General features: G+C 41.1%; 4 protein-coding genes across 8 annotated transcripts; 3 read left to right on the top strand and 1 right to left on the bottom strand.

Moving 5' to 3' along the window:
• Positions 1-7,962: 7,962 nt before the first annotated feature.
• On the bottom strand, positions 7,963-121,571 carry nalf1b (NALCN channel auxiliary factor 1b). The gene is made up of 3 exons (XM_085248367.1): positions 120,048-121,571; positions 19,087-19,258; positions 7,963-13,419 (listed from the first exon to the last, which is right to left on the bottom strand). The coding sequence occupies exons 1-3, from the start codon at positions 120,753-120,755 to the stop codon at positions 13,118-13,120; spliced, it is 1,182 nt and encodes a 393-aa protein (XP_085104493.1). The 5' UTR covers positions 120,756-121,571; the 3' UTR covers positions 7,963-13,117.
• Positions 121,572-146,942: 25,371 nt separating this feature from the next.
• Positions 146,943-152,520, top strand: abhd13 (abhydrolase domain containing 13). Its single transcript, XM_085249193.1, has 2 exons — positions 146,943-147,322; positions 148,656-152,520. Exon 2 carries the CDS (start codon positions 148,690-148,692, stop codon positions 149,743-149,745), a length of 1,056 nt encoding a protein of 351 aa, XP_085105319.1. The 5' UTR covers positions 146,943-147,322; positions 148,656-148,689; the 3' UTR covers positions 149,746-152,520.
• Positions 152,521-152,870: 350 nt separating this feature from the next.
• Positions 152,871-156,515, top strand: tnfsf13b (TNF superfamily member 13b). The gene is made up of 6 exons (XM_085249194.1): positions 152,871-153,449; positions 153,586-153,691; positions 154,234-154,290; positions 154,561-154,685; positions 154,963-155,113; positions 155,321-156,515. Exons 1-6 carry the CDS (start codon positions 153,216-153,218, stop codon positions 155,431-155,433), a joined length of 786 nt encoding a protein of 261 aa, XP_085105320.1. The 5' UTR covers positions 152,871-153,215; the 3' UTR covers positions 155,434-156,515.
• An 11,605-nt stretch (positions 156,516-168,120) lies between these two features.
• myo16 (myosin XVI) lies at positions 168,121-270,735 on the top strand. 5 transcript variants are annotated; one of them, XM_085248703.1, is made up of 36 exons: positions 177,418-178,675; positions 184,819-185,088; positions 193,791-193,861; positions 195,768-195,911; positions 202,303-202,411; positions 204,435-204,559; positions 204,651-204,776; positions 208,228-208,303; positions 210,560-210,710; positions 210,825-210,975; positions 211,459-211,569; positions 214,129-214,194; positions 215,235-215,362; positions 217,730-217,835; positions 218,944-219,061; positions 219,522-219,669; positions 219,917-220,034; positions 223,165-223,282; positions 223,971-224,042; positions 225,279-225,420; positions 226,020-226,092; positions 231,369-231,521; positions 231,941-232,141; positions 233,594-233,669; positions 236,106-236,302; positions 237,268-237,348; positions 238,290-238,495; positions 251,798-251,900; positions 252,637-252,733; positions 252,829-253,102; positions 254,617-254,999; positions 255,099-256,328; positions 258,373-258,525; positions 259,477-259,562; positions 267,334-267,437; positions 267,469-270,735. In XM_085248703.1, the coding sequence occupies exons 1-36, from the start codon at positions 178,648-178,650 to the stop codon at positions 267,533-267,535; spliced, it is 5,862 nt and encodes a 1,953-aa protein (XP_085104829.1). In that variant the 5' UTR covers positions 177,418-178,647; the 3' UTR covers positions 267,536-270,735. The 5 variants fall into 5 exon arrangements, 4 of the variants coding, with proteins under 4 accessions (XP_085104827.1, XP_085104828.1, XP_085104829.1 ...); XR_014888895.1 differs by adding an exon at positions 264,324-264,433 and having other exon boundaries at positions 177,420-178,675; positions 267,334-267,470; XM_085248701.1 differs by lacking the exon at positions 177,418-178,675 and adding an exon at positions 168,121-168,271 and having other exon boundaries at positions 267,334-270,735.
• Positions 270,736-288,358: the final 17,623 nt, after the last annotated feature.

Below are 288,358 nucleotides of genomic sequence, written 5' to 3'. Positions count from 1 at the left end.
TTTGTTTAAATTAATGGGTTGATTACATGCTCAACTGATGGTTTGCTTCTCCTCCCCCTCCTCATTATTGTTATTGATGATAATATTATTATTATTAAAATTGTATTAATTCAAATTCTTATTAACATTATAAACATTATAACCTTAGAACTAATAATAATTATTATTATTACTTTTTTTTAACCTGAAGCATATAGAAGTAATGCAGGCTGGAGACACATGGCAATATCGTGTTATAAACAGTGTTCAGGTCATTAGTCAAAAAAGTAATTACAGTACATTACTTAATTAATCACTGCAGAAAGTAATTTGTATAAAAGTTACAAACGTGCACATGAGGAAATGGAAGCTACAATGCCATACAATCCTGACTGCTCATCACTGCTTTTTGTTACCTGTGGAAGATCAGGCTCTGGCTGCTGTGTTGGGGGTTGGCATGCAATCATTCTGGGCTCTTGGCTGGGTTTATGTGAGCGTGCAGTCTGTGCAGATGTTTACAAAGAGACTGTGGTGGTATTTTTAATGCAGTTGTTCCTGCTCTTGGCATAATTGCACTTCACCATCATTTTCATAATTTTCTTATTCTAGAAAAATAGATATTTTAACAATAAAAAATAACAAATAAGAATATAAACATAAAAATAAATGCAAAGTCCAGATGATTGTAGTGCAAGTGCAGAGAATGAAAAAGACACATTTGATTTGGCATGCAAATAACTGATGAACCTTTGTAACAATGTAACAACATAATTGCAGCTCTAATGTGATTACTGAGTTTAATACAGTAATGTGTTCCATTACTGAAAAACCTAATGTGATAACAGTAATGACTTATTTTGGAATGCATTACAGCCAACAACGGTAACAAACAATAAAAAAGACATCAGACTGTAGACCTGCCATATTGCTTAAACATGTAATATGTTATTGGATAACAGCTTTTCTAAGTGTTGTGCGGCTCTTTGGAAATATGTGGAGATTTAAGTGTGCATTTCGGGGAACATTTTGCCGTCCACATTGTGCTATATTCTCCATCTTCCTGTCTATTTTCTGTACACTGTTCAAGATTAAGGTTAAGGGGAAGGTTCATACCCTACCAATGAGTCAATCAAGATCAGTCATGCCACCACTACAATTAGATTAACACCCTGTTTAGCAGCTGTGTAAAGTCTACAGGTCTGTAAAATACAAACGTGTCAGTGTTAGGGTTGTGATAGATGAAAGATAATCACAAACGTTCATGGATGAGGAAGCATAGGATCCATGACTGACTATTTCATTTCCTATTACGAAGGTCTTGGTCTGGTATTATTTAGAGTATGTGATTCCTTGTTAAAACCAGTCCCTCTGAGGGCACAGGTGCAGATTAATTTGGAGGTAGCCATATCTCCGGTGTGTTGCTGGGCAGACAGAGTGTAGTCTATGGTGTATGAAAGCTGTGGCTTGTATAATGAAAATCAGGCATGTGATTACGCCCTCCGCTGTTAGGAAATAACACACGTAACACATTTTACGAAATCATATTTTCATTCCTTTTTTTTCAGTCATCATCTGAGTTTGAGGCTCTAAAGGGAAAACATGTCACTATCTACGTTGCTTTACGCAAGAGATTTTGTCACAGAAGCTCTAAATAAGGTGTGAGTCACAATGTTGCTATTGTAGAAGGAAACTAGTTGAGAACAGCTGTTGTGTGTCTCAGAGCAGAGGCTTCTTTATTAGATGCAGTGCAAGATGTGTAGATCTTCAGCATTTTGACAATTTTTAATTTTTTAAAAGAAAGACAGAAAGAAACCAAAGAAAACTGTTAGCTTCTGCTCTTAAAGCTTTTCTCTGGATGTTTAATTAACAGTGAAAAAAGTGCTCTTTGTTATTAAATGAATCGAGCCCAAACAGTAACACAGTAAGATGCCTGACTTCAAACTTCACTCATACAACAGTTTCCAGGCACAAACATCCACCATCTTATTCAGGGCTCTCACTATAGTGATCTATATGATATACTTCTATTTTGACATCTTATATCTTGGTGTCTTACATGATTTATAAATCAAATTTATTCTTCATCTAAAGAAAAGCAAAGCAAACATGCATTTAATTTTTTCTGCACTGCAGAAATAATGAGACGGAAATCTGAATCTGAGCGCGCTCTCTTTTTAGTTTAGACACTATACGTCCATCATCACTCAGTGGCTGATGTCTGCACAGATGGCTTTAGAAGCAAATGCTATCAGTCAGGGTTCAGCTCCATTTGGGTCTAATCACTGATGCTCTATGTGGCCTGTGTACTTGTGTACATGTGTAATTGTATCCACACACACGTGCGTGAGTGAGACAGTGCATGATAGTTTTCTATTAAGACAACTAAGAACTACACTGGCAATGTGAGTCATGTGCATTGCATATACATATTTGTGTGTATATGTGTGTGTGTTGTTTTGAGGATTAGCTGGTTCTAAAAGTAGCCATCCCAAAGCCGATAGCTAAACAGATGAAAGTACTTTTTACCCCATTACCCATTAACTTGTAAATCTTCTGTCCATCCCATCTGTGTGGCCTGTGACCTTTTAAGTGAGTGGGATGTAGTGTGCCCAGTCACTCATCTGCTGCTTAGCCGTGGCACTAATCACAAAATTAACTGCAGCTAGACTTCACTGTCAAAGTATCTCATTCACTAAAGCACCTTGGTGGCCAGATGGGTACAGCTTGTTCCACATAACCCCAGTGTCCAATCTTAGAGTCTGAATTGGGAAGTGTGTCTCATAGCGTGCGTCATCTTTGGATAGAACTTTTGTATCCAGGCTTTGAAAACTTTTAGCTCTCAACAGAGGCACAGTCTTATTGGGGGAGAAGAATTTGAGGACTTTCAAACAAACTTTTGTAAGGACATCAACATCACTGAGTAAAGCAGAAAGGATTCACAGTGGTAATTGTGTGATGCACTGAAGTTCTCAACTTCCGGATGTATCTGTGTTTAGCTGAAATGCATACAGTATTACTAGTCCAGTGTTGCACTTTGTTTGTTGGCTCCTTTCTTTTGCATCTCCTTCATATCACAGTAGCTTTGACATATAAAGATATCCTTTCAGTATGACGTTGGTATGGTCCACAGTCTCTTATCTGATTTTGATGAACAAGAAGTGGCAAAAATGAGAAAGAATCATAAATGGAAAGGAAGTGTTTGTTTGACCCATCTTCAAGGTGCATCTCTAAGAACCTCTTATTGCACATTAGAGCTTTAGACAAGCTCTTTGAAGTGCTACCATGGTGACGATGATGGGGATGAGAAATGGTTTCCAGACTGTGCTGTGTGTGTGTGTGTGTGTGTGTGTGTGTGTGTGTGTGTGTGTGTGTGTGTGTGTGTGTGTGTGTGTGCAGGTGTGTATGACATGTTCAGATACCTTAAACCCACACTGTTATTAAACAGTCACCAGGGGACAACTACTGCTACAAAAAGACATTTAATTTTATCCAAGTCTGTACAATCTGACCCTTCTGCCCACTTGATCTTTGGCTTCACTAAAGACTTTTTGGGTGAGTTTATGGTCGTAATTGTTAGTTTCACACATCACTGAACACAAGTTGTCTTTATTTTGTAAATTATGATCCCATTACAGTAGCAGGGTTAACTTTTAGGTGGGGCTACCATATAAACATCCTCACAGTCTGTTTCAAACCTCTAAGAAGGTGACATATGGACTATGTCTATATTTTTTATACAGTTTTACTTAATGCTAGTTTTAGCCTCTTCATTTGACTTCATACAGCTGTGTTACCTTCTTACCTGCTTTATTTTGTGTGACTTTGCCAAAAATATAAAACTATGTGATGACATAACTGTGTTTTATTCAATTTACATCTTATTTTGCCAGAAGCCAACAAGGCTGAAAAATGAACACAAACACGCCGTTCTTCAAATTTTAGACAGGCTGTGAAATAGGTTAATTCCCTTGAACTGCCTTACCCTTATATCAGAAATAAACATGTCCACAGTCCAGACAAGAAAAACTGAAAAGACTGAGTTTTAACATATGTCACTGCTCAGTTATATAAAAACTGGAAAATTTGTCTTTTTTTTTTTTTTTAAAAAAAACGTTTTAATGAAATCAAAGCAAAAAAAAAAAGCACAAGTCCACTGATTTTGAAAGCTCTGGACTGTGCATTTGACTTTAATTCCAATTGTATAAATATGTTTCCCCCCCCCCCTCTTCTTAGTTGTCCTGAGACTACACCAAATCGCTGCTTGTAATTTCTGCACAGCCGTTCCACTGGGGATTAAAGATGTTGGGTTAGGATTGCATAATACTGTGGGATGTTGCTGTGGCTTCACACAGACATGTCTATATCTTCTTCAGTATATTACCTCTTGAAAGTCAGGGGCCATAGAAAACTGTAAAACAGAGCCCATGATGGCTATGCTTCAAAATGTCCATACTGTAACTGTCCTTTCACATTATTGAGGAGCCTTGTGAGAATCAGCGGACTGGTTTCTCAAGATTGCAATAAGTCAGGGTGCCAGCAGCTCACTGGGTTGAATAGTTAACCTCTATACCATAAGGCTAATGCAGGGCTGGGTTCCACCCCAGGCTATTTGCTGAATGTCTTTCCCGTGCTCTCCTGTCTGTGCTCATGTGACCTGTTTTAACAGCAGAAAAGATGCTGGCAATCCATTAGACTAACTCTATAATGCTAATACTCTTAGCTGTTAGTTTTGTGGTGAACAGAATAAACTTTTTGGGATTTCCTTACCTGGATGATTGAGCACACATCAAGACTTCCTGAGTAATGCCTCAGTCACACAGGCCCGGGGGAAAAAATATACACCCTGCATGCACAGTTAGCAAGCGGTTGCAGGCTAATTTTCTCAGTGTAACTACCGCTGTGCTAGTTTTAGCAGATATTTGCAGACATGTCAGTGTATTCCATGCTAACTACTGGTGACTGTAGACCATAGCAATTGCAAGGAGGTGTTTCACTGCAACACGCAATAGGTTGTTGCAACCAATATCAAGCATGGAACTTGCAGGCATTCCCCAACTGGTCACAGAATACACATTTTCACTGGTGACCAGTTGTTGTCCAGGGGTCCCTGACCAGGGGAACTAAAAGCCAAACAGGCCTTGAGGTTGGAAGCACCTCAAGAGAAACAGAGGAGATTTTTTTGACTGACACTTAACAAAATGTTACTCACAGATAAGCAGTATTTATAACACAGGGCTGGTCTGCTTAAGTGACACTTAATAGTTAGTTTAACTATTTACTCAACCCTCAAAACAGTGAATTGTTGCAGATCAGTGGAGAAACATAAAGAGCTTCACTTTTCCATATGTCAGCACGGATATGAATGAGCTGCTACAATTTCCTCTCAGGCAGATCATGTCTCTTAAATCCTCGTATTCCTAATGTTGCTTCCCTTCCCATCCCCTCTTTTTTAATACCTGAATTCAGACAGTACACAAACTGTGTTCTAAAAATAAGTAAAAAAAAACAAAAAAAACACAGCAGGATGTGCCAAGACTTGGCTTAAAACTGTTACGAGCGACGATTACATAAGCGCTTTATAAGCTTTAATATTGTGAAACACGCACACGCAAGGTCTGCATTTATCAGAGGGCTCTCACACCTACATAAAGGATACATACAGTGATGTTAAATCAAAACTAGAGCTGGTCGGCTCTGGTTAATTCTCATTTGTGCACAAAAGTGATTATGACCCATACTGTACGTAGTTATGTTTCGTGACAGTGCCCTCCTGTGGCTATGGTACCTTTGGCAGGAATAGAGGACGTGAAATCTTACTAATCACTAATTAGAGGTGAAAAATATTTGCTGCTACTTCTTTGGAGTGCTAATTCCTGAAACACGGCTACGTGGAGTTTTCAGAGGGTTGATAGACTGGATGAGCCATTCTGATTGGTTATACGTTTTTGGAGAACTTTACATTTCCTCTAACAGCAGCATTGTGCTGACCTCTGTTGGTGAATATATCACAACACACAGGTATCACAATTCTTTCAAGGTCTCACACACTAAAACTAGAAATGTTCTCTGAGGATTTAAAAATCAGATATCCATTAAACTTTACATTTATCACTAAATCCAGCAACCAACCTCTATTTTAAAACCACGTGGCCTCTTAATACCACACAGACACACAGAGGCTGTGGTTTGAATGACAGGTGGAATATTGGATGCAGACTATTGGCGGGTTAGTTGAGGATTAGTCCGCTGAGCACTTCATCCCCCCCAACAAGCTGAAATAGAAATGAGGGCTTTAATCCAAAATGGAAGGGCCTGTGGCACAGAGCGGAAGGTAAACAAGAATATGCCCTTTGTTATTGTTCTTTAGCTTTATAATCCTCCATTACAATAGCACCGAGTTCTGAGACTGTCTGTAGGCAATATATCTCAATGGCTCTCAGTCACCCTCAATAATTCAGTTCACATAATGTGACATAGTTCATGGACCACAAGAAATATTCATCCAAACACCTTTGAGTTCCCTTACAGAGTATAGCACATTATCATTCAAATTCAGGGGAGCTGTAGTATCTGATGCTCAGTAAGCAGCTGAATAAATGCATGTGCTGCGACATTAATTATTAATGGTGAGTGTGTATGCAATTGATCTTACTGGCCTCACTGGTTCTTGGTCAGCAGTTTCATAATGTGTAATAGGAAAATGGATCCACTCCTCTGCCATAACTCTCACCTTCGATGCACAGAATTTAAATGATGTGCTGTATTTCTAATCAGATAAATACACAAACCCACCTCTCTGCTGAAGTGATAATATGTACAGTTCATCTCTGATGTGGCTAAATCTCCATAAAGCATTCATTCATGATCCCTGTGGTTATCCTTCTATTTTTTTCTATTTTTTTCTATTTTTTTAATATATGACAGCATAAGCTACATTTAATGTACTTTCACTGCCATCTCAAGGTTGTAAATGGAACTGCATGTTTAAGCAATACTGTGGCACAGGAATGTGTAGCTATTGATAAAAATAACCAAACTTTATGGTTGACTAATAAAACAAAATTGTGCAAAAAACTTAACTTATTTTCATTATTTTAGATTTTATATGAGTTTTACTTTGGCCTTATGTGCTAAACAATTATGGTAGAGAATCATAACATTTTCCTGGCATAATCAATTTTTTTTCTAATGATTTTTTTTTCTGTTTTTGTACAATACTGGATTTGATTTTATTTCATTTATGATATAATTGTGTTTTTTTCTTTTATGAGACTCAAAAGAAAAAGCTTAATACATTTCTTAGACCACTTGTCATAAAATGAAAACAGAAATATTTTACAAATCTGTCAAAAGTTCTTTAAAACAAAACATTTGATTGTTGTTTATTAGTAAAATAGCACACTTTATGTCCCAGTATATGTTTTGCTATATTTTTGTAATTTTTATGCTTTTATGTGAAACTGTAAATGTGAAAATTCATGGGTAACAAAAATAGTTATATTTTAGCCTTTAAAATATCACTTTAATGAAAGATCTTATGCATTTTGGTGAATTAACCATTACAGAAACATAAAAGCAATTTTGAAAATTACTGATGCTATTCACTGAGGGCAGCTGTAGCATTAACTTACAATGGGTGATCTAATTAATCTGTTAAGCAGTGTACATATCCTTTGCTGCACACATCAGCAGAGTGCTGCCAAGGTAGCTGCTGTCAGCACTGTTACTTTCCTGCAAAGTTCTGTTATTGCAGCCTGTGTCGTCAGCTTAAAGGTTGTAGAAACTGCCTGTTCAGAAATAATTTTAGATGTTAACTCGTGTTTTTTGCTTCTCCTACTGTCCTTGCTTTTTCAAACATGTCTTTATGTCTTTATTAAAACCCTGAATATCATTTTTGTATGGTTAGTGCGTTGTGTTCACCACTACTTTTGTACGTTGATTGGAAGCAAGTCACATCATGCAAAAGCACCACAGAGGAACAGATTATATGTCTGTATTTATTTTCATCAGAACACAATTTTAATCATTGTAGCAGTAGTTTTCATACTTTTCGAAAAGATCATGACTTGTGAGACTGTTTTATAAATCATTTCATCAAAGTTGTTTGTAGAAAAATTAAAGAAGTTACTTGAACTAAAGCATCTATAATATTACAATATACTGGTAGTATAATAGTAATAATAATAATCATAATCGCAATGATATTTCTATATGCCTTTGAACCTTTTTCATCTCTATAATCATAAATCATTCACTTATGCACACACAAAGCCACAACCTTTCACAATAAGGTTGCAAAGCTGAGGACAAGTCTATTGGTTAAACCTCACCACACTCTCTTTTAACATCAATGATCTGAGACGCTTAAATAAAAAAAAGGATCAGAAGTAGAAGAAGGAGAAGAAGAAGAAGAAAGTAACAGCATGACATCAACTCAAAGTACACAAGGAGAGACATACATTGTTCAGCATACTAGGGAACATATTTACAACCAAAAAAAGGAATGGGCTTCTGCATAGATCCACAGGATAGAGAACAGAACTATTGTGAAAACAGAGAGAGGCTGAGAAAGAGTGAAAGAGGGCAATATTTGTGTACATATTATTTCGTGGTGGGTGCACAGGGTGGTAATGGCAAGAGGCATAAATACTCTATATGTGCAGGGGTAAAACACAAAATTCGATTTTGTACGTTAGTGTGTAATGGAACGTGACAGACCATAACCTATGATCGCTACAGACCATTGTCTGGGATCTAGTCTGAATCTATAAGACCCTACACAATTTCTTCTCATTATAATGCAGTAAAAAATTTGACGAACCAATACATACAAAAAAATTAAATTATCACAGAGTAACTGTTGCGTGCAAGCCTGCATTACCAACAAAAGTCAAATCAGAGATTTACATCAGTCAAATCTAATTCTTTTTTCGTTTGTTTTTGGAAGTAATCTTGCACACAGAAATGTCCATACCTGGTGCAAACATGTGTGAAGGCGTGTGATAGATGACACATATGCACAGCATTCGCACCCATGCAACCACAGTCAGGATGCTCTGCTGCGTGTAAAGCAACCATGTTCTCTGCGTGACTTCTGAAAGCAGGTTTATTGAATAGGCGTGTCCGCCGGTTGGCTTTTGGTGGCTGCTGGATCGCAGCATGACCGCTGGCCATTAACGGCAGGATGAAATCACAATCTGCTGAACATATTACACTTCAAGGTGGACTCATCTTTTACATGTGCTTGTGACAAGGCTTGCATGACACTTGCGGGGCAATCTATGTATTGCTAGCATTTCTTGCAGACCCTGTATTCCTTCTTATGTCCATTATGTGTCATTATGAAAAGCACTATGTCATGCTGTATTTTAAATTTTATTTATTTATGCTTGGGCACCATTAACCGCTGTCTGCACATCCTGTACTGCATTTCATGTTATGGAAATTTGGGGGAAATATTTCCTTAAGACGAGAACGGAAAAATGCAAATAATACAGAGTCTGTTTTGGGGCAATGACACAGTTATTACACAATCTAATGTGCAATCACTGTACTGATTTCACACTAAAATGCATGCTTCAGGACTGCAGCTAATATCATATAGGTAATGTTGCAAGACCCTGTGTGGTGAAAGACAGCTGTGGTTTGCCACACCTGTCCCACTGCCACGAGGTCATTTAAACACAAATGAGCTCTCCAAAGAGACTCAGAGACATTAACCTACATCTATGTATAAGAACAAAAGAAGAGCACACAGCAGCACACATGGAGCTCTGCCTTCCTGGTTTCCGTGTATCTGTCAGACCTTTTGTGGTAGGTCTTTAGCAGAAGTGTCAGTGGAAACGAATAAATCTATTGCCATCTAGTGGTGGCCAATGGTATAGCAGCATTGTTCTGAAACCGGAAGCAGTCATTTATGATGGGCATGGGTGTGCCGTGCCGCATGACCATGAAACAGTTATGTATGCATTTCAAGCAAGCAGCAATGGTAATGAGACTGAGGCAGGGTCTAAACAGTAAGTGCCAAAATAAGCCAATATACTTATTATATAGAAATTGTGTGAATAATGATGAATTTTAAATCCTCATATAAGGTTAATAATAAAAGTGTTGACATCAGATATCAGACTGGACATCTCATATAAGCAATAAACATATTCGAGAGTGGGGGGAAAAAATTCATTCAGCAAAAGCTGTTTATCTGCTCATCTTTACCATGTACCTGATCTCACAGCCTTGTTCATCAAAGAGACAAAAAATAAAACCAGAAACAAAAGAAGAAGTCAGCCCTTAAGGTCAAACCATTCCTCTCTCTTCACACACAGGTCAACATTTATAAATCAAAGTGTTAGCGGACCTAGATGATCACAGATAATGTGATTGGTGCAAACACAAACAATGGCATGCTCCTCTCTCTGTGTTTGTTTCTGTTTCTGCTTTCCAGTAGCAGCCGGCGGAATACCTTTGTACTGAAACCGCATGAGTTCAAAATAATAACAATAACAGTAATAATAAATGAGCCAGGTTTTTACCTTTTGTCTACTAACAATTTGGATGCAACCTTTTTGAATGTGCTTGATGTCTGTTTTGATGGCGTTTGATCTGTATATCTTAATAAGCCCTTTACTTAATGAGACAGGAGTTTGACATGTCAGGAGAAAAAGTACAAGACAGTGGGCATGCCACAGGAGCCGATTTGGGATAAGATGTGGTGCATTCAGGGAGTGGGGCTGAAGACAATCAACAAAAGAGGCTTTCATAACCTTGCAGCGCCTCCACATGCAGTTCATGTAATACACATTTGGATTCAACAGATATGTCAGAACTGCGCTGTGGTTATCAGATGGGGAATGTCAGTCTGTGTGTCGTATGGGACCAGCTCAGCACAAGGGGCCGGGGAGCAGGAATACAGTGTAAGAAACCGGAGTAGCTGCAGGTAGTGAGCTACCGTGCCTAATGAGATGTTGACATTTTATCCTTTTTATAATTGCATGGGAGTTATAGTTTACAAATTACGAAAGGTCATTAAAGGTAACATCCAGTCACTGTGTTTCCTTTGAATAAAAAGCCTGAGGTTAGGTTTTGGTTCAGGGGAAAACAGCAAATTGAGTTTTTGTTTTCAAGTAGTATTCATAGCTAGAGTGATTTATTAGTCATATTTCTGTTACATTTTTATTATGAACCCACGTCAAGGTGAAGAAGCCGATCCAAGGCTTAAGGGGAAAGGAGCGGCCTTCAGACTAAATGCTGTTTGTATGCTGCAGACACTATTTGACTGGATGGTACCTTAAAAAAGAGCAAGTCTTTTTATGTCTGGTTTAACAGTGCTAAATATACTGATCTAATGTTTTTTTTATCCCAGCATCAGTCAGCTTTGCTCAGCCATGTTGCTGACAAGAGGAGTATGTTTAGAATAAGAAATAATATCCTTGATTAAGACAAGCATAGGCTTAATTTCATTTGGTGAGATAAAATTGCCCGATCTCTGAATCTTACACTTTTGTGTACACTAACAAAGGTGATCATTTTTCCAGGTATAATAATTCATCAGGTTTACATCCACTCTAAAAAGCTGACAAAAATGAACTTTTCGCCACCCTGCTTTACTTGAATCACTGTTGTCATTTTCACACATTAACTCCAGACAGTGCAGGTTAAGAACTATTTAATGAGAACATCTGCATTCTGCATGCAGCCCCGTAACCGGATGTCCAGAGAAGTTCATTGCTGCAGTGGAAGTGTGAAAACAGCTCACGTTTACTTAATATTTTCCCTGCATTAAAAACATGATGATTTTAAATCCAGTGATCCAAAATCCTGGAAGTAACCCCTAAAAAACTTTTAACCTTTTAAAATTCTAATCATTTGTAAATTTTGTCATTGACATGGCTCAGCCCTGTCACAATAGGAACCTAAAGCTTTCATCTGGCTCACCACAAATTGGATTTCATTTTTGTAGTTTTGACAGTCGGTTCTATTCGTCAAGATGACACTTAGTAGTAATGATGCTACAACATTCGCTGAGGTAACAAAGACAATGGAGAGCAGATAAGCACATTTTCTAATCCATTTCTTTGGCACCTGAAGTCTTCATGACAGTTACCTAAATGCAAAGAACCGTGCATATGCATATGGCCTAAATTTTACATTTTATATTTGATCAAACCTATTAGATTGAATAGTCAAAAATAAGGAATTATGGTCAAAGCTAGTAAAAAGACCCATGTTGTATTAAAAAGAGCTCATCTGAGATTTAAAGCATTGGAAAAACAGAACGGGCTGTCCTGTCCTGGTTTCTAATGCCAGGTTTTGCTATTTTGGATTTAAAAGCAACATTAATGGGTCAATGTTATCTCACAAAACAAATTAAGGGGAAACTGTAAACCTGCGTTAAACACTGTATTTATTATGGACATCAGAACCACATTCAAAAAAGTCAGTGGTGTTTAATGAGATTGTGGCCATCAAAACACCATGGCAGAGCTAAGTGACATCTGAGGGGGCCTCCATAAAAATCATCTGCTGTACCAGCCTGTTAGGTAGACTTTTGTGTCCGCAACACACACTCCTTCTCTTACACACACATGCTCACACGCACACAAGTAAATCTAGAAAACGCACACACAGACAAACTTGCAAGATATTCCTCTTTTTCTTTACACGTTGTCTGTCTTATTTCGAGGCAGACACATTTCCTTCCTCTATGAGAGACTCAGAAACAAAGACAAAGGATGAACATTAAAAAGTGAATATGATTGTGTTATTCCATAGTTAGCCAGTGCAACACAAACCAATAATTGGAACACAGTGTAAAAAAGCGTAGTGAGAGAAACTCAGCCACGAGGAAGCTGACCTTCCCTCTCAACAAAGGCTGTGGCATTGTCCCCTTTCCCTACAGAAGGGACTGTTTGAACCCCGCGGTATGTCTGTTTGTTTAGTTATTCATTTGTCTTGATTGATTCCTGTGTCTTTTAATATCAAAGCGTCCCACATTTTCCATTTGCCAGAAAGCGTTGCAGGATGTCCACAGGCGTACAGCTCCAGCCGCTTGCACAGCTGTGGCTGTATTTTTCCACATCGGTTGCCATGGTGAGGGAATCCCCCACCCCAACAACCTCACCTTCTCCTGGCAGCTCTATCACTCCTCGTTGGCAGGGCTCTCCTCCAGAGGCGTGATGGTGGGGAGGCCCAGTCCTGTTGCATTGTGGGATGCTGTGAGGCTGGCAACAGTGTGTAGGAGGACAAGGACCAGCAGGCAGAGTTTGAGCCGGCTGTTACACAGTCTGCAGGCTGCTGAGGAGCTGAGGGAGGTACGGTGCTGGCATGGTGGGTGAGTTCTTTTCAGGGTCCCCCGGGAACGGTTGTCTGCTTTCAAGTACCACCGTACGTCACAGCACTCTGCATCTGGGTCCACACCTGATGGATAGTCTTCCAGCAGCCCTGGAGGTTGTTTTTGGGGTTGGAGGGATGTAAAGAAAAAAAGAGTGAGAAATGCACTTTTCTGTGTAGCATTTTTAATAAATTCATACTTGTTTTTGCTTCTTTCTTTTTTTTAAAGCAAAAGAAAGAAAAAAATGTTTGCTGCTTCCTGTCTGCAACCTACCTGCAAGAAGAGGAACAATGTAGTTACTGCCTGTCTCTGACAAAGCCCCCATTTTTGGATTACAGTTGACACACATATGCATATACAATGCAAAGACACAGCAGATAAAACTGAAAGAGCTCCAGAAGCTATAACCCTCTCCTATAATCAGTCATAATGTACAGAGCACATATTTAATTTGCTGCCTCTGGTAAGAAAAAAAGTCCATAAACTCTTCTGGATCCATAAATACTCATTAGTGCAAAAATGTAGTTATTAAACCAGCATCCAAAAATATTTACTGAATGTGTGTTAGTAACTTCTAATTTATTAAGCCACAGCAAAAATAAATAGATGAATAAATAAATAAATACAGTTACCAACTGTTTGAGGAGCATACTATTTCCTTTTTAACAGATATGTAAAGTATATTTAAAAAAATTTCTCCAAATAAATTGTTTTAGAAGGGGACGAGAAAAAATGGAGCGAGAGAAAACTTTACATGTTACTTTACTGTTTAATGTTACTGACAGTGTTGGGGAGTAACGGAATACATGTACCGCCGTTACGTATTTAAAATACAAAATATGAGTAACTGTATTCCGTTACAGTTACCGTTTAAAAAGGTGGTATTCAGAATACAGTTACTTTGTTGAAATAAATGGATTACACTGCGGTACTTTCCTGTTTAATATTGTCGCGGGTCAGGACTGTTTGGGTTTTGTTTGACAGCTACATGCTGTTGTTCCAGGCGGCAGCGTTACGGTTGCCATGGTTACAGGGCGACGCTCTCTCTCTCTCTTTTGACTGTGTGTTTCCTGAGAGCCTTTTCGTTGTTGTTGTCGTTGTGCTAAGCTAACAGGCTGAATGCTACAAGCATAGCTCTAAAGAATGTAGCATCATGGGCAGTGTAGTCCGTGTTGCAGGGAGAATGGACTGCCATACACGTTATGGGTCTGTGAGCGCGAGGAGGGAGAAAAAGGGGAGTGGAAAGGTACGAGTTGTCATTGAGGAAAAACGGGAGCTGGAAGTGTTGTGCCAAAAAGTGATTGTCTGCCAGAAACTGATTGCCGTCCGCGGGAGCGCGCGCAGCTGCTTAAAGCTGCAGCGCCCGGATTACTTGCGTTGCCAGCTACTTCCGTGCAACTGATATAACGTGGGGGGAAAAAACTCAAACACATTTATGCCTTTGCTATTAGGCAAAGGTATGCATTTATGGAGCTTTAACGTTTCTTGTAACCGAATTATGACGCTTATCAGAAGGTTGCTTTCAGTGTGTAGCGCAGTCACGAATGACTACACGCATCACGATGGAATAATTAATGCCCACAGGTTTAGTATGTCTACTCTCGTTGTTCATATTTGTTATAAGACTGTCGAATAGTAGTTAAAACAATAAAGACCTATTGTGCCAGTATCACCATGACTCTTTCTTGTTTGTTCAGAATAACGACTGAGAACATGGCATTTTAGCGCTACCAAAAAGTGATTGTGGCCTATAACTTGTCACGGAAACAATATTTCGGCTCCAAACTTGGCGGATGTCATTTAGAAGGGTCATATGTCAAATATTACATCTCAAACAGTCCCTTAGAACTGCTGAATAACCATTAAGGGAACGATAAAACTGATAATATGCAATTTTCAACCTGCCAAAAAGTGATTGTGGCCTATATCTTGTCACTGAACCAATGTTTCTGCTTCAAACTTGGTGGATGTCATTCAGAAGGGTCCTATGTGACATATTATATCTCAAACACTCTCCAAGAACTGCTGAAAAACTTTTAAAATAACATTAATACCGATAATATGTCATTTTCAACCTGCCAAAAAGTGATTGTGGCCTATATCTTGTTAATGAAATACTATTTCTGCTTCAAACTTGCTGCATGTCATTCTGAAGGGTCCTATGTGACACATTATATCTCAAACAGTCCCTTAGAACTGCTGAATAACCATTAAGGGAATGATAAAACTGATAATATGCAATTTTCAACCTGCCGAAAAGTGATTGTGGCCTATATCTTGTCACTGAAACAATATTTCTGCTTCAAACTTGTTGGGTATCATCCAAAAGGATGATATGTGGCACATCATATCCCAAACAGTCTCTAAGAAATGCTGAATAACTTTTAAAGGAACATTAATATTGATAATATGCCATTTTCAGCCTGCCAAAAAGTGATTGCCGCCTATATCTTGTCACTGAAATACTATTTCTGCTTCAAACTTGGTGGATGTCATTCAGATGGGTCATATGTCAAATATTACATCTCAAACAGTGCCTTAGAACTGCTGAATAACTTGTACAAGAACAATAACACTGATAATATGCCATTTTCAAGCTGCCAAAAAGTGATTGTGGCTTATAACTTGTCACTGAAACAATATTTCTGCTTCAAACTTGTTGGATATCATCCAGAAGGGTTACGTGTGACATATTATATCCCAAACATTCTCCAAGAGCTGCTGAATAACTTTTAAAAGAACATTAATACCGATAATATGTCATTTTCAACCTGTGCATAAAAAGTCAAATTTCAAAAGTGTTGTAATTCAAAAATAATACAAAAAAAGGATAATGGCCAAATGGAAACAGGTGGGAGGAGATCTGCTTAAACACATTAGGAACACCAAGTAATAGGAAAGACAAAACAAACGGTAATAAAAATGTCATTCCAATACAGCAATTATTGACAAGATATAGGCCACAATCACTTTTTGGCAGGTTGAAAATGACATATTATCGGTATTAATGTTATTTTAAAAGTTTTTCAGCAGTTCTTGGAGAGTGTTTGAGATATATGTCACATAGGACCCTTCTGAATGACATCCACCAAGTTTGAAGCAGAAACATTGTTTCAGTGACAAGATATAGGCCACAATCACTTTTTGGCAGGCCGAAAATGGCATATTATCAATGTTAATGTTCCTTTACAGGTTATCCAGCAGTTCTAAGGGACTGTTTGAGATGTAATATTTGACATATGACCCTTCTAAATGACATCCGCCAAGTTTGAAGCCGAAATATTGTTTCAGTGACAAGTTATAGGCCACAATCACTTTTTGGTAGCGCTAAAATGCCATGTTCTCAGTCGTTATTCTGAACAAACAAGAAAGAGTCATGGTGATACTGGCACAATAGGTCTTTATTGTTTTAACTACTATTCGACAGTCTTATAACAAATATGAACAACGAGAGTAGACATACTAAACCTGTGGGCATTAATTAGTCCATCGTGATGCGTGTAGTCATTCGTGACTGCGCTACACACTGAAAGCAACCTTCTGATAAGCGTCATAATTCGGTTACAAGAAACGTTAAAGCTCCATAAATGCATACCTTTGCCTAATAACAAAGGCATAAATGTGTTTGGGTTTTTTCCCCCCACGTTATATCAGTTGCACGGAAGTAGCTGGCAACGCAAGTAATCCGGGCGCTGCAGCTTTAAGCAGCTGCGCGCGCTCCCGCGGACGGCAATCAGTTTCTGGCAGAAGAAGAGTGCCTGACGAGCCCAGTTGTAAGTAAGCTGTTAAGACTCGACTGTACACCGTGTTCGTGTTTTCCTCCGAAAACAATAAGTTCCGTTGGAGCAGTCTTTCAACGCCTCTCTCTGTCTCTCGCAAGAAAAGTTGACCCACACAACAAAGTAAAGCTATTTTTCGGCTACGAGCCGACAGGGACCCCGCCGTATTAGTCAGAGGTCCCTTTACTACAGTTCGGAGTCGCGGACCTTCAGTAATAGTAATAAATCACACAGCAATAGTACATTCACGTTGTTGTAAAAAGCATGATAATATATTAAGTAATCCAAAGTATTCAGAATACGTTACTGTCATTGAGTAACGTAACGGAATACGTTACAGAATACATTTTGGGGCATGTATTCTGTATTCTGTAATGGAATACATTTTAAAAGTAACCTTCCCAACACTGGTTACTGATGTTGGGCTTTTTATAAGACACATTGACATTGAAAAGAAAAGAATACTGGTTTGAATTTACTGTGGAAAAAACGGCCATATTGATTGTTCTTTATAATCATATATGTCTCAGTAAAAACTGCCACAAACTGGCAACTGATTCATCACATCTTATTTGTCTCTGTTGTAAAGTAACCTCATGCTCAACATGACCACCAGAGGGCAGCATCAACATATGATGCCAGTGGGGACTCAACCCACATAGAGTTGTTCAAAGAAAAGTGCATCATGCTTTAATCCTCTGAACTTTTGGCATCTTGGGGCATCTGTCGCTCGTCACAGAGAAGAATCAGAGACTACTGGTTGATTATCTTCAGTATTTGTTCCTGTCAATACCTCAACATTATGCTGCTGTCATGGGAACCAGAGGTGATTTGACTAAAAATTAGGTTCTGCTTGGTTAATTTTTGATTTGGTTTTCTAGTTAAACTGAAGCAACTCGAGGGCTTCTGGTTACGTTTCAGTCATCAAGGCTGCAAGATCCCTGTTAGCTCTTAGATAGCTTGACCTTAAATATATATGTAGATCTTCAGTTTGTATTTACATTAGCATAATATACACAAGTTAGTGAAATAAAAGGTTCCGATTTAAAATTCTTACAAAATGCACTTTTGTTGAACAGCAGTATGTGGGGAAAAAGTGCTATTTTGACATGGTTAGCTATTATATTATGATTTAGAGCAGTGCATTAATAAAAAGTGCATTCGGTATTGACACACACCAGTGATAAACGTGTTCCCCCCACTAGAATCTTCTCAGGAACTCAGTCTTTCTAACAGAATAAACAGGCTCTCAGTTTCTGGTGAGACAGTTCCTGTGCCTACTCAGGAGGTAGCAGTTTCTGAAGGATAAGAGACTGTCGGTGATTGGTCAGCTAAGCACTCTCATTCATCTGCTGTTTTTTTTAAACCCTGCTGCTGCAAACACCGATCAGGACCATTAAACAGAATCTGGCATTTTTTCCAGTGGACGACATTTTGAAACATTGCTTTAAAATCCCAAAGACATGGAAATGCAAATCACTTTTATCCCTTCGGATGGCTCCGGTACATTCACGTCTCACAAATGAAAGCACCTTAAACTTTCACTGAGAAGCATTTAAAGCGCCTTGTATTGTGCAGGACAGACGGAGCATATGGACCTATTGTCTCAATGCTGTAACGTGCAGCTGCCTCATGGAGCTATGAGTAATTGGCAGCAATTTGTTGTTATGGTGTATCTCCCTGTCAGTCTGATGATTAGTCAGAACATCCTGTAAGTGTAAATTCATACGTGTTTTCTGCCTGTTCTTCTGCGGTTGTGTGCCTGAAGGATTACTGAGTGAAACGCTAAGCACATGTGCTTACTCATTGTAATCAAGCTGAGAGCGTGGCCTGCGGTAAATGAAGTAGGTGGGAGGTTAAAGGAAATTGATGTGTGGCTTTGAATCCCAGAATAGCAATATCTTAGCCCGAAATTTCACTGAGCACCTTAAAGCTTAAGCACACAGGATAAAATTACAAACACAACAATATATCAAATGCACAATGATTATTTTGTACCTGTGCATATAAAACTGGGGCTGCCTCCGTGAATGAGATCATCATTGTCGGGCAGGACAAAGGGGCACCGCTGTTGCACCTCCAGGCAGTACTGACCACAGGGGATTCGATTGCTGCAGTGCATCTGGGTGGTCTGGAAGTACTGAGAACACAGCCAAGGCTTATAAACCATCTAGGTGGAAGACAGAGAGGTGAGAGGATATTGATGAGTTAGTAAGGCTTTTGCTGGATGACACACACACACACACACACACACACACACACACACATGCTCACACGCTTGCATTGATGTGAATCATCATGACCTCCACATCTACTGATCCACACAGGAATGAGCAGATATCCTGGCGATCCTGATATCCACTGTTTGTGCTGAATTTAGTTGTTGCTGGGCAGTCATCACTTTGTCAGTCAATACTGAGATTTGTCCAGTTATGTTGAAATTGAGTATTGCTCTGCACTGAAACTGCACCTTTAACTGCTCTTATGCGAGTGGTCTTTAAGTAGAGCAACACAGGACAGCAGACAAATGAATACCTTTTAAAATATTTGCGCTCCATTAAAAACAAAAAAGATAACATGCATGCTTAAAATCAAATATTGTGCCAACAAATTACTGTAGGACCATCACCAGCAAGCTTTAACACAAAATAGCATGGCTATTATCACTACTTGTACAATATTTGGGTTGGGAACACCATGTGTCTGTTTATAGCACTGACTATATAAAAGCCTTTTTTTACAGTTCTCAGAAATTCAAGTGTGCTAAATGTGAACCGCACTGAAAAAGAATGTAATAATATAACATTTTTTTAAAGATAAATTTGCTTTGTTACACCTAACGCTGGATGAAAATGGTGGGTCTGCTTTGCATTTACCTGTTGCTATGGCGAACTGTAATGATGGAGCTCCTTTGATAATAACGTTTTTCATTCGCCATGCACGCACTTAACCCAGAGAGAGTAGAATCAGGGTTGATTTAACTGACTCTGATCAGTCGTTCTGCAGCTAAAAACTGGTATTATTTGTAAGCACGGTCGATAGAAATCAGTTCGCAAACACTCCTGTTTTCGAGCCACAGTGTAAAGTAGTCATCTTCTCGGGTTAGCTCAAATACATGGAATCTGGTCAAAGCCTTATACTACATAATAGGGCTGGGCCATATTATACCGTTCACGGTAATACCGGTATAATGTTAGGCAACGATAGGAAAATGAAATATTGCGATAGAATATGAGTAAAACGCGCATGCGCAGTGCCTTTGTTTTCATACGCACATGGCCGATTGTTGAGTGAAACAGATGAACCAGAACTGGTTTGTAAAAATGGTGCAACTTCAGTGATGTGGAACTAGTTTGGTGTTTGTCCGTCAGATACACGACAAAACACATTTTTTTGCAGAACATGCAAGAGGCCGTCGTTATTGTCGTATTTGTCGGACTAAGATGCTCTTAAATCTGGGAGTAATCTGGGTCCTAAACCCCCCTTCAGGTCAAACGAACACTGCAGCATCACTGAGAGTTAAAAACTGTCTAAATTCTTTCATCTTTAATAAAACGATCAGCTCGCTAGTTTCGCTAGTTACCTAAGCATGATATTGCATGTTCTGACTGAGAGATTTCTGAAAAAATTCAAATGTACAGCTCTGCTATCACTTACAGCATAAATGAAGACAGGAAACTAAACAGCAGTGACGTTTGTAGGGTTACTGAAGTTGGGCTAGCTGGTATATAATGATGTGCTACCTGATCGCTAGCGACACAGCTATGTTAGCATAACATAAACAGTGAAGCTGGAGGACGAACACTAACACTTTTCCACTTATAAAAGTTAACGTGAAGGTTCCTCATGGTTAGAGACAAATGCAATCGCATGGCAGGGTGCTGTAAACAGACCAAACTTCAGTCAGGAGAACAACTGAGATAATCCATCCACAATACGAGGTTAGTCATTAATATACTGCAACAACATGGGAATAGAGCAGCTGCCAGAGAATTCAACATTAATGAATCAATGGTACAGAAGTGGAGGAAGCAAGAAGAATGAGTTTAATAAAGTTTGATTTATCTGACTGCTTTGTTTCGCTTAATGTGCCTTATAATCCCGTGCACCTTATGGTCCGAAAAATACGTACTGCACACTGCAGTTTAATGTTGCAAAGCACCTCTTTTTAACTTCAGTGGATATTATACATGGTTATGCTCAGGATATGTCAGCCCATTTCTACTGGAAATGCCTTTTGGTTAAACTTTCAGCAAGGAATTTGCATTTGCACTGTTACATTTTTATAAAGCTTTAATGTACATAAAAACCAGCTTCTTGTTTAAGTGAAAATAAATGGAAGGTTGTCTTTTTGCGCTAGTAATGTTGTGGAGTTGTATTTTGTCTTGCATCAATTATATCGTCAGTTATATCGTTATCGCAAATTTTCAAATATATATCGTGATAAATATTTTTGGCCATATCGCCCTGCTCTACTACATAATGCTTTTGCATTGGCATTGGTAAAAATGTTCTCGCCCATTTTCTCTGCTCAACAAGTGCACAAGTGGGGAAGAACGATTTACCTAGCACATTATTTTATCTTTTTTTCATTTTATAAGTTGGTCGCCTCATTGTGTGGTACTATCACCTGCAGCAATTAGATGGTATTTCCTCCAGCACCACTCCAGGGACTATGAGGCAAGCTAGCACCTGCTGTGCACTAATCATCACACCTAAAAACAGTGCACCAAAGCACAGATCATATCACTTGTCCATGCAGACAGAATATTTGCATGTTGCTAGTATGTATGTGTGTGTGTGTGCCAGCATGTATAGGTGTAGGTATACATGTGTGTTTATGATATATCCAGATTAACAGTAAAGAGTGTGTTGTGAATAACAAGAAAATATACCTAATATGACTAATATCTGCTTTACAAAAGTGATATTAGCTAATATACTGTTAATTAGATATACAGATGAACATTAGTCAATTAAAATGTCCTTTTCAGTTCAATCAGGAACAATACTGCTGGCCGTTTTGTTCCACTACATTGTATTTTTTTTTTACAGAAAGACCTGGTTTCCCAGCTGAATAACAGTATTGTAGATCAAGCATGCCCAGCCCCAGTGGGAATGGCACTCCCTGACAGCAGCATCCTCCCTCAGCAGGACAGTGCACCATGACACACTCATCAGAATCATCAGAATCATCAGAAACTTTATTGTCATTGTCATGAGAACAACGAAATTAAGAATGGTCCCCGATCATTGCATCATCCCTAGCAATATCAAAATATAAATAAAACAATAAAATTCAATAAATAAAATAGATAGAATACTTAAAATACTAATAAGATATAACAGTAAAACATTCACATACATTCCCACACACATGCTTCAGACCGTGCATAGATTAACACAAGAGTGGCGTGATGGACATTTTTTTGTAGTATTCAGATGTGTTATTGCAGTTGGATAACAGCTGTGTTTGAGTCTATTAGTCCTTGCTCTGATTGCCCTGTACCGTCTGCCTGAGGGCAACAGTTCGAACAGGGAGTGGCCAGGATGTGAGGTGTCTTTTATGATGTTTTGGGCCTTTTTAAAACAGTGGGCGTTGTGTAGAACTTCCAGTGTGGGGAGAGGGCAGCCAGTGATCTTTTGGGCGGTGTTAATGATCCCTTGGAGTGCTTTCCTCTGAGCCCCTGTGCAGCTAGTGTACCAGATGCATATGCAGTAAGTTAGAACACTCTCAATGGTGGCTCTGTAGAAGGACACCAGCAGTCTCTGTGTGATGTTATTCCTCCTGAGAATTCTCAGGAAGTACAGTCTCTGTTGGGCCTTTTTCAGCAGCTCGGAGGTGTTCACACTCCAGGAAAGGTTCTCCTCTATATTGACTCCCAGGAAGCGGAAGCTTGCCACCCTTTCTACACAGTCCCCATTTATGAATAGTGGTTGGATCTCTGCCTTTTTCCTTCTGAAGTCTATTATGAGTTCTTTGGTTTTTGAAGTGTTGAGGAGGAGGTTATTGGCCTTACACCATGACGTCAGCTGCTCCACCTCGTCTCTGTACGTAGACTCGTCTCCCTTGGAAATGAGCCCCACCACTGTGGTGTCATCTGCAAATTTCACAAAGATGTTGCTGTGGTGGCGAGGAGTGCAGTCGTGTGTGTAGAGAGAGTAGAGCAGTGGACTGAGCACACAGCCCTGGGGTGAGCCAGTGCTGAGACTCAGGGCTGAGGATGTGTGATGGCCAACTCTGACTCTCTGTCTACGGCCCGAGAGGAAGCTATTGATCCACATGCAGGTGCTGTATGGAAGCCCCAGGTCTTGTAGCTTGGCCACCAGTTTGTGTGGAAGGATGGTGTTAAAAGCTGAGCAGTAATCCACGAAGAGCATCCGCACATAGCTACCATGCTCTTCCAGGTGAGTTAATGCAGCATGGAGTGCTGTGGCTACAGCGTCTTCCGTGGATCGGTTTGCTCTGTAGGCAAACTGGTGTGGATCCAGGCTGCGGGGCAGGGCTGCTGTGATGTGTCTGCGGACCAGCTTCTCAAAGCATTTCATTACCACTGGGGTGAGTGCCACCGGTCTGTAGTCATTCAGGCCGGTGATGTGGGGCTTCTTAGGCAAGGGGACTATGGTGGAGGACTTCAGGCAGAGTGGGACAGTCGCCTGAATGATTCGAAGAAAGATTCACAAAGAGCCAGAGCCTGATGTGCACAGGACCAAAAGGATCTGCTGCTAACATCCTGTGTCCAGACAGCAAAGGACATCCTCAGAGTGTCCAGTGTTCGTGCCCTGACAGGCCATGCTGTTGGCTTCAATAAAGGGGCTGCCTGAGGTAACTGCTAAACCTGAATAATATTTTACAAATTTGGTGTGAATATTAATATAAATTCAAGATAAATAAATAAAAAGCAACAAAAGGCAAAACATGCGCCAACATTGCCCTTGTTTAAATAAAGCTAGCAAATATTTCATACTTGGGGTGGGGGGATTAGCGTCAGTCTGAATGTCGCATTTGTTGTGAGAAGAGATTATTTTGTTTGCTGCTCAAATATTCTTTTAAGTTAAAACATACAATCTGCAATATAATGATGTTGAATCAGAAATAACATGATTAAAAAAGCCCGGATGGTTCCACCATTTGCAATGCATATTTCAGACTGAGATGTAAGTATTGGTGAATATGTTCACATTCATAGACACTATGCAGTAAACTTCTCTCTGCACTAATACTTATATTTACAGCATGAGGCTTTTCATTGATACCACACACACACACTCACTGTCCTTCTCTGTCACCTGGTAGAGCAACAAAAATATGGGCACGTGACCTTGAGTCCTATCTTGCACACATTAAGCTAATATTTCTAATATAATAACACATTTTATGCAAATTTATGTGCATTTAAATGAATGTGCATATTCTTTTGTACAGTTTAGATTTGTTTACACACTAAAGTCATGAAGGTCTATCTTCAGAGAAAAGAAGACCAAAGAGTCCAGTGACAGATGGTACAGCCCCCGGAGAGACCTGATGTCAACATCATCAAGCCAGTCGTGGATGGCATTAGAAGACACAAACAGTTGAGACAGCCTAAATTGAAAGAACAACCTTAGAAGAACCTTTAGTTCATCCTGTAGCTGCCAGTTTGGAGAAATAAAGATAAACTGGATGCCAGGTTGCCTCTCATTCAGCGATGTATCACATTACATTAACAATGTAAGAGGCAATGAATGATAAGCAGTGTCTCTTTTGGTATTCATGATACATTTTCCCTACTCAGTAGAATCTGAAAAAACAATGTTAAAGTCAAGGTCTGTCTGGTCATTTGCACTGCATCCCAAACATGAAGCGAAATCAAAAACTAAAGAATGTATAGCACCAGCGAAGGAGCGACACCATCTGAAGTGCCTTCAGAAGAAAAGTATAGTAAGTATAGTATAAAGTATAGTATAGCTTATTTGTAAGACAAAGGACAGCAGTATAGGTTAGATCTAGGTGATACCAACACATACATGGAGACCTCTAAACACATCAGTCAGCAGAACAGCTGCCAGAAACGCAGGAGATGTGACAAATGTGGTGTAAGGACTACAGCAGGCTTTGGCCCTTTGCCACACAGTTATGTCCGTTTGCACTTAGTCCCAGTTAGAGCAGCCTACTGCTGTTGCTGCATGTGAGAGCTCTACTCCCTCAACTATGAGTCTGCAGTGGAGCTGTGACTGGTAATTTATCATGTCAAATCGCAGAGTGGAAGGAAGACATAGCAAGTGAAAGCGATAAGGAGAGCAGTGTCTTAATACAGACGGTGGTAGGATGGACTCTTTCTGTCCTTTATATAACTTCTGTGTTCTCTCAGTCCCCTTGGGGAGCGAATAAAATACAGCCTTCTCTTCAATCACAGGCTGTTAGTTAGAGGTCAGCCAGCTGGCTCTCAAATTTTTTTTCCATCACTTTGCACATGCAAATCTCTTATTCAAGAAGTTTTAATGGTTTTCACTGCGTCATCTCCCTTTGAGCAAGTGCCACATACAGTCTCACAACACACACGTCATGGTATACATTTACAAAAAACATAGCTGGACTATTGCATTTCATTAATATCAGGTTGTTCTAAAGGTTCTCTGAAAAGCCTTCAGTTGATCCTCAATGCTGCAGAAAGAGGACTGACAGGGACTAAAATGAGAGGACATATTTCCCATATGAACTTCTCCTTATTGGTTTCCTGTTAAATCTAAAATCTAATTTAAAGTTCTTCTCCTCGCATACAAGGGCTCGAATAATCAAGATAATCTGATCTTAAAGACCTCATAGCATCGTATCACCCCAATACAGCACTTCGCTCTGAGACTGCAGGCTTACTTGTGGTTCCAAGGATATTTTAAACGAATAAAGTCAAAATCAAGTAGATGAAGAAATAGAAGAAGAAGCAAGGGAAAAGAAATACACTCAGTGTCCACAATTTTTAATAACAATGGTAAGTAATCACGCTTTACTTTTTCAAAACAAACTAAATCCAGCTAGTTAATTATAATGCTGATGGCCTAATGGCAACAGCACTCCACCTCCTAGAGGCAGAAAGTATCATAGAATGAAACAAAATAAGACAAAATATGACTCTAAATATTTCTTTGTAATTAAAAAAAAAAAACATTAAACGGACTGGAGTTACAAACGATAGTATGAGAACTGAGGCGTCACAGCAAACGTTAGCTGTGTTTCTTTCCTTACTATTGCAACAACACATCATCAGCAGGGTAAAACTAACCTGTCTCACTAAACCCAGCTCATGTTCCCTATTAGTGGGTGAACAATCCAGCGCTTGGTGAATTCTGCTTCTAGTCAAAGCAGGCTGAAGATTGGCTTCTAGAATTTGAAAAAGAAACTATAGTAGATTCAGTGATTTTGCCCTTCATCTCTGCAAATACGACTCAACTATTTTTAAAGAGAAAGATCCATGCCGATCCCTCCCCTCCACTGTTTTACTTGCCTGTTGGTGATCTGCAGAGTTGAGAGTCAGCTGTCTGCTGAATTGAATTATTTCATTACGATTAGTCTAATAAGGTTGTAATTGATGGAAGGCCTTATAGCCTGCCCCGTGGTATTAGTTTTAAGTGGCCCCGGATGGCCCTGCCTTGTCAGTGCCTTGTCTTTAATGTTTTATCTGGACTTGTGGTTGCAGCTGAACTGCTGACAGGGAGACTCAGGGAGTTTGTAGCAACAAACCAAATTGCTGCAACACATTCCTCTTTAAACAGCAGTGCAATGCAGCAGATACGCACACAAACATATTTGGGGTCTCATGAGCAGCTTTGTCACTCAACTACCAGCTTTTCACTGGTTCATTCCATTTAGGCTCTCTCATTTTATCCTCTCTTCTGCTTCATTTACTTTAAATGATCCTCATCTTCAATAATAGAACAGTTGGGGACAGTATAATAGCTTATAATTGGATTATTTTCATGTTCGATCAAACTGGGAGCACAGGAGTACAGTAAATAGCACAAAGCCATGATGAAGATCAAGTGAAGGCTCATTGTTATAGAAACAATCTTTTTCTCTTTCTTTTGCACTGGCTTTAATTGATTGTCATCCAGATTTTGTCTCCAGTTTTCGGTACAAAGAGTGCAGAAAGAAAACACAAATGCACCATATTCCCTTTGGATATGTTAGAAAAACTAGAGCTCAAGTTTAAATGGAATAAAACGATATACCGCATACAGACCACACAAAAAAATCCCATATCCTGTAAATTCAAGCACATTTTCTACTTTAGTATGCTTTCCACATTGTTGTATGAAATGAGCAGTCCATTCAAGAAGTGATACTGGGGCAGTCAGAGCCATAGAGGGTCAAATAGAGGATATTCTTTAGTAGGAGCTAGCGTGTAAGCTATTCCCTTAGTTCCTGCAGCAGCAGCAGAAGCAGCAGCAATGCCTCATGGGACTCCCATGATAACATGGAGCTGAAGGGTAAAACAGCAAAGGTTATGCCAAATATAATCTGTTAAACAACATGTAACACAGTGTAAAGCAAACCAATGGTCTCTGCAAAGAAAGAAAGCGCATCTATGATCAGTCTAATATGACTGCATTCCTATTATGCTACAGTATGTGCATTTCCTTGTATGTGCACTGATTTAATTCATGCATGCATACTGACTAGCCTGCGGCGTCTCTACCTGGCAAGCATAGAAACTATGTCAGTTGCAGCTATGTAGAGAAAATATAACGTAACTAATGATCTGAACGACAAGACATTAAATAAACAGACACGGTTAGCAAAGGCGTTAGAGGAGCCAACAAGAATGTGACACAAAAGCACAAACAAGGCAGGCAGCAGACTGAAGCCCCATCACAATCAGTTGATTAAAACCAAGTAGAAAGCACTCACACAACTCAAAGAGAGTAGCCTATTCAATTACATTCATGCTACATTTGAATAGCTGTGCGGACACTTAAGGGCTGGTTTCTTAACGGCCCACTATGGTACAAGCACATTTTCACATCCACACACAAAATTCACCATCTCATATCTTTTAAATATGGGCTGCTCGTTTAGAAGACTGCAGTGCTAACGTAATTACCACACAGCAAGGGTGCACAGTATTACATTAAGGGAGGTTTGGTTTTTAAAAGGAAGAATAAAGACACTCAAACAAAGAGAAAGAGAGGGCAGCTGAGGTAAAAAAAAATAAATAAAAAAAGGAAAAGGAAACTACAGACGGTACAAAGTTCACCAGGCTGTTATGCTAAGGAAATTTGATAAGCCATATTTCAATGCAAGCGTAATGCTCAGTGAAAAGGGAAAACTACAACACACATTATGAGCGCTGAATCATAAAACAGCAGCACTACAGGGTTGTATGAAAAATGAATGAATGAAAGGTACGGTCATGGCAGTGTCTGAATTAATAATGACAGAATTTATTCCATGCAGGAGGTGTCACTGACTTCAAGAGTGTGTCAGGTGCTGCTCTGCACCTTCCGAGCGTCCCAGTTGATCCCGTTCAGGTAGTTTATCGGGGTGTCGCCGCGTCTGGACAACTTGATAAATTTATCACCAAGCTTCCAGCACACACATCGTAAATAAGAACAGTGCTAGAAATTGTGATAATTTTTTGAGCAAAGAGTCTTTCGTTGGAAGTGTGTTAAGGTGATAACTGCATTAGGTTTGCTAGTCTCCCTCTCTGTCTGCTGTAGCTGTGCTTGCTGTGACCCAATGGGAAGTGGAAAGAAAAGCAATCAGAGTAATTTATGTCTCAGCCTATTTAACTAGGTTCACTATCAAGCTATTTTTTCTTTCTTCTTTTAATCTGGAACCTTCCGCTCACAGGTTTGAGTTAACGTTTTAGGGTTTTTTTGCATTGTTTGCACGTACACATTTCTGACTACTCTGCATCCAAACGTCATTAAGACTGAATTTATTGCTACTCTTTCTCTATTATTTTCTTTGTGTGCTACATTTTGTACTATTCCTTTGCTTTTATTTACCAAATGCTGATCTTGATCTCTGACCCACCTACAATCAACACAACAAACAAAACAGTTACATAGATTTAATTCATTACATACAGGTACCTAAAACAGAACCAGAATTGCCTCTTTCTCTGTTTATGCTGCCAACTCTATTGGGTTGCAAAGAAAGGACAGCAGTGAATGCAGTATAATGTAAGTAGTGAAGATTTTGAAGGAAGTTAATTGGGTGAGCAAAGTTGATGTAAAAAGCTATAGAAGACATTAGTTGTGGCATGCAAGGACTACCAGGAAAATGCTTTCACAGAGTGTTATGATTGCAGACTGAGGTTGGGCTTTCCTTTTTAATATAAAATGTCACCAATTCATCTTTTTACCCTATTAAAGTTGAAAGTATGAAAATTGTCGATAGCAATTAAATGAATTCTTGAGTTCTTGAGAGGCCTATTGAACCAAATCAGTTTGTCACTGAGTCCAAATGATCATTTGGACCAAATAAGTAGACATTTCTAGAGATTTTCTCATGACATGAGAAAGAAAATGACAATTTTGCTAATGTCTGCCTGAGCACAAAGTTGCTTTGACTTAGAAGTCAAGATTAGTAAGCTGAGAATAAGCAGCATGGTGCTGTAAGATAAGATAAGATAAGATAACCTTTATTAGTCCCACACGTGGGAAATTTGTTTTGTCACAGCAGGAAGTGGACAGTGCAAAAGTTATGACGCAAAAATTAGAATACAATAAGAATAAATACAGTACACAGCTGTACAGAATAGAATAAAATAATATACTATATACAGTAGAATAAAATAGAATAAAAATATACAATAAGATAAAAATAGAATACAAATGCTATATACAACTGAGTAAAAATACAACGATGCCAGAAAAGATTATTGCACTTAGTGTTATTGCACATGTGTGGATGTGTGTGTTTGTTCAGTTAAAGTCTTTGTTGTGGAGTCTGACAGCAGTGGGGAGGAAAGACCTGCGAAATCTCTCCGTCCCACACCGTGGGTGCCGCAGTCTCCCACTGAAGGAGCTGCTCAGTGCTGTCACAGTCTGCTGCATGGGGTGGGAGACGTTGTCCAACAGGGATGACAGCTTAGCCGCCATTCTCCTGTCACTCACCACCTCCACTGGGTCCAGAGGGCATCCTAGAACAGAGCTGGCCCTTCGGATCACCCTGTTCAGTCTCTTCCTGTCCCCAGCAGAGATGCTGCCGCCCCAGCAGACCACACCATAAAAGATAGCAGAAGCCACCACAGAGTCATAGAAGGTCTTCAGGAGTGGGCCCTCCACCCCAAACGACCTGAGTCTCCGCAGCAGGTACAGCCTGCTCTGCCCTTTCCTGTAGAGGGCGTCTGAGTTATGAGTCCAGTCCAGTCTGTTGTTCAGATGAACACCAAGGTACCTGTAGCTGTCCACAGCCTCAATGTCCATACCCTGGATGTTCAGTGGTTGCAGTGGAGAATGCTTGTGCCTGCGGAAGTCTACCACCAGCTCCTTGGTTTTACTGGCGTTGATCTGGAGGTAGTTCAGCTGGCACCAGTCCACAAAGTCTTGAGTCAGTCCTCTGTACTCCTTGTCGTCCCCATCAGTGATGAGGCCGACTATTGCAGAGTCATCAGAGAACTTCTGCAGGAAGCACTGGGTGGAATTGTGGGAGAAGTCTGCAGTGTAGATGGTGAAGAGGAACGGAGCCTGTAGTGGTTAGAGCTGGTGCCTCATAGCAAAAGGGTCCTGGATTTAAATCTGCCGGTTGGCTGGGGTCTTCCTGTGTGGAGTCTGAATGTTCTCCTTGTGCCTACATAGGTTATCTGCCAGTGCTTTGGCTTGATCCCATGCTCCAAACACATTAATGTACGTGTGAATATGAGTACATATTATATCAGCACCCTGCACTGGAAAAAGGTGAATAAATGGATGGATGGTGGTAGTGTGCTAGCAGGGTACTCATTCAACCCAGTCATCAATAGATGGAAGGCAGTTCACCCATCAGAAATCACCTGTCAGTCACAGAGCTAACACAAAGACTCAAGTTTACCTGTGCCATTTTAAAATCATCAGTTAACAAATTAATGTATCATGTATGTCTTTGGACTGTGAGAAGAAACCAGAGCACCCTTAGAGAATTGAATCAGGCACAGGGAAAACACCTATTGGACAAAAATAGGAATGTCAGTGGATCACCACTCGTGAGACATATATAGGCGGTGTTCCTGTGTACTGTACACAGTTTCACTGGAATTCATCCAGTAACTGCTCAGGTGTTTCAGACAGGACAAAAGCTTTCATAAATTGTACCTACTATGAGCAGACAGCAGCAGTCTTAGAAACAGATGGTAAGAGCAAAAATCTATGAAAATAAAATAAGTTGAGACAGTGGTGGAGGGGAGTAGGCTATGAGAAATTGTGGATGTGACGGGATAAAGATGGATGGAAATTTGAGAAGACATTTTCCACAGGGAGGACATCCATATGCAAAAAGCATTTGCCCAAAAACTCATTTTGTTGATTAATCAAGGTTATCTGGATGTAATTCATCGGCACTGTCATGCTGACACTTACACTGATAATTAACTTGACAAAGATAATTATCAGCAAGATGGGCCTACTGCGAGTGAAAGTGATGAATCAACACCCACTGCAGTTATGCAGCCTGCTGTTGGCTCTAGCAGACCATGCTTACATGCTTGTGTATGTACCTGTAACTCAGTTATGAAGTCTCTCTGTCCCTGTGGTGTCCCATTACTGTATCAGCACCCATGCAGAGTTCTTAAATAATCCCAGTAAACAATATCAGAACAGCAAGGTGTCACAGCAAAAACTTTTTTTTCTGTTGCAACACCGCAGTCTCTCCTGCTGATATCCATGCAACCTCTTACCATATCCTATTCAACTCTACCCCTCTTGCTTCCCTCTGCAGTGTGTACTGCAGCAGCCGGATGAAAAATGGCCTGGAAGGGGTGGCTGGTGCGAGGCTGCCAACAGAGACATAGCCGATATATGCACACTCACCTTCAGACAAACGCTGTATAACCAGCTTTGTCGTGCTATTTCTCTGCCTTGCTCTTATCAGACACACACAGTCAGGTAGAAGGGTTGAAAAAGTATGAATGAGAGAACAGTTTTAGAGAACGACATTGAGAAATGGCGGTGTCATATAATAAACTACAGTTGTCAGCAGCTTGCTATGAGAGCGCTGCCCACCTACAGGTGCTACTGACCCTACCAGACCATGTCAGGCTTTTGGAGAGGGTTGGCTAAAAATGAAGCCAAGGCTAAGCTTCTACTCTTACAGCTAAAGCTCTGTTAATTTAAATGAACAGAAATCAGACAGACACACACAGTGTATATGCAAGTATCCTACTTGACACATATAACAGCACACTTGTGTTTTCCGTGTTTTCCTGTGCATACCTGAACACAAAGCCACAGCTTTAGCAACTAAATGAGAGGTATTGCAAGTCGCATTTGCATAAAAATGAATCTATTTCATCCATGTTCATCTGTCACAGACTTAAGAGATAAAGTCATAAAGATAGGAGAGAGTAATCTTCAGAAGTGGTACTGAATCTTGTCTGTGCATTTGGTTGGGGGAGGGGGAATCAAGGCTTTCTTCAAAGCAACCAAGGAGAAAAAAATACAGCTTTTAATTAAATGCAACTATAAAGGTAGGGGTTGACTGAAGAAGAATAAGGTAAAGGAAAATGTTGAGACATCCGCACAAGTTATCAGAAGGCAAGGCAAGGCAAGGCAAATTTATTTGTATAGCACAATTCAACAACAAGGTGATTCAAAGTGCTTTACAGAGACATTAGAAACAAAAACAAATAAAAAGCATGATTTAAAATTGATTAAAACAAGCAAACAAACTAACTAACTAAACACACACATTTCACACCTGTTCGCGCGATCTGAACCCTTATCGTAAGGGGAGCTACCAGTCCTTCTGTGGACGAGCTACTTTCTATTTTAAATTCCCTGAATTTAAAATACTCTCTAGACCCAGTCTAGACCCAGCTGGGGAGCTACCCAGAGCTCTAAACCCACTTAACAAACAAACAAACAAACAAACAAACAAACAAACAAACAAACAAACAAACAAACAAACAAACAAACAAAACAGTATATAAAATCAAAACAGATAAAATCAGAACAGTAGATAAAATCAGTAGTTAATGCAAGTTTTGAAATTTAAGCTTAACAAACAAACAAAACAGTATATAAAATCAAAACAGATAAAATCAGAAATAGATAAGATCAGTAGTTAGTGTAAGTTTTGAAATTTACGCTTAAAAGTGTGGATTTGGTGCTTTATTCAAATGCAGCTGAGAACAGGTGAGTCTTCAACCTGGATTTAAATAAACTGAGTGTTTCAGCTGATCTGAGGCTTTCTGGGAGTTTGTTCCAGATATAAGGAGCATAAAAGCTGAATGCAGCTTCTCCGTGTCTGGTTCTGACTCTGGGAACTGATAAAAGACCGGATCCAGATGACCTGAGGGATCTGGAAGGTTCATACTGGGTCAGGAGGTCACTGATGTATTTTGGTCCTAAACCATTCAGAGCTTTATAGGCCAGCATCAGAACTTTAAAGTCTATCCTCTGACGGACAGGCAGCCAGTGTAAAGACCTCAGAGCTGGACTGATGTGGTCCACTTTTTTGGTCTTAGTGAGGACTCGAGCAGCAGAGTTCTGAATGAGCTGTAGTTGTCTGACTGATTTTTTAGGTAGACCTGTAAAGATGCTGTTACAGTAATCAAGCCTACTAAAAATGAATGCATGGACTAGTTTTTCCAGGTCCTGTTGAGACATCAGATCTTTTATCCTTGAAATATTCTTGAGGTGATAGTAAGCTGATTTTGTTATTGTCTTAATGTGTTTTTCTAAGTTTAGGTCTGCATCCATCACTACACCCAAATTTCTCGCCTGGTTTGTGGTTTTTAGATGTATGGATTGAAGTTCTCTGGTGACCTGTAATCGTTTTTCTTTGGCGCCAAAGACTATTACCTCAGTTTTGTTTTTGTTTAGCTGGAGAAAATTGTGGCACAACCAGTCATTAATTTCCTCAATGCATTTACCAAGAGCCTGTACAGGGCCTCGGTCTCCTGGTTAAACAGAGGGGGTCCCAAGATGGAACCTTGGGGAACTCCACATGTGATACTTGTCTGCTCGGATGTGAAGTTACCTATTGATACAAAGTATTTCCTGTTTTCTAAGTATGTTTTGAACCAGTTTAGTACAGTTCCTGAAAGACCTGTCCAGTTCTCCAGTCGTTTGAGTAATATGTTGTGGTCAACTGTATCAAATGCTGCACTGAGATCCAGTAAAACTAGGACTGACATTTTTCCACTGTCTGTGTTCAGACATATGTCATTGAACACTTTGGTCAGAGCGGTTTCAGTGCTGTGATTCTGTCTAAAACCTGACTGGAAGGCATCGTAGCAGTTATTCTGTTTTAAGAAGTAATTGAGCTGTTGAGAAACTGCTTTTTCAATTATCTTACTTAAAAATGGGAGATTTGAGATCGGCCTGTAGTTTTTCATTTGTGTCTTGTCAAGATTGTCCTTTTTCAGTATAGGTTTGATTACAGCAGTTTTTAGTGGTTCTGGAAACACACCTGACATTAAGGAAAAGTTGACGATCTGTAACAGGTCTGACTCCAAAGTCTTTGAGACCTTTTTGAAAAAACTTGTTGGCAGGACATCTAAACAGCAAGAGGAGGAGTTCAGTTGACCTAAGATGTCCTCCAGGTCTTTGCTGTTAATAGGGTCAAACTGTTTGATGGTGGACACAGTACATATCCTGGATCTGCTGTTGATGTACCAACTGCTTGTCTAATCTTTTTGATTTTGTCTGTGAAGAATTTGGCAAAGTCATTGCAGGCCATGGTTGAATGAAGTTCAGCTGCCACTGGCACAGGAGGGTTTGTTAGCCTGTCAACTGTAGAAAATAAGACCCGAGCATTATGGCTGTTTTTAGTGATGATGTCAGAGAAGTAGGACCTTCTTGCACTCCTCAGTTGTAAATTATAATTGTGAAGTTTCTCTTTATAGATGTCATAATGAACCTGGAGGTTTGTTTTTCTCCATCTGCGCTCAGCTTTCCTACACTCTCTTTTTTCATTTTTCACTAGTGTGGAGTTTCTCCATGGAGACTTTTTCCTTCCAGAGATAACCTTCACCTTAATGGGGGCAATAGTATCCATTACATTTAACATTTTGCATTAAAGCTATTGACGAGCTCATTGACTGAACCTTTGGACAGGTCAGGTGTTAATGGGAAGACCTGGTTAAAGATCTCACTACTGTCTTCAGTTATACACCGTTTTGTGATCACTGCTGTTGATATATTTGTGTGGGCTGAGATTTTACTTTCAAAGAAAACACAGTAATGATCAGATAAGCCCACATCAGACACAGTAATGTTTGAAATGCTCAGGCTCTTGGAGATCAGTAGGTCGAGAGTGTGTCCTCTATTATGTGTGGCCTCTGTTACATGCTGAGTCAGCCCAAAGTTGCCCAGAGTGTTACTCAGGTCTTTAGTCCCTTTGTCCTGAGGGTTGTCCACATGGATGTTAAAATCCCCAACAATAATTACACAGTCGAAATCAACACAGATCACAGACAGCAGTTCACTGAGGTCATTAAAAAAGTCTGTGCAGTATTTGGGAGGCCTGTAAACATTAAGAAACACAACTTTGGATGGGGCCTTCAGCTGTAAAGCCACATATTCAAAAGACTGAAAACTTCCAGGAGATAGCTGCTTACATTGAAATGATTCATTAAATAAGACAGCAACCCCTCCTCCTCTCCTGCTCACCCTGGCCTCACTGATAAAACTGTAGTTAGGAGGGGTCGTCTCGATGAGAACAGCTCCACTGTTACTTTGGTCCAACCAAGTTTCAGTTAAAAACATAAAATCAAAGCTGTGCTCAGTGATTAAATCATTAATTAAAAATGTTTTCCCAGCTAAAGATCTAACGTTTAATAAAGCCAACTTAAGTGTTTTAGAGGCATTACTTGTCCCCTCGTGTTTGGGAGCAGTCTGTGGCACACAAGGTATGTTTACTATATTTAAAGATCTTTTAGAGTGCAGCTCTCTGTGTTTTGACCAGGCCACATGTCTCCTTCTGTCACCTAAAAGTACAGAGATTTTAAAACCTTCTAGTAAACAGGGTCCCAGCTTCTCCTGGGAAAAGTCACCACTGCCATAATCCTCGCAGCCCGGACCCTCCACACATCACACATCAGACTGCGGAGACAAAGCATGAAGGTGGTAAGGAGGAACTAAGGGGGGCGAGGCTGGGCAATGTGACTTCGATTGCTCTGTTGAGGGTGGGGCTCGGTGGCGAACCTTTGGCTGCTTTGGTGGGGGGTTTATGGGGGACAAAGAGGGAATCGGCCGGGGGGTAGATCTGAGCCCAGCATTGACCCGCTCCATCATCTCTTCAGTGAATTTCAGGTGTGGGGAGGAGGGAGAAAGGGAGGGGGAGGAGGGTGATGGGGGTGATGGCCTGTCAGGGGTTTGGGGGACTGGGGAAGATCCTGGTCCTGGTCGTTGGTGTTGTTGAGAGAGTTGGAGGCAAATAGGGACCCCTCTTCTTGCCTCTTCTTGCCTCAGATGTCTCTCCTTTCTGAGGCTCTTCCCGGGTGGGGGCAGATGGAGCTCCTCCTCAAGGTTTCTGCTGGGCTTTGTCTGTTCTTGGAGTACTGTTTGTTCCTCTTTATGAGATAACTCCTCGTTTATCTCAGCCTTGGCTCCAAGCACAGATGGATGACGTATGGAATAAAACAAGTTGGAGGTGAACAGTTTCACCCCTGACTTGTTAAAATTAAATCCATTTGCTTTAAACAGATGCCTGCGTTCCCAAAAAATATTAAAGTTGTTGATAAAATGCACTGAGTGGTCAGCACATGCTGATATAAGCCATTTATTCAGTGTAAACAGCCTGCTGAATCTCTCATCTCCTCCTCTGACCGGCGGTACAGGCCTACTGATGAATACAGCTGCATTCAGAGAGTTTACAGTGTTTAATAATCCAATAAAGTCCCGTTTCAGAACCTCCGATTGTTGTTTGGACACATCGTTTGACCCTGTATGCAGGACAATGTTTGTCACAGTTGGATATTCATCTGCAATTTGAAGAATTCTCTCCTTCAGGATGTTGACCATATCGTTAGGAAAGCAGAGGACTTTAGTGTTCTTACCGCACATGCTTTGTACATCCTTTACAGCAGAGTCACCCACAATCAGCGTTTCAGGCCTAGCCTTTAGCTTTCCCCGTGGATTTTCAGGCCTTACTTCGCTACTTTTAGATGGATGGTTATCCGATATAGATCCAGGGTCCTTTGATAGTGGAGCAAATCTGTTCTTCAGTTTCACATTCAGTTGTTTTGAAGGTTTGTTGTTAACCTTCCTATTCACGGTTGTCCAGTCCTGTTTCCTCTCGTATACAGGGGTAGAAGAGCTTCTCTGTCTCGTAGGAAGTGAAGGCCAGTCGGTTTCAGAGATTTCAGCTCGCTGTGCCCTGCCTGTGGTACGTCCTCCCCTTCCAGGAGACATGATTTATGTCTTGGTTTTGCACCAAGACAGTCCAAGGGGGGATTATCGCTTGAGGATTTGTAATAGTGCACAAAGTCTACTTTCTTGGTCATGTTATCTGTGCTCCTTAGCTGTGTGCTAGCTTGCTCATCGCCATTGTTTTGAGTCAAAGGCAAGGTTGTTTCATTTCCACACAGTCCATTTACCTCCACGTTTACTTCTAAGCGATGAATTTTTGTCTCCAGTGCTGCAATCTTCTGCAGGAGGCTGTGGTAGTCATCTGTGGAGAGGGAAGGCATCTTGTTGCTAGTTAGCCTAGCGGTTAGCACCTTTCTAGGCTATCGAGGCTGCTCGGTGCCCAGACGCTGTAATCAGGCTTCAGCTGTGTCTAGGCCACAGACACACGGAGCGCTGAGGATAAGGTAACTATAAAAATGTTGCTGTTTCTGTTAAGAACACTTCAGTCCTAATGATCTATAACTGTCCAGAAGCTATCGCAGGTAAGCTCATATGGAAAAAAGGGAAAAAATCAGCATAAAAATCGGTAAAAATCAATAAAAGAAGCAAAGCATTTAGAGAGCAAAGAGATGAAGCGTCCACACTCACAAAGGGGGAGGAGTAATGCAAGGATATCAGAAACGCTGGCTATTACTCTGCAGAAATGTAAATGAAGAGGCCACATGACACAACAACTCTAAGCAGAGAGTTGGAGGGGATAAAACCCCCACCATATCTAAAAATGAAGATATCCTGCTCCTTCTGTTAAATATGCCCTTTATAGCAGGCAGTTCCCATCAGACCTACAGAGCTTTAGAGAAAGAAAGATGCCGCCTGCTCAGCACATCTGTGAATGCAGAAAAAAAGCTCGTGCCCATTTCTAGTGCTACTGAGCCACTGAGAGCCAGTAAAAACAACTCTTAGTGGTTCAAACCCAATTTTGGAAATGACCAAATTATATGTTTTATCTCACTTTTTAAAATCACAAATTAGCCGCTCGCATTATGGTTGCAGGCTTTTTAGACCAAGGTGTAATAATGGTCCTGAAGCCTGAAGAGGAAAGATCCACCTGCGGCGCATCATTCACACTAGAGCAGGACGGTATGACCAAAAATGTGAAAATTTGTGATAACGATATAACTGACGATATAATTGACACTAGACAAAACACTTTACAACTCCACAACTTTATTAGTGCAAAAAAAAAAACCCAAACCATATCTTCACTTAAACAAGCAGCTGTTTTTTATGTGCATTAAAGTTATAAAAATTTAACAGTGCAAATGTAAATTCCTTGCTGGCAGTTTAACCAAAAGGCATTTCCAGTGGAAATTGGCCGACATATCCTCAACATAACCATGTATAATATCCACAAAACTTAGAAAGAGGTTATACACACACAATACGGTGATATTACAGTGGGGCAAAAAAGTATTTAGTCAGCCACCGATTGTGCAAGTTCCCCCACCTAAAATGATGACAGAGGTCAGTAATTTGCACCAGAGGTACACTTCAACTGTGAGAGACAGAATGTGAAAAAAAAAATCCATGAATCCACATGGTAGGATTTGTAAAGAATTTATTCGTAAATCAGGGTGGAAAATAAGTATTTGGTCAATAACAAAAATACAACTCAATATTTTGTAACATAACCTTTGTTGGCAATAACAGAGGTCAAACGTTTACTATAGGTCTTTACCAGGTTTGCACACACAGTAGCTGGTATTTTGGCCCATTCCTCCATGCAGATCTTCTCGAGAGCAGTGATGTTTTGGGGCTGTCGCCGAGCAACACGGACTTTCAACTCCCGCCACAGATTTTCTATGGGGTTGAGGTCTGGAGACTGGCTAGGCCACTCCAGGACTTTCAAATGCTTCTTACGGAGCCACTCCTTTGTTGCCCGGGCGGTGTGTTTTGGATCATTGTCATGTTGGAAGACCCAGCCTCGTTTCATTTTCAAAGTTCTCACTTTGAAAATGAAACTGATGGAAGGAGGTTTTGGCTCAAAATCTCACGATACATGGCCCCATTCATTCTGTCCTTAACGCGGATCAGTCGTCCTGTCCCCTTGGCAGAAAAACAGCCCCATAGCATGATGTTTCCACCCCCATGCTTCACAGTAGGTATGGTGTTCTTGGGATGCAACTCAGTATTCTTCTTCCTCCAAACACGACGAGTTGAGTTTATACCAAAAAGTTCTACTTTGGTTTCATCTGACCACATGACATTCTCCCAATCCTCTGCTGTATCATCCATGTGCTCTCTGGCAAACTTCAGACGGGCCTGGACATGCACTGGCTTCAGCAGCGGAACACGTCTGGCACTGCGGGATTTGATTCCCTGCCGTTGTAGTGTGTTACTGATGGTGACCTTTGTTACTTTGGTCCCAGCTCTCTGCAGGTCATTCACCAGGTCCCCCCATGTGGTTCTGGGATCTTTGCTCACCGTTCTCATGATCATTTTGACCCCACGGGATGAGATCTTGCGTGGAGCCCCAGATTGAGGGAGATTATCAGTGGTCTTGTATGTCTTCCATTTTCTGATGATTGCTCCCACAGTTGATTTTTTTCACACCAAGCTGCTTGCCTATTGTAGATTCACTCTTCTCAGTCTGGTGCAGGTCTACAATACTTTTCCTGGTGTCCTTCGAAAGCTCTTTGGTCTTGGCCATGGCGGAGTTTGGAGTCTGACTGTTTGAGGCTGTGGACAGGTGTCTTTTATACAGATGATGAGTTCAAACAGGTGCCATTCATACAGGTAACGAGTGGGGGACAGAAAAGCTTCTTACAGAAGACGTTACAGGTCTGTGAGAGCCAGAGATTTTCCTTGTTTGAGGTGACCAAATACTTATTTTCCACCCTAATTTACGAATAAATTCTTTACAAATCCTACCATGTGGATTCATGGATTTTTTTTTCACATTCTTTCTCTCACAGTTGAAGTGTACCTCTGGTGCAAATTACTGACCTCTGTCATCATTTTAAGTGGGGGAACTTGCACAATCGGTGGCTGACTAAATACTTTTTTGCCCCACTGTATGTTGAAGCACAGTACGTATCACTCCGCGAGGCTCCTGCCTACGATAGCAGTAATGCTCCGACAATCCATCAAGCGGTGCAGCTTCATAGCTTAGCAAAGTTGTACTAAAACATTTGACAGATTTTCGAGGGCCATGTACATAAAATTGTTTCGAAGTCAGTAAACACAACCAGAATTCATACATAAGGCACACGGGATTATAAGGGACACTGTCGATTTTCAGAAAAATCAAAGGATTAATTTTAAGTGTGCAGTATTTTCCAAAGAAAACAGTAATAACGATGGTCTGCTAGCATGCTCTACCAAAAACAGTGTTTTGTTGTGTATCGGACAGACGAAAGCTAAACCAGTTCCACCACTGAAGTTGCAGCATTTTTACAAACCAATTCTGGTTCATCCGTTTCATTCAACGATCCGCTTTCGCCCTTCTCATTCTCCGTCGCCATCATGCGCATATGAAAACAAAGGCACTGCGCATGTGGGTTTTACCCATATTCTATTGCGATATTTCATTTTCTTATCGTTGCCCAACATTATACCAGTATTACCGTGAACGGTATGATATGGCCCAGCCCTAATTCACACAAGGACCAATCAAGTTCTTCCCTTGTCACCTTACTGCTTAATGACTGAAGTTAAAGGAACTGAATTTGTTTTAAATCTTTAGTGATGATGATTTCAGAGAGGACATTACGAAGAGCACAGCAGCAGTTAAGAGATGCTTTTCACCTCATTGCTAGATAACTTATAGCATAGACAATGGATACACAGTAAAAAATAACATTTTACAGTAATTACGTTGGAGTACTGCCTCACAGTGCTGCTGTTTTTCTTTTGGCTGCACAGGTAATGATGTGGTGATTAAGTATGCTGTAGTAGTAATAATATTTTACATCTGTCCATTAAGAGTCCATCACTATCCCGTGCACCTCTGGACCATTTTGGGTTGGACTGCATTTTTATTTAGATTTTCCAGTCGCAGTCCCATTATGCCCTCTTTCTCTGGCGCGTCCTTGATTGAATCAGCTCCTGTGTGTCAACATGACATTCCTTCCACTTGATTTTCATTTTCACTTTCAAATTAAAGGGAACCAAATCTGTTGAGTGGTCCACATGGGACGCGATTACATTTGTGTGACTAAAAAATAAAAAATACAAAAATCCTGCACTTGTAATGCATTCTGAGCCAGCATAAAAAGGCATAGTGGCACCCACCACAGTTCACATATTTTCCACAGAATTTTCTCCCTTACCTCAGGATGTTACTGTAGAGCAGTATTCATGGAAGTTAAGAATGCCGCCTTCAGGCATGGAAACTGTGGTGTCTTTAACTGAAAACAGCTGAGATCTGCTCAGTCATAGAGGCAGACCCAACTCTTATCACAGTCAGTTTGAAAAACAAGTTGACTTTTGGCCACTGCACAAGCTTGAGATGTGTAAAGCAACATAAAAAATGAAGTTATACAGATAAAGGCTTGACAGGTTTGCTTTTTACTTTGCAAACTCAATAATCAGCAATGACATTTTATAGTTATTTGCACAGCAAAGCACTTGTGTAATGTAGTTTGTTCACATTCTCATAAGGAGGTACTAAGTGAAAAGTGGCACAGATAGGGAGTAGTTAGCACTGGGACCTCAGCTTGGATCTCCAGGTCAGCTGCAACCTTTTTATATGGGGTTTGCAGGTTCTCCATGTTAGGAGTTGGATTCTGGTTATGTGGTGTTTTTGTCTGTATGTGTTTTTTGGTACCTCCCCTTTTGTATAGGTAGGCAGGGCAGTGAGTCACTGAACCTGGCACACCTGTTACTCATCAGATGTTTTCCTCAGAAGTGTTCTTTAGGAGCTACCTGACAGAAGACTAGTGTCGGAGTATTGACGTTTTTTTGGAGGGTCTGAAATTCTGCCCCTGCCTGCTGGAGCCCTTGGATTATTTTGGTGACTGTAAGGAGTTTTGTTTCCTCCTTAGGAATTTGCCTCGACTGTTTTGTTTTCCGTCTGGAGGTTTTGGCATTCAACAGTACCAAATCGAGTGCACTACCTGTGTGTGTTTTCGTCACCTGCACGTCCTGGCTCCGCGTCCCCATTCATATACTATATATATTTTGTCCTTATAAATACCTCCCCCTCACTGTAAATAAACTGTCTTCACCGCAACTCTGCCTCCGTGCGTTCTGCTTCCTGGGTCCATCTGCATTTGCCATAACACTCCATGTGTCATGGTCCTGGGCCATGTTGGCCCAGTGTTCTTAGTTTCCTCGTATGTTTATGTTTTATTCCATGCTTCCCCTGCCCATTATGTCTAAGTTCTCCCCGTGCTCTCTCTTCCCCCTGTGTGCCCTCTATGTATTTATGAGCCCTCGTCCCCTTTCGTGTTTATTCCGTGTCTCCCCTGCCTGTTACGTTGGTGTTCTACTCGTGCTCTCTCTCCTCCTGTCTGAACCTCTGTGCTCCCTGTTTCACCTCTCCCGCCAGTGTTCAGTTCACCCCGCCCTGTCTCGTTATGGTTATCAGTGTCACCTGTGTTCCCCGTGTGTTCCCACTCCCCTCGTTAACCCTCTGTGTATTTCTGTCTGCGTCTCCCTCTGTTCAGCGTGACGTCGTCCCTCATGTTGTGTGGATCTCCCTGTGTCTCTGCGTATGTTAGTTTACTTTTCCCAGTTTAGTTTTGTATTTCCTATGTTCCGCCACTCCAGCATTAAAGCTGTGATTTTGAGTTCATCTCCGTGTCTGTGAGTTTTGCGTTTGGGTCCTCCTCCTGCCTGCCACACAGCCGCGCCTTGACAGTACGACGTCACCAGACATGGACCCAGCAGGCTCCTCCCGGGAAAGCGATTTGGCCCGCATCTTCAGCCTGTGGGAGCGAGTTTCCCACGCCTCGGACATTAAAGCAATGGCCATTGGGATAAACGCCATCGAGGCAATTCTCAAGGGGAATCCCCATCTTCACGAGCTCTCAGGATTTTCGGGCCTACTGTCCAATCTGCAGAAAGCCAAGGAGACAGTACAAGTTCGCGAGCTCGTCATACCGCAACAGCGACCGCCACAATCAGGAAACGTTTCCACGCTGCTGCCACTGGACTCCTCTCCATCCACCCTCCACTCTGACTGTCACTCACCCGCTGCTTTTCTCGCAGCAATGTGGTCGGAGGATGAGGAGCCGGCCGTGATCTCTCCGTCGTTGCCGGTTTCCTCCATCACCGCACCTCCGGCTTCCCGAAGAAAACGGCATTCACGCCGCCGACGCGCCACCCCACAGCCGGACATTCGGCCTTCTAATTCACCTTCTGTGCTGCCAGAAGCTCAGTTAGCTCCCTCGCCGCCACCCGCAGCTCAGTTAGCTCCCTCGCCGCCACCCGCAGCTCCGTTAGCTCCCTCGCCGCCACCCGCAGCTCCGTTAGCTCCCTCGCCGCCACCCGCAGCTCAGTTAGCTCCCTCGCCGCCACCCGCAGCTCAGTTAGCTCCCTCGCCGCCACCCGCAGCTCAGTTAGCTCCCTCGCCGCCACCCGCAGCTCAGTTAGCTCCCTCGCCGCCACCCGCAGCTCAGTTAGCTCCCTCGCCGCCACCCGCAGCTCAGTTAGCTCCCTCGCCGCCACCCGCAGCTCAGTTAGCTCCCTCGCCGCCACCCGCAGCTCAGTCTCCAGTGTCCCCAGTGCAGTCTCCAGTGTCCCCAGTGCAGTCTCCAGTGTCCCCAGTGCAGTCTCCAGTGTCCCCAGTGCAGTCTCCGGTGTCCCCAGTGCAGTCTCCGGTGTCCCCAGTGCAGTCTCCGGTGTCCCCAGTGCAGTCTCCGGTGTCCCCAGTGCAGCCTCCTTTAGTACAGTCATCCACTCAATCACCAGCTCCACTTTCCCCTCAACTACCACTACCACCTCCAGCTCAGTCCCCAGTGCAGCATCCCTTAGCACAGTCATCCACTCAATCACCAGCTCCACTTTCCCCCCAACTACCACTACCACCTCTAGCTCAGTCTCCTGTGCACTCACCTCTGGTTCATTCTCCTGTGAAGTCATCTACTCCTACTCCACTCTCACCACCACCGTTACTACAGACATCAGTTCAGTCCCCTGTGCAGTCGTTTACTCCTCCACCGTCAGCAGCTCAGGTCCCCGTGTGTCCAGCAGCTCAGGTCCCCGTGTGTCCAGCAGCTCAGGTCCCCGTGTGTCCAGCAGCTCAGGTCCCCGTGTGTCCAGCAGCTCAGGTCCCCGTGTGTCCAGCAGCTCAGCTCGCACCTGAACCATTGGCCCAGTCCCCGACAGCAATACGGTCTTCTGTTCGGCTTAACATTCAGCCAGGGGTCCCAAACCTCTCTGGCTCTACATCAGCTCCTGCTGGAAGCTCGGATGAGCTCATCCAGGACTCCGCGGCTCCCACGCCGCCATCTACCTCGTCCGCTGGGGGTTCCAGTGAGCCCGGCCAGCACCTCCTTGTCTCCGCTGGAGGGTCCGAGAGGCCCGTTCAGCCTCCTGTCTCCGCTGGAGGGTCCGAGAGGCCCGTTCAGCCTCCTGTCTCCGCTGGAGGGTCCGAGAGGCCCGTTCAGCCTCCTGTCTCCGCTGGAGGGTCCGAGGGGCCCGTTCAGCCTCCTGTCTCCGCTGGAGGGTCCGAGGGGCCCGTTCAGCCTCCTGTCTCCGCTGGAGGGTCCGAGGGGCCCGTTCAGCCTCCTGTCTCCGCTGGAGGGTCCGAGGGGCCCGTTCAGCCTCCTGTCTCCGCTGGAGGGTCCGAGGGGCCCGTTCAGCCTCCTGTCTCCGCTGGAGGGTCCGAGGGGCCCGTTCAGCCTCACGCCGCATCAGCTGGAGGGCCCGAGGAGCCTGTCCAGCCGCCATCTGCAACCTCGCCTGGCCCGGCCTCCGAGTCTTCGTCTGCCGCAGCCTCCTCTTCAGAGCCTTCGTCTGCCGCAGCCTCCTCTTCAGAGCCTTCGTCTGCCGCAGCCTCCTCTTCAGAGCCTTCGTCTGCCGCAGCCTCCTCTTCAGAGCCTTCGTCTGCCGCAGCCTCCTCTTCAGAGCCTTCGTCTGCCGCAGCCTCCTCTTCAGAGCCTTCGTCTGCCGCAGCCTCCTCTTCAGAGCCTTCGTCTGCCGCAGCCTCCTCTTCAGAGCCTTCGTCTGCCGCAGCCTCCTCTTCAGAGCCTTCGTCTGCCGCAGCCTCCTCTTCAGAGCCTTCGTCTGCCGCAGCCTCCTCTTCAGAGCCTTCGTCTGCCGCAGCCTCCTCATCAGCTGCCTCGTCTGCCGCAGCCTCCTCATCAGCTGCCTCGTCTGCCGCAGCCTCCTCATCAGCTGCCTCGTCTGCCGCAGCCTCCTCATCAGCTGCCTCGTCTGCCGCAGCCTCCTCATCAGCTGCCTCGTCTGCCGCAGCCTCCTCATCAGCTGCCTCGTCTGCCGCAGCCTCCTCATCAGCTGCCTCGTCTGGCCCTGCGCCCACCAGGCCATGGCCAGCACGCCTGAGACTGGAGGGCCGCCGCTGCCTTCCGCGCGGTCGGCCTCCTGAACTGCTCCGTCGTCTCCTTCGCCGCCGCCGCTGCCTTCCGCGCGGTCGGCCTCCTGAACTGCTCCGTCGTCTCCTTCGCCGCCGCCGCTGCCTTCCGCGCGGTCGGCCTCCTGAACTGCTCCGTCGTCTCCTTCGCCGCCGCCGTTGCCTTGCGCACGGCCGGCCTCCTGAACTGTTTCCGCGTCGCCGCCGTTGCCTTGCGCACGGTCGGCCTCCTGAACTGTTTCCGCGTCTCCGCCGTTGCCTTCCGCACGGTCGGCCCCCTGAACTGCTCTGTGTTTGGGTTATTTTCTTGGGCTCCGGTGTTTGCTGTGCTCTTCTTTTGTTTTCTGTTCCGAGCCCTCCGTCCTGGGCCCCCGCCGCCCGCCCTGGGTTGTTTTCTGTTTGGTTTTGTTTTTCTGTGTTTGGGCTGTCTGGAGCCAGCCCTTGAGGGGGGGGTACTGTCATGGTCCTGGGCCATGTTGGCCCAGTGTTCTTAGTTTCCTCGTATGTTTATGTTTTATTCCATGCTTCCCCTGCCCATTATGTCTAAGTTCTCCCCGTGCTCTCTCTTCCCCCTGTGTGCCCTCTATGTATTTATGAGCCCTCGTCCCCTTTCGTGTTTATTCCGTGTCTCCCCTGCCTGTTACGTTGGTGTTCTACTCGTGCTCTCTCTCCTCCTGTCTGAACCTCTGTGCTCCCTGTTTCACCTCTCCCGCCAGTGTTCAGTTCACCCCGCCCTGTCTCGTTATGGTTATCAGTGTCACCTGTGTTCCCTGTGTGTTCCCACTCCCCTCGTTAACCCTCTGTGTATTTCTGTCTGCGTCTCCCTCTGTTCAGCGTGACGTCGTCCCTCATGTTGTGTGGATCTCCCTGTGTCTCTGCGTATGTTAGTTTACTTTTCCCAGTTTAGTTTTGTATTTCCTATGTTCCGCCACTCCAGCATTAAAGCTGTGATTTTGAGTTCATCTCCGTGTCTGTGAGTTTTGCGTTTGGGTCCTCCTCCTGCCTGCCACACAGCCGCGCCTTGACACCATGTGCCACTGTGGGTTTTCTGTGGGTCGTCCGGGTTCTGTCCAGAGACATCCATGCTATGTTAACTGGTTTATCCTGAATTGGCAATAGTTCTGGAATTAAGGCAGATAAGGTGCTTAAGTATAAATATACATGAGTAGGTGAAAGCAGTTCATAGTGCAAACATCTTTAATTAGTCAGAAGGATTAGATTGATGAAGACAATTTTGAAGTGAAGGGCTTATATGCATACACAAGCACACACATGTACAGCGTCTCTTGGTACACAGCAGATAATCAGAACCATTCACTGTTTAATTAGCAGCTGACCAGCTAACACAGTCGAGAAGCTGTTATTATTGGACGTCTTGTCTGGGCTGGTCCAGTCATAACCTGCTGTGAAACCAAGACTTGCTGTTAAAGTACATCACACAGACATAAACACACCATGTGCTGAGGCCAGCCACACTGACAGCAGGTTTGCCCCTTAAGTTTGCTAACCCTTGTGTTGTCCTCGGGATTCCCATACACTTGTTTGCCATACACCTAGGGGTCATTTTTGACCCGAGGACAACACAAATTCAAGGCTGCTGACACAAAACAAAGAGTTTAGGTAATTGTCCAGGATAAAATCCAACGCTTTTAGCATCTTTTCAGTTCTGTTAGTATAAAGCTTTGCTGCTTTGTATAGGACCTCAGTCTGCAAATGCCACTTTTGGCATTAGATATGATCAAGCTTTAATCAAGCAAAAATTAAAAAAACAATCTTAAACCCCCACTATAAGATAAAAACGATATATATATATGTTTCTTGTTGATTTGTTACATAATTTTAAGATGTACTTGAATATTTACATGCAAACACAGAGTAGAGGAAGTAAACATTTACAAATTCAGGTACATCTTTTTACACTCAGAGGTGAAAAGAATGATAGATTAAACAAGGTTTTTATTAAAAAAGCCAGCAAATTAAAGGGTGAATTAAATAAAATGCTATCATATTGAACGTTGAATGAAATTAAAATGCAATTAAACTAAATACTGATTTGATAGAACCACTTATCCAAATTATGTAATTTCACAGTGTTAAAATGAACTCATTAGCAAATCATTGCATGATTAGATTTGATAAGCCTGACATTTATTTATTTACAAAAAGTCTAAAAAGACCAAAAAAAAGTTGATTTAGTGAAATTTTACTGATTTTTAAAACTCACTGCTGCATTTCATTTTATACATCTTATTTAAATATCAGCTCAGTTCTGTGGGCATCTTACCGCTTTTCACTGTTCACATGCAGTGAGAAGAAAATCAGGCAATGGAAAATGTGATGTAAGTGTTATCATGCACACACAGGTTCACATCTAAAATATGGCAGTGATGGAAAGTCCAAGGAAAACTAGCATCTTTAGCAGCATGACAAACCGTATGGACAAACCAGTGAGGCGGACTAATTCTTTAAACGTTTGTGCTTTTGGCAGGGCTCAAAGCTAAAGTGAAATATGATGTAAGTGCTGGTGACTTTCACTAGCCTCGCAGGATTAATTTAATCATAACATCTGATACTGATCCAAATATCTGATTATATACTTGATAGTACAAACACATTCGGACCAAACCTTGGCTACGTTGACCTCTTATAGCTCAGATACATGTGGCCTGATTGTAACTATGCATCTGCATCTGCTTCATATAAAAAGGACACGTGGGTGGATGAGTTATGGCAAATGTAAATGTAGGCAAAACATTACAGGAGTTAGGCCCATAGGTTTAAAAATGGACCCATTTTTATTAAACACTCCAGATGTGGTTGGGGTGAAGACTTACTTCCATCTTTAATTCAAGGGATTTAACTAAAATTATTGCATCAACCTTTAAGAAGTTACAGCCATTTATACATAGCACCCCATTTTCAGTGGGACAAAAGTAATTGGACAATAGGCTGACAAGTAGTTCCTTGGTGAGATCGCAGGTGAAGTGAGACCTGTTGTCTCATTATTTCATGAAAATCAAACAGATATAAAATCTGGAGTTGATTCCATGAGTTTGCTTGTCATTTTGTTTTTTTTCCCCACTATCAATATGAGTTGCAGAGATGTTATTGCAAATGAAAGATGCAGGAGGCAACTCAAACAAACCTACCAAAGAGATATCAAAAAGTTTAGGGTTGACCAAATCAACAGTCTGGAATGCCCTGGCCAACTCAGCAACACCAAAATGCCTTTCAGTGTCAATCGTCATTCAACTGGATATTTTATTCTCAGTGCAAAACAGCATGCTCTTGCAAACCACAATGAATTAGCAGTGACATATCAATACATGGATTTGTCACTCTCCAAATAGTTATGGATCTAACTGCATATGGTAATTAGCATATAAAGCCCATGTCATTGTAACAAGAGGCCTTTTTTTTTTTTTTTTTATACTGCCATTTCAAAATCTAGGCAAAACCCTGATACTCAACCTCTGGACACTAACAAAGTTAATTACTTGTGTATCCACATTCATTGATAGTTACATGCATGAACACAGTATTGAAACAGCCAACTGTAATTTATAAAATGAAACCTAAACAAAGTGGAGGCAGGGAAATTGGGTCACTGTGTGTACTTGTGTTTTTAATTCAGTGCATACCCGACTCTGTTGGCTTGTAGTTTCAGAGTAACATACATGTGCACAACTAATCCCCTGTTAACAAACCCTACTGTATTTGTGCAGGTTTATGAATGAACACACAGTTACACAAGCATGCATGTGTGGAGCAGATTTTTGCACCTTTTTTTGCCGTCTTGGGATTTGCATCTAGTGGTGGAGGGTCTTAACGGAGCAAAGGTTCAACAGTGGATGTTTGTACTTTAGTTATTCATGAACTTGATCTGCAACACCCTTATTCCTTTTGCAAACCATTCTCATCTGTAGTGTGCCATCTGCTAAAACATCACTGACTTTTTTTTCTCTTTCACACATTATCCTCATCCGCAGCCTCCACACATGTATTGGCTCGCACATACAGTAGGCAGCTCTCTGTCTATAACATTCGTACCCATCTTCCTCTCCATCACTGCTCTCCATCGTTTTATGTTCTTTCAGATGGCATTGTTTTATCACACATATGGACAGGAAATTGGGCCAGGATTTGGACAGCATTTGAAAAGCGGGCCAAAATTAGAAAAGGAAAGGCAGAATCCGATGGGGTCGCATCGTCTGGGCCAAGCCTTAGACGTAGCTGCTTTGCTTCTCCCAATTAGACTAAAAAGTACGGGGAGAAAGTCAGTCTGATATATTCAACCAGGCCACATTCCACCCCTGTGCTTCTATCTGTCAGCGAAAGAAAGGAAGTGGGAGAGCAAGAGAGAAATGGGGAGATGCAAACATTAGAAGAGGAGGAAGGAGAGAGTGAAGATAAATTGGTCAGCCCTCCCCCCACCTCCCTCCTTCTCTCTGACTCTCTCTCAGGACTACTGTGTGCGAGACTGCAGATAGATTCTGATGTTCTCATTTATGTCTTAATGATTGGGTTAGTATGCAGCTTGTGCTCTGCAATGCTGTGCTTAGACAGAAAGCAGGATCACAGAGGCACACAAGTATGCATGGGTACTCATGCACACATACACGCCAGATGATAGGATTAACGCTGAAATTTAATGTATGCATTGGCAAATGTGCACATGTATGTTTCGGTGAAAGAGCGGCGATGACGGTGCATACCTAAGAACACCTCAGCATACATTATCATAATAAATTTTAAGCGATGCATCAGTTAAAATCTCCCAAGATGATTCTGAACTGTAGCATAACTGAGGGAATGTAGAGGGGTGTTACACCGTGTGTGTAGCAGGGATTCAGGGAATGAATTAAAAACAGACAGAGACTGTATTCTTGTAATGACATGTCATATCATCAAGGGTGGTTAATGCTTGAAATTCCAAAATGAGTATCCTTTTAGCAAACAGCCGTATCATTTGAATATTTCATTGAGGCCAATTACTAGCTTGTTTACTTATTAATCTGATTGCTGCTGCCAGAATGAGCTCCAGCCCTGTATCAAGGAGAGAATGAGAGTTTGTGCAAAGCAGAGGAGAGCAGAACAGAGCAGCCCCCACATTGCTTTTAGGTCTACTGCAGGGGAAAGCACTGAGTTTACACTGAATTCTAATGATAGCTTAGAGAATATCATCATGAAAGAGTTAAGCATTCAAGGTCCTGGAAGCGCCCAAATGCGTGTTTCTGTGAGCAGCTGAAATAAGACACAAATAATAACACACTTTATTTATTCCAGGTTTGCCACAAAATTACAAAAAAATTAAACAGATATTTTTGCTTAAACCCACGAATGTTGATTGTCCAGTTGTAGTTTAATCTTCATAAACTGTTTAGCAGCTTTTTTGAGCTCCAACTATGTCAGAGAGGTGAGTGTGGATTTTTTTTTCATCAGTCTAACTTTTCCTTTTTTTTAAAGATCGGTTTTATGCTGTTTTTATCCTGATTTGATACGGATGCTCACTACTGCATTAACCCTTTAAGACCTACCATAGAACCAAGTCTGCCAGAGCTTATATTATATTTTTACATGCTGTAGTGCCATTTTTGGGAGCATTTCAAGTTGCTATACATCAATACAACTGTTATAGCCCATATTTTAATAATATGTATGCATTAAGTCCATAGTAACTACATTAATTGCAAAAAAGTGCAATAAACTACAAAAAAATTGAAAATCGTTTTTGTTTTTTTACATATATTTCTACTTGGAGAAAGAGGCTTATCCCTCAAAACTTTAAATACAAAAAAGTTGCAAAAATAGTTTACAATAACAGGAAATTTATTTTGAGTGTCTTCATAGTTTTATTTTTGAGATACAGCAATTTTTATATAGTGCAGGAAAAACGAAAAACAATCCTATGATGCAACTTTGCAAAGAAAACAGCATGTGCATCAAAATAAACTATTTCCAGCAGTGCAATTCGAGTTCTAAGCATCCCAGAAACTATTCAGAAAAGTATAGAGTCAAACATGACTTATAAAAACACCAGTATAGGCTTTTAAGGCCTACAAGTAAAAAACTAAGTTTTCTGCGGAAATGACGTCACTTCCGGTTTCGGGCAGGAAATGGCAGACATGCGATCGTTGGCGCTGATGTCTTTTTCCATGTGGGAAGTGTTATGAACAGCTGATCGGATTGGCAAAGATGTTTCTGGAATATTATGTTTTTGTTCCTGCAAGCGCTTTTTATGCAGTTTTTGCAAAGCTATATGTGGAAGGAAACCGTGACCGAGGACAAGCTGATGGCATAAGATGTAAGTACAACTCCTCCGGTTTCATATGCAAAACAAATTATTGCGCTAGCTTATGCGGTTCCGGTTCTACAGGGATCTAAAAATAGTTATGCAAAAGGGAGCGTGCCCGCTCTGACCGGCTTTAAAGGGTTAAAAACACAAATGAGAGAACATCTTTCAAACAATGGAGTTTGAATCCTCCAGCAGAGCTACCAGATTTGTAGGATCACTGCCAAAGCACACTGAATATGTTCTGGTGGCTCAAGGCAGTTGTAAATGTGGAACATATGCTCAGTGACAGGTCCATTAATCTATACTATATATCCCATAACAACAGGCTGTCTGTGAACATAGTCGGGTCCCGTTCTCTTCTGGCTTATTACAACTCAAGGGCCCACTCAAATATCTTGCCAGTCATCTTATAGCGGCCTCTTCTTTGGTATTGCATCTACTAAACCAAACATGTATCTCACACTTACATTTGGTGCTTACGGGAGCAAAACAGAGACAATCGAGTGGCAGAAGAAGCCATACTAAGCTGTTTTCTTTTCGAGCCATCCTTATTCACAACCAATATTTGTCTGAATTTGAATATGGCTCTAATTCCATTGGGCTGTGATGACAAAATGGACCATCTAATAGCTTCATTGGCTAGACGAGAGCTCGCCTCGGGGCCCAGTTCACCACTGCTTACGAAAGTTGATATATGAGAGGATGAGAGGAGAGCAGAAGGGAGGAGATCACCTCAGGGGCAGCAGCAGTAGTTTCCTATTATGGCAACACTGCAGTACCTGCAATATCCACGAACACTATCAAGAGTGTGCAACGCAGGTGCATAAGAATAACAGATTGTCCATCAATAGGTTGGGTGGAGCATGTTTGTAGTGCTGTATGCTTATGTGCACCTGCACAGGCTCTTTGTAATCCAGAGATTTTCCTCTTGAGTCCATTGTGAGAAAGAGTGAACACAGGAACTTCTCGTGAACTTGGCTCCACTCCCAAAAATATTATCCATCTAACAAATGCTAATACTACACTTCAGCCTCATCAAGTATATGTGTCCTCTCTTCAGTGCTAATCACTGTCACCCACTCATAGTGGTGTTGCTTAATGAAGAACATTTTCACCAACTGTCTGTTATGACGAAAGTACAACACAGCAATAATAGATAACCCATATCACACTTCAATAATTGATAGACTATATCTCATTGCAGTTCAGGGCCCGCTCAGCGCTCAGGGCCCTCTCACATAAATCTTCTACGAAAATGGGTTAGTGCCAGGCTGTAGTAGGATTATAGTTCCAGTCATTTGACCAAACTCAGTTCAGACTTCACTTTGCCTTGGAGGATGAGTCTTGTGATATTCTATTATTGTTCCTGAAATACGGTGAAAAGACCAAAATCTTTCCTTACTTTTCTGTGGCATTTATCTCTTCTGGAGATGACCACGGGTGTCCTCACTCCCAAGTTGTAAAACAGGAGGAACATGGTAATTAAAGGGATACTCCTTTTTTGTTTTATTTTTAAGTAGGGTAATCCAATAGAGTCATAGGAGTACCTCAAAAAAAGAAAATGTCAAAAAGTAAAGTAAAAGTGAATGTCTGCCATCCCACCTGTCTCCTAACACCATTTTTCTTCTCCTCCTCAGGCAAAATGATATCTGGGAGCAGTATGAAAGGACAATGTCACCAATTTTCATCACAGGGTGTCAAAAACTGTGTTTCTGACAAATACCACTGCTCAAAATTATGCACAAGGTGTCACATGGCATCTGCGACAGGAAGCGATGGCCACAGAAATATTGGCCACCCGGAATTAATGAGTCTCTTTTAGCGAGCTAAAAGTCTACATTGTTAGTTCGGGCTGAGTTTGTCACTATAGCGACTGTCTCAATGGGCAACTTTGTATTTAGCACTTTGTTTTCATTGACTGCGTTTTTACTTTTGGCTTGAACTCACTGGTTACATTTAGACACCAAAAAGTGGCAGGCAGAGTTTAGGTAAATACTGAGCTTTGGTTCACAACACTGACCCTGCACATGAAGAGGTGAAAAATAATGCATACCCATATTCGTGCAACACACTGCACAGAGAAGCATTAAAAAACGGCTATATCTTGTGGTAATGACAAAAATCTAAAAAGTCATTCTGGAAGTGAGAATGTGTTAATAAATAGTAAATAGCTTATAGTTTGTCACAATTTTGAGTTGTGGGTTTGAGGCAAACAAGTTAACATCCTCTGCCACAGTTGCTGCCTTTAAGAATTACACGAAATCTGATCAGTTACTTAGACTGTAAGGGTTTGATTAGTTATTAAGACCTTTAATAATCCTTGTAGGAACTGTGGTAGGCACGATGCTATGCTACCTGTAAGGCTAATGTTCTGACTCCAGACAATGGATTAAAAATTAGCTGGGCCTGATACTGTCAAAGGTGCTGTGGCGGCAGACCTTATTTTTTAACAGACACAAATGCAGACATGCAAGTAAGGGACAGGGTTTAAACAAAAGGCTGGAGAAAATAACTAAGACAAGACAAGGAAAACGCCAAGGCAAAACATAACTAGAGATACAATGGGAAAAACTAAATGCTGAACTCAAGGAACATAGAACATCGAAAGATTTTCAGAACGTTGAGACCAGGAAACATGGAAGCTAGGGAACTTGACATGAATACAACAGACGACTCGACAACGAATGATAGAAAACTCACACACTAAATACACAGAGAGGAGACGAGGGGAGTGGCAACACCCGGGGAGGAAATGAACGCAACGGCACGGGGGAAGCAAAACTTAACGCACAGAACATGGTAGGGCTGCTCAATTAATCGAATTTTAATCACGATTACGATCTGGGCTTTCAACGATCATTAAAAATGACTGAGCCGATTATTAGCCCCTCCCTCGTGCTTTACTCTCGCGCTGCTCCGTGTGGCAAATCGAGCGCACCTCTCTGCATTTCGAACACCCGTCACAACAATTAAGAGAACCCAAGGGAAGCTCAGAAAGCTAAGCAGAAGTTATTTGGAGAGGAGAGTGACTGCCGTTGGTTGAAAAGAGAGGTAAAAAAAAACCTTCAGTGGTGTGGAAACATTATGGGTTCGCAGAGTCAGACATCAAGTAGACACAGTGTGTAAACGTTGCTACGGTGTAGTAGCTGCACCACAGAGCAACACTGCAAAGTTCACTAAACATAGATGTTTACATTTTTCATTTATTTTTTATATTGCAAACATTTGCACTGTTATCAGTATTTGCACACTATTTTATATTATTTTTTTAAAGTCATTATTCAATACATTGTTATTGTTAACCCTTTAAATCCCTGTAGAACCGGAACCGTGTAAGCTAGCGCAATAATTTGTTTTGCATAAGAAACCGGAGGAGTTGTACTTACATCTTATGTAAATGGCCTGTATTTATATAGCACTTTACTAGTCCCTAAGGACCCCAAAGCGCTTTACATATCCAGTCATCCACCCATTCACACACTGGTGATGGCAAGCCAGTGACAAGCTTATGTCATCAGCTTGTCCTCGGTCACTTAATGCATACATATTATTAAAATATGGGCTATAACAGTTGTATTGATGTATAGCAACTTGAAATGCTCCCAAAAATGGCACTACAGCATGTAAAAAAAAATAATATAAGCTCTGGCGGACTTGATTCTATGGTAGGTCTTAAAGGGTTAAATAAATATTGTCAAATAATCGAGATCTCAATTTCAGTGAAAATAATCGTGATTATCATTTTTGCCATAATCGAGCAGCCCTAGAACATGGACACGAGACTATCAAAATAAAACAGGAAACACTGTGAGACATGGACTGGTACATGAACTTGACACAGGAGGAAAGGCAGACATGAGAGAGCATGCATGAACACGGAAGACAGACTCAGAAAATGACACAGAGATAAGTAAACAAAGGCTAAGAGTAATATTAACTAAACATGAAAGCCAAGGACTAAACTAAATGACATTTTTCAAAGAAATCAGGAAAACCTCACATACTCACAATGCTGGGCCGAATGGCGCAGAAGCAAGCCAAATACGCTGTAATGTACATTCAGCAAATTGCAATTAGATGTCTGAGAGTGTGTGCACTGATGACTTTTCTGGGTTTGTTACTCTGACCGTGTGTCATCTCCTTCTTGTTTCCCTGTGTTTCCTTTTCTCGCTCACTCCCATAAGCTGCAACTTCATTCAGTTCTACAAACAAAAGTAGGCATAAGTATGACAAATTCTGTGGGGCTGAGGAGCATTTGAGTATAGAGATATGGCTTGCTTAGTCACGACGTGTTTTATGAAACTCAAAATATGGGGGAAGGTTCTTCATTGTCACAATCCCCAGTGCTATTTTATTTCATCATGTAAATGAGTCTGTGAGAGTTACCACTGGGAGTTTATGAAAGAGTGAGATATGTTTATAAATACCATACATACACCTATTCTGTGCCCCACACTGGGTTTAGAAGTTGTACGCAATGATAGAGTTGCCATGACATTATGAATGAACAATAGCCAGCAGTGTTTAAAAATGCCGCACATATTGCTATTACCACTAAAACAATGCTGACCTTATTGAGGTCATTCTCTTGCAGATGTAATGATCCCACCACATCTTGCCCTTAAGATATTACTAGCGATAGCCAATAATAGGTAATACACTGGGGCTCTTAATGTTGCTATGCGCACAATCCACTTCCCTCTGTTCTTAGTATCTCTGCACATGTTTAGATGCTCGCGTTTCCAAAATTTGCATTTAAATTGAAAACAGACTAAGTAATTCCTTATTTCCCTGAGTAATCACAGTCCCAGTGACCCGCCCACTCCACAGTGTCCTCCCACACACACATCTACAAGAACAGAACAATCTTTTCCTGAATACCACTGTTCACTTGACACCTCCTCTTCCTCCCCCACATGCAATTCACAAAAGGGTGCACATACGTGTGCACATGCAAGAACACAAACAGACTGGACACACTGGTTCAAAAAAGCAAAAAAGCATTAAATATGGTGCACTTTAGATAGGAGGTCACCTGTCACCTGAGAACTTGTAACGATATATTTCACATGTAGTCACTTTAAGGAAAGGAGAAGGAGAAAATACAAATGAATGGACAAATAACTTAGTCATTAAAGAGAAGTAAAGCTATTATTTGTGGTGAAGTGTGAAGGATGAGTTCAGCAGTCTCACAGCCTGAGGAAATAAACTGCTCTGAAGTCTGGTGGTGCAGCAGCAGATACTTCTGTATCACATGCCAGATGGTAGCAGGGTGAACATGCTGTGGCTGTGGTGAAGTATTTTTCTTTAGTATCCTTTGGAAAGACCAATATCCCTGATGCTGGGTATAAATGGGTGGTGGTGATGTTGACGTCAATTTCAGTCACCAACTGCATAGCTTTTGAGTTTATATGAGGCACATACGATACCCAGGATGTTTTCTTTAGTCCTTTTTGTTCTTAGTGTCTTGGAGCAACTGTTACCACCATAATTTCCTCTGGTAATGATAAAGTATTCAGATTCTATAAAATTATCTTGAGTTTCCTTAAAAAGTACAATAATTTCTGAGTTGCCTTGAGCTAAGTTGAAATGTGTGCTTGCCACAAAGGTTTTCTGTGATATTTATTCCAGACACCCTAATCTTGTTTACCTTCTAAACTCTAAAATCAGCTCCTCATTTGTTTATGCTGGGCTGTTCCCTGAGCACCACACCGGTGATTTCCTCCTGACATTAACACTCACCATTATTTGTAATCCTGCAGATAATGGTGATGTAGTCACAAAGTTCACAACAGAGGTCTAACCATGTCTGGGAACAGAATCATGGGTGTACCACGTGTAACGGGGGGGATTAGCACACAGGAGCAGTGGAGAGGAGGAGGTGTGACTGCCAACCTGAACTGTCTGAGCTTTGCTTGGTTGATAGTCTAATATGAAGCTGCAGAGTGTTGTACTCCCATCCAAAGTTCACCATCAAGTTTCATGGATTTGTACTGAACGCTGAGCTCGAAGCTCTCACATGGATAAAACACACATTATTATATGGATCTGTGACTGAAGGGTCAGTTTTGAGTGGAGTGGGCTTGTGACATGATTCTTTTAATGCTCACTGGGACACCAAAAATTTGAAGAACATGTTTGAAAGCATGCATATTGGTTGCCTCAGGTGTCGCATGGCCTTAAATCTTCCACAGTTTACAGGGAGTTACATAACATATAAATAAACCATCTCCATGCCTGCTGGTCTTTACCAGTGCTAGCTTAGTGGTATGGCAGGTTGTGTCATCTGTATGTGATTCACTATCACTGTCCGACCTGCAGGCCTACTGATCAGCATACTGGAGAATAAACACCAACAGGCTGTGCTGCCCTATTGTTTAATGGCACAACCACGCTGCATCTTATCCTCTGACTTACCATCATATTATACAACATATGTGCGAGAGATGCCTGAGATATCTGAGATCCCTTCAGACTCAATGTATTTCCACCAGTCTGACAAAACACATACTGAACAGATGTATATGATTTAAGTAGGATGCGAAAGCCGACAGTAACTTAAAACAAAACAAAAAAACAACAATGAATTATTTTTCATCCATAATTGAGCTTCTTTTTTTACAGCACCCAGTGCTGACTGTATAATGATAGAGAAAACAAACATGTCTCTTGAGGATCCCCTCTACTTCACTACATTAGTCAGGTGGATATTATGACATTTTTTTTCTGCCAGCTTACAAACATGTCTTAATGTCTCCATCATCTAAATAAGGTCCCCTGACTCCCTCCTCAGCTAAATGTCATCAGCATGCGATTGCAAGTAACCGCAAACCGCCCATAAGTGGCTTCTGCCTCTAAACTTTGAAGGAAAAGGTTTCCAGCCTTAATATTCTTAGTAAAGATGAGCGCCCCAGCCTGTATCACTTATTAATATAGCAGCTAAGAGGTCAAGTCTCTGAGGTATTGGTCAATGCTGAATCGCTTAATGTGCTTTAGTATGCCTGTGGTTGTTCATGCCCTTAGCCTGTAGATGTTCATGTCTGTATATGAATATCTGTGGGCTGTATGTTTATGCTTACTGGTTCAAATATAAATGTATATAAAATAGAAATATGTTACAGAAATAGAAAGATTTAAGTTGATGTCTGATACAAACAATGACCAGTCTAATACAATGCTAAAGTGTAACTTCAAACAAACAAGTTTACCGTGCACTGAACTGTCTAGTACAGTATTTTCATGCCACATTTAAAAAGAACAAAATTATTATACCTGACTTTGTTTTGCAATATGGATTCAAAGGGGGGGAAATGCATCAAAGAAATGATGTACACTGAAGGTGTAAGCAAGGCCGTGGGATGTCATTTTCTCATTACGGACCAACTTTACCCATGCTGTCAAGCGTGCATATATGCTGGAAGTAATACCAGGCTGCGTACATGAAAAAATATTTCACTCAACACTCTAATCTCTCTGCCAGATTTAATTACTCATTTATTAAAGGTGCTGGAACTCTGTTCGTGATTGTTAGAGCCCACTTAAACCACTGTCTATATGTATGCGCACGCAGACACACACATACAGGGCCGCTACTGATTCATCAGTAACAGTGAACATTTAGAAAGTAAAGATGAGACAACCTTCAGCCCTGTTATGAGCATTGATTTTGTATTGATTTTGTAGAGTGTGTACACAAAAGGGCACTTTGCAAATTCCCTGTTGACAAAACTCATGTATGTACAACACCATAAATGTACATAAAGGGATATCTAATCTAAATCAGCAAATGTGGTTGAAGCTATTTTTGGCTGCTTCCTCACTGCCACAGCAGTCATTTGCCAAGTTAACTACTACACCTTTGGAGGCACAATTAAAATCACAGAATGTCGGTATCCTGTCAAGCTGCATTAATTTGCTACCAAAAAGGTTATTTTGGGTTTAATCTCCACACTTAAATCTTGTTTAAAGCACTGCAATAATGAGGGTTGTTATAGGAAGTCTGTTACTTCCTTAACCCCATCACATCACTGATAGCATGTCCTAACTTTCTCTTTGGTGCTGTCAGTTATTATTAGGGATGGGTATTGATAAGATTTTCACGATTCCGATTCCATTTTCGATTCTGTTTAACGATTCGATTCTTTATCAATTCTCTTATCGATTCTTTTTAAAAAGGAGAACACAAAGGTCGATTAGCTTAGAACTTTGTTTAATATCTTCTCTTTGAACAAGATAGAAATTTAGGAGTAACATGGCCTTACAAACCCAGCAGTGAGATCTTAAGAGATCCACAGCCTACGGCTCTTCAATGGGGTGTCACAGGGTCCCCGGGGGAAAAAATTGTAAATGTAAAATAACAAAATAAAATAAATATTCTTCTGTAGCAATAACAAAGTATAACATAAATTATTCTGTAGCAATTACACAAGAATATCCAGTAATGTCCCTGCCCTGAAAATCGGGGACATCTGCTGTGGCAAATGGGTGCAAGCCTTTTACCATAAACTTAGTCACTGCTCGGTGACATTCGTCTATCCTGGCCTGAAAAGAGATGCTACCGGTAGACTGCAGTGACAACTGCCAGCATCTGAGCCAGCCAGACTCTGTCTCTCTCATCATGGTCACCTAAATAAAACGCACAGTAATGGCAGGTTTTGTAATAAGGCAGATCGCGCTAACATAATGTGCACTGTTAGTTGATTATTTACCTGCCGCATTAACGGGAGAGGACGTGCAAACGTTACCGCTGCTGCTGGGTTGAGAGTCACGAGTCCGGAGCGGAATTAAAAACACGACATTCATTTATGGTCATCGTGTGTTTTGTGAGCAAATGTTTTTGCATATTCGTAGTGTTTCCTCTCTTAAATGAAATATCTACTTTTCAAGTATTGCAAGTTGCCCTGTTGTCATCCGCTCTCGTAAAGTATAACCAAACTTTTTAGCATTTGAACCGCCGTGTTTCCTGCCAGGTAAATGACGCTCCGCAACGCGGTGACGTCATTCGGGGCGACTGGAATCGATAAGGGAATCGTTTGCAAAAATGGCAAACAATTCCAAGGAATTGAAACAGTGGGAACCGGTTCTCAACAAGAACCGGTTTTCAATACCCATCCCTAGTTATTATGGCGCATAAATACTGGTTGTGCTTCCACAAATACACTGTAAACAATAAAGTTGTTTTTATTCTTTCTTCTCAGTAAAAATATGTGTATTGTGTGTTTTAGAATTTTTTTTATACATGGATCGGATTTTGTTAACCTCTTTGTAAAACAGATTACACAGTTTGCTTTGGAGCAGTCTACTCCTTTGTGTTTCTTAATAAAGTGCTTCAACCCAAGGTCCTGTTTTTTTAACTCATGGCTATTATTTTTGTCGTTTCGCTTCATTCACGCTGGGAAGGAAAATAGCGTGATCATAAACAACAAGGCAACAATGTTTTCATAAAGGATGCTAACTGAAGCTGATTTTTTATACTTCCAGATTTCTAATCTAGCAAAAAAAAAAAAAAAAAAAAAGAATTTTTAAGGCGTGTTAAGTTACACCTATTCAAAAGAAAAGGCTATATGTCTCTTAACCACTACTACACTAAAGATAACAACTTTTGAGAAGTAGAGAGCGGTGTGATGTGGATGAGAAGAGACTAAAGAACCAGCACGGTGGAGGTAAATAAACCCACGGGTGTGTTTAGCTGACAAAGAGACCAGCTGCTGCGAAGACGTCTTTTCGCCCAAAAACCCCAACTCAGGTGAAATTTGACCAGTCATTTTCTCAGTGTAAGCTGCAGCTGGAGCTGTTTTAGAAATGTTGCCGGCAGGTTATCGCTCCCTTGGCACAAATAAACAAACCAACATCACAGGCCAGCATGATACGAGTAAGCTACATTGCTTCCAGCTCCTGGAGGTGTGCAAATGTGTGTTTGTGTATTAGCAAACTAGGTCTGTTTGGATGCTTTGAATCCCAGTTTCTTGATCCATCTTATAAAATTATTCGCCAATTTAGTGTGATATTTATTTTATATATTTACGAGTTTACTTCTAGGAAAAAAAATAGTTAAAAAACAGTTTGAAATTATCACTGTGTTATGAAAGAAAATTTATTTTTTATGTTTACTTGAATTTGAATTTTCAAACAGCACAGCAGTTGCTCATCTGCTGCCTGTTTGTCTCGGAGCTGAGATGAAAACAAGCAAACAAATACAGATCATGGTTCCTGGAACAATATTTGTACAAGTGTGTTTTTTCTGTTATTTTGTGACTTTCTGTGTCCCAGTTCTCTCGTGTCATTGTTGGTCAAAGCTACTATGACTGCACTACAGTCTCACTTTGGGTTTACCTTGGTTGGTAAAACATTTGCTTACCACAGCAGCTCCTCAGCTGATGTCCAGAATCCAAAATATCTCAAATAAAAGGTCAAATTTAGCTTGAACCTGGTAAAGTTTCTTCAAATACCTGCTTCTTCTTCGCAAAATAATACAAAAAGGTGTTTCTCTTCATTTGTGCTTAATGGAAGACCGCATTGCCACACTTTGTAGCACAGTAATCCTGCGTATGTTGGTCATGTAAAGCATCAGATTCCTCTAAATAAAAAGATTCTTCATGACTGTAAGATGCTTGTTGTTTTATGGCATTTTCACAAGGTGAATAAATAAAGAAACAAAATCCCGGGACAGATTGTCTTTGCAGACATGTATCTCAAGAGTAAGAGGTTTTTCCTTTTTTCCAGAACATTACTGACAACCGTGAAGACACAAAGAAGGTGTTTGTTTGTTTTTTACTGCTTAACAAAATTACTTACACAGAACAGCGTTTATGACAGCCACACTATGGCAGGTTTTGTCTAAGCCACATTTTGCTTAGCTATCCTAAAAATTGATATGTAAGCAAAAGAGAAACGTTTGGTATTTGGCAGGTTTACCCAAGCTAACAATGTGGCTCTAGGAATGGTGACTAAAATATCTAATTTGACACATTTCCATAAAAGTCACTTAAAACTTAAAAGTTGTCCTTGCAATAGCACAATCATCAGATCAAAGTTCTAATGCATATAATCATTTGAAAAAAGAAAGTTTTCACATGACTGTTTGGTCATGTGAAATACAAGATACAACCCATAATTGAATATCTGGTAGAACCAACTTTAGTGGCACTAACTTGAGTGATAATTTTCTATATAACATTGTTGGAGGAATTCGGGCCCACTTTTCTTTACAACTTTGAGTTTTGCAGGCATTCATTCATGCACAGCTCTGTTAAGCATGCCATTTTTGGTTGAGTGCTGGACTTTGACTGAATCTTTGCAACACCTTGATTATTTTCCTCTCCATTGTATATTTGCTGCTGTGCTTGGGATCATTAGCCTGTTACATGGCCCAATTTTGGCAAAACTTTAGCTGTCAGACAGATGGCCTCGCACTGACGCGAGAATACTTTGGTATACAAACGAGGTCCTGTGGCTATAAAACAAGCCCAAATCATCACCCTTCCACTACTGTGCCTGACAGCTGGTATGAGGTGTGTGTGCTGATATCCTGTGTTTAGTTTTCTTCACACATGGCACTGTGTATTATGGTCAAATATTTCCACTTTCGTCTCATCTGTCCTAAGGATGTCGTTCCAGACGTCTTGTGGTTTGCTCTGATGAAGCTTTCCAAACCTAATCCATCCTGCCATATTTTTTGGAGAATAAAAGGCTTTCTCTTTGCACCCCTAACAAACAAGCCATACTTTTTCAGTATTTGTCTAATTTTACTGTCATGAACTTTTAACATTTATCTTTCTAACATGCTAGGCCTTGAGGTTTTTTATTTTTTTGAGCATTGCACAGTTTGACCTTGGGGTGAATTGTTGCACCTGAATGCTTCTTGTCCTCTCAATTCCTATGGAAACAGTAAGGATGCACTCAGTTTTTCACACATATTTCTTGTCTTGTCAAACTTTCTTTTTTCACATGACTACACATGACATTTGCAACAGTGCCGGCAAATTTTGGGGTTAACGACTAGTTATTACCCTGCCACATGCTAAGACAGTGACACTTGTAAATTAATATACCTGCTCTTAACCAGCTTAAAAGTACTGCGTCATGGGCAAATTAGCATGATGCACACAGAACCCAGCTGGGGAGGTAATAAGGATGTAAACCAGGGGTGCCAAAAATTGGGGTCCAAGGCTTATTAGACAGTTTTGATAAGTCTGTGGAGGACACAAATTTTAGACTTTTAACTGTATTTTCACAATTCCTTTTCCTAATGTTAAAGATTTCCTCCATGGCCATTCATACTGACCAAAGTAATTAAAAAATAAATAAACAATTAAATTACCTATAATGGAAAAATAGTAAAAATAAAAAAAACTCAAAGGACCATTTCTTTATCGGCGATCGTGGCTCAAGAGTTGGGCGTTCGTCTTGTAATCGGAAGGTTGCTGGTTCGAGCCCCGGCTCCGACAGTCTCGGTCGTTGTGTTGTTGGGCAAGACACTTCACCCGTTGCCTACTGGTGGTGGTCAGAGGGCCCGGTGGCGCCAGTGTCCGGCAGCCTCGCCTCTGTCAGTGCGCCCCAGGGTGGCTGTGGCTACACTGTAGCTTACCATCACCAGTGTGTGAATGGGTGGATGATTGTGTATAGTGTAAAGCGCTTTGGGGTCCTTAGGACCAAGTAAAGCGCTATACAAATACAGACCATTTACCATCATATAGAAAAACTAAGATGCATCGTTGAAATTGCATGTATTTTCCTTATACTAAATATCTCAGGTAGTACATGTATAGTTGAACTTCTTTAAGATCACAGCGAGCTATATGTGGCCCAAAGTGTAAAATGAGTTTCACATCCCTGCTGTATACTTAGTTTAAAAAGTGATACCAAACATTGGCATTACTGTTGTCGAAAGAGAGATTGGCATCATGATCAGCTGACATACTGACAAATCAGTTATAATAATATTCACAAAAATAAGGGTATTGAAACAATGAATCTTTCAAATATTGTCTCTGCTCAGTAATCACTTTGTGTGCTTCCCTGTGTGCTTGGGCTTGTTTTATGCATTGCCTTGCTGTGTACCAAAGCGGAGTATGAGTGGGGATAATAAGTCTGATGCCCTGAAGAGTGAGAGAGAGACAGAGAGACATACAGAGGCTGAGAGAGACGAAGAGAGAGAGGGATTGAGGGTTAGCTCTCACAGAATGCACAATGGAGCAAGCAATAAGACAGGAATGTCAATATACCCTGTAAGCACTGCCTGGAATACCTAAACGTGCTGCCACTGTAGAGACACAGTAGGACAGTCTCTGCCTTGAGGTAGTGTGTTTGTGTTGGAGGGTGTGTTGCAGTAGTGTGTTTTCTCTCTGTATATGTCAAGAGCTACTAGAAGCAATTCCTGGACTCTCAGAAGTCACCTGTACGTGCACAAAGATGGAGGAACATCCAGGACTCTCAGAGGAGCTCGCAAGGTCAACTATCAATTTTGTCGTCATCAAGTTGTAACAGATTCAAACTGCAGGACAAACTGTATTAAAGAAGTGCTGAGCAAAAAGAGTTTATGCTGATAAACACACACACACACACACACACACACACACACACACACACACAAATCGAAACACGCATGTGCAGTGCTTGTGTAATAACTGAGTGAGGGAGACAGATGGTGACTCATACCCCACTTTAGATTGCCAGCACTACATTTCCCATGAGGCCACTCGTAACGCCTGCTGTCAGAGGCAATGTTCTTCCTGTTTTTCTGTGATTGGAGTGCAGCCTCATGGGGAAAGGTCAGATGTCAGAGCTAAAGAGGGTGACCAGAAGCAATACGTCACAGAAGAAGATTACAAATAGCATCAGCTTCCTGTGTTCTCTGGGGTCCAGATGATGTTTCAGACTTAATAATCTGCTGTATTTTTACTGTCGGCATTTCTAAGAATGATTTTCATTAACTTCTTAAGAAAAATTGCTGCACTTGATGTGTTTAACTGTGAATTTGATCTGCTTTAGATACACTATTTGTTAAGAAATCAGACATTTATAACTACTTAGCAATTGTATTCTTTTCATAAATACATACATAAATAGGATAAGCCTTAGATCTTAATTAGAATATTTGTCCAGAAAAGCAAAGGTCATGGGTCATGGGTAAATCATTTTAAGATGCCCTTCAACAAAGCTGTCAAAGGATAGCTCAGGATCACGTCCTTATTCATGATGAATTTGTCCCTGTTGAGTTCTTGAAGTCTTAGTTATCTGTTTTTAGTTTGATCCTTTGCATTATTACCAAAGTCTTTGGTTCCTATGTTTTCTGTATTTTAGCAATGACCTTTTTGTTTGTTTTTTTCATCCATATTATTATTACTTTCCCCACTGTTCCTGTCTGTGTTCCCCTGTCCCTGACTTCTTGCTGGTTTTTCCCATTTTACTTTGAAGGTTAATTTTCTGCTGTCTCCTGTGTCAGTTTGGCTTCCTGTCTGTTCTCCCTTGATTCCCTGATTTTTTTTCACCTGTAAATTGCTTTCACCTGCATCTTGTTCCTCATCTGTTTATCTTCCCCAATAAGTTCTCAGTATATTTATAGTCCTGCCTCCCTTTGTGACTTTGTCAGACTGTCTGCTCTTCTGCCTCTGGTTTCCCTCGCAGCCCTGGTTTCCATCTTTTGTTAGTTTTGGCAGTTGTGGATTATTGTTATGTTGTTGCTTTTGTAATAAAGCTTGCCTTAATTTGGATCTACTTGTGAACTGAAATCGTAACAATATTTTAATGTTGGTCACCAGATAATGATGTTTACCACTGCAAAATGAACTGCTGGGTATATTTCATTCTGTACTTCCTGTCACATTGACAGTTAAAGACATGCAGCAAAGTCTGCAAGCTGGTTTCAGGCAGACGTGAGGTAGGCACATGCCTCTCTCTCCTTATGTCATATACCAAACACACCCTTCCAATTTGGCACTCTAATTATGCTGCAGAATCTCCCATCTTTACTTGTCAGTGCTGCCTTTGCCCTGCATTTCTGCTTTATGTTTTAACTCCTACACCACCTCAGTGTCACGCACCAATTTTTATATGCAACATATTTGGGGAGCGATTAGACTGGAACTATTTTGCTGCTTTAAAAAAAACTCCAATTTGGATTTGGTGACTGAAATCAATCGTGCAAAACAAAGAAAAACAGCAACAGTGACAAACTTCTGACTTTTATTCTTAAACTGTTTCCAATTATTAAGCCTGGAAAAGAACATCTCAATACTCTGTCACCCAATTAAACCAGGCAAACAGATTGTAACAAACAGATTGTAACAAACAGATTGTAACATATTACCTAAAAACAAGTGGGTTATCATGCTGCCTAAAAACATTAAATAACGTCTAAATCAAAGACAGCGTATTAGCATTATTTCTCTGATGTCAGTCTTCTTTGGAAATGTAACATCTTTAAGCTGCTCTTATGATTAACTGCAGCATTTCTTTGAAAACAATAAAATCAGCTACAAATGTGAAGTTTCTGTCTTTTTTGTGCTGTAATGTTGTCTTCAAGTGTCTTTTCATATCATTTGCCTATTGTCTTTCATGCCACAGCACACTGTACTGTGCTGTAGAACAGTTTCCTCAAAGTGTTATGTTATTACTCTGCACTTCTGCCTGTTATGAAAGAGAATCCAGCGAACAACATCATCCAGTGGCTTTTTTGTTGTTGTTGTTGCCAGCGTTACAATCGTAAAAGTGACGCATCCATTTCAAACCATTTATATTCTCATGTTTTAGCCAATGGAATCATACTGACATGTTGGCCATGGAGAGGCTGAAGGCAGCCTGAAAGGCCTTTCTAACCACTTTGTAAAGCTCAAAGCGAAAGCCTTGAGGGTATAGCTTAGAGCTTAGACAGACAGATCTTCACCTTCAGAACTAAGAGCTGACAGCTGCTGGTCAGATACTGTGAGCACTCAAGACAGACATCATGTCTACCTCTATTAAAGAAAGCGAGCCAGCTCGAGACAGGAGAAAAAGCGTCTACAATAACCAACAGAGCCAGAGCTGTGCAGCTAGAGCTCATCCAAATTCGTGTGTGTTTAAAATTCACTGTCGATTTAGTCTCATATTTCATATTTGGCCCATTTCCAGTCGATTGAGCTGAAATGTCCGAGGGGAGAGCAAACAGGAAGCAGTCATACATCACCCGGCATGAATAGAGTGGTTCCTATGGCAACCGCAGACCCATTTCCACCAACAGTGCTTGTTAAGTCTGAGTGTAACCACATTCTCCATGGTTACGTGCTAAATTTCTAAATATAGATGTGGATATAGCTAAAGAGATATTTTTGGTTTCATTATGATGCTCTGTGAACTTTCATCCATTGAGCTCAAGACTTCCAGCTTTCACACGGTTGACACTTTTCACACGCTTTCACGCAGCACATCTATTTTCTCTTGCAGTGAGAAGCAAATTCAAAATTAACAATAACGAAAAGGCAGCACGTTGCTCAGCCCAGTGTGAGACGAAAGAAATCAAATATGTAGAATACGTTATATATCTTTTAAGACTTTTAAAAGTGTAGAGCTATAAAAACTCCCTCCCAGTTGTTTTCTTGCACTGCGCAAACTCAGCATTTGCTCTGTGTATGGCACACCGCTTTATTATTTTTTCTTTCATACTTGGGATACCGACTTATACCGACTTCCCACACATTGTGAGCACAGAATGCAGTGATTTCATCTGCCAAGAAAAATACAAACCATTTCAATCACCAAAAAGTGAATATGTGCGCAAATACTCTGTGGCAGTCATACAACCGGAGCTTCCTGCAATCTGAATAAAGTTTGAAAAAGATCACTGAAAGAGAGGTTTCGCTTGGCTCAGTTCTAAAAACAAACAACTATATTATGACAGATTTTCTAACAGATTCACAGAATGTATTCTTTCTTTGTGCAGTCAACCATGTGCCACAGTGAGACCACGGTCTGCAAGCTTTCTTTACTGAAACGGGGAGACGTTGTCAGGTGATTACTGGGTAAGCACTGCTCACTGCCATTGCAATATATATATATATATATATATATATGTACACGATAGATAGATAGATAGATAGATAGATAGATAGATAGATAGATAGATAGATAGATAGATAGATAGATAGATAGATAGATAGATAGATAGATAGATAGATAGATAGATAGATAGATAGATAGATAGATAGATAGATAGATAGATAGATAGATAGATAGATGGATGGATGCACTTACTACCAAACGCCTCCACTACATGCAGAATATGGGGAACATACATTATACTATATTGCTATGTTGCTATTGTATGACACATTATATTACGACGCACTACTTTCATGTGACATCCCATTCAATACTTTGCGTTCAGCGCTCAACTGAACTCTGAAATGTAAACATATATATATATGATTGTGTGATTTGTATGAACTATTTGTATATAACATATAGATTTTGGCAGTCACAGTGCTATAGGCAATGTTAATACAAGCTTGCTTCTCTCGTTTTCTTTTGTTATTATAGTATGAGGAGCGTGCTATCTAATGTCCCTTTTTACACTATTCTACTGATCAAATGACTGTTAGACTTCAAGGAGGGTACAGAAACAGAATTAGAGAAGAAGACCACTTGCCTGGATAAACGTGAAATTTCTATTTTGTTCAGGCTACATCCTCTAAGAGCTGTAGCTGTTGGGTTTATCCCCTTGTGCATACGGCATGTTCTGTTATCAGAGGTCCCCCTTGGGAGAGCTACATCGCACATTTCACTGTGCGCATAGACACATCTCTCTCCAGCTGTGAAGGAATGTGCCAATCCAAAGTTGTTGGAGGGAGGTTAAAAAAAAAGAAATCTACACAAACTGTAGTCGTCCATGATTTTGAAAGTTTTTAAACACTTTGCTCTGGTTTTCACAGACATAGTAAAATCTGACTATATTAAACATTATGAAGGAGGTAGTACATTGTATGGTCAATACAATGGTAATAGGCAGGAGCCTCCTGCTGTGGTCTCACAACCACAGCCTCTCCATCAGAGCGGGGTACATCCCAGGAGCACAGAACCTTGCAGCGGAATTGATGTCTCACGGGGGTCCAACTCAGTGGAAGCTGAGTCCCATGCTCTTGCAGATGTTGACGGACAAATTTAAAAGGGCAGCGGCGGATCTGTTCACCTCACTAGAGATAAGGAATGTTTTCCATGAGCACATGACACAAATCTCCACAGGGATTGGAGCAGAGTGAAATCTAGGATGATGTGAGCAATCAGTTTATCAGACACTATTGTTATTTTGAAACACAAGAATACGCAGAGAAGTAAACGCATACAAACACACAAGCACACCCTGCTGTACAACTGAACTTGTACAGCTCAAATAGTCTAAAGTGGGTTGGATGAAGGCTCAGTGTGTATTTCTGTTGTGAGTGAGTAAAATGCATTTTTGTCCTCATAGGTTAACTGAACTAAAACTAAAATGTTATTTTGATTAAAGAGCGTATACATTCTGGTAGAATAACCATTACAGAAACATAAAAAAAAATTTTTGGTAATTATCAATGCTGTTAATTTAGAGCAGCTTACATTGGGTGGAGGTCTGTGCATGATAAAACTTTATCTTTTAAGGCACCCAAAGCGCTTTACAATGCCACTATTCATTCACTCTCGCATTCACACACACTGGTGGAGGCAAGTTACGGTTGTAGCCACAGCTGCCCTGGGGCAGACGTGGCTGCCACACTAATGAAAAGTACCGGTAATGGGGATTTGTTTGTTAGGGACAAGCTCACTTTTACATGTAGCATGACCGATGACTAATACTGAGAGAGGACACATGGTAGTGGAAAATAAGGAAAAACAAATAAAAGAAAAAAGTTACTGGAATCAAACTTAAACTGAGCACCTAGAAATTCAGCGATTTCACCACAGAAACATTTTTGCATGTTATGTGAAAAGCTTTTCTAAAACACTGACAAGCCTGTGGTTACAGTATTTAACGTTTCATCTTATACTTGAGGACACAACTCCTCAGAAGTACTCTGAAAATACTCATTAACACTGCAATTAGAAAAGGGATCATTTGTAGTGAATGAACCCCTCAGCTGGATCCTCGTGGCGTTTTGGTTTTACTCTCTCTGCTCTCTCCTCTCAGCTACAGTAACCAAACAGCAGAGTCAACGACTGCATGGCAAACATGAAGCAGTATGTTACTGTACCTAGTGTTAATTAAGAGTTAGCAAAAACCTGAAACAGCTATGTCATTGCTGTGCTCATTGCATATACGGTCAGGTACATAAGTGTTTGGTGATGCAGTTTCTGTTATTTCAACCAGAGTTGATTTTAAATATGCTAGATGGGATTCTAGAGCAGACTTATAGCTTTAATTTAGGAGATAAGAAAAATGATTGTGTTACTGTTTAAAGCCATTTTTGCACATAAAGATCCTGATTTCCAGAGGCTCAAAACCAGATGAGTCTCTGAAAATAACATCATGTCCAGGTGAGGCCTGTTCCCTTGTTATTCCATTAGAAAGTAAACAGATAAAAGATCTGTACTCAGGCAAAAGTTCCGGAAGTTGTTTGATTATCTAAATACCTATGGACCTGACCGTACCTAAAGTCGTTAAGCCTTTATCACCATCCTCATCTCCTCGTCCTCGCTGACACACACACAGCTGCGGTGAGTTCTGCTGGGAAGTTTTCACCTGTTGCTGTTTCTGCGAGTCTTTTGCTCCCCAGGTTTTTGCCTGTTTTGTCAGTCATTTACTCCCTCCACTGCTAAAAGCCGCACACAGTTGCAGACCGAGGGAGGAAAAGGCTCGGCGAGAGTACGAGCAGGACTGTCAAATTAAGGCGAGCTATTTCCTGCAGTGTTTATGTAAAACAAGAGCTGAATCGAACTTTAAATTAAATCAAAAGAAAATGTAGCATTTCAATTAGAGGGATGGAATAATTCCGCGTGTCTGTTGGAAGTGAGCAATTAAAAACAAGAAAAGTCGCACTGACGCCCAATGAAAGCTCATCATCTCCAACCAAAAGCAGATTTTGTTTTCACCCTAACTGCCTCGTTCATTTGCTTTAGAAATTCAATTTGTTGAATAGAAAAAAGAGAAAAAAAAAACCACATGCGGATAAACTACACACGGACAAACACAAATTCACCCAAGTGCACACAGGTGCTCTAACCGGTAAATGATTGAATTTACAGCAGCCTAAGCCTGGTGAGCGGAGCTGAGAGAGCATCCATGGCGTGTGTTTAGCGGTCCCCCAGGACTATTAAATCAGCCTAGAGTGGATCAGGAAGTCATTGCCATAGAGACGGGGTCTGATTTATCGAGGTCCCGCTAAATGCTGTAAACAAATCATGATCAATCATGACACACAGATACACATCTGGGTCTTTTTGCTCTTTCTCCACTTGGCCATTTAAATCCGGGGGTTGACGGTGAAGCTGGGTTCTGTTCTGTTCAAAGCTCTTGAGCAGCAGTCAGTACCCTGTCACGCTTCAGCAGCTGAGGGGAGTGACGTCTACTTACTTCCAGAAGCAGGCCAAGACCTTCTCTTACAGAGCAGGCTGAACAACATTGTATATTTCATGGTATCACTGGTGCTAAGAGGGGCTAGGACATGTCAGTAATTTCAGCAGTTTAAAGAAGAAGGTCCACCAGTTTGATCTTTTGATCGTATTAATGATCCAGAAAACAGCTTATATTACTCAATGCATATTATAAAAAATCTATCATAATCTACTCGGGTTTCTTAAGATTGAATAAAAGAAGCCCAGCATGGAGGTCTGTGTCAATATACAGGTCATATTCCAATTTTAGATGTCTTGCTTCCATTAAGACTGTGTGCTTAGCATTGGGGTTGTTCTATAATTAAATTCTTAGTTGTGTTTTCTCTGAGGTTATGCAACATTTCTTTTTCCACTACTGTAAGCAGCATAACAGATTAATTTGCTGATGTTAAAAGCCATCTCAAAGTGACCAAAAACAGTACCACAAGTCATTTTACTGTTATTATCTCTTTGTTTTGTTTTAGTTACCAACAGCATGTTTTTTCTGGAATGGCCATCCCTTATACTTTATGCACTTGAACAACGAAGCATTATCTGCAGCTCTATCAAACTGATGCCAGCTTTAGTATATAGCCAGTTCACATTAAGCTTGTAAAGCTGAAACCATGAAAGAATTGCTAGAAATGTCACATTTTTTAAACTACATTGCTACATTCAGCATTTTTGTGCAATTTATTACTCACAGTAGCGCTGCGTGTGTCTGACTGTACTGTACATCAGGTTTTCCAGGGAAAGACAATAACACTGATGATGTAGACGTCTCAAAAACGAATGTATCTAATATGATATGCTGTCAATAGAGATACATGGATCATAGAAAATGCAGTCTATTTCCATTTTTGCTTTGGACTATGTCAGAAGAATGTGGACAGTTGTGCTGTCTCAAAGGCAGCAAACAACATGAGATCTGTTTCAGATCACTCTAACTGCTTGAAATACAAGTGCTGCCTGGTTAGAGCATGCAGCAGTACAGAGGACATCCATTTGCTTGCTCTGAATTCACCAAATCTATTTACAACTGGGTTAAAAGGGGCATTACATGATCTGCCTAATATGGAACTGGGAAGGTTAAAGACTATTCAACGTGACAATTGTGTTCTTACATTGCTTACAACTATGCAGCGAATATTTGAAAATGGCTTATTTGTCACTGAGATTGGCGTTATCTGTGATCGTTCATTAAAATCTATTTACAAAGCAAAGCAGCTGTCAAGTACATGTATTTTAACAGCGCCTCACTTTTAAATATTGGAATAAGCAACAGGTCTCACTCCTCCATCTATACTTGACTACTTTTTTTAACAACATGAACTTGTTGAGCTGCCCTGTTTCAGACTGTCCTATTAAACCTCCCTTTCCCCTTTTCCAGTAGAGCAGTATGTTTTAGAATTGTTGCTAACGGGAGGACCATCATCCTTCATCTGTAAGCCCACACTTGAGCACACGTGAATCAACCCTGCAGTGTTTACAGAGAGGGAGAGAGATTGAGGGACAGAGGGAGGGAGGTGGGAGGACTCTGGAGTACCGAATCTATAGGGCAGGAGGAGATGTTAAGTTGGAGGTGAGAAATAACTGGTGCAATGCAGGTGAGTGTAGACGCTGTTTAACGGGAGGTAGTGTGGGGGTGGGGGGGGGAGGTGTGTGCGAGAGGAGCAAAAGTCGGGCCTCTGCAGTGGTTTGCTGTGGGAGAACATCAATCCAGAGCCCACTTAGCTGCCATCTCTGCCTTCGGACTCCAATGGGAGCTCATATCGAGAGAAGAGGAAGGACATGATCTGGCCCTGCAGCCCTGTATACCACAAACGGTACTATGCAGCGGCATAATTCATTCTCATTATTGACCCCATGTGTGCATTGCAGTAAATACAATTATCTTGTGTTCACTTGCTTAATCACCCTTCAGGTTTATGCAAGCACTATCAAATCTACTATGCTGTGACAAGGGTAAAAAAAATGACTATGCCCAGTATTTCTCTCAAAATGTTGGCACAGGATTTTTTATCAACTTATCCTCCTGACAAATCACTTTCTTCTTTATTTTGTTTAATTGCGTTTAACCGTTTCTGCTGTAATGACACTCTGAGTCCTGCCCTCCACCGGAGATCAAGCTTTAGCGTTCATAATCGCATTACAGCCGGCACAGCCTCTCTACACTAAAGCAACAATGCTGAAATGTGTCAAAAAGGAGAAGTCCATTCTAGCCGTCTAGCGCAGATCGTGTAAAACTGGATTTATTTGAGCGCAACTCACATTACCCCCGTACGCCCCAAAATGGCCCAATATGCATTTATCTCTTGCTTGTGTATATTCTCGTCCCATTCCCTCTGTGATGTTTAGTTTGCCGCCCATTAGTGTTGACAGACAGTGGATGCTCCATGCTGTGGAGATGCAGAGAGCGTAGGAGTTGATGGCCAGGATTATGCCAAACAGCGCAGTAGATGCCTGATTTCTCACATTTAACCATTATTGGGAATGAATCTCAAAGAATTCTGTGTGCAGCAAAATGTGTTTCCTTTACATATTATCGTTTTAATTTGTGATTTAAAACACTAACAGAGATAACAGTAACAAACAGATTTATCTATATTTATCTGCAAAATGAAATTATTGGAAAGCCACCGATATAAGACGTTTAATATGCATTTACTATTTTTGTCTGATAATATTGCTTTTTTTTGGATGCAACCTTGTTCAGTCTCGTTTAGCTTTTTGGTCTTTTTTTTTCATTTTTTTACAGTTGGTAACTTTCAGAACGATACAAAGCAAAACATCTGTGCTTTCTTAGTTTCGCCTCATACACCTACAGTATAGAGCTTCTCTCTATTTCTCCTTAGCTCCCACACTGCAGATTAACTTAGCCACCCTCTCTGTTTTGCCTCCTTTGTGTTTTTGCCCTCTCCCCTTGCTTTTAATTTATTTTTGACCGTCTTAAACAACACTCAAATTTGATTAAATGCTTTGATTATTCTGCTGATGAATCATATATTATATAGGCTACTGAACTGCAAATAGCTAACCTGCAGTGAGGTTTTAGTTTCTCTTTAACAGCTTCATGTTGTTTTTCTGACCTAACAGATACATCTTTATTCTCACACACACATTATTTTGGGTGTTTTCTAATATGAGTTACCATTTTATTTTATTATCTTTAGAACTTTTGAATAATGTTGTGTCCTCCTCTTTTCTCATGTTTTTACAAGCCAGTTTGTCACACATTACTTAGCTTAGCTTTAAGATGTATAATGCTACTCTGCTTCCTGTATCAGCAGTACTGAAAGAAATCAGCTTGTCCAATTTGTTGCAAAAACAAGGTCAATTTTCCTTCTCCTAACTAAATTATCAGTAATCAATAGTGATTATGGGGTGGAGCTGCATCGGCCTATAGCTGCCTTGCGTCTGCCAGGAGTCAATAATCACTAGAGTGGAGAGTTTGAGAGGGCCACAGCCTTTTCTCAGCCAAATAATCCTACTGCCAGGTCATCACTGTGTAGTCCAACAGCAGAAATCATCCCATTTACACCAGTGCACACAAGTATGAACGCACACGCATACACGGTAAGATTGTGTTATGCAAATATCTTATGTTAGCCATATACTGGGGCACGTTTACATTTAAATGTATATATGTAAGTATCACATATTAATTATATTCTGTTGCAGCAGTGCAGGCCAAAGTTCTTTCAAGTCAGATGTGTGATGTCTTGTGACTTTAAGACCAAGAGGAAATAATGTCATTCTTCAGCGCATCACTCTATGCTTTCCAGAGAAATGTGTATTCACAGACTCCTAGATTTTAATCGCATACTGTGGATCACATGACACACCTGAGAGCAAAGGTATGATCTATAAATAAAGTATAAACGTGATCTTCCACTTAAGGTTATTTTCTGATACCCTTGAGGGTCCCTTTATGCCATAAAGACAATTAGAAGTCCTGAGTCATCGCTGGCTAGAACCAGGAGTGTAGGAGTGAAAGCTGCTAAAAACAGTAGCAACAACACCCTGATGTGAGAGTGAAAGCTACTGTAGAATGTTAATTTTTTTTTTATGTGAAACACATTGTGCTCAGCGAAACACTGCAGGTAGAAAACGAGAACTTGCCTGCCTATATCTGGGTGGAAATGTATTTCAAGTGCAAACCGGGCTAAAGTTTATGCAGTTGCAGCCATTTAAAACGCTGAAAGTATGATGCATATGAAAGTGTTGCCTGGGATACTGTAACAGTATGGTGACTGGGTTGCATAATGCACTAAAACGTCTCACAGAAACCATGCAATGAATTTTCTTTGAGCGCAGCCACTGTATGCACTTGAGGCTCACATCAGAACAACACAGAAGCTTAGAGAATAACTCAGTCTACCACACAGCCACACCAAATGTTTAAAGTCATCGCTGGATTTAGTTAAACAATGAAATATTAAAATCTGATTTCCTTTTTTTAACAGCGATGATTTAAAAATTGACTTGCACATTAGCTAAGTGGGGAAACACAGCTTTGTAATGACACTATTTCATGCAGATGAAAAACGGGAATGAAAAACTGGTAATAGTGTTCAATCACAAAAGAGAAGTTAAACATCACTATAAGAAAAACAGACACTTATTTCCTGAACAAAACAGAAGTCAGATAAGTATCAAACAAGCAGGGTCTATTCTTTAGTACTATAACTATATTTTAGCCCACCTAAGCCCATGTCTTGAAGTGCTGACAACCTTCAGCTTTTAACCTCAAGTTGGTTTATTCTACCTATATGCACACAAAGTGTGTTTAAGCAAAAGTGTGTCAGTGTTTGTGGTTCTCATTGTCTTTTTTTTCCTTTCTGTTTTCTTTAATGCCCGGATGTGTAGGAAGAAGCTGGAGTACCATAAACTCAGTCCAGGGTCCTTAGTCACCAGAAACATTAAAGCTATGCTGCTAATATGGATTTTATGGAAGAGGATTACGGCCACTGAAAAAAAAAGAAAAGTGGGCAGGTCTTTTTTTTTTTCTTCTTTTCCAGAATTCTGAGAAAAATGACTTTTCTCAGAATTCTGACTTTTTCATCAGAAGTCTTCTGAGATTAACGTCAGAATTCTGACTGTTATGACATGCATAGGTTCTTTCTCTTCAGCACCGTCTGCTGGTCATAGTGAGAATACTCACAAGCTTATATTTTGGTGGGGGGGGGGGGTTGCGTTCCTGTGGGTAGAGGAAACAGGAAGCTGGTCACTTGTTAGCCTGCAGAATATGCTGTTTGTTGCCTTAGATGCTCTTTAAAACATTTCTGCCTTGGAGAGTTATTGCTTTTTACAGGAAGAAAAGGATGTCAATCATTGAACTATTGCCAAAGTAAAAAGACTTAAACTTACTTCCACCTCCAATGTTTATTGAAGCCGTTAGCTGTCTGTCAAGTTTAATCTCAGAATTCTGGAAAAGAAGGAAAAAAAAGACGTGCCCACTTTTTTCCCCCCAGTGGCCCTAATCCTCTTCTGCAGGATTTACATGTACATTTGGTAGTAATGTCTGTTTAAACGCTTTCCCGTGATTATGTTGGCTTGAAATGATATATCTCACTCTGCTGGTACTGCAGTTTGCTGCAACTTCTACATACGAGTCCATTTCAGGTTTTGCATGTTTTGCCTAAAACATGGGTTGCCCAGTCTAGACTTACATGGTGAAGAAGATAAAGACATCCACAAAAAGATTTTAAAAAAAAAACTTTAAATGGAAGATGGCAACTGCTACAATAATTCGGCACTAAATTGACGATAACAGAGTCTTTAATTTTTTAAATGGTTATTTTTTATTGCATTTTAAAATCCATCCACCCATTCGCTTCCGCTTATCCTTTCCAGGGTCGCGGGGGGCGCTGGAGCCTATCCGAGCTGTCATAGGGCGAGAGGCGGGGTACACCCTGGACAGGTCGCCAGTCTGTCGCAGGGCGCTTTTTAAAATTTGTTTTCTAATGTGGTTTTGCATTGCCTCGTTTACCTCTTCTTTCTAATATATCTTTATATATTTATGATGATTAATCATGGTTTTTATCGTACCACGCTTTGTAACAATGTCTGTTAAAACCACTTTATAAATACACTTTACTTACTTTCTAACTACTTATTACACAGTTTGTAAAAGACAATGTACTATTGTGCTTTTCAGTCTTCAGACTTCATTAGGACATTTTAGCAAAATTAGCCAATTTTAGCAATTTAGCAAAGCACCTAAAAGATCAGCATACACGTCTATTAAAAAAATGCAAGTTAAATAAGTTTCAGTTTATATTACCAACATTCATCCTTCTGTAATTCCATAGACTGCAATGTTAGAACTTAGCTAATGTTAAATGCTTAAGCTATTGTAATGTAACTAACACTGTTACTCGCATAAACATTGGTAGACAACCAAACGTGGCCTATCAGTAAAAAGAGGTTAACAGTTTCTGTTTGCACTGTTGTTGCTTTTATTTACAGAAATTATGTTTTGAAACATTTTTTAAAAAATAACTTTATGTTTAAGTACATATACATGTTTTTATATAACAGTGTAATTCTATTAAATCTTTGTATTGTAAGATCCCTGATGCTGCCCTCTATTCTTGCACTGAGAAGAGAAGAGTATGAGATTCAGTTTCCCATCTAGGTTGACAGGCTCAATAAATTCTAAAAACTCATCAGTCTCTCTCACATCCGCTAACATGGAACATGGAAGACGTTCGTCAATAACTTTCAAGATGTTTTTACAGAGTGGACTTGCAAGTGAAGACAAAGTTTTGTGTGTACAGTGTCCACACAGCCAGGACTTCCTATTTAAAGCAAAGTATTTTGAAACTGCACATGTACCCTCTGTTGTGATATCTATGAGTCATTGAGAGATTGAGATCTCTGTATCTTTTTTTGGATGCAGAGTGACATTCTCACATCATAAAACACCTGTTAGAAAGACAAATTCTCACCTCTGTTTAAGATCTATTCCTGAAATAGCAATGAGACTTAATTAAGAACAAGTAAATGTTAAACATTTAAAAAAAGCTTTTTTTTTTATTGTCTTTTTTAGCATCTACGTCTCCTCCACATGTTTCTCTCTGCCTGTCTGTCTGTCTCAAACAATTTCACCGTCTTCTCTCTTTCAGTGCTCTTCCCCAGAGGCCTGAGGTAACTTGTGGCATTTCTATGGTTTCTCTCAGAGGAAGCCAACGCCTCCCACTGCTTTCCTCTGTGCTGCCCTTCTGTCCTTGATTACCCGTACCACATGTCCTCACTTTCTCCCTGCTTGGTTCTCTAGGCTGTGTGTTTGCTTTACCAGGCAATGTATTTCTTTTCTTTTTTTCTTCATTTCAGATGCTTTGTAGCAAGGAATGGATCACTTCCAGTGGCACACTGCACTTCTAGCATAATGTACAATTGTGCTTCAACCACATTCTCAAAACAGGTAATCATTCTCTCATGTGACTTGGAGTATCACCAGAGGTTTCAATAGGACCTTGTCTGTGACAAACTACACAATACTATAAAACAGTATCCTGAAGTTACTACAATTTGAAGGAAGTGCTTTTTTCTATAGTTATATCCTAAGTTAAAATTGAATTTTATGCAAATATATTCAGGTTTTAATGGGTAATGTATTGCTGTAAGCTACTGTCCAGTGTTCCTGAGTGACTCTTTCACTCAGGGTGCTCTGGCAAGGTCAAGAATTAAAAATAAATAAATAAATCATACATCCTCAACAAATCCATCCATTTCCTAAACTGCTTATTCAGAATTTGACAGGTAACCACTCTATGACAGGCCTAGTACAGAGGTCTAGATAACCATCAATTATTCTCAAACAGGGATGCCAGGTGGCAACTGTTGCCTTATCTTTTGCCCAGTGTCAACTGGGCTGCTGTCTAGCACTTACACAACCCTAAGATGGATAATCAGTTAAGAAGATGGATAGATGGATAGATAGATAGCATACCTCATTGTATGCATGCAAACTCTGCAAATTCTGGTATAATTCCAATAAATATTCTGATTCTACTAGTACAGGGCATTTGGCAGTAACACAGAAAGTAGCATAATTTTGGTGTTAAGCAGACAGCGGTAATGTGAGTCGCCAGTGTGAAATCAGTGCATCTCTAATTAAAAAGTGACATAATCTCCTCCTTAAGATGCAGTCAATATTGGTGCTGAGCATTTACTGTGGTTTTGAATCTCCTGCACAGCAAATTCCCAATTTTCTTAAATGGAAATTTGTGTTGATTAGGATTGGGACAACACTTTTTCTAAAAGACCTGAAATGATAGCATGGCTTTTTGCATGCTTTCTGACAGTCCATAAAAATACATGCACCACATTTCACACGCTTTCCAACTTAAGCCATTTGTAGAACAAAGATACTAATAGCGCACCATGAGTTACAAGCAATACTTTAGGCCTTTGTCCTCATTTTGTTTGTCTGACTGCAAAAGATTTGCTCTAGTCTCAGTACTGTATTTGTTGTGAAGCCGAGGCTATCGGAAATAGGCTGGTACAGTAAGTGATGACTATGCCAGCCACAATGACACCCAGGAGCCTAGAGCTACAGCACACGCTCAGAACATAGCACAGTCTCTAATTAACTAATGAAATATTAACCACCTCTTCATTTTCCTTCTATTCTGTCTGCCTCCTTCCACACATTTCTCTGTGTTTCTTATTACCCATCCTCTTTACCCCCATTTTTCATAACTGTCTCATGTCTGTTCATGCCGTATAGATGAAGTCATACCACTGCAAAACGAGGAAAAGATCAAAGATAATGGTGTATCCCTTGCTCTCATTTTCCATGATATTGACTTAACATCCCAATGTCATTATTTAGAAGGAATAAATCATGACATTTAAAAATGCGAGGCAGAAGCAAGAAGAAAACAGATGGAAAATGAAAAACGAATTGACATAGACTGTTGTTCATTGACAATACTATCTGACTATCCCATGTTAAGCTCATGGATGTGATCCAAACATGTATTCCTCACAGTTAAACCCCATGAGGCACTTTTTAACAAAGATGGAAAACAAATACACACCAAGAAAAACGTAAAGGCGCCACAATACAGAGACTTTTCCCAGTGCACTAAGAATCCCACACATACACAACACACACTACACGACAGCTTCTAGGTCTGTGTGCTGCTGTGATATTGGCAACTCGGCTCGGTGCCTATCAATAAAGCTCTGGAACAGGCCAGAGGGCCAAGATCCCATGCTGGTCTCCCAGGTGCCCGATCTATATTAAGGTGGGTTTCCAGACCAGCTAAGCCAGCAGGGGGTGCACAGCAAGTGGAGATAAGGCAGCCTGAACAGTAGTTGGCTACCTCCTGCCATGACTCTCTCAAAGGAAAGCACTTACAGTTTTTTCTGATTGCTTAAGCACATTTTTTGTAACTATTGGCTAATTTTGCAAAACTCTTCACACAAATAAGAAAACCTGTCACCCAATCATCAAAACATTGTAGTTCTCTTGCAAAAGCAAACACAGCTAGATTAACTCTTCACACCTTCGTAAAAATGGTGTTTCCGTATCAAACAGTACACACAAGCCATCATCTACTAAGCACACAATGCGCCAACTGCACACCGATGGTATGAATACAAAACACATCTGGCGTTTGCCTTCCCTGTGCACAAGGTAGGCCATGTCAGTTTGAGCTCATACTTCTGTCATAGATCCATAAGCATGGAGGGATCCAAACTTCAAGTACTGGTGTTTATTCAAACACATCAAAACAAACACAAGTGTTTATTTCCAAGTATAGGATTATTTGCAATCGCCATAATGACTATATGGGTTACGTGGTCTGCAGTGAACATGCTTCCTCTCCCCCCTCCGCGTCTTCCTCTTGCTCCTCCTTGTCCTTGTCGTCCTCTTCATCCTACTTCTTCACCTCCACGTCCTCTTCCTCGGCCTCCTCTACTTCTCACTCTTTCTGCTCCCACCATTGTACTCCGCACACACAGCTTACCTGTATTATAGTGCTTAGGCTGATTGCAAAGTGAACGAATTATCTAAGAAAGTTTTCACATGTGAAAGTGTGCCAGACAGTTGGCAAATTAGTGTTAATGATAGCCATACATGTGTATACTTTTGCTAGGAGTGTGTTGGAAATTTGGTAATTGAGTGTTGTGCAGTGAATTGTGCCTACAGTCTTGCAAAGTGTGTGTTACAAAATTGCAAACTGAGTGCAAAGCAGTTTTTGTGCTTTTAGTTTTGCACACTCAGTGAGTGGTTTTGCTATAAGTCTGACTAGTTTTAGAAATTGTGCTACAGGATTCACAGTTAGTGTTTAGGCATTCGGTAAAAACTGTATTAACCACACAGACACAAAAGAGCAAGTGGGTTAACAGATACAGTCTAAAAATGTCACTTCTTGTGACAGTGGTTTGGCAAGCATGCAGATCCTTTGAGCTGTGTAAGTGGCAAGGTGGAGATCAAACTTGTTCAAGCACATCATAGCCTCCTAACACCCTGTCACCAGTTCTTTCATTGTCTATTTCAGTGTACTTGCCACTGTTCCATTTCAGAAAGATGCTCCGACCCATCTGGTCATAAAAATTTGGACCTCATCAGATTCACTTAGGTCTTTACACCTGCCCATTTCTCCCACGTCTAACATGCTTACAACAAGACTGTTTACCTGCCGTCCAATATATCCTTGATGTTGCCATCCACCATTATTGAATTATTTGTTATTTTGAGTTCTTGCCCATGTACTCATGTTTTTTTTTTCCTTGAGATGTGCTCATGCCTATATTTAAGTAATGCTATTTGAACCTTTATTATCCTGCATCACCTTGCATTTAAAGGTCAAGTTTTGTGTCTCCCTCTCTCTCCCCATTGCACCTTTTTCTGGAAAAATCACTATCAGCGGCAGAGTACTGTCCAGGGACTTTTCACTTTTATCAGGATCATCAGGATTTGATTAAATGCAGATTAATTCCTGCTGGTAAACAAGCAGCATCAGAGGAGCTCGAGGTCGTATGTATGTTATATATTCTATTTCCTAATATTCTGCTTTCCTTCATCGTTTCTTTATATTTGTCCTTATCATGCATGCTCCTAATCACTTGACTGTATACTAGTGGCATTCCTTCAGGACAAGCAAGGCAAGAAGTGCTTGCCACTGCAGCTGGCTCTGCCTTCAGAGTCTGATATCACACATCTGCACTTTGGGTGGAAACACAGCTAGCATTGGCAAGTACATTAGCTTCAGTGATTTATCATCATAACCACCATACTAACCACCGTGGCTAATGCGTGACATAGAGAAGATGGAGAGTGAAAAAGTTTTTAACTCATTTAATAAATTAGAAGGAAAGGTCTGATGATAAAGGATGATGATAGATGAGGGGGGACACAATTCTTACTGTGTCCGGTCTAATGAAACAGGCAAGTTGACCAGGTGCAGGCTCAGCCAGCACGTTCGTGACTGAAAACGCTGGCTGAGCCTCAATGTAATAAATTCAACCAGCCAATTTGATGTCACTGCAACTACATTTTTCAATAATATTTTTAATACCCCCTGTAGATACTGACAGTTAACCGTGACGCATACATTTCAAGCCTTTTAATTCAACTGATGTATTGGTTATTGTAATTTACTTTTAAAAAATCCAAATATAGACCTGTAATTCTGAAAACATTAACAGCATTAACAGTTATTTTATTCAGAGATATGTGGTCCTCAAAGGACACTCACTATAATTTACAGAATATGTTGCTAGACATGAAAAAGAATATCATATTAAAGTATTTAAATAGCTCATTTTAAATTCTTTATTTATAAAATAAAGTATTTAAAATGAGCTCAATCTTAAACATATGCAGCACTAGTATTAATTTGTTCAACGGTGATGGGAGAGTAATTATTTTCACTTTTGATATTTTATTCCATTTTTTGGTAATACATGTACAGTAATGAGGTGTTTTCACAGCGAGGGTTTTTGTGCTTCCACGGGATACTGCTCTGTACTTCCAGAAAGGCCAAAGCAATGCAATTCCTGTTATATGTAGGACAACCACTTCATATCAGGTAGCAAAGCTTGTGCTTGCTTTTCATTAAATACTGAGAGCACTATATCTTAGTTGGATTTGGTTTATGAATGAGAAACAGTTTGATTAAATAAAAATACAAATATTGACATTACCATATTGTCAAACAACATGACATTTACTGATAGCTGTCTTTGTGGAACAAAAACTGGAAAGGCAATAACAATCCCAGATTTACCCGTTGTACTTGTGAACCATAAAGCAGACTCTAAATGTTCTCACTAATTTAGTATTAAGGAAAAACCAAAAAATAAATAAATAAATAAAAATCCCTCATTTAATGTTTGCTTAAAAGCAGAATTTAACCATTATTGTGATTTGCCTAAAACACAAAATGTGTCCCGTGTCTATAATTCCTTTGGGAGATGCAGAATTGGTTTTGTTCAATTTTTAAGTGCTAATAAGTACATTAACTCACACAGTACATGCATGCAATTTACTATAATTCTATATAAAAGAAGTCTGTAAATACTCAGGAAAGCAGGCACTTAATTGCACACCCAAACATCTGGTGTCTTCAAGGTAAAATTAATTAGCAGTGGTCATGGTTCTTACTGAATCAATCACTTCAAACAGTGAAAGAGTGAAAGCACCAACATGTAGTGTTTCCTCTACTTATCCTCAAATGATTCATCCTCCTCATTATAATTTCGCTCTTTATCCTCAGAAAACCGTGCATGTTTTTTTTTTTTTTACACACCCTCACTGTGTGAGTCTATAAACAACTGGGCAGGCCGGTGAGCAGCACAATACAAAGGCTCTCTGCCACCTCTCAGGACACTGGGTTTATATTAGGTGAAACCCCCCCTGCTGAATATTCAGTGATACTCCCATGCCACTGTGAGGGATTATACTTGAAATGAGAAAGCTGTAAGGAAGAAAAGGACCATATGCCACTGTAGTGCTGGAACATACTGTTTGTGAACAAACATAACCGGTAATTTTCATGTAGATATACTGGTTATAGCGCTGTTTACCCTTTTATTTCAATATTAACCAAGTCTTAAATAGAAAAAAAAAAAGTATACAGCTGTTTTCACTTTAACGGGAAATTTTCTACCGTTAGGGTGTCGCAGAGGGCATCTTATAACATCTAGCACTTAGTAATTTAAAATCAAAAGGAGGCAATTTTCCCATTTAAAAAAAAAAACAACCAATAGTTTAAGCAATCCATATATGTACAAGTGTAATAAGTTGTGTTTTATTAAGTTCAGTAAATGTCCCAGAACAAATATGTTTACATTCACGTGTGAAAGCTCTCCAGCGGCCATGGCAATTATGACACAAGCAAAGAGGAAAGTAAGGTGATGACAAAGTGAATCATTGCACTTGGGATACGGGTGCTGCTTCCACTTTCAGACAATCAGCATACTCTCTTTGACCACGACTTCCATAACCCCTACCATGTTTTTATCATTGTAACCATAGCTACAAAGGTCCTCTGAAACAAGGTAATAATTTTATCCCAAACCCAGATCCTTCACAAAACCACATCAGGCTGTTTTGTACCTAAACCTCAACAACGAGCAGTATAATTATGTTTATATGCATATGTGTGTGTTTATATTCTCTCATATGAGCTATAATTAATCAGTAACCAAAAAATTAGGCTAATTAAGATTACATTAGTCAATCTTTAGCCACAAGGTGCCTCATTATCATGGTGGCCATTGAAGGCACTTAGTCCTGTGAGAGAAAAGCCTGGTAATAAATCCAGAGGGATTTCAAATTTGATTCAAATACATGCCTACACTTCAAGTCAAATTTGCATGAAATAGCTTTTTAACAGGCCAGTCACCAATGTTCAGCAAGGTCCGTGGAGAAATAGTCAAACCTTTTACTCTCTCACTCTCACCCTTTCTCTCTCTCTTTCTATCTAGCTCTACCATGCACACCTGGAAAGTACAATATCTACCTTTCATCACAAGAGGTTGATAACATCAGGCTTCACAGAGGCCACACTGACACAGGACAAAACATATACAGGTGCACAGCTGACACAGGTTCCCTCTCTGTCTGCCTTGGAAACTTGCAAAGCAACAAACACAAGAACACAATGCACAAAACCCACACACGGGCACCTACAGGGGCAAACCTCGGACAGGTAGCAGCAGGTGTGATATGTACAGCTGTTGTAATCCTGTGGAGCAGTAGTATGTGCACTCTACTGCTCCACATTCAAAAACCTGACAATGTTTCACACTGAAAATTATTCATGCTATATGCAAAACTGAGTTGAGTTAAAGTCCTTTAGTTGACTTTAGAAATTCAACTTCACACTCATAGAAATCTCAACTATAACAGTGCTCTTAGATTTACACTTGAACTCGGCCTTAAGGCCTTAACTCGGATGATTTGGTGGACTCAGTGTTGTGTGGACACACAAAGCCAATGTAGTGAATAACGTATGGCAGCTGCAAAGTTCAACAAAACCTTGCACACATATCACAAACTGAAGTGTTCCTGCAAAACCTAGACAAAGGGCAGTTATGTCCTGTTAGAGTAAGATTTTATCAAAGGATTTACAAAGACAGGCGTTTAGGTCCCAAATAGAGCAACTGTTTCTGCAATTTCGTTTTCAGTAGCTGTTGGTTAGGTGCAAACTAACTGCTTGGCTGGGATTAACAAGCTCATCGTTTGGACTGAAGATCAGCAGAAGCTAAAATGCACCCATCTACACAAAGCTTCTTCCTCTTCATTACCACATCACTATCACAAAAGCAACCACAACAGCAGAAAACATATGGTTACCAACTCATGTGGCCTATTTTAAACATTCAGGAATTCTAATGGAATTACTTGCAAATTGAAAACTGACACTAAAGGGATACCCAGTGTGTTAAATTGTGATGCCATGGGATTCTGGCTATGTGCAGTATGTCACGTGCTGGGAACGAGACTGCCTGGTAGCAGCAGGTGGAAGCTACAGTTATTATTGTAGGATAGCTCAGTAGGTAGAGTGGTGGCCCCATGATCGGAAGGTCGGGGGTTCGATTCCCCTGAACAGCTACCCTGAGGTACCCCTGAGCAAGGTACCGTCCCTACACACTGCTCCCCGGGCGCCCAATGGCTGCCCACTGCTTCACTGAGTGAATGGGTTAAATGCAGAGAGGGATTTTCCCCACGGGGACCAATAAAGTACACTTTCTTCTTCTTCTTAACTTTTGAGTAAAATAGACCAAATATAATATTTCCAATTTAGAAAAAACAATAGAGGCGTTGAACCAAAGGCATACAAAAGGTTTTTAAACTGAGAGTTTTAGCTTGGATGGTTCCCTTTTGGACTTACTGTACAGACTTGCCAGGTGTGCTCACTGCTAAGGCTCCTCAGTATTCTTCATGTACCACAGTCAAACAGTTGTCCTCCAGCCTTTTAGCTCATCCATCCATGGAAATTATTCCAGATTCCTGCTGTCTGCAGACTTTAATGAGAATAGCTGCAGAGGTTTAGTTAAGTAACACATTTTTAGGGTCCTTTAAAGTTTAAATCCAAATACACTACACGGAACATTAAATATATAGAATTAGTCTGATATGTGATGTACTTAGTCTTTACAACATTCTACCTTCTATCCAGAAGGTAGAAGTGAGTTACGCAAACCTGTTAAAAGACTATTTATGCTATTTGCACACTCACAAAGGGCACATTATGTGTTAATGAAAGCTGTGCCTGTCTTATTTTTGGGTCACTGGTTCTTAAGGTTTTACTGGCTGAGTGTCAATTTAGAAAACCACAAGAAAATGCACTTTTGGTGTTCACAATGTTGTTTTATGATGGTAATCCTTTTACTAGTTGATACATTTTCTTTTCCAGCTAGTGGTGTTTTAGTTGCTTCGAGCTTCGGATGAATCCTTGGGAATCCTAGCTTTAGATTCATCCAGACGGACTGAGTTTTTAGTTATAGCAACGAAATTCAAAGCAACAGGTTCACCCACTTTGACTTCAACAACACATCACACACTGAATAATGCACAGTGTGCATTAGTCAAAGTCTGCTGATAGTGTCAAGCAGCAGATTACTTTGTGGATCATCATTGCAGCTCTGTCTCACAGAAATGATCTTTCCACAAATAACACATTTTGTCACAGGTAATACATTTTAAAGGTAACAATAGAGAACTGTTCAAACTGCAGACAAATTGTTGGAGGTTGACTCACTGTCAGCTCCTGTCTGCAATTTGTGCAACCCCAGAGGTTAATTTGTATCACAGATACATAACTAGGTTAGTTATACTCCCTGTAAACAGTGCACTATAATCAACCCTAAGTCGACACTATATAACATAATCAGGATAAAAGGCATACTGTATGTATTAAATTGTGTCCATGATGAAGTCATATAGCAATTTCTGAGTTTAAAAAAAGAGAACAAAAGTGTTGTCTTGTTGCCTTATGCAATTTGTAAAGGAAAAACATCTTTCAAGTTTATAAAAGGGAAGCAGCTAAACAATAACAACATTTGCAAGATCACAATAAGAAGAGTAGGGATGGGAATCAAGAACCAGTTCCCAGTTGTTCAGGTTCTGCCTAATGATATACATCATACATTTGTATATTTAATTCCCTAACTCAATGAGAATAGAGTAGAGAATCGATAAGGAACTGAATCAATACGTGATATTGATAATGGAATCGGTATCGCTAAAATCTTATTGATTCCCATCCCTAAACAAGAAGTTCCATCTTGTCAGGCTTCAAGGTATGTGACGGTAGCCCAACCCTTTCATTTTGGATCGATTAGCAGTTAGACTGGCCACTTAGACTGCAACTATTGGTGTATATTACAATAGATGGTTTATCTAATGGCCTGCGAAGTATTTTGTGAATGTACCTGCCCGCTTGCAAACCGTTTCCGAGAATGACTTAACAGATGGTACTGTTTAACAATCATCCGGGACATCTGGGATATAAAGTTTCCTTAAATTGATTTTGCTTGAAAAGCTCAGAAAGTTGTTGTTGAGTGTTTATCTAATTCCTGTATCTGCAGTAATAGATTCACACTCACGTCCCCTCTCTCTGTGGATATTACAGAAAACAATGTAGAACACAAATTGTTGTCGACCAACGTCGGATATTTCGCTGATGCTGTACAAGTGAACGGATCTAAACATTTATAGAAGTCCATCCATCCATCTTCATCCGCTTTATCCAAGGCCGGGTCGCGGGGGCAGCAGCCTAAGCAAAGAGGCCCAGACCTCCCTCTCCCCAGCCACCTCCTCCAGCTTATCCGGGGGAATACCAAGGCGTTCCCAGGCCAGCCGAGAGATATAATCTCTCCAGCATGTCCTGGGTCTGCCCCGGGGCCTCCTCCCGGTGGGACATGCCTGGAACACCTCACCCAGGAGGCGCCCAGGGGGCATCCTTGTCAGATGCCCGAACCACCTCAGCTGGCTCCTTTCGATGTGGAGCAGCAGCTGCTCTACTCTGAGCCCCTCCCGGATGGCCGAACTTCTCACCCTATCTCTAAGGGAGAGGCCAGCCACCCTTCGGAGGAAGCTCATTTCTGCCGCTTGTATCCGCGATCTCGTTCTTTCGGTCACTACCCACAGCTCGTGGCCATAGGTGAGGGTAGGGACGTAGATCGACCGGTAAATGGAGAGCTTCGCTTTTACACTCAGCTCCCTCTTCATTTATAGAAGTCTTAAGGAAAATGCAGCACTGTGTTAGGTCTTATAAGCAATACATTTACTTATATCTAACCATTGTCTTTTTTTAATCTTAGTCAAATAGCTTTGATTGTTAACCTAAACCTAACCATAGTTGGGAGCCCGTCTGCACACCCTGGTCTGAAACGTAAGAGTGCTTTGCAGACTCACAATCTAGCCTGAAAAATATTACACTGACTGCACAACATACTGTATATGGGATGATATTTTGTACAATTCTACACAAACACAAAGCCTACGTTCATTCTAAATTTTCAGCAATGCTTGACTTTTATATATTTCAAATAAGATTCCACTTCGACTGGAAAATCATGGGGTGTCTTGTCGATGAAATCAATTTTACCACTCCTGACATGGCCCACAGCCTTTTCAGAAATCCACTGGGGGAGAATGGATGGAGTTTCGACACTGGAATCAGATGGTAAGGAAAGCCACATTCACTGCAGTTACAGCAAAAAGGCATTACCAGTCATGTAGTTTCAATACCCTTCAGCTAGGATGATCACTGGTTTATTCCAGGTGCCTCTGTTGGGCAGATAATGAAAAACTCAGACCTGGTGTAAGCTGGAAATTAGGATGGTTGTTTTCTTCCCGAACTTACACTGATCTTACTTGATCAAATATTTTCTTAGGATGTTAATCTGACACAACAGGAGAAATAATGCTTGTTACTAGTGACTTAGATCATGTCCATTTCCCACTTTACCCACTGGATTTATCCATCAACGACAGGAAATTTAGAAGCTAGTTCTCTCTCTGCGTGTCTGCTTGTAATAATAAAGTGGTGGGGGAATAAGAATAAAATGTTTTACTTCTTCAAAGATCAGATTTGCTAAAGCACAGAAAGACCATTTACAATTTTACTACATTTTCTGCATGAAATATTGATGAAGCTGATACCAGCCATAGTGAACGTTCAACCAAATGCTCTTGTATTGTGGGATTAAGTGTTCCCGTCTTGACTGCATTAACGTTTATTAATTAAGCAAACGTTTTTCGGGGGTCCATTTATAGACCCACTGTGACTGGATTCGCTTAAAAATTGCTGGTTAAAAATTCAAAAAGCCATAGAAAAAGCAGGGATTTAATGAACTCTATGTATTTTATCGAAAGCATTTTTCTTTGTATGGTAATATCATGACACGCTTCTTGTATAAAACATCATCTTTGAGGAACACATTAAGTACGCCTTCATTAAATATGTTATTGTAGAAATCCCAAAGATTCTGTTTTCATAAATAAGGTCATTTAAGCTCAGTTGTGCAGTAAATGTGCCGAGGCAAATTGACCAAGTTTCGTTAGATTTTATTGTAAGGTACAGGAAATGGCGTTGTCAGTAAATGTGAGTGTGTGCACGCTTAACTTAAATGGTAAAGCTTAAGTGTAACACGCTGCTGTGACAAGAGCACTGCTCAGCAAGTGGGAACAGTAATATAAACACTGCGGCTGCCGTCATATTAGCTCTGCATGACTGAGTAAACCTGTCAGCTCCCTCATTTACGACTACAACAGGAGAACATTATTTCATATCATTAAGCTTTTTATAACTACCTGCTACTCGACAAGATCTGTCTGTTTCACAGAATGGCCAACGTGTCTTTTATGTAGCCATAAAGTCTTCACTCCTTTTCCATAATTATTGACTGGTTTCAATATCATCCTTTGATCTCAGCTGAAACTCTTTGAAACTCTAAAACTTAAATCTAAAACTTATACCAAGTCAAGCTCTTGTTTTATAATGAAACAAATGTTAAGCTGCGAGTTTTTAACTTTGCACTTTGCAGCAGCAGTGCTACCACTGCAGCTAGCATGCTGCATAATATAAATGAGAGACCCCATTTCCTCCAGAAAAGAAAAACTACTTCAGCAGCTAAGTCCCACTGCAGGTGCCGAACGTTCGCTCCCTGAGCCACAGTGTTTGTCTCAGCCCCTGACCCTCGAAATGTATTCTCTCTATCTGTTTCTGTCGCTCACTCGCTGTTGTTCCTGCTGCAGAAAAACTGCAGACCTGCGTCACCAAGGACACGAGAGACAAGTCTGATGGATCTGTTATCACTCTCTCCACTCCTTTCCAAGCTTTCAGTTTTTCTGTCTTTTTTCACCAAATCTGCCCCTTTCAAGACAAAAAGCAGAGAAAACTGTCCTCAACCACAAGATGTGCTTTATGTTAGTTATTAATACAGTTGTTAATGGCAAAATGGCAATACCTGATTTGCGTGGTAATGTTGGTTACTAGTACAGTAGCATAAAGGGTGATTTGAAGAGCACAATATCCTCCATAGGATTTCATTTCTGCACACAGAAATTATTTCTATATTAAAAAAAACCCTTTTGCTTGCTTTAAATTAAAGTACTGAAACTGGCTATGATTCAGCCATTTTCGAAGCTTTTCTTTGAATTAATAGAAATCAATCAAGTTAAATGATTAAAACAATCAATGTTCCTCTAAAAAATTCAAATATTATTATGGTTATTATATTTCATTGTTTTTTGTCATTTTTACATGTTCAACTCTTTTTTTGGAAGAGAGCTGACTGATGTTGAGAAAGAATGAGTTTGATCAGCTGATAGTAGCTGGGTGTCAGCGACTGAATTTTTAAGAGCTTCACTATTAACTCAATGATAGATGCTGCTATAAAAAGAAATTAAAAAGCCCCCAAAAAGTTGCACAATATAAATTACCTGAGTGACACACACAAATTCAGTCTGTGTGTTAGTAACATTGCTGATGCTGTGTCCAACTACTTTGTAAGTCCGAGCTCTTAGCTGGATGCCACTCTGGAGCTGACAGTGTCCCAGTAGTAGAAGAAAAGCAAGAAAAACAGGATTTGTTTGGCTGCTATTGAAATAGAGCACACCTATTTTTTTTTGCACCTAAAAATATTTACTGCAGCACATTCATGGATAGATCCTGGTCAGTTATCTGTGTGCGGCCTATTTAGTGAGTCACAAATATACATTAGCCATTTGGATTAAAAGTTACATACTTTTACTGCGTTTTATGTGCGCTGCTGCCATATTGGACTGTTAATTCGGTATGCTGGAAGGCAGTGAAATTATTTACATCTGCTTATAAACAGAAAAGCTTAAATTTACATCACTGCATCTAATGTATGCATTACTTACAATAATAACGTTGCTCACAAAATGCTGCATACTGCTGATGCATGCTGACTGGCTGGCCGAAGATAACTTCGACAGATGTTAGGAGTGAAACAAAATGTAAACTTACATGTGAGTAAAATGAGCATCTGTGACTGTGGCTGCTATCAGGTGGATGCTGCTAGAAATTTCCTGCAGCTGCTCCTTTGCTCTTCTATCCGAAACAAATGGACGTTACATTTTTGGGTCACAGCTCTGTAGGGCCACATTCATTCTGGACTGTCTTGTGAGCACTCCATATGAAATCAGACATTCAGAGAGTGTGAGCACTCTTCTTTCTTCTCTGGCATTATCCTCTCCTACAGAACAACTTGTAGTGTAGCTCGTTTCTGTCAGTATGCTAGATGAAGTGAGGATGCTAAGTGTTAGGGGATGATTAGCTGGGATGTGTGAAATCAGACAGAACCGGCCTGAGTGCAGACACCCATATCCCCCCCTGACCCACTTCTTTCACTCTCTCTGGTTATGTGGCTTAATGTGCTTGCTGCGACAAATAACACAAACTTAGCGCAGAGTGCTTATTTAAACAGCATGCAGAGGAGGGTTAAGGGATGAGTATAGAAATAGCAACGCTAATATCCGGGTGATGAGAAGAAATTTACGCAGCACTTCAAACCATATGTGATTACAACAGCAGCCCCACAACTTGCTGTGTCCTCTGGCCACTTTAATGTGATGTCCACTCAATAAAATTATCTAAACATCTCATAGTCTTTTCCAACCCATTTCCTGTTACCATAGCAACCTCTCTTCCTTCTCCCGTACTATTCCTTCTTTCCACCTCCTTGTTATCATCCATCCAGCCTTACTTCAGCATGAGCCACATTATATATGGCTATAAAGAGAACTTAGTTGATTTATTGAGAATTCGGTGCAGCAAGATGTGCTTCCTCTCACTTGGTGAAAGTTTTTAATAGTCCGTTCTGTTTAACAAAGTACTCGTGCTCTGTTTTATCTAATTTTGCCTCCGTGATGAGATCAACAGCACATTGACAATGACTAAGAAAAGAAAATGAGAGAATGGGTGCGAGAAATCATTCAAACTGTTAAGCTTTTACACTCTCTCTCCCTCTCTCTCACAAACACACACACACACACACACACACACACACACACACACACACACACCGTGGATGTGTCGTTGGTGTCTTCACAGTGACACTGGTGCTGAGTTACAGTGCTAATGAGAACTTTAATGTCACCCACACACAGAATCCTAGCAGACAGATTAGAGCCGTGATTTTTACCGAGCTCCCAGAACACACAGAAACACAACACACATAGAGACATGCACAGGGCACACAACGCACGTGCCCGAGTCACATGTCAACAAACAAACATAAATGGGGTTTAAGTTTCACGAGTACAAGCCTCATCTAGCCTCTCCACCTGCGATTTTCTTCTTTCTATTGATGCTTCTGTTGCGGGGTCAAGTGCAAAAGTAGCGTAGAAACAGAGGTTCAGATTTCAATGCATGATTGAAAACATGTGGCTCAAGCAGCTAGCGCTAGCATTCGCTGATAGCTTTCCAAATCCAAATATGGTCACGTCACCTTTTAAAAAAATCAAAACGGCGATGGCCAAAATGCTAATCCCAGTGCTTCAGAAAGATGGGGGAGTGGAAGTCACAGGGGCTACATCAATCTTAGATATGCAGTCAGTACATATTCAGATTCAGCAACTGTTGTTTAAAACATTACTTCGAAGCTTTGCTGCTTAACATGCTAGTTTTAATCCGGGGGAGGGGGGGGAAGAGCACTGCACAGGTGAAGAGGTTTCATAAAGAGATATAGAAGCGTGTAATTATGGCGGAGGGAATCCCCGCTGCTGAAAAACAGCAGCTCAGTGCTGTTTGTCAGGTCTGTCACAACAACAACTTCTATACAGCGCTATCTTTGTGTGTCGGAAAAGAAAATGATGTTTCTTTTGTCACGAGGTTGACACACTAAATAGCATTATTTTACAGCCTTTTTTTTAAACAAAAGGAATATGAAGACTATTATTAATAGCGTTTGATCTATGTTTTTGGTTGGAAAGTATAGATTACTGGATTCCTAAAAGAAAAATACAGAAGTGGCTGAGTTGATACAGCATGCGGGGACAGAGAGATGATGGTATGGTGAGCTAGAAGAGGTGAAGATTGGCCTGATGAAGACAAAGAAAGAAAGATTATTCCATCAGAAATAGTTCTGCGTCAATCATTTGAAGCTCATCATCCCTTCCTAATCAGTCACCATCATTTAGAGTTGTGCTGCTAATATCTGCACGTTTGACTGAAAGCATCACACTTGTGATGAGGGGAGGGTGTAAAGTCAAGGCCATTACCCTTTTGTCTACCAACTCTCCACTAGTTTGACTGTCTGAGCCGGGGCTCGAACTGGCAACCTTCCGATTACAAGGCAAACTCCCAACTCTTGAGCCACGATCGCCCACATCTGTCAGATGAGAATTCCCAGACTGCTTTGAGCTGATAAAAAAGCAACTAACTTGTTACAGTGGCATACAAAAGAAGATCTCTGAATGCACAAGACGTCAATCCTTGAAGCACATGGGATACATCAGCAGAGGAACTGAGGCTACAGCTCACCAAAATTGTACAAGATGGTTTGATGAGACTCATTCATTCATCTCTGCTGCGACATGCAGATGCAAGCTTTAGAATTTGGCGTAAACAAAATGAAAACATGGATCCATCCTGCCTGCTGGATGTGTAATGCAGTGGGGGATATTTACCTGGCACACTCTGGGTCTCTCAGTACCAACTGAGCGTCGTTTAAATACCACAGCCCACCTGAGTTTTGTTGCCAACCATGTCCATCCATTTATCAGATCAAGGTCACAAAAGCGCAAATGAGCGCAAACTGGTTTGTTTACATATGTCAAGAACATGTCAGTGAGTTCACTATTTGTTTATTGATTTACACAAAGTACAGCTATTTTATCTGTGGTCCATATTAGACTAACCTCTAAAAAACAGACGAGGATGACATAAATTTTACTGCCCAAAAGTCACTTGCCGAGTGATCGTGACTAAACCCAGAACTTACACGTTTATTACTAAAAGTCTGTGCCATAGACTTCACAAAAGCTCTGTGCACAAATAACAAAAGACATGCCTTTAATTTATGATCAACAGTAAGCCAAAATTCTTATTTATCCATCTCACACACCAGTGCAGCAGCTCTGCACGAGTTGCAGTTTTTTTTGTGTGTGTGTATGTTGTGTATGCAATTGGTTGCGGTAGTAGGGAACCACCGAACCACGATCATTCCAGTTCTTAGACACCTTCTACCTTCTAGGGCACAGCCACCCCAGAAAACTGCATTTTAATGAGATGATCAGTTTAACGTCATGGCTGGTCCTCGTATAGGGGAGGCTATTTTAGATGGTAAAGGCACATACACACATTTCTTTCAGCCAGAAGTCTCATCTGAGACTATTTTTAACTTTTGGTTCGATCGTTGTTTATTAGGTGCAAAAGCCACCTTGTGAGAGTTAATAAAAGATCATAGCTTGCATTAAAAAAGACAATAAATGGTTTGCAAAGTTCCGCTTTCTAGATCACCAGGGTGCCATCTTCTGCCCCATTTAAAGGTAAAAACAGCAACTTCCACTTTCACATATTCACATGGCTGCTAGAGATTGCTTGACTTTATATTGTAGCTTTAGGCTATAAAGCCTAACAGCTTTGCACTAATGACCCATGAGGTTGTTTTCTGTGGGAGAACAGTGTTGTCTCAAACATCATCTGTATTATTCTGTTGACAATCTGGTACCCACCTCTTATTTACTTTCCACCTCATCTCTTCTTCTTTTTTTTCCAACGACTCCACCTCCCAATCTATTCCACCCTGAACCATACCCCTACCTTAAAATTGAAAATCAATAAGACAGTTTATGAAAGTTGCCCTCATTCTCACTTTTTCGCTCACTCACAGTCACAGACACATACACATGTAGTCTCATAAAATTTGTCTTACAAACTGAACCCCAAAAAGCTCAAAAATAAACAAGTCATTAAAGCCTGAAATAAAGACATTCAGAAAATCTAAAAAAAAAAAAGCTTTATGTTTTTATATGTTTTTTTGTCCATATCCAAAAAAGAAAACTCTAAAGACGATGATGTGGTTGAGTCTGCTGTATTGTAGAGTATACTATATGTCTGGTCCAAGTCACGGAAACACCAGTGTGCCACAAATTCTTTCCATTCCCATCTTTCAAACACCCAACATTAATTTTGTTGTCTTTTTAACCAACTAGAATTATAATTAACCTTTTCATATAGTAGTTATATGAAATATAGTTTGTGGGGATAGGTTAATTGGAAAATCCAAATTGTCACTAGGTGTGAATGTGAGTATGAATGGTTGTCTGTCCTTGTGTGTTAGCCCTGTGACAGACTGGTGACCTGTCCAGGGTGTACCCCGCTTCTCGCCCTACGACAGCTGGGATTGGCTCCAGCGCCCCCCGCGACCCTGAAAAGGAAAAGCGGTAGCGAATGGATGGATGGAATAATGGATGAAATATAGCAGGATTTCTTTCTGCTATGCAACTGGATTTTATGCTCTCCGAAGAGCATGACCTGGCAACAGTGGAAGCTACCATAAGAGCGCTAAAAGGGGGGATGTGAAGGGGGTACTGCTGTAAATCCTGCCATAAAGAGAAAGGATGGAAGACAGCTTTATCCAACTAAGAGCCTGCATAGGAGGATTAGGGCTACATGGAGCAAGATACGGAGAGAAGAGGGGTGGGGGGTGAAAAATGTGAGCATTTGTGTGATGGTAACCACCTTGATAAAAATGGAAAGATGAATGGAATAAATGTATAAAGGAAATGTAGTGGGGGGAGGGGGGTTGACAGTGTGGAGAACAAAATGTCAGTGTAGAGGTCAGACTATATAAGATTACAGTGGAACTTCGATATCTTCACCAAAACACATGCATGCCCTCCAGGTTAGAATAAAGCTAACACACACAAAAAGTGCCAGTCTGGTCACTATAAATAGCTTAATTTTAAGGAAACCTCATCCCTACCAGCTAAATCCTCAACTGCAGTCTCAGCTGTGCTCTGTCAGATTCAGGACATGAGGCTATGTGCAAAAAAGACGAGACTTTGGTTTATGGAACATGAATTTCGACTCATCAAGCTCACCAAAAATGTGCATTTCTGATATGTCTTCATATGTATGCTTCAATTTCCTTAATAGCTTAAGACCAGACATGAATAGTCAAAGAAAAAAAAGCATCAACTATGTTCGATATGTAATGTTTAATTCTTTTATTGCATTGTCTGTGATTTTTGTTGCTGAAAAGAAAACGCTCTGCGGTATAAAGGAAGATTAAAGATAATGATGCCTGTTTCCAAAGCAGAGATCTCCCCAGTGATTTTTTTTACTCTGCTTTAGCATCTAAGCACAGTGAAAGAGCTTAGGTTTCTCTAAATTTAGCCTTGTATTTCTGCACTTCTCTAAGCATCACAACTGTCATTTGAACATCGATAACGTTTAAATTCTAGTTCAAAGCTCATTATTGATATCACATAAACCAAGATTCTGCATAGCAGTCAGAGGAAAAAAATCAGTAGTGAGAATAAAGCTGACATTTTCTAGGAGTTACTGCTTTTGATGGACAGGAAAGAGAAAACAAAACCTCTTTTGTTTCTTATAATCAATGTTTGTCTTGAAAATCAAACTTCTTTTTTCCACTTCAGTAGTCCTGATTTGCAGTTGTGAATGGAGTTTATTTCACCTGTCATAGGGCAAGAAGAAGAAGAAAGCTACATGCTGGACACATAATGAATGAATCAATGGCCGACCATTCACACCTACAGTCAATTTACCCTCTAACCACAACGGCATCCTTGTCTTCAAGTAATTTCTGAATTCCTAGAACGGTTTCAGCTACTTAAAGAGCCAAAGGAATACCTGAAAATATGCTTCTTCCTAACTTTGTGTGTTTTAGTTTGGATGCACTAGCATGCTTTACATGGGAAATGTTTAGCCAGTCAGCTGCCTGCATGTATAACCTTGGTCTGCAACACAAATACGAAAAGTGAGGTACAGAAGTGTTGAACTTCCTCCTACAATCCTTAGAAAAGTCAGTGATGAATAAATAATTTACAGAGTCACTGAAGAGCTGTCAGTGCCACTGTAAAAATACAATACAACAAAAAAGACATCATGGTCTAAAACATGCAGCCAAAGTAGGAAAAAAGAGAAGCTGAAGAAAAATAAAGCATAACAGCAACGGTAGAGTAAAAAGGTGAAGAGAGGGTGACACGGTTGCAGTCGAGAAATGGCGGGTGTGGGTTGGGCACAAATGCACAAACAGATGTTAGGTAAAGACGGGGAACTTCAGTCGGCGTTCACCCCCGACCCCCACCCCCATAACTGTTCCACCATCTGCTTCATCCACATACACATACAGCAGGTGAAAAAAGCTTTTCGAAGATGTGCTGATACGACCCCTCATCATCAGGTCAAGCTCCACTCCATCCCTCTTCTGTCTTGCTTTGTTCCTTTTCCATGTTCTGCCTGTAACCATCAATAACTCCTCTCTCCCTGCACTTCCATGCTCCATCCAAAACCACTCTGTCAAACCAGAGGAAGTGTGGGGAGGAGGAGATCAGTTTCAGCCCACTTACTGAATCCTCAATCGGACCACCAAACTTAGGTCTGACATACTTGCGTTCAAGCTTTTGTCACGCAACATAAAAGGCTCCTCGGTGGCGAGGTGGTTGCTAGGTGCCACTGGAGTAATGATGTGAATAATCAGCCTCTTAGGCTTCACAATGAGGGCTGTTCAGAGGGCAACACAAACTCATTTGCATCAGTTTTAATGGAGGCGTTTAGTGTAATATGGTCTAAATGCTGTTTTGGAGGCTTTTCAAACCCACCTGGAAAACATTTAGATCAAAGCATCCTTTTCTTTATTCCACAAGCAATAACAGCTGCATCAGTGACCCCCTACCTGCTGTTAATGTCTAGAAACGTTTTACTTTGACTACAAGTTATTTTATCATTGGCTACTCTTTAGATAATAGATTTTTTTTATTCAAGGGGAAAAAAATCCTATATTTAAGCTGTGACATTTTGGATATTTTTTGTTTGTTTTTTGGAATTTGAAGAATAAAACCAGCTGTGTAGAAATATGAATAATTAAGATGAGAAAACTCAAAACTTTAGCTAATTACAATATTTCTGTGAGTTTAACAATAAAATTCTAGCTGTAATGGCATGTATTACTAGCTTTAAAAAAATCCTACTGAGTAAAGTTGAACACTAACCTGCAAAACTGGCTTTGTGTTTCCTCCCAGTTGCAAATCAGGGATATTTCACTTCTTAGGCAAATGTGTTAACCACTGCGCTATAGAAATACATTTTGTTTCAGCTAACTTACAGCTGTGTCCTCTTCATTTTTTATTCAGCATTCCTTATATCTATATACAGCTACATAAACATCCTTGAAAGGTTAACATATTTCCACACTGTAGGCGTTAGCACGTTTCCCTAACACATGAAATAAAGATCCACAGTTAGTACCTATGAAGAAACACAACCACAACCTCATGGGTGTGGGTCACAAGCAGTGTTGGGTAAAATGTGTTCTAGAGTAATATAGAGCAATATAACATGTTACTCTATATTGTATGTATGTAAGTATGTTGTCATTTATGTTACAAAGGTTCTTCTGTTTGCACGACAGGCAGACACTTGTGCTACAATCAGTCCATTTTTCTGTGCAGGGAGGAGGACAGTGGTGAAGCAGTCTATAACTTTTGAGGCATGGCGATATGGACATTAGGTTTCTTTTCATTGCACAAAAGGGCAATGACAAAGCGCAACTTGCATTCACAAAAGAAATAACTGCATTATACTGCCATCACAAAAAATTGGCTCTTTGCAAGCATTTAAACAGACAGAGTGCTAAGAGAAAGCTACCTGTACAAGTTTCTACAGCAGAAATAGTATGGCGATCACGTTGACATCATATCACGGTGTAGTGTGAAAGTAAGAATGTGTTTAATATATTACTTTATTATGCATTACTTTCTTCTGTAGTGCTGCATTACTTTTAAGAAATGTAATGACGAGTAACGTGTAATAGAGTGGTGCTTGGTAACTTGTATAAAAAGGCAGGTAGAGACAATTACACCCGACTCCCAATTTAAAACATCTCATTTGTGCTGCATGTCTGCACTCTACATAGACATCTTCACCTTTCTGCACTCTTTCCTGAAATGCCTACGACAATTTTACTTCCACATTTAAATAAACATGTAGCATTTTACTAAGAATTGCTCACTATTACTTGACAATGACAAGTGGTGGAGGAATTTTCAAACCTTGGGAAAAGAAGCAATAAAACACTATGAAAAACCTCATTACAAACAAAACTGTATTACTAGATCAAAAGTAAAAATATTTATTCTGCAGAAAAATGTTCTCCATCAACATTAAATTGATTAATATTACTGCTGTATATATTCAAATTTAAGCTCATTTTAAATACTTTATATTCTATTTAATGTCCGGTATCATATTCTATAAACCATATGTGCATAATGGCTGTCCTGTGAGGACCACATATCCAATAAAAATAATTCTTCATGGGTTCAGAAACACCTGTATCGCAATTTCTTTTAATTTATATTAAAATAATTCTTAATAATTAAAACTATTAATGAGAAATGAAGGTGGAGTGTTGGCAGAATAGCTGGTTAAACTTATTACATTCATTCAACCAAGTCATTTCTCATAGATGCTAATCTGAAAGTGCTGGCTGAGCTTGCACCTGGTCAACTTCAAGTTTTATTAGATCGCACACAGTAAGAGCTCCATCATCAGAGCTTTCCTCACTAATGTACTAAAGGAGTTATTAAAACAATTTTTTACATTCCATCGTCTCTACATCACGCATATTGGCCAAGTTGGTTAGCAAGCAGAAACTCATCCGTTACATTGATGAATCACTGAAGCTGCTTTACTTGCTAGCTAGTTTCCATAGAGTCTCCCATCAGCTTAACCTGAATGACCAGACGTTTATCCACAATAAAAACCACTCGGAAAACACTGCTGGACTCTCATCTTACCCAGCTTAAGTAATTGTTTGCAGGACACAAACAAGCCCATGAAATAGAAACAACTACAGTTTCCTATGACTACAAAAAGCAGAGCTTTTTAACAATGCTGTTTGATAGGAAAGGAGAGTGATTGCTTCACTTTGGCCCATTTTAATTTATGTCTATTTTTAGCTTTATTTGCTTTGCTTATTCTCACAAAAAGTGTTGGAGTAACGACCCCAACACTGGTCACAAGCTCGTGTACTCTCACTGCTGGTCCGAGATGAATGGGAGTGTTGCTTTAGGAATGTAGTCTAGTTTAAAACTCTGTGCCAAACCAAAAATGTTATTGTTACTGTCAAAACAATAATGTAAACAGATGGACAAGAAAATTCAAGTTAGTTGCCAGAATTCCTGTAAAGTCAACAATCAAGTCATAAATGATGAAATTTTCCTGCTGATTTGATAGTTTGAGTTTTCCCAACTTTTTATTTTCTAGTGTGGAGTAATCCCGTAACACAACACAGCTGGTTCCCACACGCTGCTTCCGCATGTGACTACTAAAATAAGCGAATGATCATCAAGCTGCAGCTTCCTACTCATCAGACAGTCCTGAGGTCAGTATCGATCTTCAACCGAACTCTTCAAAGTAAGGAAAGTTCATTTCAAATTTCACCTCTAAAGCTATTTTCATTCAGTGACTCTGAAAACAATTACTGCACAGCATCCCACTGTGCCACTACGCCCTAATGCAAACACACTCATTCAGTGAGAGAAATGCTGGTCTGATTAAAATGGAAAGGATTATGGGGGACTAGGTGCTCAAATCAATTGTTTGTACAAAAACCCAGGGAAAATACAGTATGTCAGGGGATGTCAGGGATGTCTGACACAATCCCATCAAGCTGCACACATCATTGGTGTTTCCTCTAATCTAACCGTTCATTTGTCATTCTGTCTCCATGTCCAACCCTCTTACATTTGCTTCTGTCACCTGCTGGCTGTGAGCCTCTCTCCCATGCATGTTTTGTCGGTTGTGCTACATTACATGCGTGCTCATACTGTGTGCGCATGTAGCTGAGATATAATGTACGAATTGTGAACATTCCGTGTCTGTTGTCACAACGCAGTCGACCATTTCACATCTGCTACACGCACACTACAGTGCAATTTTATACACATTAGACTGCATGTACATGTATCTATCCTCCTTCACTGTTTCTGCTATGCTGTCTCTGAATCAGGACATGCTGTGAGCTACTGATGATGGTGATGAGTCAGTAATGTGAGAATGTCACCAGAGTCTGGGAACTGTGACTGCTTTCTGTCTCTCTGCTCAGACTGTAGATTTCTCAGCTCACTTTACTATTGCTGCCATGAGTTTATTTTTTCTTCTTCTCCTCTCTTATCTTGGACCCCACTTGTCCAATACAGATGTAGTTTAATTGCACTTCAGGCAGTTCAGATAGGCAACAAATGAAGAAGTCCATAACACCCTTTTAATGTATCTCAATTCAAGTAATCTGAGTGGAAACTGGAATCTCTACCTGCTCTGGGTTCTGTTTTGAGGCTTTGGCCTATTGTCTCAGATCAGATCAGGTAAATAATATGAAGAGCCTCAACCGTTTGTTTAGCTAGGAGGAAGTATTTGCTCCTCCAATGAGAGCGGATAGGAACAGAGAGTAGAGTGCTTCGGAAGGAGAACTGTCTGTTTTCCACTTCTGGCGCCTGTAGCTGTAAACCCACCATTAACCATTAACCGCCAGGCTGGCTGTAGCATTCAGTCAAAATTCAGTCAGTTGACAATATAAGAACAGAACGATGTACAAATAGAACAAAAAATGTCAGTCCCATTTCTAACCTCCGATTAAATAGGCAGCTCTAACGTCTGCTTAAACTGACTACTTTTCATTTTCAAGAATCTCAATGATGCAATGAAGCAGACAGACCCCTTCGCTTGTGCACACACAGTCCCACTGCTTGTGGAAACGTTACACACACAAGCACATAACCTGCTCTAATTTGCATGTTGAACTCAACATTAGCAATTATGGACAAATTCTCAATTTCTTTGTATTGCATTTTTTGTGTCAGGCATTATGTGCTTAAAACATCAGGAGGACATAATCCTCAATCCTAACTCCTTGCTACAGCTACACCTTCCTATCACTTACCCACCTTTTATTTCTGCAGGATTACTTCCAATATAGAGAGGTAACACCAGCTCCAAGTCTTTCCAAGCTACATGCAATTTAAAGTAAGTCCTGCTTACGTCTATAGGCTGATATAATGTAAAGGTGAACACCACAACAATACTAAGCTATGTACTTGAGAATGCTTAAAACTTTAGCAGTTTAGAAAGGTGAGAAAGGACTTTGCTTAAAGTAGTGCAAACACACTGATGACCCACATTCAAGAACTTGCAAGAAAAAAGTTTTGCTCCTCATTGCAGGTACCCTGTTGCATATAATACACTCCATGCTCTTATTTCATTACGCTCCTTTGGCTGCTGTATAGTAAGAAAATGTGTCAGTCAGTCACCATCAATAAGCTAAACTTGCACGAGTTCAGCAGGTTCAAACCCCAGCTATTCCAATCCACATGCTCAAAGATCCTTGAGCCTTACGTTGCCCCTAATGCATCTATGTGTATATAAATGTTAGACAAGGTGCTTAAGTATAGGAAAAAAGCCCTTTTAAGAATGTGTGTATGAATAAGTAGAAAAGCCTTATTTGAGTACCAGTCAGTTTACAGCAATACTACTTATCTGTCAATAATTAAAATAAGATCGTAACAGTAATTTAGGTCCAATCCTTACATGTAAATGGTTGATAGTCTAAGGAGAATGTAAGCTATTTGAATGCAGGACTTTAAAAATATGGCTAAACGTATGCAGGCCAAATACAGATCGTTGAGTGGCTGCACTTATAAGGCATCCTTATAGGATTAGGGATTACGCTTCCTGTGTGACCTTATATGTGAAAATCACTATCCTGCTTTCTTTTTGTTGCTTTCACTGTGACAGTAACCATAACGGTCAATTTCAGTGTCATTTCAGCTGAGGGAATAGACCTTAGCTACTTCCATGTTCCGCTTACTGATGCACTTTGGGAGGACAAAAGCTTTCGAGTGTTTTGGAAGACAACCCCATTAACACTTTTTCTGGCATCTTGTTAGAATGATTTCGTGATCACCTCTTCCAGTTATATGTAGATAATCTGATACAAGTCAGTAGTTTGACAAAATGCCCATACATGTATATCTACCAACCTTCAAATTGTTATGTTTGGGTTTATCTTTTGGGTATAATCTAAAGGAAGCTAAAGATAGGATAAAGATAGGTGGTTAAGGTTGTTTTTTTTTCCTCATAGGTTATGTGCTACCTCAAAAAATAAGGGTAAACTAGTATGCTATCCATGCATGGACAGAAAGTTGGATCATTAAAGATGAATTCTTGTCTGGAGAGAGAATGAGCCTGTGACTGCAGCCTGGGGGAGGTGACAAAAAGCTGCAGTCAGCTTGGATACTGTCCAGCTGTAGGGAATCACATACACATGTATCAGACTGAATAAAACAGTATTTATCTGTCTATTATATCCATATTCAGCTGACACCAAAAATGTGATTTTCCTCGATCCTAAATAAAGCAGCATTGTGATAATTATGTGTATATCATTTTTAGCCTTCCACGGTCCTTCACTAAATTATTTAGTCCACCTTTCTACCTTAATTCTATTCATAATTCATGTGTTTTTGTATGTACAGAATAATTTATGTCCTGTTCTATTATGTATTACACCACTGCAGCTTATTGATATAACTCTAAAATCATGTCAGAGTAGAACAGACTACCACTCCCTGCTTTACAATTAACTGCAACAGAGAAACATTAATACAGTTATTATTGAATATATTCTATTTTTTTCAGTTAGATAAGCCTGTTTCACTTTCTATCACACAAACAAATCTGGGTTTATAAACCATTGTCAAGCTTACGCACAGGGGCTGAGTTCACATGTACTGTACATCCCAGGACAAAGAAGAACGTCACTGACTGGTCACAGTAGCACTTGAGCATAGTGAGATCCCTTCCCTGTCTACAATGTTGTCCATGTGGTATGTTTTAAAAGACTATCTGATGGGACTGCAACATTTCAACCCAAAAACCAAGATCTCATCCTTTGGTGTGACAGAAACTTTGGTCTACGAGACCAGATTTTAGTCTTTTAAGTGAAAGTCCCGTGACTAACACAACTAACACCACTGCTGTTCATTGAATCTGGAAATACTACAAAAGCCATTTCACAAATTGCAATCAGACTGTGTTGCACACATTTTTAACAGAAATCAATAGAACGAATTCAGTGACAGTTTGGCAAACTGCCGAGTATGTTTCTGTCTCAGAGGGTTTGTGTTTTAAAATCAAGCTTGTAACATTGATTTTAGTTCATCCATTTGTCATCTTCCTTCGTAAAACGTACACAGACAAATCCTGGACACAAAGTCTTCCCATAAACATACAGATCTTTTCTGTTATACTGATGATTTGGATAGATATGGGACACCTCAAAAGCATTGTTATTATGAACAAATACGTTCTTGATGTTTGCAGACTTTATATCTCCAATGTTTAATGCATTTCATACAGTTATCAATTTATTTCCACTCTCTCTTGTCCTTTTTCTCTTTTCACTTTGTCACAGAAAATCAAACATAACACATCACCCACTCGCCAACTCATTCAACCAAGCATACCAGTGAAAGAGCGGAGAGGAGAGACAGATAGCCAAGTGTGCATTTGTAAAAGTCCTGATTAGTTTATGACATGCATATCACTGAATTGAGGACAGTAAAAGAATGAATTTGCAACTGTTATCTCATTATTTGTCAAGTTAGGCTATCGCCTAAAGCAGCTGGCTGAACACTTGTGGTTTGCGCACAACAGTTTGCACACAACAGGCACAAAAGACCATGAGACACATCTGCACGTGCATGCATACAGCCCTACACTTGACTTTTTGAAACAGGGGATGAATAATTAGAAAATCTCTGCCAGAGCAGTGGTCCAGGGAAGGAAATAAAGAAAATATATGAAACAAAAAAAGTTGCGGATGTGTTGATTGGAGCTGAGGGTCCAGGCAGTGAAGGAGGGAACTGTATGGTCTCATTGTGCTGTGTAGACAGGGAATTGAGGATGATGAGGAGGCGTTTCCATGGGAGTGCTGCTGTGTTCTTCTTGAACAGACACATTCCCTTATCTCCTGCCTGGGGAGAAACAAACACTGGCAGCTCATATGAAGGGGAGTTTCCCTGCATCTGTTTGAGCTGTGCAGAAAAGCAACAGAGCCCTGATTAAATTTGAGAGACAAAAGTGGAGGACATCCACTAGGCCCATGCTGTCTGTGTTGATAGCAGAACCATCTGTACGTTATGTGCCTTGACAAAGCCTTCGTTCATTTAATTTATATAAAAAGCTGTTAATTTCATCAAACAACAGCTTATCTCATAGCATACATCTCTATTAAAATAAAAAACCTATCACCCTAATGGCAGACTGCACTCATTTTGCTTTAAATCAGGGCTGTGGAACATAGATGAAATAATCAAATTAAGGACAACTTGCAGTTTTTAAATGAACAAACACTTGGGCATAAAATATGGTCGGAAATGATCACAGTACAAAACCTCTGATGTGTGATGGTGAGAGTAAAAGACTAGAAACATGCAGGTTAGCTTAGCATGTGCTCTGTGATACAGCACATGCTGGTGCTTTATTCAGCAGTCTTTGATGGGGATTTCTACTACTCTTTGTCTCTGGATCAACAGAGGAAAGAGAACTGAAAGGTGATTATTTACAGAGGTCCACTATGCATACCGCTAAAATCAAACAATATTCACCTTTAAAGTTTTTATATACAAATATATGTATCCGCTCTGTCACGCTGAGGAGAAATATCAGGACAAAAGGTATATTGCATGCACACAGAGATCTATTGTAATAGACTCCATATAGTTCAGCTGAAGCTTTCTTTGGCAGAGGTAGTGTTTTCTTTGCCATTTGTTGGTTTGTGTGTCTGTGTGAAAGCAGGATTAGGCAAACACTGTCCAGCTGCTTGACATGAAACTTGGCAGAGAGGTGGAGCACGTGAAAAGAAGGGACCTATTAAATTTTTGTGTGGCTCTTGATCACCTTCTTCTTTAAATTCCGTGTTTGTTTTGATTTTTTCAAAATAGTGGGGTGCATTTTGGTTGGGTATGACTATCATTACACAGACTACTGTAAAATGTTACAAAAATGTTATCTAATGACCCATGCTGATTACTTGGTTCTCAGTAGGATCAGTTCCAGTTCTTGGATATTAGAGATGGCACGATTCCACTTTTTTATGTCCGATACCGATATCATAAATTTGGATATCTACCGATACCGATATGAATCCAGTATAGTGTATTTTTTAATCAATAAAACTGTTTTTTTAATATCTTGCTGCATTTTGTATAAATTCATACTCAAGTTAAAAAAAAAAAACACTAAAGCCATTCTGTTATACCTGTATGCAAAAAATACACTGTCCACAAAAATATTTCATAGTTCAGCAATACTGATCAATCTAATAAACTTAAACCTATTCAATCCTCCCCATTCTCATATTTTAAATAGTACATAGTACATACATAGTACTCGCGACAGAAAAGCCGATCAGCCAATCATTTTCATGACTGAAGTAGCGACAGGAGAAGGAGGGAGAGAGAAGAGGCAGTCGCAACATATATCGGCTGTTAAGCTTAACGTGGGAATGCTTTACAAACATTCAGAGATGAACTTACACACTTGCTTAAGTTCTCTCTGGGATAATTTTCTCGGAGATGAAATGCCGATTTGGCAGCACGTAGCGAGGCTCCAAATGTTCAACCAGACCGCCGACAGGTCTCGCATGCCACAGCCGCTCTATCACGTGACGCATACTGCTCCGACGTGCTAAGGTTATGAGCTGAGTTACGCCATGTCGCAAGTTTTGTGAGGCGCTGTCGTGATATTTAATGGATCGATTTCATTTTTTATTTCTCTCCGATATCCGATCCAGTAATTTAGGTTGATACCGATACGTAATATCGGATTGGTCCATCTCTATTGGATATACCAAATAAAATCTCAAACCATTATTAATACCTGTTATTGCAGCTTTTGTTTAGATGACACTACTAACCAAAATATGGGAAAGTCTGATGTTCTCTGAAAAATATCCCATATCCACAGTTCTATCACAAATGGGCAATTCCCACCCATAAGTAAGCTCAAACTATGCAGAAATTCCAGTTTTTAATGGAATTTGTTGTGTTATTGCCTCCCTAAGGAGAGAAATAAACTTTAAAACTCAAATATTGGATGTCTTAACAAGAAAACTGGTAAAAACATTAATGCTTCCTTCAGAAAAAAAACTGTATTCGTGCTGATGGTGATTCTCTGACTTCGCAGATACAGTTTTATTGTCTCATTACTTCAGTTTACCTAAGACATTATGACCACATGCTTGATAAACTAACAACACCGGTTTCCACAAGCCGTGGCTGTTTTGTGTGTTTAGTGCCTCTGTGGAAGCACATAAACCTAAACAACTAAATGAAATTAGGGCTCAGCTGAAGAGTCTTGTTGAAACAGAAAGCAATAGATTAGAAAAGGTGATTGAGTAAGCAAAGGACCAGACAGGCATGGAGGAGGAGCATACACAGTGATCTATGTGGACAGGCCTGTAATTGAAGGGAGGAAAGGACCTTAGCCTAGATGAGTATCTACCACTCGAGCAGCTCAACACCCACGTTTCCAGAAAGGCAGAGGGGAAGCGAGAACAAGGCCCCTAGATGGACGACAAAAGTCTACGAGGATGAGAGAGAGAGGGGTGGAGGTAACGTAGAGACAGATGCTGGACATATATGTGTGATGTTGGTTCCTCAGAGCTCTGACACAGGTGGGAGGAAGACAAAGAGAGAGAGGATGTGAAAGTAAGACAGAGACAGTGACAGATATAGGGAGAAAGGAGATCAACATGTTGAGACAGAGCCCTGGAGACACAGCCACCAGAGAAGCAGAGAATTATGGGAGTGCAAATTAAATTACACCGGAAGGGACAGTCAGGTCTGGACCTGCAGGAAACACTGCTCATGGGGCTCTTTCTGTGTGTGTGTGTGTGTGTGTGTGTGTGTGTGTGTGTGTGTGTGCGCGCGCGCGCGCACACGCACACGCACCGATGTTTGTGTAAACAAATAGAGTTTGGCTGTTTATGAATGTTTCATGTTCTTTTGTCTCTCTAGAAAAACAAATCTTATTCTCAACGTCTCAGTGACACAACCTGATTAAAGCTTATGTACGTGCGCATGTGCACATGTACGGTTGTTAAGTAACCAGATACATTCAACATTAAAAGGTTTGAAAAACATAAATGGGTTAAGGAATAAAAGCAACACAAGAATAGGCAGCTGGTGGGCAAAGGACACACACACAACACATACACAAATATACATTAAACATTTATGTACACAGTGAAATAGCTGTGCTGCCTCCTCAATTATGTTGTATGTCATACATGAAATCCCGATTCGTCACTTTAAATGCAGGTTATGCTCATTTTTGTCTGTGCAGACAGATACTGTAGCAAAAAAATAATAATAATTTCATGCTACATGCTCCGATGAAGATCATACATAGACAGCCCACACACAAGTATTGAATTTTTGAGTGAATTTATTGCAGTGCTTGATTTTTTTCCATTGTAAGTGCCTTAAACAGCTTTCTTGTGTTGTGGTGTCATTGGGGGGTTTTTTTCGTGCATATTCATAAGTAAGTTCAGCTTTCTGAAGAAGCAGAAAGAATATGGGCTCAAAATGTGGTCATAAATATTTTGTACTTGTAAATCAGGATTTGTATGTGTAAAAACAATTTGTGTGTGCGTAAAAAAGATTTGTATGTGTAAAAAAGATTTGTGCGTGAGTAAAAAAGATTTGTGTGTGGACTTAGAAAAAAAAAAACCTGCAAGTTACAAGTACGAATTTTGACCCTATTTTTCTTCCTTTCATCTGATTGGTCAATGTCATGTCAATCACAAATGTAACAATCCAATCAGAGAACAGATGGGTTTGGCTGTCGGAGGTGCGTTTTTTTGAACTGCAGGTCCTTGAAGGGTAGCAGCTAGGTCCCCTAACTTTCAGTAGCTGTTGAAAGGGTAAAGTTGTGGTATATCAGTGGTTAGAAATACCATTATTACTTTAGGATTAGTTTAACACAAAGTCAGGGCTGACCCGGGACCATTGCTGTGAGTCACAGCAACTGCTAACTAAAAGCAAAGGATCCAGAATTTGTTACGCTGGCTGCTGGGCTCTATGGGTTTTTGCAGCAGCTCTACCTGTACTAGATGCACCTTCTCCTTGTCTTTTCTATCTCTGACTTTATGTCCTCTACAAGAGTTTCTGCTTTTTTTGCTAGTTCTTCAAATGTTCAATAAAAACATCTATGCTAATTCATAACGAAGAAAGCTTTGTAATGAAGACTGTCATTTCCAAAACTCTGCCCGCCCCCACACGCGGTCCACAGCACTGTTGAAAAGGCTGTGGAAGTCCCTGTATTAAACACGTAGAGCTGTGACACAAAAATCACCAAACTCGGACGACCACAGACTGTTTTCCTTCGTGGTGATGAAGGAAAACGCTGGGTTGGCATGTAAAAAGGCATTTATTCCCTTCAAAGACCTGCAGTTCAAAAAAACGCACCTCCGACAGCCAAACCCATCTGTTCTCTGATTGGATTGTTACATTTGTGATTGACATGACATTGACCAATCAGATGAAAGGAAGAAAAATAGGGTCAAAATCTGTACTTGTAACTTGCAGGGTTTTTTTGGCTAAGTCCACACACAAATCTTTTTTACTCACGCACAAATCTTTTTTACACATACAAATCCTGATTTACAAGTACAAAATATTTATGACCACATTTTGAGCCCATAAAAGAAGCTTTTTGCGGAACCTGAGCAGAGAGGATAGCCCTGTACACTTCATGAATTCATCCTGCTACTTCTCTCATCAATAAACTCTAGTGCCCTAGCCATACTGTAAATGTCCATGCCATAACATTGCCTCCACCATGTTTGACAGATGATGTGGAATGATTCGGCTCATTTCTCGCCTTCTCCATAATCTTATTTTCCCATCCTTCTGGTGCAAGTTCGCCTCGGTTTCATCTATCCAAAGAATTTTCTTCAGACCTTTGCAGCCACTTTTTTGTTTTCTGTGAAAATCTAATTTGCCACTCCTGCTCTCAAGTGTAACCAGTGGAGTGTGGGGCCTCCCTGCTGCTGCGGAGTCGGGGCGGTCTGCTTCTCTCCACCCCAGGGAAAAGGGTAACACAATCTGGGTCTGGGTGCAGTTTCTCCCTCCAGGAGCAAGGGTACCTAGACCCGGGGCTTAGAGTACGCTTGGGGAGTGTGATTGTGTGTACAGTGTCTAGTTATGTTTGTCTCCACGTTGGGTGAGTGCTGAGTAATTGCATATGAGAGCATGAGGGTGGGAATGGATGTTTGTATCTGTGTGTGCCTGTTTGTTTGTGTCCATATGTCAGGTTGGGTATCAGACGCCACCTCTCTGGGGACATCTCAGGCCCTTCATGGTATGGAGGCCTATCTCCCCCCACCACTCCCCCTGCCAGTGGCAGACGCCCTTAGACATCGGGGCGTTGGTGGTTCTTTGAGTCCGGGGATGGGCGTCCAGGTACCCACCGGCTCACTCCTGGTGGCTGCTTGTTGGGGCCTGGAGCCTGGGGCTCGCTCTGGCTCCTTCGGGGGTAGGGTGCCCCCGGCCTCTCGGCCTGGGGCTCGGTCACTCTGGCACAGCTGGCTGCCAGCAAAGCTCACGGGCACGTCACTGCAACCCCCCTGGCTTCTGCTCCGCGGCTGCTGACCGCCACCTCATCTGGGGCTATCCTCAGCTCTTTCCGGGATAGTGGCGCGGCTGCCCCTCTGTTGGTCTTCCTTGGTCTCCTTTGCTCTTGGGGCCTCTGGATGTCTGGAGTCTTGATCTCCTCCATACCTGCGTCATGCCCTGGAGGACGGGGCTGTAGCTCCCCACACCCTCTAGCAGATCATTACATGAAGGAACATTTTAAATACAAGCGCGCTCACAGGTGTACACACGGGTGCTGACACACACAAACTACACCCTTTTTGGCTGCTACCTAAAAGCACACTGTGCGCTGTCGATCTTACGTGCTGCACAATAATGTTTAATATTTAGTATTTACTGTTATATTCACATAGATCATCACGATGATGTTGTTTATTATATTGCTCTCTTTTTCGTTGCTTGTTTTCTCTTTTTTCTTTCTCAACAGATGATCCAGGTGATTGATATATGTACTTTTTGTCTGTTTGTTTTGTTGGTTTTTGGTTTTTGCCCTTTATCACTGTTCCTCTTCCCCGCTCTTTTTCTTTCCCTCTTTCTTTCTCCCTTTTCTTTTCCCCAGTCAAGTCTGTCCCGTGTTCAGCAAATGAAAATAAAATAAACAATAAAAGGAAAGGTGAATCAAATAGACCAATACAGCAAGGCTGGGATGGTCCATTTGGTAAAGTAAATCCATTGGGCATCTTTCTTCGCCTTTAGACAACAATTCTGATGGCAAAAGAACCAAACGGGACAAGCAAAAAAAAAAAAAAGTGTAAAGTGTAACCAGTGGTTTGCATTTTGTTGTAGACTCTCCATCCATGAAGACATCCTTTGATTGATTGTCTCTTGATGATATGTCTTCCCCCTTGAGAATCTTCTTCACTTGAATAGATGTGAAGCTGTTTTTTTCTGTTTTTTTAACCATTAAAAAATTTCTGTCATCATGCACTTTAATCAATCTGGCCATTCCTAATGATGGCCCTCTTCAGTTCTACTGACACCTCTTTGGGTCTCATATTTAAAGTTATAGTGAAAAGATTTAAAATACAAAATCGACTTCAGTCATAAAATAGCAAGGGAAAAGGTTGCCTCAACTCACCGTGAAACTGCTTATCAGTTAATTATCCAATTACTTTTGAGCACACAAAATTGGGGAACTAGTTATACAAATGTCTGTAATTCTTAAACCATTTACAGCGAAAGCCCCTTGAATTAAAGCTGAAAGTCCGCATTCAATCACATATTGACTGTTTTATTTCAAATCAAATGTGGTGGTGTACAAAACTACAAGTAAACTACAAAAAAATGATGTCTTTGTCCAAACAATAATGGAGCTAACTATCATTTTTCTGCTTTGATACGTTTCATTTCATGTTGCCAGTCTTTCACTTCAGTTTGAGTATTTGAAAAGAAAAGAAAAGAAAAGAAAAGAAAAGAAAAGAAAAGAAAAGAAAAGAAAAGAAAAGTATAGCACTTTCTAAGACTGACATATAATCCTCAGAAATTACTTGTCAAAGTTGGAACATAATATATCCACCGTAGCTGCTGATGAGGATTCAGCCATCATCTATTTTATTGTTTATATCTGTGCTACAGTCACATGTCGTCAGATTTGGGAGAAAAAAGCAGCCTCAGACGTCGCTCAGGTTTAAATAACATTAAAGCAGGATAATGATGACTTTCACCTGGGGCTGCTAATTTAGCAAATTAGTTGGGTTTTATAGAGACGTTCACGACGCAGACTCTGAGTGTTACCTTAGTCAAAGACAACATCTCATACTGACATTGTAATGCCAATCTGCTATCTATTAATATCGCCAGGGCCATTTTTTCCTTTTAAAAAGGTCGTTTTTAAACAACATGTTACATAAAGAAGGTTTTAATTTTTAAAACAAATGTTAATAAATATTGGCTCTTTAATTGGCAAATACACAATTGTTGCACTAATGAGTATTTATAAGATTTACCAGACAAAGTATTACCAATCTTGTCTTTTTAATAGAAGATATTTATAACTTAGATCAATAAGAGGGGCATTTCTAAATGTCAGCACATGAAAAATACTTTTTGCCTCTGTATTCTTTTTTATTTTTAGCACTGACACTGGAGGACTGACCATGCACCAGTCTGTTCTGACTCACAGATACTAAACTAACACAAATACCTCTAAATTCTTTTGCAAATATCTCTCTTAGCTTCACCATGTAAAGTTGAGTTATACTCTAATGTTGACCTTGTGAAATATAATACATGTTTTTTTCTGTTGCTACACATGTACGTACTAGGGGTGCAACGATATTCGTATCGATATTGAACCGTTCGATACAGTGCTTTCGGTTCGGTACGCATATGTATCGAACAATACAACATTTGTAATTTATTTTATCAACTTTCCTTCTGACGATGCTGTCTGTGTTGAGCGCTCAGTGAATCTGCGTTCGACTACTCCGCCTAGGCTGCACTGTCGAGCGCAGATCCACTGAGCGCTCAACACAGACAGCATAGTCAGAAGGAAGAGCGCAGGGCAAGCTAGCAAGACAGAAGTTAAGCTCTCCTTGCAACATGGACCTCCCCCACCCTCATTCAGATCTGGCGTTTGGAATTATTTTGGTTTTCATGTGACGTATGACCCTGAAGGTAAGCGAGTCATGGACTAAAGTAAAACAGTATGTTGGATGTGCCATGCAATGCTCAATTACATGGGTGGGAACTAGTGTGTTAGCGCAGTTAGCTCGTTAACGTGTTGGCCGTCTAGCCCCATGCACGGGGCGATCGGCGGTAGCTCGTTAACGGAGATTTGCCGTGTTGTGGCGTTAAGGTCATTTCAATGAGATTAACCTGAAAGCACTAGCGGGAACACAACGAATATGACTGCACATTTACGCCGACATCATCCTAGTGCAAAGACAAAAACAACAACTTTAGCCGAGTCATTTAGACAGCTGTTAGCACGTGATTCTCCTTATGCTGCTGAGAATATAGCCCAGAAGAAGCGGATAGTATAGCTTTTATTTTGGAAAGAGCCATTTCTCTGTAATAAACTCTCTTTTCCAAAGATGAGTGATTCCTCAATCAGATACAGGGATTGCAATATCGCTAGCCCGACGTCCTGGGGCTAGCGATTTTTTCAGTCGGGCTATTGTAGGAAGGAAAAATATATGTCAATGCTTTTGCATTCTTTCAGAAATGTAGCTGGGTAATTATGTCATTGGCATCGGTGAGCCGCTGTCAATATGTGACATATTGAAATCGCGTTTGAATTTGCGCTTGTTTTTTTGCTTTCACTTTGCAATCGTGCGAACGGTGTATAGAGAGCGACAGCACTGATCTGTGAGTGATGATAATTTGTGCACCAATTCCTCTGACATCGTCTTATTAATCGTTAGCTTACTATGCAAACATGACAAGTGAAATCTCCCGCAGCAAGCTTAAACATGTGAGAGGCTGATCGCGCAGAGAATCACTGAGCTTATGTGAGTGCGTGTGTAAAAGCAGCAGGATATATATTTTAGTTCTGCTGAGCCAAATAAGACAGGTCAGGGTGAAGAAGTGACAGCCAAAGAAAAGCTTACCACAAAACGGAGAAGTTATGACAAATCAGACTATAAGGCAAAAAGAAAGTGCAGCTTTATGGTTTCATGGACAAAAGAATTTCTGTGGCTGCAATATGACGAGCTAAATAACCAGGGCTGCACATACTGTAAGTGGTCCGCAGGTGCGCATTCGCTGTCAAAATAAAAAACACGCACAAGGGTTAGGGTTAAATTTAAAAACTGTACTTTTGAGTTAAAATATATATTTATAATTTTAATAAATGACAAACTAAAAAGGCATGAACATTTTTTTTGTATCGAAAAAATATCGAACCGTGACACCAAAGTATCGAACCGAACCGAACCGTGAATTTTGTGTATCGTTGCACCCCTAGTACGTACTGCAGCTAAATTGATGACAGGCCACTGTTAAGTTTGCTCATGATTAGCCGGCTAGTTATGAACGTATATGTATATTGATATTGTTCCAGTTATGATATTTCTCCATCTTCAAGCCAGTTATCTTTCTGTTACCTCCTGCAAATTTACCTTTCAACCTTACATCACTGATTCTATGATATCGCCATTCTTTCATCTACTTAACTTGCACAGCACTGACAACGCACACATCAAGCACTTACAAACACTTTGTGTTAAAATGTCAATTCACTAAGTGTTAAGTCTTTGCAGGATTGGGAGACCTGGGTAGACAGAAATAAGACAGATAAGTATGAATAGTAATAATTATTGTTTCAAGCTGCCTAAAGTCTTTTTATTGTCCAGCAGAGTGATTCTTCAAGGAACTGTAGCTTGTGATGCAGGCCCGGGGTACTGTGCTTTCACAAAGGTCACTGAAGCAGATTAGCAATTCAAATTGGGATAAAGGGGCTAAAAGGCTGCTGTAGCCCTGCCTGAGTCTTATTACATTAGCAAAGAGTAGGAGTGCAAAGGCACACTCCTGATTAGATGACATAATAAGGAAGAAGCTTGAAGATATCAGAGCAAGTACATAGTATCATGCACTTACTGTACATACTGTACCTATGCATCCACACACTCTTTGACAAACATTACTCACAATATGCTATTTACATACTACAGAGTACGATTTTATTGTGGTGGTTTATCACTGGTATAGTTCCACTAACTATTCCTGTTTACACGCATGGATTATAAGCACAGCCAGCATTCTGGCCATCTGCCCTCGTACAACATCCATCTTGCACAAATGAGCTTGGGTTGCAGAAGAATTGTGACAGCAGTTTGAATGCAAGATTTCCTGCTTTTCAAGGTTAATTTCCCCACCTTTGTTATAGTTCTGTTGTAGTGATTGTGCAGCCTGCCTGGCATTAGACACATTTGACGATGACTGCTGTTACAATTTTTCAAAACTTCAGTGTTCAGCATGAGAAAATTGCTCAGACTGTGCTTCATGAAACACACACAGAAATACACACAGAAACAAGCTACAAATACAGTGCCTGTAGGCTAATGGTGCATGCACTGTACCCTCTACCAGATACAGTACAAGCAAGGCTAACATCATAAATCCCTTCTGTCCTTGTCAAGCCTTCCTCTCACATCTTCAGTGTCATTTACCATATTCTATACTTTCAACACTGCTGGTTCTCAATCCAGCTCATGAAAGACCCAACAGTAAATAATTAATATTTCTCAGGGGTGTTAGCCGAACATGAAGGTGTTCAGTTTTGGATTGACTTGACAGAGACTGGATATATCCTATCCCAAGAGTCCAAGAAATTAGTTTGGCAATGGTCTATGTGACATTACAGCTAACTACATAGTCAAAATAAATACAATCGCTGAAGAAAATGGATACATCCTGTGAAAGGCCTTTGTTTTGTTTCAGCACCATGGACAGTGAACACAGCCTCATGCACAGCTGATGCAGAGACAATCCTCTGCAACAGTCCAGTGCACAACAAATGAAACAGGTTGAAGTGTAATTTAACCGATGTGTCCTCAGCTCGTTTTTCATTGTTCAACACGGCTGCCTTGGATACCAAAGCTAACACAAGGCAAAGTGTCTGTGTGTGCAGACGATTATACAGACCTCGATATACTCTGCTGTTTACTTGCACAACCCGGATGCAAGTCAAACGCCTGAGATACGTGCTCTGGGGCTGCACATATTGGGACAACAAGTAAACTGGGGACAATGCAAAGCCTGGATTAGGTACAGAAATCACTGGAGTGCTATTAACAATATTGAAACGAGCACCACTCAGAGGCCCTCCCTTCTATTCACAGAGCTGTGTTACAAGTGTGAACCTTTGTCCAAATGTCAAATCGTCACTGCCCCAGCCTTAGGAAGCCTTTAACAGGGCATGAGTGGTAGAGAAGGAGAAACTAGGAGGATTGATGGAGAATGATTGACTGCAGCAGTGTCTGTGGAGCTGTGCTCTAGTCCCCCCCCCCCCCCCCCCCCCCCCCCCAATGCTGTTTCATGATGAACAGCTGACAGGCCAAGAGATGCTGTGGAGACACGTAACCTAAGGGTAATATGACCTCTGAAAAATAAATACCAATATACTGACAGATATGCTCAACGGTTGCCATGACTACTGTGAACCCACCCCCTTAAATTCACTCTGTGTGTGTGTGTGTGTGTGTGTGTGTGTGTGTGTGTGTGTGTGTGTGAGTGACATAGCCGGGCCTCGTCAGTCCTACCTTGCACTCCTCCATGCACGTCCTAACCGAGTATGCATCTGTCTCGTATTTCTGAACCAGCAGTTCAAACTCGTGGTATCTGTCCTCCGCCTCCTGGTCAAGACGCTGATAAGCCTGGACACACTCACGGCATCCCAGCACATCCACCCCAGTGGCCATATCCAGGGTGCAGTTCATATCGTACAGACTCGTAAACCCGTAAAACAAATCCAAAAGTGAGTAGGAATTACAAAAAGAAAGGTACAAATCGCTCAGATTCACGTACGCCAACTGTGTCCCGTTTTCCCCTCTACCAGAGAGGCCCCGGCACACGGTCTCCGCGTCCGTGAAAGTAAAGCAGTCTTTGGACAGGCTGTCGGGGTGACAGGTGTCCATTCGCCACAGAGGTTTGGTAGAATTCCCTAGAAAAATAACATCTTGCTCTCTGGCGAGACGCTGGGGGTCAGGTGATGTTTGGATGTGGTGTCGGTAGTTTGGGTACTCGCCCATGTCGCCCGACCGCTTGTCTCGGGTTCGCGTCAGTTTTGCCTCGGCACAGAACCACAAGTGATCAGAGAGGAGGACGGTGATGAAGAGCAGAGAGGCCAGCGACAGTCGCCATCTCTGGGCCCTCTCCGACTCGGTAAATGGCTTCTCGTTCTCTCGGGGTGCAAACCAGTATTTTAAGCCTTCGTCATGCTGCCGACGCATCCAAGCACCCCTGGTCATATTTTAGGAAAGTGCTGCCCTGGCCGACTCCACCGCGGGGGCTGCTCTGCCACAATACTCATTGACTTGTTGGGGGATGGACTCCGGTTGGTTCTCCTCTGTATATCGGTGGGGTGCCGTGCCTCCGCCGGTCCAGGGCGCTCCACTATCGCGCCCGCAGCACTCGGAGCTATTCCGATCCAATTAGCGAGCCCGCACAGATTAAGCCTCGCGCTGCCGCATCCCGGTTCTCCATGGCTCTCCGGGGGGAAACGGCGTCCTCTTTGACCGCATGCCCTCCTCTCCCTACCGTCTCTCCCCGGGGTTGTTCTTTCGGCGGGGATGCAGGGAGACCAGCTGTTGCGAGCCTCTCGGTGCTGATGCTGCGCGTCTGCCGCCGTTCGCTTTGCAGATTCACTTAAAGGAGAGCAACGAGCCCGTTTGATGCAGGCAGGCTAGTTTCTCTGTCCCGTACCTGGGCGAAAAACCTAGAATCCTTTCTCCTGTTGGCCATTGTCATCTTGGACCGCGGTTAAGTTGCCGCCATGTTCGTCTTGAAACACTTTTTCGGAGAGCTGGGTCTGTTTGCGTCATCTCCATCGTTGCGATAGCTCCATCGTTGCGCAGTGGCGGAGCAGCTTATTACCTATATGCACACCACATACGCTCGCTCGCGCGCTCACACGCACACACCCAAGCGCGCGGAGGGTGAGGAAGAGACCACAGGCACAGAAGGGTAGTTGGTGTTGTTTTGGCTATCTGTTCAGGTCTTCGTGAGTAACAGTCGCCAAATATTGTCCCGGCGGGGAGCAAAAACAAAGAGTCGTGGCGACATCTTTCTTTTGGTGCAGGATAGACGCGTTTCTTTCACATTGAGAAGCATTCATTTAAGCGGTCGCGTTCACTGTTTGCATATAATCATTAAGATTCATTTATCCCGTCCGTTTCACAGGCCAGGTAAGTTGTGCTGTAAGCCGAACCACAAGCTGAAAATAAAAAGTGTCAAAGTAAAGAAGAGCTTTGAGCAGATTTCAGAAAATTAGTCATGCTTGACTCGCTGAGGTAGAAAGCAGCTGAACAAGCAGCAGGTCTGTGCTTGCAGGATTTACAATACTGTTTGTTCCCTTCTATCGGGTCCCGTCCTGCGTTGTGTTTGACCGGTGGGTTTCCAACAAGCACATGGCTTGCAGTGCAGCTTTATATGCAATGGCCCTGCGTGTGTGACAGACAAGAAAAGCGAGAGGGATGGAGAAATAGATGGTAGTTGCTCTTAAGGGCGCGGAAAGTAAATTACAGTATTTATCCTCATCCTTAAAGCTACTAATCATTGTCAGCGTGTATGGCTTGGAGTGCTACCAAAGAGAAAAGAGTGTTGCTAAATGTTAATGGGCTACATATAGTGAAGAAGACAAGATATGATTACCTGATTAATTTGTGCTCGGAGGCCAGGCGGGAGGCAGCTTATTGTACAATTTGTTGTTGAAGGGGAGAAAGTTCTTTCAGTCCAATTAGTTTTAGTGCAGCGAGCCTCCCTTTGCCAGAAAATATGAAAAGAAAATGTGAAATAATTCTGGGAATTAAATCACAATTTTCCTTATTGTTGGAAAACTTCCAGCAACCTTAATTCAGCCTCACAGACAGCTCTCCACTGTCCTCTCTGTACCATTAAATAGGCTCATTAAAACTGCTACCAACACAATGAAAAGATGTGATTATTCCTCTGTGTGTGTATGTGTGTGGTGGTTTAAGCTTCTAAAAAAATCACCTGAACTTATCACATAATAAAACTGTATCTGACAAGGTGCTTTTGTTCAACAACCCCACGAGGATCAAGGCAGTAGTAAAAGCTGCTTCTGTCATGTTGTCAGTAACACAGTTATTTGATTTATTACCAAAATGTCACACACTGAGTTTCAATTTGCTTTATGTTTCTGAACCCCTGTTTGTGTGAGTCACATTAAGATGTAATGCCAGCTAAAGTTCAATTTTCAGGGCCCAGAGTTGACTCATTAGCGAGAAATTTAAACCACACATAGTGATTTGCCAAACATCTGTTGTATCATAGTTAATTGAAAGCCCGTTCATCACTCACTGCACTCACGTATTACTGCATGGGCCTGTGATGTTCATTGTGGGGGATAGATGTCCTAATTTGGCTGGGATTGTCTCTACCCTTGCATAATTTTATGCTCTGTCTTTGACCCTAACTGTGTACTGTGTCTCTCTGTGTACAGTGTATAGTACCATAGTACTGTGCAAAAGTCTTGAGTGGCCCCTTGTTTCTTTCTATTTTGTAATGAACATGGGAAGCAAGAGTAGTGATTTACTGAAATGTGCAAACATACATGGAAATTCAGTATATAAGCCAAAAAGAAGAGTTTGCACAATTCCAATGAGCTTGACAGTCACCATTTTTGATGACCACCTTCATTCTTCAACACAGCCTGAGCACTGTTAGACAAGCTTTCTTGAAATCTCTTTAAGTAGTCATCAGGAATAGTTCTCCAGGCGTCTTGAAGGACATTCAAAGCTCTACTTTGGATGTTGGCTGCCTTTTGTTCAGTTCTCTGTCAAGATTATCCCACACTGCCTAAATAATGTTAATGTCCAGGCTCCGGGGGTGGGGGAGCTGTTGCCAATCAGATGCTTTCCAGATGGATCAAATTGTGATTGTACTTTTCTGCATTCATAACAACATAATTTATGACAAGATCTTCAACACCAGTGATTAAAATACAATGCCAAACATGGCAGAGCTATCACCATATTTTACTGTAGACACTCACTGTAACTTTCTTTTGACCACCTATGTATATCCTTGAAAGTTGTTTTTTGACAGCCACCCTTTCATTGCAACCATTTCTGATGAGGCTTCAGTGAACTGTAGATGGATCAACTGAAGGGTCAGATGCTTCTCTCAGGTCCTGTGTCGCATCTTTTTCCCTGTTTCATAAGGACATTTAAGGACTTTCTCACTGTCCTCCACTTGTTTAGTGTCCTCATATTCTTTAATAACACACTGCAGAGTGTGCTGAGATATGCCAAGTTTTTTCTAGTAGCTCTTTGGGAATCACCTTGTTGATGCAAAAATAGTATTTCATGCCTGTCACACCATGTTTTCTTTGCAGATTGTAGATTCAGTGAAGGAAATGGGAGCAACTGTTGTGTTTTTGCAATAGCCGACAGGCAAAAAAGTGGCTAAAGATAGCATTTAAATTTGTTTCTTTGCTAAGTTGCCTGTTATGTTTAGACACAACACTGGTTAGGTGCCTTTTTATGCTGGAGTGATTCATAGGTCAGTGTTAAGAGGCTTAACGAAAGAAAAAAAAATCATTTGAAAATAGGGTACAAGGAGTGAAAATGAGTGGGAAAGATGCCTGGAGAACTACTGCTTATGACACCTTTTGTTTTTAAATAACAACAAAGTCTGGCTCCTTGGAGGGAAAAATAAAGAGATGAGATTTGCACAGTACTAAGTATATAAACTGTATATAGCATTTCCATGAATATGTCAGGTCCTAAGACAAGACTGATCAACAACATATGGGGCGTGTGTGTTTGGCACAGCAGAGAGGTGACAGCTACTTCCCACTCCCAGTGTTTTTCTACCTGTGTGTTTATGTGTGTGTGTGAAGGAGACAGAAATAGTGCCAGGGCATGAGTGAGACAGAGTATAGAAACAGAGACAGAGGGGAAAGAGAGAGAGAAAAGGAGAGAGTCTGTGAAATGAATGCAGATTGCTGGCCCTTAAATCTGGAGCCATCACAGTAACAGTAAGGGCTGGCAGACATGACTCATCCACTATTCAAGCTGGGGGATGTGTGTGTTAGTGTGTGTGTATGTTTTCTGAGAAACAACTGTAGCCTATATACATGTGTAAAATTGACTGCACTGTCACCTTATAATGATGCTGCTCTTGTTACATCAAAGGTAATTTGCACAGCTTAGGGCCTTACCCATTTTTACATTAAAGTTTCTAGGGCATCAAAAGTAGTCAATAAGCAATAAGTCATTCAATATCAAAAAGTCCTTTTATATCTATTCGTACTGCCTTGTCTGGTTTGTCAAAGGCATCATCGTGCAGACAAAGCTGAACAAAATCTATTTATAAATGTCTATTTAAAACCGTTTAATAAACAAATCGAAACCACCCAAGCGGAGCGTTCAGTGCTTTTCACTCGTGTCTTTGATTCTTTTTCAGCTATTTTGATTTCGACTACAAAAAAAGTAATCACATCCTATATTGTATTCATGAGTCATACAAGGAGATTAAACTGATGCTCTTTATAACTGATGCTGAGAGTGATGGTTCTTTAAAAACCTGCGTTTAACGAGAAGTTTGTGTAGTAATTGCCTTTTTTTGTGTGCGCCCTGAAGTTCACTGCTGCTTACATCAGATAACTGTACATGTGGCCGTTTGCCAAATGTTGTCAAATTAGGAGCATTCAGACATTCTGTGAACTATATCAGCACTGAAATGAACATCTTAACCTACACTCATTGTATCTCTTCGTATTCTTTGTCTGCTGTTTATTGTGGGCTTTTAGATGCATGTCCCTTTTCCTTTCTTTTTTCCCCCCTGATCTCAGCGATCTGTCAGCATTTCAATCCTCTTTTCTACTATCATCATCCGTCTTCTTCCTTCTCTCCCTTCTTTTACTTAGTAAACCCCGTAGGGTTATTCTCATGTGCACCCTTCTTTTTTCTCAGTTACCACCAGCCTCTCTTCCTCTTTTCTTCTCTCTCCATCTTTCTTGCCTTTTATCTGCCTGACGTCAGACAGGAAAAAGAGACAGGCTCAGCATCTGTGATTGGCCAGAGAAGACAACGCCCTCAGCCCAGGCTCACATCCTGAGTGGATGTTACAAATATGATATAATGTTAATGCTTAAACTGTATTTTTTATTTCATGGAAGAACTATCATTTGAATAGAAAAAATATATAGTTAGTCATAAATACCTTTAAATCTTTATTAGAGACAGTGCTGTAGGAGGAAGAGAGATCCTCTCTGACCCCTGCCATCCTAGACGCAGACTCTTCCCACTCCTGCTGTTAGACACGTGGTACTGGATGGATGCAGACCTGCAACAGCAGCTTAAGAGACAGATTCTACCTGCAAACCATGAGGCTACTGAAATGCTGAAAACTTAAATACATTCCACAATCACCAGAATTACATCCCTGCCCCCTTAAACTCTACAATAGAATGTACATATTCATGTGTTTTTATATAAGCACATATATATGTGCTCAACCCCAATTCCAAAGGAAAAAAAAACTTGCAACGGTGAAAAATTTAAATAATTGGAGAATGCAATGATTTGCAACTCTAAAGCTGTATTTTTGTCACAATAGATCACAGAAAAAAATATCAAATGTTTAAACCGGGGAAGTTATAGACCACGATATGTATAGCAAAAGAGTGCCTCCAGTATCGTACAAATCCAGTGTTTTTGCACATTTACGTTATAGCTACACTTACATGCACTGATACATGCAGTGGCTATTTTATTACTTAGACACATAAAGCTGAAATCATCCCAATGATTTAGTCAGTGATGGTGTTTTACTTGACTGTATTATACTGAGTGCTTCAAGTATTCTATGCCCTCATGAATGCAAACAAGAGTGACAAAATGTAGCCATACTTATTATTATTATTTTCCTGATAGCCAGTAGGCTCCATATATTTAGAAAGAGTGAAAATCAATTAAGGTATTCTCAAGATTTGATTAAGCCACTATACCTTTGAATTACAACACTGAAAACTTAAAGTATTATATTTTCTTTAGTATTTTCCATCACTGCTTCTGATGCTTTTCAAGTAATCTGCAGTTCTTCAGTACTATGACTTTAAGGGAAAAATGCATACGTGGTATACAGTACACTGTGATGGATTGTACAACTAAAGAAATTCTCAAGAGTCAACCGATTGATTTTCAACCATACAGAGGTGGATGGAAACCAATATCTGCCTAGAAGGTGAGAAAAAATCGATTTAAAACACTGAAATAGTACATCAGTATTTACATAATAGCCCACAAAGACGCAAAGTGTTTGTGTCGTTAAGACTATAAAATGGCTTAATGGTATAATCCTTGTGGTTTGGGGATGATGGGTCTGTTTTACTACATTTTGACTTATCCTATTATGAAAAGCATAGCTGTAATAATTATGGCCCCATTCCACTCCAGAAAGGTCCTAATTCTGTGTATGCTGGTTCACCATAAGGGCTTTTGGGGATGCTTAGTTTAACTTGCATCTATTTTGTGGGGGAAAAAAGGTCTTTTGGTAAAACAAATGTACATTCTCTACAGTGGTCAAGTCCTCATTGGACTTGAGGGAGATTAGAGCATTGATGGAGATGCAATCATGCCGTACAAGCTCCCACCCCACCCGCCACCACCTCTCCTCAGCCTCAGGGTTTTACTCCTGTGATCGATTGGTTCACCACATTTCCATTCCAAGAATCCCTAAGCGGCTTATCAACACAGCTCACTTTCCCAAGGACACTGCCCATTCCCATATTCATGTTCCTGGATTCCTGGCCTATATTCCCAGTATGCAATCGGGATCTGGAAGCCTCTAGCTTCAAAGGAAATGTTTCTGTCAAGGAAGATAGCTTTTACCCTGACAAAGAAACATACAGAATACTAATATGTAGTACAAAAGGATTGTTTTTATTGGATCTTGCATTTTTATGTGCATTATCAATATTCTGTGACAAAGAATACACAGAGATTATTTACACCCCATTAATACCTTTTATGCTTCACATCTTATTTTAAGCATTGTGCAGTGTACAGTAGTGATATGCATACAGTCAATGTTTGGTGCATTCACTGTGTGTTATAAGATTAAACGCCTTTCTGTATGTATGACAGTGTGTTTGTCTTCATCCTGTCTTACACAGATGTTGCATCATTGATGGCCTGAAACTGTATCCTGGGGCTCTCAGAGTCTTGACAGAAACCTTCGTAGGGGGAATGATTTCACTTGCTGGGAAAAGACAAGAAGGTAGCAGGGATGATCACAGTACGGTACCACAGCACTTCTTTAGTTCTAAGACTATCATGAGAAAGAGCAAGTAAGATGTGTACATATTATAATGTGAAATAACCTTTTAATTGCATAAAATTACACAGAGAATTCCTTTAAGTTGATGATGGTTAGAACTCATTGGGGAATAATATAATTTTATTATCATTCAGGTTTGATAGATGCTTTAATTCAGGTCATTCTAGCCTCTTTTCTGCAAGAAAAGCATGAAGTCAGTCTGCCAGAGTAACTTTGCCATCAAGACAAATACTGCAGTAAGTCAATAAAAACTGGATGGATTATGATTCCCCGATAATTAAGTCTAACTATGGTTATCATCAGACTACTCTTTTTATAGTAATCTAATCTATTAATCTAATCATAAGCTCAAATTTGCCCATTACTTTGGTTTTATTAGGCAATTCTAGTAAAAGTAGTAACATTTACATCAGCCTCAGATTTACTTTGCTGATATTTCTTTTTGCCAAATGTTTCTATGCTAACATTGCCACAATCTACTGGACTGAAAAATGAAGGCCCTCCAGAAGTGCAGTGCTGTTTCTTGAATAGCCACTTACATCTTAATCCAAAAGTGAGTCAGCAACCATATGCTCCAATTTTGAAATGCCTAACTTCAGAGCAGAAGAGAAACGTGTTTATAGCCTGCCCCCAAAGAAAAAGAAAAATCCTTATATTTTATTGCATTGTTATTAACACTAATTAGCAGCTGTCTGTGTGATCTACGCTTAAAGTCTATGAATATCTTTCCAAACAGGATTGAATACTTTGCGCAATAACTTAGCAGTCTTCCTTTTGTACAAACATAGGCTCTTAGGTGATGTCAACAGTTATAATAGTTGAAGGCTTGAAATGCTTCAAGAAGTCAGTGTACAAACTATAAACCATGGGCATGCAGTGAAGAGAAGCGGGGCAAGCAATGCATCAGTTTATTATTTACAAAAGTCAATGTGAGCTCTCTCTGTATGTGCTCTGTTTTGTAAAAGATCTCTTACTGTCTGTTTACATCCATCCTGGAAATAGTGAATCTTGTACCCACAGTTGCCTGTGGAAGGTAGCATGCTGGTCTGCTGCTAAATCTCATACAGGGAGTGCAGAATTATTAGGCAAGTTGTATTTTTGAGGAATAATTTTATTATTGAACAACAACCATGTTCTCAATGAACCCAAAAAACTCATTAATATCAAAGCTGAATGTTTTTGGAAGTAGTTTTTAGTTTGTTTTTAGTTTTAGCTATTTTAGGGGGATATCTGTGTGTGCAGGTGACTATTACTGTGCATAATTATTAGGCAACTTAACAAAAAACAAATATATACCCATTTCAATTATTGATTTTTACCAGTGAAACCAATATAACATCTCCACATTCACAAATATACATTTCTGACATTCAAAAACAAAACAAAAACCAATCAGCGACCAATATAGCCACCTTTCTTTGCAAGGACACTCAAAAGCCTGCCATCCATGGATTCTGTCAGTGTTTTGATCTGTTCACCATCAACATTGCGTGCAGCAGCAACCACAGCCTCCCAGACACTGTTCAGAGAGGTGTACTGTTTTCCCTCCCTGTAAATCTCACATTTGATGATGGACCACAGGTTCTCAATGGGGTCCAGATCAGGTGAACAAGGAGGCCATGTCATTAGTTTTTCTTCTTTTATACCCTTTCTTGCCAGCCACACTGTGGAGTACTTGGACGCGTGTGATGGAGCATTGTCCTGCATGAAAATCATGTTTTTCTTGTAGGATGCAGACTTCTTCCTGTACCACTGCTTGAAGAAGGTGTCTTCCAGAAACTGGCAGTAGGACTGGGAGTTGAGCTTGACTCCATCCTCAACCCGAAAAGGCCCCACAAGCTCATCTTTGATGATACCAGCCCAAACCAGTACTCCACCTCCACCTTGCTGGCGTCTGAGTCGGACTGGAGCTCTCTGCCCTTTACCAATCCAGCCACGGGCCCATCCATCTGGCCCATCAAGACTCACTCTCATTTCATCAGTCCATAAAACCTTAGAAAAACCAGTCTTGAGATATTTCTTGGCCCAGTCTTGACGTTTCAGCTTGTGTGTCTTGTTCAGTGGTGGTCGTCTTTCAGCCTTTCTTACCTTGGCCATGTCTCTGAGTATTGCACACCTTGTGCTTTTGGGCACTCCAGTGATGTTGCAGCTCTGAAATATGGCCAAACTGGTGGCAAGTGGCATCTTGGCAGCTGCACGCTTGACTTTTCTCAGTTCATGGGCAGTTATTTTGCGCCTTGGTTTTTCCACACGCTTCTTGCGACCCTGTTGACTATTTTGAATGAAACGCTTGATTGTTCGATGATCACGCTTCAGAAGCTTTGCAATTTTGAGACTGCTGCATCCCTCTGCAAGATATCTCACTGTTTTTGACTTTTCTGAGCCTGTCAAGTCCTTCTTTTGACCCATTTTGCCAAAGGAAAGGACGTTGCCTAATAATTATGCACACCTGATATAGGGTGTTGATGTCATTAGACCACACCCCTTCTCATTACAAAGATGCACATCACCTAATATGCTTCATTGGTAGTAGGCTTTCGAGCCTATACAGCTTGGAGTAAGACAACATGCATGAAGAGGATGATGTGGACAAAATACTCATTTGCCTAATAATTCTGCACTCCCTGTAGGTGTGGCAGTGTCACATCAGTGAAGGCTCAGAGGTCCTCATCAGCTTGATGTTTTGAATCTGAGTGTGGTGACGAATCACTTGCTAATAATTTATCAGTAAGAAATTGTTAGCCAGTGATCATGTCCTGGATAGTCCTGTTTAGTGGCACTTAGAATGACTAAAATTAGCAACGTTGACTTTACATGTTATTTAGTTTGACCTGAAATGAGTGACTAACCCTATTAACTCAGTGTTTATCTTGCGTGACGTGAGCTTACGGAGGTCCCATTTTCCCATAGACATCCATAGGACTGGAAGGCTTTCCATAATCATACCTATTATCTCCTGGTGGCCTCTGTGTTGGCTTTGCTATATGTAAAATTGTACATCTTTTATATAGTGTCTGTGCTTACCATGCTTAAATAAGAGCATGGATATGTCAGAAATATACTGTATTTTCTTAATGTCATGTATTGTTGTTGTGAGCAGGTCAGCCTACTGATATGAGTTCAAAGAAGAGCATTACAGTGTTCCTAATGTGGATATAGATATGGTGACTATTTGACAGGGGCTCACCATTGTCACATTTTAAAATTTGTTTGAAATTTGACTTAAAGAAAATAATGATTAAGCAAAACAAGTATGTTTGCTGTGTTTCAATAATGCACAGATACACAGCCTACAGATTGCTGAGGAGATCTCCAGGTGGGGAGAATGGCTCCCTGAAACATCAGCTTTAGCCTAAGTGTAAACAACAGAAGGCAGGGTTTACAGGAACTCCAAATCCCACGGTGAGGCTCCACACTCCAGCTGAGAAAGTTGAGGCCAAGCCCAGAGTGTTTATGTCACCAAGTACCCCTAATGTCATAAGCAACCTGAGCATGAAGTAAAGTAACTAATTTCATCTCAATGCCTCCCATCAGTCCTTGCTTGCTAGTCTTCTCCCTTCACTTTAATTTAAACTTTCTTAATAGAGATGAAACAAATGTGAAGTGGCTGTCTTTCTGCACCTGCACAGTGCTGCTGGCATCATTTGAATTCAGTATACCTTGTGTGACGTGAGCTTACATACATTTTTTATATGCTGAATTTAATAGGACAACAGCTAGAAGACCTTGGATGAACCATTTATTAATGCAAAGCATTATAAAGACTCAGTGTGTGAGCAATGAAATGAGCCTTACATTTTAAAATGCTTTTGCCTCTCACTAATCTGTGCTGTCAGAGAAAAGCACCTTCTGATGAAAGGAATATGTCTGCCCCTAGATCCAACAGGAGAGTAGGGGGTAAATGCATATTTCAGCCTTTGAAGAACTGGGAGTGAAGTCAAATCCTGGCTAACATGGATGATGGGTAGCATCCAGTGGCAAGACCCAGTCACCTCTCATCCTGTAGGAGTTGTATGTTCACAGAATAAGCATACAGCTACCCAGATTGCGCTTTGGATGGATCTGGGGGAAGGCCAGTTTTCGCTCTACTGCAATCCCCCAGCTTCATCTCTCTTTCCCTTTCCTCCACTCTCTTCTGTTTTGGAGTATTTACTGTGCTGAGCCTCAGAACATCACCAAGCAGCCACTGCCACTGTGGTCTCACTGGTCCCACTAAAGCCACCACTGTAATTTCCAAGATGATCTCCAGTGAAAAATGCCGAAATGAGCATATATATAGCATATATATAGCATATATATATATATATATATATATATATATATATATATATATATATATATATATATATATATGTATATATATATATACATACACTTACTACATTTATTCACACTGCAATAAGAGCTTTGAAATGGTACATGCATATGGACTGCAGCACAATGAAGGCTTTTGTAAAATGTGTTCACACTATAATTTACTAAAGTACCGCATTGCCTTCAAAGTAACGTTTTATTTGATGCAAGGGGAGTGGGAAGGTACTTATTCATCAGTGTGTGGTAGAGCAGGTCATGCTCTAAATGAATCCCGCTGCACTGTGTTGCAAATAAAGACTAATAGCCCAGGTGGGGGCAAATAAGTCTACTAACACCAAACATTCCTTTTTAGTCACTACAGGCTTAACAATAAGGCATCCACTTAAAACCTTGCAGCCAATTCACTGGACAGTCTGACTGAAAAGTAAATGATCTGGGAGTAACTTAAGTAGACAATGTGATTTTCAGAAGGTGAAATACTTAATTATACACAGTCAATCTTTGATGTTGAAAAGGTTGCAAGAAGGTTGAGTGAGGAAGGGCAAAAGTAAGCAAGGATGACTGAAAGTGGGAAGCCACAATCATGCCCTTGTAAAGATAGTACCATATGAGCCAAGCATCCTATATCTCTCCTTTTTTCAGTTATATGAAGATCTATATAGTAAGCATATCCAATATCTTTAGTTTGGGCAACCTTGTGATACAATGATAAGAGTTTAAAGCTGTGAATCTAAATAATATCACATTGCCTTCCCTTCTCACCTTGCCCTTTTATTTTCACAACTGTCTGTCTTAAAACTATCTTCCACCCACCCACCCACCCACACACACGTACATAAACATAGACCCATGTACACACTCCCAGGCACTTCCCCTCCTCACCCCTGGGGACAAAACAATAAGAGCTTAATGAAAAGGTACTTTACACTGGCATCTGTGCACTGGGGATATAGCTTTGAATGTCACTGTTAATGGGAGGAATTAATAGAGAGCAGACTGTTCTGTATCTGTATGTGAAGATGTGCATCACGATGGCAGCATGTAATACTTGGTCAAATGAGTCACTGCTCTTTTTTATAGATATATACACTGTGCTAGTTCACCAACAAGCAGTGTATAGCTGCAGTTCATCCAGCTGATTTATGGTCCCCAGCTCTCACCTCAGTGGACCCTGGCTTGATTACAGTGTATGACTGCAGCTCCAGCCATGACCACCCTGTGACCCAATAAATTAGCCCCACTGTATGAAGGAAACTCAGATGATACCGATCTACTTGAGCTGATTGATTTGACTACAGATAAAATTTCAGTATATCAGGTATGCTACCCTGCTCTTTTCCTTCAAATCGAACATCTCAGTGGGGCAATCCATCACCGTTCCAGTGAGCCTAGATGACCAGATGAAGATGATTGATGGTCTTTCATACATCACCACTGAGAGACTCTGTTTAATGGTTACTGTAATGGTTCAAATGCTTGACAGAAAGGTGTAGAAAAATGTAGGCAGATCATGTTGCCGCTCTCTTATAACCTTAGCAGTAGTGCTAGAAAAGTAGCCACATTCTTAACTCTGGTTTTATATTGAAACAGGGTGGACCAAACCAGTGCAGAATTTATCATTTTTGACCTTTTCTTGATCTTTACTCTGTCTGTGGCAGATATTTACAGAGTGTCACGGAGAGAAGCATGACTGATGGAGGGAGAGGAATAAGTGTTTTAGAGAGAAAAGAATTTTTTTGTACGAAACTTTGCTCTTGTTGAGATGGCTAGCTTCTTCCACAACAAATGCGCTTTTAAGGAGCAGTTTGCAGAGCTGCAAATGGGCCACTAACATAATTTACAGTGACATAATCATTGTGTTTACCGTCACCCTGGGCTAAATGAGTTTACAGTGATGCATGTTAAAAAAAAAGACATGTGAACTGCCACTAATGGTGGTATTCTTTCCTGATTGTCTCACTTAGGCTTAGATTTTAGATTGCCAGGAGAAGCACAGATGTGTGCAGTGATCAGAAGTAGAGCAAGCCACCACAGGGGGAGAGGGAGGGAATCGCACGTGACTGGTAGACTGCAGAGTATGTCTGCAAAGTCATCTGAGGTCGGTCAGTCTGTGTGATGAGATAAATGACGCAGAGTTAGGGCCCAGGCTGAGTACAACACAGTGATGCATAGGCCAAGGATTTGCGCTTTGCATAGCAGAACAGATAACAATTGAACCTTGGCTCTGTTTACAGACAAGAAAGCCACACAGAGAGTTTAAAGTGAGAAAGAAAAACTGGATTTATATCACTGCATTAAGCTACACAATTAGGCTACAGTACTGGCGGAGCTTCCACCTGGAGTCTGTAAGTGATAGAAATGACTTCTTGTGTTTCCCATACACATTTCTCGAGTCAGTGGAATCTATTCAGATAAAAAAATTGGGGTAAAAGTTGTGCCTCTGGCAAAGCCATTACTCCAACTTTCTTCTCCCCACCATCACCATGTAAGAATATATGTATATATATATATATATATATATATATATATCTCAGGTAAGTAGTGGCATGACAGAAACTCGGAAAAAGGCTCAGATAGGTGATGACACTGACGAGTGTTACACAATAATCCAGCGAGGAAGCACTCTCAGCAGCCGCCTTAAGAAGTGAGTGAGGTGATTGTTTGCAGGTGTCCGAGCCAGGGGCTGGAGCCGTCATGACTCCGCCCCGGTAGAGCGCAGTGCGCGGAAGGGGAGAGAAGGAGATGCAGCACAACAAAAACACTTGTAGCCATACAGAGTCAGCCGAGAAGGCACAGGGTCATGACAGGGTACCATGCTTTTCCTGTCAGGGTCCTGGGACTAGGCGACCCAGGACCCCTGGGCAGTCATGGACCTGTGTTATTATTATGTATTGTTGGTGTTGCTTCCCCTTCTCTGTGCTTGTACATATGTGTGTGTGTGGGTGGCTGTGTGTCTGAGTACTTGTTTATAGGCGCCGTCAGGCCTGGGGAGTGTGGCCCTGCTAGGGGACTGGCCACACCCGAAGCCACACACCTGCTGCTGATCAGGCCTCGTCGGGGGAGCTACTTAAGAGAGTCTTGGAGCTCCCACCGACGCGGGATCATTGCTTGGGACTCCACGTTAGTTACCCAGTTTAGGTTTTGGTCGTGTCGTGTCGTGTCGTGTCGTGTCGTGTCGTGTCGTGTCGTGTCGTGTCGTGTAGTGTATGCCTGCCATTGTTCAGTGTCCTGACTGCTGCCGCTATTGTTTCCCGCAGGAGGAGCGTGGAAGGCTTAAGGAGCAGCGAGCACCGGGAGTGCAGACACGGGAGCAGAGAACACTTGGAGGACACGACACGGGAGTCTGGGGAAAAACACGGGGATTTATTGTTGTTTGATATCACCCTCTGTAAATAAACGCACTGCTTGAACTTTGAGCTCCATGCCTGGGTCCTCCTTCCCCACACCCCCACGGTTTGCCATGCCATACCGTGACAGAATGATCCCGCCAACCACCATGGACCCAGCAAACTCAGGAGTTGCCACGGAGGACACGCCTCTCTGCAGCTTCTCTCCTCCTGCTACCCCCCCAAAAACCCATCTCCATAGAGACTGTGTCAGCTTCCAAAAAGACAAAAAACAAACTAAAAACCAGCAACAAACACCTTAAACATAAACAATCACAAAGAAAGAACAATACAGTATCCACATCTGAACCAAAGAGTAGAACAGTGAAATGTGGATTATTGAATATTAGGTCTCTCTCCTCCAAGTCTCTGTTAGTACATGACTTAATAATTGATCAACAAATTGATTTACTCTGCCTTACAGAAACCTGGTTGCAGCAGGATTATTATGTTAGTTTAAATGAATCAACACCCCCGAGTCATTCTAACTACCAGAAATCTCGAAGCACAGGCCGAGGGGGCGGTGTGGCAGCAATTTTTCACACCAGCCTATTAATTAATGAAAGACCAAGACAGACTTTTAATTCATTTGAAAGCCTGATGCTTAACATTGTCCACCCCAGCTGTGAAACTCAGAAACCAGTCTTACTTGTTATCATCTATCGTCCACCTGGGCCTTACACAGAGTTTCTGTCTGATTTCTCAGACTTTATATCTAATTTAGTTCTGAGCTCAGATAAAATAATTATTGTAGGTGATTTTAACATCCATGTAGATGCTAAAAATAACAGCCTCAACATGGCATTTAGTCTGTTATTAGACTCAATTGGTTTCTCTCAAAATGTAAAAGAACCCACCCACCACTTTAATCACACTCTAGACCTTGTTTTAACATATGGCATAGAAACTGAACATTTAACAGTGTTTCCTGAAAACCCTCTCCTGTCTGATCATTTCCTGATAACATTTACATTTACAATAATTGATTACACAGCGGTGGAGAGTAGACTTTATCAAAGTAGATGTCTTTCTGAAAGCGCTGTAACTAAGTTTAAGAATATAATCCACCCACTGTTATCATCTTCAATGCCCTGTACCAACACAGAGCAGAGCAGCTATCTGAACGCTACCCCAACAGAGGTCGATTATCTTGTTAATAATTTCACCTCCTCACTACGTACAACTCTGGATACTGTAGCTCCAGTGAAAACTAAGGTCTCTAATCAGAAGTACCTGACTCTGTGGTATAATTCTCAAACACGTACCCTAAAGCAGATGACTCGTAATCTGGAGAGGAAATGGCGTGTTACAAATTTAGAGGATCATCATTTAGCCTGGAGAAATAGTTTGCTGCTTTATAAGAAAGCCCTCCGCAAAGCCAGAACATCTTACTATTCATCACTGATTGAAGAAAATAAGAACAACCCCAGGTTTCTCTTCAGCTCTGTAGCCAGGCTGACAAAAAGTCAGAGCTCTTTTGAGCCAACCATCCCCTTAACATTAACTAGTAATGACTTCATGAACTTCTTCACAAATAAAATGTTTATCATTAGAGAAAAAATTACCAGTAATCATCCCACAGATGTAATATTATCTACAGCTACTCTTAGTACCATTGATGTTAAGTTAGACTCTTTGTCTCTAATTGATCTTTCTGAGTTAACTTCAATAATTACTTCCTCCAAGCCATCAACGTGTCTTTTAGACTCCATTCCTACAAAACTGCTCAAGGAAGTCCTACCATTAATTAATTCTTCGATCTTAAATATGATCAACCTATCTCTAATAATCGGCTATGTACCACAGGCCTTCAAGCTGGCTGTAGTTAAACCTTTACTCAAAAAGCCATCTCTAGACCCAGCAGTCTTAGCTAATTATAGGCCAATCTCCAACCTTCCTTTCATATCAAAAATCCTTGAAAGAGTAGTTGTCAAACAGTTAACAGATCATCTGCAGAGGAATGATTTATTTGAAGAGTTTCAGTCAGGTTTCAGAGCTCATCACAGCACAGAAACAGCTTTAGTGAAGGTTACAAATGATCTTCTTATGGCCTCTCACAGTGGACTCATCTCTGTGCTTGTCCTGCTAGACCTTAGTGCAGCATTCGATACTGTCGACCATAATATCCTATTAGAGCGATTAGAACATGCTGTAGGTATTACAGGTACTGCACTGCAGTGGTTTGTATCATATCTATCTAATAGACTCCAATTTGTGCATGTAAATGGGGAGTCCTCTTCACACACTGAGGTTAATTATGGAGTTCCACAGGGTTCAGTGCTAGGACCAATTCTGTTTACATTATACATGCTTCCCTTAGGCAGCATCATTAGAAGACATAGCATACATTTTCACTGCTATGCTGATGACACCCAGCTCTATCTGTCCATGAAGCCAGATAACACACACCAATTAGTTAAACTGCAGGAATGTCTTAAAGACATAAAGACCTGGATGGCCGCTAACTTTCTGCTTCTTAATTCAGATAAAACTGAGGTTATTGTACTCGGCCCTGAAAATCTTAGAAATATGGTATCTAACCAGATTCTTACTCTGGATGGCATTACCTTGGCCTCCAGTAACGCTGTGAGGAACCTTGGAGTCATTTTTGACCAGGACATGTCCTTCAACGCACATATTAAACAAATATGTAAGACTGCTTTCTTCCATTTGCGCAACATCTCTAAAATTAGAAATATCCTGTCTCAGAGTGACGCTGAAAAACTAGTTCATGCATTTATTACTTCCAGGCTGGACTACTGTAATTCATTATTATCAGGATGTCCAAAAAACTCACTGAAAAGCCTTCAGCTAATCCAAAATGCTGCAGTAAGAGTACTGACAGGGACTAGAAAGAGAGAGCATATTTCTCCTGTTTTGGCTTCCCTTCATTGGCTTCCTGTTAAATCCAGAATTGAATTCAAAATCCTGCTCCTCACATACAAGGTCTTAAATAATCAGTCCCCATCTTATCTTAATGATCTTGTAGTACCATATCACCCTATTAGAGCACTTCGCTCTCGCTCTGCAGGCCTACTTGTTGTTCCTAGAGTATTTAAAAGTAGAATGCGAGGGAGAGGCCCCTCTTCTGTGGAACCAGCTTCCAGTTTGGATTCGGGAGACAGACACTATCTCTACTTTTAAGATTAGGCTTAAAACTTTCCTTTTTGCTAAAGCATATAGTTAGGGCTGGACCAGGTGACCCTGAATCCTCCCTTAGTTATGCTGCAATAGACGTAGGCTGCCGGGGATTTCCCATGATGCATTGAGTTTTTCCTTTCCAGTCACCTTTCTCACTCACTATGTATTAACAGACCTCTCTGCATTGAATCATATCTGTTATTAACCTCTGTCTCTCTTCCACAGCATGTCTTTTATCCCGTCTTCCTTCTCTCACCCCAACCGGTCGCAGCAGATGGCTGCCCCTCCCTGAGCCTGGTTCTGCCGGAGGTTTCTTCCTGTTAAAAGGGAGTTTTTCCTTGCCACTGTCGCCAAAGTGCTTGCTCATAGGGGGGTCATATGATTGTTGGGTTTTTCTCTGTATCTATGAAGCGCCTTGAGGTGACTTATGTTATGATTTGGCGCTATATAAATAAAATTGAATTGAATTGAATTGAATTGAATGGAAGACTCAAGGTTTCTAAGAAGCAAGAAGAGGAATGTGAATGATGGGTGATGCTGCGTCACACCCTTTTATAGGGAGGAAGGTGGCCCCTCCTTGAAGCAGGCATCATGCTGGCAGCCAGTAATGGCTGGAGTAATAATATAGAGGCTTCTGTGGACAAAGAGAGTGTGAGAGAGTGTTCCCCAAACCAACACACCGAAGGGAATGTTTAAAAGAAAGCATCATTATCTGCTTTGTTTTATTTTGCACAAACATACACACACAAACACACTCTCAGTGGCGGTCCTAGCCTGTTTGGCGCCCCGGGCGCACAGAAGCACGTTCAGTGAGAGACTGAGATTACCCATGATGCACCACTGACCTATCTTCCATTGGTTTTAATTTTGCACTCCAGTATGAACACCCATCCCTTTCGACAGGTTGTGTGAGACTTTAAATTATCAAACTGTAAATTATAAATTTTAAATTGTTATTGATCCCTTTACCCCTAGTCCTAAAATGTATATTTATTTTCTTACTCTTCTTATATTTATTGTTTGTTTACTTGCACTGCTGTAACTGGAGCCTCGTCGTCTCGTCTCTCTATATACTGGACTGTATGTAGCGGAGATGACAATAAAGTTTACAGCAGCAAGCAGGCACACCGAGGGCTCTCGCACTCACTTTTCGCATACAGAATTTCGAAAAAACATTGGTGCAAATTATAACTCTGTATCATAATGTCGGGTGTTTTCGTGTTTGTTGGTTTTTTATTTTGTTTTATTTTGCAAGTTGGTTATTAGATGCTGCTCCAGCCAGTCAGTGACTCCCCCGCCGCCCCGCCCTCTCCTCCCTGTGCTGCAAGCAGCAGGCGCACTTCACAAACGGAGGGCGCCCTTACTCCCGGCAAATGTGTGATAGAAAGCCGATCGGTGCCTATGCCATTCACAAAATGCGCTGGCTGACGTCGGGGCAGCATGAGTACGAGCAAAAAAAATTTTTTTGCCGATGCCCGTGATGCCGCCTCCCACCACAATGCCGCCCGGGGCAACAGCCCGTGTCACCCGTATCAAAAACCGCTACTGAACACACTTATTAAATGAGAAATGAGAAATGAAAGATGGCCTTTCCATCCCCACAGGATAAAACAGTAACCTTTAATCTGGACCACAACCCTGTCTGTTTCTACTGGCGACCAGACATGTCCTCTGGTATCAGCTTAGTCGGGAATGTTCTCCCAAAACAACTCAACCAATCACTTATTACTGGTCTGACTGCTCTTCCTGAAGTTACTGAGCTTTCTCTAAATCAAGTGAATTTAGTCTTTAAGTAGATAGTGGTTACCAACAAGGCCCCATGCACACTAATATTTTTAGTTTACCTCACCTTTAAAAACCTCTTGACTTCACTGAGACAATGTAGCTGCATTTTCAAGGACAGTGGGTTCCCAGCAGAGGCTGAAGCCTCCACAGGCTAAATCGAACACATTGTAATTACAGCATGCTCTTCATATTGCACTTTTTTTTTTAAATGGCCTTGCTGCTGACATTATTTCATGGTTGCACTTCCTTCACAGAGAGAATGCCCTTCACAGAGAAACATGCTTTGGTTTTTCCCAGTGTAATGATTTCTATGCTCAAGATATCTCTTAAGTAACTGTAATTAGGATTAATATTAACGGTAATGACTACAAGCATTACTGCTGTAAGGTAAATTGCAATGTTTTTCATATAAGAATATAATTCTTTTTTAAATGTCTGTTGCAGATCTGAAAATTAGGTAAAAACTCCAAATGAACAACACATAGCACATTAGACTGTGGCATTATTTTATCAAAATTGAGCTAGAATGCAAAAACAGTGCATGAAAAATCAATTACACCCCCACTGATCCCAAAAGAAATAAATTTTCTTGATGAATTGATACTCAGCAAGTGTAAGTACCTTTGTGAAAGTAGAAGTTTTGCAGTTTGCTCATTTGGAGCAACTAGGTGTGTGTTAAGACAATGCCAAGGTGGTAAGTCATTTGCAATGATCTTAAAGCAATTGCTGCTGCCCATCAAGCTGCCCATCAAGGGTTATAATTGCATTTCCAAACAATATGAAGTCTAATCTATGAGAGTTTATTCACAAGTAGAAAACATTTAGAGAGTTGCCAATTTTCCCAGGACTGTCATTTTCGGTTAAGTCATCCTAAGGCCAGAATCTGCAATGCTCAGAAAAAAATTATATGTCTCAGACACTACAGGCCTCAGCTAGTACTTTAACGCGTTAAATGTTAAAGTTCAAGACTGAACAAATACAGCTTGTCTCGAAGGGTTGCCAGTATAAATAAAATTTAAAAAAACCTCTTCTCTTTAAATTAAAAAAAACATGAAAGCATGATTTATGTTTGCAAGGCTGCATCTAAACAAATGAAAACAATGTGCTTAGACGAGACCAAAGTGGAGCTACATGGCATGTTTGCCAAAAAGCAAACACAGCTCACCCGAAACCCTGGCTGATTGTGACCCACACCCGTTTTCACACCTTGGTTCATGTGATTAGGTAGAGGATCATCATGGGGTCCTTTTGTCCATCTTTGGGGGGATACTCCCACGCCGACTCTCCACCATTTGACCCTAGAACTGAAGAAGCTTCTCAGATGAGAGGTGAAATGTCTTCAAGCAACCTAAAGAAGTCCAGACCCTTTTCTTTCCAAGTTCCTTAGACAGCATATCAGGACAAACACCCCATGCCAACTCTCAGCATGGTGGTGGAGGAGTGATGATTTGTGCTTGTTTTACACGGGACATTGGCACTTTGCAGTCAATGAATCAAACTCGCCTGTATACCAAAGTATTCTTGAGTCAAACGTGAAGCCATCTGATCAAATCTGGGTCATCCAACAAGACAATGATCCCAAGCACAGCAGCGATTCAACAACAGAATGGCTGAAAAAGAAAAGAATCAAGTTTGTGCCCGAGTCCAAGTGCAGACCTCCCCCTGATTGAAATGCTCTCTTTTTAATGACTGTAGTTATTACCTTAAAGGAATTGTTTATTTATTTATTTTTAGTTTAATGAACTAAGATTGCTTTCTTACTAAGACTTAACCAAGAAGGTCAAGAGCATTCTCACAACTTTTGACTTGAAGCAAGGGGCAACTTCAACCCTATAATTTTGCTCAGGGACTAGTACTTTAGAGCTCACTAAGCCACAAAGATCTTAGTTATAGTGCTTGTAGACATATTTTTGAACTTGGATACAGCCAAGCCAGCTTTTGCCCCTTCCTGCTTTTGCTAAATTAGTTAAATTGCATCCAGGCCTCCTGACTTCAGTTTCCTGCTAAATAAACAGCCATTAAAGTGGCATCAATCTTCTTATTTGGTCTCATCAAGACAGCAGATCAAAAAAATTTAAAGTATTATTTAATGCCGCAATAACTTTAAGTTCAATTTTTTTTAAAAAACACAGTAAATTACAAAAGGTGCGGTTTTCATTTCGCTCTAATAAATGTGAAACAACATACTTGTATGCGTTGAATTACTTTTAAGGCAGCTTGATTTAGAAACTGTGGCAAGTAATGTTACAGCTGAAGAGGATTTTCAAGTGTCTTGAGAGCTGAAGAACGTGTTCTCTCAACGTCATTTTTTCATTTTTATTTTTGGCACAATGGCCAAATGTGCTAATTATCTTTTTCTACCATCAGAGGAGGTTAGGCAAAGACCAGAAGAGGGATGATGGCTTAGATAACATCATTCTCACTCTAAAGATCTTGATAGGGGGCTTTTTTAGGGGAAATTGTGGCTACTTTCCCTTTTTTTGTAAAAATGGTGACCACTTCATGCCTCACTTGTCATAGTCAGAGAGTGAGGAATAAAAAGTGTGAAATTCATTGCACAAAACCCCACCGATCACACTTAAAGCCACACTAATTAGTAAATCATGCCCCATTACCATGTAATTACCCACAATATTGTGGTTACTCCTTTATTACTTCACTACATGCTGCTGTTTTAAACTCAGCTCATCACCACTGCCTGTACTTAAGCACACACACACACACACACACACACACACACAAACACAAACACAAACTTATATCAGCAGGTTAATTAGAATGATTGATATCATCATAGGTATGACAGAAGGTTTATTTGCATGGGAAATGAGGGAAATGTAGCCTTTATTAAAAGTCTACATCCTTGCCACAGGAGGCCTCCTAATTGCTGTCTGAGACATACTGCAATTTCCACCCAATTTACTTCTGGCAGGCATAGTGTATAGGGCACTCTTTGCTGCATGCCCACAATGCCAAGCAGCCTGCTCTATTTCATGTCACTGTAGCATAAAACTGTATAATGTACAGTGTCATTGAATCTTGTTTAGTGCCTGACAGTAAAACAATAAGCACTACAGTACCTCGTGTGTTCTTAATTATATACAGATGTGAACAGAAGTTTGCATACACTCATGTGTCACAGTAATTTGGGGCTTTTAATGATTTCTTTGAACTGTTGTTTTTCCAGGGAGGAATGACTTAATGACTTCAAAAGAAAACAAGAATTGGGCGCACAAGTGTGTGTGTGTGTGTGTGTGTGTGTGTGTGTGTGTGTGTGTGTGTGTGTGTGTGTGTGTGTGTGTGTGTGTGCGTGTGTGTGTGCATGTGTGTGTGCATGTTTTGTGTGTAAAATAAAGACTTGGTATTATGTAGCTGTCCTCTCTGACTCAAAGGAATACTCTGTCTCCAAGGTGACACTTTTACATTGTAGTCATGGACACAACCATCTGTCATTCTATGCATGGCGTGCTGAGAAATCAACAAACCAAAGAGGTGTTGCATGTTAGTATGGAACAAGCCAAACTATGTCCAAACGCAGCATGGCACAAAGACAATGATGGCAACTCTTATATGAAAAAAGTTAAAAACCTAGTGTCCGGTGGAAAAAAAAGTTGCTGACTGACTAAATATCCCTGCGCTTAAATGGCTTGACATCTGCTGTGGAAGTTGTGTTATTGTTTTTTATTTTATCAATGGGAACCACGGGCCCCTTGTAGAAATTTATTCTATGGTTCTGGCTCTAGAAGGCCACATGGTGCATGGTGTGAGGTGAATGATAAGCATGTCCCCTTGGCTTGATGATATGATATTCCCAGCTGGGTCGCCACAGTTTTGCTTCGTCCTTCTTACAGCTCTGACTGCGAGTTATTGAGCTTGGGCCCTCCAGCTGTTTAGAGTGCTATATTTCAAGTAATTGAGTCATGGGATACGAGAGCTGCAAAGTAAGAGAGAGTGAGCGAGTGTTTGTGTAGTAGATGTTTTGACTGACATGTCAAAGGTAATTGAGTCATAGGTAAGAGGGAGTGAAGCTGCCAGCTGTCAGTCTCTTACAGGCTGAAAGCAGCACTCACCATCACCTAAAGAGACAAGGTGTAGGTGTGTACGTGCGTGTGTGCGTGCATTTGTGTATGTGTGTGCACTCATCCACTATGCATTCTGCTGCATAGATACAATAAGCACCTCTAGCAGGTAGGGTCAATGCCAATGACATGGCTACTACACTAGTTAGATTCTGGTGTAGTAGATTTCCCTTTTTATTATTCAGTCTGAATAATGAATGGAGTTTGAACATGGTCATAATCTTAAAGTCAATCTGTTCAAGCTGGGGAAAAAAACAGTTTCTCATTTGTAAGTCTGGACGATTCAGTTCAAAGAGCACTTTCCTTTGTAAATCCTTATTTAAAAATGAGCACAGCATTTTACTAAGGAAAAAATGAAATAAAAAAAATACTAAACACAAATGTTTTTAATTTTTATATGTTGCTCATTGTTATGACATAAATAACACTACAGCAACAAACCAACTAATCCATCCATAAATTCAAAGAAACTGCTGACTTGCAGAACAGGTCATGGGCAGTTACACAGCATGTGGACACTACTTCACAACCATTTTCTCCTCAACAGCCTCCACAGTGCGACTTTAAAGTTTCAGCAAATACTTGTGTCAGCACCTCTTACTCCAGCAATAATTAATACACTGTAATCGACAATGAGCTTTCATGTGCTGGCTGTATTTTTGGTGTATTCTTTTATGAGAAGATTTGCATAGCTTATGAAGCCGCTGCTGACTCGAACAACACGGAATCAAATCAGCAAACCCCAAGGAGAGAGGTGAACAGCCTACAGCTGTGCTGGTCTGCACATAATCTGTCTCCTCCAAGGTCACACTGAGTATCACCAACGAATCAATACCAATGGGCAACTCAGAATGGAAATATTAACATATACTATTAAAATTAGAAACCCCTTTGCAGCACAACTTCCATTGTGTTTGTATTTTCTAATTAGTTTTATAGATCACCATGAAATTTGAAAGTCACAAGCACGTATGACATGCAACATCACCAAGGTCCAAGTCAAATTCTCAGTTATTTTAACTTTTGTTGTTTTGTTGGCTTTAACTAAAAAAAGCAGCTTAAGGCAGCAAGGTTGAGCTGTTCTTTCTTTGAGGGATTTTTTTTCAAGGACAGTCCCTTCAGCAGCCACAGCAGTGTTATGTTTCTCACACCTACAAGTGACCCATTTTTCAAAGCTTTGAGATGTGTCAGTTTTGACTCCACCAACACATAAAAACTGTTCTTTATAGTCTGCTGTTGAGATCACAGCAGTAGGCTCTCATACATTTTCAAGTTATAAGAGACTCATTCTTGGGAACTGAATAGATTAAAACAATCTGTAACTTTGAGATCATGTTTTAAAAGAATGTAACTTGTTAGTGGATAGCCTATATCACGGTCTAAAATATGCATAGAAATTATAATTTCCTGCAATAGTTTTGTGTCATTAATGAAAAGCAAGTCACAATACTCTGCCATTTTGTGAATATGAGGTTATTTTATTTCAATCTAACGAGTCAGTCAATAGTAATCGTTTTTCTTTCTTCTTCTTTTCTTTCTGTCTGCTCCCTTTAGTGGTCATCACAGTGGATCATCTGCCTCCATCTCATCTATCCCTAACTGCTAACAAGGAAAACCTTAGCATCTCCGTCTCCTTTCTTCAAATTATATATCATAGCAGGCCTCACTACCATCTTGTAAACCTTCCCTCTGACTCTTGCTGTTATTCTTCTGACACAAATCACCCCAAGCAATGGTCTCGGTCAGCTCTACCCTGCCTAGATTCTCTTCTTCACTGCTCTTGTGCACTGTATGTTGCTTTGGATGGTTGAACCCAGGCATCTGAAATTGTTCACCCTCACTAGTCCCTGCAACATCACTATTACGCGATCTCCTCTTATTCACACACAAGTATTCTGACTTGATTCTACTGACTTTCATTAATCTTCTCTTCAAAGGATACCTCCACTTCTCCAAGTAATCTTCCAGACGTTTCCTACTCTCATTACTGATCACAGTCTCATCAGCAAACATCATAGTCCACAGAGACTCCTGCCTGTCCTCATCTGTCGACCTGTAAATACCATGGCAAACAAGAACAGGCTCTGTTGTCCCACCCCTCACCCTGAACTCAACTCTAACTCCTACCACATACCTTACAACTATTTCACTATTCTCATACATGACTTTATTCTCTGTCACTTCTGACTTCGTTTTTATTACTATTAGTAGTAGTAGTAATACTAATAATAATAATAATAATAATAAAAACTAAAATTAAAAATGTAAATAAAGTAAACAAGTAACAACGCTGCATCGGTCATTGAAGTTTGCTTTTAGGCCCTGGGATGCTGTATATTCTATCTAATAGCAACACCTGGTGGGTGAAAATTAAATAGCACACGCAGAGGCGTGAGCTCGGCCAATACATCGTATTTAATATTCTGCACGTCCTTACTACGGCGGCGTGCCATACATTACACGCTTTAAGTATCACCTGATCGATGCTTAAATTAGCACTTGAAATACTTTAGTGCTTTGTCACGCTGAAACGCAGTTTATTTTGATGTGTGAGGACTGCAGCTTTACAGGAACCCATTTTCTTATTCTAAGCTCTACACGGAACTGAAAAAGGTTACACCAGTAATGCTAACCAGCTGTGCAGCTAGTGTCACCGGTGTTGTCGCTGACAGCCTGTCACTCACCTTGCTGCTGTAACTATAATCTTGTTAGTAGATACAGAGTTGAATGACAGTGGCTGTGTTGCCTGTGCGTTAGTGTTTTACTAAAATTTCGTGGAGCTGAGACGCTGAAAATGAGAGAAGGGTAAGTAGATGGCTCCGTAGCTAACATTGACGAGTTAGCTAGGTGGCTAACTTAAAAAGCTACATATAAGACTGCTAACAGCACTAGCAAGGTAAGGACAGCTTAGTAGTTAGCATTTCAGTTACTCATCTAACTCGGCTGCAGTGAGTGGTCATTTAATGGGGTTAAACTCGTTTGTATAGCCAGCAAATTCAAAGCATGGTGTGTCAGTCGTGACTGATTTGACAGCTTCTTTTGACAGGCCAAAAAAATACTGAGTGATGACTGGCTGCTCTTAACGATCGACGATCAGTTAAATTGGATACCAACTGCCAAAGCCCTGCTAACACCAGTCGTATGAGCTTTTCACCAGGCTGACAGCAGCTGTCAACGCTTTTCCTTGTGGGTGGGGTCGAGATATTTTTTTCCCTTCGTAAGATTTCCATCTTCATCTTTTCAGCATACATTACCTTAATTTCCCGTACTAACCTCAGCAGTGCACACATCTTACCGCCACCTGATAAGCCAGTATATTCACCAGGGTTTGGTTCCCATCACCTTTCGGTTGGCTGAGCACACCCGATTCCTCCTATAGGTTGCTGATATAGCAGGAGGCGGAAAACAGACCCACTGCAGTCAAACACATTATCCAGTGATGTTTTACTATTACTGTTATTATAAAAACGATACAGTCCTGGTTTAAGTATATGAATGTTTTTAGACAGAATACATAGGGGTCCTTCCATGTCAACTAACCAAATGGCACGAGCTTTGACTTATGATAGTGAAATAAAATTGTGATAAAATGTATTTTCATCATGTTTTGTGCTTCATTATTTCTAAAGCTCAAGACTGTAGTTCATACATATTTTAGCCTTGTGCATGAGACGCACAATGTTGATTAAAATATCGGAATATATGGTTGCTGTTGTAGGGACACGTGTCCTTTTTTATTTGTAACCCTTCTTTTAATGCTTAATTTAATTGATTGTCTGATTTCAAAATTTTTTTTGTACAGAATAGGTTTTTGAACAAAGCTTCATGAATGCCTGCAATAATTTAATGAACACTAACTGGTGTTTAATTCTTTTATTAGGTGGGATAACATAGTCTTCATTACTTCCCAGTATTGGTACATGAGCAGTATGTTCAGTTTTGCATCAGTATTTTTTTATGAAGTAGGCTGATAACTGTTATGGATATTGTGCATGATTATATACTGATACAAGAACTTCTGTATTTGATGCAAGAACTTCTGTATTTGATGCAATTACCTGCCAAATCATCTTTGGTTCCCTGTGTTTTTTGGTTGTTTCATTAATGTTTTTGTTTGGTTTTTATTGGTTTGTTGCAGAGTGTGTGGCCTGTGATTCAGCTCTTGTGTAGCCATGGAGAAGCCGTGGAGGTTGTGGGGGGCAATGGAGCGTTGCACCCTCACTCTGGTGTCCTGGTCCTGGGGTGCCTGTCGTGTCTCCCTTTTGGCCCTTATCCTCACCTTCCATCTATATGGAGGATTTTTTCTCCTCGCTCTCATCTTAGCATCTGTGGCAGGCATCCTCTACAAATTTCAGGATGTTCTCCTCTATTTTCCTGACCAGCCTTCCTCCTCTCGCCTTTATGTTCCCATGCCAACAGGAATCCCACATGAGAATGTGTATATTCGTACTAAGGACGGTGTCAAGCTCAACCTCATCCTGCTTCGTTACACAGGAGGGGACACATCTCCTGGAGTCACTGCTGGAAATCAAAGCTGCCCCACTTCTTCTGCTCCCCCTACGATCCTTTATTTCCATGGTAATGCAGGTAATATTGGTCACAGGGTGCCAAACGCCCTGTTAATGTTGGTCAATCTGAAAGCTAACGTGGTGCTGGTGGACTACCGTGGTTATGGAAAAAGTGAGGGTGAGCCCAGCGAGGATGGGCTCTACCTTGATGCCGAGGCCACGTTGGACTATGTCATGACCCGCCCTGATCTAGACAAAACAAAGGTGGTACTCTTTGGTCGCTCACTAGGAGGTGCCGTGGCTGTTCGATTGGCATCAGTCAACCCTCATAGAGTAGCAGCCATTATTGTTGAAAACACCTTCCTCAGCATCCCCCATATGGCAGCAACACTCTTCTCCTTCTTGCCCATGCGCCTGCTCCCCTTGTGGTGCTATAGGAATAAGTTCCTGTCCTATAGACAGGTGGCGCTGTGCCGCATGCCTTCGCTGTTTGTGTCTGGTCTGTCTGATCAGCTCATCCCACCAGTTATGATGAAACAACTGTACGAGCTGTCTCCTGCACGGACTAAGCGCCTGGCTATCTTTCCAGAGGGCACGCACAACGACACGTGGCAGTGTCAGGGCTATTTTGCTGCTTTGGAGCAGTTCATTAAAGACCTGCTGAAGAGCCATGCCCACGAGGAGAGCGCTCAGCCTTCAGCTAGCGTCACCATTATCTAAAAAAGAAAAAAAAAAGTCAGGGACTGACTGTTCATGGGCTTGAGTGGACTGATTGGGAAAGCTTCACTGATTATTTGGAAGAATGTACATTTTTTTAATCCTTTTGTGTGGGGTTTTATTTTATTTCACTCTTTTTACCTTTCTGTAAATTTAACATGTCAAAATATTTTCACTGTTTCAAGGTTCTAAGAGAGGGTAAGAATGTCCTCCTGAGTTTGTTTGCAGATATGTATGCATGTATTTTTGACATTTTTTAACGAATGAAGCCAGATCATACATGTCACAACACAGAAGACTTTGCTCTAGTAAGTCTGCTCGAATGAATTAAAGTCAGTGAAACAGCTTCTCTTGTTACTGCGTCCATATAGGGGCCTATGGTGTTTCAGTGAAAACTGATTGTTACTGCAGTTAAAATTTCAGTTCATCTGATAAACTGAGCTAGGCCTGATAATGCAGTCTAGGCCTTCAGTGTAAATATATTTAATTTTCTAAATTGCACTTTTCTTTTTAAACTTACCCAAGTGTTTAATTATATGAGCTAACATCTTCTGAGCAATACTTTGAGCAGTGTACTTTTTTCCTCTCCCTCTTTAAGCGTTAATCTGATGTATGTGCAACAGATTGGCATAGAAGGATATTGTTGTGATTACTGTCTATACACATACACCCTTTGAACTTTACTTTTAAAAGTAGCAGAAAGCTTCCTGTTGAATAATTATATTCAGCCACAAGTGTTTGCTGAGATGAAGTGGTCAGGAAGATGAAATGACATGTTTGATACTTCTGCCTGTCAAAAATAACTTATGGACCTCTTATTTCCTGTCTAGCTGCTTCTGTTTCATTGTGATTAAGATAATCTACACGCTGTTCTCCCTGGTTAAAATGCAATGCGCACACAAGAAAAGGTCTTTGTTTTTTAATTGGGCTTTAGGGGTTATTATGCAACATTGGCTTCTATAGTTTATGGTAAGAACCTTTTACAGCAAGTTACATTAGTGTGTTATATATCTGTGCACCGAAGGAGTCATCGGTTGGTGTAATGGTCTTGCCCCTGCTGACCGCTGGAACACAATAGGGAAAAATGACATAGTTCTCATTTTGTGCAAAAAAGTATTCAGAAGATTTGCAGATATTATGAGTCCTCAGTAGTCTAAGCAAGAGAAATTTAGTGTGTCATTTCCCAAAGTTAATACTGCAAATCAACAAGAAACTGCAGTCCAGCAAATTCTAATAGGGGGATTTTGAGGGCAGAAATTAACTTTTGAAGATTAATGAAATTCTAAGAATTATTTTTTAACAAAGACTGAGGAATGTGAACTTGCCCTATACCTCTCACCCTTTAGTCACACCATGTGAGATTTCTGGGAGGCATTACAGACATGACGAATGATTACCAAGAAAGATAGTTCCTAAAAATTTACTGTACAGCATTTGGCCATTTGAATACTGAATTGAAATCATTTTAGGGAGCAAAAAACAAACCAAAACACAGAAACTGTTTTTTAAAGAAGAGGTGTATTTAGGAATGAGGTGTAAGCTTTTTTCTTAGCTTTTATCATCAGCATTGTAATTGTTAATTGGAAGATTCTGTCACCCCATGCTTATTTGCAAAACGGCTTTACTCACTTGGAGGGCTTTTAATGAGCTAATTAACCTTTCCTGCATGTCTTCCATGGGATGGAGCGGAGCTCGACAATTAAAACGCTATTATCAGCTCTTGCTTTCTAAATGCAGCACGCGGCAGTGCAGTGGTATCAAAGCCATTTGAACAAGCTCAACAGATCTCCTTAGCCATATTTAATACTGTTTGAGACGTATGCTAAACAAAATCTGACAATGCCAGAAGACCAAATTTGTGCATCACTGTAACTTGACAAATGATCGAAATCCTACTATGAATGTAAATGGTGGTCTTAAGTGAACATGCTTTATAGAAATCGTATATTGCTGGTCTTTTCTTCCTTTTTCTTTGACTTATTTTACTGGCGGCACTGAACATTTTGGGACATTTTTGTATTATATCAAATCCATATGCTGAGTTAATGCACATTGTGCATACAACCATGTGAGTATACACTCTTTTGGCTCCACTAGCTTTGTTTTACACTTCTGCTGTGACTTAGAATTGCACCATCCCATCATTCGAGAGAAGATTGCGGAACTTGTTGTCATTCACTTGATTTACCATTTTGTAGCCTGGTAGGAAGCAAATTTAATAATAAATGGGATATTGAGTCTTCATCCTAGCCAAATGTGCTTTTACAGTCTAACACCCTGTGGATGAAAACAAATAAAATTGAATGTCTTTTAAGTTTTTATAGAAAATCATTGGCCGATCAGATGCGACAGTGCACTGTGGGACTTTTTTTTTTTTCTTTATGTGAATCTATTCGGAAGAAATGCTGGCGAAAATGTTGCCATAACTCAGAATTGGTACGTTGCATTTTAAAGCTGGCATGTAATAACATCGAGTCTTGGCAAATTTGTGTGGAAATGAACATGCACAGTCTCGACATACTTTGTGTATATCTGCCACAACCGCTCCGCTTCTGTATGCTCTGAAGAAAAACTGATGATTTATTACTACAGACAAACATCTGAATGAGTCATCTTTTGACTTCTGAGTACAGGGCGGTCAGTTTGAGCAATTTTTTCCATTTTCCAGTTGTTTCTTTACGATTTTTAAACAATGTCGACAACTTCTTTTGTAAGCACACATTTTCACTTTCTATTTTCTGTACTGTAACATGCAATAAATTGATACATTAAAATCTTTTTTGTGGTTTGAGTTGGAGTTTGTGTGTGTCTGCGTGTGTGTGTGCTTTGTTATTCAGGGTGCTAAAACAAGTAACTTCACACTTCTGAGAATAACAGTTTTGTATGTTTTGCCATCTTGTGTTGCTGTTCACAGATGAATTTATTCACTTCCTTATTTTAGTGTGCATCTAATTCTGAAATAACGGTGGCATTATACGGTATTATTTTCACTTCTCAGTCTTAAATCACTTTACCTGTTTCGCACCTTGGCTGTTTTCCATTTTGCTGCCAGGTTCCACTCTTGTGCCCACTCGCGTGTCAATTTTTATTGTGTGGAAGAAGACGTGTGTTTTGTGATGTGAAAACCGAGGAGTGAGAGAGAGATTTGTCAAGGCTTCTGGTCAGGCAGGAAGCTGAGTGTGGTTAGCTTAGCGGAACAATAGAGGGGAAGCTCTTTACCATTTTTTTTGTAAAGTATTTATCCTGCGTAGTCCCTCAGACTGCACTGGATCTGGCTTCTTAAGGACAAAAGTGAGAGTTAAGGAAATCAATCTTGCTTGCAGACGGGAGTTACGGTACTACTGGAGATACTAGAGAACATTTGATAACAAAAGCAAACATCCGCCATTCCAAATACAGTAAGAAGAGAGGGAGAGGATAGTTCAGGCGTGAAACTGGTCATGTGGCAAGTGTGAGCTCGCTCTGGAGATTGTATGGGTCCTGCAATGGCAGTTTTGGCAGGTCTTAAGCCTGGCTCTGGACAAGGGGATAGTGAAAGAATGCTGTCCTGGCCAGTTTTCCTGTTGATGCTGGCCGCTCTCAGCTCATCTTTTCTTTCAGCTTTGTCTCTGTACCAGCTGGTAGCCCTCAGAGCTGAAATAGAGCAACTTCAATCAGATGTCTCTTGTGGGAGAGAAGAGGGACAACCCAGCGCAGACAGATTGCAGGTGAGAGAACACTAGTCCACCCCCCACATGGGAACGACAGCAAGCACCCCACCTGCACAAGGTTACGAAGATGTGCAAAATATTGTATTTTAATTGCAGTTACTGTTTTTCTAAGAGCTATATCATGTCTGTGCAGGTGGAGATTCCAAACAACATCAAAGATGTTGCTCGTCAGCCCGAGTGTCCACCTGCCTTCATCCAAAGACGACGAAGGAGAACGGTGTCTGGAGCAGAAGTGTTAAGTAAGACATAGAGGGTGCACTTGAGACTTACAGTTATTGTTCACGCATGAGATATTTGCAAAAATGTACGTTTTGTTTTTTCAACTCTGTTGCCTGATTAGAAAAAAGAAAAATAACACACACTTTTATTACTGGTACTATGCGTAGTGTATAATTTTCTGTACCATTGTTAACCCGTGTTTAATTGTGCATAGAGGTTTCTTTCTTTCTTTTTTTTTGGTGGGCAGGGGGGTGGAGGGTGTTAAATCCCGCCACACTAAGTTCCCCAGACACACTGTTTACTTTAACATACCAATGACCACGTTTTCTTAACAATCCCAAAAAATCTCATGTGGTCAGATATTGCTGTTAGTTGATTAATGTGCATAGTATAAGGCCAAATTTATTGAGCTGTTGGGCACCGATGATGCACTTTTGCCCAAAAATGGGAGAGAAAAAAATGATGGATAAGAACGAACAAGAGTAACGGTTAAGGAACAAGCTTTGTTGAGACAGAAAAGAAACAACTTTTAAAAATAGTTTCCTCTTGTGTTTGCTCGCAGTTTCTCAGTCTTTCCTGCAGATGCTGGCAAACGACAGCAGAAAAAACTACGTGAAAGGTACAAGATGTTAGACCATAACTGTGACATTTTGTTTTGATTTGTCTGTTTATTTAACTTACCTCTGGTTTGTATTTACCTCTTGTTTCATATTGAGATCTTTTGGTCTTTGCAAACTAATCAGAGCCATTGTTACAAAGTCAGAATTTAGACTTAAGCTGTATGAGGTCTACAGTAACTAAGTGACTCACAAATATGGTGACTGTTACAAAAGATGTATCTTTATGTGCTGTGGGGCATTTTCCATAATGATGTTATGTTTTGGTTTAGAAATTTTAAGAGATACGTACACAGGCATCCCTTGGCAGCCTGGGTTAAAGAGAGGCACTGCCCTGGAGGCCGAAGGTGACCGCATTTTAGTCCGAGAGGAGGGCTTCTATTATGTGTACAGTCAGGTATGTCCTTTTTTGAAATTGTCATTCCATGATTTTGCCACAGGGGGGTGCTGCCAGTCCGTTTCCAAATCATCAGATATTATTTTCCCCCTTACAAACGGTGCAGAAAAAAGGGTGTGCTCAATCTAAACATGCAGCTGGTTGAGAGACCTTGAACAAAGGTCAGATAAAGAAGAGAATATATAAATTATGCGTGCATAATAAATTAGGCGGTGCTGTAGCACCAATGCCCCCACCACACCCCATGGTTTTAACCTGGTGGTTCTGATGTGCACAGGTCTTCTACAGGGACAACACCTTTGCAATGGGTCACGTGGTGTTCCGGTGGAAGGCAAATGTTGTTGGAAACGAGCCTCAGTATGTGTCCCTGTTCCGCTGCATCCAAAACATGAACCCTGTCCAATCGTTCAACACCTGCTACACAGGAGGTGAATCTGTGTTATTGTATTTGCCCAGATATGTTCTTCCTTTAAACAACAGTTCTTGTGGAGGTTAATCAACCCACTTCCTCTTTTGTCAAGCTGTCAAGCATTTGTTTGTGTGTTTGTGTATGCATGTTGGTGCTTCAGTTTAAGGAGTGCGTAATAATGGAAAATACCAATTCAAGGTCTGATGCAGACATTTACATCCCTCAGGTATTGTGAAACTGGAGGCTGGGGACTACTTGGAGCTTCTGATCCCCCGGGCCACAGCAGACGTGTCCCTGAGTGGAGATTCCACCTTTCTGGGTGCTCTCAAACTGGCTTAAACTGTGCCACCTCACATCGGACCCAAGGGGAGACGTTAAAGCCATGAAGTGCCAGAGATGGGGGAATGGCAGCAACATGCTACATTTCTTGGTGACCTTGACTGACTTGGTGTTGTGACAAAAACACAGGAAGCAGCCATTTCACCACTGGCTGAATGATGTACTGTGCAACTTCTAGCTTGTTAAGCCTGAGCAGACACAAGAGAGACAGAGGGTTAAGGGTTAAGGTCTGTCCTTTTTATTATGTTCATGCATTATATTCATTTGTGCCATACATATATACATTGTAAGAAACTGTTAGAATCAAGTAAGCTTTCTTCAGATAGTCGCACACGTGGCAAGGACCAAATATTAATCACATAATCTTTCATTTAGCAGCAGCCACATTACTGCATAACTCAGATGGTTCTTCTTATATGCTTTATTAGTCCAGATATAAAGACATAAGCCAGCATGACTCACTTGATATGAATATTCAGATGCAATAAAGTGACAATTCTTTCACAAGACATTCTGAGTGGAGGCTGATGTTCCATCAATAACCACAAGAAGGAAAGAGTTGTGTGTGTGTGTGTGTGTGTGTGTGTGTGTGTGTGTGTGTGTGTGTGTGTGTGTGTGTGTGTGTGTGTGTGTGTGTGTGTGTCAGAACAAAAGCAAAGAGAGAAATAAGGTTGATCAGGAGCAGCAATACCCTATTTTTAGCCTGAGGCAAAACTCTAGGCAGATGATGTCTTCATTTTCAAAGGAAGTGATCAATGAATTTGCCATGCACGAATGCATGAAAGCCCAGGAGAAAATAGTGACACTTTTTCAGTGTATTCTTCAGTCTAGATTTTGTATAAGCTAGAGATGGAGTGAACGTTATACCCGAGAGTGTGTTCTTATATATTCTGGACAATATTAATACATTCGCAGTTTTAATTACAGTACATTATGTGAATTTTTTATGCCATAAATCATGCAGTATTATCAGTACTTTACACACTGTATAGGATCAGAGGGATTGTTTAGTTTTAATATTTACTGACTGTCAGTGGTTTTGTATTATAATTGTCATATCAAAGGTAAAAAATAAACAATTAGTCACAAAAAAGGTTTTCTCTTACATGAGTTTTTCGTGCAATATAACATATCAGGAAAACACAGATTTGTACACGGGAAAGGAAAATGTTAAGCAAAACGCCACACAACTTAACATGATTTTGCCATGACATGATATGATATAAAATTATAACATATAGCTCAAGTATTTCCCACAATTTCCTTGTATTCAAAACACAATTCATTAACAGGAAAATCTGGCTTCTATCTGGCTGCCAGGAAACCCATATGAAAACAGTGACAGTCAAAAAAATGTTTTTGTTCCACAACTATTTAATGGTAAGCCCAGTTTAAGTAAACTATTTAAACTGTTGATTTTAGACAAGACACACACCACTGTTTACATTGGTTGCTGAGCGGAGCAGGCAAACAGTTCAGCTTCCTGGGTTTCAGGATGTATGGTTACCAGGGTTCCCTGGTAACCATACACCTCTCCCTGCGGTGAATAAATCTGAGAAATGACTCAGATTAATGTAACCAGCTAACTTGGAACGTTATAATTCTGGTGATAATAAATTTACTAAGGGAGGTGAAAGGCCTGAGTCTGGAAGTGTGGTCAGAGGGTGATTAAAACCGCCAAGGACATCATTTGCACCGGTCTGCAGAGCATCAGCAATACTGAACCCAACCACAGCTTTTTCACCTGCTGCCACCTGGGAAGCACCGTAGATGTAGCCACTGCAGGACATTTTATTTTCTCATCTTCATACTTCTCTTTAATACTTTGCTATTTATTAAATACAGTTAATATTTTTAATGACTAAATTATTATTCATGTTTATTTTATGTGTTTTGCCAATACCATAAATGGTAAATGGACAGGTATTCATATAGTGCTTTTTACGACAAGCCTCATTCAGTCATACATACGTAAGCACCTTGTCCAGCATTACACAAATACTCACACAGATGCATTTGAATGTGAATGTGTGAATGCTAATGTGTTGACATGCAGACTAGAGTAGCCAGGGACTGAACAATCGACCCGACCCGCTCTACCTCCTCAGCCAGAGCTGCCTCAAATAAAGGGCCTGCATCTTCTACCTTGTTTTAAAACCTCCTGACATAATGGCAGTTAAAATGAAATATGAATCTTCAAACTGTAGAGGTTGATTTTTTTTAGTATTTTGGATTTCTCTTTATCTGCGATATTCTTTCTATGTAAACTGGCCATCTGTCAGTCGTGGCAAAGAGTAAGACAAAGCCCAGTGGGTGGTCACTTCTTCAACAGGCATTCTGCCCTTGGAGCCCGTTTGACAAGCACTGAAATCAAAAGTGGGGGAGGGAAGAAGTCTAAAATAGAAGTCTTGAGAAGCTGGATGTTAAATTCACTCAAAGATCCCAAATATGTATCAGTGCAAGAGTACATGGAAGAGAGACCTTGAAGTTGAAATGCACAAGGAGAGTGGGTCAGGTCAGAGAACCGGAGCCATTGAAGTCAGAGAAGCTCTTTGATGATGCGGTAAACAGAGCGGGCGGCTGGGCAAACATCAATTGAGAAAAAGAGGGGGGGGGGGGTTAGAGAAGAGGGAAGAGTGGAGCAAAGACCTCTGCTATAAATGTGTCAAGCATGATGCTCCTCCCTCTGGGTCAAAAATGTCTTCGTGCGGTGCCATGGTGACGAATTGTGTCTTGGCGGAAACTGATGTCATTTTGGGCTCCGCTTTCAAAAGAGAAACCAGTGTCTGACCGGAGAATGAGGAAATGAGACCTGCTGTGCGCTCATGCTGGCACTGTGTGTAGTTCACACACCCGTGCACTCACGGTGCGTGTATACAGTGTTTAAAATATCAAAGATGCACAAAGCAGATATTCCGAAACGTCTGTAAAATCATATTTTAAAGAGCGTCTTAAAGAAATAAAGATGAAAAACAGCTCTACAAATGACCTTTTTACCTGTTCTGCTTTATTCAACAGCTACACAAGGCACATTATCTACTCTGACAGAGAAGTAAGATTACTTAAAGGAGCGCTGTTATACTAACAGTGGGTAAATTCCAAGAAGTCTTCAGTTTCAATTCATTTATTTTCTCATTTCTCCAATTCTATCCCTTGTGGGTTTCACTATCTCTTTGTTCCCATCTGTACTTCCCTTGCTTTCCTTCTCTCTCTCTCCCTGTTTGGTACCTTTGGGACAGGTGAGACAGATGACAGGGAGTAAAGGTGATCCCTGAATCCTGATTATAAAACCGAGCATGCCTCGTTTCACTAACATGCTTGCACAGGCATCAGAGTTTGCAGACAGACATTCACTTTTGCAGAGCATTGACTCTCACTGTGTACATATGTAGATCTGTTGCCCTCCCACAAATACTAATGAAATGTGCACTGCTCATATTAGCTCACAGCAGCTAAATGTGCTATATGTTTGTTTCGTGTACATACTTATGTAGAATTTGGAGATTACTTCGATCTGCTGCTGTCAGCCCAGAGTAATCAGGCTGATCCAGAGCCCTCCAGCTGAACTGGCAGAGGCAGTGCATGGATTTGCATGGATTTGGTTTATCAACAAACAGGATTGCACCATCCGTTACTCTACATCCTAAACACCGTGCTCTGTGCTCGCCATTCAATATAGTTTGGGGGTTTTTTGGATTCAGTTAGATGTCAATTGTTTCTGATTTGAAAAACGTGACTGACCAAGCCGAATAAGAGGTTTATCTGTTTTTAACATTGCAAACATGTGATTGGGTTTAAAAATGCTCTCCCTCTCTCCCCTGTCCACATGAGATCTGCAAATATAAGCTGATCTATAATTCATATATTCCTGCCGAAAAATCAAACCATCACAAAACAGCAATCTGCATGGGTACAAGGCAAGTTTGAGCAGATTTGAAAGTTGTCTCCGTTCAAGCTCTTCCTATTGAATCTTTTATTTTTCCAGGCATTTTTCTCAGGGACATGAACTTATTGCAGAAGAGAGCAAAGCACATCAGATGGATGATGAGAAAGGGGGAGAAAGATTATGGCTTGCCACAACTCTGCTGCTTCCCCCTCTCTCTTTCCTTCTTTCTCCATCTTCTTCACCGCTCCAAGCCCGGGCTTTGGATGACACACAGCCCGCAACATTTGTTTAAACACACACACACACACACACACACACACACACACACACACACACACACACACACACACACTTAGAAGCTATTGGACAAAAAGGAATAATTTGTATATACTGTAAATAAAAAATATTTGCTAATTTTACCTGAATACACCATCAGTTCAACAGTTGATATAAGAGAATAACTGACTTTACAATTAGTCATTTATTTATTTATTTTTACACTTTTTTTGTTCCCTCACTTTCTCGTGGCTTCTGGGGGCTTGGCTTTATTTCACCAATTCTTGGTATTATACTGTTTACATGTTTTTGAGTCTGCCAGTAGTTGCAAGTACTTTTATTTTGTTGTGATTGATTTTCAGTAGCAGGCACAATGTTAAATACTTTCACCATCTTGGTTAGTGATTCAGCGTGAGATCATTTTCTAATTTGCACCGCAGACCGCTCAGCATTGTTTGTTCTTGTTTATTAACCAAAGTCCTGGAGAAATACTGAAATTTTGACCTGATGATAGAAAAATAGAACACAAGTATGTATTTCATGAAATCCATCCGATGCGTGTGGAGATTCATTCTAGTACTCATTCTCGTGCTGATGAGGAAGAGCAACAGGCACTGATACCCTGTGAGAAAAAGGCGACGTTAGGTGAGAAGGCACATACTATTTACGAGCTGTCCTCATTGTTAGGCATATGTGCTTACGTTCCTTTTTGGCATGCAAACACACACACATACATACACATGCACAAGCAAAAGACGGGCGTAACGGAGTGGTGTGTACAAAGTCCACTGTCACCCATTCCTACCATCTGCTCATGGGCTTGTGATAAGCAGTTGTAATTAGAGATTTAAACTCCTGTCTTCCTCTCTTTCTGTTTTCCCTCTCTTACACAAAACCAAACTCATAAATCTCTCCCTTTCACTCTCTCTCCCTGACTTATGCTCACTCTCCCTTTCAGTTTTTCCCCTATATTCACCCAAGCAAGCACTCCCCCCCCCCATCCACCCGCTCTCCTTTTAACTCTCTCTCCCCCTCTCTCACTCAGATGGGATGTGAGTGGAGGATTTTAGCCTATTGGTGTAGATGTAGAGAGAGATGGGAGTTGAGTTCTCTCTGGCTTTCTCTCGCTGAGTGTTTCAGATCTCTGCAGCTGAGACCAAATTGTCTCTGGATTTTATTTGCTATCTGCACAGAACCACAGGGAGAAGCTACACTGAGGTACAGCGCTAAATGTCTATTGCTTTTCATGTGTTGTGTTGTTTAGTGACTTCAGAGCTCCTCTGTCTCGGTCGGTCACATAAGGCCCGATGGCATACTGTTGGGTCACCGGCAAATATTTGGATGAATCAAAACTATGATTGTGAATAATTTGCCCTTTGCATGAATGGAATTTCCTAAGCGTACAAGTAATCTACAAAGGGTAAAATGCCTGCTATAGTTTGATTTGACTTAGATGTTTATACATATTTTGAGTTTCTTTTTGCTTGTAGGTATTGCCTTTGTTTGCTGTCTGTAGATCGGCCTTTGTTTCTATTCATTTTTTTTTGTCCCTCTTGTATGCTGTTGTTTGCCTGGAGATGTTCCATGTGTGCTAACTGGCAGAGCAGAAAAAGGGAAACAGGTTTGTTGGCTTGTCAGCTGCAAATACAAACACGCAGCCCTCCAAAAAACCTTTAGGGTACTGAATGTCAACTGGGGATTGCCCCAGTTTCAGATGACCTTGGGCGACTTTCACCTAAGCTCTATGTGGTTGTGTGATGTGTACAATCAGAGCCTCTGTGTAAATATTTACAGAAAGTGAGGAAAAAAATCAGGAAAGAAAAGAGGACTATAGAGGACTGGACAGCCAGGAAAAATAGGGGTGACAATGGGTGGTGAATAGATTTTATGGAGTGTAAAGCCTTTTCTTGGTGTGACATAAGATAGCTCAGTATCCGACAAGATGATGACTCTGGCTGTGTAGAATAAAAAAACTGCTTTTGTTTCTCTGGAGCTCACAGATGGTCTTATTCAGACTGAGAGTCTACACACCCCAGTGTGTGTGTGTGTGTGTGTGTGTGTGTGTGTGTGTGTGTGTGTGTGTGTGTGTGTTTGTGAGAGAGAGAGAGAGAGAGAGAGAGAGAAAAGACTGAGTGCATGCGGGTTAAACTTGTTGGTGTTAAACCCTTGGGATGATATGATTCAGAGCTGTTACTAATAAACACAGTGTAAGAAAATCACTCGTGATGTACAAGGAGGTCCACTTGTTTTAGTCACAGCGTCCCTTTCAACAAGCTGTATCTGTGTCTGTGTGCTATTCCCATCTGTCCTGTTGCTCAGCCAGACTGTGGGCCTCTCTGTCTGGCAGTATCAGAGGTATCATTCTCTTTAAACTCAAAAGACTGTCTCCACCACGTTACTTTAACAGTACCATTTTTCCAGCAGTTATATTCCAGACTCTCTTTTTTTGCTGCTTCTTTTCTTTTCTCTGTGGAGCATTACTAAATGCTGTGTAATCCGCACAAGGGCGCCCAGTTGCCTGTCCTGTGGTCAGCTGTTGAGCCACATGGTCTCAAGACTTAGTCACCACCCTCCCTGATAATTATAGGTTGATTTATGAGCTCGAGGAGGATGATGATGAAGAGCAGGAGAGGGTGGTGGCTGAGCAAAGACCTTTTGCTGCAAGCGAGGTTTTTGATGGATTTGCTGCTATCAGAACTCCAGTGGTGCTCAAAGAATATACAAACCACCAACTGTTTCACTCATGTAAAGTAGCCCACCAGCTGTGTTGCAATGCTGAAGCCCCATGGCTTTGACAAGATTTAAATGACACCTTTTTTGTATGATTAAGGGGCGAACCACCTTTCAAGAGAGCTCTAGGAGAGAGTGTCTGGTTCTGAAAGTCAACGTTATATAAAATGGAGAAAGGTAAAGGTAAAAGATGATGCCACCACTTAGATATCTTTTTCCTCCATCTAATAAATGAATTCAGAACTAGAGAGTCTCACTATTTCCTCACAGCACGAAGGCCCTGAGTTTGACTCCACCAAGGAGGTGGGGCCTTTTTGTGTGGAACTGACAACAACTGTTCCCTCTGAGTCTGCACGGATTCTCTCCATGTCCCAACTTCCTCCCACAGTCCAAAGACATGCATGGGGTTAGGTTGACCAAAGCCTGAATGGGAGCTTGAATGGTTGTTTGTCTTTCCATGTTAGCCCTGCAACAGACTGGTTATCTGTTTAGGGTCTGCTTGGCCTCTTGTCCTGTAACAGCTGGCGTAGGCTCTGGCACAAATTTGACCCTTGAACTGGATAAGTGAGAAGGGATGGATGGATAGATGGATGGAAGGATGGATGAGTGAAACTCTGTCTTTCAACACCTCCAACTGTGAGATGGGATGATTAAACATCTTTGTCTATATTTTTTGTGCCTGTCCACCAGCTGATATCTTCATAGTTTGGAACTGCACGGTTATCACGCTCACTGAAATTCCTTGGCGTTACTCTGACAGAAAGCCTCCAAGCCTCCTTTTGAAAAACAAACAAACAAACAAAAAAATATCTTCACAGACATTGAATAGATAGATGAATTTCATGCGCCTGAGGTCAGAGGAAAGAAGGCTGACTGGGCAGGCAAAAGAGGGGGTAGAGGGGGTTCATCTGGGAATGCCATGGATTAAATTGGACTGCTGCCAGCTGTAATCCAGAGCAACTGCGCTATTTATTTGAATTATGAGTTGAGATGGAAATGTGCAATATTAGGAGTGTGCTGTAAAGAAAAGGACTGTTTACTAACATTATCAGGATTGAAAAGATTCCTGATCTATGATAATTATTTCATTATTTGTTTGTTTCTTTTGTTTGAACAACAGTAAATTCACCAAATTCCTGTATTTTCAGATTAATGACAGTTAAAAAAAAGAAATAGAGTTATTGCCCTCTCCCTTGCCAAAGCTTTACTCCAGCTATGAAACCTTGGTTGTATTCGGGTGTGCTATAATAATAGCAGCTAATAAATCCAATCAGAAATCACATTTTTCATTTTTTTGGTACTCGGCACAAATTTCCTAAAGAATTGGAAGCAAAATTTTTGGGGAAAAGTGCTTTATTCTTCATCTTATAGATCATGAGCCTGAATTGGAAAATAAGCTTGAGAATGGGATGAAACTGTCTGAAAACTGCTATTCTTATGATTAAAACCCATAGGATTGGACAGCTGCTTCAAACAGCAGCTAAAGTTAATGACAGGTGGTGAAAAGCACTCGTGGCATCAGCAGCAGCAAAAGCGTGTTTTTAGGAGAGGAATTCCTGCAGCAAGCTTTGGATTGGATCCAAACCTTTTGTCTGAGATTTTCCCCCATCTGATGAAACAATATCATCAAAGCAGTCTGCATGGGTTCAATGCTAAACAGGTGCAGCAGCTGACACAAAGGTTGACTAAGCCCTAAGGAGATGGAGGCTGTCCTCTATGTGATCTCACTTTATATAGAAGACTTCCTCACAGTAACACATGCTGCTGGTATGTGACTGGTGGCCTTGCAGACTTTGTTTCACTTCCTATAATTGGACACTGTGTCATAAAGGGACATCAGTGTCAGGGTCGATGTCTGGGCTTGCCAGGACTTGCTTTTGCTACATGTATTTATGAATTACCTTTCATCAGCTGATCGAGTGATGAGGGTAGGATAGCTTTATCTTATGTGAAAACCACAGTTAACACTGCTGGATTCCCCCCCCCCCACAGAGAGAAAAGAACAACACATAAGTAGCCTGCAGATACTTTAATGTTATGAAGGTAATTTAGGAATGGGAGCTGAGATCGCTCGATTGTGTAACATGGCTTGGATGGTGCAGAGGGAGGATGATGAATGCATTTCTCAGCAGGAAGAAACAAGTAGGATGGAAAGAGAGGCTGCGAGAACAGCTCATGAAGTAGCTGTTTCGCTCGCCTGTCTGAAAATTGTTTGAAGGCAGGTGCGTAAAATGTGGCTACTCCATTTCTGCCATCATATGGACAAGTGGACCCTCTGCCGTTGCACATAAATAATTGTCCACCTACCAGGTTCTTTTGCCTGTAGCTACAGTGGCTGATATTAGAGCGCTGAGTGTGAGTGCATCAGCAGAGCCATGCTAATGATTTGAACAGGATTGGTTAAGTATTCCCTTTAAAAACGCCGCTTTGATCTATTCAAGGAGCCATGGGGGGAGTTTTTGCTGAGATGAAAGATAATGTCTAGCTGTGATGTTTGTGTGTCTGATTTCAAACATGTCATCACTCACATTTAACCTTAATCAAATTAAGGCATTAGCTAATGAGGCATGATGCCCCATTTGACAATGCTACAATACACTCCTACTTCCATCACGCTGATCTCCTGAAGATCCTCGTTAGACTGTTGTCCACAGAATGAAAGATCGAGGATTATCGACAGAAGTGAGGCAAAAGAAGTGAGGCAAAAAGCAGAGTGTGTGACCTAAATTCTTGAGAAAAAGGATCACTTACAGCAAAGCTGGAGTGAAATGAAGGAGAGAGGATTTGAGGTGAAGGATAATGTGTTTGGTAAAAAGAAAGTGTGGAGGAAAGGGTGATAAAAGATCCCAGTTAGTGTTATCATAATATCTGTTCATTTCTGCAGGTACAGATAAGAGGTCTGAAATGAAGGAAAACGTCTCTGTAAAGCAATCTCTCATACCATAATGTGGAAGAAATTGCTTCGGGATCATGCACATACTCCCAGAGTGTTTGTGTTAGTGCGTGTGTGTTTTAAAAGTGTGTTTTTTTATTTTTTATTTTATTGATCTTGTAATTGCATCCCTTTGTATAACTACCAATCCAAAATGTAACAACCTCTAAATCGTTCCCACCTGCCTTCTTTGTTTTTACTTTGTCTCCATGTTATAACTCCCTTACTCTCTCTTACATTTTCCAGTTGACCTTACACCAGACTACAGAGTGTGTAATTTAATTAAAGCCATAGTCGCACACGATCTGTGGCAGGAGGTGATAATAGGTAGTGCAATAAAGGATTTTAAGTACAAGCTAAGTGTTAGAAGTTCATATCATTGCCTATGTAGCGTTAGACTGAACAGCACAGGCTGGTATAGGGAAGTGATAACATTTTGTGATCACTGAGACAGTGGAATATTAAAAAGAAAACATTTCAGAGAGACTGATTAGAGGAACATTTTGCGACTTTGTGAGGGTGTCTAATCTTGTCACATGAAACACATGATAACTATTAATTAAGTAAATTAATTAAATCAGCTCATTTTTCTTGTCCCTGTTTAAGCAGTTCATTATGAAAAAAGAAATGGATTCAAATCCCTGCAAGAAAAGTCTATCTGTCACACAGCACTTGCATTCAAAGGTGTTGACCTTTATAGTAATTGGAAAACAAACTAAAATCATGTAGTCACGCTTTATGTATTACTAAAATTAGGGATAATTAAAAATAGGATTTGTTTAAATCTTTCTTCAGATAAGTCATATGGTCTAATTTCAAATCAGCATTTAAGACTTTCAAGCTACATTACATTACAGACATATGTAGCATAAGCTAATAATAACACCATTGTTAAAACTACTACGATGGAGAAAAATTGCTATGCCTTTTTATGCCATTAGCATAAAAAAAATCTTTATATTGCTTTAGTCATTGGTTGCTTACTTTAGACTTTAGATTCAAGATTTTTCAAATGTTCATTGGAAATAGTGCTAACTAGCTAATTGCATGAACAACCACAATATTGGAGGTTTGCTATTTTTCTAAAACTTCCTGAGATGTTGTTTACCCAAAATACTTAATTTGCAGCTTCTTGGGCTTTCAGCATCACAACCTCAGAACAATTACATTTATAAGTGAAAACAAGTGTGGTCATGACTACAATTTTTTAATTTTTGTTAAGGTAAGGCAACTGGAACATTTATAATACCATGGCATCACTTGTAGCTAGGTGCTAACTTTGTCAACATAGCTAAATTCATTCTTTACCATTAAATTAGGAGTGATGGGATGTAACTGGGTGATAATGAAGTTAAACAGCAGTTTTTTTTGTCTTTGTGCTAAAACTTCTGTACTGTTATTAACAAAGTCTTGGGATGATCGACAATATTGCTCTAAAAAGACAGCTAGCTTTCTAGCCTTACTTAGCCAGTTTGAGGAAATATTAAATTGGATCAACAGCAATGAGTTGTTGTGCAATATGTAAACCTTCATTTTAATGTCTTGCCCTCACTTAATGTAGGCTTATAGTATGCTTTCTGCATATGTATGTGCAAAATACAAATTCTTATTGTGCCACCTCTCAGGGTAATGGATCAGTCAATTTGTAATTTAGGTTAATTATGACAATAATTACTTTAATAAGCTCAAACAGTAGGTACTGTATTGGTGTTTGGGTAAGACCCCCATTAATTATATGAGCAGCGACTCAGAGATTAAGAGTGACAGACTAGGACTGATGCTAACAGATGGAGAGATTATCCAGGAGGAAAGCACAGGAAGCTAATTAAAAACAGCTGATGTGTGAAGATATGCAACAAAGAGGAGATCTCCCCTTTCAGAGGTACCCTCCTCTCTCTGTATCTACTTTAAGCTTTTCTATTTTTCTTGGTATTATAATTACTTTCCCCCATGTTGCTGTCTGCTTTGTCTTTCTCATGATTACAGCCTTTCCAGTGACTGTAGATGTATGATTTTTTTTAACCATTACTGTCTCTGACTTTTAACTCCTTCCTTCTTATATGTGTTGTTGTTACATACCTTTCAGTGGCTCTCCCAGTTCTGCAGGTGAGAATTAAAGCATGTGTGCTTGGAGATGAAGGAAGATAGATTTAGAATATTAAATCAGCAGCATGGTGGGTAGGTGAGTAGAACCTAACAGTGAAATGGCTAAAATAAGGCTGTAATGGACATGTGGAAATTGTGAAAAGATGCTTTGAGAAAAAAACAAATGTTAACAAGGGGAAAATCCAAGGTCACTGTGGGGATTATTGCCAGTGCAGCTCTGTAGTAATGATGGTGATAGCCCTTAACTATTCATCACCACCACATTACAGGACTAAGTGTTTGGGTTTATGTGTGTGAGCACATTAAGGGGTTTCAGACACACCTGTGTGTGAGCATTTAACCTCCATTATATTTTTTCGGTGTGTCTGGCTCCAAAAACACAGCTCATGTCGTTCTGTTTTGTCTCCTTTGTCTGGCAGTTGGCTTTGTAGCCGGTTTCTGTCTTTATGGGTCTCCTTGGCAAACTATCCCTGTTTGGCCACAAACTCATCAGGGCACACTACATGAAGCAAATCCAGGCGCCTCCCCTCTCCTTGTCCCTCCTCCTCATTTGTCAGAGCAGCATAGTGGGGAATAGAAAGAAGGGGTGGATGATTGTGAGGCTAGGGGTGTAACTGCACCCCTCAGATGGAGTGAGTGGGCTGGGCTCAGCGAGGTCTGGAGAGGGGGAGGGACACAGAGGGAGATAGAAAGACAGATGTAAAAGAATGATCAGCTCCAAGCGGCATAGTTACCATGGCTACGGGGAAGGGGAAGAGGATGAATGAATGACATCACAGTGGCGGGGAGGTGAGAGAGTGTGAAATTGATTTGGAGCACGGGCAGGCTGCTCTCGTAGGGTTTTCGTCAGGCGGACACATTTCTCTCGCCTGCGTGCCGTGGTGTCTCCTGTGGACGAGCTCTCACTGGTGAGACTCTGCTTTTTCTCTCCTTCTAACACTTCTTGTTCATGAGCCTGATGGTGAGTGTGATTTTTGTTTTGATAACAGTATTCAGGTACTACAGCACAGAATGAGAACACGCATGCATGCGTTAAGGAGCATGGGTGTCATGTGTGTCTTTGGGAATGAAAGGAAATGCATATGGTGTGCCATGCAGTTGTCGTGGGTCTAAATATACCACGAGACACTTAGTTTAGTGTGTTATTATGGCTGGGAATGAACAGCTGATTGTGCAAGAAAGATTTCAGTGTAGCGTAAGATTTCCGTGCTGTCATGAGATCTATTTGATTACAGATTTTCACACTTTAAAGCTGTTGAGACTGCATCTGTTGTCATCTTGTTGCTGATGCTTTCAGCTGTTATGTCATTTTCATTTAGTTCCTTAAGGTCACTTCTTTGTTGCCTCTGTTTTTAGCAGCGTGAACGAGATGTTCAGAAGCCAAACCTGGTTTCTGTTCAGAAAGCACCTCAGCGGCGGAGCTGTGGAGCTTTTCCACCAATGGAGAGTGAACTTGACTCTTAATTTATGGGTGGTCTTTCTTAGCAGTGCACCAATGTGCTGCGAGTCCGTTGGCAAAGCTGGCTTTGTGATTAATGAGGAAGTTGACCTGTATTGACCCCTGAGAGACAAACAGACAGAGTTGAAGGGCAGGGGCTGGAGGTCACAGTAAAGTCAATCAAAGTCCTTGCTCAGTTTCTCTTCCTGTTGGTCAGCATCCAGAATGGTGACATATAACAGATTACATTAGTGATCAAAGGATCAACATTAAGTGATTTTGAAAGCATAATCCATTATCCACGCACACTGGTCCACAATTTTGTTGTAATATGCGTAGTCCAGATGGTTTGTTTCACATCTTTTCAGCTGTTACGTGTGTGCTGTCTATTCTTGTCTGGAGAGAATATGCAAAGAGGTACAGTGCATTAGCAATGATCCTTAACAGATAGTATTGTATAATTCAGCCACTGAATGTAATAGTTTAGAAGCAAAAGGAAGAATACTGTACTTAGTTATAAAAACAGCAGGAAAGGCTGAATTCCCCAGACAATATGCCTGTCCGGCATCAGCACTGTTGTTAGGCTCAGGGCATCAATTATGAATAAAGAGAGGATGAATATACATGAGGCTCTTTCAGACAGTTTAATGTGAAACTGATAAAACTGTCACTGGGATATGCAGACAACTATACCGTAGATGTGGGTCACACTGTGTTTCTATGTGTTAAAGATGAAATGATATAAACATTTCAAATCACAGTTATAGTGACCAAAAGGATCGTGGTTATTAACGCAGTCACGGTGTGGTTTGAATGTGTCGGATAAGTTTAATGTTTTTTACGAAACCAAAAAGTTTCCTCGGTTCAGGTCTGTGCAGTTTATTTTGTGTATTTTGTGTCATTCTGTAGGACATCTGAAAGTGCGAGATGGACCCTTCAGCCCATTTATTCAAAATCTATTTTTAACAAAAGAAACAACTGAGCAACCACAGAACAAAAGAGCAAAGCAAACAAAACAAACACTTCTCTAAATCAAAACATGGAAATCCATACGCTTCAAAAACATGTTTTCATAAAGAGAAAAAAGAGAATCGCATGTGTGAAAGCCACATCGTCTTTTACAGTGTTGCAGTCTGCCTTTGCCTTCATGCCAAATTCCTTTGATGTTTTTACAAACACAGCGAGACAGTGTTTTTTAGCCTCTTATAGAATATGAACCTTTATTGTTTTCCATTTATTTTTTATTTTCTTTAGCATGTGCATTAACACCATCTACGCTTTTACATAAAGAGTTGTTAAGACACACACTGTAGGTAAATGATGGATGTAGCTTGTGCATCTAAAAAGTCAAGGTACTGAGGATACAGCTTAAACCTTCATACTTTCTAAAGGCCAGCAGGTGGCATCTCTGCTAACTGGAAAAAGAAGACAGAATCAATCAAGATTGTGAGGATCTAAAATGTTGGGCTCAAATGAATGGGTGACATCATGGTGACTAGATGGATCCTCATTTATATACAGTCTATAGGCTCACCGGATGGGAGTAGCTAGTATGGATGTTAAGGTGCTCCACTGCAGACAGTATACAGTTGTGCTGTCAGTCTCTTTTAGGTCATTTTAAAAGTTCACCTGAGTGAGTGTGAGGCTGCCGGCATTCTGGAAAGCATCACCTGAGACAGAATGCTTGCCCATGAAGGATGTCCAATCACTCGCTCTGAACACAAAACTGCCCGGTAGCAAAACAGTACCTAAGATAGTGCTTTTGTTTCAGTGTTGTGAGCAGATAATCTGAAGTCAGATCTAGGCCATCCCACTCTGTTACTGCATGTTTTCTTGTGTCACTTACACAGTGTCTTTAGGTTTTTTTCAATACCTTGCTCCTAACTTTGGGTCTTCTCTGTTTATGACTACTACAAAGAAGTAAGAGTATGGTGGTTGCTTAGCAACATGAAGAGTTGTGCCTATACTGTACCTGGGTGATATAAGCATATTTATTGTGTAGCCTGCAGTCTACAGTTCCTCGTTGGGTTTAGCTTTGGAGAGAAATCAGATTACTGGATAACTCTGACATATTGTTAGTTTATGTTGTGGGAAGCTGCAGATGACTGACTGCTGACAGTAATCCTGGAACCTACACAGTGAGCTTAAAATAAAATTACACCTACAAACTTGGTAATGCAGTATTAGCTTATCAGCATGGTGGTGGCATGTCTCCATAATAATATTAGAAATAATAATAAGTTATCATGTCATCATTTAAAATATGATTGATTTATTAGATATATGATGCTTCTTCTTGCATTCATTTTACTTGGATAGCGGCAAAAGCAGCAAAGTTGGTGGGATTTGGTTCTTTCACAGGATTCTGTGTAGTGCAGCGGAGCTGTTTGTGCAATGAAAACAGACAATTTCTTGATCAAAATGTAATTTTTTGTGTGTGTGTCTTTTTTGTTTATCCTTAATGACAAAAAGTGAATCAACCAGTACTTTTTCTTTATCGTCTTTACTGACAGAATTACAGTATGTAACTCTATTGTGTTGTGTCGGCTGATCGGTTAACAGAGACAAATAACGAGTTTTTGTGGAGCATCATGATTGCTGCAGCATATTTATGTGATCATACTGACATATTTACATAGTGACTTGGACAGTTCTCTTATAAACTGACTCACTCTGTCTCTCTCTTTGTCATATAATCTCTGTTCCACACATTTGTATGTTCCACACAAAAGGCCTGTTCACTGCAGGAGCTTCTGTAAAAGCTCCTGCAGTGAACAGGCCTTTTGTGTTCTTCTCAAGATTTACAAAGATTTGAATACTACTGTATTTAATCCATCTCAGTTGGCTACTCTAACTTGTGTGTGAATGGGTGTGTTAGAAGCACAACACACAAATATAGCTGCACAGATTTCTTCTCATTACTTTTATGGTAGACTTACAGCTTCCATTTAAGCTGTTTTGCAAGAGTAGAGTGAAATGCAAAATTTGTTAACAAACATGGAAATGGTTCAAGAAGCAACTTGATTAGATTTGCATTAAACTGGTGAAGCTTCCGGACTATAATTATGCTGTGGTTGTTAATAGTGCAATCACACTAGGGGAAACAGTGGTTGGAGAATGCAGTAAGACCCAACTTTTTGAAGCTGTGAGCCATGAACTTGCTGCCTCTGAAATGGTTGCTTCAAAGATCTGTGGACGCTCACAGTCAGCTGCAATAAAACGACAACAAGCTATGGTATCATTGTGCTATCAGTTAGAGATGAGTTACATGCAATCTGTATGCAATATAGGCAAAACAGGTCGCCTTCCACCAGCTGACCTGTGTGATCGCTCAGAGTTTGTGTATGTCGCATGTTCAGCCTCTGGGTGACCAGCTGGTCAACGCAACTACCTGTAATCGGTCACCAATACCAAAAACGTTTGATGCAATCAGGCAACCATTGATTTTCCTTATATACAAGAAGGTTGCTGTCCTATTTACAATCTATTTTCCTATTGTGCCTGCAACACAATAGTATCCATGTTATTATTCCCTGTATTTCATTGGAATCACAGCTGTCTTTTTCCATCTCCTTTTTTTACTTCTACACTCCTGCTGTCAGTTTAAAGTCAGTTACGTAACATGAAATTATGATATAATTATAAAAGACTTCAACTGGAGTGAACAAAAGGTGCGGTCTTTTTAGAAATGGACTCCTTTCCTTCAATCTGATCGCATCTCAAAGTGACAGCCTGTCACTTTTTCAGTAAAAGTCTGTTTTGTAAAATGTGTTTGTTTACTTAAAGTAGTCGCATGATGCATGTGATGTAGCGTCGGCCAGTGCGTTAATATATATCCTGGAGGTTTGTGTGTGTAGCCCTACCCGCTCTGTATCATTGCCAAAAAACAGCTGGTCAAGCGTTGTTGTGCATGCGCAGTAGAGTGTGCACAGTGTGTGTGTTTGTGCACATTCGCTCAGATACACAGCAGGCATCTTATGGAACATTAGTACTTCAATTTAAACAGCTGTGTGTAGCATGATAACATAAAGCTGAATGGTGATGTAGATTAGTAGATGAAGCCAACTGCGCGTGAGTCACTGTGAGTCACTCACAGAGTGTTGTGTGTAAGACGCCAGTCACTCATTCAGCTGGGAAAGATTGAGAGCAGGTGAGAGTAGGATGCTGTTTCTTCACTAAGTGCTGCTTGACTTGGAGCTGTTCACATGTTTGCTTGTACTTTTCTTTTATTTGTCTGGTTATTGATTGTCTCTTGCCGAAGCTTTGTGTTCCCGCGTTTGTTTGTTGTGCCAGCTGCTTGGCGCTGGGAGGATAAACAAAGTCAGAGCGAGAACTGGACTCTCTTCCAGTTTTAGGGATTGCGTAGTGGGGGAGAGGAGGGAAAGGGAGGGATTTAGAGAGAGACTCATAATTACAGGCAGAAAGCGAAGCCTGCACGAGAGGAGAGAATCTAACTCATAAGTTATTAATTGTTATAGCTCTCATCTGTCTCTGCCTTTGTCATGTACTAATTTATGTAATTTGTCTTTCAAGTCCTCCTCACTCTGACAGTTTTTTCCCTCGCCTTTCTCATGTTTCTCTCTCGTTCTTTCTTTCTTCTTCTGGCCAGCAGTGATAATGAACTGTATCAGTCTTTCAGCAATCAACGGACTAGATGATGCTGAAGTGATTACTGCAGTCTTTTGTCATTTGTTGACTCTTAAACTGTGAAATTACAAACAATCCTGTTTACATGGCTGCCACTTTAGTCCAGCCAACCTATGCCTCAACGTCAAAATAAAAAATAGCTGCATGAATCTTGATCAACCACTTAATCAGAATTTTCTTTTGTCTTGATTGTCAGTTTCTTTGGCGAGAGAATTACACTTTCAGAGTGGGGAGCTTTTTACCATATTTGAGGGCGTATCGAGCTGACTGATCTCCCAAACAGATCGTGTTTGTCTTTATAACTGCCTACAGTCACGATACAACTGTAGCTGAATAATAAATTAATGGGGATGACACACGTGATTGGCAGGGAGCTCCAAAGCAGATTGCAGGTCTTGTCACACTGGTGGGTGACCGTTTCAGATCTTTGAAACAAACAAGTCGTCATACGGGTTTGAACATTACTATAAACATTTTATTTAATGGCTGATTCGTGTAATCACTCAGAAAATGCCTGAATTTTGGTGTTGACAGCAAAGCAAAGCATTTTTATGTGCCTTCCTTTGAAGAAAAAAATTGCTTTTTGCTTTTTATTTTTATTTTTTTACAAAAAATGTTTCCATTTTCAAAACTGTTTCATCTATGATTTCTTTTCTTTCTGGCAAAAAATAAGTTGCTCTTCTATACAAAACCAGCTGATTAGTCACTAGCAGGTGAAAATCAAAAGGTTTGTTATTTTGCATGGTATACCTGTGTGTTCATAAAATACTCCAGCAAAACAATTCAGAAAACAAGATTCAGCATAGTGTGATCCAGCAACTGAACACAACAGGCATTATTTTGTTTGTGCTTGTTAGTTTAAAAATGAATGGGTCAAAGATGAAATTGCCTGCCATGTCTGAAGCCCATAAATCTGATTTATAAGAACATGCAATTCTGCAGTTGTGACTGTTAGGTCAGTGCCTGGGAGCTGCTGAAGCTCACAGGCTCAGCATAGCTTGTTAACACCTGTCTGTTATTGAGTCACCCTGGCATAGCTGACTGGTACTGGGACTGATACCATTTTACCTTCATCTGTTCGACCTCTGTTCATCATTGTATATTCAATTTGTTTTCCACTAATGCACTGTGACAGGCCGCAATGTCCTTGAAATAATTGATGCAACCTTTTATGTCACTGATGCATAGTAACAAACTATCCAATGAAACAAAGTGGTGCTTTAGTAAGACTAGTAACAGGACAAATGAGAGAGGATAATGCTGTTTGACCTCTTTTCTGTATTTATAGGTAGTTTCTCTGTGATCTGCAGCATTGTGCAGAGAAATGCTTAAATCTTCCCCCTGCAGGCAGCAATCCACCTTAGAATTAACTAACATTGATGCTATGTTATTAACTGGTATTAAGAATATTAGATAGTCTGCCATTTAATTTAAACCTGGCTTGAGCTGCTACTGTGTAATGATCAGATTGCACAATTATTCAGTTTAGAAGGTGATTCAAAAAGATTTAACACATAATGTGTGTGGCTTAGGAAATATTAGTGTAGTTATTAGTTCAGTAATTTGTCAGTTGTATTAGTGTAGCTGTTTGCATTGCCAATGAATATACGTTGACCTTTTTGATTACATTTGAGTGTAAATTGGCATGTACTCTGTCAACACCAATATTGATACTAATACTAATCTTACCATAAAACCTGCATAAAAAATATAATTCTGACAGCAGATTGTAAGAGTACACACAGAATACAGAGAGAAAAATATAGAAAGCTTGGGCAGTATGTTAAAAATTGTCTACTGGCCACCGTCAACAACAGACAGTTGCAGTTTTTTGATACATGTGCAGTTCCACCCACTCCCGCATGCATGCACATGCATGAATGAGCTTGCCGCAAAAAAAAAAAAAAAATAAACTCACATACTTGGGATTATTTTTGTATTAGACCACACAAACGTGATAGACTGAGGCACCAGATGGTAAACCCTGACAACATTTGGTCGCTGAAGAGAAAAGTGTGAAAAATGTGTACTCCCAGATTGGCTGGCCAGAAGTTACTGGAAGTTGCTGGTTGATGCTGAGTAAAATCAGTCACAGAGAGGGTCCTGCACCAAAAACTTCTTTGTGATTGCTTTGGCCACTAGCAGAATGCTCGAGTCACCTGTAATTTGCTGGGAAGAGGCCAACTTGTCCACAAACACTTTCTGAGTAGAAGTGAAACTTGAAAAAAACGGTTACCGGAAAAAGAGCCTTTTCACTTTCAAAGGAAAGGTTGCACCTATTGAAACATGCTGGCTTTAGCAGTAAGCAGCTCTAAATTTGAAGGTAGAAATTCTCAGATTCCAGTTTGTGACACACTTTCTCAGGTTTCGCTACCTCTCTGTGGTGGTTGTAGACAGATCTTCCGTTAAAACTATGGGTGACTACAGCAGTCTGTTAGCAAGCAAAGCAGTGGGGAGTATAGCAACCACTCACAACTAGTGGGGAATAATTGTTTTTCCCTAGGGACCAGTGGTTGCCAGGAGGTCACCAACCAGTCTCTAGGAACTAGATGAAGAACACCTTGAAGCTTCTGAATGAACAAACAGATGGGGTTAACAAATATCATTAAGCTAATTGTGATGCGCACCAAGTTAGCAGCTAGCTTGTCTATTATGGATTGAGCTAGCTTCTTAGCTCAATCCATAATAGTCTCAATCAGTGTCTCCACTGTCGTTCTCCACAACCTAAAGGAAGAATCTTGCTCCAGTATTCATCAATTGTGCTCTACAAGTTAATTATTTTTCATGCCCTCACAGCACAAGTCGGCAATGGGCTCGACCAATTGTCATGAACAATTATGACCAAACCTAATATAGAGGATTTTAAATTGAATCCTGAATAAAGAAAGTACTGTCAGTAGCACAATTACCATAAATTAAAAATGATACCAATGTAAGAAAAACAGGACAGATTAGCAAAATGATAATAACACTTTGTGCAGTGAAAAAAATCAACAAAACAGAACAAAAAAATATGATTGCAAGGTGTTAAACAGATCATTTAAAAAAATACACGAAATAGCAAATTATGTTTGGTGTATGTTTACTTGAGCACCTTGTGTCAATAGCATGATACAATATATGGGATTGTAAGTAGCTGGAACGGATTTACACAAATAAATCTATCAAATGGAAATGAGAAATACTGAATTCACAGTCTCCTTTAATATATAATACCTCAAGTGCTAAGTGCCTTTGGCTTTGCCTTTATTAGGAACCTTTCCTGCACCTTGGATCCGTCACCACTGAACTCAGTTGAAGAGATCACCCTTAAGAACAAATGTACTCACTCTCTAGGATGTCAAGCACAAAATTCATGGTGGTAACACAGTTGCAGCATTGATTGACAGCTGAGGGTGATGATGGCAGAGTGACCGCTGTGTCAAAGTGAATGAAATTTATGATCTGTGCATCAAACGCTGCCTTAGTGAAAACCTGTCAGTGCTGCACAGAAGAAGAAGAGAGCCTCAGTCTCTACCAGAAACAGCATGTGCTACACTGTGAGTGACTTTGAAACAATAAAGACATAGATAGTGCCAAGAAAACAGATCGTATGCAAAGCTGTACTTTGCATACGATGCAGCGAGCAGTTGCTTTGACCTGATTTCCTATGACAGGAATTACTCGAGTATCCAGTCTGACACACATACACACAAATCTAACTCCCAGTGTGTCTTTTCTTTTCCCCCAGTCTCTTTCAAGTTTGCTCTGTTACTCCTCACTGTTCGCCACCAACGCGGAGTGAACCTCACCTGCTTCTCACGTGCTTTAATCCCATCTCTGCTCGCTCATATTTGACAGCGATTGTGCCTCAAAATCTCACACGGGAAAATCAGCATGCTATTCAGGCTGTAGATGTGTAAGCGCCACGCCACAGATTTCTAAAACGTGCGTCGCAATCCAGATTGATTCACACACTGCACACCCTGTTAACCTCTACTACTATCATCCATTTTTTTTAAGTGTGTTTCAGCTTCTCTCTGTTCTTGTTCTCGCTGTGTCTCTTCTTCCTCCTTCTTTCTCACGTTCCCATCCTGCACAAATCCCTTTTTAACACAAAGCTTAGTAAATGCAAATCAGCCTTAAAGGACAAAATCATAGAGATCGCCCTACAGACACACATAGTTCATATTGCACCATGCCCTGTGGTTTGTTGCTGCATGATAAGTGCATTATAGTGGCGTCTAAACGTACTGCGCTCAAGCTCCAACGTTCTATAAACTATCTTTATCGGTAGTAAATTTGAGGCTAGTTTAAGACCGCTGATGAACACTTAACCTGTCACCACACCAAAAGCCGCACTGCAGCAGCTTCGCCTCTCTTTCTCTCTATGTCTTTAGCTGTCCTATCAAATTTAACACTCCCCTCTCTTTTTGCCTCTTGCTTATTTTTCTTTCTCTTGCTCCCCCTGCTGTGTCTGCAATTCTTCAGTTTAATCAAACAGCCCTCCTCACAATCTGTCTGTCTCGCTCTCTCTGCGTTATATCTATAATATAGCTCAATGGATCCTTTCTTGCTGCCTTTTTTTTTTTTTTTGGGCTGAGAAGGTAGAGGATAGTCCAAAGAAGCGTGCATCTGTATGAGTCACTGCATATGTGTGTGTGTGAAGAAAACCAGGAGGGGGGTGTGTAAGGAGGCGAAGAGCATTGCGTCATTGGGGGTGTGTTGAACAGGAGGTGGGCTGAGCCGGCTGCCAGTCAGTGACGCCAGTGGAGCACGTGTGTTGGCTATGGCTGGGAAGACGTTGTGCAGTGGTTATCCGGCTGTAGGCGAGAAGAGCTAGAACCAGCCGCAGCTCCGTGTTGCCGAAGGGGTGACCGAGAGAGTGCATGTCTGTGTGTGTGTGTGTGTGTGTGTGTGTGAGAGTGTGTGTGAGAAAGCGAGAGATGAACTGTATGCATGTAGATGCTGCATGAGCTGCAACCGGAGCTGCTACTGGTGGTGGTGAATAATGCAGACAGGGGAACAGAGTTTGGATAGCATGCAGTGAGCCAGATTAATAATGTATCGTGCCGGTTATGAGCTCTGCTTTAGTTAGTTTTTCTGGAACCTGTAGCTGCCTACTATCTGCCTGCTTTCCTCACTCACTGACTCCCCCGCATACCTTTCTGCCTGCCTGCCTTCCTACCTGACTGTTGGACTGTCTGACTTGCTCAGAAAATGTCTCACTACCATTTCATCAAATGTTGTAAGTAGCCATTCAGCAGTTCTATATTTATGCATGCAAGTAGACTTGTCAGCCATGGGTGTGTGTCTGTTGCATTAGCACTTACTGTATGTTCAAGCTGCCATACTGTATGAGTTCACATGCTTAAGAATTCTGGTCATTTGCTGCAGACGCAGCAGCGGTGTGGTCTAAACTTCAAATGGGTATTTGTGCCCCCCCCCCCATGTGTGTGTGTGTGTGTGTGTGTGTGTGTGTGTGTGTGTGTGTGTGTGTGTGTGTGTGTGTGTTCGTGCAGTAAGTGGGTGTGTGAGCTTGCTGCAGAGAGCTGCTGCAGATGAGTGAAGTTGACCAGTGAATGCGGCAGGTAGCAGCAAAACGAAGGAAAGGAAGATGAAGTAAAGCCACAAAGATGCAGCTCCCACGAGTGTCTGGCATATTCACATCACACTAACAGACTCACAGAGAGAAAGTGGTTTCAAGGAGAGAAAGACAGTTGGAGAGAAAACTGATGGTGGTTTAGAGGAGCACGGGAGAGAGGGAGGGGATGGCATTATTGGGAAATGGATGGAAGGAGTGACATAAGGAATGTGGCCAAATTTTGAGTGATAGATGCAAATATTTGAGAGGCAACAGCAATGAAGACCGGAAAAAGGGAGAATATAGGAGGAAAGATAATTGAGTGCTATGATAGAGGTGATGCAGGCTGTCAAAGTCTCTCCTTCACTCTAAGAACCCACCTCACCTCTTAATCATCCACATCCCCTCTCCTACATATCCTGCATATTTATGGTGTCTGCAGCTTATAGACACCATAAATGTGAGTTTGTGTGCATTTAACTGTATATGTGTATGTGTGGTATTTTGCAATTTACAACCTCCTGCAATGGTGTTTGTGTTATTAGCCAAAGCCTGCTGGAGCCTGCATGGGATGCTCTACATTTAATCAATAACTGATAGCTTGGAGATGGGATGGCAGAAGAAGAAAGCTCGCGCTTTCTTTCCCTGTCTCTCTCTCTCTCTCTCTCTGCATATCCACTTAATCCATATCCCAGATTCATTCAGACCCATTTCCGATTAGTCCTTTCCTGGTCTGATGTATTTGTCCACAACCATTCATCACATAGTAGCAAGAGTCAGTGTATCTTGTTATTTTGACCACTTAGTGCAGACGTTATGTCCTAATATTTGAAAATAAATTGCAGGTTATTAAAAGGTGATGTGATGTGCACGAAATTTTATGTGGAAAGTGAAGTGCACCTTACTAGAAGCTGAACAAAAATGTTCAGTTTCTAGTGATATACTCTCCTCGTATTTAGCCTATTTTTATACCCATCTATCTTACATGCTTTGTACACCTACAGTTCATGTGTGGGCTGTCAGCCCTAATATGTCATCTTATTTGTTGTCTGTCATGGACTGGGAGTTTATGGATTTGTGTGACTGTAACCTTGAATGTATGCTTAATAGATGATGTATTGGGGTGACAAAGAGTGTGGACAAAGAGGATACAACCAAGGAACAAGCAGTAGGAATACTGAAAAGTATTCTGAGGTGTGCGCATGTGTATGTGCAGGTGTGATGCACTACACGTGTCTGGTCTTGATGGTCTGTTTCATCTTTTTCTTCTTCTTTTTGATCTTCAACTCTGCAGTGAATGAAATAGATACGATGACACAATACACACCAGTCAAATTAAAGGAAAAAACCCTTAATCCTTGAACGCCTACAGCAAGGTCATCCTCTGATATGTCGTAGGAGGTATTTTGATGACACTGTTAAGATTCACGTGTATCTTTCCTGGGCAGAGTCACTATAAATTAATGCAAGATTGCTCAAATTGATCCCTTTTAACCTATCATGAAGCATTCCTTTCCTGATGGTAGTGGTCTCTCTCAAAATTATAATGCCCCCCCTTCCGTAGATCATGAAGGATCACTGATTGGAGAAATAAGTATAAAGTTAATATGAATCACATACTGTCTTCACAGCCAATACCTCTCAGCCAAATTGAAGATCTATGTGAGACTTTAGATGAACGACCATCATGTGAGGGGATATCCTTTGGCAGAGTGATGTTTAATTCCCCACGGAAGAGATATAGAGACTCACTGAATTAATGTCATGTTGCAATTAAGCTCCTCTGTAGGCATGTGGTAACCCAACACCTTATTAAAACAATTTATGATGGTTTTTCCTTTAATTTGTCACGTGTGCATATAAGAACAGGAGAAAAATAAGGCAACAACTGTGGGACTGAGAATGCAAGACTGTGGAGACACATTGTCGTATATTATTAGAAAAAGCAGTAGGTTGAGTGTGTTTCTGTGTTTCAACCGTTAGCCAAGTTCCCAAAATAAAATACAGTTGAAGCACCTGGCATGAGCAGTATAATAATGACCCCCACCCACCACTCCCGTCTGGAACTTGAATACAAAAGAACGCTTTTTTTACATGTCTGTCCAGAGCAGATGGCACTGATGTATTGTGAAGGAAGTGTGTGTGTGTGTGTGTGTGTGTGTGTGTGTGGGGGGGGGGGGGGGGCAGGTGTTCAAATGAATGTGTAGATGTATATCAAACAAAAACAAACAAAAAAAGCACACAGAAGCATCTTTTTGTCTGCTAGGACGTCTTTGTTTCTGCCTGATAAAAATCCGAACACACCCCAGCCCCTTCAAATGACAGCTTCTGGTATACTCTAAAAAGTAACAGCAATGTACTTACGCCTCGACAGTTAAGGACTTATTTTATTGTTAGGTTGCTTTTCACTGTTGAAAGAAAAGCCCCAGTTTACAGTCTCAGAAAGTTGGCTCTAGTGCCAAGATTCTCAGGTGGTAGTGCAAGTGCTGGACTGGGGAACAAATGTGCATAGCTCTTATGCATATTACACTTATATGAGATAACTTGCAACACTCTCTAATGTGTAAAAACAATGGAAAACTAACATCACAGATACAAAGTAAGAAACAGACAGAAAACACCCTGGGACAGAAATAAAACAATAATGTGTGTCTGATACTGTTATTTCCTCTGACGGTAAAGTGTGACCAGTCACAGTCTGGAGCTCTGGAAAAATAAGATATTTAAGACCTGATAAAGTTGTGACAAAGAAACAGAAGGTGTTGGAAAGCATGCAGTGCTTTAAAAGTGCCCTGCTAACAGTATTTTTCACCTGCTGAAAACACTGATGTGTGCTCAGTCACCCTAAAAGAGAAGCAGACAGATGACGGAGAAAAAGAGTGCTACATCAGTGAACAGACAAAAATACTCAAAGTAAGAGAGAACTAAATCAAAAGTGGGCAAAGAAGAAAAAAAACCAAGCACAATAAAAGAAGAGCAGTTTGAGAAATGTAAGGAGTGGGATATAACATGCCCAAAGAGACATAAGTTAGTGAGTCATTGTCTGTGCAAAGACTATCTTGTCTTCATGTTTTGCTTGTCCTCTGGGCTGACTATGACCTGAATTTGTCATATTATCAGTGCTGTCATGACAGTTCGTCTTCTGTTTGCACTTTAACTTACTTTGTAACAAATTATTATTCCTAAAAGTGTTAGCATCTTTTGATTTTTTATATTTCTACATGAGCTCTTTTGGTCTTCCGAGGCTTGGCCCTCCTGCTGTAGAGTCCCACTACTTTACATCACCCAAGCAGACCAGAATAAGTTTCGCAGCTGCCTTGTGATGAGATCTGTTTGGCTACGTTCCACTGAGAGGCAGATAGATTATGCACAGTCAGAAGAATTGATACACTCTGTTAGGACAGAAAAAAAACAACACATAAAATATTGTGGTGTCTCACACAACCCACCCCAGGGCTAAACAATGAGCAAATATCCTTCACAGCTGGGATGCTAAACGACTGCCTGCACACAACTGGGCAAAATGCTGACACAAACAAAAAAGGATGCAGCTTGGTTTAAAAAAATGTTTTTAACAGCGTAAATCAAGATGCCATCATTCCCAAATTATTAAAACTGTTAACTAACTGAAAATTACCTGAGAAAATCATGTAGTCATTAAATGCCCGCAAAGGTCAGGGCAGGAAGATTGGAAAGGTCGTGTAATGAAAACAAATAAAAGAAATTAGACTAATTAGTAAAATGATTGGCTATAAAAAGAAAGCGCATCCCAGAGAGGCTGATAGTTTCAGAAGTAACGATTGGGAGGCTTTTACCACTTTGTGAAAGAGCGAGTGGGAAAATTGTTCAGCAATTTCAGAATACTTTTTTAAATTTAAAATCAGCAAAGAATTTATTCTTTTATGTGCAAAGTTTAGAGCTGTACTAAACAAAATAATCACACTTGCTCTGCACTAATTGTTTGGTGTATGGAGTGCAGCATATTTTCTAGAATTATTGTCCTCAGTGAATTATAAATAAGCATAAAAAGCAGCTCTTGATTTGTTTCTTACATTTTATTTTTGCTTTTGTGCCTTAAGGCAAAGCTTCACAGATCTTTTTTATGTTTTTCTCTTCTTTGTTAAGCACATTAAGTTTACATAATAAAATGTGCTTTATAAATAAAATTGCTATAAAAAGCTGATATTTAGAGAACACATTACCGCTTCAACACACCTGAGGACATGGATGCTTCTTATTATCTGAGACACGTTTAATAAATGAATAAATAAATAAGATCTCAGTGTGCTAACTACTTTTTTTTTTAAATGTAAGGCATTCTGGATAATAACTTTCTTCAAATTTATTCTGAACAAGTAAAATTCATAAGAGAACATCTGTGATGTTTGGAAGTGAAATGTTTTGAATCTCCATTCACCCTCATTACTTTTTAAAGGGTGTGTTTGTGGTTTAACTTTCCTCTCGCTGGGGTGTTGATGATTTCTCCAAAATGATTGAGTAGCAAAGTAAGCTAAGACCAAAATACACATATTTAATGTAGGGCACAATTTTCTTTGGTTCACTATCTTGGTGAACAAAGCTGAAGAACTCAGCTGACACTGTTTTGTTGCTGTGAGTATTTACAGTTATTACATGAAGATATCCTCCACTATGACCCAATGCTATCGCGTTACATCTCTTTAAGCTCATTATGTTAGACTGAAAACAAGATCACAGGCCAGATCCGATCACTGAGCACCTGCCCATATTCATGTGTTATCCAAAAATAGAACTACATCAGCTGGTGATTCAGCATAAGAGCTGCTGAGGAAACAAGCAATAAAGCAATAACAAATTCTGCTATTCCCCCTGTGATATCACTTTCCCTTCCAATGAGGGAGACAGCTTGGTCTGTGTAGCAGCTGCTACTGATAGACACTGGAGTTTGTACAGCTGTGGCCGGATGAACGTGTCAAAAAAAGGAAAAAAAAAAAGATTACTAGAACAAATCAAGGTGAAAATATGACAGTTGAAAAATGACAGTTCTGCTGCACACTGATGATATGTTCATACTTTTCAGCGATGAACTGTGAAAAGGTTTATACTTGACATTTTGGCCGAAAACGCACCCACACAGAGTGCTTCTTTGACATGATATGATTGAGTCAGCGTACATTCTTTGCTAAAGCTGAACAAATGTAAACATTGCATACGTTTGACCTAGCAGTCTATATCGAGCTGGCCAAGTACAAAGCTGTGAAGCCGTGTGGGTGATAAATCCTCGACTGCTTTTGATAAAGTGTTGTCTCCTTATCTGAGTAACACCGGCTATTTTCTGACCAAGGCTCGTTTGCATATCATCCAAAAAAATCAACAAGTCGAGCCTGAGACCACAGCCCTAATAATAAATCTGGGTATCCACGCAAATCTCTGCTTGTCAGGAACAAGACTTAAAGTAAATGACATGTACGGCTGCATCTTTAGGTAAATTTGTTTCTGTTTTTAATCAGAGAGCATTTTCTTATTTACTGTGTAAACTATCATGGCAGACTTACCAATGTGGGGCCCATGTGGGCACTTTTGTGTGGGGTGTCTGGGGCCCTCCACAGTGGGCCCACACCAGCACCAATAGGACATGTTTAGCGGGATAGTGTTTTCACTCATTCACCAGGTTGTCCTCCTCACTGAAGCATGGACAGCTTGCATTCAAAACTTGAATAAAAACAAATCTTATGTAAAAAAAAGACAAATGACGCAACATAATTTTTTTGAGATAAAACATTACTAATGTTATTTTGCTGTTTCTGGCTTTCTCTCTTTGTCTCTAGGTTGCTTCCAGCTATGTAACGTCTTTCGCCAGAACATGGAGATAGACCAGTGTCTGCTGGAGTCTCTTCCCATTGGCCAGCGCCAAAGGCTGGTCAGGAGGATGCGCTGTGAACAAATAAGGGCGTACTATGAGAGAGAAAAGAGCCTTCAGCGCCAGCAAGGTGGAGTCAAGGTTCGAGCCCTGCCCACGCACCGCAAGAAGCACCACGTTCGCTTCAGGCCTGCCGATATTATACAGGATGCCATCATTCATCATAACGACAAAGAAGGTGTGTGTTCGGATTTTTCTGCGAGTGGGCGTGTCTGCTTCTGGTTAACACGAGGGTAACAAGAGGGTAGCAGAGATGGCAATACCTGATTTTGAGAGCAAAGTGTTGAAAACAATCCCACCTACATATGCTGTTCATTGACACTGACAGAGAGCTAGATGACATAAGAATGTTCTTCAACAGATAAAGAAAGAACATGTGATACGGCTGTTTGATTGGCTGATAGTTAATAGTCCATTAAAGCATTTAAAAATGGTTAAAAACACTTTCTTGTGTTCTTCACAATGAACACACCCGAAACTCCGGCTGATTGGGACCCACGCCCAGTTTCCCACCTTGGCTCAGGTGATTAGAGGATCATCAGGGGGTCCTTTTGTCCCTCTGTGGGGGGATACTCCCACTAGGTTTATATCTGGGACTCTCCACCATTTGACCTTAGAACTGAAGAAGCTTCTCGGATGAGAGGTGAAACGTCTTCAAGCAACTTAAAGAAGTCCAGACGCTTTTCTTTGCAAGCTCCTTTGACTACGATGACCTGGATGACTGAGAACCTTCACAGACTTTCTTGTGGCTTCAGAATGACTGTGATTTTACTGATGTCGGCGAAAAGCGCCGTTGTCTGCCCTCCTGTGTCGGTTTCTGTGTCTGAGAATGTTTCTTTGTTCCTGTCTGTGTGTGTGTTTATTTATCTGTTACCAGCCAGAGAAAAAGGAGTCTGCAAGCTTTCCTCAGACAATAAAAACACACTAACTTCTGATGCTGACATCATTCTGTCACAAAACAAGCCTCTTGAAATTTAAAGGGTATTCACATTTTACTCCAAAAGGCACATCTTTTTGTCCAACCTTACCATTTTTCTTTTTGTCTATGACAGTCACTTGCCAGTCACCGACACATCTGTCTGAGCATATCTCCGTCAGTCCTTCCGGCAGACTTTGCAGGTCACTGTGTTAATCTCTGCTCCCTGGCTGCCAGTAAGATTCAGCTGGGGTATGTGGGAGCAGCTGGTGTGCCACTGCTAAAGCCAACCTGAAAACAGGGTTCACTGGCTTGGCATGGATCGCATACTCCTCTGCCTAATCACCTAAGCCCCACCATGATGCTCAAGTGGTACCAGGACGCCGTTTGTCTTGCTATGTGAGGGCTTTGTGACCATTTGGTGCTCAAAACAAGAACTGGCTCCAAATGAAACAAAATAGTAGATTCATGCAGAGGCGTCTGTAGATAAGGGAACACTTCATATCTTTATCTTTGAAGAAAAATACTGCCTTAAAGATTCATCAGCTGTTCTTTTTATGCTAGCTTGTCTGGTTCTTTTGGGTCAGTGCCTCTGCGTAAGGATCTGTCCAAACCACTTAGAGTTTACACTTGGAAGTTGGATCCATCAGCACTCAGTACTGTATATCCTGACAATGCCTCTTCTTTAGTATTCTTCAGTGGTGCTGGTGCTCGAAGTGATACGTTTTTCTCACTATCTCTGCTCGTGTTAGCCTTTTTTGTAAAGAGAGATAGGATTTGCTTCTGGCCAGGACTGTCCCAGAGTAATGTGGGAACATATTTGGCACTGGCAAACTTAAACTTAGGGTTAGAAATTAGCAATAGCTATGAACTCTGTGTGCCGCACATCAGTTTCATGCTCTATACTGGAACTATGGCTATGTGTATCATGCCTGGCTGATTTCCAAAAAGCTGTTGTTGGGGTTTAAACACAGTCACTATTTAAGCAGTAGATCATATACTGTATGACTTCCAAAAAGAGCCAATATTTTAATTATGTTACGCTTTCAGCATTACGATTAAGCTATCATTTCATGGATCCCTTCTAGAGTAAGCTCAAGTGATATACTTGTTAAAGATACACTTGTATCTTTAAAATGTCTGTTATCTTGAATACATTTAAATATCTCAACTTAATTTGTCAGCGCCGTCTGCTTCAGACGGTGATGATTATTGAAAAATAATTAAAGATGTTTAGGTGGCTCTTTAAGAAGCTGTGACTGAAAAAGACACAAAAAGAGAGATTAACAAATAAGACTCAGCCTTAACTAAAAAATAAAATTAAAAAAATCGAGGCACGAGGTGCTGAAACTTTGTCTGCTGACACGACAGCCAGATAATAAGAGATGCACACACAGTCTACACACACGCAGTCACAAAAGGATTTTGTTTTTCTTATCATTCGTCTTGTACAGGAAGTAAGATGAGGGAGAGAGAAGAGGGAAGGGCAAACACACTGAGAAAAGGGAACATTGGAAAATGGATGAAGCTAAATAACAGCAGCAAAGATGCTTTTGGATTACGAAGGATATCGCAGGGTTAAGGTTAGATATAGCACGGACACACAGCTCTAGCTGTAGATCTGAGAATACTGCACGTCATCTTCGTTCACGGGTTTATCTGTCATATGCAAACATCTGGCTCGCTTGTGTTTTGACATTTGGTGAAACTGCTTCTTTTTTTTTTAAACCAATCATCAGAATGTGAAGCTGTTGCTCTCGTAACCATGGAACCTACTATTAATATTTACCATGTCTTAACTCTCCAAAAATGCTATTTAATGACATTTTGTGCTGGTTTCTCCAACTTTGGTTATCAAATCTTGAGAGGTTTTTGGTACCTCTTTTTGATTGGTACAATTCCAAAACTCATCTTAAGACACCTGTGGACTGTATCCGCATCTTTCTTTGAAGCACTTTCTTTAAAAACCGAAATCTCATGAGCTCCAGTTTTGCACTGTGCACCCCATTCATATATCAGATCTTACACAGAAAATCACCAGTACTTTGTTGTGTTAGAACAATTTGCTGTTTTCTAATGATTATTGTTGTTTTGCATGCATGTGTATGTGTGAAGCCTGCAGCTCTGCTTTAGAACATCCATTCTTTAGACCAGTACTGTTTAATGGCTTGTCATTTAAGACATTCATAGCCTCATGATCCTTTAGTGTCTCTTGTATCCTGGCCTTTTTAGCTGCCGCAGACCTCGGGTCAAACCTACTTTTCTCCTGCTGGCAGTAAAGATTACCTGTATTATGCAACCGTATGCATTCACAGTCCCCTCAGTGGGGACTCCAACTCAAGTCAGAAATATTGTTATTTGGATCGGTCTCTGCACCAGTGGGCGAGCGTGTTTCCCCTGTGCCTGTGCTGCGTGTCTGTTCAGTGTGCACTATATGGAAGTGTAATTACTGTGTGAAGTGTGTCTGAATGGCCATCTTTCATTATTGATCAATGTGTATAGATCCATCCTGCAGGCACAGCACAGGGACTCATAGTGCAATCACTTCTCCACAGTGAGGAAGTCGGGAAAGTGGAGGTAATAAAAGCTTCCAGTCATGTGGAGTGTTTTGGAGCACTCCTTAGAAACATATCACACCTAAAGTACTAAACACCATGTGTTTATATCAGTGAAGCAAAAGCTTCAATACAAAGTTTAAGGAATCCACTTGACACTGCCCACGAAATACATTTTAACTCAAAGGAATTCTCTGTTATATCCATAATCATAACTATATCCATCTGTTATCATTAGATACTGTGTGGCGGATGTGCTGGACCACAGTTGAAGTCACTGTGATGTGTAGTGTAGTCTTATGGGAAGTTTCAGACACTTAGCTCTGTTCTGTTAGCCTTCCATCTATATATACTCTCCCCTAGGTGGTGAAACTTAACCAAAGGGGAAGAAAAATAAGTAAATATGTTAGGGATGGTAGGGAACATCACTTGATATCTCCCTCAGTGCACCACACTGGGATTAAAAGGGTGTCAGACATCTGTCATGTTTTTGACAGAACAAGGCCTAGGCCCACAGAGCTGATAGAAAAAGAAGCCCTTTTTTTGCCATCCTTCATAAATGTGCTTTAATGACAACTTTTGTCATATTGCAATGAAACTTTACACTGGAATTCATACTTCTCCGACCTTCTAATATTAAATGTATACTTCATTTGATGAGTCATGAGTGTCCAGACAGGTAAAATGAGCAAAGGATGTGAATGTTATGAAGTCATTTCTTACAGTTGTGCTCGGTTTGAAGATGGAATTTAATTTAGATGTTTTTTTTCTACGTTTGAGTATTTTAATTAAAATTACACAAAGGAAGAGAAGTACACATAATGACAGTTTCCCCTAAAATGGCCGGCTGTAAAACCGGATTAAAATGCATTCACATTCAATTTGCGGTCCCACTTTCCCTTTCCTGTCACAAATAAGCAATTTCAGTTTTTCTTTTTTTTCTTTTTGCAGGCATGATTTTACGAGGAGAATTCCAGTGCTTCATTGTAGAAAAAAGAAAGCGAGATAAAATATGCACCAGCACCATTTGTCTGAGAGTTGTCTTTTAGAGTAATGTGTTTCTTTCACTGGAGGACGCAACTTAAACAAAGTTGCAAGTCAACATTTATGGAGGGGTTTTGTCTATTAAATACTTCAAATACTGTGAGCGTGCATTGCCCCCCTTTGGTGGCATTTATTACATGGTTACAGAAGCTGAATTCCATTACATGGCCTTTTCTGGGAATAAGTAGGCAGTGGTTCCCTGTTCCCTCTTACAAGACTCATTATCTATTTGAAAACTCTACACTTGTGTTTTTCCATCATGAATGAAACAAAGGAGGAATGAAAAACTCATTTCAAAAACATGGGGCAGTGAGGTGAGACGGCCCCCCGTTTGTGATCATGACTCTGTGATAAGGACCCAAGAGACAGACGCATTTATAAGAGTAAGGGATTTGAACGTAATCTCATATAGGGCTGCCAAGGAATGATAGTTTACATGAGAAGAATGTGTCTGGTTGCCATACGAAGAAAATTGGCAATGCTGATGTAAGTGGCACATTATGGAGCGCACATTACAGAGATTTGATCAGATTCATAGAATGTCAGGGTACAGCAAGAGAAAGAAGAGCCACAGAATTGAAAAGAGAGCCATGAGAAAAGTACATCCAACCTTGCACTGTATCTGCACAACAGTCAGCGTGAGGCATTGTATCTATTTCAAGCAGTTCCAGTTCAACAATATGTAAATCTAATTTTCCTGAGTGGAGAACTGCTTTTTTAACAGTGAACTGCACATACTTTGCAATATACTGTGTAGGCAAAAGGTCCTGAAGGTGCTGAACACAAGCATGAGTTAATATCTAAATGAAAGCATGGATTTTCAGGAGAGTTACTGATTAACTTCATGTACAGTTTTATGTATTGGATGTAGCTGTATTTATAATATCTTACTGTAGGGATGTAACTGTGAAGTATTTTTTCCATGGAAGAAGAAGAAGGCCAATAAGATGTCACAGGTTTGGCTTTTAAGAATCTGAGTAGTTATCAAGGTCATAATGCTCTATTCATGTCCACCTGTCAATCTGTAGCTAATTTAGATTTCTCTCTCATCTTTCTCTTCTCTCTCCGTCGTGCTTACTCTTTTTCTATCAGGTCCTATGTGGTTGCCATGGAAACTGCACATACGTCTTGAACAGCTGTTTTGTGGTTGTCCAGAAAAGATAGTTGACTTTAGTTTTTGCGCACTCTTCATTTCACTGCCTGATTGAAGGGTGGCACACTTACATACACCGACTCACATATAAAAATTAATAAATATATAAAGACAGTTAATGTTGTGGCTGTGCTGTGAGATAAATATATAGCTGCCACAACTCCAGGGTTCCTTTTGCATTTTAGTTACGTGATAATGTGGCATCACCTCATAATGTAAAACAGCTCGTCGTTAGTAGCTTTAAGACAAACAGTGTCATACATCCCTTTTGCTATTGACTTGACAAATGGCTTTCTCCTTTTGTAGTTGAAATCCCATTACCTTATTGGGATTATAGAGTTATCAAGAACTAATTTAGTCTGTCAAGCCATGATTTAAACTATGGATTCACACTGTTTCATCTTTCTTCAATAAACTTTGCTTGTGTTAATCGTTACTTCTGTGTATGCAGGACTTTGACAGATCCTTTGTAAAGATGATTCCATAGGAACAAACAGGGGATAAAATTCAATACATTCAGGTTTTTTTGGAAGCTCATGGTATTAAATTTGACTTTCCCCTGCCTACTGTTTCTGCACTTAGTTATTGTAAAGACTTAGTGACACAAAGAGGGAATGTTGCACTAAAAAGACTCAAACTTTGGGTGACACCTACCTGAGCTGTCTAAATCAGGCTTCTGAAGTTCTGTATAAACTTTATCTGAACTTTGGATTATACCATGTTTATGCTGAGAACAAAGTCTTGGGATTTTGTTTGCTATTGTCTTCCATTATTTGACGTACGTTAGACAGGGATAATTGGATGCCCCTAGTTTGACTTGACAGGAATATTGCCTACAGGAAGCAAAACTTGTTTCAGTGTTCATAGATAGATAGATAGATACTTTATTGATCCTACAAGGGAAATTGTTGTGTTACAGCAGCATTATAAAGTATAAAGTATAAAAATAGTACAGTCTGCAATAAACATCAGTTAAGTTAAAGTGCCAAAGGCACCTGGTAAGAGCCTTATGCTATGGAGATAAATACAGCAATGATCAAAAGCAAAAAAAATGTACAAATGAAGTTAGTTAAAAAAAAACAGCGAAAGTAAGACTGACATTGTAAGAAAGCAGTGCAAATTACAATAATAAATAATAACTGTTATCTTAATCTAAGCTACATAAAGGTATAATACAAAATATGTTTGGGATCATAAGACACACAAAGCATTTTTAAATGAAAGCCTTCAATATTAGTGATATTTAGCATAGCTGGCAGCTTTACTACTAATGCACACAACAGATGGACACGCGTGCAACAGTACTATTGATTCCCGATGGCCATATTGTCAGACAAACATTTTTTCCCCATTTGCTACTTGATGACATTATGAACCACTTGACCCTTGACCTGTCTGCAGCTGTGGGCCATAAAATCCAGGCAGGTTGAATGAAAGCTCCTTACTAACTAACTCCATCAGTTGGGTCATTTTAAAACCCGAGTTTATCCTAACCAGGAAAATATACCAACCTTCAATATACCAACTTTTACCATTTGTGAATCACAAGATGCTTTACATTCTTAAAAACTGCCCTTCTGAGTTCACTGATGAGTTGTGATATATTGTTTAATAGACAAGAAAGCAGGAACATTATCAATTCCCCCGTAACTAATTCAGCTTTAGATGTACTTTAATTGATGTTTTACAGTCTTGTGTCTCCACAGCATATGGAGACTTGAGGAGATAATTATGCTGATTGGATCCAGCACTGGTCTGTTTATTACTCATCCACCACTTAAATGCTATTAAGCACTGCAGCCATGAGAAGAATGGAAAAACATTCTTTGTATAATGTCTGGCTTGCTTGATATGTGTGCATGTGCCTCTACAATGATAGGCCAACCAAGTGATTAGTGAATATCCTCTTCTTCCATCTCACCCTTTCCCCTTTCTTATACCAACACATGAACCCTCTGCACACCAACCCCCTGCATGTCCTCCTGCGTTACATCCATCAACCTTTCCTGCAGTCGTCTTTTCCTCCTTTCTGACGACTCCATGGGCAAAATGCTTTTCTCAATATATCCACTATCCCTGCTCTGTATGTGTCCCAAATGATCTCAGCCTTTAACTTTGTCTTCAAACTGCTCAGCCGAAGTTGTCACTCTCATATACTCATTTCTAATCTTGTTTTCAGGTCTGCCATGTCCAAACCATACATCATATTACGTTAGATTGATAAATGTTTAAATTATTGAGATTTTATTTTACTTTGCTTAATATCTGAAGATAATTCTGAATTTTTATTGCCAACCAGCTCATTGTTAATTGTTCCCTGATTTCTGATGTGGTGTTTTAGTTCGTTAACATATACTGTAGTTGTGGATGGTGTGTAAATGCACGATGCACACTTCAAACAGTTATCTGTGTTTATAAAATACACATATTTATCGCAGGTGAATCCATTTGCAATGCTAGTAAATTTTAAGACAGTAATGTTTAACAGATCCTTTCCTTTAGATTTTAGCAAAAACTTTAAAGTGTAATATTTTGCCATGGCTCTGTGTGGATGTTCATGTATGTGCTAATGCAACAGACTGTATGCGTTTGTGTATGTGGCATATGTGGTGGGATTGTGTGACAGTGTTGGTATAAGGTCTTCCTCGGTTCAGTCAGCAGCCGTCTAGTGCTGTCAGTGTCACTGAATTCACATGTGTCCAAACTACAGCGCTCCACCTGCCTTTCTTGTTTGACTATCAGTCTCTATTCATCTGTCGCACACCCCAGTGTCCTGTCGCTCTCGCTCTGTCACTGTGTGCTGCTACGTTCACATTTATTTCTTTAAAAACACATCAAATTTATAGCAAAATCTTAGGACCCTGCTTATCTGTGTTAACCATGTCTGCTTATCTGTTTATGTCTGACTGTGTCAGCTTGTTTGTAATGGTTTATGTTTCCTTTAGTCGATCTGTGTCAGTGTGTTATTGGGTTGCGTGGCTCGCTGTTGCCCCAGCAGCAGGTCAGAAAACAGGGGTTACCAAACATGCACGCACAGCTTAACACTGATCCGCACTGACGTAACAAGGACAGTCAGAGGACACTCACTCGACACACATCGGTTTTGATAGTGATGCCTGTGTTTGCGTATGTGTCTACTGTGCTTGCCTTAAGCACGCTGCCTGTCCTCGCAAACAGCAGGTGCTAACATATGGATGTTTGGTGTGTTGCAGTGTTGCGCCTCCTGAAAGAAGGTGTTGACCCCAACACTCCCATTTCCTCTGGGGGATCCTTGCTACACTTGGTAAGATATGTCCCTAACAGGAAGTGGCATTTTTTACACTCACATTCATCTTCCCTGGAATTCCTGCATTTCTAATGCACAGATTTAAAAAATCAGGACATTGTTATGTGTCCTCACAGAATGATATTGTCACTCATATAAATGTAACATGTTTATACTTATAACCGTTGTCCATGCCTTTATTTTTGCAAAAATGTATTACATTCCTCCGTGACAGTGGCAAAATTTTATTTACTACTGCTGGACATTTTTCCATATTTACAACTTATTAGTGTATGTGCACTGAACCACTCCTGTTGTTCCAATAAATCTAACAATACAGGGAGTGCAGAATTATTAGGCAAGTTGTATTTTTGAGGAATAATGTTATTATTGAACAACAACCATGTTCTCAATGAACCAAAAAACTCATTAATATCAAAGCTGAATGTTTTTGGAAGTAGTTTTTAGTTTGTTTTTAGTTTTAGCTATTTTAGGGGTATATCATTGTGTGCAGGTGACTATTACTGTGCATAATTATTAGGCAACTTAACAAAAAACAAATATATACCCATTTCAATTATTGATTTTTACCAGTGAAACCAATATAACATCTCCACATTCACAAATATACATTTCTGACATTCAAAAACAAAACAAAAACAAATCAGCGACCAATATAGCCACCTTTCTTTGCAAGGACACTCAAAAGCCTGCCATCCATGGATTCTGTCAGTGTTTTGATCTGTTCACCATCAACATTGCGTGCAGCAGCAACCACAGCCTCCCAGACACTGTTCAGAGAGGTGTACTGTTTTCCCTCCTTGTAAATCTCACATTTGATGATGGACCACAGGTTCTCAATGGGGTTCAGATCAGGTGAACAAGGAGGCCATGTCATTAGTTTTTCTTCTTTTATACCCTTTCTTGCCAGCCACGCTGTGGAGTACTTGGACGCGTGTGATGGAGCATTGTCCTGCATGAAAATCATGTTTTTCTTGAAGGATGCAGACTTCTTCCTGTACCACTGCTTGAAGAAGGTGTCTTCCAGAAACTGGCAGTAGGACTGGGAGTTGAGCTTGACTCCATCCTCAACCTGAAAAGGCCCCACAAGCTCATCTTTGATGATACCAGCCCAAACCAGTACTCCACCTCCACCTTGCTGGCGTCTGAGTCGGACTGGAGCTCTCTGCCCTTTACCAATCCAGCCACGGGCCCATCCATCTGGCCCATCAAGACTCACTCTCATTTCATCAGTCCATAAAACCTTAGAAAAACCAGTCTTGAGATATTTCTTGGCCCAGTCTTGACGTTTCAGCTTGTGTGTCTTGTTCAGTGGTGGTCGTCTTTCAGCCTTTCTTACCTTGGCCATGTCTCTGAGTATTGCACACCTTGTGCTTTTGGGCACTCCAGTGATGTTGCAGCTCTGAAATATGGCCAAACTGGTGGCATCTTGGCAGCTGCACGCTTGACTTTTCTCAGTTCATGGGCAGTTATTTGGCGCCTTGGTTTTTCCACACGCTTCTTGCGACCCTGTTGACTATTCTGAATGAAACGCTTGATTGTTCGATGATCACGCTTCAGAAGCTTTGCAATTTTGAGACTGCTGCATCCCTCTGCAAGATATCTCACTATTTTTGACTTTTCTGAGCCTGTCAAGTCCTTCTTTTGACCCATTTTGCCAAAGGAAAGGACGTTGCCTAATAATTATGCACACCTGATATAGGGTGTTGATGTCATTAGACCACACCCCTTCTCATTACAGAGATGCACATCACCTAATATGCTTAATTGGTAGTAGGCTTTCGAGCCTATACAGCTTGGAGTAAGACAACATGCATGAAGAGGATGATGTGGACAAAATACTCATTTGCCTAATAATTCTGCACTCCCTGTACTGTAATTTCCTTCTTTTTGCATTCTGCAGTGTGCCCGCCATGACAATGTCTTTGCAGCAGAACTTCTGATTGAACGAGGCTTGAGCGTCAACCTGCAGGACGAAGACCTGTGGACAGCCCTACATGTAGCCTGTGTGTGTGACCATGCTGATATGGTGCTGCTGCTGCTGGTGGTGAGAAACACACATTAAAACATGACCATGCAGTATATTGGAAGGAAAAAAGAAAACATACAGAGACATTCAAGGACACACGTTTTGGCTGTAGTTGTAATTTTCTGGTTGATCTTTGCAATTCCAAGTGTGTCAGCTACAAATTAGATTAGTGTGTTGGACCTGGTTGGTACTCACGCTTCATTTAGAAGTAGCTTTGAACTACTGGCTCACATTAGTCATCAAGAATTTTCTGTCCAAGTGGAGCATCTTCCATTGATGAGGGGTTTTGTGTGGCTGAGGATCTGAAACAGAGCTTTTTATTCTTTCACAAATCCAGTTGAATCTCCGAAAATTAGGATATTTGGAATTCGGCATTTGCATCATATCAAAGAGAGACTATTCTGTGGAGAATGTCTTGACAAGAGCCCTGGTTGTACTGATTAGGTCCATAATGAGAGCAGTGCCAGCTGTAAGGGAGGGCATGCACATGAAGCCCAGTCACTGAGTGGGCTGAGTTTGCTGCGCTGGTGTTGATTAGACGCAGAGAGGGTTGCATGTGGTGTAGAACTGTGTAGAATCCAGTGGATTCTGGTTCTGCTGATTGGGTCCTGAGTGATTGGTGTTTCCTGTCTGTGGGAAAGGGAAGAGATTTTCCTGGGAGGAATGTATACGTTTGAAGTATTTCCCAGGAAAAAAGAATACAGATAATTAATAGTGTTTGTGTATTTGCGTGCATTTAATATCCCTACAAGCATGTGGGGTGCCTAGTTTGCTTAGGGAGGGTGTCCTGTATGTATCTCAAATGCACTTTAATGCAGTGACTTGTGTTTTCGGGGGCTTTCATGATGGGCAATGCCATGGGAGAGAAAGAGAGAGAGACAGAGATTGATTCTGTACTTTTCCCGTTCGCTATCAGGAAAGAACTAGTTCCTCATAAATTGGGCCATATTGACGCATAACTCTGCTCTGTTGGAAGAGAACAGGGGAAGAGGGAAGAAAAAGGAAGAACATTTGTTAGAAATTAAAAACTATGAGAAGTTCAGACATTTTTACAGCTTACCAACACAAAGTACAGTAAAGACTTGAGCCGTCCCTCATTTCTTTATATTTTGCTCGGAAAATGGGTGCAGAAATTTATTGAAATATTAAGACACAAGGGATCACAGTAAATTAAACAAACATTGACTTTGTGTGATTTTAGCTTGAGCATTATTATTTGGTGTTATGTGTATTTTGTTCTTGTAAATTTCTTTGTCAGGTCTTTTCTGGAATTCTTAAGTGCATTCAGACACTGTTCATCTGCTGCAGACTGGTTTTTAGACCTGCAACCTATTTTGTCCTCAACTTGTCCTCTGATTTTTTTAATTTATCACTGGTTAAAAAATACTATTTTATGCTCTTCAAATGTTGTTATATTTGAAATTTTTTGTAGATTCAGTTAAAGAAACAGGAATAAACGATGTTGTTTTTGCAACAGGTTTCTAGTAATAAAGTATATAATAATAATAATATTTAAAATGAGTTCTTTGGTAAGCTGTCTGTTATGTGTAGACACATGAGTTAGGTTGCTTTTTATGCTTAGTAGTGTTAAGTGGTGTAATAAGCCAGAAAAAAAACATTCCTCTGAAAATGGTACAAGGATTGGGCTGAAATTGAGTGAAAAAGCAGCCAATGTCCAAAGAAAAACCTTGAAAGACCTTCAGAAAACCTGGAGAAATGCTCAGGACCACTGGAACCCAAAGAAGAAATGAGGGCTAGCTCAAGACTTTTGCACAGTACTGTATTTGGCTTTGCTTGTGCTTTCTGTGAGTGTGTCCCTGCGCATGCTCGTGACAACATTTGGGTGAAAGGAAGAAAACACTTTCCAACATTTGAGTTTTCAAAATGGTGCAAATTTCCTTGGGGTGAATTTTTCACTTCATAGTAAGACAAACGCTCGAGTTTCTTTTTTCTGCTATGAACAGCAAGGGAGTATAATTTCTGAAAGGAGAACCCAAGCTCTTTCAGTCTACCATGGCAAAAATAGCTTTAGTCCAACAGTATTTCCGATAGAGATCCAATATCCCTTTTCTTCTGTTTATTCATTTTGACACCCAACTCCTTCACCGCAGACTCTTGCCAATTTCCAGTCTTTCTGCTCTGTTGTCAGGCTGTTCCCTCGTCAGAGCTCTAATTGCAAGCTCTTCCCTGTGAATGTAACGGCTTTATTTAACAATGGCCTCACTCGAGGAGCTCGACTGGCACCCTTATCTTTGATTGGCACAAGAAGGAATAATGTTGCTAGTATATACTAATCTATTGTCTCCACTCCATCATCTCTTTTGCTATTTCCCTCCTTTTGTCCTCTGTTTCCCTGTCCTTGATTTCCAGTTCCTTCTCAGAGCAACAGAGTGCTTTTTTTGCTGACAGAGATGTTACCAAGCTTGTCATGTGGAAAAGTAGAGGGATGGGGGGAATGATTAGAAATATGAGTGAATTCCTTTTCTGCATCCGGATTGGCAGTAATGTTAATTCTCTTATCTCCTCCCTCCAAACAGCAGGAGAGCGAGCCATTTCTAAGCTCTGTCATTCCCAGCCCATTTCCAAACCCCTTCCAGAAACCATTGACACTCCAGTTCTGGTAAATGTTTGTTATTGACACCCTAGTAGGATTAACTCGCAGTTCAGAGTGGAAAATGCTACAGCTATATTTCCCAAAATGTATAAAATGGGAATAAAGATTCAAATATTTGCAGATCTTTAAAACCCTTTGTTTAATTGTAAATAGGACAGAGGCTAAAATTCATATTTCAGTTGCTCAGCAGTTTAGAGGCTTCTTTTTTGCACTTTTTGTTCCATCCCAACCAAATGTTTTCAGCAAGTAACAGGAGTTGACTGCAGGCAGGTCCTTTTAGAACCCAAGCTCTTTAACTATGAAGCCATGTGACTGGTATACATTTAGACAGGCCTGTCCTGACACAGGTGTCGTCGAGATGGCAGCATCTGTGAAAGCACGATTGGTGCCTTCACAGACATGCAACATACACTAACACACCCCCAGTGTCACTGGAAATGTTGGAATTTCTGTGAAAGTCAGATTGTTCCTCTTGTCTTTAGTCTGGAGGCTCTGTTTTGGTTCCTGTCAAAGTTTCTACCTTTTGAAACAAAACCACTTCTGTTTTTTTTTTCCTTTTATTTTCTCATTTTCTGTGAAATGCTACACAGCAAAATCTCCAGTGTTCATTTAACACTGGAGATTTTGCTGTGTAGCTTTCAGTCTTGTGCTAGGAGAGGAATGGAATCACGTGATCGACTGGAAGCAGTTTCTCTTGCAAAATGTAATTTCCTGTCTTACTGCTCAAAATCCAGCACGGGTACAGTCGTTGAATTAACCCACTTTCCATGCTTGTAAATAATGAATTTAGAACTTGTGAACTCCGAGTCCTTTGAAGTCAGACGTTTAACAGCAAGCCTCTGGCTGCACTGAACTTCACTTGACATCAGTTGAAATCACTCTCTCTGCCTCTCTGCTAATAATGCAGTGCAACCCCCAAACATCACAGTGGTTCATCAGGCAACTGTTGCTTAGTCGTTTAGTGCATTATAAGCTAGGTCCCAGAAAACTGCTCGTAATATTAGCAGGAAATGTATTACGTACTCTTTATTTTGGGACATTCATATTTGCATTCATCGGGTAGATTTTCATCCCCCTCGCTTTTTCATTCAACCTATACTTTTGACAATTTTTTTTTTTATATTCATTTTTGTTTTTCAGTAGAATGAAAAGATTTTCTGTGCTGCACATTACTTAAAATCTTTATGAAATCATGACTCCTTATTTTCCTGCAACATCTGCTCTTTTTGTAAAAGCAAGCAAAATTGTCACAAAAGTAAAACATGGGAACAGAAGAGTAGGTTGAAGGTCTAAATGATTCTATGTGTACAGAGCAGATTGCACTGCTGTTCTGAGCTGTGGTTGGGGCTATGGCTATGATCCGACTACAATCGATTTCAGTAAAAGTAGCATTTTTTTTGTCTAGGCTACATAAATTGTCAGAAGAACAGCTGTAGACAGCTGTATTGATTAAGACAGAAGCTTACTGGTCTGTCAGACATACGTTGGACTGATGCCTCATCGTATGCGAGCTGTCAGTGCTGGTTAGCTTTTCACACCGAAGGTGTCCAGCTCAGCAGTAACTACCCCAGGGACAGCTTTCAACACACATTTACTAGTTGTTATTGATTTTTAGCAGTCACTGTGTTTAACAACTGCCATTATGAACCACAGGGAGTTTGGCATTAACAGATTTCCATCTCTGGGATGTCTTTGGTGGATCCATCATAATGGTGCTGGCTTGTGTGGGGCTCACAACTCAACTTTATAACCCCTTTGCACTACGCTTGACTGCCAGACAACACAAACCCATTTATATCTGTCAGCAATTATCATGTGTGATTTTGTCACTGGATTGGTGGTGCCTAGTGCTCCTGCTTCATAATCTGTGTCTGTTGGCTGAGGTCTGTGTGCCATAATACCTTTTTTTGTTCCTAAATGACAGTTGGTTGTTATTGTTAGAACTTGTACAGCTAAACCAGCATTTTTACATTCATACAATGAGTTTCTCTGCTGATTTCCTTCTTGTGATTGTTTCACTCTCGGATGAAAAGCCCTGTCTTATAACAGTATCAGGTGCAGGATTATGTCCTGCTTGTGCAGTTTTAACCTTCTCAGAATGGGCAGCAACATATTTCCACAATTTTGTTGTACATGTACAGTGACAGTAAAGGGCTGTTCTATTCTCTTATTCTATATGTTTAAATGTTTTTTCTGGATGCTTTTTGTAGAGGTGTATAGGTGTGGATGTTTAGAGAGGACATAATGTATCTGTCTGTCAGGTAATAACTTCATTCTGCTGCACATCTATTTACCGCTACTGAATCTTGATGGTAAACGTGTGGATTAGCACACTTCTCCTCCCACTGTGTAATACTCACATGCATGCTAAGAGAGGCACCATGAGAACTCCTTTCAGGTTTATTAGGACGTTTTGCAGATTACCACTGGGTGCAAAGCACCATAAGTGTTTGAGGGAGTGAGGGTGGAGTGTGTGTTTGTGTAGTTGCTGTGTGGGTTTGGCAGAGGGGGGATAATTGTGCCCCCTTAATGCGCACTCCCACTCTGACTTACTCATCATCATCTCATATCTTGCTCTTCTCAAGCTGTGTTTCACATTGTGATAAGGCTTTTTTTTTTCATGAATAGTCATGAAGCACCAGCTGATAGTTAATGTTAATTAATTCTCTTTGTTAACCCCCAGCTCACCCTCATAAGTGAGCAAAAAGAGCTCCCACTGGACAGCACAGATGGATGCACAATGAAGCTGTGGATCTCACTGGAACACATTTCAGATCAGTCAAAACTGAATTCAGTGTCCCTGAATCAGAAATGTTCCCTTTTCATTTTATTTATTTCTTTTAATAAAATACGTCTGTTATTTGTAAGACAACTGGACAGATAAAGTTTATTTCGAAGCTTGTTTTTTCTCATGATTTTGCTGATTGGTTTTCAGAGCACTAAGGTTAACAGCTTTCGTGCAGTTCAGTAAGCTTGCTCCCTCTTTGCATTTTCAGTTTTCTTTTCTTTCCCCAGCCCCTCCATCGCTGCCTGCCTGAGGACTAGACCATAAATCTCTTTGCCACACTCCAAACAGGTCGTTAGAAATCTATTAACTATAAATATTAAACAAGGACCGTCAGTTAGTCTCTCATCCCTATTGTCAGATCTCGTCCTTCTCTGAGAGCTACATTGACTTGCTTTTTTATGTTTTAGTCAAACAGCAGGAAGCATTTTATGGTTGGATGCTGACAACTGGCAATTACTAAAAAAAAAAGAAAAGAAGACAGCGGGAAGGCCCTGTCAGCGTCACTGTAACTAGAGTACATATTGCTCAGCTTGCACACCTTTGTGGTTTACAGGTTAAGAGGTGCATTTTTGGTGGGGAATTTCCTTTCAAGAGAAACAATAAACCATAGAGTGAACACTGATTGTTGACGACTGTCATCAGGCAATCATTAAAGGTTCCAGAGGGAGGCCTCTTGTGTTATCTTATGCTCTGACAGCATCCCTGTTGAATGAACACATATTAATCTTGTCACACACACACACTGACCTGTGTGATCCCAGGCAGTGTTAACCAATGCACCCACTTTTTACTGCCCCCCCAGGCAGTGATTTAATAATGGCTTTAATTCAGTGTATTGTCTGTTAGCACCTCCATGGCGCTGCTCAGGTATATCCCTCTGGGAAGCCAAGATAATTACTCCCAATTTATCATCTCTTCAAGTCTGATGAATGGCTCAGGGTACATGCTTAAACAGAGTTTGCTCGTAAATTATTTTTCTTGTCTTTTTTCTGTCCTGCGTTTGGAAGGCTGGAGTGAACGTTTTGCTTCAGGACATCAATGGAAGCATTCCTCTGGACTACGCCATTGAGGGGACGGAGACCAGCTACATCCTCCGAAAACACTTGGAGGAAAACGGTAAAGTTGGTATTTAATGTGTGTTAACTCTTCCCAAACAAATCCAATGGCTCACTTCTGTTATGTCACACCCTTTTTTCAAAGAGAAAAAAAAATCCTAATGACTACATTTGTCTTGCTTGGGACGTATTTGGATGTTATGTTATACCTGCAGCTAAACATGAGTTGCTCTGTGTGTGTACTTGTGCATGAAGGTGAGGCACACCCACAGGCATAATTGTGGTATATCGTGAATGGGGCACTAGTCTCTTAAAAAAGGTGAAGGTTAACAGCAAAGTAGGAAATTAAAGAGACAGAGGCGCAGGGAGAGGAAAGCGGTATAGGCAGAGACGCATGAGGGCAGAAGGAGAAGAAAATATATAGAAAAAAATATCGAGAGACATGCAGAGAATGAAGAACGGGAATCATGCTGACAAAGCTGGATAGAAACAGATGATGACAATGATTGAGGATTTTCCCTCACCCATCTGCCACACATGAGGCTGCGCTGAATAACATGACAAATGCAAGCTTGTGAGTGGAGACGGCGAACTCATCGAGCTCAGACCACCCTGCACATGGGCGCACATCCAGCCTCTGAGTCTTTTGAGTCTGCTTCTGTCTGTCAGCCCCTGTGGTGATCCCCCCCCCCCCCCCCCACCGCGCCAACCTGCAGCACCTCTGACCCTCCCCCATCAACCCAACCCGCCACCACCCATCCACCACACCACACCGCCCAATCGCATTTGGTTTTGCCACCATAAAACATACTTTTTCTCACACAGCCTCGCTCAGCCTCTGTTGCTATAGCAACCTGGCTGCATGCGCTCTCACCCCATCAAGTTTGCGTGGTTATAGGAGAACGACAGACTTTCCGTGTGTGTCTGCATCAGGATATTTTTTGTACTCCGCCATGCCATCGGTTTCTTTAAAAATCGTCTAGCTCATTCTCACTGTTCTCGTTAAGTCACTGACGGTTTAATCCACCACTGGATTCCCACAGTTTCTGGCAAGCTGTGGATTTTTTTTACTATCAGTATGTCTTAAAGGCCTCCACACCCAGAGGCTCTAATTTGTTTGGAAACACAGTACTATTGATTACCTGATTTAATCACGGCTGTTTGGAAAAGTCCTATTAGTTAGTGCCCTCAAGCTTATCGCACTGAAATATAGATTGACTGACAATCAATCTACATTATTACAGCAACCAAAGTAAGGTGTGCAGTGTGTATTTAATTATGAAAAGATACATAGATCTTCATTGTTTGGGATAGATGCGCTTGTAAACCTCTGTTTGTCTTTGATGGCCCTGTTACAGAGGTCACAGGGTGGAGCAAGTGTCGGTATTTTAATTTTCATTGTTGAGCGCAGGGCCAGCTCTCTCCTTATATGATGTCGTTCACAACTGCTAATATAAAACAACGCGTGAATCTCAGATTTAGTCCCGTAAACAGTTTAGCTCTGCAGGAGTGTAGGAATGAGCTACAACCAAGTAGCTCATTCCTTTAGACTGCAAAAGTCAGTAAACCACTTTGTTTTAAGCAGTTTAGTCTAGTAAGTTTAAAAGAATATGTATCTGGCTTTGATTTATTGCTGCAGTTAAAAGGTCAAAAATTGTCTGGGATCAAACTACATCAAAACTGTTTCTTTTATGTTAACATTTTTGCACAGAATAAGTAAAACAAGTAATGGCTCTTTCCAGACAAGCTTAGCTGTAGACTCAAACCCTTTGTCAGCCAAGAGCTTTATTGAATATTTCTCTTAGTCTAGGGCAAGGCATGTCTGGGAAACTAGCTTACAGTGCATTTGTCAGTGAGATGTAGGCTTTTCCCCTTTGTTGCGTTAGCTGCTTCAACCTTCATGCAATGCTGAGTTAACCATTTCCTGGTTCCAGCGTTATCCACTGAAATATGAGTTTTATCAACATTCCCGTTCAATTCTTTGCAAGATAATGAGTCAGATTATTTGGAACTATTCCTTTAAGCATGCCAACTAAAGACTTACTGTAACACAAGTTTCTCAGTTATGGTGGTGTTTTTTTTAGGTGTGGATGTGTCATCCATGCATGCCATGAAGATTCAGCGACCCAGCACCATGCTCTCTGATGTTAGACAGCTTGTAGCCTCAGGGGGAAGCCTCAATCAGCCCAATGAAGAAGGAATTACTCTGGTATGTAAAAGCACACATGTGTTAGGATGTAAAAGCTTTCTGTTGCACTTAAACTTACAATTTCTCTTTGCTGCTCTCTCTCTCTCTGAAGCTCCACATTGCATGTGCGAGTGGTTACAGAGAAGTGGTGTCTGTGCTACTGCAGAGCGGTGCAGATCCTCATCCTGCTGACAACAACTTTTGGACCCCTCTCCACCTGGCTGCTAAATATGGACAGGTAACCCACAGCTGCACAGAAAGCCAGCATGTTATGGACGTTGATTAAATAGTCCCCTAAGTTAAACTCAGTAATGAAAAGATGAGAAAAATTTGTGATAGATTATTCCAGAGAGAAGCGTGCCTCCCGTTACCTTATACACACTCTGATAAGCTGTTCTTCTTCGTTCAGTCGATCAGAAACAGGCACACAGGAGGACTCTGTGTATGAATTTGTTACAACAAATGCATACAGCACTCTAGATTAGCAGTTTAATGGCTTCTCTCAGAAGAGAGGAGATTGATTTCCAGATGAGATGGTGGAACAGGAAGGGAATAGGATCTGCTGGTTTGGGAGGGTTCCAGCTTTGAAGAGAGGAGACTGATCACATTCAGATCTTGCTGACCCAACTAGTTATTTAATTACATTCTGGGCTGTGTGCTTGGCTGCTGACAAAGAGATTTTATTCATTTGGTGTGTTGAGTCGTTCTGTCTTTGGTTTATCTGTTCTCACGCTATGTTTTTTTCCTGTGTGTTTTAAAAATATTTTTCTTTATCTCTGTGCCTTTTAGCCTTTCCCAGTTTCATTCACAGGGATCTTCTGATTTAGTTTTCTCTCTCCCCTCTTACTGAATTCCTCTCTGTAGTTGCTTCATGATCAGATTATAGCTATTCAGTAAGCTTAAATGTATAACTCCACATAATTCTCTTTTTAAATTGAATTTTAACCTTCTTCCATGTCTTTGTTTTTACAAAAGCCATGCTGTGTGTGTTTGTAAGTGTTCTATGTAATATGTAAGTATATTTGACTTAAGAGTGTCAGTGTGGAGGATTGGAAAATCGATTAGGTTTCCCTCGCAGTGCGTAATATCCTTAGCCATCAGCTCTTTACTGGTGCCAGTGCTTTCTTTCCTGCATACAAACTACTCCCAGAGCCTGCTTAACATTTACCTTCTGGTGTCTTCTTCTTATACTGGTTAGTGTGGCTGGGACGAGACTTTATGGCTGCAAATGTGTGCAAGTATCCAGCTAAGTAAATCGTTAGTTCTGCTAGTAAGAAGTTCTTCTGACACGAGTCCCAAGCAGACGATTTCTTTGTAAAGACTCGCTGGAAACTGTAACACCGACCGGTGCATTAGACCTAAAAACCCCATGTGGAGTGTGGTATTCACACTAGACTGACCCTTTAAGAAGATGTATGACCTTATTACTGTAGCTAATTAAGCTTACCTCTCTCGGTCTTGTGATAAGTTAGACCCTGGCTCTTGGCTTCCCTGATTTGACTCAGGGCTTTTCAACTTGTGTTCTCTCGAGGGAGACATTTTTAAATACTTTTGTGTTGGATTTTGCAACTAAGTGACAGGGTATTAAAATGCGGCGCTGCAGGGATTTGGATTAATTTATTCAGTTTTATAATGAAGTTACACGTGAAGGCTGTGGAAATATAGCAGCATCATGATTTTATATAACAGGTTCATTTTTCTGAAGGACTTTAATGTTAATGTCAGGTTTTGCATTGTGTGACAAATATTAAAGGGACATGTGGGCTTTTCCCCAAAACTACTCTGTCTGTGGGAATCTACATCACCACTGAGTTTGCCTTGTCCCTGCTGAACCGCCGTGTACTGATAGCCATTTCGTAGTGCTCCTTTAATCTTTGACCCACTCAGGAGTTCAGATCTCGTGGTGCTGCTGACGAGCTGTCAGTATTTATAGAGCGCGAGTGTCGCTGACGGCATTTGTGTACAGTAGAGACGCTGTAAACTGATTGCTGAACAGCTGTTGACATGGGTCAGAGCAAGTCTACAGAATGTGCTGAGTCACTCCCCCATGTACTTTGATGATGCCTTGTTGCTATGCAGTACTTCAAAGAATCTGAAATGTGAACTGTGACTTACAGAAAAGTATGTTGGTACATTTGGTATTGGAGATGCATGAAGTTGGGCAGTAGTATTGAATAAAATGATAAACATCAGCACTCCAGAGACCAAGATATCCTGACCTTTGGTAAATCGCAATTTGATTGTGTCATTTGTCAGACTCTTTTCACATTGTTGTTCCCAGGACAATCCCCAGACTTGGAAACCTCCTCTGGCCCTGCAGGAAACAAAACACAACTGCATTTATAAGCTCACAAAACTAACCTTGATGTGTAAAATCTATGGAGGGCCTTGTTATTGATTTCTTTTCTTTTCTTTACAAAGTAGAGGTCTAAAAGTTTCAACACTGTGCAAAATGTACAGAAGAGCAAAATGGGAAGACATTCACAGATCAATAAAAAATGTGTCTTCAAATTGTGGAACAATTTCAGAGTAATGTTCCTCAATGTAAAATTGTAGAGACTCATAATTGTCTCATGAATATCTCATAATCTACAGTACATAATATCATCAGAGGATTTAGAGGATTTGGAGAAAGCTCTGGGTGCAAGGAACAAGGCTGTAAATCAGTATTGGATGCCCGTGATCTTCAGCCCCTCAGACTGCACAGCATTAAAAACAGGCATGATTCTGTAATGGTAATCTCAGGGCTTCAGGAACAGTCTGTGAACACTGTTCAAAGTGCTATCCACAAATGCAGGTTAAAGCCCTATCATTGCGAAGAAGAAACCAAATGTGAGCGTGATTCAGAAACACTGATGTCTTCTCTGGGCCAAAGCTCATTTAAAGGCTTTACATTTTCTCACTTTAAACATTTGATATTATTCTAAGCCTCTATTATCTATCTGTGGGTTTATGAGTCTTATAAATCATTCAGTTTTTATTTGTATTTTACACAGCATCCCAAGATTTTTTGGAATTGGAACATTTAAATATTTTGTTCTCACTGAAGGACACTTTCTGTTTATTGGTAGTTTTGCTGGATGGTAACCTTTAGTTAGAACATTATTACAGTTATTGCTGCATAAAAATGTAAAGTGCTCTCTTTTAACAGCGCTTGTTATGTTAGAGTTAAATGGAGCTGTCCTTAAACTCATTGCATCTCTCCCACGTTGTAGTGAAAATCCTTCTTTCCAGTAATTTGAGTCCCACTAAAAATACCTGCTGTATACTAATCCAAAATACTTTATCCATATCAAGCTGTGCATCACACTTTGTGAGCAAAGACGGGTGGTGAAAGAGACAGTCGCTCTGTGCAGAAATGATAGTAGACAGCTATGGGGTTCTTTCACTGTGACATGTAATGGGAGATGGGCTCATTATTAAAGGAGCTCTTCGGTCGGAGGCAACACTTGTGTAGACTTGTGATGTGTGACATATGCCGTGTGTAACATCTGCGAGTTGCTAGTACGGTTTGTCTCGGTAAACCGTACTACATTTTTGCATACCCACTCTTCTCTTCACGGTAACTATAAATGTAGGTATAACCGCCTCATCTCCCGTGACCTTGTACAGGAGGATGTACAGACCTGCAATGACATGTTTTTGTAGGTTTTAATGGAAAATGGTTGTGTTTGTCCCATCTCTTACAGACAAGCATTGTTAGCCAGCTCCTAAGGCATGGCGCGAACCCGACTCTGCTGAACTGCAACCAAGACAAGCCCTACGGTAACGTATTTCACACAAATATACACGTGTGCCTAGAAACACACACAGACGTGGCAGCGGGAATGGGCAAACACATTTGAGAGAGTGGGAGGTAATGATGCGAAAAGAAGTAGGGGCATAAATTTTGTCTTATTCAACTCAGCCCATTCAAAAGCATTAACAGTCACTGTGATGATATAAAACAAAGAGGCATGCACAAAAAGAAAACAATAACACCCTGTGCTAAACACAAACACATTTTTGTCCTGATTAAATTTGGTTGGTAGCAGTAATTATATACCACCGGTGGAAATCATTTGCTAATGGGCATAGAGGTAGCATATTATTACCGAAAGCATGTTTTGTTTGTTTGTTTTTTGTCTTTTCAGCACTAAAAGAATAATTGGGTGTTAGCATGCTGCAGTAATAATAGAATCAACAGAGACAATTAACCGTTGAGCACATTTGGTTCACTACTATAGAAGTGAACATTTCCTGGGTGACAATTCTCCATCCACAGGGGAAGAGGCGTCATGCAGTGGTTTAATGATGAGCTTGAAAACAATGCGACTCATTTGCTATGGTCGTCTAGCTCACCAAAATCTGATGAATTTTGTTGTCATGTTACATCTGATCTTTCCTACGAAGGAATGGTAAATGGTCTGCATTTGTATAGCGCTTTTCTAGTCCATAGGACCCCAAAGCGCTTTACACTACATTCAGTCATTCACCCATTCACACACACATTCACACACTGGCGATGGCAAGCTACATTGTAGCCACAGCTGCCCTGGTGAGGTGAGGTGAGGCTGCCGGACACTGGCGCCACCGGGCCCTCTAACCACCACCAGTAGGCAAACATGGGGTTAGTATCTTGCCCAAGGATATTTGGCATGCAGCCAGGATGCAGCCTGGGATCGAACCACCAACCTTCTGATTAGTGGCTGACCTGCTCTGCCACCTGAGCTACAGCCACCCAGTTTTGACGTTTGCTCTTGAAGTTGTGTCCTGGAATCCAAATCTAACCGTGCTGAATAAACAGCTCGCTGTCAGTGCGTAGGCCTCAGTCAGGCAACCATCGAACAGTGGTTTGACTCAGTCGCCAGTAGTGCGCATGGAAGATGTTGGCTTTCCGTGTGAAAAGTGGGGTGCAAACTGGAAACGGACAACATTCACCTTCAAAGTAAAAGTTGTACTTTTATAAATGTGTTGGTTATAGCTGTGAGGTTCAACTTTTATTTTGAAGATGGATTTTCTCCATTTCTGGTTTCCCTCCCACTATTTCGAAGAGTAAATAGTGAATGTTTCCATGCAAGCATGTTACCAAGCAATCACAATGAGGTGTTGGATGCAGGACCCATATTTCCGATTTCACCCAGTGAGAGTCAGCCACTACTAGCAACCACTTGCCAACTGGTTGGGGAATAAGAATTTTTGTCAGGAGATGACTAACCGGCCTTTGGGCCTGTGAGATTGAGGCCTTACATTAAAAAAACCTGTCATTTTAGAGTTGAAGCCATTACTAGCTAATGATCCAGATCAATGTTCCTAATGCTGTTGAAGAGCAAAGAACCACTGGGATACTATCCTGTGAGAGTGTTTAGAAATCTTAATAGTTCGTTGTGTCGTAGTGATGATATGTTTTTTGTATGTGGACTTTGGATTTACCTCCTAACCGCTAAATTGTGGGATAAAATGTCATTTCTGCCTCTTACCACTTACTCCCATCGTGTAATCACTACTCTGACTGCCTCACTTGGGTCTTAGTCGATACCCCTTCTAGCATGCAGTCTTAGAAAAGAAGTGAGACAAGCCCTTAGAGACTGAGACTCAGAGTCCAGAGCCCCACACCCCTCCAAATGACGAAAGAAAGTCAGAACAAGAGATGAGTGCCTACACAGAAATAAAAAGACAGCTTCAAGCCATTCCAATCCCTCGTGCCCTCTTAGATCTCATTACAAAAAAACGATCTTAACTCCTTCATCTGAAGCACGGTTGCATTGATCCACAGAGTGTATTCTCCACCAGTGACCACTCATTCGCACAAATTTTAAAGGAGGTTTAAGCTTGGGAAGAGAACAAAAAGGTGTACCTGTGGAGTGGTGTGACCCTTACAGTCTTTTGAACAACATCATTACACTCTCAGTATCTTTAGATGATAGAACTAGATCGTACAAATCTGACATTTTAAAATTTGTATCTCTATCGAATTAAACATGCCTCTGTGAATTTCAGATTCCCAAATAATTTATCTCATATTTTATATCATGTCATTAGATATTGCAGTGTCAGAGCCCATAGCAGATATGCTGCTGAATGCAGAAGAGAGCTGGCAACAGAGGCTGAAGGACCCCTCTGCTCCTCTGCCCTCCACTGACCAGCGCTATGATAGTGGTTCACATGACCTCAACACCCCTGTCAAGAACTTGTGGGTTCACATTTTTCAAAATCACAAAAATTGTCACATATTATAAACCTTTTTTTTTCTCTTTTGCTCTAGTTCACCTTATTGCCTAACCATCTTCTATGCCACCCTATACAGGAACCCCCTGGGTATCCCAATCGCTAAGCGGGACAGTCTGCTGGAGAAATGTGCCATGTTCAGAGAGGCAGCTGGAGCACTGAGGCGACAACCCTCTCAGGATAATGGCCTAGATAGCCCCTTTGGCTCTGGAGCCAGCAAACTGGAGCAGGTACCTTGTCATGTTACATGCTGCAAAAATCTGAGTAAGACAGTAAGTACACAGAAAATCCCAAAAAGTCCAGAGGGGTTTACGCAAGACAGAAGAAAGAAAGTTCCATAAAGACAGTTTATTTGTCCTCAAGGAGAAGAAAAATATAAACAAATAAAGCATACAGACTTGTACATAGTTATATGAAACACAGGGTTTACTTGCATGTTGTTTACAAAACTCTGAAATTTGACATCATGACGTTGCATGTGTCACATTATGTTTTTCTTTTCAAATTTCAAATAAAACAGTCACAAATAAATACATTTCAAACATTATCCATCCTCTCTGTTGTCTATTCACACCATTTTAAGAATAGATAGCTCCAAAATTAAGCATTTGAGACCCATGGCCATTGTAAATCCTCAAGTTATCTTTTCAGCCCTTTCATCCTTTCTGAGAACACTGTGAGAGTTTGCATTAAACTAAGTGTATTTTCTTCAGGTGAAACTGATGCCTCCGGCACCCAATGACGATCTGGCGTCCCTCAGTGAGCTGACTGACAGCAGCCTTCTCTACGAGATGCAGAAACGTTTTGGCAACGACCAAATCTACGTAAGACTCGTCTGTCCTTGTGCTACTTAAGAATGAATTCCACTCAACATTAAACATTCATTAGAGCCCAGAGCACACAGAGAGCACTGACAAACACATGTTCTCATGGGCTTAACAATGACATCTAGTTGTTTATTTGTTGAGTGTGTTTTATACCCTGGTAATTTTCTAGGTGTTTGGATCACATCACTCATTTTTTATACCCGTGGGCTCTACAGTCACCTTCCCTTAAGCATATATGCATGTACAGTAAACACATATAAACACCATGCACAGTGCATCACAGATTCTGAGCACTATAATGTAGATTATATTATGTTTTTTATATTCTGTATTCATTTTTACAAATTCAGAGAAGAACAAAACCAACAAATATTGCTGTATAGTCAAAGCATAACGATATTTTCTGTAATTTTCTACAGTCAATGTCTAACAGTCAAAAACTGCTAAAACTTGAAGTGAACGGTTTTGATTCACTGTGCTCACTGCATAAAACAAAGGAAAACCAACTATACCATCTTAATGCTGTGACACCAGTATACAGGACTGGTAAATTCATTTGAATTCACAGTTTGTAAACTCGGACCTACAAATGCACTTAAACTTCTGTTTTAAATGCTTAAAAGTGGGGAATGATCAGTAGAGTTTAAATGATCTAAAACATTGCTGGATTTTATCTTTAAATAATAAACACGGTTCTTGAGCCACCTCTCATTTCTTTATATTTTGCATTGAAAATGGGAAATAGGTTCAGACTTTCAGACACTTTGCATCGGTTGTAGATTGTTTTTTAGGACTGACACTTCGTAATATAGATATTAATCTGAAAATGGAATGAAAACAAGTGGAAAAAGCTGGCTAATGTCAAAAGAAAAACTCTGAAAAACCTTCAGAGAACTATTGTTCAAGATCACTTGAAGACATTACAAGAATATCTGGCTCCTTCGAAGCAAAATATAAAGAAATGAGGAGTTGTTCAAGACTTTTGCACAGTAAGTGTCGTATCCCATTCCAACACAAATACTGAGACACATGACAACTGCGAAATCGATACCATTTAGATCGATTGGGAGAAAAAAATTAGAAGTAAAATGCCTTCATCTCCAACAATTGGTCCATTTTGTATCTCTGTTTTATAGCCCTTTCCTTTAAAACTCCACTCCAGCTCCACAGGGATGGAGCTCTATAAAGACTGGAACCAGATCAATGTGGAGCTATCAGTGCGCTCTCTTCTCTGTGAAGAGGCAGTGATAGTCTGTTATTATCGAAACCCAGATGGGCCACAGACATTAGGGTTAGTCACAGCGGGAGACGAGGATGAGGAGATGACAGTGAAAGGGAGTGCAAGCGGTGGATGAAGAAAAGAGAAACGATTGGAATTCAGAATATTGAAAGCTGGGTACAGGAGGTGCCCTAGATTTAAATGAAGACACTGAAATGTGCAACTATCACAATAATATGGGAGCATACCTATGTTAATATTGTAGAGTTGCACAAGAAACAGTCATTCATTGTGTTTCTTTTTATATGCAGCTAAGATATTCTTAAACCCCTCAAGGAAGCAAACGCTAGCTTGACTGGCTTTAAACATAAAGTTTGCATCAAGACGTTGATGAGAAAAATAAGAGACGTTTTATTCCCGTTCATTATATTTCGTCCGTATGCACTTGATATTATGTGCGAAGTAGTTTGAGTTTTTAGAAAGAAGGTGAAACCAGCCGAGATATGATGAAGGCAAGAACAAAGGCACCGAGGGCTCCATATGTGCCTAGCAGGGTGGTCAGAGATGGGGCTTTGATGAGCTGTCACTGCCTTCTGCCATTCCACCGCTAAACCCCCGATGAGAGTGGCAAGGAACTGAAGAAATACAGAACAGAAGACTCTGATTATTGACAAGCATGTCATGAGATTAAACAACAGAGTTAGATGGTAAAAAAAAACTATGGAAAGTTTTAAACACTTAATGAAAAAACACATGAAGAACATATTGTAAATTTTGCTCTGTGTCTTCAAGAATTGGGAATGTGTTCAAGTCATTAAACTGAAGCCATGTTCTTAGGTCAGAGCAGCATGTTACACAATGTTAGCCCGTACTCTATTAGGGAACAACAGAGTCTTAGCTTTCAAACAGCCTCCAGGACTCTTTGTCTGGAACAGAGGGTTAGCAGTTTAGTGGAAGGGGTCAGAAATTTGGAGCTGGTGTTTTTTTTTATCTAGATAGCTTCAGGGTTTGCCTGTGAGAGAACAGATTTGTTGTCTTTATTAGAGAAAGGTCATTACGGGGGTTATTGCTGGAGGTCCCTGCTTGACCTTTCTCTTCCACGACATTAACATTACCTTATAGCAATGGAAAATGCCCACACAGTTAAGCTGGTAAGGACAGAGTGGGACAGCACTTTTATTTCTAGGTCAGTGTTGGCTTTAGGCAGGTTGAGAGTAATTTTAAGCGGTGTCAGCCTATTTGTGTCAAAATGGTCCATCAGAGATATATTTTATAACACTGAATGAACTTGTTGCTTTAGTGAAGATGACTTAGGTGTATTTTCTGCTCTTTTCTAGACTTACATTGGCCACATCCTTCTGCTGGTCAATCCAAACAAGGAGCTGCCCATCTATTCCACTTTGGTAAGAATGCATTTGAGTGAACTTACAGGTATGTGCACATATTTGGCCTCACGCTTGAAATTCATGACTTTATATTTGACAAACTACATACTATGCTTATGGAAGTTTATGATAAATGGGGCATGTATGCGGTACAATAAGCAGGGAATAAGCAGATGAAATGGACCTTGTAGTTGATAAATAATGCAGTCTTCCTGTCAGTTACCCTGCGTAAGGCTGACTCTGCATCAGCCACGGAAGACAGAAGCACTCAGGCACATACATACACGCTACCTCTCACCTTAAAAAAATAGCATATTTACGATAAACCAGTAGAGAAGCCTGTCAGTAACGGGTCTTTAGTTCTTTATTAACATGTGAGCCCAATCATAATAAAGAGGGTTTTGGTTTATTTTAAATAGGACTTAGCTCATTTTGAAATAGCTCACTTTTTGGCAGGTAGAGGCTTGCCCATGTGGATCCCAGGAGGGGTTTCATGGATCTTCTGCTACCCTGACAGAATGAAGCCAAGCCCCTCTCTGGCTGTCCCATTCCTGCCTCTGTCTGGATTCACTCCAGGCATCTATACCCAGCTGAGAGGATGTGAGGGGGCAGGGAGGAGCTAGTGTAAGAAGGACATATGTCACAACATGTGTGATCTGCTGGCCGTCTGTCACCTCCTCTGGTCTGGTGGTCCAAAAACCATCCCCCTTTGCCACAGCCACTAACACTGGCACAGGGCACACATTGTGACATTACAGTCGACTCACAGTTTAATAGGACAGATACTCTCAGAGACAAGTTTTCTTATTTATCCCTCTTGGATTTTTTTTCAATTTTTCATTTTGGTTTCGATAAATATTATTGTAGTGTAAAACTACAGATTCTAATGACTTAAACAGGATGGTAAAAGACCGCTTCTTTGTGAAGTTGATACACAATTACAGTGACACACAGAAGGTGATACCCAGTATGGTTTCTCTGTTTTGGTGAAACTGAATCCTTATCTCTTAGCTAGGCCATGTTTGTGTCCGTTTTATGTAACATCTTCTCTTCCTCAGGTCAGTCAGTTGTACCTGAGCTCCACGGGTCGCCTTTGCTCTTCTCTGCCGCCTCACATCTTCTCCTCAGCAGAGAGAGCTTATCACATGATGCAGCAGGAGAAACGCCCGCAGTGTTTCATCTTGAGGTACACCTGCTGCTCATTCATTTGTACAGTCACTGAATGGTCTGCTTCAGGATAATGTAACATAAAAAGTCCCTAAAGTTGAATGACTGCGGGAATAATAGTGAGTGAAAGTTAAGGCGGCCACCTGGTTGTATGCACCCCTCTGCCACGCACCTGTTTAGCACTCCCTGAGAGGTTAATAGCTCTCAGCCTGAGCTGAGCTGTAGGCTTGTTCAGTGTTCACACTACGATGTATGTTTACTGGGAGCAATGCGGCGTCTTGTTCTTTGTCCTCGACTGGACTCAGGCAGCTCCCTGATTGCAATTAAATCCTGTTCCGACTCTCCAGTGACATTCCCGCTGAGTTGTAACCAATCTGGCAGAGACTTAATGCACCCTCACCATAGGCTATTCATCTCACTAACATGCACACCCCCACACACACACGGAGCCGTGGAAACTTTGCACTGTTCACATGTACACGCATCCTTTGTCCCCTCAGTCCTTTCCTTTATCATTTCTCCTCTTGTTTTGCTTTTGTTCAAGCTTTCTGTTTCACTGTGGTTCTTCTCGTTTCTTGAAGTACACACATGCACGCACACGCTCCGAAGCACAGACACACTTATACACATTTATTGGCAATCAGTCTCCAAGATCCCCCGAGGCAAGTGTTCTAACAAAATGCCCTTGAAATCTAATAAAAACTGGTAAATGAAAAGACAAGCGAAAAGACCGTTGGACTTAACACTCAGCAGGGTTGTTAGTAGGAAATAAAGCGACGCACGTACACATAGACAAACTGTAATACAGCACACTGCGGTCATTAGTACAAGCTTCTGACCTTCTCGAGCCATCTGCTTGGTGTTACTATGTGGGTCGCAACTCTCTGCATGTCGGAGAGTGTCAGTGCATGTACTGTAGAGGTACCTTATGCCAGACTTAATATCCACTCAACAGAAAATTAAAAACAGGACCTCACTGCCAGATAAGTTGTGGCCTTAGTGGTGCGAAAAGGGGCACTCAGTGGAGCAACGTTATTGAAAGAACAGATTATGAATTTAATGGGAGGGAATCCCTAAAGGGATGACGTCAATAGGTAGAAATTTGATGACTAATAAGTCACACTTAGTCTTCCAAGGCACATATACAGCAGTGTATCACAAAGTTTAAGTTGCTCCCATTACTCTTTCTGTTTTCATTTGTTGTAAAAAAAGAAAAGAAAGAAAATCCCATTTAAATACACCCGTGTCACTCGACCAGAATTACTGCCAGACTTTTTGAATCAAGAAATCACTTAAATAAATGCTAAAGTGAAGAAGGCTAAAAGATGTCAAAAAATAACACATAATGACACAATCTAAAGAAACTCAAGGACAGATGAGAAGCAGTCATTGACATCTATCAGTCTGGAAAGAGTTGCAAAGCTATTTCTAAGGCTTTGGGACTCCAGTGAAACACGGTGAGAGCCATTATTTACAAATGGAGAGAAGCTCAAACAGCAGCGAACCTTCCCAGGAGTAGACAGCCTAACAAAATTATTCTAAGAGTGCATCAACGACTCATCCAGGAGGTCACAAAAGAACAAGAACAATATCTAAAGAACTGCAGGCCTCACTTGTCTCAGTCAAGAGTTCATGAATGAACAATAAGAAAGAGACTGGGCAAAAATGGCATCCATGGGAGAGTTCATGGGAGGCTCGTCTCACATATTTTCACATTTTTGGAAAATATTCTGTGGACGGAAGACATGAAAGTAAGAAAGTAGCAGCATTTAATAAAAAGAACATCATCCAAACATGGTGGTGGTAGTGTGATGATCTGGGGATGCTTTGCTGCTTCATGAACTGGATGACCTGCTGTAAATGATGGAACCACAAAGTCTGCTCTCTGCTAGAAAGCCCTGAAGGAGTATGTCCAGCCATCAGCTTGTGCCCTGAAAAACAGTAATAATATTAATCCACAAGGATGTCAAAGACTCACTCATAGTTATTACAGATGCTTGATTGCAGTTTTTTCTGCCAAGGGTGGTAAAACCAGTAACTATGTGTAGGGGATAATTGGATAACTTGTTTTCCCCTTAATAAATGAAATCAAAATTTAAAACCTGCATTCACTCAGATTATTATTTAAGTGCAACAAATGTGCAAAGAAATCAGGAAGGGGGGAAATTCTTTTTCACGGCTCTGTAGACTGATGGATAGATTTGTAAGCACAGCAATGCATGTTCATTGTACTGAAGATTGAAGAGTTGAGGCTGAAGCAGTATAAAATGCTGCAGCATTAGAACTTGAAACAGTAAGGGCAAAGGCATGTGAAACAATTTATGTACCACCAGAGATATAAATTACTTTAAATCTGCATCTTTTGTCTCTCCCTTTGTTTCCATAGTGGCGAGAGTGGCTCTGGAAAAACAGAGGCGTGCAAGCACATAGTGAGACACCTGACAGCCCGCTCCAGCACCAAAGGCTTTATGCTGGAGCCCAGAATGAAACATGTAAGTTAGGACTTATCTGTCTACAAGCTGTTCTTTTATTTTACACTTCAGTCAGTCAGTGGGTTGGGTGTCCTGCAGCCTGTCATAACTAAGGACCATGTGCTGCATGTGTGACTAAGCACTCATGTATCATTTGTTATTCGCAACGGCAAAATGCTGCAATACTAATCCACTGACAAACTTAATGTTTGTGCGTTTTCCTTATGCTTATGTCTCACTGTGCTTATTACTTCTTTTTCCTGCAGTCCCTGTGATTAAAACAACTCCTCCAAAATAACATAGCACACAGCGAAGCAGTGCTCATAACTGTGTGAATATATCCTACTGTTCCTCTGTCGCTGTGGCAGGGGAAATAATAAATGTATGGATTAGCATACCACAGTACTGTAGTCTTTTCTTCTCTGCTTGTTAGCTCTTCATTTGTCAGATAAACCATTTGCGCATTAATAAACTGTTTGATGGCATCATAAACACTTACAGCCTGAAGAGGGATTGTCAAAAAAAAAAGACTGTAGAGCACTAATGATCACATGCCCTTAATAGGATATGTTCTTGTGAATCTGGAGAGGCTACAGCTAAGAACGCCAAAGAAGAGATAAGACAGATAGACATAAAACATATATGGACTGAAGTTTTTTTTTTTTTTTACTGAAACATAAAAGCTTCTTAGCAAGTTCAGGAATTAAGTGTCCTGAAAGGCGAAAGCCTTCACCTCGTGAAGGATTCAGATTCTTGTTGTGTTTCCAGTTGCTGTGGTTCAGATTTGTTGAAAGCGTTTAAAACGTGAGGCACCTGCGCTGCACTCACTCCGTCTTCCAGTTAGTTTGTCAGTCATGTAACTATGTGTAACAAAACAACATGTAGCCTGGGTTTGGATGAAGTCATCGTTATGCAGTTAATATCTGGGTCAGCTTGGTCTTATAATTCTGGTAGCATGCTGTTTTGAGTGCTCAAATAATGGATGTACACTGACATCTAGTGGTAGAAAGTGGAAGCAGGGCTCCATTTTTGCAAGGCATGTATGAGAGATGCTTTAAGTAATAGAAATATATAGATAATAAAGGAATTCTGAGAGACCATAATGTCATATGATTGATGGGAAATGCAGGTCAACTGTGTACTGGAAGCCTTTGGCCACGCTAAGACCCAGAGGAACAGCAACTCAAGCCGCTTTATCAAGCTGCTGACGATCCAATACTGTGATAAGAGGAGGACACCACTCAGAGGTAACCTGCATTTCACGCAACCATAGCGCTGGATGTGACTCTGTTGCACGGATCAAAACAAAAAACTTCAATCAGAATGTCTCTGTTCTGATTCGATTCACACAAAATAAAATATTTACCATTTTTGTTCCACACATTTTATTCTTGAATATTAAAATTATTGTCAGAATAACAGAGTAAATTTCACATTCTCAGCCACTGTATTTGTGATTAAGATACTCTACTATTAAATCCACTTTCTTCAAGATCAGTTGCACACCAGCAGAGGGCAGCAAAATCCTATATGTCTGTTTCTTTTTATGTGAATCACCTTTTTTTTTTCTTTTACTCCAGTTTATTTGATACCTGTCGACTGGTCTTTCAGTAGTGGCCACAGATTTACATTTTTCACAACTGCCATTGTTAAAACGTGATTTGGACTCCCCTGTTACTGAATTATGATCACATTTTAATGTTTAAGCCCATGTATACACCTATATGCTGGAGAAGTCCCGTCTAGTCCACCTGCCTGCTCAACAACACAGCTTCAAAATCTTCTATTTGATGGCTGAGGGCCTTTCAGCTGAGGAGAAGAGTGCACTTTACCTCAACAACGTCTTGGCTCATAGGTATGCGGCTGTCATGGGCTTTATATGTTCTATATTACTAAATGATTTAATACGTTTTAAAAATGACTGTCGGTTATGTTGCTGCTGAAAATTTAGATCTCACAAGCTACAGTTCACACAAGCCTTGATATAATACACGCATATATGGTGTCCTGTCCATAAAGATAATATGTGTCACTTATTAAAAAATAGCTTTATTTTATGAGTATCCTTCACTATAGGTTGTGTTTTTCCATCCGTACTGCAGGTATATTAGCGGAAGACTTCCAGGGGAGAACCCTCCAGTAGCTACAGCCTCTACCCAGAGTAGAGAACATCTTGCGGCAGTCAAACAAGCCCTGCGAGCCCTCAGCTTCAACAAGCAGGTATTGATTTGCACAGCTGCACAGCACGGTGTTGAGCCAAAGGTTACTGACAGCAGGGAGAAATAAACGTTGTCGTGTCACAGGCCTTGAAGTCACAAGTCACACAGGTCACTGATGAGATATTACATCAGATTTTCTTTTCTGAGATTGCAGCTGCCTGAAACCAGGCGATGGAACTCCAAGGGCTTTAGGCGGACCTAAAACTGTAGGCTGAACCTTCCGGTTTATCATACTTTGCGAGTAGAATTAACCGTCTGGCTTTGGTTCATCTGTAAGGTGAAATATTTCAAACAGATATCCTGTTATTCCTGTTAAATAATGACAAAGATACAGGTAGCTTCTCTTGATTGCATGAAATAATGAATTGAGGGATAAAGAGGGCACCAAGAATTTGTGTATTCACAGTTAAATTTCTTGAAAATTTTCATGAAGCATCTGTCTACAGAAAGCATACCCCATTCTGTCATAGCAGATGGCTGCCCCTCCCTGAGCCTGTATCTGACAGAGGTTTCTTCTTATAAAAATCAAGTTTTTCCTTTCCACCTTTGCAAACTGCCTGTTAATAGAGGGTCATTGGGGTTTTCTATTGTGGGGTCTCTGCCTCTCAGTATCAAGCACCTTGAGATGACTGTTGTTGTGTTTTGGCGCTATATAAATAAAGCTGGATTGAATAGAATTGAATAGTCGAGGAGACATTGATTTATGCTTACAGTGTGCGTGCAGTGATCACTGGTACAGTCCGTCCTGTCCACCACCAGCTGTGCTCCCACTCCATTATCAGGTTCTATACTTAGATTCCAGTCAGCATCTATCAGCACTGAGTGACCATCATCTCACCTTTTAATCCAGTAGCAGTCACAGACAAGGCATAAGGGACAGAGGGATAGAGCAATAGATAGTGGTATTATCAGAGGGCATTACTGTCCTCTGGATAAGCGAAGGACCAAGGGACAGAAGAAGGGGTGGGGTAGTAGGGGGGAAGTGATAGACCCCCCATTGGTCTCTGTCTAAGCTCTCATCAGGGGATGGCTCCTAGTCCAGAACCAAAGGTCAACTGTCATTAACGCTCCCCGCAGCGCCTTTTCTCTCCCCTGCTCTTTCTTCTGCTCCCTAAGCGGAAGGGTCTCTCCATGTATAGAGTGTCAGACAGAGACTAATGCTTGTTTATCTCAGAGATATCAGCTCCAATATCCTGCCTGGAAAGAGTACACTCGCAGACATATTCGCATGTACACAAGCACACATCCTCAAACTCAGACATCCCCCTCTCAGAGATTCAGTGCATGGTTTAATGGGGTATTCCATTAAGCGTCCTCTACTCAAGGGCACAGAGGAAGAGAGGGTGAGAAGAGAAGCGGGTGAATCGAGTTAGGAGGACCTGTGAATCATAACTGTTGAATTTCCTGATATTTGTGCTGTTTATTTGCATTTTGCGTGTTAGCAAAAAAGAGACAACGATAATGAAAACAGCGTATAGGCCAGTCTTTTTATATCTCCCAAATATTACCCATACTCTCAGCTCTATCATTGCTGCTAAAAGAAAATAAACATTAAAAAAAGCAAAATTATTTCAAAACTCCAGGATTCCATTTCAAACCACAACCACACATGTTCTAATATGTTTAAATTAAATTAAAATAAAAACATTTTAAAATGAAAGTGGTTTCCATTAAGGCAAGTGCTTCAGGAACAACCTCTCTGTGTACTAACATGCCTGTAAACACATATCTATACATGACTATACATGCACACTCAGTATCTGTTGGCATAAACAGGAGTCACACGTTGCTTGCTTATATAAGACTCTAATGAAGAAGAAGAGAAAGTAAAACCAGATATTTCTTTGGAGGACGATCGTGTGAACACATGAGTAGCAGCTGAGCAGTTTTAAAGGAGCGCTCACGTGAGACAGACAGAATTAAAGTGCTTCTTGGCTTACGTTTTGTGACGTGATTCAATACGGTGTTCTGTCACATCAACATACATTGTCATATCGGCATACGTGTAGCACAAAGTGAGCGATATTTGTTAGACAACCATATGCTGTGAGACCAGCAGTAACCCTAACCATAACCATAATCATACATCAGTAAAATAACCATCTTTTACTTGCCGTTTATCATCATGTGCATGTGAATTAACGCAATGTATTCTACTTTGATTTGCATGCTGAAATGACTGAACACTGGAAGTGAATGTAGGTGTCTGCATCATTTCCAAAATCTCCATGCTGCTCCAGTCAGTCCAGACAATCAGCAGCATTTTTCAAAGTCAGAGAGTGATTCAGAGAGTGACTCATAACTGTAGCAAGAGGTGGATGCTTTAAATCTAAAATATGTTGGTATTGCCCTCAGGCTGGACAGGTAGACGTTGAAACTTTTGGAAACAATCGTGCATTGACAGTTTGTGTTGTTCGCTCATTTGTCACACAGCCGTCAACCTTGATTATAAACGCTTACTTCAGGGAAAATGACAGACATTGCTACCCTTTTTTTCTATGCTGCCAGATCGCTATCCAGTCAAATTCTATATTTGATCATACGCCAACTGCCTACATGTATAAATGGTCATGTGATACACATTTTCAGGCGCTTCGTTAAGGATAGAGATTACTTTTTAACTGGTGATGATATGCTGATCTGAAAAGAGATTGTTTGTGTTTTAAAATGAGTGTGGTGTGCTGCATGAAACTGTTTGAAGTGGGGCTGAAGCTAGAGGACACACAGCACAGATATAACAGGATCTGCGCTTAATTTAAGGGCAGCGTTTTTAAGCTGTTGATTTATGCATACATTAAAATAAAATAAAAAACTAGCATGTTTATTCCACACTATCTTCACCGCCAGGGATCAAGATAATGAGCGAACCTGGCCACTGAATTATAGAAGTGAGATTAATTGGAGGTCTGGGGCAAAGAGGACTGAACTTAATAAGGCTTTGGCTCCATGGGCTTGTTAGAAGGATCACTAGGATCATGAAGTTGACATCGAATAAAGACTCATGTCCCTATGAAAAAGGTTGGATTTGATAACCGTTTCATATAGTTCCATTTTTAATTAGTAGTTAAAGATTATAGTTAATATCATATTCTCTCAACTTTCTCCTGTCTCTCTCTCTCTTTCGCTGCTAGGAGGTTGACTCAGTATTTACGCTGCTCTCTGCTGTGCTCCATATCGGGGACCTGCGTTTCACAGCACTGACAGATGCTGACACAGCCTTCCCTTCCGACCTGCAGCTGCTGGAGAGAGGTCAGTGCTTATGCCACCACCAGGGCCACATTTCCACCCTTAGAGGAAGTGGAACTAGGCAATGGAGGAGGGGTGGATCTCACTAACTCATTCTATTTACCTTGCTGTCAGAGCGCCTCCCTCATCCTCCCTTAGAGTAGTCTTCTTGGCAGCTTGCCAGCAATAGCTGAAGGCCAGGCAGTTACCTGTTTGGTATCCACACTGAAAACAACATGTACATGTACAGACTTTTCCGTCATCAGGGACAGCCTTATTTTCCTGTCTCTCAGTCTAATTCGCTCATTATGCAGCTAGCACATGTTTGATGTAAACAAATCACATCAGCACCTGATCGGGAAGGAGACATTGTTACCTTGGAGATGTATTGTTACGACTAGTGATGTCAGCGAAGGGTTGCTGTCACCTGTTTTTGCTGCTTGTTGATGGGTTCTGCTCAGAAATCCAATGATGACTAATTGCTGCCAGCTTCATCGATCAGTTAAACGGGAATGAGCTTTAGCAGAGTTCAGGCTGTTATGCTGTCAGTGTGATATCATCATCAGAGCAGTGGGCTCTGGGATGTTATCGTCCCTATCTTTCTGATGCTCGGTTAACATTTAATGGCGTTATTTTGATGCTTTTTTAACCTGTCACTGTCATTTACTCTGCCTCTTCCTTGCTCCCTCTCTCTTTTTCTTCCTTGCAACAGTTGCTGGATTATTGCAGGTATCCTCCAGTGACTTAAGCACCGCCCTCACCTCTGATGTTCAGTATTTCAAAGGTATTGCTTTATCAGCCTTTTCGTGTTCACCATTTGCATTATTTTCATCCAACCTTTCAGTGAGCCGTGGTACCATATGGATAAGGGGCATTGTCATCCTTGAAGAGACCATATTCATCATGATGCTTCAGCGCACAATCAAATAATCACCCAGAATAATTTTACTATGGCTTTACAATGGTCCTTCCCCCAAAGGGATAAATGGACCCAGACCATGCTTGGGAAATACCCCTTACAGAATATCCCTTATGTAGGCGTCAAATTTGAAGGGTTTTCTGTTAATATGTCAAAAATCTGTATATCTCTTCTATCCTGGGACTGTCTTTGGAGCCCTCAAGAGAGAGAGCATAGAGAGATAAGTAGTATTTAGTGGTGATCAAAAATCTCACGGTTCGGATCGGATCATGGTTTTAAGTCAGGGATCGGATCAATTTTCGGATCAGTAAAAAAAGAAAAAAGATTTAAAAAAAATTATGGTACAATATAGGGCAGTAAAGGGCTTTGTATCTACCACTCAATTCAATTCAATTTTATTTGTAAAGCGCCAAATCACAACAACAGTCGCCTCAAGGCGCTTTATATTGTAAGGTAGACCCTACAATAATACACCGCTCATTATATCGCACTCTGCTGCGATATAATGAGCGGTCACGGTCACATAGCTTTCCGTTGCCCTGGAGCTCCACCCATTTGTAGTAGTTAGGGCAACAGAAGATGCCTGGGACAGTTCAGCCATAACTTAAATCTTTTCCTGCTCATACGTGCTTGGAACGATCTTGCCACTAAACTGGACGCGCAACAAGATATCATAGCGTGGCTCAAGCATCATAGTTTAAACCCCTTGTTTTGCACAGCGGGATACGGCCTCCCGTCTGCAGCTAAACACCCCAACAGCTTTTGTAATAGTTTTAGCCTGGTCGGATTGGGCAGCAAAGGGCTGCTTAAATACCGCAAGCTCCTCTGCTCCTCCACTTGGACCGCTAGCACTGGCCATAACTATCTCTTGACAGACCCACCACGCCACCATACGCATACTTTTTTTCCTTTTTTTTCGAATCTTCGGATCACGTGCGTGCCGAACCGTGAGTGGGATCGGTTTGGATTACGAATCAACCGTGATCCGTTGCACCACTAGTAGTATTCATAGCCCTAAGGAGATTTAACCTTTTAAAGAAAGAAAAGTGTAAAAACCCCATCTGTCGAATACCGGAAACTGTATTTTGTGCCTTTGTGCAGGTGATGTGATCACTCGGCGCCACACAGTAGAGATGTCAGAGCAGTACAGGGACCAGCTTGCCAAAGCCATCTACGGGCGCCTCTTCAGTTATCTGGTCAACAATATCAACGACTACCTTCAGGGACAAGATGACACCATCAGGTATAGTGGTGTGTGGTGTCTGTGTCTAGATGTGTTTCCGCGACACACCACAATAAAAACCTTTGAAATGACAGATTTCCAAAAGCAATCACTCATTTGTGTAAACTGGAGTGACTAACACTAATACTGTAAAGTAATCCTTTAGTTTAGAGCAGAGATAAACATTTAAATAAACTTGTGGACTAAAATCTGTGTATTGAACAACAGGTTAGAGATGGAGGACACATCCAAGGCTTTTTTTTTTTTAATGGAGGCCTCAGATACACACAAAAAACAACTTATGTTCACACACACCCAGGTGAAGGACATAGGATCCTTGGTGTTGTTGATGTTGTGAAGCCTTATCACACTCTGATAACCTGCGCTAGATCTTCTGGAATGTGTTTGTGAGCTGCCTTGTTTACACACCAGCCACAGAATGTAATAAATTTGTCAACCACACATTCGTGGCACACCCCTTTCAGATTTTATTGCACACACACGCGCACACACAATAGAATCAAATGTCTCATTAGTGACATAAGCAACACTTTTCTCATGTTGACTCAGGAAAAATAAAAGTGGCTATTTAATAAGTAACATTCATTTCTTTGTTCCAGTGATCCTGCTTGGGAGATTGGGATCTTGGACATATTTGGGTTTGAAGAATTTCAGAAGAATGGATTTGAGCAGGTGGGACAGTGCTTTCTGTTTTAAAATTCAGCCAAAAAACCAAAACATTGCTATTATGTTCCTCGTCCCTTTACGCTGTGTGATTATTCCGCCTAATTGAGCCAAATGCCTCCCCTGTGGCCGTTCTCTGCTATTGAAATATCTCTGAATGGTACTGTATGTGATCCTAATCAAATTTTTTAAATATTTGGAGTTCTTATCTGTTTTAGCCCAGGCATTTTTGTCTGTAATTGTAATGAATGTGGTGAGGTCTGTGGCTGACTGTGGCGTGATTTTCATCTGTCCTCCAATGAACCAACGGCTGACACAGTGTCTGTCTCTGTGCAACATGTTAGTGTAATAGGCAGCCTCAAACCACCATGTGGGTGTGTGTGTGTGTATGAGGAATACAAAACCTGTTTTTAATAAAATACAACTTTATATATTTGGCATTACATTACTTGCCAGTACAGGCTATTGAATCAAGTTGATCTTAGTCCAGAATAGTTGATCCCATTTATTTTTCATTTTTGCACCCAGATATGGCTACATTAGTAACAGGCAGTGTAATTATTGCTCACTACCAGAAACATTAGTAAATAATAAGTGCATGACTTTTAGTTTTGGTTCATGAGTAAAGTTTATATTTAATATTAAGAAGTCTATCTATGAAGACAAGCAGATTTGCTTAGTGTGTAACAGTGGTGTACCTGAAACTGGCACATAAACTACTCCTTTTTTAAAAACCGGGTTTTTAAAGTCCTGCATCTCATGTTTGAGACATCACTATATTATTTATTTTTAATGTTTCTATGTATCTGATGTATTGTGGTTCCTATAGTATAGTAGTTAACATAAGGTTGCTTCAGAAATGCCCTTTGAGACTGTGTCAGGAAACATATCTGGTTTAAAATTCATCCATCCATCCATCCATCCATCCATCCATCCATCCATCCATCCATCCATCCATCCATCCATCCATCCATTTTCATCCGCTTTGTCCGGGGCCGGGTCGCGGGGGCAGCAGCCTAAGCAAAGAGGCCCAGACCTCCCTCTCCCCAGCCACCTCCTCCAGCTTATCCGGGGGAATACCAAGGCGTTCCCAGGCCAGCCGAGAGATATAATCTCTCCAGCGTGTCCTGGGTCTGCCCCGGGGCCTCCTCCCGGTGGGACATGCCTGGAACACCTCACCCAGGAGGCGCCCAGGGGGCATCCTTGTCAGATGCCCGAACCACCTCAGCTGGCTCCTTTCGATGTGGAGCAGCAGCTGCTCTACTCTGAGCCCCTCCCGGATGGCCGAACTTCTCACCCTATCTCTAAGGGAGAGGCCAGCCACCCTTCGGAGGTGTCAATGGAAAATTGTATTTAGTAGTCAGTATAATCTTTTAGTGATATAAGTTTGCATATGGTAGAATACTGCATGTAGTTATTTGTATTAGAAAATATTCAACCATGTATACTTAGAGGCATATAATTAATTGTGTGTGATCTCTAACAGGCTGCAGGCTTGGGGTGCATCCCAGGAATGCACCCCCACGTCTGGGAGCATGAGAGCTCATACCTTGTTTTATTGTTTTATGGCAGGATTAACGTAGTTACATTTGTTTTAGTTTAAGTGCTTCTTTACATATAGATGAACTGCTGGACTTCCTCACCATGTTATCTAGGGTGGGGGAGACTACCCCCTTTCCTGACCAAGGATGTACCTTTTGTGCTCTCATGACCCTTTGATCAGCAGTAACACACACACACACACACACACACTGAAGTATAAATAAAGACCGGGGCAGTTTCTTAGTGCGAGTCTCTCAGTAGGGAGCTGCCCTTGCTAGCAAGAACTCTGTGTGTTTCTCTTCTCTGAGTCTTTACTGAAGAAGTGTTTTAGAATATTTTCCCTAACAGGAGGAAGCTCATTTCTGCCGCTTGTATCCGCGATCTCGTTCTTTCCGTCACTACCCACAGCTCGTGGCCATAGGTGAGGGTAGGGATGTAGATCGGCCGGTAAATTGAGAGCTTCGCTTTTACACTCAGCTCCCTCTTCACCACGACGGACCGGTGGAGCGTCCGCATTACTGCAGCTGCAGCCCCAATCCGTCTGTCGATCTCCGGCTCCCTTCTCCCATCACTCGCGAACAAGACCCCGAGATACTTGAACTCCTCCACTTGGGGCAGGAACTCATCCCCGACCCGGAGTGGGCACTCCACCCTTTTCCGGCTGAGAACCATGGCCTCAGATTTGGAGGTGCTGATCCTCATTCCCGCTGCTTCACACTCGGCTGCGAACCGCTCCAGTGCGAGCTGGAGGCCCTCACCCGATGAAGCCAACAGAACCACATCATCTGCAAAAATCAGAGATGAGATTCTGAGGCCACCAAAGCGAAAGCCCTCCGCCACTTGGCTGCGCCTAGAAATCCTGTCCATAAAAATTATGAACAGAACCGGAGACAAAGGGCAGCCCTGGCGGAGCCCATCACCCACCGGGAACGAGTCCGACTTATTGCTGGCAATGCGAACCAAGCTCTTGCAACGGTTGTATAGGGATCGAATGGCCCGTAGCAATGGGCCAGACACCCCATATTCCCGCAACACCTCCCACAGGACACCCCGAGGGACACGGTCGAATGCCTTCTCCAAGTCCACAAAACACATGTAGACTGGTTGGGCAAACTCCCATGCACCCTCAAGTATCCTGGAGAGGATAAAGAGCTGGTCCAGTGTTCCGCGACCAGGACGAAAACCGCATTGTTCCTCCTGTATCCGAGGTTCGACTAACGGACGAACTCTCCGGTTTAAAATTCAGCCAAATGAAACACATGGAGCTACCTGCTGTGGCAAGGAAGTTTTGGAATACATGTTTGTATATATACATACATTTGCATCCACAGGCTGCTCAGCATGTCTGCCATCTTTGGTTCTATAGATTGTGAAGTGCAACATGTGCCGCTGTATACAGCTCACCTGCTATAGGCTGTAAATCTGCCATGTTCTCATCAGGCATGCACTGTTAATAGACTACTCAGTTGTAAGATCAGCAGGGATCAGACAGACAAGACAAGTTTCTGTGTGTGTGTGTGTGTGTGTGTGTGTGTGTGTGTGTGTGTGTGTGTGTGTGTGTGTGTGTGTGTGTGTGTGTGTGTATCCGGAGCCTCAGAGTGTAATTTATAGTGCTCAAGAGGCTAAGTGCTTATTCCTGCTACTGAAAGCTCACACTTCCTCCCTGTGGAGCTACTAGTTTTTCACAGCTTTCATTAAGAGAGTGTCTGTTTGTATTTGCTTTGTATGAGTGTGTGTGTCTGTCACTAAGATAACAGTGGCCTAGCCCATCTGGATTTTTTTCCAGTCCAAATGGAGGTGAGAGATTATTTCACCTTTTCTATTTAAGTCATAGAAAGTGCCAGAAGAGAAAAGAAAGTAACAGGATAAGAAAATCTAAAAAAAAAAAAAAAAAAAGCGAGAGGAAAAACTACTGTGTCTGGCACTGCATGCTTTCTTTCATCAGACACTAAACCCACAGAAGAGGGAAGAGGAGGGGCAACTTCCGGATAAACACAATGACCTCGTACAGTAGACGTGGCACTTCAGTGACAAACAAGCTCTGACATGTTTGTACACACATGTGCACGCATATGCAGCAGCGTACCCGAGCACGCTCCACATGCGCACAAGGATCGGGGTCATTAGAACTTGTTAATTAGAACTGTGTTTGCAGGGATGTGTTGTACCTGCTCAACACTTTGCTAATGAGCTAACTCAATCAACCACCTGCTGGGGCTAAGCTGTTAATGGACTAAACTAGCTTGGAGTAAAAGAATAGACTGAAGATGGGACCGCCTGCACTATGAAAAATATATTACGCCTGTTAGTTAATGATTACCATGCATTCAGCAAATCAGATTTTATCCTAATATCCTATAATTATTGTGATATTTTACTTCTGCTGTATTGGAGCAGTTTCTGCCTTGGACTAGTCCAGTTATAGTACACTGCCAACCCAGAGAAACTATAGAAAGGAGAGTTGATGTGACACTTTGCACTGCAGGTTGACCACTCTATCCTGCTTCTCATTACTCCTATTAAAAGGGCAAGCTATGACAGTATGTAGCTGGCCCTGAGTGCCTTTGAGTGGTCTGTACTTATTGAAATTGCGGCTGTGGCAGTGAGTGCTGCTCGGACTTTAACTGCATTTGTTATTGAATTTACGATGCTATGGATATGTCTACTCTAGTGCTCCTATTAACAGTAGCCATCAATAGGGCACAGATGATTTGCATCTGCAGTGCTTCTGTTCGATATGACAGTTGCATTGTTCAGGAATACAGTCGCATCATAATCGTGCTCAGTAAGGTCAACCAAGACCTGCATATAATTAGTGTTACACATGTTTTATAGATGTTTATAGATGTTTCACAATCTCTTTCAATCTTTTTTGTCATGTGTTTACAATAAACTGCAAAGTGTTTTTATTTTCTGGGATTCCTGGGAAAATTCATCTTCAGTTTTCCCAGGAATCCTGGGAATTAAACATGTTTCTTTTTAATAACTTCAGCTAAACTCTGATCATTTAAAGCAGCTCTAATACACCACGGAGAATCGGGCATGCATGTGTTCACAATGACATTTTCTACGTGTTTTTCTGCTTATTATTAAGGCAAAATAGACAATTAATGTATAGTGGTGTTACCAAAATATAACTATAATATATAAATCAGATGGACCAATCATAATTAAAATAGATTCTGAGTTTCCCCGATTAAAGCAAAAATGAACTTGCAACAACAGGCATCATTTATTTTAGTCACATTTGTTCATTTTGCACTCACTTTTTTCCTTCTTCTGGATGTGTGCATAAACAAGGCCACACCATACAAAATGTGTTACCGTGGAAATGCAATCCCACAGTGTCAACTCAGAAGTTGGAACATGTGCTATTGACCCCAAATGCTTTGTATTCATTAACAGGCTACATTTTTTAATAAACAGCACTCAAGTTAATTTTTTCTCTGTCTTTACATTTCCCAGGAACTGGGGAAATAATCTTGCTAGGATTTCCCAGGAATCCCATTTCCTGGCATTAAACCCTAGTCTACACCAAGGTGTCAGACATTTGTAATAGTTTACTGGTCCACTGTTACAAGAGAAGTCAGCTCATTTATGCCCCCGACAGCCGATTGTGTCCAGCATTGTGAACATTTTTGTTCTTTAAACATAAGCATTCAGCAGCATCTCTCTGATGAACGTCAGCCATGCGTGCTGAAGAGTGTTTACATGCTGGTGTGTGTGCGCTCTGTGCATTCCAGCTGTGTGTGAACATGACCAATGAGCGGCTGAGGCAGTACGTCTCTGAGGTGCTATTCCAGCAGGAGCAGGCTGAGTGTCTGCAGGAGGGCATCGCCATGGAGAACGCACGCTCTCCCAGAAACCACCCAGCCATTCTGGACTTCTTTTTTCAGGTACTGTATGCTTCTAGTTTGGACCAGTCCAGTCCAGTTTGATCTGACATTATGTAATGCAACAATCCCAACCACACTTTCCCAACCTAACTTTTGGAATCACAATTATTCAGTTTTCTAATGTACACAGTTAAAGTCTTGACGTTTTAATTGAGACAAAAGGCAAAAACATAACATGTTCAAAAAGTCTATATAAACATAACTGCTAATGCCCCTCTAAGCCAACTGTCTGCCTCTGTTGTAATTGGTGCGAGAAATCTCTAAATCAAATAATATCACTGAATCTCCTTCATGTCACACGAAAAAAAAAATGTGGCTCTCTGGAAGTGTCACAAAATATGGATTACTGTTATTGCTTAGTGCTTGTAAATATCTCCTAAATAAATGATAATGTGAACATCTGTTTGTTCCTCCTCTAGAAGCCCCAGGGGCTGTTGTGCGTGTTAGATGAGGAGAGCCAGAGCCTGCGGCCATTAGAGCAGACCTTGTACAAGAGGCTCTCTGCCCAGTTGGACTCCAACCAAATTCATGGGCTGTCTCTCACTACCAAGGATGGCAATGGGAACCCCCCACCGAAAGACCAAGGCCCAGCCTTTATTGTCAGCCATTATGCAGGACAGGTCTGTGTGTGTATGGCAATTTTATTTCAGTAGATTTTGCAAAGGATTAATGAGGATGAAGTGAGGCCAGCTATAAAGAGCATGAATGTTAGAAACGCAGTTAGTCCAGATGACATACTTGTGGAGGTGTGGCGATGTCTAGGATGTCTTTTTGAGCACATTGTTTTATACAGTGTGAGGAGATTGAGAGTGAGAGGATGCCTGAGGAAGATGTGTGTGAGAAGAGAAATGTACTGGTGTCAGTTTTCAAGCATAAGGGTGATGTGCAGAATTTACAGAGGGAAAGAGGTGATGACTCATACCAAGACATAGGAAAGAGTTGCTGAAGCTAGGTGAAGACGAGAGATGATGATCAGTGAGCAGCAGTATGGCTTCATGCCAAGAAAGAAAACTATAAATGTGATGTTTGCTTTGAGAGTGTTGATGGAGACGTATGCAGAATGAATTTGTGAATCTAGTGAAAGCATGTGAAAGAGTGCCAAGTGAGAAACTATAGTACTGCATGAGAAAGTCTGGAGTGGCACAAGAAGTATGTGAGGGAGGTGCAGGACATGTATGAGGACAGCGGTAAAGTGGTATGGTGTGCAGTAGTAGTGACAGATGGGTTTAAGATGGGGGTGGGATTACACCAGGGGTCGGCACTGAGCCCCGTGTTGTTTGTGATGGTGATGGACAGGCTGACAGATGAGGTCACGCGGGAGTGTGGACTGCGATGTTTGCAGACAACATTGTGATCTGTGATGAGAGTTGGGAGCAGATGGAAGAGAGACTAAAGGTGAAAGTATGCTCTGGAGAGAAGAGGAATGGAAGTCAATAGAAGCAAAGCAGAACACATGTGTTAATGAAGCAGGTGTGACAGTGAGCAAGCAAGGAGAGGTAGTGAGGAGTTTAAATACCTGGGGTCAACCATCCAAAGCAACAGCCAGTGCACAAGAGAGCTAATGAAGATAGCGCAGGTAGGATGGAGTTGATTGAGATGAGTGTCAGATTTGTGACATAAAGATGGCAACAAGAGTAAAAGGTTAGGTTGGTAGCAAGACCAGCTCAGTTCTCATCATGGAGATGGTGGCACTGAAAAAAAGACAGGAGGCCAAGCTGGAAACGGTGAATCTTAGAAATGAGTACATCGATAGAACTTATTGAGGCAAGGCTGAGATGGTTTGGACATTTGCAGGTGGTTATATTGGACCACACAGAAGGTTCATGGATGCAATAAAGGAGGATTGGCCCGACAGAAGGAGAATGCTAGAGAAAGGGCGATATTGAGGCAGATGATCCACTATGGCGACCACTAAAGGACCAGCCAGTTACTGGGCCTGTTTGTATTGCATCTGTATCTGTGGTTCATAGCACATTTGGGAGATATGAACTGATAGAATAAATATAATGGAATATTTTTTTTATACTAGTATATATTTCTTGATTTGTATTTATTTGTTTTTTTTCTGCCAGATTTCATACAACCTCACAGGATCGCTCACAAAAAACAAGGACTCTCTTCCTCAGAATCTCCTGTTTACGATTAAGTGTAAGTACCCAATGAATAACAGACATGCGTGCACATTGTGGTGTCAGCACGCGCTTCATTACAAAGACGCACTCTTGTGTAAACAAACAGTACACAAAACCACTCGTTGTCCAAATGTGGTTGTGTTTTTATATGTGCGTTTCATCCCCTGTGCAGCAGACAGCACCGTCTGTGTGTATATTGTCTATAGAAAGTGCCAGATGTGAGGTGTTGTGGTTAGCAGGACACAGGGACTCGCTGTGTGACTGCCAGGCTAGCCTCGTGTCCAGAAGCCTAATTGCTATAATTTCCATGATGAGGTTAATCTTCTAAAGGCTAGCTCGTCTCTCAGACTTGGCTGTTATCCCTCCGTCTGACAGGTCGATGCATCGCTGCCTTTCATCCACACCGAGACATAAACAATGTGGTTTTTTTCTTTTAGGTGGCATCCCCTCGTCACTTCTTGTTTAGGGCTTGAAGTTAAAAGGACCAAAGTGTCTGCTATGTGCATTATTACATGAAATTGTAGGCTGTGGATATAGGGTGAAGATGATCTAAAAATAATGCCCTGAATGTTTTTATAATCAGTTTACCTGAAAAAAATGCAAGATTTATTCCTTGTTTTTCTCACTGTTGCTGTAGAGAGCTCTTTATGTTTGTTGTTCTTATTGCTCTTTGACTCAAAACCAAAACAGTGTGCCCAAAATGTTCGTAGTGTAGTTCAGTATTCTGAATCCATGTAGCTTATCTCCATTTTTCAAACAAAACACCAACTGAAAGAATAAGATAATGTTTGTAACAGCATTTTAAAGGTGGAAATTATGACTTTTTACATATAATTTTGTTCTTAAAATTGAATTGGGTATTTAAAAAAAAGTTACATAATTTGGATACATGTTTAATGTTCGAACCGTTCCATTTCGCAGATATGTCTTATGAGATTTCATTACAAAGATGGTAGGTTGATTAAGCTAATTTAGGGTCTGTGTCCATGCGAGTGTTTGCACACAAAGACTCTTTATTATTATCTTCCCTTGTTTATAATTCTGCAGGATGCTCAGACATTTTGCAGTATACTGTTTCATGTTTCTGGCTAGCTATTCACTTAACCTTTGTTTGCTCTTCACAGAAGCACTCACTTAAGGGTTTAGCCCCTCTTAGTGGGGGCAACAGCTCTTGTTCTTGTAATTTTACATGCACTATACCACGGTTTGGAAAACAGGAGCACAGCAGTGTTGAAAAAGGTTACTCATGAAATGTAATAGGCTATAAATTGCTAGTTACGCTGTTAACATTTAAAAAAGTTATTTTAATTAGTTTTTCAAAGTATAAAAGTCAAAGTGGTTAACAATCTTTATACTTTACAGCAGCACTAGAGTTATGGTTTACTTTCAGAAGGAAAAGAATGAATTTTATGCACTGCCGGTGTTCTTGTGCTACAACATGATCATCTGCTCCTGCGGCAGTCATGGCAGACTCAGGTCACTTCGAGCAAAGTGCACTGATTTCTTTGGCAGACAAGAGGCAGTTTAAATTCAAACAAGAGAGCCAATAAAAAACAAGAGTAGAGATTTAAGTGCAAACTGCCAAGTGAATGAAGTCTATCTAGACAGCTCCTGTTAATCTACCCAACCCTTGATGATGTGTCCATAAATGTGATAAAACTAAACACCCCTGCATATTTTTTTTAATATAGCGTTTGAGCTGTTTATAAAAAATGATACATTTGAATATAATCATCGTCATTGGTTAGTAATTGTGTCATTGTCTTTCATTTTATACCAAAAATGAAACAAAAAAAAAAGCAATCCTGGTGTCTGTTTTGTGTCACCAACTGCTCTGATTTATATTTTTCTTTAAAATGAGTGAAAAAAACCTTTAGTTAAGAACAAAAAACTGTTTCCAGATTTTTCTTTCAAAATAGATTATTGATCGAGACAAAGCTACATGGATTATTCAGATGATCGAAGTGATTGCCATGAATAAAAAGGCAATTAGCTCGGAGCTTTTAGTATTTAAGTCCTGAAAGAAGTCTTGTTTTTTATTTGCTTAACTGCCACCATCCTTTACCACCTCTCCTTCGCTCTCTCTTTCCTTTTTTTCTGTGTCTTTCTCAGCCTTTCAGATTAGAGCCACACACCCACGTTCACACACATGTTGTTTGGCTTTCTGAATGAGCTCATTGTTGTTGCGAACCGCTCCACGTGTTATAGAGTGACATGGTCCACCCCCTCTTGTTGCCTAACTGATTGTTGTTTACATGCAGATTGATTTTATGCGTCCTCCCTGCTTACACTCCTCCACTGATATTTCTCTCTGTCCTTGTTCATTTTTCTATCTTTCTTTCTTTCTCACCTCTCCATATTCGCTTCCACCCACTTTTTCAACCAATGCTATTGCTTCTCTTACCCTTATGTTTTCCTCCCTCTCTGCATGTATGTGCTTTGTGCCCGGCAGCCAGTGAGAGTGTGTTGCTGCAGCAGCTCTTCCAGTCCAAGCTGACTCAGACTGGTTCCTTGGTGCCAGCAGCCCGGAGCTGCATAGGGCTGAGGGGGCCTAAAGCTGCCTTGTTGCTCCACAGGATACCATCAGTCTCCCTTGTCAGTGCCAGCTCAATCCCCCAACAGCCCCGGAGGTACCATGATCTTACTAAGGTACGGTACCTTGCACACAGTAGGATGAGTCCACTACTGTGGCTACACCGTACACTTGAGCCAATACACTGACATCAATTCACCTTTATAGTATTTTTAGTGCGTGACCACTAGATTTAAGTAAACTAAAATATTACATGGCCACTCCCATTTCAACTGCATATTAGAAAATAGGACTTGGTGACATGTTTACCCAGAAAGCTCTGCTGTAAAGTGACCACTAAAATCAATCGATGGAAAAACTGGGGTGGTATTTTTCAGGAACAAAAAAAGAAAAGGCTAATTTAGGCTTCTTCCCACCACACTGCTATATATAAACATCTGGGAATTAGATTTGTTTGTGCAGCCCTGCAAGAGATAAAAGCTCCGCAAGAATGTATGCACGTGCACATGAACTGGGGGCATTAGTGTGCTTATACATTTTTCTCAAAACACGAAAAAGCACACCTGAAAACGATAGTGTCCCAAGTCTCTTCGTTCAGCTGTTTTTCCCTCTTTATTTTATTTGTTTCAATGTTTTGAAAGTACAGTGTAGTGGTGCACATATGTGATTGCTGGTTGTATAACCTTCAGGAGGCCCTGTCTGCTGTTTCTGTGGCTCATTAGCCATCTAGAGCAAAGGCTTATACAAGGCCCCTTTAACCTCACTGATCTGTCCCAGCAGCCTTATACGGTAACACTAGGCAATATTGTTTTGCTGCTCGGTGTATAAGCCTGTAAATATAACAGTGAAGCACTGAACCTCTTCTTACATATGACAAATCATAACTGTGTCTGAATTCTAAATATGCTACATATTTAATCTGATTGCAAGAACCACACCAATTATCAAAGATATCAACATGGTTTTATTAAGGCTGCACAAATTTGATGATATGTGATGATAATGTTCCGTATTCATCAATGGCCCCTTCAAGAGGTTCATCTGTCTAATAAGTTCCTGTATTATCGCTTCCTGCTTCCAGATCTTGAAGAAAAAGGGCTCCAGCTCCTTCCTCCAGCGACTAGAGCGTTGTGGACCCACCACAGTGGCAGTCCAGCTAAGGGTATGATCTCGTCCCGTTACATAATTCTTCCAGTTGCAAGCGAATGAAATTTTACAGGAATAAGCAAAGGAATTTATGTCAATCTTGTGAATTACTGTGCATTTGCAACAATGCAAAACTAAGTTTAGAATTGGGTGCTGTGATTTCACAACTATATAAAGAAGCACAAATTTTCAGTTAGAGGAGAGCAGGGGAGAGCGGCTTCTTGGTGGTGACGCAAGAAGCCTAAAATGTGGTTGAGAGAAGCAGTACCTTTGGTTTGAATGAAACCAGTGTATTGCACAATCGGACTTGTGGTCAACGAGTCCCTCTGGGAATGGCAGGGAAGGAGAGAGTGGGCTGAAGAATGATGCTGTACCAAGCCAAACATGAAGCCCTCCACATGAATGAATGAACAATGAACAAAAACCACTGTGTTCTGTGGGCACGTATTTGAGTGTGTGCATACGCATGTTTGGAGGGAAGACAGTTATGTGAATGCTGCTAGTGGCATCCAAAGATGAGGGGTGAGGTATTGAGCACTGAAACCTAAGGGTATGCAGTGCATAGACTGACGTTAGTTTGACGAATGGCAAAAACACAGATGTAAGTGTTTATGGGTCTATGTGACCTTGAATGGAGCATCTTTGAATTCAGGGATTGAAGAAAAGCTCTTTCTCGCGTTCTCCCTCACACACCCGTAGACAGAGCAAAGAGCTCTTTGTGCTTTTGTTTTCTCCAGAGGCAAAAACACACCCCAAAATCACACCACTTTGTCACAAACACATTGTAATTTTGCTCCAGTTTGTACAGCACACACGTCAAACATCAAATGAAGTCAGACAATCCTTCCTTCCTCTCTAAATTACTTTACATGTAAAAACAGCCACGAGGCTATTGTGATCGACTCGCTAAAAATGTGCAATTGAATGCATCTCCTCTGTGTTTTCTTTCTCTTCCAGAACACACTGTCAGAGTTGGTTAGCAAACTGCAGGCCTGCACTCCCCACTTCGTGGAGTGTGTGCGACCCAACTCTAGTTGTCAGCCAGACAATTTTGACAGCTTCCATGTGTCTACCCAGCTGCAGTACATCGGGGTGCTTGAGATGGTGCGCATGATCCGTTATGGTTACCCCGTGCGCCTGTCCTTTCCAGGCTTCCTCAGCAGGTCAGTGTTATAGCAGCGGATAAGAGTGCTGTAACTATCGAAACTTCTCCTCTTAATTTACTGTTTTGTCTCCGTATGCTGATCCACTTTATGACCACATCTTTCTTAGCTCTCAGATGCTACTTTTAGGGAAAGGTCTTAAATTTGACATATTGCACTGCTTCTTTGTCTCTCTGACTCATCTCAGTTATACCGAACCATTCCCAGCAGGTCACTGTGAAACTTCCCTTTATCTGTTACACATCCAGCAGGTGAAAGTAGACTTAAAGATTCAGAGCAAATGACTGCTAATGAATGCATGGGCATATACCCTACAGTACTGCGAGTTCACAGGCAGACCGACATATTTGAATTGAAAAGTCACTGCGACTCTTATTGTTACGAGTGCAGCGTGACCCAGAATGTCTTTTTTTAGGTATAATGGGAGACCATTGCTGCTAATGAGTACCACAGACATTTCCCATGTCAGCGTGACACACAGGCATTAACCAATTGTACGTAAGGTCATTTTGTCCTGCACTTGACGGTTATTTTTGACAGTTACTCCACATCACCTGACTTCCCTTACTATCTGCTACTACCCCTTTTTTAAAAAAACGCTTTGCCTTCATGTGTTACTCATTGTTCTTTTTTTGAGAAACAGAGAAAACAATGTGATTTTGACATTCCGTTTCTCCTCCATTTCTATGTCTCACTTCCTCAGCTTCAGTTAATTGTCTCAGTTTTTCCTGTCTTCTGATTCTGAGAACCAGTAAAATACTGAGAGGATTTACCTCTAAGTCCAACCACCTCCCCACCCCCTTTCCCTCTCTCTCTCTCATCCTCTGTTCTCTTAGCTTCTCTCTCTCTCTTTTTGAGGATAAAGGGATTAACATGAACATTCTTGGCAGATAATGAGAGACGACAAAGCTGGTCACATGACCCCCCTCAAAAGTTTCCACTACTTTGCTGTAAACATCACCCCCCCTGGACACACACACAATCCTCCTACCCACCACCTACACACACACACATCTACACATATTCATACATACAAACTTGTGCAAACCAGCTCCTCACTTCCTTAACCTCAATTGAAAGAGTGGATGAATCAAAAACCTGTTCAGTATTTTCACTGCTAATGAGTTTGAAGCAACATTCTTGAAGTTGTCAAAACATAATTATGAGAAGTTAAAGAAAAGGAATGGCTGTGCCTCTTAATGTTTGGTTTTCTATTCAAAGTAACTCACTACTGTAATCACATTCAATTTCTCTGTAATGCTGTAATCTTAACACATTACTTAACAAATTCAGCTATGCCAGTTTTTTGTTACACATGTTCTTCAATTATCTGCACACCGCACACTGAGCAGTTAGAAAGAAAAAACAAACATGCACTTTTGCACTTTCACTACATTCAGCTCAGTTTGGTTGGTGGGTTTAGTGGTTTTCTAGTGGACTAGAAAAAACACTTAACCGCTAAATGGATTTTGAAACAAGAAAAATGAAAGCAGTGAGTCAGACATCACATATTGTCCACATGATTGACGTTTGTAGATTTTACTGTACACATGAATCCATCACAGTTTTCAAATAGTGATAGGAACACTTAGATAAATATATTCCCTCAAAGTGTTTTAATGAAATCAGGAAATAGGTTTGTTGGTTTTGTATGATACACAGAAACATGAGGCTTCAGAATTTTACAATGATCTTGTATTTTGACCTTGGGAATTTCAAACAACATTGGTTTTATTGTTTCCTGTTGCGCTATCTCTCTCTGGATTGTCTCAGGCACAGCCCAGCATATAACAGCCTGTACCTGCATAACAGCCTGCATCCGGGTGGGGTCTTGCCTGGTATGGTAGACCCCAGCCTCCATGGATCTTGGGCTTGGAGCTTGCTCCTCTGCTGCCATGATTAGTGCCTTTCTGCTATCTTTCAGTCCAGTTTTGTCCAGCCATTGGCGAGATTTCTTGATATCAGCCATTTCTATCAGCAAGTGGTTCATGCTGTGCAGGGCCCTGTCCTTCCATTATGGTAACTCTTCTTGCTCCTCTTCTTTATCGGGTTTCTGCTACCTGAGGTATTCACTAAGCACACTATCTTTTGTGGCCATCTTCCTGATGTACTCATGGATCTTTGCTGTTTTTTTCTGGATAGTGGATTTGACACTCACTAGTCCTCTACCACGCTTAGTGGACAGTCTCAGGGTGCTGGCCTTGGAATGAAACCCTCCACGCATGGTAAGGCTTCCTTGTCTTGATGTTAGTGGCTTCTATCTTCTCCCTTGGCCACCTGATCTCAACAGGGTATCTGACAACTGGCAGTACATAGGTGTTGATTCTCCAGATCTTGTTCTTCCCATTCAGCTTAATTTCTGCAGTTATTTGGTATTTGCAGCTTTCCTAACAACATCTTCATGATTCCCATTTGCCTGTGGGATTCCCAGATACTTGTAACTTTCCTCACTGTCTGCAATGTTGCCTTCTGGTATTGCAGTTCCCTCGGTTCTGACTACCTTCCCTTTTTATTCACCATCTGACTACACTTCTCCAGTTCAAATGACATTGCAACGTCATTACTGTAGATTCTAGTGGTTTGGATCAGTGAATCAATGTTTCGTTTACTCTACTCCATGTAGAGGAGGCGCCAAATGATTCCTCAATTCTGTAGTCAGTATCCATAGCCAGTCTTGTAGCAGAACAGCAGTGGGGACAGAGCATCTCCTTGGTAAATCCTGCACTTGATGGTTGTTCATTTGGCTTAAAGTTGGCCTCTAGTGTTGTTCGCCACATCCCCATTAACTTTCAGATGAAGGCTCTTAGGGTTCTGTCGATCTTGTTGTGTGTAAATAAAATATTTATCCTTAATTTTTTGATAGGTGTTCCACAGAGTTCCTAGTTTTATCAGAATTTAAATCAAGTTCATGTATGATAGTGTGGTGGACCACTAGAGGGCTCCACTCACACCCAGTGTATAGGAAGTGTGTTCCTGTGTTTTGTGGCGCGATATGAGCAGTTGATGTTGGAGACGAATAAAGAAGGAGTGAGAACTGAGAGCTGTGTCGTTGATGCTTACCTCCACATTGGTGACCCCTGACTCGAGCATGCAACGGGCCGTAGATAACGCACACTCCGCTATGGATGCATCAGCGGCCGCCGGACCTCCGCCTCCTGTTGCAGCTACGTTCGCTGTGGCGCTGAAACTGCCGGACTTTTGGCTCCATGACCCCCCGTCATGGTTCGTACACGTGGAGGCTCAGTTCGCCCTTCGCGGCATCTCGGCTGACGACACGAAGTATCACCATGTGGTGGCCTCGCTCGACCCGCTGGCCACCCGTCGCGCGATGGCGCTCCTCCGGGACCCACCCGCCCAAGGGAAATACGCCGCCCTCAAAGAGCTGCTTCTTCGGCGCTATGCCCTCTCCGACGCCGAACGAGCCAAAAAGCTCCTCAACCTGTCAGGCTTGGGTGGCGGTACCGCGCTCGAGCTCATGGAGAACCTGCTATCGTTGCTCGGGCCGGATGACGGTGGTTTCCTCTTCGTGCACCTCTTCCTCCGCCAACTACCGGCCGCCGTGAGAGCTGTCCTCGCGAACTCTCCGCTTCTGCCTGCGAAGGATTATCGCTCCCTGGCTGAAGAAGCGGATCGTATTCTCCTGGCTAGCCGCACTTTCGACGTTCACGCCCTGGCTACGGACACGCCGGCGGCACCTTCCACGCCTCCACCTGCCTCCCCCGGAGCATCCGCCCCCTTGCTGACGGCAGGGATTGCTACACGCCGGCACCGCGGAAAGAGCATCTGTTTCTACCATCAGCGTTTTGGCGACAGAGCGCGTCGCTGCCTGCCGCCTTGCGCTTTCACGGCCCAGGGAAACGGACCCGCCAGGGCGCCGGAGCAGCCGCGACCGCTGGCAATACAGAAAGGCTGCTCTTCATAGAGGACTCGCGCTCCGGGAGACGTTTTCTCGTGGACTCCGGCTCCCAGAAGAGCCTCCTTCCCCCTACCACTGCCGACGGACTAGCAGCGAACTGTGGGCCGCAGCTCATTGCAGCTAACGGCTCTCCCATCAAAACGTTTGGGGAAAGGTTGGTGACTGTTTGTTTTCATGGCCGGGATTTCCAGTGGAACTTTGTTGTTGCTGCTATCTCTGTACCTATTTTGGGTGCTGATTTCCTGTGTGCTCATAGACTACTTGTCGATGTCGCTAACAGACGTTTAATCGATGCTCTCTCGTTTTCTTCGCTACCCTGTTTTACTCGGGCCGCCGAGCCCCTGATTCGGGCTAATGTAGTGACCTCCGGGGATGCTTTTCAGCGTTTGCTTTTAGAGTTTCCATCGCTGTCTGTCCCTAATTTCTCTAGCACGGTAACGAAGCATGGGGTTGAGCATTATATTCCCACGGTCGGGCCCCCGGTGTTCGCGTGCGCGCGCCGCCTCGACCCCGCGAAACTGTCCGTCGCTCGGGAAGAGTTTGCAGCCATGGAGCGCCTTGGCATTGTACAGCGTTCGAACAGTGCATGGGCCTCTCCGCTTCACATGGTGCCCAAATCGGACGGTCGGTGGCGGCCATGCGGAGATTTCCGCCGTTTAAATAATGCCACGGAGAATGACCGTTACCCCATCCCCCACATTCAGGATTTTTCTGCCAATCTCGCCGGAACGTCGATTTTTTCTAAAATTGACTTGGTGTGGGGGTATCACCAGGTTCCCGTGCGCCCCGAAGACGTTCCTAAAACCGCTGTCATTACCCCCTTCGGCTTGTTCGAGTTTTTGCGCATGCCGTTTGGCCTGAAAGGTGCCGCCCAGACCTTTCAGCGGCTGATGGACTCCGTTTTGCGTGGGCTGCCGTTCGTTTTTGTTTATCTGGACGATATATTGGTGGCCAGCTGCTCAGCGAGCCAGCACGAGTCCCATCTGCGCCAGGTTTTCCAGCGTTTGGAAGCGCACGGCCTGATCATCAACCCTTCCAAGTGCCAGTTTGGGTTGCCTGTTCTGGATTTCCTCGGGCACCGCATTTCCGCTGAAGGTGTCCAGGCCGTTTCGGCTTTCCCGCGTCCCACGTCGGTTAAAGCGTTGCAGGAGTTCTTGGGGATGATAAATTTTTACAACCGCTTTCTCCCCAGAGCTGCCCACCTGCTACAGCCGCTCTATGCTGCCTTAAAAGGTAAAACAGCCAAAGATCCGGTTGACTGGCTGCCTGAACGCGTCCGTGCGTTTTCCACAGCCAAGTCTGCGCTGGCTGACGCCGCCCTGCTGGCCCACCCGCTTCCGTCGGCGGAGATCGCGTTGACCACCGACGCCTCGGACGTGGCAGTGGGCGGAGTGTTGGAACAGCAGGTTTCAGGTCTCTGGCAACCGCTTGCCTTTTTCAGTCGTACGCTCCGGGATGCTGAACGCAAGTACAGTGTTTTTGACAGGGAGTTGCTGGCCCTGCACCTCGCAACACGGCATTTTCGTTTTTTCCTCGAGGGTCGCAACTTTACTGCGTACGTTGACCACAAACCTTTGACGTTTCCGATGTCCAAGGTCTCTGACCCATGGAGCGCACGCCAGCAGCGCCAGTTGGCGGCCATTTCTGAGTTTACCACAGACATTCAGCATGTGGCTGGTAAGTCCAATCACGTCGCTGACTGTCTCTCACGTGTGTTGGTTTCTCCGGTGTATGTCGGCATCAACTACGCTGCCATGGCCACCGAGCAACGTGCTGACCCAGACGTCCTTGCCCTTCAGTCAACAAAAACGGGCCTCGTGCTGGAGGACACCCCGGTGTGGGACGGCGGTCCGCACCTTCTTTGCGACGTTTCCACCGGCCGCCCCCGCCCGGTGGTTCCCCTTTCGTGGCGTCGTCGTGTTTTTCACTCGGTGCATGCCCTCTCTCATCCCGGCGTCCGGGCCTCGGTCAAGCTGGTCAGCGCCAGGTTTGTTTGGCCGGGCCTTCGCAAGACGGTGAAAGAATGGGCGGCAGTTTGTATCCCATGCCAACGCTCGAAAATCCACCGGCACACATAGGCACCCCTCGAACCTTTCCGTGTCCCGGGTAGGCGTTTCGATCACGTTCATGTGGACCTGGTTGGTCCCTTGCCGCAGTCACAGGTTTTCACGCACCTTTTGACTGTGGTGGACCGCACAACCAGGTGGCCGGAGGCGGTACCCCTGGCGTCCACGACAGCGGCGACGGTGGCCAGGGCATTTTTGTCAACGTGGGTTTCACGTTTCGGCCCCCCTGCTGACATTACCTCGGACAGGGGCCCCCAGTTTGTTTCCGAGCTTTGGTCTGCTATGGCTGACGGCCTGGGAGTCAAGGTCCACCGCACCACAGCATACCACCCGCAAGCTAATGGGATGTGCGAACGGTTTCACCGGTCCTTGACAAGTGGCGACTGGGTCGACCGTCTTCCGTGGGTTTTGCTGGGTTTGCGTAGCGCGGTTAAAGAAGACCTCGGGGTTTCCCCGGCTGAACTGGTCCTCGGCCAGCCTCTCCGGGTCCCCGGGGAATTCTTACCTGAGAGCCCTCCCCCATGTTTCAATACCTCTTTGTTGCCTTTTCGCCCCCCAAGAAACTCATTTCCTGTTCCTGGTCCTGTGCACCACTGCCTGCCTGACACCTTTGTTCCGAGTTCATTGGACTCTGTTCGTTTCGTTTTCGTCAGGCACGATGCCCATAGGACTCCGCTGCGTCCACCATATGACGGGCCATACAGGGTTCTTAAACCAGGCAACAAACATTTCGTTTTGGACTTTGGCGGTCGGCAGGAAGTTGTCTCTGTTGACAGACTTAAGCCTGCACATGTTATGCAAGAGGATCAGGTGGTCCCGGCCCAGGCCCCTCGCCGCGGCCGCCCACCTGCCACCGGGCTGATGGATTCTGTTTTTTCCCCCAGGAGCGACCCAAAATCAACGGAGTCCGAGTCGTCTTCAGCTTTTTCTGACCGCCAGTGCCAGCCTCGCTCCCGGGCTGGGTTGCCCTCTGTCAGTTCCCCACCCCCCCAGTTCAGCCGCTCCGGCCGTTTGCTTAAGCCCCGGGTCCTGGACTAGTTCTGCTGGGTGTTCGGGGGGGGGGGCATGTGTGGTGGACCACTAGAGGGCTCCACTCACACCCAGTGTATAGGAAGTGTGTTCCTGTGTTTTGTGGCGCGATAAGAGCAGTTGATGTTGGAGACGAATAAAGAAGGAGTGAGAACTGAGAGCTGTGTCGTTGATGCTTACCTCCACAATAGGACATTTCTGAAATTATAAAAAAAAAGAAGCAAAATGTAGATTTGTAATGGCAATGAATGGAATGCCAAGCAGCATATAAAATAGTATCATCTGCATAAAAATGTACATTACAGTTTTGGGTGGCGGAGGGTAAATTAAAGGGGTTTAAGAATAGATCTTTGTGGGACACCTGTCCAGATGGCAAGTGGACTTGAACTGAAAACCACTGGAGTCTCCTGAGATCTGTCAGAAAGACAACAATGAAAGCATTTAAGGGACTGTTCATCTAAACTGACTGAGAATTGTTTTTCTATTAAAATGATGTGATCTACTGAATTAAATGCTTTTGGTAGATATGAAAAATGCATTACTAATGATTATCAAGGGCTTCAATAGCATTACTACATGCTACAATAACATTGTAGTACACATACTGCAGCTGTTGTTGTGCTTTGTATTTAACACATGACTTTTCTGACTATAAAATGTTTTGTTTTTTCCAGATACACTTTCCATTAGAAACTCAGAATTAGACCATTTTAAGACAGGGCGTCACTTACTTGAGTCACTTGGGTCACCACCTCTATGCAGTGGGCGCACCAGTGCACCCTTCCAGATTTTGGGAACTTTGCCAAAGAATATTAAGAATATAAGTTGCAGTTGGCTTAGCACTGATGTGAAGGAGGGATGGATTTAAATTGTCCTTCGATTTGTTTAAGCTTTAAGATAGTTTACTGTAGATCTCTTTGTGTTTTCAGAGTTACGATTCCAGCTTTTGTGAGTCGTCTCTGGCATTAAAAGCAAAAGACAAAAACTGTTGAATGCCTGTGTGGCAGTTTTTTTTTTGTTGTTGTTGTTCATACAGTAAATGGTGTGTGTTCTGATGTGTGTGTGTTTTTGTAAATCAAAGCAATACCTGATTTAAGTGGTTGCCACTCACAAAACACCAGTCAATCCAGGCCATTTGCCATTCATCTCTCTCAGCTCCACTGGGTCCAGCGCACACAGTGCCAACCTATGATCACTGCTTGGACTGCTGATTTGGGGGTGGATTGCACTGCTGTTTTCCAGAGCTCTTTCTCACTTGATGTCTCATTCTTTCCTCACTTACTCTCTCTTCTGAACCACTGTTTGTATTTTTCCCTCATCATCACTACCTACTTTTGTCATGTCCACACAGTCATTCCAGTTTCGTACCATTTCTTTTTTTTTATTCCATCTTTTCCCTGCAATGTGTCTCTCCTTCAGAAATAATCCCAGGCTCTAGACTAATCAGAATGGCAGCCCATTAAATTACTCATTATCCTTGACTTTGCTGTAGTCTCATGAATACAAACAGAGCCATGCCTACACAGAAATACACACTGAAGCCTCGCAGGCCACTCGACTAAGTCAAAGTGGCAGCCTGAAGCAAATTACATTAGTGTCCTGGTAACCAGGGTGATTTACGATGAAATCTGTTTTACTGTTGCTTTTATTTGTCTTTTATGATACCATATGTGTTTTGTGGCCAGGTTTATTTTCTGCAAATGTGTGAGGTCAAATAGGACCATTTGAACCTTGTTTCTTCCAACCCCAGCCCTCGATGTGTGTTGTTCTTATCATTTATCCAAAATTGGATGTGAAAGATTTATAAGTATTTACAGAGCGAGCTACAAATGCAGTCCACAAGAATAAAAGTCATTTTTAAATATGATTTTTTTCCAAGTACATCTTCATTACCTTCCACTGATAGATAAAAATACAAATTTCTTGGTAGTACATAGAAAGTAATGTCGGCAGATATTATTGACTAAATGTTGCCACCATGAAATATGTCTAAGGAGCAGCTTCAGAAAGGAAGTAAGAGTTTAAATTACAAATGCACTGTCATTACCACCTTTGTGATGCTCAGTCAACGAGGTCAGTGACAGCCCTCTGGTCACAGTGAACCACGTTAGCGCAGTGTAACCCTCCATTTAAGCTTTTTTAAAAGGGTTATTTCACTTCTTTGACTCCACATGAAGCCCCCTTAGGTCTTGTTAAAGCAGGGACCATCGACGGTTTTCATATCCTCGTTGGAGAGGTCATGGATTTACAGAGTTCCTTTGTATTTTATGGGCCCACAGGGACAGTGTGTGCTGTCTGCAGAACTGGTATTACCATACAGAGAGAGGGTTAGGGAGAGTTCAGACATAGCCCTCTTCTGTAAATCAAACACATCCCATATCCATATACACTCGCATACTCGCTATTGACAGCGCAAGTGGTTTATGTTTCCAGCCATCTGCTTGTTATATATGTCTCGTCAGCAGAGTGGCATCATCAGCTAGTAATGTTTCCCATTGAGAACAGAAAAGACAGACTAGTGTACTGATAACAGATTTTTAATAAAAACAAATGTTCAAAAACCAGTGTCTGAAATAGTGTGTAAAGGAAGCTTTACTTACAGCATTTATGGAAAAAATAAAGATAGAAACCAGTGACAAATTCAGCATATTAATCTTTAGCTCTTTGGCCCCTAAAAATTTAAAGTATTTTGCATAAAACATGATTCCAAAATGTACATTGGAATATTTATTAGACGTATTATGTAAAATATAAAGTTTAATTATAAGATGTAATGATAATTGTAGTGTACATGGACACTTTTTTCCTGCCAAATATTGATTTTTTTTTAGCATTCTTATACTGTGTTTCTGTGACTGTCATGCCTTACTTCATACACTATTAGATTACTGACTCACTGTTATATATTATTATATTAATATAATATATTAAAATATATATTATAAGGTATATTACAATATATACTTTATATTGTATAAGTGACTGTGTTATTGCTGCTTGGGTGCTGTGCAAAAGCCTATAGCCATATCTTTAAGCAGTGTTGATACAGTCACTATTGTACCTCTGTCCTGACCTCCTCCATACATATTGATAATGACTAGAGATGGCACGATACCACTTTATTATGTCCGATACCGATATCATAAATTTGGATATCTGCCGATACCGATATGAATCCGATATAGTGTTTTTTAATCAATAAAACTGTTTTTTTTTATATATTGCAAGTTCATACTCAAGTTTAAATAAACAACAACACTAAAGCTATTCTGTTATACCTGTATGTTAAAAAAAAAAAAAAATACACTGCACCCAAAATATAACTAATAGGGTTGCAAACTCCCAGCAAAAAAAATAGGGAACCACCCCCCACCCTCCACCTCATGATGCTTAATCGACGTAATCAACTTTAATTTGATGCAGTGTGGGGGGAAAAATGCACAGAAATAAATTATTTTTCAAGAATAATTAAATAGATTCAACATCTTTCTTCAACAGAACTGCAGACTGCACAGATGGTACCTTCCCAAAGGAAAAAGTACTATAGCTTACTAGGGTATATTAGACTTAATAGTTACTATATACAGTAATGGACTTCTATATATTTTACATAAGATTAAAACTTTGGGTGTAAGATTCAGATAATTATTTATTAAAAGCTCAACATTTTAAATGAGAATAAGAAAGAAAAGTATGTCTTTGTGCCCCCCCCCCTTTTCCCTGTTCATGCCCTATCGGCCCCCCTGCATAACTTTGCTAGCTCCGCCCCTGCACAGTTACCAGCTGTCAGCTACGTAGAAAAATCTCCTGGTGTAGAAAGTAATATTAAATAAATTCTAACAACAGCTTATCAAGCTTAAACGTGCTGCTGTTATTCAGCCACTGGTTTCCTCTTTCTGGCGCGAAGTGGGCCAAAAACAAACAAGGGAGACAGACTAGCGACAGAAAAGCCGATCAGCTGATCATTAATCAGTTTCATGATTGAAGTAGCAGCAAAAAGAGGCAGTCGCTCCATATATCGGTTGTTAAGCTTAACGTGGGAATGCTTTACAAACATTCAGAGATGAACTTACACACTTGCTTTACTTCTCTCTGGGATCACTTCCTCGGAGATGAAATGCCGGTTTGGTAGCGAGGCTCCAAATACACACAGTTACGCCATGTCGCAAGTTTTGTGAGGTGCTTTTTTGATATTTAACGGATCGGATTACATTTTTTATTTCTCTCCGATATCCGATCCAGTAATTTACGTCAGTATCGGACCGATACCGATACTAAATATCGGATCGGTCCATCTCTAATAATGACTTGAACCCATAACTCCATAGGATCTGTTTTACACTGATTTCGAGTCCAGTTCTTGTGTAATTTGGCAAACCTTAGCCTTTTCTCCCTGCTTTCCTTCCTTAGAACTGGCTTTTTAACAGCGACCCTTCAGCTGAGACTATTTCTGATGAGGCTTCAGTGAACAGTAGATGGATAAACTGAAGGCTCACGTACAGCTGTCTGGTCCTGTATCGGGCCTTTGCTGGATTTATTTTATCCTATTTCTTCATGATTTTACGATACTGTTCATCTGCTGCAGATAGTTTTTTTTTTTTAGGATTTTTTTCCTCCACTTGTTCAATTTCCTCAATACGGGCTAATAGCTTTTCTGGAATCACCTTGTTTGTGCCAAAATACTATTTCATGTTTGTCAAAGTATGTTTTTTGGGGGCATTTTTCACAGATTGAACTAAAGAAAAGGGAACAAATATGTGCTTTTACAACAGGTTGTAGTAACAAAGTGCCTGAAGATAGCTGTCTTTTATATGTTGACACAAAATTAGTTAACCCCTCGAGTTAGATTCCTTTTTATGTTTGGATGATTCATAGGCCAGTGTTAATGGGCTTAAAAAACAAACAAACAAAATATTCCTTTGAAAATGGTCAACTGCTAGACTAAAAATCTGGTAAAAATGAGTCAATGTCAAAGGAAAACTTTGAAAGACCCCTAAAAAGCCTGGAGATCTAAAGAACTTTAAAACATAGGAAGTATTTTATAGTGTATTTTATACTCGTGAAAAAACTGTGTTTTTGTTGAACAATACAACAATGAAAAATCACATAATGGTGTTAATTTGTAAGAAAGTTTAAAAAACACCTGAATTAAATATACTGTATTTGAGCAAAATCTGTTACATAGATAACAACCGTGAGTACTTGCTCGAGAACAGTTAAAAAATTTGAGGAAAGTCTGACTCCTTGGAAAGAAATGACTCAAGACTTTTGCACAGTAATGTTAGTCAAGTCAGAATTTCTGCACAGAATAAGCCTATTGTATTTACTGTATGCACCTCATGACATGACATACTTTCAGTTATATATTCTGTTAATGACACGTGCACCTTGTCCCGTAGTTTTATAAATATTGGGATGAGCTTTGTGAACCAGTTGTCCGTCACAGATGGTAATGCTGTAAGCTGTCGAAGATAAACAGCGCAGTTAGAATATTTACAGCTCATTCACATTGGTATGGCATCGGGTGTGGACCGGTGCGGTCCCCCAGTGTATAACAATCAGCTGTGTATATATAGATAAATACTTAATTCACAGGAAAAATTGCTTCTTTAATTTTTAATTCTGTATTTTTTTTTTCAGTTAAAGAGCTGGAAGCACTTCCTATTGTACAAAACAGTCTTTCCTCAATGAGAGTGCAGACTGCAAGCCTAAGTTTCTCTGCAGGGAATAAGGAAAAGTCAAACTGAATTCCCATTAAGCTGAAGGCTTTACTATAGGTTTAAGCTGAACCAATCACAGCAAGAAAAATCTTCATACCTTATTGAGTACATTTGTTGTACACTTATATTCACACCAACAAAGCATACGGTTGTCTTTAGGGATGTTGTGTTTTCAGTTCAGTCACATTTTTCTATGTGGTCAGTTTATTTCCTCCATAATTCATAATCATTCTTTCTTCTGTGTGTATTCAGAATTCAGAATATATAAAAACGTCTACTCTTATTACACATTAACAGTTATATTCACTTTTCTTACTTTCTGCTTCTCTCCACACCACCCAGTGCATAAACAAACCACTGACTCCATCCAGCTGACCATTCATAACAACGGTTGCCATGGACACTGCCAATAGGAACAGATGCTGTTTGGCTTGTCTTCTGAATGACCCTAATGACCCTTGAACCCATTGTTTCCAAAATAGGCTGCCTCCATGTCTTGTCTGGGTTTTTAGGTTCAGCGTGTTTATCCCTGGAGCTCTGATGTTTTGTGTTTTTCTTTGTCGTGTTACAGATATAAAGACCTTGTTGTCCCAACACTGGGAGACAAGAAGAAACTGTCTCCGGAGGAAAAATGTCGCTCAGTTCTGCAACAATCAAAACTCCAGGGATGGCAGGTGTGTTTGTGTCCAGTGTCCTTTTCTGTCTCCATCAATAATGAAAAATTTGCCAAATGACTTAATCCCTGACCCTCTGTTTCAAAGATCCCATGGAATCCTGACAACTTGTTCCAGCTGTCCCACCTCATCAGAATTCGACACACACACACACACACACACGCACACAGCAGCACGGACCCCTCCAACCCCCCTCTCTCCCGTCTGCTAGACTGCTGTTGTGTCTGAGCGTGTGACCCCACAGGTCACACATGCATACACACTCCTCCACAATAGCCCGCAGATACTTTTGATAAAACCCTGCCTTACTCACTCACTCAGTCACTCACACACAAACACACGCACACACAAACACACACACACACATTACTCCTACAAGTAGCTTGTGCTGGAATGAATAGGGGCTATCTGTGCAAGTATGTCACCCTCACAATTCCTTGCACCTGGTATAGCGTGACCTCTGTCACCTCTCAAAAGCCCTCTATGTCCAGGAAGTGAATGCATTATCAGCATGCAAACCCACACCCTATCCACACTCCACACCCACTGATTATCATAAATTACTGCTACATCACCGGTCTCCCATCGCTCAACTAGCAGGTCACACTCTTCTGAGATTTCCAAAAGAAAACAGCTTCACAGGGTCCTCTAAGTGCTCCTTTTAGCTGATGAAAAAAAAAAAAATAGATATATATGTGTATGTTTTATTAGATTTCTTGTTTCGTTGTCTGTGTAGATGGGCAGCAGTAAAGTGTTTCTGAGATACTGGCAGGCAGACCAGCTCAACGACCGCTGCCACCAGCTACATAAAAAGATCATCACCTGTCAGAAAGGTAATACTCAATACAACAATATCGTCTACCACCATCTTCTTTTCGAGCCATGACACCTGTGATGACTGTGTCTTCATCTCCACCCAATGTCTCAGTTGTTCGCGGCTGGCTAGCCAGGCAGCGGGTCAATCGCAGGTTATCGTTACAACACAAAGAGGAGTGCGGTGTGCAGCACTTCCTGCAGGGGGCAGAAGACATGGGACTGCGAACCTACGACCAGCTGGTTATCCAAAATGCCTCCGACATTGCAAGAGAAAACGACCGCCTGCGCTGCCATGGCAATAGCCTGCTCAACACCCTTGGCAGTAGTCCACCCCTTGGCGAAAGACCAGAGCCGGTGGGGAAGGAGGAAGATCAGCCAATCAGGAGGTAAATGAGCAGACACTAATACAGCGTACGCCCTTTTATTTAGATCAGAAAGCAAATATTTTGCTTGATCAAGGATAGAGTTCCGCTATTCTCCTGGTTAGAACTAATTTAAAATATGGATATTTCTTTTTTCATTTTCTCAGTGCACATCTTCGTAACCTTTAGCCATTTTCTGACATTTTATAGTCACTGCGATCAATCAAGACCATATTCTCACTAAGACAGAGCTTTCATTACTCACTATAATGTGATTCATATTATGAGGCACTGACCTCGTAGTAACTGTAGCGTCATTTAGCCCGGAGAAAAACAATCGTAGTCATTTACAGGATTTATGACTGTGTGAAGGAATCATTTACCTTCATAATTGTGTGTGTTTATTCATCTGCGTGCTTGTGTGTGGCCATGCCAGCACAGCATGTGCTTTCTGATTAATGATGTCACTGTATACCTGTGTGCTGCAGACTTTTAATTGTGAGGTTCATGATGGATAGTCAGATAATGACTCGCGCTATCAGATTGTTTTCGTATTGTGTTGCTCCTATGGAATACAATCCTTATCTCCACCTCACCTCATTCTAATATACCAGTATATTACACTTGGAGGAAATTAAATAACTCTCTTGGAAAAAGTGTAAAAAAGCAATAAAAAGCTTTTTAGAGGTGGCGCTAAATGAAGGGCCTTCATAATAACTCAAGTGTGATTGGTATTTCAGCACTATTAAAGTCGTAAGTACGTACAGGTACTATATTCTTATGCGTTCTGCAGTATGCTTCATAAATATGTGCATTATTTCTATAAGTTCTTTTTTGCCTGCAGAGAAAGCAGTGCTATATCATTTCTATTGATTACTGCTGTTGTTGGAGGAAAAATACTTTTATTTCATTTTGATAAATACTGGTGGCTAAAATCCTGACAGGACAAAACATTTTGACAAAATAGCAAATTGTTCTACATTTATTTAGGTTTGAGTTGTTGTCACACATGCCTAAAAAAAGCACATTTCAATGTGCTTTTTAAACGTGAAAGGAGACCAGAGATCACAAATAATATAAGACACATGTTTTCTATAAACTCTGTGTCCTTGAGCATGTAACAGCTGATAACAGGTTTCACCTTTGTCCTGTAGAGGAGATAAAAATGTACTTACATCTACACATTCCCCCAGATTCCCCTACTGTAATCTCACTGCAGATTTTCAAAATGCCTCTCCTGAGTACCTCCACAAATGCTCACCCCCCACCTCTCACCCCCGACCGCATGCCTGCCTGCAATCAGGAAACTAACAGATGGCTCACCCAGATTAGCCAAGGAAATATCAAACTGGATGATATCAAATTACAGCAAGGACATTAGGTTTAATCTCTTTGGTTGTTTCCTCCTTTTGCCCAATTTATCTTAAACCTCTGAAGTGACATTTGAGGCAAGCGTATATTGAGTTTGATTAATTATAAAGTAAACTCACTCGTCGCCTTTTAAACATAAATTCATTGTTCCTTATTTCCATTTGTAGAGTGGCAGAGAAAAGCACGAAAGTGCATGAAGGCCCTGCCAACGGCGGAAGTCGAGTCATTCGCCACTTTCGCTCCAGCTCGGTACCCACCCCGCTCGCCATTGAGAACATGGTCCATTCGTCTGCCAATCCACCCATCAAACCAGCCTTGCAGCAAGTTGTCCATATCAATGAGGACGGAGCAGGCGGGGGAGGTCTTTCCTCTCCTCGTAAGCAACCTCCTCCTAAACCAAAGAGGGACCCCAACACTCGTCTGAGTGCATCTTATGAAGCAGTTAGTGCAGGCCTGACGATGGCCGCCAAAGAGTGCTCCACTCCAGAGGGCTACGCTTCACCAGCTGGAAGCCCTCCTAAATCCCAGCTATCCCCCACAGACCCAGCAGGTAAATAATTTCTACTGGACTGTCAAAGATATAACAGATGGCGGTGCCTCATTGCTGTTACATATTGATTTAGCTTTCTTTGTTTTGTTTCTTCCTTAGCCTTGTCCAAACCCCGTCCCCATAGTGATGACTACACAACTATGAGAAAGGTACCACCCCCGAAACCCAAGCGCAGCCCCAACACTAAGCTGACTGGCTCATATGAGGAGATTAATGCTGTAGCACCCCAGCTCCATCAGCTACGCCCAGCTGATGTAAAGTTGGCCCTGCTTTCACGTGGCGGGGGATTTGGAGGCTTGATGCAGAGAGCAGCCTCCATAGATGCTCCACAAGGGGTTGCACTAAGTCTGTTCAAGGGCCAAGATGAAGAAGACATTTACATAGAGATGTTGGGATCCCAGCAGCGGGCACGAAGCCTCCAGGAGCCGCCTGATAGCCCAGAGCAAGCCGACTCGGAAGCTGTCTACGAGGAGATGAAGTATTACCCTTCTGAAGATGGTGGAGCTGCTGCCTCTGTCACCAAACCAGCCAAATTGGAGGCTCTAGGACTCAACTTATTAGGATTGGGGACATCCCCTCCTCAGAGTGCAGAGACTAAACGACTGGCATTGGGGGTGACTGCTGCTTTGGACATTGCTCACTCACATAGCACATCAAACAGTGGAGCTCCCAAAAGCCAGCATGGAAAAGATGGCAGCTGTGACATTCCTGCACCTTTTCCCAACTTGCTTCCCCACCGCCCTCCACTCCTTGTATTTCCGCCCTCCCCTGTCACCTGTTCTCCTGCTTCTGATGAGTCACCCCTAACCCCCCTAGAAGTAAAAAAGCTGCCGGTGTTTGAGACAAACCTCAATTATGCCACTGGGCCAGACAGCCCCCTGTCCCCACAGTACGCCCGCCAGAGGGCTGATTCCTCCCCAAGCCTCACTGTTTTAATGCCAGAGAAGAAGTCCACACCTCCACTCACTCCTCCACCTCCTCCTCCTAGTGCCCCACCTCCACCCTATAGACCTCCTTCACACTTCCCCTTCCCACCTGAGGCCAACTTCCTGGCTCTGACACGAGCAGCATCTGTCACCGGGAGCTCAGATTCCTCCAAAACGTCCTCACAAAGAACAGGCGGGGAGCCGCTGGGGAAGCCTCCTCCCTATTCCCCTGTGAAGGTGTCTCGTCCTGAGCCTCGAAGAGCTCACTCGTGCTCCTCGTCTCCACTGCTATTCAACCCAGCCAACGGCAGGCCCCTGACCAGCCCCCTGGATGAACTCAGCACCCTGTTCAGCTCTGGACGTAGCCTACTGAGGAAGTCTGGCCGCAAGATGAGAGATGGAGGTCTGTCAGTAGACACACACTCCTCGTGTACATACACATTATGAAGTACATGCACTTCCCCCTTTTTCCTTTAATTATTGCATATGTATTAATTTGCTTCCCAAACCACCAATATACGAACCTTTTTGCATTTTGTAAAGAGTTTCCCATTCATTCATTGAATGCACGTGTGTTTCTTGCTGTTGTCTGCCCACAGTTGTGAGGTTATGATCAAAATCCCATCCTGACCTAGGTCAGATGATTTATTGCATGCCATCTGATTACCTTCTGTACAGCAGGAGTAGTTTTACGTGCTTAAATAGGTAATAACAATATCTTTTGTCAATAAATCTGTCACAGATTTTGTTTTGTTTTCGAGTAGTAGAGAGGTAAGATGCGCTGTTATCCAGACCTACATTTGGAAACCCCTTACATTAGATCAGATGTTGTAACCAGCAACCCCCTTTGGCCTACTTGAGGCAACCCATTTGTTACAGCCTCCTGTGTAGTGCCCTTTGGCTGCTGCAGCTGCCTTCTAATATGTTAGGTAATGAGCCAGCTTGTGTAAATCACTTAGCATCACACTGCACTGTAATTATGTTTTAGCTTTGTTATTGTGTGCTATAGTTCTGCACGTATGTAAAGTACATAGAAACTGTGTGTAGTGATGAAAAAGCTGACCTTTACAAAAGAAGAACAAACAGTATTTGTCACACATAGTGAATGAAATGAACTCCGGTCCCTTAGGTCAAAGGTTTCAAACCCAGACAGAGAGAGCGTGAAAAGTAAACTTATCACTGATATTCCACCTTGAGAAACTGTCGCACCCTACTGTCTGAGGCTCTGTTTCCTCAAAGTGTATTAGTTGTGGCTGGGTTAATAATACATGAGCAGGAGAACCAAGAGGATAGCTATGAAATATTTAACAGCTCGCTCAGGTTCTACTGAAGGGAGCGAGACTGCCTCGCAGCATTGAACAGCACGTCCTGGACTATTATTTGCATATTCGAGAATTCAGGTGAAAGCATCAGCTAGACACCATGCTAGAGGCTGATTGTGAAGCTAGCTGAGCTGTGATCAAAGCTGTTGTCTCATAGTTCTATAAATACAATAAGTTCAGTGGGCAAAAAGTTGAACTCCTTATAAGAGACGGTATGAGGGCAAGTGAACATGCTTACGCATTTGAATCACATGACATCTTGCGTCTGACCCCTCGTCAGCACCTGCAACTGTACGGGAAAAGTGCTGGCGTCATGGAAACGGTGTGTGTGACAGGGAACCAAGCACTGGTGTATTTTGAGTGGGCAAAGCAAGGCGGCCCTCTTAGATCCATGCGTAGAGAGATGCCAGTGGGCTTAACAGAACGCTCTACTTCCGTTCCCTATCGGCTGTTAAATAACTGAATGTGATACCTGACGCTGTGGGACTGCCCAGGGGTTGCAGTTGCTATCCCGGACATGAAGTGCAGAGCAGCTGACGCTCTTTTCTCCACCCGCCTTTCCTCATCTTCAGGGAATGAGAAAACCACAGGAATGCAAGGGAAAGAGGGCAGGGGGTCTTGGCAGGCTTTAGGAAATCAGAGTCATGAGACACATCATACCTCAGCAGCACCATCCAAAATTTCCAATTTCATTTAGCTTTTATTATGGTCTTTGTGCCTGAATGACTCATCTTTCATAAGCATGAACACGCGCATGGGCTCTGTCTCACTGCATGGCCTTGTGTCCCTTGTAAAAACTCACCTATCCCATGGGATAGTACAGTTTGGTAACTTTATATTTAGGCATCTTGTGACCATGGATGGACCGGGAGGCAAACATTCTCTGTGTGGGACAGCAGCTGATGAATTCTCATTCACACTGCCACACACATATGCACCCACAGTTACTTACTCATGCAGTGTGTAGCATTTGAGCCCCAAGGAGCAGCAGAAGGGAGAAAGGCAGACAGATATTATGAAATATATAAAGAGAGGGTATTCTGATGATATTATGCATGATGGATATTACCGTTTGTAACATGCACCGATATGCAGTTGCATTTCCTCTTGTTATATTCCCACCAGGATTCAATTCTAATATCAATCTGCCAGGGAGGGAAGACTGTGGCTCTGCCCCCACCTCACCATCTCTCCAGCTACAAGACAAGAACGCCAACAACCACTCTCCCCACTCACAAAGCTCTGCCCCTGTAGAGAACGGGAACCAGATCTCAAACGGTAATAGCCCAATGTTGCACATTCACACTCACAATCTTAGGAAGATATTTTTAAATAGCAATGACCCGCTATATTCTTCAAGGTTACTTTGGTAAAGCTTGGCGCGGACTTGCTAGTGGTTTTTAAGCATGGCAAAAATTGAAATCCAAAGCTGTGCACATACAGTGCCTGGATTGAATCAAATAAGTTCTCCATATTTTATGAATGTCAAGGTTACAATGTGTTTTTGACAAATTTCAAGTGTGACATTAAGGAAAACTGACATGGCACCTTCATGACATTTCAGGTGATAAGCAAAGACACACTGAGTTTTTTTGTTTTGTTTTTACAACCTCTGTTATCATATATTAAGACCCTGCCAGCTTCACCACTGTCATGTTGGTACGTAACTATGCATCTAGAGATTAATGGGTGTCAGTCTACTTATAGTTTACAGTTAGTAAAAAGTAGTTAAAATGCCATGTGGTTGTAAATAAGAAATACAGTTCCACCGGCTCTACCTGTGGAGTGACAAAGTCATACACCAGGCCAGTCTTAGCTGCAAACTCTCCTTTTAGCCATTGTAATGCCAGATCCGCACAATCACTTCAATTCATTGTGGAGTGGACTGAAATAAAAGTAGTTGCAGGCTGGGAAGATTGGTAAGTGGAGTTAGAGTTACAAATAACGAGAGTGAAATTAAATGGTATAATCAGGTGACCTGAGAAACTGAGAAGGATTTACTGGAACCAGAGAGTGGTTACTTTATTCTTAAATACCCAGAGAGTTTTGCAACCAAACCATACTCTTGCCTTAACATTTTTCTTTGCATGAAAACAGTTTCTTAGCCCTCTCTAAGATTGCTTGTGTTTGAAAAACGGTGTGTCCTTCAGACTCTACCTGCCTGTGTGTGGAAAGACTTGAGAAGACAGATATCCGTGGTTTGTGAAACGCTTCTTTTTTTGTGTTCAGGGTCGCTGGAGGATGAGAGTCACAGCAAGTCAAACTCCTCCAGCACCCCCTCTTTGCACAGACACATGGATAGTCATCATACTCAGGTAACCACAAAGACAGGCACTTAAACACACAGACACACTTTTGGTGCCTTCATCAGAAGCTATGTACAGATGGCAACAGGTGCAGTTTTTTCTTTGCAACCTTACTCCCCAACACTTTACGTAACACACGGAAGTGCATCTGACCTTGGTGTGTTTAAAACTTGTCATGGGATGCATATATGTATACAGTTAAACACACACACACAGTTAGAGCACGACTATACAGGGAGTGCAGAATTATTAGGCAAATGAGTATTTTGTCCACATCATCCTCTTCATGCATGTTGTCTTACTCCAAGCTGTATAGGCTCGAAAGCCTACTACCAATGAAGCATATTAGGTGATGTGCATCTCTGTAATGAGAAGGGGTGTGGTCTAATGACATCAACACCCTATATCAGGTGTGCATAATTATTAGGCAACGTCCTTTCCTTTGGCAAAATGGGTCAAAAGAAGGACTTGACAGGCTCAGAAAAGTCAAAAATAGTGAGATATCTTGCAGAGGGATGCAGCAGTCTCAAAATTACAAAGCTTCTGAAGCGTGATCATCGAACAATCAAGCGTTTCATTCAAAATAGTCAACAGGGTCGCAAGAAGCGTGTGGAAAAATCAAGGCGCAAAATAACTGCCCATGAACTGAGAAAAGTCAAGCGTGCAGCTGCCAAGATGCCACTTGCCACCAGTTTGGCCATATTTCAGAGCTGCAACATCACTGGAGTGCCCAAAAGCACAAGGTGTGCAATACTCAGAGACATGGCCAAGGTAAGAAAGGCTGAAAGACGACCACCACTGAACAAGACACACAAGCTGAAACGTCAAGACTGGGCCAAGAAATATCTCAAGACTGGTTTTTCTAAGGTTTTATGGACTGATGAAATGAGAGTGAGTCTTGATGGGCCAGATGGATGGGCCCGTGGCTGGATTGGTAAAGGGCAGAGAGCTCCAGTCCGACTCAGACGCCAGCAAGGTGGAGGTGGAGTACTGGTTTGGGCTGGTATCATCAAAGATGAGCTTGTGGGGCCTTTTCGGGTTGAGGATGGAGTCAAGCTCAACTCCCAGTCCTACTGCCAGTTTCTGGAAGACACCTTCTTCAAGCAGTGGTACAGGAAGAAGTCTGCATCCTTCAAGAAAAACATGATTTTCATGCAGGACAATGCTCCATCACACGCGTCCAAGTACTCCACAGCGTGGCTGGCAAGAAAGGGTATAAAAGAAGAAAAACTAATGACATGGCCTCCTTGTTCACCTGATCTGAACCCCATTGAGAACCTGTGGTCCATCATCAAATGTGAGATTTACAAGGAGGGAAAACAGTACACCTCTCTGAACAGTGTCTGGGAGGCTGTGGTTGCTGCTGCATGCAATGTTGATGGTGAACAGATCAAAACACTGACAGAATCCATGGATGGCAGGCTTTTGAGTGTCCTTGCAAAGAAAGGTGGCTATATTGGTCGCTGATTTGTTTTTGTTTTGTTTTTGAATGTCAGAAATGTATATTTGTGAATGTGGAGATGTTATATTGGTTTCACTGGTAAAAATCAATAATTGAAATGGGTATATATTTGTTTTTTGTTAAGTTGCCTAATAATTATGCACAGTAATAGTCACCTGCACACACAGATATCCCCCTAAAATAGCTAAAACTAAAAACAAACTAAAAACTACTTCCAAAAACATTCAGCTTTGATATTAATGAGTTTTTTGGGTTCATTGAGAACATGGTTGTTGTTCAATAATAAAATTATTCCTCAAAAATACAACTTGCCTAATAATTCTGCACTCCCTGTATAAGGTTTCTGTTTGGGTTTGTTGACATTTTAAGTGGACAGGGAAGTGGCCTCTTTCAGTGGCATGCATCACTTGTGATGTGAGCTTTTTGTGCTTCCAAGGACAGGTGTATAATTACAGGATAAAATATTTTTGGTTTATATTTGTTTAGTTTTTTGCACTCATATGCTTACATGAATGCACATACTCTGAATCTCATTATGTTGAGCTCATTAACTACCGTATGGTTGTAGACGAACCTTTTGAAAACTGAGCCTTACCACTGACTGATGAAGGTGTGTCATAGAAAGTCTAATTTTAACTTTTAAGATGATGCACACAGGTGGAGCACAGATGAAAAATTGGTTTTATTTTACATGTTTAAAAAAAACCCCACATCATAGTTTGGGGCCTGTACCAAAGTTAGCAGGAAAGAACTCAACTGAATAAATAAAGCAACTTATCAAAATAACAAATAAAACCAATTTAAACTTCCAGAAAAAAAGTGACATAGCAGATGAGAGAAAAAAAGGGCAACAAATCAAATCAGTCCAAAACAAGCAACACCTATACCTATAGTTTTCGTTATGTCTGTGAAGGTTCTCAGTCATCCAGGTCATCGTAGTCTAAAGCTACATTCACACTGCAGGCGAAAGCGCATCAAATCCGACTTTTTTGACCCTATGCGACCCATATCCGATCATGGTGTGACAGTGTGAACGGCACAAATCCGATATTTTCAAATCCGATCTGGGTCACTTTCGTATGTGGTACTGAATCCGATGCATATCTGATGTTTCAGAAAGCGACAGTTGTTTGAACGGTCAGGTCGCATTAAATCCGTCTTTTACGTCACTGACACAAGACAGACGCCAATTATCAGCACCCGAGAAGACATCGTGAACGATTCCTGGCCATCCAGTGAAACTGTTGGGAAGACAGCGTTGGAGAAACGTGACTATTTTATTTGTACTGTATAATCTGCAGATTCTGACAGAAATCTGCAACTATCCTTTGAAGCACCGCTCCTCTCTGAAACAGCAATAAGGATCATTATTAGGCCATATGTAAATAACAAAATAACTTAAAGCAAAATTGGGAAACATAAAATCCGAAACAAGTCTTTATATTAACGGCCATCAGTCAAACAAGACTGTTTGGTCTGGGTCTAAACAGAGCGCGTTGTGTGTGACGTCTTCTTTTTGCGCATGTTGGCCGCCTTGAGGGTTCACACTAGAGCACGTTTGCTGTCACATTTTATTTGTAGTGTGAAGAAGCAGACAAAAAATCTGATTTGATCAAAAAATTGGAATTGAGCATTAAGACCTGCAGTGTGAACGTAGCCTAAGAAGCTTGGAAAGAAAAGTGCCATCTGAGAAGCTTCTTCAGTTCTAAGAGCAATTGGTGGGACCCAGATTTAAGCCCTATAGGGAGTGTCCCTACGAGGGTCACTAATCACACGAGCCAAGATGTGAAAACGAGTGTGCGTCACAATCAGCCAAGGTTTTGGGTGAACCCATTATGATGCTAAGTCGACTAATTCTTCTAAATTTGAAAATCCACACTGGAATGACTGAAAATGCTTACATTCCTGTATTGCGCATGCATGAAATGTAAGACGATTCGACCTGCTCATTTCCGGCTCTTTGAAATTTTGCAGCAAAATGTTGAGGAAAAGCACCGAGTTTTTTTAATGGACTAACAATGAGGTGGAGTTGTTGCTGCGAGTAACACAAAAGTACAAAGTTGCAAAAGCGAGTGAGAATTAAAGAATTTGAAGAAAAGCTATCTGGACCATGTACAGACTGATATTGATCTTTAAAAGGGCTGTCAAAATTGAGAGCAAACAAAACAATTGCTGCATAATGCGCTCCGCCATCTCAGTTTAACTGGTCACATGACTGCATCATATGACTAAAATGCGTCATCGTTTTAAAAAGTCTCAGTTTATGCAGTCTCCACTGCGCCGCAAAAACGCCGTTTTCAAATGTATCCGCTTTGGAGAGCGTTTTCAAAAAGCTCAATTTTCCTTGACCAAAAACGCCGTTTCAGTGTGAGCGGAAAGCCAAAGCGGAGAGAAAAAGATGCTTTTTCAAATAAAAACGTATTAGTGTGGACATGGCCTCAGAACATTATGTGACTTATTGTGATCAACTGACCCAAGGTGTGAGTGGGCGTTAATGCTCCTGGGTTGGGATCTCAAAACTGGATTGTAGATGGCAGACAGTTGGTGTCGTAAGCCACCGCCTCTGTTCAAATATGATCATTCACAGTGGACATAGATGGCTTTCATTCCTCTTTCAAACCATCTGTCTTTGTCCAAAATGTGAACACTGGCATCCTTGAAAGAGTGACCTTTGTCCTTTAGATGCAGGTGTACATCTGAGTCTTGTGCTGTCAAGGTGGCTCTTCTATGTTGCGTTTATCTCTCTTAGAACTGAAGAAGCTTCTTGGATGAGAGATGAAATGTCTTCAAGAACTTAAAGAATTCCAGACGCTTTTCTTTTGCTTTTTGCAGGAAGAGCCGCACAGGAAGAAAGAAACTTTGCACTTGAGAGAGTAGGGTTTAAATCCAATATCACACAAAAACTTAACACTGGCTTCTTTTTGGCTTCTTTCTTTTGAGTTGTTCTGTGTTTAATGCACAAAGAAGCAAAGGACGTTCTGTTCCACTCTCAGAAGAGTTCAGCGCACGCTATTCGTAGGTAAACTTCACTAGAGATGTAAAGGCACGCTGTGTACCCACTTGACAATCCTCAGGTTGATGAAATATTTTATCGCTCCATTCAGAATTGGATGAGTTCACCTTGTGCATTGAGTATCTGAAGCCTGTTTGTGATTGCTTAGTGCTCCTTTCTTACAGCATTTTAAAGTGTGAAGCACATGTAACCATCTACTTTGGACTAGGCTGTTGTCTTAAATGCCTGTTTTCTTTCTCTTTCTATGAATCTAATGAGCTTGGCTGTTATTCTCACTGCCTCCTATATTTTCCAGAGGGGTCATCTCAACTTTTCTCCATTCGGTGCGGGGGCTGCCCTCTAAAACAGCGAGGGGGGCACAGGGGGTGGGCTCGCTGTGAGCCCTCGTGCACATGTAGGGATGTGGTGAGTGTACGTCATGCCGTGCCCCTCTCTGCCCTTAATCGCAGTGTTTTTCATCAATCCAGTGTGCAGTCAAATCAGTAATGATTCATAAAACTTCCAGAAGGTTTGTCTGAGTCAAAATTAAAATGGCAAAAATGTGTTTATGGAGTAAGAAGGGAATTTATTGTTTTAGCTTTTATGGAAATCGGTGGCTGCGGTTACCTGAAATTTATTCTAGTTTAATATTACACAGGATGTGAAGTCTGAACTCATGGCTGAAAATAAGATGTAAAAATTCTAATCAGAATTTCTGGCAGTTGTCATAAAAAATCAAATCTTCTGAAAATATGGGTCACTGGAGAAGCATTTTTGAAAACCACTGCTGTTGCAGGACATCATCTCGGCTCTCAGGAGTCAGAGGAATCCTGAGTCGATGACATTTACGCTCTTCTTTTTTTATCCCTCATTTCTGGAAGGAAACTGCAGCTCACAGGTTAAATAGATCTGAATACCCACACATGTGGAGAAATCCTTAGGCAATTGCACTTGTTCCTTTTTGTTGCTGTCCTCCTCAGCACAAAAAGTCACTATACAGTGTTTTTCCTGAGAGTCTCAAGCTCGAGCTGCAGTTTTTATTGCTCTTCATCTGCTGGGATTTTTACGTTGCTGAATCCATCACTCGATTCCCTTTTAACCCTTCCTCAGACTCTCTCTGGCATCACTGCATCATCGCTGTTCACCGGTGTTTCGCTTTCTTGATCACCTTCATCACTGTGAGTTTATACACGATCGTGAGGTGGGAATAACTCTGTGCTAGACCGTTTTTATGTAGGTTTCTCAGAACTACTGGGATAAATAAAAAGGAAAGGATGAAGGAAGATGAATGGGCAGCTCATTTAAGAATGAATGGACTGGTTTGTTTGGGTCTTCGCCGTGAATAGCGAGCAGCAGTCTAGACTAATTATATAAAGACTTGACAGACTGCTAAATGATTGAATGGTACAAAGATTGATATTTTTGTTTATCCCTTCAGACAATGACTTGGCAGGGCATTTGAAATAGGAGTGGTCACATGTGCTACTCGGGAACATGTGACATGTGACACCTATTCTTAAAATGTATCGGACTAGACAGAGATCCTTACATGACTCCACAGGAACTATTCAGGGGAATATCAAAGGAAAACATCACACATAAGTCATCCCGAGATAGCAACATATCATCCTGTCTGCAGTTTCTTTTATTCTACTTGTTTTATTCTCTTTGATCGACCTGTCCTTGGCCACCCAGTTATAGAAATATTAGCTGTTTAGTGACCTTTCTCTTTTTTTCTATCTGCTTTGACTAACACATAAAAGAAACTCTTTTGGAATTTCATGTGTTATTGTTTGTCAGATAATAAAAAATGCAATTTATATTCTGTGAAATCCTAAGTCATATCTAGTGCTGTGGGTACAAACAATCAGAGAACGCGGTGTTTTAGTTTTCTGTATCTGAGGGTGTATACACAGTAGCGTGCATGCAGTAGCTGTTTACACCTGGGAATGTGTGCGTTTTATGTGGAAAAGCTCTGAGCTTATTGGAATATTTTGTGGCCTCGGGATATCCTTCCTGTGAGTGACAGTTTGGAATGACTACTATCCCACATTACCATGCTATTACCATAACAATCCATTCACATGTTGGTATGGATCTAAACCCATCCCCCCACCACTTCCCCCAACACAGAAGGGTGTGGTTTAGATTTCAGAGTGCTGTTATCTGGAGTAAAGTCGCCATCAGACAGCTTTGAAATGTCAAAAAGCGATTTTATTTTCTAAACTTAACTTTGTCATCTCGCCTCGATGTCATGATGACATTTTGAAGACAAGCATTAAACTGTTTTACATTTCAGACATCAAGGCCAGAAACCGTAAATGTTTCACAGTTATTAATTTGAAAAAAACTGTATCTGATGTTTACTGTGTGTGTGTCTCTGTGTATGTGTGTGTCCATGAACAGTACAGTCATGCATTGCAGAGGGACACAGTGTTCCTACTTATTTTCTGTTCCAGTAGCCGGTGTTCCTCGCTGGCGCCAGTGCAAAGAATAGCCTGGCAGGGAGGTGTAAATTATGGATTAGCTTGTTGAGTATTGTGCTAGTGCAGGCAATCTATCTCAATGTATGTTTGAGCGTTTGGGTGTGCATGTATAGTAGGTATGTGCAGGTATGTTTGTCAGAGTATCCAATCAGTGCAATGTTTTTTCCCCGGTCTGTGTGTGTGTGTGGCATAGCCTATGACTCCCTCACTAAACACATGACATGTCTGGCAGTTGACTTGGAAAATGTTACATTATAGGTACTACTGAGCTGATTTAGCTCACTGCTCGTACTTCAGCAGAGTGGAAAAACTGATAGGTGTGAAGAGAAACAACTTTGTTAATAGTTGTTTCATAGGGCCCGTGGGAGCACTTAAAGGTGTTTTTGAAGCTTTACATCGTCAGTAGCAAGCAGTAGGTTTAGGGTGCAGCAGTGGGGGTAAGGAAAGTTGAAATCACAGAGAGAGAGAGAGAGAGTGTTTTCATAGTATTTATTAAAATGAACAAAACAACAGTGGGATATTTGGATCTTTGTCTTAAAAGCGTTCACCTTTGAGCTCTTTTTTCTTAGGCCACCAGCTGCCAGCATAACACCCCTACCTCCCAGTTTCTAATCAGGTTTGGATGACCAGGCTGTTGTTGTTGTTTTTTTTTGCCCTGTTAATGTTATTATTTTTATGATGCTTGTGCAGTCACTGTTTATCATCCCACCCCTCCGCTCCGATCATGGCTTGTCAATTGGACTTCCTGTCGTTAATCTTTTGGATTTTTCAGTGTGCTGCATCTCCTCAGCAAACCCTAGCCTCCTTTCCTAACCTTGTATTCTTCCTTCTGTGCCCCAGGTGTTCCAGCGGCTACGTCTGTCCAACGGGGATGAGAGCGCCGCCCTTGGAGAGCTTCTGCGATGGCGGCGATTGCAGTGTGAGGGGCGGAGTGACTGGAAGCGCCGCCCGCCTAAGTCCCCACCCCTGCCCCCCACGCCCACCTAAGTCCCCACCCCTGCCCCCCACACTGCTCTGGACCAACAGGAAGGCCCCTCCATGATGGAGGTTTTCTGATAAAGTCACATACGTTGGCTATGAAGTTCCTCCCTCTTTCTTCAGCCACACTTCCACGAGCTTTTCAATTTTATTCGTTTCCCTTTTTTTTGTTTGTTTTTGATCTGTTAACCTCTGTCCCCATTGACTAAGCTGAAGCTCCAAGAATGAGCCTAGTCCGTGGGGTGAAGGTCCTGCTTTTTCCCTTTGCACTCAACTGTGGGGGATTCCCTTACTTATGTGATAGAAACTCAGCACCATGTGACAGCTAACTGATACTAACTGATATCCATGAAAAATGACTGCAAAGCAGAAAAAGAATAGATGCGGGATAGTCTGTGATGACATATATGATCAAAAAGAGAAAAACACTGACTTGTCTATTTATTTTCAGCTCTTCTAAGATGAAATGACTGACGCTGATCAATAGGAGGCTTACAAGCAAAGTAGTTGACCTGGGGTTTAGATGCCGAATGGCCATCTGATTTGGATCGTATGGCCTCATAAGATGAGCTGCTGCATTAAAATGAGCTCCACTCTAAAACCCGGTGCTGATTATACTTGACGTGCTGTGATGTTCCCGTGTGATGCTTTCTCATATGTGCACACCTCAGAAAGTCTCAGAAAGTTTACAAGTCAACCAACGCCTCTGGAGACCTTCAGTTTTGAACAACACTTTACTGGCTTAGACATGGGACCTTTTTCAGGTACACAGCTCTCATTTAGCGTCTCATGTGTGGGCTCTAAGTGCTACTGCAGCCCTGGCAGCAAGGGGCCCGGGGTCAGGGTAACCTCAGTATTATCCCAAGGTGCACTTCTCTTCCCCCTTGTTACCACCAGCCTGTGAGAAAGCCCTCTGGCCAATCCTAAACTACTGCACTTACCTTTACTAGGAGACGGGGATCCAACTAATGAGCATACTTTGGCTTTATGTATAAAGGTAAAGCTGAGATTTTAAAAAAAGAAAAGAAAAAAAAAGCTTTAGCCGATAGGTATTTAGTTCATGTTCTGAACATGAAACTCTGTGCCAAAGTGATACAATGTGTGAAAGCTATATCTAAACTAACAAGTATAGTTATTAAAACTGATGCGTACGGTAGTCTCCTTATGCTTGTATACTGTATGTACAGACTGACAAATGACCAAATCATAGCTGTTGTTGCAGTTCACTGGTGATCCTGTGTGGACTAAAAACATTAAAAAGTGTTTAAAATGGGTATAAAACTGTTCACACTCTTAACGTGTCTCATCAGCATCTGAACAGGTTAATGCGTTTTTCAGGAGACCTCACGCACAGATGAACCTGATTATTGTACAGATCCCTACTTCGTTGTTGTGTCCTCGCAGGCGCCTATTTTTTACCTTCTCTGTCCTGTCCTCATCTTCTTTTCCTTTCCCGTACTTGACCCAAAACAAACAGACCCCCTTGCCCTTTCCCCTACTTGACCCACCCCACCTCCTCCAGTGGATCAAACCGGCTTTACGGGTGTTTCCATGGTAGCCACAGTGTAAATAGTGAATGGTGTCATATGTTTTAGCTTTTACTATAGAAGAAAAGCACGGCGGTTGACCTTGAAGATGAAAGACAAGGATGAGTATATAATACTGTGTATGGTGAAACTGAGATTGAAGAATGTCTCGGGTTAGATGCAATGCTGAGAGAAAGAGGTCTATTTTAAGATGTGAATATCTTTTCTTTTTTTTTCTTTTTTTTAGAACGACTGTCTACGGTTATGAAAATTCGTTTATACTCTATTTAATGATTTGTTTATTCCCCTTCGACCCCATTGTTCTGCTCCCTGATGCAATGCAGATGTTCTAAATGTATATGGATGTTTTATTGCACAATGTTTATGTGGTGTTGTGTTGACCTCTGTAATGGGCTGGGTGTGTCTAGACAAGGTGTTTGATCTTTAAAGATCCAGTCTGAATTGTTAGAGCCTCCAAGTATCAATAGCTCTAATAGATTTCTCATTCCCACTGATCACCCACAAGGCATTTAAATTGGTTCAGAATTGCAAATTAGCAGCGCCATCGCAGGATCGATTTCGGTTGTTGTCGGCGTGCGAAGGTGCACAAATATTCAAGAGCCCGTTGAAGGCGAACTTGCCCAGTTGTGTTTTGGTCTGACTGGCTGAATGTACAAATGCAAAATTTTTATTCCACCATCCTGTGCACATCTTTGAATCTCTTTGTATCTTATTACCGGAACATGCGCCTGAATCAAAACAGTGTACCTAACTGCTTAATGTGATTATTGTCTTCAGAAGTTGTGTATGCAGTTCATTTTTTTTCAAGCAAGTATAAGGTATTGATTTGCCCCATATATCACACCTTGTGCACTGTGATTTGGGGCTGCATGAGCACTGCAATGGAGAAATATATCAAACATTTTCACACAAGTAGTTGTGTGTTTCATCTGCGATCAAACAAAAGACAGGAACCAAGACTAAGCTCGTCAACCTTGCTAATGCCATTGAAAGAATTTCTAGCTTTGGTATTTATCCTTCAGTATAATCAGAGTTATGGTTGGTCGTGTGCAGTTTTGTGTATACTTATGTTTATGGAAGTCATGAAATGAGGACATTTTTAAATTGTATTTTAAAGCATATCAGTGGTTTTTACCTTGCATGACCACATGTTGGGTGTCCTCCCCGTATAACATGCTCGTGCAGAAAAGATAAAGGCTGTCTAATGTGAAGAACTGCTTCCCTCTGCACTGTGAATCACTCCACTGTCCCCCACTGTCTCGGCTAAACACATCATCCATCCATATCCACATAAACCCATCTGCTAATATGTCCACTTCATCACATACAAATCTTGATGAATTCGCTCACTCTGAAGTAAGCTCCGGCAGCCAAAATACTGCCAGTCATATTCGTTAGCCAGGAATCTATAAATCCTCTGCTCTGAGATCACCTCTCTGGTGCTACTGCCAGTGTACAATGGCCATCTATTGTCTCCAGTCCACTTATAGTTGTCCAGAGAGACATGATATTTCAGCACTGCCTTTCATATTGTTGTTGTTGTTGTTTTTTTTTTTTTTTATTGTAATCTTTCTTTTGTACATGACATACAGTATATTTTAATCTGCATACATATGTGTTTGTGGAAAGAAAAAAATGATTGTGATATTTCAGAATTATTATGTTCCCAATTTTTTAAGTACTGTACTTGTACAGCAATAAAGCACAATTGTGTCAATGCGAGTCTGTGTGTGTGTGTGTGTGTGTGTGTGTGTGTGTGTGTGTGTGTGTGTGTGTGTGTCTATATTTAAGTAGCCACTGTGACATTACCCATTGTTTGTAAAACCTAATTGTGAACCCTCAGTTTTAGCATTGACCTTTTTTCAAACACTCACAATCAAATGCAGCAATACAACTGTTTTAAGATGCCAGATTTAAATCCCCCTTCTACTTGCATTATTTGGCCGGCCGTGTCACTTGAGCATCGGCACAAAATCAGTTTCAGGAAAGAATAAATAAAAGTTCAGATAAAGCATATTTCTAAAAATAAAAAGTCTGTTTTGACAAAAGATTTTTCCGCTTGCTACAAAGTGTAACCTGTTTTTTTTTTTTTAACCCACATCTGCAAGCCTCCAGACAGTTCCTCTCTTGTCAGCCCATTACTCCATCACTTGCAAAATCAACAAACTGTGCAAGATGCTCTGCATAACTGCAATTTCAAATAAAAAGCTACAGCATTCAACTTTCTATGGAATTTAGTCACGTTTGACTATGATTCCTGTTGATTTCTCTTTTATTTAAATAGGGGTAGTTTTCAAGTTCAAAAAGTAGTAGTGGTGGGGTGACATAATGAAAAATGTGAACAGAATGGGATACAGATCATCCCAGACCCCTGACATGTCCTCTCTGCTCTCAAGGGATCACCAGATATTAAAAGTGATAGTCATTTCTCATTTTATTGTTTTTTTGTGCTGGAAACCTCCCATCCCCTCGCACTCCCCTGCCAATTCCTGTCCTGGGTGTCACAGACACTAGCTGGTGACAAGTACCACACCAATAAAATTACTTTGACTTTTTGGATTCCATAGCAAGCCATATTATTTGTCAAATGATGACAGTAAAAATGCTCCAAAAGGCACCAGAAACATAGTTGAGATGGTTCTGATACTTTATAAACTTTCTAGTGAGTTAAACATTTTTATGTATGACCACAATGCTGCAATGTAGCTGCTTAAGTAAGCAAATAAAAGCAATGAATCCGTAAAGAAGTATAAGTACAACGTAATACAGTGATTAGTAATTAAAGTCCAATATTTGTCCAGTGTTTCCAGTGATGTACTTTGGTGGGGCTTTTTTTATGTGTGCGCATGTGTGTATGTGTCTTAATATTTCCATGAAGCACACATTATGACAAGAGGAGCGCAATACATGCAGTGTTGAGCATAATGCTTGGTTGAAGTGACATTTCCCATGATGAGAGGGTGTGCTTCTAGCTATTTACTAACCTGTGGTTTTTCAGTTAGTAATCAGGTCAAGACAAGCAGGATTCAGTTGTCTGTTTGTTTTCCAATCTACCAAAAAAAGTGTTTGCCTCAAGCGTCACTGGAAAGCTTCACCTCAGAGGGGGGGAGCCAGCGTTTGAAGTTGATGCCTTAGTGTGTATCACTGTAGACGGCTTCTATCAAAGGGCACTAACACACGCACTGCCAGGTGTGTCAACTGTGTACTCTGGAGTTAGAAACGTCATCATCAAGTCACATTAAATTTATATTGCCCAGTTAAACAAACTGGCATAACTTTGGATTATTATAGTTGGATTATTGGTTGTTAATAGAACTGCATTGGGGTTTTCGTTCATTCTGTAGCAATCGTATAAACATACAAACGCAAATACAAACAATTTTAGATATTGGTTTGAGGTTTTATATTTAACATATATTTTAACATATATTTACATGGTAGCCCTACAAATCTCACAAAGCTCTTTAGTCATGCAGAAGATCTTATCAAGTGTTTCTTTATCAGAATAGCAGAATACTGAACAGTCTTAACCTCTTAGAAAAACACACATTCATTTGTATTTGCTCATTTAGTTGCTTCTAATGCACGCAAGGATAATGGTAACTGTAAATATTTATCCTAATAAAACTTGCATAATGTATGCGTGCTAGAATATTCCTCCAAAAATATTAGCAGTTCAACAAACTTTTGCTTGCACACTGCAGGATCCTGTAGAAAAACCGGAAAATGTTTGTAGATGCCACTTTGTGGGGGATAAAATATCAACTTTGAATTACAATCAGATTTGGAAGGTTTGGATGATTCAGGCTGAACCATTTTAACTGATTATATGGGTGCAAAACATGCTGAAGAGTGAAAAGGCATTTCTAATAACAAGTGAATCACAAATAAGTCACTTAGAAGTGACTCGTTGTACATGTGAGGTCAAGTAGCATTTGATGACAAGTTCCAGTGAGTCTGTTTCTGCCTAAGGCATTTGTTTTTCTTCCTTGAGTACCTTCCAAGGAAAAACCTCAGAAGTTAAAAAAACACAGCCAATGCAAAAATGCCTGAAACTCAAGTTCTGAACTGTATATGTGCTGTTGGTGTCTTTTGGAACATTTTAATAGATTATCTGACTGATTTTTTTTGTATCTTGCTGTGTTGTAAAGCCATCCAAGAAGTTTGTGCCTCACTTTGGATAAGTTGTGTTCCAGTTTTTTATTAGTCTGTTACTTAGTAATAATTAGAAAGTATGTATTATCCCCATACAGTATTTTAGTGCAGCTTGCTTTAACCAAGCTAGGTACCCTTAGCTGATAATTTAGTAACATAGTAATTACCACTCCAACTTCTGCTTTTGAAAGAAAACACAAGACAGTTCTATGATGCTAATATTGCTAAAGAAGCTTTAAAATGATGAGTAAAAGAGGTACGCTATAAGCACACTCACTATAGAACATTTGCTGTAATTATCCTTTAATAAATAAAATCATTATTATTCATTTCACACGCTCTGTAATATAACAAAATAAGAATGCATGAAACCTCAGCTTTTAATGTTCTGTGACTATTTCAGCAATAATGTGCAAAACAACTTTTTTTGTCTTCCTTTCTTTTCATAAAAAAATCCACTTTAAGAGTTAACACAGGGGCAATGGAGGTATTCTCATCCACTGTTTGACCATCAATCTAAATCTTACTCCCCAGCATCTGAGGTCTCTTCTCTAATTTATCTCTTCCACCATAAGTGGCACGAGGGCCATTCCGTCATTTTTTCAGGGTTGAAAAGATCCACCATCACATGGGAGGAGGGGATAAATGACCCAGAGGCAATTTAGACTGAACAGCCCTTCGACAGTACACCAGCTAGCACTGAATCAAAGAAGCCTCCTTTTCTTTGTTTCCCATTTAGGTCCCTATGTGGTCAAGTTTGCCTTTATTTATCCTTTGTTTTGTCTTATTCACTTTGCTCTTCATTATTCCCCAAAGGATACCCTGAAGATCAATTTGTATCCATCTATGCCCAATAGTAGTATTTGTCTGAGTTCTGTGGCTTGTTAAAAACAACAGCAAGCGAAGAACCTGACTGAGGTGAGGCCAGGGTAACCATCTGACACTTTCAAGTATAGTAGCGACAGAAAATACATTTAATTTTGACAACTGACCCTCTACTAAATCCCACTGCTCAACAGGAATCAAAGAACAAGCTTTGGATCTAGGAAAATTTGGTAAAAGTACAATATCCAAACTGGCTAGTTTGTATGCAAGCTGTATGTGAGAGAAATACAGTTAAATGCGGACAAAAGTGGAAAATGTCTGCCTGACGAAATACCGAAGTTCAGCAAAGCAAGTGAAAATCTTATGAGGCAAATGCTGTATTAGATTTTGCACCGAGTTACTTGAGCTTGTGAAACAGCTGCTCATACAAAAGAGTGTCCTCTATAAATAGATAATAATGGATAAAATCAACTTTAGTTACAGGTTCCTGGTCCTAATACATCCTGGTTCACTGTCACACTGCCAGGATGTACTGGATCGTACCACTTTTTCATATGTTCATATGCAAAAAATGTGTTAAAGGCCAATACAAGTCATCTGATGTGGTTCCATGTCTCGTCCATGTTACATATCAATCATGCGATGAGGATGCTGACTGCCTCTCCGTCAGAGACACAAGTTTAACAACTAAACACCAGAAACAGCGTTTACATCCTAACACGTGACAGAATGTAAAGCAAAACGCAACGAACGGATAACCTTTTGGAACTTATCTGTGACTCCATCTTGTTGTTCACTTGCAGGTCCTGGAAATGTCCACAAAAAAGTACAAGCCAAGCAACGCTAAGACTGAATAAATAAACTTTAGATCTTTGCTGTGTTTGTTTTTGAGCATATCAAGAGTTGTGTTTTGTATGTGCTTGGCTGAACTCAAAAACAAAGTTCCCATTCGCAGTATTCTGGACCCTGTCCATTAGTCAACACAAATAAATGATGCTTGCAATCAGTATTTGCATAAAATGTTTGCATCATCTCATGCCAGATTGTTATTGTTCCCAGGAAGCACTGAGTGGTTGCTCAACAGAGTGTGTGGGAGTGGTGGGAAATAGGGGACTACCGTATGTAGCATGCACAATGGGAAGGAGAGATTGATTATCCATGCTTGTTTCAGTCTCCCTCAGGTCACTTTTCTAAGGACCTTTCTTTGCCTCTGTTTGTTATATGTTAAATTTACATTAAAAACCCACTTCCACAAGTAAACTCATACCACTTGATGAGATAGTCTATATGACTATGTGGAGTGGAAACAAAGGAAATGCACTTGTAACTCCAGCTCACATGTGTACCCAAAAGGGGTTTTGTGAGACTGCCTATTTAATCAGTGGATACATACACATAGAGGTAAGACTAAACATGCATTGTTGAATTCAGAAGAGATATTTATGCATGAAAATCTTAGGTACATGTAATAGGCTAAGCCAACGAGAGAGAAACCATCTTCTCCGATTTGTTCCGTGGACCTCGCCTTTGTGTGGTGGCCAAGCTTTCATCCTTCATTTGTCTCTGCTGTCACCAGCAAAATGACAGATAAGAGAAAAACCCACATCATTTATATTTAACATCTGAGGGAGACACAATGACAAATGTGGGCAGGAAATACCCTGAAATTTTCTTTTTGATCATATTTACCTAAAAAGATCTTGAGTTACAGCCTCCCTTGACTAACCACCCCCGAAATGCAAATGACAATCAGAACCACACAGTGCTGTAGCGCTTTTTAATCAACTATTAGTTAACTATCTAATCAACCATTTGCCAACTAATTAAATCTCGTAATTGCCCTACTTAATAGGTAAAAGTGATTTAATTAGCATGGCTGGCTTGTCTTTAAGGGTGAAAGGAGAAATGCAGAGTGGTGCAATGACGGGCAGCTCGGTCCATCCTAATTTGCTTTTGAGTCACCTGTAGGTCATCTGCATTTATTATCTGTCAAGAAAACTGAAGACAAGGAGATGGCAAGCACAGAAGCAAACATTACAAGAATGTGTGCACATCAGTACATGGAGGTATTGCATGTGTGCAATACCTCCAATATGTGTGTTTATATGTTGAGATTATGTATCGGAAATTCAGGAGCAATATCATGCCTCCAAACACACTCCTTCCCGTTGTCATCTATATAGGTTCCCCCAGTTCTGCAAGCTGTTCATTCGCCTTTACGTGCCCCACCCTCCCTCCCTCCTTGATCTCAGTTCTTTAACTTCTTCATTTCTAGTTAGTGCGTGGGCAACTGCCAGGCCCGGGAGCCATCGGCAGTCCCCTTCGAGGCCTTCCCCAAACCGCAGCTCAATTCATGTCAAAGCATTCACTTTTACCTACTAAAACACTGTCAAACCTAAAATGATGACGTGGGCCCAGCTAGTGAAATACTATGTATAGGTGTAGATATTCTTTGTGGGCCAGCATCATATTTTCATTTTGTGATTTTATTAATTGGTGTGGACCAAAGTGCCCATTGGTACAGCCTGGTATAGTTCTGACATGTAAAAATGTATACAAACCTCTCCCATAGCAGAAAAAAGGTTGTGACTCACTGTGTGGAACTGGTTTTTTTTTTTTTGGATGATGACTAAATAAATAAAAAAATTTAAATATTAAATATTAAAATAGCTTAGGTTAAAGCGTATTTCTGTATTGGGGCGGTGTCATTATTCAGTAGAGATTGAATAATGACACCACCCGCCCCATACTTAATCCCAGAGCTCCAAACAAGCTTCATGAATATGAAACATTTTATCTGATGTGATGACATTTAAGTGGAAAGCTGGGCGGGAGTAGGGCAGTAGGTGTAAGATGGCTACTTTAGAGAGAAATATAGTATATAAGGCAAAAAAAGGTTTATACAATACAAGAATAAGATCAAAAGTGTCCATCTTTGTTCTTCAACACATCCTGAACTCTCTTACGCAAGCTTTCTTTAAGTAGTTTTCAGGAATAGCTCTCCAGGCTTCTCGAAAGACACTGAAAGCTCTTCTTTGGCTTTGACTGCCTTTTGGTTCTGTTCTCTGTCAAAATGACCCCACACTGCTTCAGTAATGATGAGGTCCAGGCTGTGGGGAGGCCAATGCATGACTGACAGCGTTCCACTGTTTGCTGTTTTGTCTAGATACATTTTTACTGCATGTTTGGGGTCATCGTTGAAAATTAATCAGATGCTTGAATTCACTCCATATGACCTGTTGGCCATGAGTTTCAGTCCAGCTCGTGTGTAATTTGGCATATATCAGCCTTTTGTCCCTGTTGGAGAAGATGCAGGGCCAGATGCAGCTCTCGGGTCATGTCTCGGGTCTTTGTTGGATTTTTTCCTCTTTTTTAAGGACATTAATTTCATTTCTGCTTATCTGCTGTAGATAGTTTTGTAGGCCTTCCACTTCTTTTGTCATTCACTTGACAAGTTAAATTCTCTGAGGCCACCCTCCACACCGCGCTGAGACATGCTAAGTTTTCAGACAATCACCTTGTAGCTGCAAAAACATAATTGTGCATGTTAAACTGTCAAAGGAGCTTGCAAAGAAAAGCGTCTGGACTTCTTTATGTTGCTTGAAGACATTTCACCTCTCATCCGAGAAGCTTCTTCAGTTCTAAGGTCAAATGGTGGAGAGTCCCAGATATAAACCTAGTGGGAGTAACCCCCCACAGAGGGACAAAAGGACCCCCTGATGATCCTCTAATCGCCTGAGCCAAGGTGTGAAACTGGGTGTGCGTCCCAATCAGCCAGAGTTTCGGGTGAGTTCATTGTGAAACCTGGCCCCACCTTATCATGCAAATTCCTGAGATCAGATGGCCCAGGATGTGAGTGGGCGTTAAGGCGCCTGGGAAGGGATCTCAAAACTGGATTATAGATGGCAGAGAGTTGGTGTCGTAAACCACCGCCTCTGTTCAAAGATGGTCGCTCACAGTGGACATAGATGGCTTCTTTCACTCCCTTCCCAGACGCCTTAACGCCCACTCACATCCTGGGCCATCTGATCTCAGGAATTCGCATGATAAGGTGGGGCCAGGTTTCACAATGAACTCACCCGAAACTCTGGCTGATTGGGACCCACACCCAGTTTCACACCTTGGCTCAGGCGATTAGAGGATCATCAGGGGGTCCTTTTGTCCCTCTGTGGGGGACACTCCCACTAGGTTTATATCTGGGACTCTCCACCATTTGACCTTAGAACTGAAGAAGCTTCTAGGATGAGAGGTGAAACGTCTTCAAGTAACTTAATGAAGTCCAGACGCTTTTCTTTGCAAGCTCCTTTGACTACGATGACCTGGATGACTGAGAACCTTCACAGACATGTTAAACTGTATTATTTGTAATATTTTTCATAGCTTCAACTAACAAAATGGAAACAAATTTTAAAAAAAAATTGCGATAACCTGTTTATACCAAAGTTATATAAAGATGTGATTCATAGTTCAGCATTAAGTGAACAAACAAACAGAAAATATTCCTCTAAAAATGGTCAAGTGCAAACACTGGACCAAAAAATAATGAAAAATTAGCCAGTGTACAAAGTAAAACTGTTGCTCAAGACCACTTTAAAAAAAAGCTCACCAAAGTCTGGCGCCTGGGGGAAAAATACAGAGAAATGAGGGGTGACTTGAGGCTTTTGCACACTACTGCTCATTATACTTGAAGATTTCTGCTTTTGTTAAATAATACAAGAATGAAAAATGACATAACAGTGTTAATTTAAAACAGCCAAATCTATTTAGTAGATAACAACCTTGAGTACACATCTGCAAATGCAATCATCCAGATTTAAACACACACAAGACATGTTTGCATACATTACAGCAAGCAAACTAAACTGCAACTAAATAAGGCTTATTTTTCTTTTTAACCATTCAGTCGTCCATCCATTCACTCTGCATCTCAGATGGGATTTCTGGCACCAACCCAGTTCGAGTCCTCCCCTTTGATAGGTCTCACCCCCTCCCCATACGATCCAAATATTCTAATGAGAACACTCTGTTTCTCTGTTAGATCTGTGTATTAGTATACAGAAGGCATGGCACAAGAGTTCTCTGTGAGAAGCAGGTGGGGGACACCACACAGAGACACTCACATACACACAAGCTGGACAAAATCCTCTGTCATCTGATTTGTGTCACATTGTGATGCCTGCTCTCTAGGGTATTGGTGGGGAAAAAAAGGCATTGGGATTAAATACTTATGTGGGATTTGCTGTGTTTTGCTGTTTTATATTAGATGCATGTGTATGTGTTCACACACACACAAATAGTTAATACTTACTGTTCCATTACTAAGTTCCATTACTTTAAGAGGTTTAGTTCCCGAAATATTTGCACTGATGACGGCTTAAATAATGTGTGAAACTTTCAAACACGCACAGTAAAATAACTGTTAGACATCACACTTGGTAGTGCATGCTCACTTGCAAGGAAATTAGCATTACTATGTCTTTTTTCTTTTCTAGACAGTGCCAGATATTTGGCTGATAACACAGAAGGGTTTAACAAGGCGCATACCTCACTAACAGCGAGGTTAATTAAAGAAACACACACCCGTTTGTGTACCCAAATGAAGAAATGTTTGTACACATGGTGTTCTCTAAGTGTGAGTCTGCCTTTCGAAAGTGTTATCTTGCTTTGTATATTGTGTATTGAGTTCTGCCTGCATAATAATCACAGCACTCTCTGGGTTGCTAGGTTTTCCATCATCTTAGTTACTGCTTCAGTGTTTTCAGCAGCACTTTTGAGTTCACCGAATCTGCACACCATCGAGAAACCTTAATGAAGACAGGAGTCTTTCCTTTCTACTTTATTGGCTGTAGTGACATGCAGTGTGCATATGTTTTATGTATTTGTTCAGGTTTTGTTGGACGAGTTGGAGATGCATTTTTGTTACAGTTTTTCTAATACAGGCACGCATCTCTGTTTTTTGTTGTTGTTGGGTTTTTTTTTTTTTACATGTATAGAGCAACTGAAATGAAAGAATCCCCTGTGTTTCCTTAAAGAAACTGTAAGCCATGTAGGATCACATCTGGGAACTTCTTTTAAAGCCACGTGAAGGAAATGGAAAAAGAGCCATAACTTTAATGTGTTTGTGACTGAAACGGACATTAATGGGCTTTCTAGTCAAATCCAATAAAAAAAGGTTATTGAAATATTAAGCAACTTTGACACAAGATGAAATGTCACAAGCAGGACACGGTTTAAGTGCCTCCTTATCTAAGGTCCTTGGCAAATCTGGAAGTTGCATTTCTTAGCTGACCTTCTAAATCCAGTCTTGTTGCATAAAACTATTCCAGGATTGCATAACATAGTTCATAACCTGAAAATAACTGCTTTTATAGATATAGTCCAAAGGGCTGCATATAAAAAAATTACCTAATTTTTGCTTTTTAGGCTCAGCATAGCATCATTTTAAGTATGTGACATATGTTCTATTAATGTTAATGTATTAAAAATGAGATATTGGGGTTTTAATGAATGAGCTAAAAGAACAAACTGGAATAAGCTGTGTGTCTGTCCAAATACTTATGGTCTGAACTGTACAGTTTAACACATTTATAAAAGAGCTCATCTGTCTCTGACATTACTCGTTCTCTCCCTCTGCTTTGCTATCAAAAGTGATAAGACACACACCCTTTGCATTCACAGAGAGAAAGTTTTCCCATCTCTCCTTGTTCCACAACTGGCTGACATGACAGTAGTAGGTCACCTTGCTCTGGTCAGATGAGGTGTTGAGAAGAACTCAAACTTGCGTCTGACACTGTGCCTGGGGCTCATCGTACCCAGGCTGGGAACAGAACGTTATGCAGCTGAAGGCGGGTTTAATTTGGACTGCTTAACACCCCGTGCTCTCCAGAGCTGTCAAAGCTGCACAGAGAGGATGCCTTTCTCTCAGCCGGCTGAACTACATAAATAGAAGCATTCGCCCTTAACACATGCAGACACAGAACAAGACAGAGTTTTCCCCTGTCAGGGGAAATACTGCTCCGCTCTTGACAGGACCATTTTTGATAAGTGAAGATATGCTTTTCATCGAGAGATTATGGAGGTGAACTCCTGTAGTTCACCTCCATGCTCCTGTAGGTGAACAGGAGCAAGAGACAAATCTGGGAATAAGAATAAACTTTGCTAAGCATGCTTTTATTGTGCAGAGAGATCTGTTCTTGCAGCCTCTGACACTAATGACGTGCACACAGAAGTTTATATATGATGGCAGTTACACATATAAACCATTTTACAGTTACAGTCATGTGCTGAACATAGCTGAAGTGAGTGTCCCCATTGTTCCTCAATTATCCTTACTTGTGAAAAAGACCCAAAAGAATAAAGCAAATGGATACAAACATCTAAAATTATCATTACACCTACTTCACTTTCCACAAATAGGCTATATAGTATCACATATAATAATTCTCATTCTAGTGATGGTTTTATCGCTACATAATGTATGTGGCTTGTCTTAATTTTGATTGGCAGTAGTTCTGTGTTTCACTGTCTGCTCCTGCCTCTGCCTCATCTTTCTGTTAGTGCCGTTCCCTCGTTTGAGTGTGAGTCCTGCCTGTGTGTCTAGTGTTTGTTTTTTGATAACTTTTTGTTTTACTTTAAATGTAATTTTCTTTGATATCCTATGTTTGTTTTACTTCCTCTGATTCCCTGATTGTTAACACCCGTGTCCTTTAATTTCCCAGTGTATTAATAGTCCTGTCTCAGTGTATAAATCGTCTCCCACTTTGTCCTTGTCAGATCATCTCCTGTTGGTATATTTCATTACCATTTATGTGGCATTTGCTTATTTTTTTGAGGCTTTTTAAATCAGTCAGTTAATGGCTTGCTATTTTTGCTTTACCTTGTCTCTGCCTTGGTGCCCTGCATTTCTGTCTTCTCTGCATTACTACACTCTTTGGCAGACTTTTTGTTTTTCTTAAAGGGAACTTGATTTTGGCTGTACATTTCTAGATTTTTTCCAAAGGATGCTGATTGGTCAGCTGAGACTTTCCAACAGGAATCATTCCCCACTGTGATGCCTTGATCCAAAGATGATTACAACATCTCTGTGCTGGTTTAAGTGGTCAGTAGTGACTGCTGTCAGATGTGAATTTCTCTCCTGCTGCATATTTAAAGTGTAATGTGTAAAAAAATTAACAATATCTATTGCCTTTACCCGTTCTGTTTAAAATAATAATAATAATAAAGTTTACCTGAAAAACAAAGTTAGGTTACAGCTCCACAGGGCACCAGATGCAATAGGAAATTCCATGAGTGGATGCTCTCCTGTTTAGAATTTTTTGGATAACACACAGTCTTATCTGCAACTGTGACAGCATACTTGATCCACCGTGGCCCCTCTGACGCTTGCTCTGAATCTGCAAAGTGTTGTGAATGGTGTTTAGACAGGAACAGAAGCCTGCTGCTGCTGTGGGAATACTATGAGATAGCAGGACCTTTGATAACTCAGGAGATTACATACCAAACATCCAGAGGGATTTGGGGGGCACTTTACATTCTGATGACTTCTAAACCATCTAAAAATAATGGGTGGACTGGACAACTGATGCTGACATCAAAGACCTGCATTTAGTGGCAGATAATTGATGATAAACTTCGGTTTGTGCAAAGGAAGAGAGTGACTGATGTTCATAGAAGTCTCTATTGCTCAGTCAGTGTCTGGACCTGTCCTCTTTTTTTGAAGTTAGCCATAACAAGACGACCAGCACCCCACAGTCTGCTGCAATCCACAGGCAGAAAGATCAGCTTGAGGAGAGCGCGGTCATCAAGTTCTACTAAAGTTCAATCAGATTCAGCAGGGGCCCGCCTCTTACCTCAGCCTACCCCATTTCATACCTGTGTTTTGTGTGTGTGTCCTGGAGAGAGAGGGAGAGAGAGGCTGGGGTTTTCAGGTTGTGTTACACAAGAGGAGTGGTGCTGGTCGGGGGTGGGGCATCTGTTGTAAGAGGTGGGGGTGGGGAGTCGGGGGGAGGCACAGACCCTTAGGGAGAATGACCTCAGGGTCAAAACAACAGGAAGGAAGTCACATGACCCATTCAAGTTGAGGTAGAAACCCTGATAAACAGAGAGGGAGAAAGAGTGAGCATGAGTAAGTGGGGGTGGGGTAGGGGTGGGATCTTCTTTTCACTCTTGTTTTTCCCACTAGCTCTGACACAGGTGTCTGCAGACATGCTTGGCGCCTGTCCAGGTGTGGATTGCGACATCGAGACCATTACAAGAAAACCAGAAGGTCAATGGTTGAAGGAAACAGACTCAGAATGAAACAAAAAGCACAAATACTCATTTCTTTCCTTTCATCTTTTTATTCTTGTTCACTATTAAGTCATATAAGTGATAGTTTTTGCAACCAAGGCGTTATCGATAACAATAAAGAAGTGATGCTGCCTAGCAACAATTAGCTTTCTGATGTCCTCTAATCGGATGTGGTCTCTTTGCGAGTCTGTGAGACACCTCAGGAAACATCGTGGTTATGTTTTGGTAGTCGAGTTGGCTTTGAAAGGTGGAGAAAATGGGTGGGGCTGATTTCTCTTCCCCCTTTTTTATGATAGAGGTCCAGGTCAATAGACAGGATAAACTGTGGACATTAATGACAAGTTATTGGTCCCTTAAGTCCTAATAGCACAGTAGTGTAATATGGCGGTCATATAAAAGCAGGTTGTAAGAACTGCTGGTTTATTAGTGGGTTGTTAAACTCTGGCCTTTTGATGTTTCTTATGTGCGACATCTCTCTGAGGTCATTTGCAAATGGACAAGACTGCTAAGCGTGCTTTGAAATCTGTAGCAGGGTTAATGTTTGGCATTAGCAGAGAAGATTTGACAAGTTTTGATGGGCGCAGCTCATGTTCAACTCTGCTACTGAACCAACAAATGCATTTTCCTTACAAATGTGGCCCCATTTAAGTATAAATAAAAAGACTTTTCATCAGTATAAAGATTTATTGGCATTGTTACAACAAAGAAATACTCACCCAAACAAAAATGTCCTTACTTTTTGTGCTAATTTTATTTATTTATCTATTTTCAATTATTTATAGCAATTTAGCCACTTTACCATGTAAGCTTGTGCGAACTGGAAATACAACTAACCTGTTGTATTTTAACAACAACAAAAACCTTAAAGCCAGTGTACTAATGATACCATTATGTAGCCACCTAGCTATCACGCCATGTTTTTTTATTAGCATTTTATAACTGTCATCTTGGGACATTTACAAATAATATGAATGGCACGTGGAGTCTCCTAACCGCTCAGACTTCAGCTTTGTTTCGGTGTCTGTGCAGCACTGGTCTAGTTTTGCGTATATACCCTGTGGCTGTATGATCTCTCCACTCCCTCTGTCTGACCTGATAGCAATCAGCGGAAGTCTTTATGACTTCCGTTATGGCTGAATAATCATTGTGTGCACTGGGCTTGCACACACACGCGCAGTCACGCACACACATGTGCATTGACACATGCACTATTCACACGTGTGCACTGCTGCTGGACACCACATTACGTGTAAGATACAGGAGGGAGATTATTAGCTTCCTGAAGAGCTGATAGGACTGGCAGTGGTGGGGCAGCACACATAGAAGGCAGGTTAAGGTCAGCGGTGATATGGATTGGCCAGAAATGGAGAGTTTTGAGAGGGTTGTGGAAAATGAAGTAGACTGGAGGAAGTGAACACAATATTGTTTTAGGTCAAGAGGCTCTTTGATCAAGGACACACTACAGCCAGTATGCCAAAACATTAAAACTGCCCTAACCTTGAACCTGCTACCACTGTCAGAGACTGTTATTTGCATGGATAATTATCAAGGTTTTAGTGTGTATGCCCATGCAGATATGAAAGGTCATCTCTGCAACAAACACAAAAAGTGCACACAGCGCCGAAATGTCCAGTATTCCTGTTATCAGCTTCCCAATGGTAATTACTGTGTGTAAAGCCAAATATCTGAGTGTGTGTGTGTCTGTTCGTCTTTGTGTGGTGTCCAGTGCGCATGCTTGTACAGCTAATAACTGAAAGTACAGGTAGACCATACAAGGTCATAGTGTACCTGGGGCTTTACACGTGACTCAAGGTGCATTACGAAATTAAAGTTGGATGATGGAAGTCAAAAACCGATAAAGTGCAAATTGACTTTAAACCTGCCACGATTTTTTTTCATCTAAACATTGGTACTTCATTTAGTACAAATGAAGTACCAATGTTTAGATGAAAAAAAATCTGTGTGATATATTGTCAGTGGAGGGATAAGCTCATCGTATTCTCATTACCACAGAGGAAAACAGACAACGCGCACGCAGACAGCTTCTTGTAATCGCAAACACATCCCTTTCACTGCCTGTTTTGCACAAACACATTTGCCCAATCCTGCCCTAAGCACAGTTTTGTTCCAATGAGTGCAAGTGGGTTTGAAAACAAATGACGTGCTTGGTCTTTTATTATGTTCCGGACACTGTTTTTCCTGAGGCTGGAATGTGGACAGGAATGTGTTGTTGCTCTGCAAGCGCTCAAAGGGAGAAAAACCTATCAACCTATCATGCTCAAGGAAGAAGGGGGAGACAAGAGAGACATGCAGGGAGAAACAGATTGAAATAGGGACTTAAAGAAATGCAGAAGTGGGGGGAAAAACTACTTGGAGACAAACAGCGCATTACTGTTAAGAGTAAACCAGGGGATAGTGAAATCTCTTCCCTGTGGTTGGAGTAGTGATGGAAGGCTTGCTTCTTTTTACTGGCTGACTCCCTCACTCTCTCTCACTCTCTCTCTCTCTGTCTGTTTCTGGTTTTCATTACAGCTGTTGTGATGCTTTGTGCTTCAGCCATGCCAGCACTTGCATAACTGCCTGCCTGTTATTGGGCTGCTAGTCTAAACTTTGGTCCTATTAGATTTTCTCTACCTTAATGTACAGTTATATATAATGCACTTTCAAAGTACTGAGTGGAAATCAGCTCGAGCAGCAGCACTGAAATGTGAGGCCTACATCCAGCTGTCAACACAGGCTTTCCTTGAAAGCATTCACGATGTTGCACTCAAAATATCTGCATGAAGAACGAAAAATAACACTTGCTGAGAGCCGCTTAAACAGTGCTCATGTTCTCAGCTTCTTACTGCTCACCAGACACCACAAGGCTTTGGAGTGTTGGGCTGTTTGGGAATGTTACAAACAACTGTGAAATGCAGCTGTATTAAGTCTAAAGGTGTAAACATGTAAAGGGAAATACGTTGGCTGAAGCGTAATTACCCAGATATGCTCCTAGTTTGTCCAGCCCTGGTGGTTCTAGTTGACTCTCTATTCAGATGGATGTCATTAGACCTCTTTAAACACAATCATCTTTGATACCCATTTCCTCTCCATCCATCCATCATTCGATTCTCTTCCACTTATCCAATTCAAGGTCACGGGGAGAGTGGAGCCTATCCCAGCTGACACAGGGCGAGAGGATTACACATATGGACATTTTAAAATGTAATTTAACCTTTATCGATACAGGTAATCCCATTGAAAGTGAGAGAGGCAAGCATAATAAAACAGAAACAATAACATAGAAACAATAAAATAGCTAAAATTGTCTAATGTTTACACAGGCATATTAAAAACAAGTTGCCAGTGGTGATTTCACATAATTTATTGCATTCCTTATTGTCTTGTAAACTCTGCAAGTGAAATCAACAGAGAGAGACCTGCAAATCCTTCTGTAATATATTCCATGAATATAATCACCTATCAATCTATCCCCATGAACAGCATGCCTTTGGACTATGGGAGAAAACTGGAGTAACCGGAGACAACCGAGTACTGCGGATTTAAACTTTTTTTGCTTTTTGTTTTGCCAGCACCGACACAGTCCCTGCTCACTTGCTTTCCTGCAACTTTATCAGCTCCCAGAAAATGAAAATCAAGTTGACGGATTAGGTGAAAGGGAAAAAGATGGCCTGCGGAGATGAACATGACCTTGATCAAATTTAAATCAGGTATGATTTTGGTGTTTTTAGAGGCTAAATTCTTGAACTGGTGTCCCAGCTCATGCTAAAGGAAGAGATCAGAACGGATGGACTGAGAAGGAATTTTTCATGATGGACAAATGTTTGTTTACATTGTTCAATCAGGTAGCAACAATCAGATGTTCTTTCAGTCTGACTAGGTTTGCTTTATTTTTGTAACCAAGGCAACCGAGGTGACCTAACCTCATTCATTTAATTTAACGCAGCAAATGTATTTTTAACACACTTGTTTGGGCCGTGTTTTGTTTTTGCTTTTTTTTTTCTGGTGGTTGAGCTTGTTGGCCTTGATTCAGCACTCTAACGATTGATGACAGACTGTGTTATCTTGGTCTACAGGAATAAAATACCATCGTGTTTCTTCTGAGATTGTGATAGACTGTGTTTTGACTCTGCTTTGGTGCGATCGCATAGAAGTTCATCCATGTGTGACATATTATGGTTTTCTTTATGAAGTAAAGCACCAGTATAGCTGTATTTGAAATAATGTTAACCCTGAGTGTAGAGGTGGGATGATAAATGTTTAGCAGGTGTAACTGCTATGTGGGGATCCTTTATCTGGGACCCTAAATTTCCATCAGCCCAATAAATTGAAGTAGATCCGGTGTTTAGTTTATCCAAACAAAAGTGCATGCTAGAGAGCTCAAGACAAAGGAGAAGTTACAAAAAGATGTTTCTATGTGTTATGGGTTTGTCTTTTACCAGGATGCTCAGGGAGCCATGAGTCCCAGCAGGGAAAGCCAGGTGAGGGATGACAGCTACAGCCCCACAGCCCATCTGGAACTTAGAGAAAGGCAGGAACACCCAAGATGGATGAGACAGAGGCTAAACGACAATAAGGTGGATCAATGAAAGGGAGAGACTTGAAAAGAATGAGAGGATAGCTGGGAGGACGAGGTGGAGGGATAAGATGAGTGATGGGCACATGGTCTTTCTTTTGATCCTTCACTGAGAGATGCTCCATTCAGAGTGTTGACTGAGACCACCTGGGGGAGTCCGGGGAGGCACTGTGTTTGTTTATTAGAGCTCAGGAGGGGGGTATCATTCTGCTACAGACGGCTGTCAGCTTCGCGGCATTACACGTTGGGGTGATTGAAGGAAACCGATGGCCCACTTCCAGACAGTGTCTGTGGAGCACTCTGTAAACCTGTCGTGCGATTTCACTGATGGAACGCAGCTTTCGTTACACCGACACAGGAGAAGCCAAACAAGGAAACAGCTTTTGTATCTAGAGCCATTTCGTTACTGTGAAATAACAAAATGCTTTTGTCAGTGAGAAAACGAATCCTTCCCTCTGGTTTATAAACGATTTTGCTCTTTTCGCTCTTCAATCCG

This window comes from Mchenga conophoros, linkage group LG16 (assembly GCF_057382185.1).
Source record: "Mchenga conophoros isolate Kocher_MC1m ecotype Shallow Benthic linkage group LG16, M_conophoros_male_GT1.1, whole genome shotgun sequence".
NCBI lineage: Eukaryota > Metazoa > Chordata > Actinopteri > Cichliformes > Cichlidae > Mchenga > Mchenga conophoros.
Note: the sequence above shows the minus strand (reverse complement) of the source record. Positions and strands in the feature narration are given on the sequence as shown.

Coding starts and splice junctions, on each gene's coding strand:
- nalf1b (XM_085248367.1), bottom strand. CDS start 120,755: ATGACCAGGGGTGCTTGGATGCGTCGGCAGCATGACGAAGGCTTAAAA. Junction 19,259..120,047: donor CGTGCATGGAGGAGTGCAAG/GTAGGACTGACG, acceptor TCTTCCACCTAG/ATGGTTTATAAGCCTTGGCT. Junction 13,420..19,086: donor CCCCAGTTTTATATGCACAG/GTACAAAATAAT, acceptor AACAACCTCCAG/GGCTGCTGGAAGACTATCCA.
- abhd13 (XM_085249193.1), top strand. CDS start 148,690: ATGGAGAAGCCGTGGAGGTTGTGGGGGGCAATGGAGCGTTGCACCCTC.
- tnfsf13b (XM_085249194.1), top strand. CDS start 153,216: ATGGGTCCTGCAATGGCAGTTTTGGCAGGTCTTAAGCCTGGCTCTGGA. Junction 153,692..154,233: donor GTCTGGAGCAGAAGTGTTAA/GTAAGACATAGA, acceptor GTTTGCTCGCAG/TTTCTCAGTCTTTCCTGCAG. Junction 154,686..154,962: donor TCTATTATGTGTACAGTCAG/GTATGTCCTTTT, acceptor TGATGTGCACAG/GTCTTCTACAGGGACAACAC.
- myo16 (XM_085248703.1), top strand. CDS start 178,648: ATGTCTCACTACCATTTCATCAAATGTT. Junction 193,862..195,767: donor GGGGATCCTTGCTACACTTG/GTAAGATATGTC, acceptor TGCATTCTGCAG/TGTGCCCGCCATGACAATGT. Junction 232,142..233,593: donor TCAGCCATTATGCAGGACAG/GTCTGTGTGTGT, acceptor TTTTTCTGCCAG/ATTTCATACAACCTCACAGG.